The 231,841-nt window shown below is 39.7% G+C and overlaps 12 protein-coding genes and 1 long non-coding RNA gene across 19 annotated transcripts; 6 read left to right on the top strand and 7 right to left on the bottom strand.

Annotated features, from left to right (window-relative positions):
• Positions 1 to 291: 291 nt before the first annotated feature.
• Positions 292 to 3,259, bottom strand: LOC134865883 (peptidyl-prolyl cis-trans isomerase FKBP1A-like). The gene is made up of 4 exons (XM_063885687.1): positions 3,097 to 3,259; positions 2,954 to 3,001; positions 2,086 to 2,198; positions 292 to 1,152 (listed from the first exon to the last, which is right to left on the bottom strand). Exons 1-4 carry the CDS (start codon positions 3,242 to 3,244, stop codon positions 1,024 to 1,026), a joined length of 438 nt encoding a protein of 145 aa, XP_063741757.1. The 5' UTR covers positions 3,245 to 3,259; the 3' UTR covers positions 292 to 1,023.
• A 1,189-nt stretch (positions 3,260 to 4,448) lies between these two features.
• Positions 4,449 to 24,095, bottom strand: si:ch211-106h4.4 (MAM and LDL-receptor class A domain-containing protein 1). Its single transcript, XM_063885684.1, has 34 exons — positions 23,998 to 24,095; positions 23,807 to 23,897; positions 23,601 to 23,720; positions 22,264 to 22,366; positions 22,040 to 22,190; positions 21,709 to 21,928; positions 20,715 to 20,838; positions 20,202 to 20,331; positions 20,026 to 20,101; positions 19,239 to 19,394; positions 18,486 to 18,611; positions 17,544 to 17,759; positions 17,332 to 17,451; positions 16,679 to 16,840; positions 16,427 to 16,518; positions 15,140 to 15,307; positions 14,633 to 14,821; positions 14,437 to 14,539; positions 13,696 to 13,818; positions 13,444 to 13,543; positions 13,110 to 13,269; positions 12,273 to 12,381; positions 12,027 to 12,170; positions 10,760 to 10,947; positions 9,766 to 9,931; positions 8,456 to 8,674; positions 7,820 to 7,998; positions 7,218 to 7,455; positions 6,350 to 6,509; positions 6,149 to 6,263; positions 5,562 to 5,682; positions 5,023 to 5,125; positions 4,850 to 4,925; positions 4,449 to 4,764 (listed from the first exon to the last, which is right to left on the bottom strand). Exons 2-34 carry the CDS (start codon positions 23,892 to 23,894, stop codon positions 4,663 to 4,665), a joined length of 4,647 nt encoding a protein of 1,548 aa, XP_063741754.1. The 5' UTR covers positions 23,895 to 23,897; positions 23,998 to 24,095; the 3' UTR covers positions 4,449 to 4,662.
• Positions 24,096 to 28,985: 4,890 nt separating this feature from the next.
• Positions 28,986 to 32,722, bottom strand: LOC134865882 (MAM and LDL-receptor class A domain-containing protein 1-like). Its single transcript, XM_063885685.1, has 7 exons — positions 32,595 to 32,722; positions 32,003 to 32,131; positions 31,674 to 31,805; positions 31,478 to 31,577; positions 31,162 to 31,333; positions 30,385 to 30,591; positions 28,986 to 29,119 (listed from the first exon to the last, which is right to left on the bottom strand). The coding sequence occupies exons 1-6, from the start codon at positions 32,641 to 32,643 to the stop codon at positions 30,394 to 30,396; spliced, it is 780 nt and encodes a 259-aa protein (XP_063741755.1). The 5' UTR covers positions 32,644 to 32,722; the 3' UTR covers positions 28,986 to 29,119; positions 30,385 to 30,393.
• A 2,203-nt stretch (positions 32,723 to 34,925) lies between these two features.
• Positions 34,926 to 47,808, top strand: LOC134865950 (macrophage mannose receptor 1-like). The gene is made up of 31 exons (XM_063885811.1): positions 34,926 to 35,148; positions 35,650 to 36,003; positions 36,203 to 36,373; positions 36,586 to 36,741; positions 37,338 to 37,448; positions 38,164 to 38,301; positions 38,400 to 38,576; positions 39,071 to 39,225; positions 39,764 to 39,877; positions 40,131 to 40,246; positions 40,369 to 40,517; positions 40,608 to 40,807; positions 41,286 to 41,401; positions 41,650 to 41,722; positions 41,814 to 41,967; positions 42,139 to 42,177; positions 42,682 to 42,845; positions 42,960 to 43,021; positions 43,317 to 43,417; positions 43,539 to 43,681; positions 43,894 to 43,999; positions 44,261 to 44,388; positions 44,480 to 44,524; positions 44,700 to 44,802; positions 44,975 to 45,207; positions 45,465 to 45,630; positions 45,919 to 46,083; positions 46,240 to 46,356; positions 46,743 to 46,898; positions 47,027 to 47,056; positions 47,177 to 47,808. The coding sequence occupies exons 1-31, from the start codon at positions 35,046 to 35,048 to the stop codon at positions 47,422 to 47,424; spliced, it is 4,293 nt and encodes a 1,430-aa protein (XP_063741881.1). The 5' UTR covers positions 34,926 to 35,045; the 3' UTR covers positions 47,425 to 47,808.
• A 13,221-nt stretch (positions 47,809 to 61,029) lies between these two features.
• On the top strand, positions 61,030 to 78,894 carry LOC134865725 (macrophage mannose receptor 1-like). The gene is made up of 31 exons (XM_063885404.1): positions 61,030 to 61,141; positions 61,471 to 61,827; positions 62,028 to 62,198; positions 62,716 to 62,871; positions 63,348 to 63,470; positions 64,007 to 64,144; positions 64,260 to 64,439; positions 64,743 to 64,897; positions 65,176 to 65,289; positions 65,789 to 65,904; positions 65,986 to 66,134; positions 66,218 to 66,417; positions 66,783 to 66,901; positions 67,278 to 67,353; positions 67,471 to 67,624; positions 67,813 to 67,851; positions 68,430 to 68,593; positions 68,728 to 68,789; positions 69,247 to 69,347; positions 69,691 to 69,833; positions 70,095 to 70,200; positions 70,672 to 70,793; positions 71,049 to 71,096; positions 72,570 to 72,687; positions 73,076 to 73,308; positions 73,905 to 74,070; positions 75,154 to 75,321; positions 75,409 to 75,525; positions 75,679 to 75,837; positions 76,405 to 76,440; positions 76,523 to 78,894. The coding sequence occupies exons 1-31, from the start codon at positions 61,078 to 61,080 to the stop codon at positions 76,738 to 76,740; spliced, it is 4,272 nt and encodes a 1,423-aa protein (XP_063741474.1). The 5' UTR covers positions 61,030 to 61,077; the 3' UTR covers positions 76,741 to 78,894.
• An 893-nt stretch (positions 78,895 to 79,787) lies between these two features.
• LOC134865723 (macrophage mannose receptor 1-like) lies at positions 79,788 to 96,342 on the top strand. 4 transcript variants are annotated; one of them, XM_063885401.1, is made up of 34 exons: positions 79,788 to 80,011; positions 80,297 to 80,653; positions 80,975 to 81,145; positions 81,438 to 81,593; positions 81,700 to 81,810; positions 82,584 to 82,721; positions 82,829 to 83,008; positions 83,246 to 83,400; positions 83,853 to 83,966; positions 84,528 to 84,643; positions 84,821 to 84,969; positions 85,059 to 85,258; positions 86,366 to 86,487; positions 86,693 to 86,771; positions 86,878 to 87,022; positions 87,212 to 87,250; positions 88,075 to 88,238; positions 88,355 to 88,416; positions 89,074 to 89,174; positions 89,643 to 89,785; positions 89,917 to 90,022; positions 91,478 to 91,605; positions 91,702 to 91,740; positions 91,857 to 91,874; positions 92,202 to 92,219; positions 92,431 to 92,460; positions 92,577 to 92,682; positions 92,865 to 93,097; positions 93,451 to 93,616; positions 94,081 to 94,251; positions 94,359 to 94,475; positions 95,049 to 95,207; positions 95,377 to 95,403; positions 95,491 to 96,342. In XM_063885401.1, exons 1-34 carry the CDS (start codon positions 79,948 to 79,950, stop codon positions 95,706 to 95,708), a joined length of 4,302 nt encoding a protein of 1,433 aa, XP_063741471.1. In that variant the 5' UTR covers positions 79,788 to 79,947; the 3' UTR covers positions 95,709 to 96,342. The 4 variants fall into 4 exon arrangements, with proteins under 4 accessions (XP_063741471.1, XP_063741470.1, XP_063741472.1 ...); XM_063885400.1 differs by having other exon boundaries at positions 79,789 to 80,011; positions 95,374 to 95,403; XM_063885402.1 differs by lacking the exon at positions 92,202 to 92,219 and having other exon boundaries at positions 79,789 to 80,011; positions 95,374 to 95,403.
• Positions 96,343 to 99,755: 3,413 nt separating this feature from the next.
• On the bottom strand, positions 99,756 to 129,259 carry cacnb2b (calcium channel, voltage-dependent, beta 2b). 3 transcript variants are annotated; one of them, XM_063885033.1, is made up of 14 exons: positions 128,643 to 129,259; positions 109,646 to 109,711; positions 107,380 to 107,502; positions 107,008 to 107,147; positions 106,238 to 106,299; positions 106,008 to 106,033; positions 105,371 to 105,451; positions 105,162 to 105,220; positions 104,952 to 105,061; positions 102,906 to 103,057; positions 102,644 to 102,739; positions 101,912 to 102,088; positions 101,640 to 101,667; positions 100,507 to 100,687 (listed from the first exon to the last, which is right to left on the bottom strand). In XM_063885033.1, exons 1-13 carry the CDS (start codon positions 128,688 to 128,690, stop codon positions 101,656 to 101,658), a joined length of 1,152 nt encoding a protein of 383 aa, XP_063741103.1. In that variant the 5' UTR covers positions 128,691 to 129,259; the 3' UTR covers positions 100,507 to 100,687; positions 101,640 to 101,655. The 3 variants fall into 3 exon arrangements, with proteins under 3 accessions (XP_063741101.1, XP_063741102.1, XP_063741103.1); XM_063885031.1 differs by lacking the exon at positions 101,640 to 101,667 and having other exon boundaries at positions 99,756 to 100,687; XM_063885032.1 differs by lacking the exons at positions 101,640 to 101,667; positions 128,643 to 129,259 and adding an exon at positions 120,056 to 120,699 and having other exon boundaries at positions 99,756 to 100,687.
• A 2,243-nt stretch (positions 129,260 to 131,502) lies between these two features.
• On the bottom strand, positions 131,503 to 136,426 carry tmem236 (transmembrane protein 236). The gene is made up of 4 exons (XM_063886329.1): positions 135,750 to 136,426; positions 134,892 to 134,964; positions 133,980 to 134,103; positions 131,503 to 132,881 (listed from the first exon to the last, which is right to left on the bottom strand). The coding sequence occupies exons 1-4, from the start codon at positions 136,001 to 136,003 to the stop codon at positions 132,262 to 132,264; spliced, it is 1,071 nt and encodes a 356-aa protein (XP_063742399.1). The 5' UTR covers positions 136,004 to 136,426; the 3' UTR covers positions 131,503 to 132,261.
• Positions 136,427 to 136,953: 527 nt separating this feature from the next.
• Positions 136,954 to 177,135, bottom strand: LOC134865842 (collectin-12-like). Its single transcript, XM_063885610.1, has 24 exons — positions 176,662 to 177,135; positions 172,743 to 172,793; positions 156,293 to 156,415; positions 153,644 to 153,730; positions 152,473 to 153,516; positions 151,501 to 152,106; positions 151,015 to 151,151; positions 150,809 to 150,918; positions 150,529 to 150,644; positions 148,855 to 148,887; positions 147,633 to 147,677; positions 145,393 to 145,477; positions 144,845 to 144,920; positions 144,561 to 144,656; positions 144,269 to 144,415; positions 143,531 to 143,621; positions 143,088 to 143,283; positions 142,782 to 142,876; positions 141,060 to 141,148; positions 140,826 to 140,913; positions 140,639 to 140,693; positions 140,360 to 140,513; positions 140,134 to 140,255; positions 136,954 to 139,898 (listed from the first exon to the last, which is right to left on the bottom strand). The coding sequence occupies exons 1-24, from the start codon at positions 176,666 to 176,668 to the stop codon at positions 139,712 to 139,714; spliced, it is 3,840 nt and encodes a 1,279-aa protein (XP_063741680.1). The 5' UTR covers positions 176,669 to 177,135; the 3' UTR covers positions 136,954 to 139,711.
• On the top strand, positions 174,664 to 175,033 carry LOC134865615 (uncharacterized). The gene is made up of 2 exons (XR_010165978.1): positions 174,664 to 174,758; positions 174,900 to 175,033. It is a non-coding gene; the product is annotated as an uncharacterized LOC134865615 (long non-coding RNA).
• A 2,984-nt stretch (positions 177,136 to 180,119) lies between the features above and the next one.
• clul1 (clusterin-like 1 (retinal)) lies at positions 180,120 to 187,771 on the top strand. Its single transcript, XM_063885764.1, has 9 exons — positions 180,120 to 180,228; positions 181,976 to 182,115; positions 182,438 to 182,586; positions 182,669 to 182,839; positions 183,398 to 183,836; positions 184,244 to 184,366; positions 184,791 to 185,002; positions 185,272 to 185,450; positions 185,662 to 187,771. Exons 2-9 carry the CDS (start codon positions 182,013 to 182,015, stop codon positions 185,678 to 185,680), a joined length of 1,395 nt encoding a protein of 464 aa, XP_063741834.1. The 5' UTR covers positions 180,120 to 180,228; positions 181,976 to 182,012; the 3' UTR covers positions 185,681 to 187,771.
• On the bottom strand, positions 185,951 to 211,895 carry yes1 (YES proto-oncogene 1, Src family tyrosine kinase). Its single transcript, XM_063885763.1, is given in 13 exon segments — positions 185,951 to 187,871; positions 189,761 to 189,892; positions 190,550 to 190,703; positions 191,613 to 191,689; positions 192,649 to 192,828; positions 195,552 to 195,666; positions 195,668 to 195,708; positions 197,349 to 197,498; positions 197,786 to 197,889; positions 198,852 to 198,950; positions 200,338 to 200,437; positions 201,831 to 202,121; positions 211,510 to 211,895. Coding segments are annotated over 12 exon segments (1,644 nt in total). The 5' UTR covers positions 202,114 to 202,121; positions 211,510 to 211,895; the 3' UTR covers positions 185,951 to 187,662.
• Positions 211,896 to 215,801: 3,906 nt separating this feature from the next.
• Positions 215,802 to 221,635, top strand: adcyap1b (adenylate cyclase activating polypeptide 1b). Of its 2 annotated transcripts, XM_063886890.1 has the most exons (5): positions 215,802 to 216,061; positions 216,410 to 216,514; positions 217,443 to 217,577; positions 217,916 to 218,020; positions 218,572 to 221,635. In XM_063886890.1, the coding sequence occupies exons 2-5, from the start codon at positions 216,411 to 216,413 to the stop codon at positions 218,753 to 218,755; spliced, it is 528 nt and encodes a 175-aa protein (XP_063742960.1). In that variant the 5' UTR covers positions 215,802 to 216,061; position 216,410; the 3' UTR covers positions 218,756 to 221,635. The 2 variants fall into 2 exon arrangements, with proteins under 2 accessions (XP_063742960.1, XP_063742961.1); XM_063886891.1 differs by lacking the exon at positions 217,916 to 218,020.
• Positions 221,636 to 231,841: the final 10,206 nt, after the last annotated feature.

The following is a 231,841-nucleotide window of genomic DNA, read 5'->3' as shown; positions in this document are numbered from 1 at the left end:
AGAGTACAGGGAGCAAGTGAAGGCACCAGAATGTAGGCATTTTATTGTATCGAGTTTCCCCACTAGATGGCCACAAGCAACCATCGTTTAAAACCAGACAATAAAAAATAATTTCGCCATTACCTTATGGAGGATCTTTTTGAGAATGCTGTGGGCCATTATCAGTACAATGTCAAACAATTAAACTTGAACATGTGTATTACTTTTATCAGATATACATTGACACATCCGTAGCTTACTGAGATATAACTCTAAACCTTTTTGAAAGAAAAGATCATGGGACAACTCAGATGTTTTCATATTTTTTTAATGCAAGAATGCAATACCCACGGAAAAATCATTTCTAGGGGACACGATAATGAAATGTTAAGCATGACATAACACAAGAACACTTGATAGTGTATAGTTTAAGGGTCATGTTTCAAACTCTAATATGGTCAAAAAGGCAACACGAGGAGGGATGAAAAATGAAGCGTTTCTTAACATTGTGTCAAAGTTTCGAGCCGTCAAATCAATACATCTGATGGAGGGATACATTAATGCAATAAAAAAAATAATAAGCTCTTCATTAAAAGTTCTTTCAAGTGCATTTTTTTAAATTAATCATCATTTCCACTACTTTTTAGACAATATAATATTATACATTTTTTTTATCCTGATTGAGTTTCACTGGTTTAATTCTTATTTATGGCACATGCAAAAAAAACAACACAGTAGTCTTTCTAATCAATTTTCCGTTGTCTTTGCCCGTCATTACATTATGCATGTGATGTGCTTTAAGATTTATCATCCAAATATAAAAATGGAGGCCAAGTGAATACTGGGATTAATACGCATATTCCTCAAAATTACATATTGTCATTCATTACTGCCAACAGTCTAATTTGTCTCGATCATCAAGATATCAAAATTATGTCTACAATGATTAATACAGGTTTATAAATGCTATTGACAGCACCTTTAATCAACAGTTATTTGTGACAGATGTTGGTGGAATAAGTAACTGAAGAGCAACCTTCCACTTCACTTGACACCCAGCAGCTCCACCTCAAAGATGAGAGTGGAATCTCCTGGGATGACGGGTGGGAACCCCTTTTTGCCGTACGCGTAGTCCGACGAGCATGTCAACCGGGCCATCTGGCCGACGCTCATCTGTCAAAGTGAAGAGAGAATTACATTAAAGTTAACAATCTCAATCACTGTTAAAGAGGACCCTTAAGCTCCAAAAACACTGGATTCTAAATTTCCCAAGGTGCAATTCAATTGGTTAAACCCCCTTGAATGAATCACGTACAACTTTCTCACTTTCCCCCCCGCCTATTTTGTTACTTGTGCTCTGGAAAGCCACTACAGCCCAAGAACCGTTAAAACGCCTGTATGCATGTGTAAAATGCATTTGTGACAGCTTGCAAAAAAAGGTTTATGAGCAACTTCAGCTGTTACGAGTCAGAACAGGTCTGCTTAGTGCAACATGAATAGTTAAACCGTGGCACCTGCTGCAGATTACAGGCTGTCACATGCGTAGCCAACTCTGTCTTTTTCTTAGCAAATGTAATGGTCAAAAAGAAGACTGCAAACTGATCGGAGTGCTGAGTGTGTATTTATTAAGGAGATATTTTATCTGGTTAGGTAAAGCAATGGGAGTTAAGTTAAGGGGTTTTACTGTGTACAGATTGTGTCTACTTGCTGGGTAGCTAACACAAGCTAGTTAGCAGTCAGCAGATATCAGGCTGATCGAGAGCAGGAACTATGAGCAGATTTTTCTACTCTCAAATATACTACTGCCGATTTAACCATAGAGTATGTCAGTGGTCGGCTTAGGCAGAACCTTTGGCAATAACAGTTCACAGCTGTATGGAATAAACCATTTCTTGATATGAATAATCATGAATTGCAGGTGGTACAGGTTAATAGCTGTAACTGCCTTGCGAGTGTAGACTTTGACACATTTTGCACTTCAGCATTGTTGTATATGATATTAAAAAAACATCAACCTTCAGTGTTCCCAGTTTGCCTATGCGCCAGTCCCATTACAGGGCTAGCCCAAAAAATGAGGGAAATCTGTGTAATGCTCCTCTGCCTTACCTGAGCTACACCCTCATCCCAGGCACGGATGACTTCCCCTTGTCCAATTTTGAATTTGAAGGGGGAACCTCGGTCCCTGGAGGAGTCAAACTTGTTTCCATTTGTCAGGGTGCCTGTTCACAAATAGGAAAAAACATCTTATTACTTTTTTTCCAAAGCCAAATAAATGTAGGATTTGCTTTAGCTTGAGTTACATTTGCAATTCAGCACCGTTACATTCCCACGCTTTGGTATTCCTACTTTAACTCAAGTACACTATCTGAGTACTTCCTCCACCTCTGGTTTATCAGCTCATTTTACCTACTTTTACAGTTACATATATACACAACATTGTGCAAAACAAACATTTAATAACATCACATTTAACAGAGGAAGAATTTCAACAGGTAAATTAGTATTTAGCATGTGGCTAAACATCCAGCACCGTTAGCTTAACTTAGCTTAATTTAGCCCAGGGAAGGGGAATAAAAGGTAAAGCGATACCGTTAGCGATTTGTAATTCCACTGACTGAACAAATGATATATGAAGTTTTCAATGACCAACATGTGGGCTTCAGGTTAGCATACGTTACCATTAACTGAGCTAGGCTAGGCGTTGGCCCGTTTCCAGTCCTTGTGCTAAGCTAAGCTAAGCTAAGCTAAGCGTGTTCATGCTAATATCCCTATAACTGACAGACATGCAAGCGGCACCGACCCACCGACTCAATCCAAAGCAAGTACGCCATTTCTATGATGTGAAGCTACACTGGTTACTTGATATTTTAATCGACCACAGGTTGATTTGTAAGCGGGATGTATTACCTACTTAAAATAAAACCAGCTGAACAACCTTTGACCGGTCATTTTTTGAATTAACGTTCAATCTTACCAACGTAGTGCACGGACACAGTCTGTCCCTTCTTCGGAAAGGTTTTTCCTGAAATGAAACAACGAAAAAATGGTGGTTTGAAAGAAACCAAGAGCATGTATTTATTTGGTTGGGTAAATGAATAAAAATGCTTAAATTCTTACCGTCTCCTGGTGTAAGGGTTTCTACTTCTACTCCCATTGTTCCTCTTTTCGAGTCGTCTTCCCCCGCACACCAGTTTCTTGCTGGACCAGCCCTCTGTGTTCTGTCACACGCAACGTGATTGGTGCGTTCTCGGTTGGACTGTACCATGTCTGGCGTGGGTGAGATGGCCGCGGCTGTGTTTATGCTTGTTGAAATGCTTGTATGTTGTCTGCTTGCGTATACGTGGTTTTCAGAGCAGGAACAATGTTTGAGGAAGGTGTGTTTGAATCAAAACTTATATAAGGTACCTGGAGCGTTATACTAAGAGAAACAGTGGAACTGGGTTGTCATCTACGTTTGTTTTATTACAGAGACAGTAAATAAAATCGTATTGCATTACAATGAAGACATTCAAACATTGTTTTTGAAAGAATATGCATTTGCCACACATTCAAATTCCTGAAGCCCTATGAAGAAGGTCATTCTTAAAATTGTATAGTAAAAAATCTAATAATTATATACCATAAATCCATAGATTCATTGTATTGTTTAGGTAGTAACAACACACACTTCACTCGATTTGTATTTGCTTTTAATATTTGTGTATGTCAATGTAAAGGCCTTAAATGGTGGTCATCCAAATTAAAAGTAATTACTGTCCCAAATAAAGCCTTTTATTTTGTCAAAATGTGTGAGAAAGTCCTTTCTTTTGGCCAGGCTCTAAACAAAGGGGAATGATTGGCTTCGAGCAGCTGAAGTGTCTGGGTGTTGAGACTTCTGAGCAGGTGTGACAGAAAATTAACACTTTTCCAGATGCTCTATATGAGGTTGAGCTGATTCTCTGTAACTGTGCACATGAAAACAAGAAACCTGAACTTGATTCTGTTGTATTTTGCATGTGGAAAAGACAAATTAATATAATAATTATTTCAGTTTCTTTAGTATGCAAAATCCCAAAATATGAGAGTATAAATATTCAGAGATGTAACATTTAATAATGATATGGCTCCTTTTCTCGCCCGGACCACACCCTTTTTTCGATTTCCACTTTGATCCCAACCACAAATCTGTGTTTTGATACACATATCCTTTTGTGTTGTTATTGTTTTGACTTTTCTGTATCTTTTCTCTTTTTCTTATCTCTTATCTTTTTTTGTGAAATGTGAAAAGGTTAACCTCTATTAGCAAAAAAAGAAAAGAAAAGAAACTAGTAACTAACGATTGAGGGTAGTGGAGTAAAAAGTACACTATGTCCCTATAAAATGTAATTATTAAAAGCAGGCCTGCAGTAAAATGATAGTATAGTTCTGATATTCAACTATACTTCTTACATTTTTTGACTGCCTCTTGCCAAATCACACACAAAAAGCTATGAAATTGAAAATGATGCCAGTTTATTGTATATATGTTTATACAAAACAGAGAATGGTATTTCCAGTTTCAGCAGTAAAGAAAAGAACAGCCTGCTTCACAATGAACAATATAATAACACTAAAAGTATTTTACTCAGGATTTGCTGACTTCTCATAAACTACTAAAATGTCCCTGCTGGTTCAACACATTATAATTGGAGTTATTGATCTGGATTAGGCATCAGATGAAGTCAACGGGGGGTCGGCTTCCTGTGACGAGGGATTATACAGATTGTTATAGAAGGAAAAGTCTGATTGAGATTCATGTTCTGTGCCCTGGAGGAGGAAAAACAAAGTGTTTAATCATCTGCGCTCCTTGAAGGCTGGACAAGATGTTTTATTGATCAATTCTGCTACTTACTTGTATTTTGCAGTCTAAGAGATCAAACCCAGCGTTTTGGTCCGTTTCTTCGTCATTCATAATCATCGGCTGATTCCTGAAACACACAGGCAGAAATGTCCCCTGTCAAAACAGACCAGCATTCTTTAGTATAAAAATGTAAATTATTTATGTATTTATAAACAACTATGTACATTGTGCTAAACTTCCTGTTCTTGTTCAACATTACGAGGAAGATGGAGATGAGGACTCCAGCCAGCAGAGTCAGACCGACAGCCAGACCTGCGGACATCATGTCTGCAGATACACAGACACAACATGAAACACACACACGTTAACCTGCGGCCGAAAGTCTGTAACAAATACCGTATTTGCTCCTCTTTGCCTGATGTTTGCTAAGAACTACAGTGACAAATTGATGGTTATAGCCATTTTTTAAACAATATAAAACTATTCTTTTGTGACATTATGTATTATTAGATGTAGGTTTCAGGTGGAAAACACAGGTCAGGACCTGAGCGCTAGAAACAGGCAGAGAAAAGTATGAACGATGTTTAATGGGATTTACTGACAGTATGAAAATAAATAAAATAACGTAATCAAAAAATTTGGTGTTTTTCTCTTATTTACATTTTTTATTAATTAATGGAAAAATAAAGCTGCAGAACATTAATTTTCATTTCTCTTGCTGAATATATGTAAGTTTAAGAGGGTAATATGAGGGGCACTTTACCATTATTATCATCAGGAGGGCCAATGGGAGGCCCCGAGTAGCAGCCGCCAGGGAGGACGGTGATGTCATCAAGAGCAACGTCCCCTACTGGATTCATCCCCCGCTGATACACAAATACAAACTGCGACCAAGAAATAGTTTAATGTCAAAATACAAATCAGGAAATTCCGCTTACACAAGAGAAAAACAATGATATCATTTTGTTTCGTTATTTATGGGACTTTTATCTAAATCTTTTTTTATGAAATGTTGAAGAAGATTATTTCTGTTAAAGACAAATATTCAAATGAGTTTAGAAGTAAAACTCACAGGCATCTGAAATGTGACGAGATACCACGACTTGATACTGTGAGATCTTAATCTTAAAAATGAACGAGTAAGTGTAGTGGAGTAAAAAGTACATTATTTCCCTCTGAAATATAAATAAACTAGCATAAAAAAATAAAAGCAGGTCTAGATTATATTACAGTTTGTGTATGAACGTAGTTAATAACTTCCCATAACTGGAAAATACCAAAAAGTCAAACCCTGATTTTTCCCATAGTACATGCATTTGTTCTGATAGATGAAAACAAAAACATTATTACCCAGAATGCCTCTTTATGTTTCACAGTCACACTGGCCTCCCTCCACCTGTCTCCCTTGTCTCCTGTCTCAATCCACTTCAGCATCCCTTCTTCGTTGCCACCTGAATGCATTTCTCTATGAGACAGGACAGCACAAGTTAAATCATTTTAGGAGTACAGTATGTTTTATGTTCTTCTCATCAGACGCTTACAGCTGGGTACCTGTCATTTATGTAAACTCTGAGAGTCCCAATGTGGCTGCCATACATGTGGTACCAGAATTTGAGACAGTGCCCTCTATTGGATGGCTGGAAGACGTCGCTGATCAGGAAGGAATTGTCCCCCCACTCGCCGACTGTGTTATCCACATACAGATAAAAACCTGGTGGAAACATGACAAGAAAAAAATTGAAAAAACAGACAGAAAGTAAGGCTTGTATTTATTATATAACCTGATGTAATCAACATCACTTTAACTAGTATTTACAATCTAGAGCCCAAACTTCCAAACTGTAATTTTTACTATTACCACCAGACTGAGCCATTCTCACACATTTCCCCTATGAGACAAATACTACTGTTACTCATATTTCCTGGTTTCCTGCACACAAGATAAAAATGCATTAAAGTGAATGTTGTAGCTAATCATTGACAGATCATAGAATACAAATAAATATAATCCCGCTGGCATTTGGTATTCTATTGACTATTGGTAATTCAATTTGAGGTGGAGCAGTGAATTCCAAAATACAAAAACAACACTCACATTCAGTAAACAAACTGGCATTTAAAGGGTTGATAAGTGCTACTCATAATCAGAAATTCTGTTCATTAGAAGATATGGACTGAAATAATATTGATATATATTTGGGAATATATTGAGGCAGGTCTTTTTTTCTTTTAAGTCTAAGGACATCGAAGCATCTACTAAAAAGTGAGGTGAAAGTGTTCATAAGTTTGCTGGGAAACGATTAACTTTCTACTTCAAAATGCAAACGTGATTTACAATTGAATCAAGATTCCTTAAATTACATCTGGTCACATTTCATCCTTTTTAAACACAGACCCACAGTGGTACAGGATGTCTGACCATGAGTTGAGTTGGTGGTGTGGTCCACACTGGGTCCGGTGTTGGGTTTTGCGGAGGCTCCTTTGCCTCGGAGCCAGTCCCCCTGGTCGACGTCTCCTCCCAGGTTGCTCCAGCTGCACGTGTTGATTTCAAAGTCACAATGTCCCGGAGGAGGACACTGAGCATCCGTCAGATGTACATCATCGAAGGCCATGTCTCCCTCCTGCGTTGGGCCGGCCTTCACACCTTCTACCGCGATCTGAAATGCAAAGCGAGGAACAATGAATCTTCAAAAATTGAAGTATATAGGTCATTTAGGCTTATTACATCAGTCAGGTGTCTCAATTTTAAACAGTTCTAGACTCGAGGCATATACAAAAGGAATGGGAAAATGTTTAAACTCATTCATTTCTTTGTTAAACCAGTAGCATGGGGCGTTAATGTGGCAGTTTACTTAATGTACCCTGTAAGGCTGGCTTTTCAAAATAAACAAATAAAACAAGTCAAATTATGTATTTCAATCTTATATCGGTTTTATGTGAACAGTTTGTGAGATACGAGAAATGTAACAAAAGCTGTCAAGCTAATTTTTCCTCGAATCGTCTCTGATCTTCGTGACTCACCCTAAAAGGCTGCACCCGGGGCAGCAGTGATGCCTGAGCCAACCACCACTTCCGGCCCTGGTCTCCTGTCTGAGAGAAAATCAGAGCTTGCTTCCCGTCTTCGCTCTGCTGGTAAACATTCAGCTCGCCCACTCCTCTGCCGTACATGTGGTACCACAGCTGCACACAGACCCATTTACCTGAAGGAAAACCAGATCAGATAAATGAAAAATGAAAGAAATGTACATCTTTAACTGCCTAAATGTCTAGATATTTGTGAAATACTAAAGTACTTTGCTGAAGGACTTCAGTATTTCCATATTCTGCTACTTTATTCTCAAATCAGAATCAGAACAGAACTCCTTTATTTGTCCCACAGCGGATTTACATACATGAGTGATAGTGATTTAATTATATGACAGTCACAGACCTTTCTCTTTTGAATTCAAATGTTTTGCTATAAGGAATAAAGACACTGTCTGATTAATGAACTAAAAGGCCAGTTTATTGTGCAGGGAGAGGAGATCCTGCACATCCTAAAGTCAAACCCTTCAATCATAACCTATTCAAATGCCTTCAATCAGGTGTTTTCTTTTTAAAACATTCAACTAAATGTTTGGTCCCATGTGGATCATCTCTCCTGTCTGACTGACTCACCTGCAGGGTACAGAGGTGAAGACATTTTGGCAGTCTGTCCCTTGATGTCGCCATCAGAGGAGGACAGGAAGTAATAATGTCCGCTGGGTGAGTTGGTGGTGTGGTCGCTGTCCGGCCCGGTGTTGGGGTTGTGTGTGGAGCCCGTCTGTTTGACCCAGTCAAAGTCATCGTCGCTCTCCTGCTGCCAGCCACAGCTGCCCTCCTCAAAGTCACACACATCTACAAGATATTGTTTTTGAAAGCATTACTAAAGTACATTTTACAAGAAATAAACATTTTTACTTGGAGTTTAGGATTCAGAAATGACTGAAACACTGTGAATGAGACCCAATCTTATAGGGATATTAAACATCTATCCTTTAATTGTATTTGTATGAAGTAGGGATGCAACATTTTATGGAAATCGCAATATGGACGATTATTATATTCTAATCGCAGGGAGCACAATGTTTGTGAAAGGTTGAATACGTGTTCAAATGTGGAGCTACAGACTTATCATTGCCTACAAACTGTTTACTATAGACTTTAAAAATCAAAACTATTCATTATTATAAAAATGATCATTACAAAATGATCAATCCCTCCAATATGTTAAAACTGTTCAGCCTAAGACATGACAAAACATTCATATTGCCCCAGAATGCATCACATACGGCAGTGGTTCCTAACCTATGGTCCGGGCCCCCTAGTGGGTCGCGAAGGCATTGTAAGTGGGCCGCCAAATAATTTGCAAAACATTACTTTTTAATTATATTTTTAAAATATTTTTTTTTCAAAACTTAAATTGAAAGTTGATGGTGTAACATATGTAATTGTTATGTATAGAAAGAAAGCATTTCTCAATTTCTGAATGAAATCGTTATTAATGTGTCTATTGCAGACAGCCCCTCACTTTTTAGTTTCTTGTTTCTGTTTGTTACTAATGGGCAGCTCCTTTTCTAAATGAAATGAAAAGTAATTTGAGAACTTTATTTAGCCTCCGTATTGGTTATGGTTGAATGAGGACGGCGGATTTTTAAAAATTCTTATGTGGGCCCTGAGTCGAAAAAGGTTGGGAACCGCTGACATACAGTAAATAAATATGAGGTACTTCCCTTCCGACTGTAAGCAAGTCTATAAGAGCCGGTGAGGAGGGAAGGATGTTTGAGTGGCTATGATTCAACGGGGGAGGGGAAGGAGTTTTTTGAATTGACTACCTCTTTTCTAGACTCAATCTTTAACACTTTGAATCACCTTAAAGCAAACAAATCACTTGAAACTACAGTGCAATCTTTTTCTGAATTAGTTTCCTCCAGCTTCAGTTTATTTACCAGAGGCAGGACATGGTCCACTGATGAGGGAAATGTCATCGATGGCTATGTCTCCCGCCTCTCCCCCCACCGTAGCCTCGAGAATCACTTGGTGGACTTCCTGCTCGGTCACATGACTCCTCACCAGCTGCCACTCGTCCCCCTGATCTCCTGATTTTTGCCACACCTACAGGAAAGACAGGAGGCTGATTCACTCGTCACAATGAGGATGTGGGGATGTTTTTGCAACACCGGGGCATGCATTGAAACTGTGCAGCTTGCACTCATTATACAATGCATTAATGTCATTGTGCAATCAGGATTTCACAACTACTGTGAAAAGTATAATAACAGAGGGAAAACTCAGTGGGAGTAGTCACCAATATTTCTCAATCAACCTCACAACTGTTCAGTTTGTGAACATCGTAGTAAAGGGAAGTAAAGTGTCCAGACTCCACAAAGTGGCCTCCTCTGACCCTTGTTCTGCTTAAGCTTGTTAAAAGATTAAAAAAACAGTAATTATTATTATTTTAAATAAGTACATTGTGCTATTACTTTGTTGTACTGCTTGTACTACTCTTGCGAAATACTTTTATTGTACTCTGTTTCCTCTTCCACTATTTTTATTTGATTGTTTTACGTCCTATAAAACATTGACTATGTACTGTATATTATGCTGCAGCAGCTTGGGACTTCAATTTCTCATTGCCATATCTACACTGTAGCTACTGTGCACATGCCAATATAAAGCCACGGAAAATATTAAGAGACCACTCCAATTTTTGTGTGTGGAATTCCAAAATAGAGAAAAATTGCCACTAATTTATAGAATACAACGAAAAAAAAAACAAAACATTAAACTCAAAAGACGTACCTAATATAAAACAACAGAAACTGATAATGCTGAATTGGTCCCTTAATTTTTTCCGGGGCTGTATATGGAGAGACTGAAGTGGTAGATTTATAACCAGGAAAAAGGTATGTGGAAAACTTCTATTTTGTGCATTTTATTTACCAATGTTCTCTTCAAGGGATCAGCTGTTTGTAGGAGCACCTTCAAGGAGCCCACAGTAGCTCCGAACATGTGGTACCAAAATGTGAAACAGTATCCTTTATCGCCAGCAGGCGGCAGCAGCAGAGACTTCAGTAGGGCCTTATTCCCCTTCACACTTGGTGCTGAGCTCTGGATGTAAAGGTATTTCCCTGTGAAACAAAAACAGTAATAAAGCCATAACACAAAGAAAGGTTTACCTGTAATTCCTCGTCAAATGTTGTATAAACCAATGAGCTGTGAAGACTAATGAAATAAAAAGAATAAAAAGAAAAGCTTAGAGAACAGGTTTTAGTAAAGTAAAATGTGGCTATTAGAAGTTGTTTTTTAGACGGGGTATTCTTTCATATGAGGAGAGGTTAGGAAAATGACAATTTCCTCCTCTGGAGACAGGAGATGATTGAGATCTACAAAATATATCCTATCATATCATATCAGACAAGCCTGGAATAACGGGTATGAATTAGGATGTAAAAGTGTAAAACAAATTAAAAGTGTTTCTTTGAACAAACCAAAAACCCTTTTTGACACAAAAAGCTTCGAGAGGATTTAGCTTCAGGCTCTTTATAAATAGAGAGTATAAATTCTGATCGACAAAGAGTATTTGATATAATCCTAAAAGCTGATTTGTGATTATTTGGGAAATTATTGTTATTTCCAAAACCAGTATTCTGTGGTATTATTTTGTGGTGCTGGTTGTTTTTTGTAGTGACCAGTATGAGTGTGGTGTAACTGCTGTTGAGAATTATGGAGTCTCTTTTCTGTTATTGTGATGTTTTTTTTCTTGTGACACTTATTTCCCAGTAATGGTCACTTGTGGGCACAGTGACAGTGACCTTTCTTCCATTAGTCTGGTTATAAGGTCTTAATAATTATTCTATTTTATTCATACTTCTATTTTTGGTTTGAACTTTCATGCTTATATAATTATTACTGTTCAGTTGCTGATCTTTGTCATTATATTATATATATATTTGCTTTTACTTATTGTTTTAAGTTGCATGCTTTATTTAGGATTTTAATTGTGCTTACTTATGTTGATTTTTGACCTTTGCACTATCCATTGTGTTCATAGCTGCAGCACATTTAGCTTCATGCTGCAAAGGAACATTTCTCAACACAGGCAAAGCTGTACTTCCTGTACTAAGTGTAACTGACAAGTAATACAAATACTCTCCAGTTATTTGTAGGTTTTAGGAGACTGCCTGTCTAAAAGTGAAATTAAAGCGACCTGTGCTGGTAGTGTGGTCTCCTGCGGGCCCGGTGTTGGGGGTTTCAGTGGGACCCGTCCTGCTGAGCCAGTCCAACTCATCCTCAGCACCCTGAACCCAGACACACAGACCATCTTCGAAAGAGCAGCCACAGGCCGACAGGGCTGTAGAGGGACACATCATTAATTAACTTTCTGCGCTTTTCTAGTTGAGTTGAGTTTTTAAGTTGGGAATCATACCTACAACTCATGTCATGCATTACACACCTGGTGGTTGGTAGGATGTTTCACAGTTTAGAAAAGAGATATCATCCACAGCCACAACGTGATCTCCAGTATCCGTCTGAGTCACTGTATTCATGCTACTGAACCAAACCTGAAAAAGAAATGGTTTCATTCATGCTTTTGAAGGATACGTGTCCTCAACACCAAAGAAAACATACTACACTTGAACACCCTGAACATGGAGATATTTGGGAAAATGTAAAGTAGTTTCTAACATTTACGCAAATTCCTCACCCTCATGCACTGATATTGACATCGCCTACTCTTTCAGTGTTTTGATAATCATTTCCTTTCCTTAGTTTTTTGATTATACACTCACTTGCCAGTTTATTTGGTACACAAGTTGCAAGACAGTCCTAAATATCAATAGGTGTTGAATTGGATAGAGAGGTGATATCCTAATTATTTTTCCCTGTATGGAAGTTGTTGTATCCACAGTGTTTACATACATGTGGGGTTCTACAGGTATATAGGGTAAACAAATGTCTACTCTGCAAAATCAAACCAGTTCCAAATTCCCCGGTTAGTTACTTCAACTTAAACAATTAGTTTTTTTAACAAGTTTTCAGATATGCCATTTTGAGTTAAGCAAACAAAGCATATCCATTGCTTACTTTTGTTAAGGAGAAATACGAAATACACAGATGCAAATAGACAATTCATTAACATAAAAACCTAAATGTGCACTAGTTTGAAGGAAGACTCAGAATGTATTTCTGCCTGTAGTTTCCCACCTGAATATGTGAATTGTCTGTATGCCCCTCTTGTTTGGATTAAAAGATAACTGTGAATCTGTTCGGTGGAAACACAGTCGCCCACCTTATAAGTCTGGGGGTGCAGGCCTACAGGGAGATGCTCTGGGGTCCAATGGGAAACGGTATTGTGACTGCGTGACCATAGCATTGCTTCACTCCCCTCAGCTTGCTGCATAAGCACTCTGAGTGACCCAGCACTCTCTGCGTGGATGTGGAAGTGAAACCTGCGTTGAGGAAAGAAGGAAGGAAGAAGGGGAGAGTGTTGGATTGGGAAGAAGGTTGCGTGGTAGAAAGACCAGTGCGGTGGAGAGCGTTGAGCAATCCATACTTGACATTTTCAACACCAACAAAGAATATATTTTACAGACATTAATGGTGTGGCTATTGATGTCACTTACAGAATCTGGCAGAACGGGGATGAAGAGGGGAGTGGGGGACTCTGGAGTCGGGCTTCCGTCCGTGTGGATCCCTGACTTAAATTCACACTCATGTAGTAGCCTGAGAACAAGGAAAAACACCCTAAATAAATAAAGTAGTCTCTCTAACATGCTGAGTGTAGTTATGATGATTTGAAATGCAGTGTTTTCCCTAAAGGTCTGGTGCTTTTGGTTTTACTTATATAAAATATTTCAAGCCGTTAATAAGGTCACCTGTGTCTGTAGTGTGATCAGTTGGTGGCTCAGTGTTGTTACTGGCTTTCTGTCTGTGCCACAAAATCTGTCCTTCACTGGTGTCAGTCCATTGGCATTGGTCGCTCTCAAATGTGCACCCACCTAAAAGTCATAGACAGGGCATGAGTAATACTGCTGGGAAAAAAGGGAGGTGAAAACTGGTTCATGATTCACATATTTTTGAAAACTTTTGTAACATTTTGTGCTGCAGTTTATTGCTAACGTTATATATGCTGATCTTCAACCAAAGCTTGGCCTTGTGGTAGAAAAAGTTTGACCTTTATTCAAGTGAACCAATACAGTCCGTTTTCTTTAAATGTCATAATTTGGTTTTACATTAAAAACAAGGCAAATCAGCTGTCATTATGTGTATTTTAGAGGTGTGTTTTGATTGGGGTTACATACGCATCATGTAGATAAAGTTCTAAAAAATACATATATTAAAAACAAAACTTAAACAACTTTTTTCAGTTTCCTAAACCTTGTCTTATTGTGCATTATATCCAGCATGAACACATATTCTCAATGAAGATCACATGACAAATTGTATGTATACTCATTGTGAGCCACATGCTCAAATGTTTTCTGCTCACTAAAACACCCTGATTTAAGCAGCCTGCTAATGGATCTGGGAAAGATGTCATTTGTTTTTTGTCAGATATTGTATTCTGCAAACAAAACGGTAGAAGCATTTGTCTGTAAATGCAACAGATAGCTCACCACAGCCATCCTCGTCCTCCCCCTGCGGGCAGTCTGCATGATAATCACACTTTAAAGTAGCCAGGATACACACATCTGACCGCCAACAGAAAAACTCATTATCCTGGATCACAAAGAAAGAAAACAGCTCTGGATTATATTCAACAGGACTACAGTTTTATGTTTCACAATAGCAGCTGATTATTCCAAGTATTACCGGACAGGGGAGCGTTGGTGCAGTTGAGGGGGAGGTTGGTGGTGTCGGTGTGTTAGAGGGTGTAGGTGGGACAGATGTTTCAGGCAGTTTGTTGTTGTCTGGGTCAAATTCACACTCCCTCGAGAAAGAGATGTCATCCAGAGCAACCATCCCCCTGATCCCATCACCTCGCTCATATCTGAAGACAAGCTGAAAAGGAGTGGAGGAGACACTCGTTATTTGGATTTTAAGACTCTGTGGATCTTAGAGGAGCTCAAATATATTGATATTGATATATAAGTGAACTTAGAACCCATCTTTTTGGTCTGGCTTTAAGTTAAATGTTCAATAGTTTTGTGCTATAATTATTCTGTAAATCCAAATAATTTCTCTCTTTCAATCATCAACAACAGCTTTAAAACAATCCTCCTCTTGTATTTGTGTTCTCATATGAGAGAGATGAATCCAAAAAATGTTTCATAAAGGAGGCCTTGGCTGTCATTTACTGAATTGTGTGTCTCTACTGACCTTGCTGATAACCAAAGAGGAGAACGTGACCCCTGCTCTCTGCCAGCTGTAGCTCTGGGAGTTCTCTCTGAGCCACAACACAGTGTCGTCACTCCCAGACCGAAGTGTGCGGTACTGGGCTGTCAGTCTGCCTGCAGCGTCGTCCAGGCTGTAGAAGAAGAATCTCACCTGCATGGATACAGCAAGAGACCTCACAGTGAGCAGACGTACATGACAAAGGTCATGCTGTGCTTGACAAACAATAAATCCATTACTTTGATCTAAATGATCTTAATAGTCTTTTAAACTGGGATTAACCTTCCGGAGTGGTTAATAATTTACTTTAGATCCGGAATAACCATTAGATAATAAAAGATATGCACACTCTGCAGATACAGACACTGCCAGACAATGGAGGGTGGTCTTTTCTCATCTTTTTAAAGAAAATCCTACTCAATAGGTCATTTTAATTAGATCTATCATCAGGTTTAAAATCCAATAGTTTAGTTTATGACTAAATATCTGTAAAGCCTATGCAAATCCAATCAGCCTTAGGTGTAATTGGTGTGCTAGTTAGAAAATGTTAGCATTCTAACAAGCTAAACATCATACTCTATATAGACAAAAATATTGGGACACTCTAGTATATGGCGGTTGTTTTTCTGGGGTTGGCCCCTTAGCTCCAGTGAAGGGTATTCTTAATGCTTGATGCTTCATCTTACCAAGTCATTCTGGACAATTCTGTGCTTCCAATTTGTGGAAATATTTTGGGGAAGGCCCTTTTCTGTTCCAGCATGACTGTGCCCCAGTGCACAAAGCAAGGTCCATAAAGGCGATGTTGGATGAGTTTGGTGTGGAATAACTTGCCTGGCGCGCACAGAGCCCTGACCTCAACCCCACTGAACACCTTCGGGATGAACTAGAACGGAGATTGCGAGCCAGGCCCTCTCGTCCAACATCAGTGTCTGACCTCATAAATGCTCTTCTGGTTGAATGGGCAAAAATTCCCACAGACATACTCCAAAATCTTGTAGAAAGCCTTCCCAGAAGAGTGGAAGCTGTTTCAGCTGCAAAGGGGGGACCAATTTCATATTAATGCCTAAGAATTTGGCATTTGGGTGTAATGTGTAGGTGTCCCAATACTTTTGTCTATATGGTGTACCTGCTACTTGTTGGCATGCTTTAAAAAAAACGTTTTTAGTATTTCTATTAACTTTATGACTACATCCATATGCATTTTCCTCAGCCGACTTACACTATAGTCACCTGTTTCATCATAAAGTCCTACATGCCTCTATGAATACTCACAGTGCAGTTAGAGCTGGGTCGTAAAGTTGTGGAGAGAATCTCTGACGTCTGACCCTTATCAGTCAGCTCAGTGGCAGGCATGACATAGTAACCTGTATAATGATGAAATAAGAAAACACCATTCAAAGTTAAAGTATATCATTACTTACAGTAGTTAACTGAATAAATGACTGGTTGACAATTTAGCGAGTTACTTAGAGTCAACACCCCATGAGTGTTACCCTTATGGCAGCAGTTCAGAGAGTGTAATACCTGCATCAGAGTTTTGGGTGTGATCTCTGGGGGGCCCGTGCATGGGCCAGGCTTCCTGTCCTTTGTGATGCGTCCACTCAGCTCCAGCCGTGTCCACGTCACTTTGCTCCCAGAAACACAGGCCTTGTTCAAAGCTGCAGCGCTCCTCAACACCTTGTTGCTCTACATTTGAAATATTTTCAGGTAAAAGGGAGTGGGAGGTAGACAAGTGAATGTGTAGGGCTTGTTCTTATTGATTAATCGATTATTTTGTATCTCTAAAAATCATCAGAAAAAAGCGGAAAATGCAGGGAAGGTGACATCTTTAAGTTTCTTGTTAAGTACGACCCAAGATATTCAATTATTTTTGAAATAAGGTTAGGAAAAGCAGCACACTTCTCAGATTTGAGAAGCTGAAACCAGAAGACGTTGGTCATATTTGGTAAAAAATAAATAATATAAACTATTATAAAAACAGCTTCCAATAAATGTTCTGTCCATCCGTTGATTGCCTAATTATTGCAGATCTATGATTGCGTAAACACATTTGTATACATTTTGCTGCACTTGCACATTCATTCATATCTCTAACACAGCAGGAACTAAACTCTTAAATGTCTAACGGATATTACGAATCGTATTTTTTAACCTTTAAAACATTTGTGATGTCTCACCACAGTTGTTCTCGTCAGACCGGTCCCCACAGTCATCGCTGAAGTCACACACTTGGTTGAGCTCGACACACACACTGTTGTTGCACGTAAACATGTTCTCTGGACACGAGGGCTGGGGCTCTGAGAAAACCAAACGTATTTCATGGATCCGGTTGAAAAGAAAAGAAGTCATCTAAAATAAAGTGTGTGTACCGGTACAGCTGATGGCTTACCAGGCAGGGAGCAGTTGGTGAAATCTATGTCATCAATGGCCGTGTGTCCAGGCCTGTTGAAGGTCCTCGAGGCTTCAAACAGGATAGTGAAGTCCGCCGGGATTCGACCAACCGTTACCTCACCGTACTGCCACACATCTGCATGGTTACCAGACATCCACCACAGTGCGGTGGTCCTGGAGCCGTCCTTCAACAGTACCTTCAGCTCCTCCATATCTGTAACAATGAGAAGAGTTAAAATTACTATGAGGAGAATGATAGCCAGCAAAGGGTAGAAATATACTTTTGTGGTCGGTTAAAGAACAGCAAATAATTGCGAAAGAACCAAAGAGAGTTAAAATAGAGAGTTTTAGAGCACATGTGAAAGAGTCAACCTGGTGATTTCAAAGGACTCAGAACTGGTCCTGAATTGGCCCCCTTCCTCATAGACTGTTGGTTTAATATGTCTATTTTATCAAGAAATACAAAGCGTGATATGGTGTGTTTGATATCAATAATATACACGGTTAACTAGCTGTTAGCTTATGCTTTAGCCAACGCTTTTTGAATGTGGCTAACGCTGTTGAACAAAGCAGGCACTGCAAAGTTTTGTGTAATACTGAGTGTGATGACCAACAGGCACTAGGCATTCAACAGTAGTATATATAAAGTTAAGAAATAAAGAAAGTAAACTCATTATGACTATACTTTGGCTTCATGTAGCAAGTTTTGACTGCCAAGACTGACTTAAGGTATGGTAACTCTTGCGAGGCTATGCATCTTGCAGAACAGCTGTGTCTTAAAAAAGAAAAAACTGCATATTGGTAGAAAAGAGTTGTGTCCTTCTATCACCTGCTCCCAAAAGAAAAGCAGTTGCTAGTCAGGAGAGTGCACTGCCTGCTGTCCACAGGGGAAGCCACAATCAAATAGTTCCATGTAGTTTATTTTAAAGACGACACATACCCTCCCCAAACATGTTGTAGTAGAAGCGTAGTGTGCAGGTGGCACTGGCCTGTTCCATGGTGGCACTCTGCACAGCAGCAGGGGTCATTTCAGACCCACGGTCCGACTCCACGGCCATGTACCAACCTGGAATAAACAGATAAGAACCCAAAGGGTTTTATTATAGAATAATCTTTCCACACACAGTCAGCAGCAGTCTGTTTAAATTGAGTTTTGTTTACAATGCAGGAAGTCTTTAGATGTTCAATGCTGTTGCTCCTTTTCAGGGGACTGATTATATATTGTTGCCCTTCTTTATTGTCTTTTCAGAGGGTTAATTTTTTTAAGGTGTGAAAGCAGTGGACCTAACAGCATTATCCAGAAATCAAAAACAAATCCAGTATATTTCATTTATCCTTTGCATTAAAATCAAGGAATCCAAGCCAGAACACAAACAGGATGGGGATGTAGAAGCTGTGGCAAAACCTAAAGCTGACATGTGACCATAAATATTGAAAAAGAGGAAACATTTTACGCTTATTCAGCCTTTTTTCACCATTGTTAAAAAACCAAAAGATATTTCTAAGAAATGTATGATAAAAAAACAAAGCAAACGATCTCTATGAGTAAGAGTGACGGCTAACCTCAATGAATGGAGATCCAGAGCATCAGCATTTTTTAACCCCCTTGCTCTGACTTTTATTGATCCTACTCACTTTAAAACTAAGTATGGATTACCTAAAGGCGGTATGAGAGGTGTAACTGTTAGCTTACCCAGTTCAGTCCCCACTGTGTTGTCCACAGAGGGTCCAGTGTTCCCAGTAGCATTCCTTCTTCTCATCCACTGACACTGGCCTGCACTGATGTCCTCCCAGCCACATGTGCCGTTTTCAAACGAGCAACCCACAAATCCCAAACCTGTTTCATTCACTAAGTGAAAAGACGACATTTTATTATTTATTATTCATTATCATCAGACATATTTCATTTACAAACTTCAACAGTGCAATCCTTCTTGCATAAAGAATATATTAAGATGAATATAATTCTCCCGCCCCGCTCCCCTACATTCAAGATAACTGTGGAGGTAACAAAAACAAGGATTTATTCATCGCTTTTGTGCCCAACTAGTGGATCCTGACATATCAAGCATGGAATTATTGCAGTCTCAAGATGCTCCTGATTTAAGTACATGTTTAAACCACAGCAAAGGCCCAAAATGTTACCCGAAACAGACTAGGCACATTTTTTATTTAGCCAAGCTGCTTGACAGGAACGCCTTTTCTACCTAAGCAGCTGTTGAAAATGTGTGGTCCCGGTCACTAAAGAGAATGTGTAGGGAGCAGTCAATGACAGAATAAATTAAATAGGTTTTTCAGAAATGGTCAGTCACCGCAACCACGACAACTCCTTGCCCTTACAGTCATTAATGTGGACAGAGAGGATTAGGCTGATGGATCCAGTAACACAAGATTAGCCACTGACACGCTGATATGCACCTTCTAAAATTACTTCTGGTGTATATAGGAGATATTGAAATTAAAAAAAGCAATATCAGTACCTTGACAAAGGCCTGGTGTGACAGTGATGTCATCGATGGCGATAAATCCTCTGTTAGTCTCTGCTTCGATCAGCAGCTGATCATGGGGTCGTGGAGAGAAGCAGTGAAAATATTTGCTTAAATATCCCGTCATTCTCTAATTGATATTTTTGTGTATACAGCCTCTGTTATATTACCTGGAATGGTTTGTTCCTTTCTACAGATTGAAAGAACTTGGTCCAGCCGTGTCCGCTGCTGTTACTGTTGAACATCAGTTTCTCCTCCGATGGCCCTGAACGTTTGAACACCTTCAACGTCCCCGAGGCACTGACAAACAACAGACATGTTATTATGTGACATCTGAAAACAGCGGAAGTTGATTCATTTTCTACTTTAATTTGGTGTACTTTGACTTGCTATATTCAATGTGGATCCTATTTTCAGTTTGTTGATGGCTCAAACCTTTTCTTTGTTCAAAGTTGACATCAGGGCTTTTGCATACAACTCTCACATTGTGTAAAGAGTGAACTCTGTCACAGAATCTTTTTTGTCTTGCACAAATTGGCGGAGGCAGGTGATTCATGTCTAAATGACATTTGTGCTAACTTTCTGAGGAAGTTGATGAGGAAACTAAACAGGATGAAGTGCATCCTCCACATTGTCACAAACTGTACGGTGTGAAAGGTCGTGGTTTGGCATGCTGTGCTGACCTGCTGTCCATATGGTACCATAAGGTGAGACAGGAGGCGCTGTCTCTAGGTTGGATCCACTCTGACAAAACCTGCGATACACTGCTGTGGCTTTGGTGCAGTGAAGAGCTCAACAAGAACTGACCTAAATGCAAACATAAGAATGAAACAATACATTAAAATATAAAAGTGCAATCGTAGAGATTTGTTTTGCTTCATAACTTCATGATTGCATTGTCATTTAAATGTGCACACATAGGGAATCATTTCCAGAGCAAGCCATCATCTATGAACGCTACACATTATGTTTGGCCGTTGGAACTCTAAATGCATCAGGATAAATGTTAGAAAGATAAAGCGTTTTAATGATTTTGTAGCCTTCTCCTTTTAAAGTTGCTTTTATAGATCAGACATAGGGATATCATTTGTTGGGCAGGATGGATGTAATGTCAGCAACAGGACAAAAGTCAGAGATGGAAAAAGAAGTTAATAAGTAACAGACAGTTTAACAGCTGCTCACGTTGCGAAAAATCAATCATTGATTGCAACATTGCTAGTTGATGACTTAATTAGTCATCTAACTGTCAAATGAACAAAGGTTAACTCTTCTGCAGAATATACCGTGATTTCTACTGCAGTTGCCTGTCCATATATCATTCATTATTTAAAAGTGGCAATAGACAAGTTAGGGTTCTTTTCTTTTTGCTTGGTAGAGACCACAGCATTTCCCCCAAAGCTTTATAAACAATACAGTCCTACGTTTCCAATCCTTCACCATTTCCTCTATCTTTGGATAGCTACCAATAGCTAACAAAGAGAAATAGCGATTTTTTGTTTGGTTGTGCAAAGGTTGACAGAAATGCGTGGTGAATGATTTATGGGAACCAATTTAAACTCAGATTGTGTTATTGTTCTACAGACATTACACTGTGCACTCAACATCTACTTCCCAATGATGAGTTAAAGCACAAAAGAACCTTGACTATTCCAGTTTAAGTTCCATCAAAGTTCGTACCCTGTGGGGTCTGAGTGGTGTGGTCTGCCGGCGGACCCTGGGAGCCTCCACGTGCCATAACCCAGTCATGTCCATCGTCTTTGGGGATGTTGACCCAGGTGCACTGTCCGGACTCAAAGTCGCAGCTTCCTGGAGGACTGCAGGCCCCGTCCCTCACAGAAACATCATCTAACTTCACTGTAGCGATTGTGCCTGGCGTATGATCTGCCTTAAACACCACCTGGTGAAGGACAAGAACTGTTATAGGAAGCAGACCAACAGGAGACAGGAGAAACACAGTTTTATTGGCAGTAAGTGTGGGAAAAGAGAACATTTAAAAAAGGCTGCCTACACGGAATTTTGCAGGGGAGGACACAGTGACCTCTGCCATCTCCCAGCCTACAGAGGGCGCTCCGGATCGTTGCCAAAGTGCATCCTCCAGCTCTCCGCTGCGCATCAAATGCACGCTAAGGATGTTATCAGACCCTGCAGGTATCTCGTACCTGAACAAGTACAGCAAACATTAAAATCTGCATCAGAAAATAGTGTACAAATGTAAGGCAGCACTGCACTCACCAGAAGCGAACACATTTTTCTGGAGCTGAAGGAAACTCAGGTGTGAGCAGCTGAGCTTCTTCAGACTGTGTAGAGTTGGATGTCATCACAGTCACGTAGAAACCTTACACAAAGAGACAGGTCAAGTATTTACATAGTACAAATAGTAATCCTTTAAACCAGGGATGTCTGAACTGTTTTCCCTGAGGGCCACATAAAGAAAAACATACGAAGGGCCGGGCCCCTTACTAGAGGTGAGATATTTTGCCTCATAAGTTAAGTTATAAGTTGGCAAAATCAATCAAATGTACGTAAATTATTCTTGATACTTGAATAAGCTTTAAAAACATTTCAGCTCTCCATAGGGGTTCATTTATTTAGTTGGCAGCCCAGTCCTTTAAACAGAAGCTTCAGATTGAATATAATAAGGGGAAATATGAAGGGTATATTTCAAGGTTGTTATGTAAATAAGTTATTGGGATTTCTTTTATCAACTATGATTTGTTTGAAACATTTTTCAACTTTAATTGACTGAATTTATTTGAAAGTTGGTCTTAACACATGGATACTACTGTGAAATATATTATTTTTACATATTTAAGAAGTACAATATAAGAAAAACACAAGTTTCAGGTGTGGGCCATATTCCATTATACTTTTAGTATTTGCTGAGGGCCGATTAAAAGTGGGCCGCGGCCGCATTTGGCCCCTGGGACACCCCTGCTTTAAACTATCAAAATGTGATTATGACTTAATCATTTAATCTCCAGATCTCAAATAGTTCTAACTAGCAAGTATTTGTCCTAATATCACAGGACAAAATTCCTTTATACTTCATCGTCTATCCACAAAGTCTGATTTGCTTTCAGCTAAATGCTAACGTCTGCATGCTAACATGAAGTTATAGTAGATTTTTAAGTTCATCCTCTTATTTTAGCGATTTAGCATGCTACAATTCGAGCAAGGCTAGTGGGAAAGTTGTTAGTTTGAATTATTCTTAAAGGTTTTGAGATATAATTTACTTTGGACGAGACAAAATCCAACAACAGTGCGCTCTAAAGAGCTAGCATCTTACGTGGCAATTTATACTTTTTGTTTTATAGCTTTTACCAAAAACGTAGCAGAAGAAGTTTCTTCCTACGGTTTCCATTGTTGTTTATCATCTTGCTTCCACTCAAAGTTATACTTCAACTGATAATGTGGGTCCTGATTCCCAGATTTGCAACAGTCGCTCAAACAGATAACAACTTCACAATATTGTCTGATTTATTTTTTGATTAATTAAGCATTAAAACCATCATCTAGATGATTGCACTGCTCTTAAAAGGCATAATTTGAGCATGAAGGTTTGTACTTACCATTTTCAGTTCCATAGGTGTGATCCACATGATTTGTTGTCCCTCTTTTGCGAACCCATTTACCCTTGAGACTGACTTTGTTCTCAAAGTCACACCAATTTGAATCAAAGCCGCATAAATCTGAAAGGGGGAAAGAAGTTATAGTCTATATAATCTATATTTGTTTTTCTGCGAACATAAAGCAATGGCAGTTTGTGAATACACACTCTGATTACTGCAGACCCCCTCCCTCACTGTAATGTCATCAATGGCAATGAATCCTTGACTGTTGGTGTTTCTTTGTCCTCTGAACATCACCTGTAGATGAAGGAGACAAACTTACAGCATTTAAAATGTTGATACCAGCATAAAAAAATACAAAAAACAAGTAAGAATATGTGGCCAAGTTCAATTTTACCCTTTTTGTATTTCCATGTTGACGGTTACTTGTGCGTTAATCCACTCTGAGTTCTGGGTTCCTCGACGAGTCCAGGCCAACAGTTCAGAAGAAGATGTCTAAAACAAAGCAAGCTATTATTCCTTTAAAATGATCAGTGGCTGTAACAGACGGTTTAAAGTACTAACAATGGTACATACTGTCTCAACCAGCAGGTCCAGGGTGGACACTGAAGGCCCGAGCATGAAGAACCAGAATCCAACACAGAAATGTGATGAAACACCGACGACAGGAACAGAGATGTCTGCTCTCTCCCCGTTCTTAGATCCAGATCCATTCAGCAGTAAGAAGAAACCTTGGTGGACATATAAACACGGGGAGGACTGCCAAACTGTGAGGACACTGAATACTGCAGCATGGTACTACATCAGAGTTATTTTGTCCATTTTATCATTGACAAGGAAGTGCAGCTTTTCCTCTTCAAAAAAATGTGCTTTATATATATGATATACAAATAAAAACAAAGCAGGATTAAAGATCTCTGTTTTTATATTACCATTGCAGTGGATGTTTGTAGCAGTTGTCCCTCTAAGTCTGTTTAATATATGGTTTTCTATGCCAGCATTAGATTGCTGTATTATGTGTTTTATTTCCCTGAAAGTCTAACCAGGAACAAGGACTGCAAATAAACGTAACTTCCAAAACGTGTCCGGCGTTTAGTTTGAATCAAATAAACTCATAAAATGAAAATAGTAGTAAAAAATATGCGTTAATCTGAATGATGTGAAATGGTTATATAGGGCTACAACTATCTGAAATGTCATACTGATTTCAATGAAATGTCTTCAATTTGCTTAAGTTGCCTATTAATTATTTCTTGGGTATGTTTCTCCACAGTCACAGCGTCTCTTCCTTGGACAATGACGTTGACTCAACACAAACAGTGCAATGGTTCACAGACTGATCTGTTTTACACCTTCTCCTTCGTTACATGTGTTTTCAGGTATGGTTCCTTTGGTGATTATTTTTTTCAAAATTCAATACCTAGCTCATTTTCAAGAGTGTGATCATACTGAGGTCCATCCCATGGCAGGTGCGCTTGAAGTCCGCTACTGAGGGGCCAGTTCAGATCGTCATTGACCTCCTGGACCCAACTACATAGACCTGTTTAAAAAAATACTTTTTTACTACTTTAAATACTTCACTTGTAATGATGGATAATGAGTAAACAATAGAATATTTGATTAAAGTATGCAAATATCAAAATGGCCTCAAGTAAAACTCAAACGCAATAGAGAGATCACATGAACACATTTAGTATTACAAATAAGAAGATTCACCGCGTCTTCATCTCGGTCACCTTGTTCAAAAGTGCAGTCCATGGCGGAGGCAGGAGCAACGGTTGTCGTAGTAGCAGGGTATGGAGTGGTCGTAGGGAAAGTGTCGTCACAAAATTGTCCCCTGATGATGTGGACATCGTCAAGCGCGAAGCCCCCGTCCCATGATTTGGGACAACTGGCTTGTAAAATAATCTGTGATGAAGAATGACAGTTAGTTCAGAGTAACTTCATCAGGGTTTATTATGAAACAATGCATTTCCCATTACCTGGTGAGGCCCTGATGCATTGTAATTCACCCTGTCTTGGATCCACGTGCCATTATGATATCCTCTTCTACTCCCCACAGGACGCAGCCCAGCAGTCTCATTCACAAACATTGTGAGGTTAATGTCTAAGAAGCCTGGAAGCACCCAAATTCATCATCAAAAGATGGAATTGACATTTGACGACAGAAAAACAAGATTTTTTAATTTTTGTAGGATAATCAGATGTGTTATAAGGCATGCACAACAGAGCACCAATGCAAAATCTGAAGCCCTGTTACTCATCAAATCATCGTACTTCTTGGCGGATTACAAGCTTTTTTTTGTTTTTACTGTTATTTATTTTTATCCAAATAACAAGCATGAAAACACAAAGATGTCTCCCTTGTTGCCTTCTTTATCCTCTCTTTCCATCCTGGAGAATGAAACACGTTTACTGATGCTGTGGTGTATCTCACTTGAGGTCAAATCAATTCTGCTACTTAACACAGGAGTTAAATCCAGGCCTGTTGCTGCTTATGGTCCCCTCTTTCTCCGCTTTACTGTACTGTCAAAAGAAGTAAAACAAAATAAAAATAGATTAAAAGCCTGTTCTTACTGTTAGATGCTAGCCAACCGTCTGCATAGTGCCAGATCTCCAGGCAAGCTCGGTCTACTCCCTCCATCGTCTCACTCTCCAGTTGGGCAGTTTCTCCTTTTCCAGAGTCGGACGGCCGGAAGAAGGCAAAGTGACCTGTAGAGGGTACAAAGCAACATAAAAAACCCAGGAGAATCATATCCTACAGTGTCCTGCACACAGGTTGTTTGCATAGTTTCACATTTATTGTGACCTGAAGTCTGAGCGGCTGCTTAAGGTTCTGGATCATAAAGGCAGTCGCTTAGCCATGTAACTACATTCTCAAATGGTCTACAGATTGAAATGATTTAAACACACCCTATTTTCACCTTTCGTGACCTTTTTACCAGATGTTGAGTTTTCTGAAGATGTGTCCTTCTAAAAATCAAGTACTACCAGAGGGAGTTGCTCTCACACACTCCCCCCACCCCGCATGAAATGCCTCCATTGGACTCCTTTGTTTACTTCCTTAACATAGTGACATCCCTGTGTAACACTCGTGCCTCTATTGGCTAAGGCTCCAACACATTGTAGATGATAGGCTAAGGGGCAGGACATGTCTGAATAGTGGACCAATCGCAACACAGCCAGCCAGCTAACCAATCAGAGCAGAATGGCTATGGTTTCAGAGGGAGAAGAGAGGTTCTGCAGCACATGCAGTATAAGAAAAATGAAGACCTTTTTGAACATTAAAGCACGTAAATATTTCACAGTAGAGGCACAAAACACAAATATTAACCCTGAAAAGGAGCATTATAGGGCCCCTTAAAGTCCGTAGTAGAAATGATTCAGGTGTATGTATGAACATTTTAGATAATCATTCCTCCGCTCATTATCATGTAGCTAGTTACGTTTCTTTATTTGGTCTTACCTAAAGCAGAATTTGTGGAGTGGTCCTTTATCGGAATAAATTGGCCTTCACTGTCAGCTGAGAGCCAGTCCCAGTCCAAACCGGACTCTGCAGGACGATTGTTCACCCAACCACAGAAGTCCATTTCAAAGTCACAAAATCCTGCAATAGATAACACATACCATATGCAACATACGTGCAATTAGAAAAAACAATCCAATCACATTTACACAACAGGTCACTAACCTGCTGGGGGGCAGGCGCCATTCAGGAAAATGAGGTCGTCAATGGCGATATCCCTCCTCGGTTCATCCCCGACCACAGCTTCAAAACCCACCTGTCAATCAGACACAAGGCATTTTAACTTTTGAAACAACCATTTTTATTTCCAAATGGCTTTGTGATTAATATAGGTACAGTATGACTGAGAACAAATGTTGTAAGATGCTTTTTTGCACTGCAATTATTTATTTACCAGTCTTTACCTGATCTCTAACCAACAAGTACCTGAAACGGGGCATCCGTGCTGAGAAGCGTCACTCTTCCGTGCCTCCAGTGTTTTCCCTGATCTCCATTTCTGCTCCAGAGCTTGACCCTGTTGCCGTCAGCAGCTTGAAGGAAAACATGGAGTTCCCCCACTCCACTTCCCTCCATGTAATACCAGAACATTATGCATTCCCCATCAGCAGCGGTGGGCTCCATCACTGCAGTCATCACTACGACTCTGGACCCAGCAGGCCGGCTCCACAACTCGGCACTCAGGTAATAACCTACACAGTGAGAGCGCCGTTATGCACAGGCTTGATTTGTGTGTGCGTGTAAATGCATGTTAGTTTGAGCCTGGGATCGCACAAAGTGATCTACAATGACTAAACCTCATCCTCAAGAGATATTGCAACTACAAACAAGATGAGTCACCATCTTGGAAATGTTCCTTTTTATGTTCAGGTATCACACATTCCTCAAATAAATGAGTTATTTACATGAAAAATAAAAGCATAAAAGATCGCACAAGTTTATATTCAATTTCCATATTCATCTCTATCCCAATCCTTCCTAGTTTCTTTGTTTGGAGGAACTCTGAGCATTGACACTGACAATACAACACTTTTTTTGACAACACTAGTTCTGACCTGGTTTGAAATGATTGAGCATACAGTATATCTGAGGGTAGTGCAAACCTTTGTCTGTCCCCAGAGTGTGATCTGTGGCTGGGCCTGAGATGTTGGCAGGTTTTGACTCCCCCGAAATGCGGCTCCAGCTGGAGTTTGCAGACGGCGGAGGCAGCATGCCACAGAGCGAGCCCTGGAAGGTGCACTCTCTCTCAGCGGGACACGAGCCACTCGCAGTGCTGTACACCTTTATGTCATCAATGGCTATGCTGCCTTGCTTACCTCCCACCACAGCTTCTATAATAAACTAAAGGACATACATTAATTAAGAGGGTTTCACCATAACAAAGAGTTTAAATGACTTATTTACATTTTCAAATGGATTAGAAGTCAATCAAAAAAACAAACCAAACTGAAGCTTAACCTTCATAAGAAAAAGAAATGATTTGTTATATGAACCAGTAAGAGACAGCTGAAAATAAGAGGCTTGGGTTTTAGGTCTTTACAATAAAGAAAATGTAATTCTGAAGAATTTTACCTGTATTGGTTTCCCACTGTCGAAGGTAAGATCAGCGAATCTCCATTTGTTTCCCTGGGTGCCACTTCTCATCCATACCACTGTCTCGTTTTCACCAGAAAGCTTGGTAATAACTTCAATGAACCTGGTATCGACAAAAGATCAACTAAGCTTGAGTATTCATAGGATGGATGTGCATTATTAAGGGTAAAAGTGAAAGATGGTTGGTTGATCTGAATGTTATGGATCTTGGATGTCAATCTTGTTTATTATTTATTCAACAAATACGTTAAAAATACAGTGAGGCACGTACCGATGCTGTTGCCAAATATGTGGTACCGGAAGCTCACACATGTCACTTGACCTTCAGGTCGAGGGAAGCTGATGAGTCTGGCTGCTGATGAGATGTTCAGGTTGTATTGAGCAGTTATGACCATATAATAACCTGAGAGAGAACCAAATGAAAAGAGAAAACACATTTTACACAGAGTACAATTTCTACAATATTCTGTACTATTCACAGAATATGCAATATCCAAAGCAGACTGAATATCAGAATCAAAATCAGAATCCCTTTATTCATCCCACAGAGGGGAAATGTTCATTTGTTACAGCAAAAAAAGAGCCAAAGACAGCTTGAAGTTACAAAAAGATACAAACATATATACAACAATTACACAATTTTACAGACACACAAAAATAGACCTCAGAAACCGTTCTGAGGTCTAGCATCCAGGTAAATATTGCAGAGTTATTAAATGTGTGGGTGTTATAGTCTGTGTTGTTATATGTGTTGGGGTCTACCGGGGGCCATGATGGTTCGCTGCAGGAAGGAAGGACCTGCGGTATCTGTTCTATACACAGTTTATATCTGAATTACAGTGAATAATAAAACATTTCACGGACAGTCCAAGACTTTATAGAGTTGTATTGGTGTATTAGATGCCATTTAATTTTGGTTGTTGGGCCTACTCTTTGTCCCTTTTTTCATTTTGTATTATATATATGTATTTATTGTTATATGGATAGGTAGTATCAAGAATAATAATGTGGTTTATCAATAAGTTAATTTTGCTGCACTCATCCTTATAAGGGCTTTGAAAATAAGAGATTCAAACAGAGAGGTTAAAACAAGGTTCAACATGATACAGCAAGATTCAATAAAGCACACAATAAAGATTCTATATTTAAGATGTAGAAATTAGTAAAGGTATTAACCAGGATTTGGTAAATCTATTAAAACTGGAAAACGTTGCAGCCATTTTTAAGTGATGAGTTCTTACAGCAAAACGGTCTGAGCGAAAGGTGTTTTTCAGAATGTAACCTTACAAACTTAAAGCTTATCTTGTAATTGTGCTAAAGTGTTGTTATCTTTGGATGTATTTGCACAAATTCCCAGCAGTCAGTCCATTTAAATAGAGATAAGCAACCTCCATGGACCACTTATCCTTTAAAGTTAAGAAAAGCTCCAGATCCATTGCAATTAACCTTCAGTCATTCTACTTTAAGCATCACTAATGTATATTATAAACTAAAATGATACCAACAACTGCGCTATCACATCCCCACGATCTTTGTAGGACATGTTTTTATAGCCTCTTTGATTTCATTTAAATGGTGTTTTTTATCACAAAGAACATTTATTTATTTAGATGCCAAGAAGTAATTTTAAAAACAGAGTTCTTGCAAACCGCCAGTTAGAGTACTCACCCTTCCCGGTTAGTTCACTGTATTTCCCATTAGTCCGTTTCCACAGAGGCTGGCAGTGTGGTCGTGGTACCATGAGCAGGTGTCCTCTTCAAAATCACAAGAGAGTTGGTCTGATCCTGCAGGGACGTCTCCCTCGGCACAGTTCTCAAACATGATATCATCCATCATCACGCCGATGGCTACAACAGGTTTGAATGAAAACCTCAACTGTGGAAAGAAACATTTCTAGCTTTAAAATCATTCTGAAACTCAATAATTCAGCTGATTTGGGGAGAAGCAGATTGCTAAAATGAACAAGATTAAATAACAAATTCTTAACCCTAACCCTAACCCTCTTCTGATCAGTACAAAGCACTGAAACCATCTGATTTCTGTGTACCCTCTGGCCCAGGTTAGTTGTGTCTGTTAGCAACACAAACTTATTGAGTAACATGTACCAGGGATTACAGGATGCCAAATACAATAATTAAACCATTAGGTGCTTTATTGATACCCAAGGGGACAAAACAAGAAACTGTCCGGAAAAAGAGCATAATAAAGTTTAGAGGTACAATAAAGATAATGACTTGGAGAGCTACACCATGAACATAAATTAAATGAAAGCTCTACACTGATAGAATTTAAGTACAACTACTAAAGGTACCACAAGAGATTCTCAGGCAAGTTCTGCATGAGTAAGAAGCTTCTTGGTTTCTATGATTTCTCAGCAGATTTCTGGACAGTTTCAGATCACCACGTCTATCATTAGTCTAAAAGCAAACTGTTTATTTGACTAACCATGTATCCTCCTGGCTGATTTCCGATGAAAGCTGTAGCATTCTTCCAACTGTCTGTCCTACTTTTAGAAATGTGCAGCAACTCTTGGTCAGCCATGCCTCGGATCATGTTGAGTGTGAGGGATGATGAGGAGGATGATGATGATGAACTATTGTGTAGGTAGTACCAGAAGCTGAACAACAAGGACAGTCAATTAAAAAAACTGGCAAATTCAAGACAAATTTGCATGAAATCATTGAATTGCATTGTCATTTAAGGACATATCCTTTTTCTAGTACACACATAACATTTAGGAAGAAGGGGAAATGTATAGTACCTAATCTGGCATCCCAGAGCTGCCAGGTTGTCAACAAAATAATCCAAATTAGCCAAAGAAAAAACCCAGTCTTCTGTGCCAGCTACATGCATGACATGTCCTGAATCCAGCAGACAAACAATAATAAGAAAATCAACAATGTTGTTATCGAATTAAACATTTGTATCCCACAATTAGCCAGTAGTTAAATAATTACCAAAAGCATTTCCTGCGCTATGGTCCAGTCCAGGTACTGAGGTGATGTTTGCCATCTGCCGTCTCCAGCGAAAAGAGTCACTACTGCTGCTGTCGACCCAACCACAGGGGTGATGCTCAAAGTCACAGGACCCTTAACAAGAGAGAAGGGTTACGATTACAAATGGAAAGTATCTAAATACTTGTTCCCAGTATCATGTTTCTATTCTTTTTTTTGCAATTAGAAGACTAAATAGTAATAAAAAAGTCAAACTCTTGCTATTTTTGAAACTACTGATCCCTTGGTGAACTTCATCATTAACAAGACTTTATTTGATCAAATCAGCGTACCACAAAACTCCTCGTCTGATCCATCTTCACAGTCCTTTTCAAAATTACAGACGAGTCTGGCAGGAAGACATTCTCCAGATGTGCAGTTGAACCTCCCATCAGGACAAGATGATACGACGACCAACAATCCTGTAAAGAGAGTTTTATTACGAAGAGATAACAAAAAAATAATCATCACAGGGACATGCGATATCTAACACCTTTGATTTTAAACAGCTGACTGTAGATTATACAAGTGACAACTCTGGTGACGTATCCCTCAACTTTACACCTCTTTTTTAAACAGGCATGCACTTAAGATAATGTGCTCTAACATGGCTGGCCGATGCGGAGAATATAAAACATCATTATACTGTACTTTTGACTAAATACCTCGATTTTGAAATTGTGACAATATAGTGAAGATGAATATTTTTTGATAAATCAAAGTCAGTAAAGTGGTTCAAAAAACAACATCATTAGACTCTGATCAAGGCCATCAAATCCAAGACACTTTTGCAATATTCAAATAAAAAATATCTAAGAGGATATCTGGTAATATCAAGCCCTAAGAATACCTCAGTATATCATAGCCAGCTGAGATGACCCTTACCTGATAGCAGTACAACTATTTGCTTCATGTCTGGGGAAACATGATACATGGCAGGAAAATCCAAAGAAAACGAAAGATCCTTAAAGCATGATCATTACCCCCTCTGATGAACAGCTTGTGACTGTTTCACTGGAGCGACGCTTTTATACCTACAGTTGAGCTAAGGATAAGTGTCCTTATCGGTAGACCCTTAAGGCTGAAAGTCCACAGGGTTCACAGCAAACTGTCACATTTCCGCAGCTCGTCTTTATGACCCTCATTGAACGTCTCAACTACCGACGGTGATGTTACAGTATGAACGGTAGATGTTCCAGATGAAAGTAGAGACATAAATTTGTGAAGTCTTTTTGCTGGTAATAATATGAATGTGGGTGAACTTTGGCCGACAGTTAGGAAAAGAGTCAGGTTGGATTTTAATCTAAAGAAAGACACTCATATAGCTCTACATTCATGTATTTGAGGAATTTTCATCCAAATTAAGACGGTTAAGCTCTCATTGCTCGTTACCCTCACATTACTGGGTGACGTTTGTGATAATGACCTGCTTTACTGGATCTTATCTGACTTTCCAACCTGGTGATAATATATCTGCATGTTCCAGTGTCAGTATATGAGGTCAACACGTATGAGTAGAAGTGTATGAGCTCAACCAGTATTCTGCAAACCTGGGAGGGAAAGAGCAATTCATGTAAACTGTTAAAAAGCCATGTAAAACACTACTTTAGTAAGGATTGTTGACATCCACCTGGATTCATCTTCTTCTAATTTATAGACACGTGCATTTTCCAGCATTTGGACTACGAACGTTGTAAATGTACTATTTTAAATTTAAACACAACAACTATTGCTAGTCTATCCGTCCTGGGAGAGGGATCCCTCCTCTGTTGCTCTCCCCAAGCTTCTTGAACAAATGATTTATACCCAAGGTTACTACTTTACTTTCCATCCCATAATCATATTCTCTTTCCACTTCAAGCAAATATGTCTTCAACCGTCTATATTGCTTTACATTTTTGATGCACATGTTTTTGTAACGCATGTTTTTTTTGCATGTTTTGCCACAAAAAGCCATTGATAATTACAAATGTGAGTATAATGTAGAATACAATTGCACTAATCCTACTTTTAAGCCTTTTAAAAACAATGACTGCAGTCACAAATGTTCATATTTCAGCACAGTCCTCCACCCCAAAAAGGAGAATAACCAAAGAGGAAGTGAAAATATAAAATGCTATCATATATGTTAAGGCACGTTTGGAGAACAGACCTGAACATCTGAAGGCCTTTGACCCTAAACAGGATATTGTGTTGCTACACTCAGGATGCAAATTTTTTCTCTTCATCAGCAAAAGTGCAGCATATCTCTGCTCTAAAAACCTCACAAGTAATCTGTGCCTCATTAAAGCTATGATAGAACTTCGAGTGTTTAGAAAGTACAGTACAATAGTGACTTTAAGGGTGTTTAAATGCACTTCAAATGTAAAAGCTCATTGTTTGGTATGACTTCTGGAAGATCAGTAGGGTGTTGCAAAGTAGAATGAAGTTGTTGCTATTATTCAACTAACATGTTGTTTTTGATTACATACTCCAATCACGTTTTTTATTTTATATTTTGATAGCACAGATACACTGGCTTCACTTTTGCATTTAACAGTGTTTAAAAAAAAAAGGGTATCGCTGCCAAATACTCATCGTCATCACCGTTATGGTTAATCTGTGCAATTAATATTGCAAAAAACTGCGATACGACTTTGAGGGATAGAAATTGTCAGGAGAAAATTGTAGTTTTTTTATTGGTGCCTTTTGTGTTAAAATTCATGTTGAATTTGTTCAACAGAAAAAAATTGAACTAGTTTGACTTGTTTATTTACAGGGCAGACCAAGGACACAGAAACTGTACATAAGGGATTAAAGACATACACATAAATTAAATCAAGAGAACTGGACACTGGATACTTTCAGCTATGATCCTGGAAACATATCATCTCCTAATATGTTTTTTTCTTTATCGTTTACAAATATTTCAGTGAAACAGCTCCTAAATGGCAGAAACCATGAATGGGCAATTCATTCTTTGATGGTGGAAGCTGCACCAGACCATAGACTCCCAACATTGATGAGTCATGTTTAGCATAAATCTCTTACACATCATTTTGTTCCATGGCGGGAAGTAAATGGGCCACATTTTGCCATTTGTGGAGTTTAAGATCTGTGCAAGCAAGACAGTGTGTGGGTGTGGGTGTGTGTGTGTGTGTGTGTGTTTTTCAGAATGTTGCCCCTACTTCCCTCCCAACCCCCCTTTTTTACCAGTAGCAAAATGTTGAAATGTGCCATCTGAAACATGACACTTCTCAATGAGAAGCAGGAAAAAAGCTGACAGTGTCACTAGTATTAAGATTCTCCCCTTCTCATGCCCATGCTCATAAGTCCTCTTGTTGCAATAAATGGACAATGTCTGCAGCTCTGAGACTTATCAGGAGAATGCTGACCCCGAGGATAACGCTAGCAGCCTTTTTGCTTTTCATCCCAACATCTCAATGTTCACCAACAAATGGTAAAGTATGCACTCACCTTTGTTTATGTGACATATTCTGCATGTAAGGGCATCCTTTTTTTTTAATGTATATGCAGTGTTGACATTTCTGAGCTGTCAGCATGTCTTTGTACTGATGTAAAGATTAGCAACCGTTTGTTTTACTGAAAATTGGTTGATTTTTTCATTTGCTTCACGACAGGGTAGTAGTTAAAACTAATGCTAAACTGATTAAAAAGTACATTTAAAACAATGCTTTAAACAGTCAACTGACGTAATTACAGCTAAGTGTTAAGGGAGCTCTGATGCATCTATAATTTCACATAACATCAAATGTTTTGAAGACAGAGGAGCTCTCGTTGAAAAGAAGATACCTTAATGGCAAATTGAAAGTTGATCTTCTCAAATAAGATGTCTGCAATTAACAATTTGTACTTGTTTGTATTTCAAATTTGGTAAAAAAGAAGTTCTTGGACCAAGTTTGAAGTTAATGTTTGTGCCTGTTTCTACATCTCTCTGCAGATTCCCCATTTTCACTCACTAACAAAGCCACTGGTTCCTGTTTGATAAGAAAATCTACCCGCTGCCTTGAAGTGCGCTGGACGACTGGTGATCGTCTTTTTGTTACCACGACCAAAAAGTGCCTAGGTGCTCAAGGCAACAGTGTGGGGAGTGAAGTGACCCTCTACGATTGTAACGACAGTAACCTACAAAAGTGGGAATGCAAGAATGAAACACTGCTTGCCCTCAAAGGCTTATCGCTCTTCATTGAAGTCAAGCCGGATGATTCGATTGCTCTCTCCAGAACTGTCGGGCCCAATAACCAGCTCACCATCACAGGGACAGCCAGCGGTGCTTGTTCGAGAACATACAGAGGTACAGTATGAGAACTGAACAGCCAAACCCTAAAATAAACAACACAATAATAAATCACATTAAAAATAATGTCAGTTGATAGATGATAAAGTCCAATGATGCAACATGTTTCTCCTCACTAGAGTTAGGTTGTGCATGCAAGAGAAGACAACACATTTCAAGATGATTTCATCTGATGAACCTTTTGATTCCCTTGTAGAATATTACACCCTTGAAGGCAATGCTTTGGGGAAGGTCTGCATGTTTCCCTTCTTGTACAGAGACCGGTGGTTTGGAGACTGCACTACATACGACTCCTCAGTAAAGCGCCTGTGGTGTGCGGTTGAAACAAAATATGAACATGAACGGTGGGGATACTGCCCTACTAGTAGTGAGTACTGCATTTCTTTTTTTCTTTTTTTGTGCACATGCCAAGATTACATGCATCCTTAGGCAGATGTGGTTGTCCACTAGTTTAATCAACATAGCCTGATGCTTAACACAAAGCATGCAGTGTGAGAGATCACTTTTATGTTAAAGTGATGAATTGTTGTTTGAATGGCTTCAGTACTTCCTTTTTCCTGTTTCTCTTTTGATGAACAGCCAACGAACACTTGACGAAGAACATTGTCACAGGAGCGTTTTACCAGATCAACACACAGTCGGTTTTGTCTTGGGCCCAGGCTGAAACCAGCTGCAAACAACAGTCGGCACACCTGCTTAGCATCTCAGATCCTCACGAGCAGGCGTTTGTTTCAGGTAAGATACCACCTGGTGGATGTTGCCTATTCATACAAACCCAGTTTTACACAGTAAATGAAGTTTTCTATAGGATTTTTTGAATTTACTTTTCAAACCACTGAAATTGTTTTATTCAATAGCACATTTGAGACAAGTCGTTGATTTGTTTTGGAGAAACTGTGATAAAATGACTAACAGTAAGCAGTAGTTCCAGGAAAAAAGACCTCCAGAACATTATGATCCGCCTAATGTTGGTTCAAGGATCATTGTGACACTGTGAGCACAGAGGAAATTGTGCAATCCGTTTTTACAGGAGTGATATGAAGCCTCTGCACTTTGGTTCTGTAGCTCCCAATCACTCTCAGTTTATGTATTATATGTGTTTCACACATCATTAAATATACCTAGCATGCACTGTCTCTTTAAGCCTGATACTCTTCAAGGGCACGATTTATTTTGTAAGCTTTCCCTTGTGTGACTTTAAATTCTGCCTTTTGCTGACTTGTTATAAAGCATTTAAAAGAGGAACAATGTGCAAAAGAGGAACAATTTCTTGATTCTGTCCTTGTCCTGTTTCCTCCCTCTCAACCACACAAACACAAATAAACACACAGCACTAGTGGGATCAGGGAAACATAAACTGTGGATCGGGCTGGTCCTGAACCCAGAGCATAGCTGGCAATGGACGGATGCACAGCCCTTCCGTTATCTGCGATGGTCTGCAAGTAAGTCTTCACATCAAAAAAGTTCTAAATTATCTGCCAAAGTTCACCTAAGCAATGACCCTATAACACCATATAAACTCTAACTCTACCTGACTGTGTGGCTAGCTTGCTGTTTTGGTTTTAGAGCCTAAAACCTCACTGTTATGGTTCACTCTCATGACATTCACCATTGTGATCAGACTCATGAGTTTTTAGAGAAAAACAACTGTAAACCTTCTGCACAGCACAAAACAGACTCAGTTAGCAACTATCTTGCATCATGATGAAGCATTTAGCAAATAAATCATTGCTAATGTCAGCTAATGCACTTTGAATAATGAAGCACGCACATCAAAACGCAATGTTCCAGTCATCCTGTCTATAAATTAGTATCCTTTCCAAGCAGTTCTACCTTGTATCCCTTGATAAGATCCCATAACTTACCCAATTAAATAAGTGTTAATAATCAACAGGATTACATGATGTGTTATACCTTGTGATATCTAGAAGTTTTAGAAACAGGAAACCAGGCTGTCTTAGTCCATTTATGTAGTAAGTATATCTATTTGTGGTAGTATACATGCAGGTTTCTATTTGTTTTTAAAACAACAAATGATTTTACATCACAGAGACATGCACATGTGAATGTAAGAGCATATGAAAACTCCTGAGTGGCAGTGTATGTTAATCTCCCCTTACAAAGAAAGGAATCTCATGTTAAATCATCTTGTTTTAGGTAACCCACTTCCGAATCCAGGACACAACTGTGCATTTCTTGACTCTGCTGGGCAGCACTTATGGCAAAGTTCTTCCTGCAGCAAGAAACTGGGCTACATCTGCTACAAACCCGGGGCCCCTCCAACTCCTCCACAAAGTACATCAACATTTTCTACCTTCCTGCGGCTACTCTACTGTTTTCCCTTGTTGATATCAGTCATTCATCCCCCCGTGTTTTGTTTCTTTCCTCATCAGTTGAGCAAGGATCTTGTCCAGCTCATTGGATTCCCTACAATGGACACTGCTTCCATCTTAAGCGGACAGCTAAAATCTGGACTGAGGCTCAGAAAGATTGTCGCAATGAAGGAGGGGACCTCGTGAGCATCCGCAACGTGGAGGACCAAAGCTTTATCATCTCGCAACTTGGATATGGTACGGGATGACATGACAGTCTAACCTGCTGTCTTTTCTTCTGCTGTGGATTGATTTAAAAACCTAATCTATTTCTATATTTGAACTCACATGCAAGAAATACAAAAAACTGTAAATTGTATTAGGATGTAATCAAATTAAAATAAATTAGATTCTAATCATGTTGAATTTGCGCAATCTCAAAATGGGATAATTCATAATACATTTCAATGTTTGCTGAATGTTAAGGGGTCTGCAGCAAACAAAGTAAGCATTTTACAGAGTTAATAGGGGTGACAGTAAAATACAGTAAATGAAAGAAACAAACACATTAGCTACACCAATATACTAAGAAAATATTGATCACAATACTTGCTGACAGATTTAAGGATGTCTACAATTTCTTACTTCTTACCAATGTTCACATCAACGAAACGTCCACTATTGTAGTTCGAAGAGCATGTTAAAAGTGTAACATTGATTTGAGGTATATTCTTCACTGTCCATGTTTGCAGCATCCACTGATGAGCTTTGGATTGGAATGAACGACAGGACGACAGAGGGGCTGTTTGAATGGAGTGACCACTCCACTGTCAGTTACACCAGCTGGGAGTTTGGGAAACCTACTGTCTCCGCAGATACAGTCAACTGCGTTCTGGTGAAGGGAGACGTAAGGAGCACCTCGTGGATATGATTGGGAAATTGCATTTTAACCTTCCTATACCCATTCCATACCAGTAAATCCATACAGGTCATACATGGGGAAAGGTCAGATACCACCCTGGTTGTATGGAACTTTGGAAAAGCTCTATTGATTTGGGCAGCAGATGCATTTGGTTTGTGCACAGATTTGATGTTAACCTGGGCTTCGAAACAGATTTTGAGCTTAGGGTCAGATTCATCAATTTATTTTCTTTTATTGGTAGGTACGAACGTAGTTTATTAGTAGTTGTGACTACTCGGGAATACTTGCTTTAATAATTACTGTTTGTGACATTCTGAGTCATTAAAAAACTGATACAATTACTCGTCGACAATAATACATATAAAACAACCTTCAATATTACAAGACAAAATCTGTCATCTGTCGTAAAAGACACTGAGTAAGCATTACACATTTCCCATTATGAATGAGTGTTATAGTCAATCCATCCAGTACATTGGATTTACATGTATGCAACATTTTGACAGTTCTTTTCTTCTTGCAGAATGGTAACTGGGCAGATCAATATTGTGGAGATAAACACGGTTTTATCTGTATGAAGCAAAGCTCCTCAGAAAGCAGCTATGAGGAAGTAGATTTGGACATTGGCTGCGATGCTGTGAGTACATGCTCTACAAGCAAATGATATCAATGTATAATATAATATATCATCAAAGTGCATGATTACTAGACAGAAATTAACTTTGAATAGTAACTGGCTATATATCTCATTCAGTTGTACGTCAGCTTAGTATCTGTCTCTTAGATGTAGATCAAACCAATGCATATAAATGTCCTCTGTGGACAAAATGGTTATGTAGCATTTAAAAATCACAATTCCGGAGATCTAATTAGTGCTCGGTGTCCTACAGGGTTGGAAAAGACATGGCTCCTACTGCTACTTCGTAGGAACGGAGACAAAGACGTTTGATGAAGCTAAAGATGCCTGCACGACCTCAGGCTCCTACATGGCAGATGTTTCCAATGGGTAAGAACACTTCATGATTTTATTAGCCACGAGATGACTGTGTGTGCAAGTGCTATACGCTCTATTTGACACAAATGCATTAAACTAAAACTAAATCCATACACCTGTGTAACTATTTCTAGAGTGGATAATGCATACCTTGTCAGCTTGGTTGGGTTGAGACCAGAGAAATACTTCTGGCTGGGCCTCTCAAACCAGAAAAACGTTGATCAATTTGTGTGGACCAACTCAGACACAGTCAGGTTTACTCACTGGAACGCTCTAATGCCAGGTATGGTGAAAGATGAAATTCTACATTTAAAAAAAGAGGCATTAACAGTAGCTCCTTGATTACCAATAACATATTTATACCCAAATCAAGGATACGGACAAGGCTGTGTGGCCATCACAACTGGGATTTTAGCTGGACTCTGGGATCTGCTGCCTTGCACCAATAAGGAAAAATACATCTGCAAGCGCCTGGCACAGGGCTATGTTTTAACCCCTGTACCACCCACTCAAAGTCCTCCCAAGTGTGAGGAGGGTTGGAGTCGAATTGGAACAAGAAACTTCTGTTCTAAGGTACAACCAGCGGTCAAACAGCAAAAACACAACTAAACATTCTAATAGCAACAAAAAATGCATTATGATTGTATGAGTCCATGGTTACAGTTATCTAAAGATTTGTTTTGTACGAAGTTGCAATTTAAATGTAATTCAGAATGTTTAAATGGTACAGATGAATCAAGCATTATATATATTTTGCCTTACTAAGTATAGAGAGTATAGTTTTTGCTGTGATGGAAAAATGGGTTTGTCATTGACTCGCTGCTGAACATGATGAACAGTTTATTAGTCACTGATCCACATATTTACCTCAGGAGTTAGAAGGGACCAAAAACTGAGATAAGGGGAGTAAATATTGGGCTTACATTCACCGTTTGTGTAGGCCAATGACACAACTAAAGAATAATTTATTTCCAATTTTTTGTTAAAAGAAATACAAATATTAAATAAATATGAACTGGTTTAATTTAATCCGGTTTTCCCTCTTGTGCAGTTTTACACAGGGCCTCGTGCAAGTGAGAAGACCTGGTTTGAGGCCAGGGATTTTTGCAGGGCCATTGGAGGAGACCTGCTCAGCATCCACAACTCTGCCGAGCTGATAATGGGACGGTACGATCCTGTTTGCACAATTTTGACTTGAAAATTGACAAGGAGATAAGACAACAAGACAACAACACAGGACTTACACTGAATAAGTAAAATGACAGAATAGGATATTTGCCCAGCAACTGAAATGTGTAAATTAGCTTGAGTACTTTTTGTTGTAGTTTTCATCTTTTCAATAACGTCATACAGGGAAACAGTAGTCAAAATAATAATACTAATATGGATAGATAAATCATCTCTTTTTACTGCAGACATGGAAGAGCCTGGATTGGACTTCGTATTCCTGACGCTGCCACTGGTTATACATGGAGTGATGGAACAGCGGTTAGTTAACTGTGTTTTACTTTTTACAACTGATCTGATAATCAAAATAATTCAATCCCCTACATATTTATGTTGTTTCTCTCATTCACAGGTAAACTTCCTACACTGGCAGGACGGAGAGCCCAATAATCATAACAATGATGAATCTTGTGCTGAGTTCAGGATGTACCACTGGGATGAGCCCGGGTCTTGGAACGATGTGAACTGTGAAAGTTTCAACGACTGGCTGTGTCAGATCCGCGCAGGTACGGTATAAGTACAGGTACAGATAATACAATTAGGCAAGACGGTGTGTTACCCTCTCTGATTTACATTATCAAAAAGTAAGAAAAGGCTGAAAGACAGTGCCTGGAGGATGGGAGATGTCTTTGCGTTTTTTTTCTACATGAAATTTACCTTATTTTGTGGACTTACAGGAGTGACTCCAAATCAACCTCCAAATAACACCATGTCGGGTAAGTGAATTTGTATAACCAAACACACACCCAGGGGGATAAAAACATAAAGTTAGAGATAGATGTTTAAACAGTAACATGTAACCCTTTTTTGATGTGTTTGAGTATTAGATTAAAATGTCCCAGTTATGATTATTGTATATAGTGATCACAAAAGTCTTACAATTGGCTGTTTTAGATGCTAAACCTAAAATGTAACTAATTATTTATTGAAATGTGAACATAGAAATATACAAAAGGGTCACAAGGAGCAAGTTTAAGACAACAGTGAGCTTTTAAAATGTAACTTTTTCATTAATTAGGAAGCCAATATCTTAAAGAAAAATGAAAGGACACTTGGGATGGGCCATACAAGGGTTTTTATCTAGGACCAAAACACATTCACTTTGATGTTTTGTAAATGTTCAGTTACAGATTGGCTAGAATAAAAAATAAAAAATAAAAACTTAAAAAAGACAATGCATTCAAAAAAAAATGGTCAATATCTTTCTAAAACCTTCGCAGACTTTAACACCACGTCAGACGGTTGGCTTGTTTGGAGAGGGAGTCAGTATTATGTGAACACAGAATCAATGTCCATGGAGGACGCTCGTCTGTATTGCCAGAAGAGGCATGGGGACTTGGCATCCATCAACAGCAAAGAGGAAAATGTCTTCATATGGAAACAGGTAGGTCTCTTTGTGTGTGTGTGTTCTTCTTACATCTTGAAAAGTGTATCCATATTAGAAGAACCTTTTATAACAAGAAGAGGTCTTAAAGCTTTGTGTGTCTTGTATTTGCAGATTTCCAGAGGCTATGGGAACTATTATATAGGTTTGTCAGTCGATCTTGATGGGTCATTTTGGTGAGTATAAATATAATAACACAGCAAATTATTTATTCTCATGTGGCGAGATTAAACTATCTGGCTTTTGCTGATAATGCTATTTGCATTTCATTTTGCATAACTTAAATTATGTCCACCTCACTCATGTTAATTGTAATGATTTTTAGTGGGTGTTTTTTTTAAACTTTTCTGGTTATTTACAGTATACCTCTATATTTGATTTGGCAACAATAAGGATAATAGTATTTAATGTGAAGCAACTATGCTTTCCTTGATTACACAACAAAATTGACATAACTGTGTGTGCCTTAAGGTGGATGGATAATTCTCAAGTGGGGTTCCAAACATGGAATGAAAATCAACCAAATACTAATGCCTTTGATGAGAACTGTGTTACTCTGACTTATTACATGGGTGAGTAACTTCAAATTGAATGATGACAAATAGAACAGATGTTCTAGATAAGATTAGATAGTAAATTAAGTAAAATGTTGCCAGTGAAATGTTACTGATCATATCTCTGCTGAATTTACAGGCTACTGGCGTACTATTAATTGTGGCCAGGAGCACCAATCCATCTGTAAACGAGGAGGCTCTCCACCCATCAACAGCACTGCCGCCCCCACAGTCCCTCCTAAAGGTGGCTGTCCACTCAAGTGGACCAAATTTGACTCAAAGGTGAGAAACAACTGTGAAATCATGTTTAGATCTTCAGCGCAAATCTTATAATACCACTTTTTAAAATCTCAGTTCTTTAGCAGTTGATGTTCTTTGTCACGTGGGACTGATTTGTTTTAAAGTTCACATCAGATGGCATTAAGGCTTGAATACAAAAGAATGTTTTTTGGTTGTAGAGGGAAAATAATTCATATTTTATTGCTCATTTATAGTGTTACAATATTATTAGTAGTCGAGTGGCCACCTGGGAGGAAGCAAGGAGACAGTGCATTACCATGGGAGGCAACTTAGTCTCAATTCCCACAAGACGTGTGCAAGGTTTGTTCCACATTTTTTCCTATTGTTTTAATTATCATCAGCTTACATAGTCACTCATCAATCAACCTTAAAACAACTGCACAAATTGAAATGGAAAATATTGGAGACAAATATCTAACAAAACCTCCTAACACAACGTCGTTTCTATGCTGTCCTTTAACTGATTTAAATCTAATTTAATCATAATCTTACAAAACTGAGCAATGTATCTTAAACCAAAAAGGTTTATAGTTACTTAATTTCTACCTTTGACATTTTCAGCATTTCTGACGACTAAAATGGCTGAAATATCAACTACAAACCTGTGGATTGGTTTAAATTCTATCACACAAAGCAGCTTTTACTGGACCGATGGCAAAGCAAGGCGATACAGCAACTGGGGCTATTCTGTAAGTACACACAATCTACGATCTTGAAGTTGAGTTACTGTCTAGATGGAAAAAGGGTTTGAAATATTTTGTATCTTGTTCTGCTCTTTAGAAACATCGACGTCGTCCGGGGACCTTTTATAAAGGATGGAATGAGGTAATATTTCAGTCTTTTTAGTTTTCAACACCAGATAAAGCTAGTTAAGTGAGCACTCCAATCAATCAATTAGGACCGCTGCAATTTTAAACCATGATTTAGCATTACATTTAAACTTTAATGTCCCACTGTAAAGATTTTTGACTTTTTTGCCACTACTACTCTCTTCAACCAGGAAGACTGTGTTTTGATGTCAAGCAGTCCGGTCTATGGTACCGGTAGATGGCTTATCAAGCCCTGCAATGACACTAATGGATTTGTCTGTCTTCGAAATCTTGGTGAGTTTATCCTTGTTCTCTTTTAAGAATGATAAGTGATGTATGCATGTCTTAGACAAAGGCATCCTCCGTAGTAGAGTAAACATTTGGTGGTGCAATTAACAGTTTACATGGCAATAATGATGTTTGCAAAAAAAAAAAACTTTAAAAAAGAATGTCTTCCTCTCAACAGACCCAAACATACAGCCTCAACCAGATCCAGCAGTTTCTAACATCTATGTAAATCTGGGAAATGACAGCATCAGGGTTGTGACTAACAATCTGACCTGGGAGAATGCAAGGAAGCAATGTGAACTTGAAAAAGCAAACCTGGCTAGCCTGCGAAACGAGTGGACGCAGGCCCACGTCGAGCTGCAGGCTATGAACCTCAAAGCCCCTCTTTGGATTGGGCTGAACAAGAATATGGTACATAGCTGCAGAAAGTTCAATATTACTGTGGAAGCAACTCCTATGGGCTCGTTTCAGAGAAAGTATAACTTTAAATAAAATTGTATAAAGACATTATATATAATTGATTTACTAAAGAGAATTATAAGATTCTATCCATCAAGAAACAATAAAGTGTACAATTGTTTAATATATTTGGAAAAAACAACAATTCAAAAACCCATTGACGATGCATGCTGTATTAAAATGGTAATTTGATCCATTCTTGTTTTCAGACAAAAGGGTATTTTAGGTATATTGATGGCTGGCACCTGAGCAATACTGCCTGGGCTGAAGGAGAACCAAGCCGAGACAAGCCTTGTGTATACCTTAATGTGGATGGAAAATGGGGGACTGCTTTGTGCAACCACACCATGAACAGTGTTTGCATGAAGTCTACAGGTGCGAACGCAAATAGATAGTGTCAACTAGGGGTGTAATGAAACATGGAATATAGTGTATTTTGTTTAAGCCTTGCCGTACTGTGTGAGTTGTTAGCCTTCCTGCCTAGCTGTGATCTACATGTTGTCATTCAATCGATGTTGTTCTACATGGCCTATTGCCAAACATATGCTGGATTTCTGTGGCGATACTGGTCTCAATATCATAGAGCATATATAATACTATCATTTTATCTTAGCCAGGAGTGATTTCTTTGAACATAAACAATATTTTCTTTGTCAATCACAGATGTGCCACCAACAGAGTCAACCAACTTCCCAGGGATTTGCCCTGAAGAGACTAATGAGGAGTACCACCAGAGTTATACCTGGATGCCATACAAGGCACATTGTTATTTGTTTGTAACAGAGGAAATTGAATGGGCGGATGCAGCTAGCAGCTGTGTCAGACATGGTAAGACACACTGCAGAGAAAATGCACCTAGACCTAATGTTTGTTGTTATATTCGGATATGTTCGTGTTGTTCTACATGTCAGTAAATATGAACAGACCAAAACCAGCAATAGGGTTTTAATTATTTTTCATAACTGGTTTTACTTTTTTCTGAAGGTGGAATCCTGGCTAGTATCGAAGATCCAGATGAGCAGCTATTCCTTAAAAACACTGTGGAAATGTTTAAGGATAGCCACAGTGCTTTCTGGATTGGCCTGTATAAAACTCATAAAGGTACACTCTTTGAACCTTACATTATCACTAAAATGCATTGAGTGGTTCCTTCATATCTAATCTGTTCAATATGTTTTCTTCCTCTTGAAGCTGGTATGGTATGAAACTGAACAAAGCTTTGATGGTGCATTGTTGCGTATCTTTGCGCGCTGCTGCCACCTGTCGGTCAGAGGAATAATGTGCAATTATGTGCAGTAGTATTTTATGTATTACGCCTATTTAAAAACAATTGGTGGAAACAAACCCTACAAATTGGAAAGTCATTCATTTGAAAATCTCTTGCTTATATTCACTATATATTGTGTTATAAACGATTATATCAAACGGTTTAATTACAATTTATCAAAGTAAAAAAAGTGATACAATAATTGTCTGTTTGGCCCCAGGAACATGGATGTGGTTGGATACAACTGTGATGGACTACACTAACTGGGCCGAAGACGAGCCTCATAATGACTATGCAGAGATGGGAACCACAGACGGGGCATGGAAGACCGGTCGCAGATGGCACGACAGACCATACATCTGTGAAACACCCAAAGGTAAGATCATCATAACCATGTAATTTAAATATATATATAGTTTTTCATAATTTTTCGTAAAATGTTATATTTTACTTCATAAAAGAGAATAGTTATAACAGGAATGTTCCTTTTTTCCCCCTAAAAAGTGATCCCTTCAGATACACAGGAAAAACCTGGTAAGTCTTCGTTGAGTAACATTGACAGGTTTCAAAAATATATAAAGGAAAATAAAATGTATTTCAACTTAAAGTTTGGATTTGTTTTGACTGATGTGTTATTTCATGAATTTTGTACAGAACCCTCGGAAAAGGATCTTCACAGTCGTGTCCACACGAGTTTGATAGTCGTGCTGATAATTACCGTCACTTCGACACTGATAGCGTTGGGATTTTTCGTCTACAAGAAGTCTCCCCGTCCCAAGTTACCCACTTTTGACAATCCGCTCTACTTTGACAGAGAACGATCCCAACCTGACGTGGTTGATACCAATAAACTGATAGAGAACGCAGAAGAGGAAAACCCTGAGCCTATTATAACTCTGTGATTTATAAAGTAGCAGAATCTAGTGAGACACTGAATCCCAGACTCATGTATGCTTTGTTTGTGTTTATGCTTTTTTTTTTTTTACAATATTCAGTATATATTCAGTTATTTAACAATTTGTCACTAAGTGTGAGTTTCAACAGAGTTGGCGATGTCTGACCTCCTGGAACAGAACAGTTTAGGCTCTAGGATGTCTCAATGGGAATGATTGTTTTTTGATTTTGTCTTCTATCTGTTGTATCTATGATTAAATGTACAGAATATAATTGTTATATGTTATGCTCATTAGATGCTGTAGATTGCTTGTGCTCTTAATATGTGTAAAAATAAATCTCACTGCCTTTCACTGTTAAAAAAAACAATAAACTTGGCAATAAACAATGAATGATAATTAAGTGAGTTATATATCATACGAAATAAAATAAAACAAGGGACTGATTTGCTTCCCAACATCCTCCCATTCTACAGTAGCTGTCCAGTGCAAGCACACATTATAGCTTTAAAAGGATTTCAGTTTTTATATACAGTAGGTATATATATATAAAAGTACTACAAGTAGTGATTGTTAGCTCTATATCGTACTTCTATCAATTTTCAAGTCAAGACTATCTGAAAAGAGGCATATTATATGAATGATGCACATCTTCATATCACTTTTATCGATTATTGGTCCCTTTATTTTCTTAAATTGCATGCTTGGATGCCATATTTAACAAATGCATAAGTCAAACTGCATATTTCCCCAGCCAATCCATCACACGTTTATTTATATAGCCCGATATCGCACATTTTACATTTGACAAAAAAAAGAAAGTGGTTTAAGAAGCAAGTATGACAAAGAATCCTAAATAAAAAACATCCAGACTGATGACTAGTTAACCCGAAGAGTGTTAAGTATATTTCCCAACTAATCCTTACCACCATTTTCAGTATACTGAATCATAAATGTAATTTGGCATTTTCATAATATATAATAATGTAACTTGCAGGAAAAGCAATTCAAACATAAAAAAAAAGATGTTTGAAACATGCTGTTTAAACTACTCTCCTATCCTCTCAGTGTAAAACGGGGGGTGTTTAGCGTTTGCACTGAACTTAAAGAAACTCTGCAAACCAGCAACTGACTGAACAGACAGGAACTACGATAAAAACAGGAAAACATTACAAACGCTGACATTGGTGCAAAGCCGTTCCTTTTCATTGCTTTCAACTCTTACACAAAACAAGAACAACTAAAGTTCAAATTGAGGTAAGGCTGGGCGTGCAGATTATTCAATTGGTAGTGACGTGCATAGTGAGGAAATGATGTAACAAATTTATGCTGACAGAAGATACTTGATCAACTGTCTCCAGACATTTTGTTAATCAGCAGTCCTCACAGTTCACAATGAAGGCAAGTTTATTTATATAGCACCTTTCAGCACACAGCAACTCAAAGTGCTTTATAAAACAAAATAAACAACATTAAAAAGCAAATGCAGCAGAAACACATTATACAAATAGACTATAAAAAAGATAGTGGGATAAACACAACAGGTATGAAAAACATTAATAAAAACCACACTTAAGCGTGACATATGAACAGCTCAATCAAAAGCAGCGGTAAAAAGATACGTTTTCAGTCTGGTTTTAAAAATAGCAAGAGTTGTAGCTGACCTGCAGGATTCTAGGAGATATTCCAGATAGTGGGACAGAAAGCAGACCCATCCCAGAAGACCTGAGACTCCTGGATGGTTGATGATTTGGTAGGAACTCGTTAATGTATTTTGGGCCTAACCCATGTGAAGCTTTAAAAACCAGCAGCAGTATTTTAAAATAAATTCTTTGACCAACATGAAGCCAGTGTAAAGACTTCAGAACTGGACTGATGTGATCCACTCTCTTAGTGTTAGTGAGGAATCAAGCAGCAGCGTTCTGAATAAGCTGGAGCTTTCTTATAGATATTTAGTGAGACATGTGAAGATACCGTTACAGTAGTCCAGTCTACTGAAGATGAAAGCATGGACTAGTCTTTCCAAATCCTGCTGTGTCATTAGTCTTTTAATCCTAGACATGTTCATCAGGTCATAGTAGGCTGACATACTAATTGCTGTAATTTGACTGCTGAAGTTCAGGTCTGAGTCCATGACCACACCTAGATTTCTTTGCCTTATTTGGTGTATTGAGCTTTAACGACTGAAGCTCTGCACTGACTTTTATTCTTTCCTCCTTTGATCCAAAAACCATAACCTCTGTTTTGTGTTTGTTTAATTGGAGATAGTTCTTACTCACCAAGTCACTGACTTGCTCAATGCACTTAATCAGTGTTTTAATTGGGGCATAGTCTCCTGGTGAAATTGTTATACACATTTGAGTGTCATCTGCATAGCTGTGGTACCTTATCTCATTGTTCTTCATTATCTGAGCCAGTGGTAGCATGTAGATATTAAAAAGCAGAGGTCCTAAGATGGAGCCTTGAAGAACCCCACATGTCATATCTATCAAATATGGTGTGTACTTGCCTATGAGCATGGCTAGTGTGACGTCAGGAACCGTTAGGAATCACTTCTGTGTCCATTAGCATTTTTAGGTCACGTAAACAACAATGGCTACAGCACAGGAACCGGTCACTTTTTATAGTGACAGCCTACTTCGCTGACATCCCAATGTCTGTTCAGAAGGGTTTAAACTCATATAATTCAAATAGGGTGATATCAGTGAGCACAATGTCAGGTGGAAGTCTAACAAGGAAAGTCCAGGCCTCAATGAAAAAAAAAAGCTACGATGTTGAGGTGAGAAAGTAAGGGTGTTGGTAGTGCTAGCTAATGTAAACACGGGGCGATGCACCATTGTACTGCTGCTGACAGTAGAGATGACGGTCTGACCGAAGAGTCGGTTTGTCAAACCGAGTTATTCCATTCCGAGTTATTATTGGGTTTTGAGTTGAGTTTTGAATGTTGTTATGGAATCTGACTTTCGAGTATGCAGTGGCAGGGAGTTTCAAAGTCTGGGTGCCGAGCAGCTGAAAGCTTGAGCACCCGTGGTGCTGAGGCGAGAGCTGGGGATGGAGAGTAGTCCAACGGAGGAAGAGCGGAGGGTGCGGGAGGGGGTGTACTCCTGTACTTCGGTGTATGTTGGTGTTACGTCCCCACCAAGGTCTAGGGGACCAGGGGACAATAACACACACCAACCAATAATGGAGGGAGTCAGAGTAACAGTTAAGACATTTTTATTAGGCTTTTGAGTGAGGAAGAGGAGGTGACGAGGGAGATTGTGCCAAACAAAATCACAAAAACACCCCCACCCATATAAATCCAAACAGTATGTTTGGATCTCCTACTAACACTTACATATCACGAGACATCAGCATCAGCATTAACCCTGTGGAAGTCTGTACAGAACCAGAACCTGACTTTGTGTCTAGCAGACAAGGGGAACTCCAGGGACAAGAGCTAGACCTTGCAAAAGCATTCTGAAGAAGATACTCCACTTCCTTTTTCATAACCTCCCTCTTAACTGGGTTAACCCTATATGGATGCTGTTTGATGGGCAAGTGTTGGTCAAGACAACATCATGTACTATTACAGAAGTTTGTGAGGGAGTGTCACTAAAAAGACAAGCATTTTCGAATATTAGGCTCGGCATATCATTTCTCTGGTTATCAGGGAGACGAGACAAGTAATTAGGTAAGTCAGACAATACCTCTGTATTGCTTAGTCTTGCCCCCTGTGGTGTTGCACTGCGCATCACCAACTCATCCTCATCGTTTGGGCTCACCTTGGAAACTGAAGCCATAGGAAAGACTATTGTCCCCACCTGGTGAGCTTTGGAAGACTCATTTTGGTCATAACGGGAGCAGTACCCCTTTAGCATGTTTACATGACACTCTGGTAGGACCAGCACCTTATCGTGGTGGAGAGGTTTGTGTGCCCCGATGAACCAGGGGGCTGTGTTGTCTGGAACCTTGTGTTCCTGGTAGGGTCTCCCATGGCAAATTGGTCTCAGGTAAGGGGCCAGACTAAGATTGGTTCAAAAAGACTCCATGAATAACACAATTGGAAGCGAGGATACCCGGCCCGGAGGAAGCCCGGGGTCCCCTTCTGGAGCCAGGCCCAGAAGGAGGACTCGTCCGCGAGCGTCTGGTGGCCGGGCTTGCCACGGAGCCCGGCCGGGCACAGCCCGAAAAAGCAACGTGGGCAACACCTCCGCTTCTCCGTCCCGCGGGCCCACCACCTACGGGAAACAATGATGGGGTCGGGTGCGCTGCCAGAAGGGTGGCAGTGAAAGCAGAGGGTCTCGACGGACCAGACTCAGGCGACAGAAGCTGGCTTTGGGGACGTGGAATGTCACCTCTCTGGGGGGGGAAGGAGCCGGAGCTTGTGCGGGAGGTGGACCAGTTGGATCTGGTGGGGCTCACCTCTACGCACAGCGTCACCTCTGGAACCTTACTTCTGGATAGGGGTTGGACTCTATTCTTCTCCGGAGTTGCCCAAGGTGTGAGGCGCCGAGCGGGTGTAGGGATACTCACAAGCCCCCGGTTGAGTGCTGCTTTGTTGGAGTTTACCCCAGTGGACGAGAGGGTCGCCTCCCTACGCCTGCGGGTCATGGGGGGGAAAACTCTGACTGTTGTGTGTGCTTATGCACCAAACAGCAGTTCAGAGTATTCGGCCTTCTTGGAGAACCTGAAAGAAGTCCTGTATGGGGCTCCTGAAGGGGACTCCTTAGTCTTGCTGGGAGACTTCAACGCACACGTGGGCAATGATGGAGACACTTGGAGGGGCGTGATTGGGAGGAACGGCCCCCCTGATCTGCACCGGAGTGGTGGTTTGCTACTGGACTTCTGTGCTAGTCATGGATGGCCATATCAAACACCATGTTCGAACATAAGTGTGAGGCCGAATGTTTTGGACACTCGGGTGAAGAGAGGGGCGGAGTTGTCAACGGATCACCATCTGGTGGTGAGTTGGGTCGAGTGGCGGGGGAAGCCTCTGGACAGACCTGGTAAGCCCAAACGTGTAGTGCGGGTGAACTGGGAACGTCTGGAGGAGTCCCAAGTCCAGGAGGCCTTCAACTCACACCTCCGGCGGAGCTTTTCAGGCATCCCTGTGGAGGCTGGGGACATTGAACCAGAGTGGTTGGTGTTCAAAGCCTCTATTGCCGAAGCTGCGGCGGGGAGCTGTGGTGTCAAGGTCTTAGGTGCCTCAAGGGGCGGTAACCCTCGAACCTCGTGGTGGACACCAGTGGTCAGGGAAGCCGTCCGACTGAAGAAGGAGGCCTTCCGGGATATGTTATCCCTGGGTACTCCTGACGCAGTTGCAAGGTATCGACAGGCCCGAAGGGCAGCAGCCTCAGCCGTGGCCGAGGCAAAGCAGCGGGTGTGGGAGAAGTTCGGAGAAGCCATGGAGAAGGACTTTCGGTCGGCACCAAAGTTGTTCTGGAAAACCGTCCGAAACCTCAGGAGGGGGAAGCAGGGAACCATCCAAGCTGTGTACAGTAAGGATGGGACGCTGTTGACCTCAACTGATAGTGTGTTAAGGCGGTGGAAGGAACACTTTGAGGAACTCCTGAATCCGACAACTCCGCACTCTATGTTAGAGGCGGAGCTGGAGTATGAAGGGGGATCAATTCCAATCTCACGGGGGGAAGTCACTGAGGTAGTTAAACAGCTCCACAGTGGCAAAGCCCCGGGGGTGGATGAGATCCGCCCAGAAATGCTGAAGGCTCTGGGTGTTGAGGGACTGTCATGGTTGACACGTCTCATCAACATTGCGTGGAAGTCGGAAACAGTACCGAAGGAGTGGCAGACCGGGGTGGTGGTTCCTCTTTTTAAAAAGGGGGATCAGAGGGTGTGTGCCAATTACAGAGGCATCACATTACTCAGCCTCCCTGGGAAAGTTTACTCTAAGGTGCTGGAAAGGAGGGTCCGGCCGATTGTCGAACCTCAGATTGAAGAGGAACAATGCGGTTTTCGTCCTGGTCGTGGAACGACGGACCAGCTTTTCACTCTCGCAAGGATCCTGGAGGGGGCCTGGGAGTACGCTCATCCGGTCTACATGTGTTTTGTGGATTTGGAGAAGGCTTATGACCGGGTTCCCAGGGAGATACTGTGGGAGGTGCTGGGGGAGTATGGGGTGAGGGGGTCTCTACTCAGGGCCATCCAATCTCTGTACTCTCAAAGCGAGAGCTGTGTCCGGTTCCTCGGCAGCACGTCGGACCGATTTCCGGTGAGGGTTGGCCTCCGCCAGGGCTGCGCTTTGTCACCAATCCTGTTTGTGATATTCATGGACAGGATTTCGAGGCGTAGTCGTGGGGGAGGGGGTCTGCAGTTCGGTGGGCTAAGGATTGCACCACTGCTTTTTGCAGATGATGTGGTCCTAATGGCTTCATCGGTCTGTGACCTTCAGCACTCACTGGATTGGTTCGCGGCCGAGTTTGAAGCGGCTGGGATGAGGATCAGCACCTCTAAATCTGAGGCCATGGTTCTCAGCAGGAAACCGATGGACTGTCCACTCCAGGTAGGGAATGAAGCCTTACCCCAAGTGAAGGAGTTCAAGTATCTCGGGGTCTTGTTCTCGAGTGAGGGAACAATGGAGCGTGAGATGGGCCGGAGAATCGGAGCAGCGGGAGCGGTACTGCAGTCGCTTTGCCGCACCGTTGTGACGAAAAGAGAGCTGAGCCAGAAGGCAGAGGTCTCTGTCTACCGGGCCATCTTCGTTCCTACCCTCACCTATGGTCATGAAGGATGGGTCATGACCGAAAGAACGAGATCGCGGATACAAGCGGCCGAAATGGGATTTCTCCGCAGGGTGGCAGGCATCTCCCTTAGGGATAAGGTGAGAAGTTCAGTCATCCGGGAGGGACTCAGAGTAGAACCGCTGCTCCTTCGCGTTGAAAGGAGCCAGTTGAGGTGGTTCGGGCACCTAGTGAGGATGCCACCTGGGCGCCTCCCTAGGGAGGTGTTCCAGGCACGTCCAGCTGGGAAGAGACCGAGGGGTAGACCTAGGACCAGGTGGAGGGATTATATCTCTTCGCTGGCCTGGGAGCGCCTTGGAATCCCCCAGTCAGAGCTGGTTGATGTGGCCAGGGAAAGGAAAGTTTGGGGCTCTCTGCTGGAGCTGTTACCTCCGCGACCCTGACGGACAAGCGGGAGAAGATGGATGGATGGATGGATGGATGGTAGGACGCCTCCGGTCAGGTGTTTGTATGAGGTAGTTTGTTTCATAAGCTTCTTCCCTACAACACAAGGACCAGAAAATGTTGTAGATAGAGCAGAACCCAGCACAGGCAATGAAATCAACACTTTATCACCTGGCTGAAACAAACGAGCTACCGCCTTCTGGTCATAGCCCTTCCTCATTTTTCCCTGGGAAGAGGTCAGACTTTCCCTAGCCAAAGAACAGGCCCGGTTTAGACGATCCTTAAGCTTGGCGACATAATCTGGGATACTACTCTCTTTTTTCTTCGGTATGACCAAATGCTCTTTAAGAACCCTTAATGGACCTCTGAACTCATGTCCAAACACTTGCTCAGCCGGACTAAAACCTAGCGACTCCTGAACGGCTTCACGGGCAGCAAATAACACGAAAGGAACACCGTCATCCCAATCCTTATGTGACTCATGGCAATGCTTTCTTAGCATGCACTTCATGGTCCGGTGAAACCTCTCTAGTGACTTTCAGGATGATACGGACTGGATGTTACATGTTTGATACCTAAGGTTTTAAGTACCTGGGCGAACACTTTTGACTTGAAGTTGATACCTTGATCGGTTCGAACTACGTTTGGGAGACCAAACAGGGAGAAACATTTCAGAAGTGCCTTGGTGATGACCGGAATAGTGATTTTCCGTAGTGGGATGGCTTCTGGGAACCTAGTGGAAGCACACATGACCGTTAAAAGAAACTGATCTCCATTTCTAGTTTTCGGCAAGGGTCCCACAGAATCCACAATAACTTTTTCAAATGGCTTTTCCATTACTGGAATGGGGATGAGGGGAGCCAGCAACTTGGCACAAATGACATGTTTGACAATGAAGAACAACATCAGACTTGAGTCCTGGCCAAAATAAATAAAATAAGACTCTTTCATATCTTTTTGTTACCCCCATGTGACCTGACCATGGATGATCATGAGCCAATGACATCACTTGAGATAGGCTGTTGGCACAACAACCTGATAAGTTGCAGAGGAGTCTGATTCCTCACAGGCATTACTAACCCAGCGACGCATCAATAGGCCATCCTCCATAATGTAGGCCATCTTCTTCGACTTGGCCTCTTGCTGACTGAGAACAGAAGAGAGACATTTAGAAAGTGTTTCATCACCTAGATGGACTTCCACAAATTCCTCCCGAGTGGCAGGCAGTTGTAAAAGTTCTGAACAGTAACGGGAGGATCCAGCACCAGCAGACTGGGCCTCTTCCTGCAGTCTGTCCGACTCAGTCATGACCTCAAGAAACTGCCCTGTAGCAAGAAAAGAGTCCGACAAGTCATCTCCATATTTCTTTGACTGGGCCCTAGTAACCGCACAAGCAGGAAAGACCTCTGGAAGTACTTCGGCTGTTTTCCTTTGGTCTAAGCTTCAATCAGGGTTAGGGCCTCCCCAATGACCTCCGATACAGGCCTAACCCTTCCCCCAGCCAAGTCATTACTCAGAATTAAATCTGCACTTTTGATGGGCAAGGCAGGGAGAACAGCAACTTTAAAGAATCCTTTGATGAGAGGTGACTGAATATAAACTTTGTGCAAAGGGGCCACCACTAGTGTCATGCCTACACCTTGAACAACAGCAGTTGAACAACATGACGATTTGGACGTTAAAGGTAAGATGCCTTCTCTAATAATAGACTTGGAGCCTCCTGTGTCCCTAAGTACCTGTACGGGCAGCTGGTCATTAGGATCCCCTGTTAAGGAAACAAAGCCCTCTGAAATAAAGGGTTTGAAACGGGTCAGGTACATCATCTTCATGGAACATTTCAGTGGCTGGTAGCGACACCGCTTTTATGAGACCCATGCCTTTTGGCATTTGCAAGGGTTGCGAAAGTTGCTGTTTACGCTTCAAGGAAAAACACTCTGAAATAAGGTGACCTGTTTTATGGCAGTAGTAACACTCACGAGGCCCCCATGGAGCTGATGGCGGTCCTCTAGACGGAGAAGGAGTAGTAAGTTCTTGTCTTCCGCTTTGGGATACTGAAGCTTTGTCTGGGCGCAAGGAAGAAGAAAACACATTCTTGTGAGTGAGCCATCAGTCTCAGGTGCACCAGCAGGTACAGATCAGCTGCTGATTGGCTGCATTGAAGAGAGGGGGAGAAGAGAAAAGAGTAGGAAAGAAAACACACCACACGGAAAACACACCACACGTACAAGATGGCGCCCATCTTTGATTATGCGTGGCGGGAGTGGACCTCCCCGCTGAGCGCAAAACCGCCGGCAGTGGCGTACGGACCATACTCCACGGTCGAAGGCTGGGAGTGGGACAAGGGAGTCCCTCCCATAGAAAATGAGGTGAGGGTCTGCCTCGTCCCCTCGGCCTCGCTCTGGCCGGGCCAAGGTTGTGCCGTCGCTCCGGTCCGAGAGGGACAGGGTGACGGCCACAGTGGTGGCATATCTCAACAGACAGGGGGTTGTCCGATCCCCGCGGCTACACAGAGTGGCAGCAGCCATCTTACAGATTGCCGCCTCTGTTCGTTGAGGGCCCGACACATCCCGGGGTCCCTCAACACGGGGGCGGACAGGATGTCCCGGGGGGGGCCACTCGAGGAGGAGTGGTGCCTATCCGCCGACATAGTGACACAGATATGGCAGCCGGTGGCCGATCTGTCTGCAAGCAGGGAGAACACTCAATGCCCTCTTTGGTTCTCCCTGAGGGCAGACGACTGCCCTCCTTTGGATGTGGATGCACTAGCCCACCAGGTTTGGCCCACCGGCCTTTTGTACGCTTTCCTGCCCTCGCGCCTGAAGATGCAGCTGCTTCACCGAGTCCGGACGCAGCATCTGTCCGTTATTTTCGTGCCTCTGGAGAATCCGAGCGGATCAGGCAGACCTTGACATCTTATCACCTAAGACGGTGCTCCTTTTGGCCCACACGTCAGCCAAGAGGGCGGGGGATTTATGCGCGTTGTCTGTGCACCACTCCTGTATGTCTATTAGTGATGACAGGGGGTCGGTGGTGTTGCGGCCGAATCCGTCTTTTCGGCCGAAGGTTATCGCTTCTTCATTCAGGTCTAGGATGATTCACCTTAGGGCGTTCTGTCCGCATCCTCATGTGGACGGAGAGGAGGAGCGCCTTCACACCTTGTGTCCCATACGCACCCTCTGTTGCTATGTCGGCAGTTTTCAGACGGTCCGACCGATTGTTTGTCTGCCACGGTGGTCGGGTTCAGGGAGCTCACTGGATTTGTGATGCCATTCGCAGATGCTACGAGGTGAAGGGCCGTGTTCCTCCTACTGGTCTCAGGGCACACTCCACCAGGGGCATTTCTGCCTCAATGGCGCTTCTGAGGGGTGTTTCAGTGGAGGACATCTGCCTAGCTGCGTCTTGGTCTTCCACTTCGACCTTTGTGCAGTCCTACCTCAGGGATATGAACCCCAGGCAGGCAGCGCTCGACCGGTGCATTGCTGTGGAATTCTTTTCTTATTCCTGGTTGGGTTCAGGGTTGTTTCGAGCTCAGCTGGGAGTACATCTCATCCTTACGGCCTTCGCCTCAGGTTTTAACCAATAGTGAAGCCCGTTACAGGGCAGAGCACATACGAAATAGAAATAGTAGTTACCTGGATGTAACTCCAGTTCTATGAGTATGTGCGGAGCCCTCTAACTATAAGCCCAGCTGATCCTGGTTGTTGTTGCTGTGTGTCAAGGGACACGAGCAACACAGTTTCTGGGGTTTTGTAGGGGAGGATGCTACCCCGATTGGGCGGAGAGTACAGTCAATCTTTCTCAGGTGCCGGGGCGGAGCCTTGAGAGGGTAAACCAATAGTGAAGTCCGTTAGAGGGCTCCACACAAACTCATAGAACTAGAGTTACATCCAGGTAACTACTATTTCCTCATCTTTACAACACGGATATTGTACCTTCCAGCTCGGAGATCCTCTGGCTCAGGCGGAAACAACTGTCACATTCAGAGGAAGAGGTGAGTGGAGGCATAGCAGTGCTGGGTTGGTGGTCGCGGCACAGGCCCAAATACTTTGCTTAAGTGACAGTGTCTTTAATCTCTGCTTGCTAACTCTCTGTCTGTGTTAAAAAACAAGCCACTGATGCGTTCAGTGTCCCAGCATTGCATTAACTGAAACCAAGCCAGGTTCAGTTAGCTGTAACTTGTGGCAAGTTAACACGAGAGGCGTTCAGTGACCCAGTATTGCCTTAAGTGTCTCTGTTTAGGTGCAGTTTCTCCAAATGATACAAACACATAAATAATGGTTTAACACGGGGAGTTTAAAGTACATTACGTTAAAAGCACGTAAAATATCACCGCTGATGTCAGTGTAGGTTCCTAGTACCTGACATCTTGAGATTTAAAAAAGGCACTCATTAATGATGAAGTCCTTTCACTTCCTTTTTTTGCCGCAAGAAAAAGGAAGCAAATCGACAGTGAGGGAACCAGGCTGGTTTCAATGTAAAACTAACAAAAATCCTATTGTTATGGAAACTACTGAAGCAATGGAGACAAAACTCAAAGAGGCAGGGGGGAGCAAGAACTTGATGGCAAAAAACCCCCACTGTTTTGATTTATTCGGAGTTGTGCAAATTAAGACATTTGCGGTAGACACGAGTTGCCACAGCGGTTGTCAAACCAATTCTGAAGGTCTCAGGGAAAGGAAGAGGTTTTAATTAGTTCCAAATGGGTAATCAACATTCTTCAAACGCTAGACTAAACAAGCGCGGACAATACGTTTAACTTAAACTGTCATCTAGGTCACAAATAAGGTGTTTACCGGAGCATCTGGGGCCAAATAAACTGGAGCTAGCTGTCCCTAAACAATAAAACCAATCTTAGGTCAGCATTAGCTTGTACCCACTGTGGGAACAACAAGTTTCACTGTTATAGTATGCACATGCACAGAATGGAAACCCTATGTAGGTCAGTGCGATTAAGTAAAGTTTGTTAGCTAGTTAAAGTTGGCACAAAGCCGTCCAAAAATGTATTTAATGGCTCGCTTTATTCTTTATTTTTGCTGTGGAGGCAAAAAAATTAGAACGGAAACCAACCAATGTATCACTTACTTGCACAGTACAAAAAGTCCCTGTTCTCTAGAAGCCACAACAAGACTCATTACACTCTGATTAGTTGTTACCCTACATGTAGGTAAAACTTATCTGATATGTATTTTGTATTTTATGTCTCTTTAAATACATTGATGGTCCGAAATTTGAAGGATCTTTTTCATTTAGGGTGTAACTTTCAATGTTTTTCAAGTTTTGCCTATGAGCTAATACACCTGCTGTGCTGGCAGTGTACTTTCTCTTGCACTTTTTCATCTTTCCTATGCATTTGTCTAATGGAACACATTCAACATTCAATAAGTCACTCCCTGAAGTTAAAATGATGTTAAGGTGTCTGTTGGGCTCCCAAGGAGCAAGACATTTAGTTCTGAGGTTTGTTTCTTGCAAGTAAAATAGTCAAATTAAAACAAGCATGGGAAGCTAATTTGGTAATTGGAATTATTGATAAATGGATGGCAGGATTTGCTTGAATAACACCCTGTTCTATTAACAAAAGCCTTCAACTCCTTCAGTTCAAAATAGTACATCTAGCACGTGATTACATTCCTCTAAGGCTGAAATGTACAATATTCTTCTCTATCGTGTTTGATTGTTTATGCAAAGCCCTTACAAATAATAATTTAAAACTAGCTAATTACACGGTTCCACTAAACAATGTAGTAACAGTTTACATGCCTGACTTTACAAAATATCATCAATTTATCATTTGAGACAAATTGTCATAATTAGCATATATTATTGAGTTATGTCTAAAAATGTGTTTTGTGAGGAAAAGCAGTATCTTACTGTAGGGACAACATATTTCATTCGTTACTGGTAGCACTCTGAGTAAGTCATCTTTTCTGAGGAAACAAGGTTGGGCGTTGTATGACACAATTCATAGAAGAGTTACTGTTCGAAATGCTCATTGTCAATCAGCAAGATCATTGCAGCTTTATTTCCTGTAGGTTTTTTACAGGTTAAACAGTTGTTAATTTAAGGTGGTAGAGATTGTTTGGTTTGTCTGCTGATTAGTGACGTAACAATTGCCAAAAAACCCACAAGAGCGCCATTAACATAAGATATGATAAGATGTACACTTATTAATCCCCGTGGGGAAATTCAGGCGTTTATGCAGCAACAGATAGAGATAAGAAAAAACAGAACAGATTCACACAAGGATATGAAATACAAATGAAAAGTTAAAATATAGAAATTATATACAGACAGTCTGAGGCTGAACCTACTCCAGGATAGTGTGCAGTTTCATCCTCAATTATCAGTATCTGCCCTCCCTTTTTTTATGAAATAGCTGACAAATCCATCTAACGTGATACTGATTCACCAAAACATCACATTTCGCAATATAAGTAAATGCTATATTAATCCTGTTCTTTCCACAATCACTCACAGAACTCCTAAATCCGCTGTGAGAAATGCATAGATTAGGTTTTCAGGTGCGAGAAGAATACTAACAATGAAGATAACTTGTACAGCTTTGGTATTCCTCATCCAAACATTGGGAAGTTTAGCTTTAGATGGTAAGGTATTCCAACTTTAAAGTGAATGCTTTCTGTGTGTCTCTTTAGAGCAGTTGAATCTTTAACAATGCTCAATATAACTACTCTGTGGGGGACTGTTCTAGTCTTTACCATGTGTTTGTTCGAATTCAATATTGACGTAATTGTGATTCAAAGTAGAAGGTTTGTTTCTGTTTATTCTTGGAATAATTGTCATTATTGTTGTCAGTGCAACGTTTCATTTTATTCAACACAAACCATAATGAAAGACTGAACAACTAGCATTCGCTGATTAATTGTGCATTTTATCATTGCTCTGTATTGATACTTTAAAACATATTTCTCCACAGATTCCCCATTTCAACTAACTAACAAAGACACTGGTTTTTGTTTGGTTAAAAATAACTTCTACTGCCATGATGTATTCTGGACAAACGGTGACAGACTTCAGGTTCAATGGTCAAATAAGTGCCTGGGAGCCCAGGGGAAAAGTGTTGGAAGTGAAATAAGCCTCTACGTTTGTGATGAAACCAGCCAACTCCAAAAGTGGGAATGCAATAATGGAACAGTGCTCGCCCTCAAAGGACAAAAGCTTTACATAGAGCTCACTGCAGACAACACAGCAGTTCTCTCTAAAACTATCGGACCAAATAACCACCTCACAATTTCAGGGACGTCCAGCGGTGCTTGTGCAAGAACATACAGAGGTACAGTACAGTATACAATCATTATAACATTCTTGCCCACACTCATTTCGCACTTTAGAGAATTAGTATGTCAATTATTTGTAAATCTTTAGAGAGATAATAACATAGAACTAGAGAGATAAAAACAGACTCATGGAATGGATCCCATCCTAGATTTCAATACTCAAGATATTCTTTGTTTTGTTTGTTTATCTGTTCAGAATGGTTCACCATTGAGGGAAATGCAAATGGTAGGGCCTGCATGTTTCCCTTCCAGTACAAAGACAGGTGGTACAGTCAATGCACGACGAATGATAACACAGAAAAACGACTTTGGTGTGCAGTTCAAACTAACTATGATGATGGACTCTGGGGGTATTGCCCAACTAACTGTAAGTACTGTCTGTTTTATTTTACTATAATGAGAGAATGGTTGCAATACAGCTTTTAAAAATGCAAAGGTGGCTAATGTTGAAGATGGGTGGTGTCAACATGTTGAGGCGTCCCTGGGCAAGATAATTAATCCAAAATTGCTCCCGACCGCATGGCCGACGGTGCGTGAATGTGTGTGAATTTGCATCTGTATGAATGGTTGTGAATACAGACAGGTACAGCTCTGGAAAAAATTAAGAGACCACTGCAAAATGATCCGTTTCAGTTTGAGTAAAATTATTATTTGTTTTTTTGTATTCTATAAACTTCTGACAACATTTCTCTCTGTTGGAATTCAACACACACTGGAATAGAATGGCTGCCATACATGTAGAGATACAGATTTAAGAAAAATGTGAAGTGGTCTCTTAATTTTTTTCAGAGCTATATATGCAAAAGATCGTATGAGAGGTCGTAAAGAATGGAAAATTGCATAACATTTTTAAAAGCATTTCCCTATTCTGTCTGTGTACGCAGCCAAAGAACACTGGAATAAACACACTACTACAGGAGCGTATTACCAGATCAACACAAACTCAGCTCTGACTTGGGCCCAGGCTGAAGCCAGCTGCAAACAGCAGGTGTCTTCACTGCTGAGCATCACCGATCCTCACCAACAGGCCTACGTCACAGGTAAGGTGACACCGACTTTAATATTTAACATATCAACTTGGGATATATAAAAATGCTTCAATTAGTTTAACATAGAACAGGAACTTAAAAGCTGCTTGTTATACATGCCTTGTTATAGAACGAGGTTTTTTGCCACACATACGATTTGCTTTGCTGTACAATTATGCATATATAACTAGAATGAAATAAAGATGAAAAAACATATATTAAAAACTATTTTTAAACTATTACTATATAATAAAATCATACAAAAAGGAAATCCGATGAAAATTTGACATACAAGTGTTAAAATATGTATATATAACTTTAGCGTAGTGCACATTGGTAACATTATGCAGATGTGCAAAGAAATGGATTTTAGTCGAGACAATAGTGAGACCTGTGATTAATGTTTGAGTCGTACCCATTTCTTTAAATATCATCTTTTCTTCCTGTGCTTTCCACATTCGCATAATCAAAAACACGATCGCCCACAGCACTGCTAGGGCAACAGGGCGAGAGGGCGGGGGTAAAGCTTTGGACCGGGCTGATCAAGAACCCAGAACATGGCTGGCACTGGTCTAATGAGAGACCTTTCCGTTATCTGAACTGGTACTCTGGTACGTGTTTTATTCCACTTCAATACTTTGTGTTGCTAATCGTATGACACTAAGATTTCTGCATCTCGTATACACTGCATTTTTGTACTTTATACACAACAGCTTAGATGAATATTAAAACTGAGTATTTTGAACTCTTGATCAGTTTAGTTGAAAGACTTATGATTCCAGTCGATTCATTTATCAAAGGGGAGCTGTCCTTGATGTTTGCATTTGAATCTGGTCATCATAGTGTACACAATAATGTTAATATTTTTAGAGTCAAACATACGTATACATTTCCAGTGCATTTTAGATCGAAGCTTAGCACCATAAACAATAGCAACAGGTCTACTGTGTCCCCGAAATGCCCGTGCCACTTTATCATGATTAATCGTGACTGCTGTTAAACATATAATCACTACAATGCTTTTTTTTAAGCCTGTGATTTATAATAATGTCATTTGATAGCATTTTATTTTTTAAATATAAAACTTGAGTGATCCGAGACACATCTGAAAACTGACACGTGGAGGTTAACCATCCTCTTGTTTTAGGACATCCACTTCCTGATCCTGGGTACGACTGTGGAATTGTTGATCCTGCTGTGCAGTACTCGTGGCAAAGTTCATCATGCACCAAGAAACTTGGGTACATCTGTTACAGTGAAAGAGCTGCGACTCATCCTACTACAGGTGAACAAAACAAATCCATTTACTCTGATTTATTTAAACTTTTTTGTGTGTTAATATTTTGTCTTTGGGTAAATACACGTGTGACTCAGTTTGTACATTTCTTTGTTCTTTTCAGGATCAGAGACAGGATTTTGTTCAAGCCCTTGGATTCCCTACAATGGCCACTGCTTCCACCTTAACCGAGAGCAGAAAACATGGTCTGACGCTCAGAAAGCATGCCGTCAAGAAGGAGGCGACCTAGTGAGCATCCGCAATGTGGAGGACCAAAGCTTTGTCATCTCTCAACTTGGCTATGGTATGTGAGGAAAATAAATAATTAAAAAGCTTAAAAAAGAGTTTTCAGAGAACAATATACTGTACCTGAGAGATCGAATCTTTATCTTTCATTACCTTCCCCTCTAAGGGTATGGATTCAAGACAAATCATTTTCCTCCCAATATATAGCTTTGTGTTCAGCTTTGTAATGAGTATCATAGTCCCAGCAATCTGGAGAATTACAACTTGCACACAGATTCCTGGGCCAGTAAACATCTCGTATCATAATGATATTTCAAAGGCAGTTGAATTAAAGGCTTCTTTTTTCGCTCCATGTTTGCAGCATCCAATGATGAGCTTTGGATTGGACTGAATGATAAAAAGACAGAGAGGCTGTTTGACTGGATTGACCACTCTGATGTTACCTTCACCAGCTGGGAGTCTGGTAGACCTGCTGTCCTTTCTGACCCAGAGGACTGTGTTCTCATCAGAGGAGAGGTAAGGAGCTCCAAGTTGCTTATAATTACACATTAAACGATGTGGCAACATGTAGCAAAGGCCCTATATATTTCAAAAGGATAACACCTGTGTATAAAGGGAGGTAAAAAAAAGACACATTTTCCATAGTTTGGGGTGGAGCCTGTTCTTGACAGTAATGTAGCCGGTACGTTAGCACCTGGAATCTATAATAGCAGATCCAACACAAGGGCTAAACTTACAGGGAACATTTTGTTGAAATGGTTGAAATAAATGACTTGTGTGCCTTTAACTTTCAGAATGGGAACTGGGCTGACCGTGTGTGTGATGAGAAACATGGCTTCATTTGTATGAAGATGAGTGCCTCTGAACCTTCTGGGGATGAAGTGGAGCAGGATGTAGGCTGCAAAACTGTAAGTGAACCTTTGTGTTTCTTATTCTAAGAATGTGTGTATATGGGGGGTTACAAAGGTTTAACACTGGAATGTTATCATACTGGGCCCGAAAGTTGGTTCTAAATGCTTGATTAGATCCTTAGTTTTGTTTCTTGAGAGAGGACAATATTAATTTGAAAGTAAAGCACGTGATGATATGTTTATTTGTAAGCCCAAGCTCTGCTTCAAATAGCTTGGAAGGCCATGTTCAAATTGACAGAATTTCAGCCATCCGTAGATCAAGAACATAGGCTACAATATACTGATGATGATGGAGGTGTGCTGATCTACTCTGTTCATAACCGAATCATTTGAATAAACAGGAATCTTATATTCAATGAATAAGCAACCGTATCAAATCCCTGCAGACATATTGCGGTCAAGTTTCGTTTTTTTAATCTTTGCGTTCTTTGGAAATGTATCATTTACATTTAGGAAAGACAACAAATCTTCCCACTTTTGTTTCCCTATTACCCAGGGTTGGAAAAGACACGGCTCCTACTGCTACCATGTAGGAACAGAGACAAAGACATTTGATGAAGCCAAAAGTGACTGCAAGAGATCAGATTCCTACCTAGCTGATGTTTCAAATGGGTAAAAATACTCAAAGAAAAATGTTTGTTACTGTCCATCATCTTGAAAGTCCTACAACCTTAAATGTGTAAATGTTTCCAGAGTGGATAATGCCTTCCTCGTCAGCTTGGTTGGGTTGAGACCAGAGAAATACTTCTGGCTGGGCCTCTCAAACCAAAATGACATTGATGTATTTGTGTGGACCAACTCAAACTCAGTGAGGTTCACTCACTGGAATGCTGAAATGCCAGGTATGGTGACATTGCGAAATCCATCTGTAAGATGAAAATGGCTTCACTACTGAAATTCATAACTTCTTCCTCAACAATTCAAGGTCACCAACAGGGGTGTGTTGCGATGACAACCGGGGTTTTTGCTGGCCTTTGGGATTTACTGCCCTGCACCAATAAGGAGAAATACATCTGTAAACATCTGGCAGAGGGGGCAGTTCGAACCCCTGAACCACCCACTCGTGCCCCTCTTAAGTGTGCCGACGGTTGGACTCAAATACAATCCAGAAACTTTTGCTTTAAGGTAAAATCGAACAAAACTCAAGTGAGACAAGTGCATTGCAGCGGATTCACAAAGGAATGCGTGATATTGTAAAACGTAATGACTTTTTCTCGTATTAACAATTTGGCAATTGATTCAAATTAGGGCTGTCAACGTTGTTAACATGCGATTAATCTGGAAACCTTCACACGTAATTAACGCAAATTATTCAACTTTACCAAATTTGGCCCAACTTCCTCCTGTAATTCCAGCGCTGATGTTAACAATGAATTGCATGGCAGTGAAAACAAAACAAAAAAAACGAGAAATTGACACAAACTACATGTATTCCACTTGAGACCACTTCACATCACTTAACACAGTTGAACTTCCCGTCTTGTTTGAAGTTGTTCCCAGAGCCATCAGAAAAGAAGAGGACCTGGTATGAGGCCAGGGATTACTGCAGGACTATCGGAGGAGACCTGCTCAGCATCCACAACAAATTTGAGCTAACCACAGTGCAGCGGTACATTATGACCTGGTCTTATACAATCATAACTGTAATTGACAAAATCTCCAGTCTCAATCACACACCGCTTAAAGATTACTGTCATTCTTTCTAAATGCTGTAAATTCTTCCCTGTTTGTTTAGGTTAAAATCAGGTTGTAAGCATTATCATTGACAGAAAAGTACAGCTTTGTAGCCTATGGTAAACGAAAAACAACTAAATCATAATTAAAAAAATGTAAACGCACAAAACTGGTTTCAAAAGGCTGCAAAGGGGATAGTGTTTAGGGGAGCATTTGGTCAGGTAACATAATTACTTTGGCAAAGGTTTGTTGATAAAACATTTAACAGGTTGTTTATTTAAATCCTTAAAATGAGTCTGTCCATTATACAGTGACTCTGGATCAGCCTGGATTGGACTTAGTGCTCCAGACCCAGTCACGGGCTACGTTTGGAGTGATGGGTCACCGGTAAGTTAAACGTTTTCATCTCCTTCAATGGCTTAGTATATCATATTTAGTTAATTCAACTAAATGAAAATGAATCCTTTTGTCATTGGATGTTTAGTTGTTTTCTTATGTTTGCAGGTGAACTTTCTACACTGGGTGACCGGAGAGCCAGACAATATTAACAACGTTGAATCTTGTGCTGAATTCCGTCCATATGTTCGGAATTGGTCTGGGTTTTGGAGTGATGTGAACTGTGAGAAGTATAATCAATGGCTGTGTCAGATCCGTACAGGTAATGCAGGGTCATTTATTTGGTTACATGGGTTTTCAGGAAAAAGTGTGTTCTTTTGAGACATTTGTTGAACGTTTTTTTCAATGTCTTCATTTAATGTGTTTAAGGGTATGCAATTTATCAAACCAGAGGTGCTCACTATCACCTTTATACTAAAGATATTAGTTTTGTTATCCATGCCCTAACAGGAGCAACTCCAAAGCCGCCTCCAGTCCCTGTCATCCCCGGTAAGTGGGCGAATACGTATGGAAATATGATTATTGAAGTACAACTGAAATTAAAATCCATTTTTTTTGCTGCTTTTTAATTGTCGTTTGTTCTCTTAAAAAAAACAGCACCCAAAAGGGAATTTGTATTTTATAATGGTTAGTTTCACTAAAATGCTATGCCCAGTGTCAGTGGTATATATAACTGTATACAAAATATAACAGTTGTAGTACTTGCTAAAAATATGAATACATTTGGCACGGTTTTTGCCTGAATGATGATCTTTTTGGGTCTCCCAATTTGTATATTACATCTAATTGCAATGTGAAATCTTTGGTTTATGTACACTTGTCCCTTAATCACCCAAATATCAACACATGAAGATAAGATTATTTGCTCTTTTAATTAATTGGAATTATTTAGTATTCTAAAGTGTTGTAATTTGAATTATTGTTATACGTAATTTACAAATGACCATGTAGCAGGTGCTGCATTTCTTTCAATCTAAACTGCCATTAGACTTCATACCCAAAAGCAACCGTTTAAAAATACTATAGTTATATAAGAGATGCATGATATCTTTCTGACTTGTTTTCAGACTACAATGAGACCTCAGATGGGTGGCTAGAATGGAATGGGACTCAATATTATATTAACAACAAGAAGATGGCTATGGAACAAGCTCGTCACTTCTGCCAACAGAGGCATGCTGACTTAGTAACGATCAACAGCGAAGCTGAAAGGGTCTTTTTGTGGAAACAGGTAAGCAGTGACATCTTGACAACATTAAACAAAGAGATTAACAATTCAAGTACATCAACTAAGGGATTTAACTTAAGCGCAAACTGAAATGTAGATCTTACTGGTAATTAACCTGCGCCTCTGTCTGTGTGTAGATGTTTGAAAACTATATTTCTCACTGGATAGGCCTGAATGTTGACCTTGATGAAACGTATGAGTGAGTATGGATTTAATGCAAATGATAAAGAAACATTAAATATGACATTTGGGAAAAAATACTTAATTACATGGGTGTTATTAATACAAACACAAAGGTTATATACTCTAAGCCGATTAGCATTTCTGTAACTTATTGTTGAATATGGCTTTCAGTTTAGACCGTACAGTTATAGCAGATTTAGTTGCTCATTATTTATTCAACCTTTTTGGTAAATCATAATGTTATCTTGTGCATTTATGTTAACTGTTAGTTTTTACTATTAAGTAAACAAAATGTCGAATCAAAATAAATATTCAGATACAATTACTATGATTTATATCCTGATCATTTGTGTTTGAATGTGAATAAGTCAAACCTTTAAACATTGTAAACCTTTACATTGACCGTCCTGGGAAATCCCTGAAAAATGTATCTGTTTTTCATAACATTCGGTTTGATTGTGTAACTCAAAAAGGTGGATGGATAGTTCTCCAGTCGTGTTTCAAAGTTGGAGTAAAGGTCAGCCTATTTTCAAATATTATGATGAGAGCTGTGTCATCATGGGCTATTCAAACGGTGAGTGAACTGATCGATTCGCCTGAATTGTTGTTATGCAAATGACATGCAAATCGGGGGGTATGGTCTAATGTCCATCTAGAGGGGATGTTTTGGGACTTGATTCATGTTTTTCTGCGAGCCAAATTGCACTAGAATAATTCTTCATTCTTAAGTACGCATTTCAAATCTAGCATAGGAATAGGAAACTTTGCCATTACTGATAAAAGCTGTTATAAATAGCAGAACAGTAATTACTGAAATATAACACACTAAAAAGGCTGATCATTAATAGCACTAACTTTTGATCATTTCTAAAAGATTGACTCTTATTTGATTTTTTAATGCTTGGATTGGTTCATAGGGTACTGGTATAATTACAATTGCGGGTATGAGTTTGGATCCATTTGTAAACGCAGTGGCTCACCACCTGCCAACACCACAGTGGCACCCACAGTTGCCCCTAAAGGTGGCTGCCCACCCCACTGGAAACAACTAAACCATAAGGTCAGAGATAACTTTTAGCATTTAAACGTGTTGTGTTGAATGCCCTGGTATAAACGTCAAGTCGAACAGAATTGAACTCTCAGTGCTTGCATTGATATTGGCCTTTGATGGACAGCATTGTCTTAAAAATATATAAATGCTGATACGTTTTTATGTGGTGCTCTTTCGAGATTGAGCTTCTTATGTACAATCAGAATCGATGTACAACATATGACACTGTTTGAGTGCCTGTATTAAGTGTATTTTATTCCTTACTTCTAGTGTTACAAAATCATTAAAGACCAAAAAGCAACATGGAAAGAGGCAAGGGAACAATGCAAAGCTATGGGTGGAAACTTGGCTTCTATATCCTCAAGACATGTGGAAGGTTTGTTTTCACTTTTTTTCCCCTGGTAATTTAGCAGCCGGTCTTTTAAATTATTGTTGTGTTAATGGTTGCATGGTCAGGATCATTTACAGCATGAGATGGCAGGTGACAACGATACAGCATACATATGACAAGATTACATTGGACATGTGTGATGGCTGGAGGTTATACAATCACCCTATTACAACACTTTTTTATTGAGTAGAATTTTAAGAAGTTGAAGTCTCATGTCTATAAGATGTAAAACCAATCTAAAGCCAGCAGAACCTAGAAGTGCTGTTCACTAAAATAATGTGATTTTAACTAGCTCTATGCTATTGATAGTGATGTGTGAGGGACACTGAATTCTGTCGTTTCCTCTTTATAATAGACCTACATGTCAAAAACAGAAGAGTGCACATCCGGAAGTACAGACAATTGAGGTTCATCTTAAGGAGTTAATTTTTCATGAACATTCTGTTACATTTTCAGTGTTTCTGATAACTCAAATGGCTGACACACCTACTACAGACCTTTGGATTGGTTTACGCAGTTCATTTTGGCATTCATTTTATTGGACTGATGGGCAACCAAGGACATTTTTGAATGTTGAAGTAAGTGGACAGAAACACAAATGAGTGTTATAATGCAAGTGGCATCTTATTTTTCCATTGTCTGTTTTTCCAATTAGGACAAGTTTTTTCCTCAAAGATATTGGGTAACATGTTCAAATTGAATTGAGGCCTAATTGTTTACCATTATTAATTATTTAACCACAAACTTTAGAAGTCCTGAGACAAATGTATTTCTGTCATTTATTACCGTACTCTTTGATTATTTCTAAAAACAATTCATATCTGCATTAACAGGAGTGGTCTGAAAGGGATTTTCTCAAAATGTATGACAGATCACTAAAGGTAAGACGTTTCGAAAGAGTCAGACGTTCTTAACCAATACGTCCATATGGACACTGTCGGCACAGCTCACAGAGCAGGAGAACTTAGCTTACTTGGAAAAATATCACGCACTGAAGAATGATTTGCTTCAATTGAATACATTTACCATCAACAGTAACTAGACATCGAACTATTAAGCAAAGAGTCTGTGTCAGTGTTTGGGTATAATCCTTTATATTATTTTAGAACCACTCATCTGATCCGCCACGTGACAATTATTCATTATTAATTAACTTTAACTCGAGCGAAAAGCCATTTTTGCAGCAGGGGGAGTGCAGGGTTAGTGTTATACAGACAGACCAATATGTTGCCTGCATCTTATTGACTACAGTTCATTTCTCCTGCTAACTGGGCGCTGGAAGGATCCATTTTATTAATGTTAAAAGGAAGCTAGTTACATGGAAGCTGGATATACTAACTTTAAATGTATAATGATTATATTAAAATGACATGGATGCTTAATATACATTTGTTAAGTAGATACACTTAACTGATATCATAGAATGCACAATCACTAACATGGACTCTGGTTCACTTCACTTGATTCAACTAAATGTGCCTATAGCCTGCTGGAAGCACACAATCTAAGTGTGCATCACTAGTGTGACAGTAACTGTTTTGTTTATTCCCCAATAAGTATCACTGTATTCCCCTGTATAACTTGGTACTTAATCAAAACATTAACAGCCTTAACAAAATAAAACTAAAAACCTACGTAAAAAATAATATGCTCTACTTTAAGCGTAATGATTACGACAAAGCATTGCATTACTTTTCAAATTTATTTTGAAATGATTGCCAGTGGTAGAAGACGTTCTAAACAAATGTTTTCTAAAGTATATCTATTATTCATCAGAGTACAAACTCTATTTTAAGTAAAGAGTGAAAGAAAAGCATTACCATCACAATGTATGCTACTTAATTTTATTTACAGCTCTTCCGTTTAATATATTGACAAATATTTTGATACCTTACATGTTATATTTTGCTGAGTGTGAAGTTGTTTGGATGAGCCCATCGGAGAAAGCAGCTGGCAGCAATACAATACGCCAAGCATCGTGCCTCATTTGAAGAGGCATGCTTCACTGGCAATGCACTAGCACACAAACAGGGTGGAATACTTTCCCTTAAAGTTAAGCACAAAGACCCTATGGTTTTCTAAAGCACAGCAGCCCCCACATGCTTAGCACTTGGACTACTGTTCTAAGTTGCTAATATAACTCTGTATTAAATGTATATTTTGTAAGATTGACCTGTGGCTACAGTACGTGAAAGGAATGTTCTTATATTATAAAAAAAGGGGAAGAAAATAATTTCTGGCATAACAATTTCTCATGGGATGGTTGGAATTTCGCCTTTAACCAGTTTGAAATTCAAATGATAATAATGCCTCTTTAAATTGTATCCTTACACAGTTTTCTCTTCTCATCACAGTTTTTGCTTAACCAAGCACAGTGTGCTGTGATCACAACCAACTCTTCCTTTGGTGTTGGGAAATGGATTCAAAAGTATTGCAATGAAACCTACGGATTTGTATGCCTTCAAAGTGTTGGTGAGACACTTTTCTGTCCTTTCTCATTGACACATGTGTTCTAACAATGGCTTTACATTACTACCCAAATATTGGAATATTTTGTTAAGAGTCTTTTATCATTATGGTTAAAGCAGCCGTAGCTAACATGTTTTATGATTAACATGAATTAAATCACAAAAGCATAACAATGTCCTTAAACTCCAGATTCCTTTTGAAAGTATTGGCTAACAAGTTTGCCATATCAACTTAACTGTGATGATAAATCGATGCTGTCTTCACAACATACAGTATATTCGCTATATCATCTGTTATTGTAAGTTAGGTTTAGCATCTTTACAACTATGGTATGATCTTAAGACAAAATAAAAAACTAAATTTGATTCTTCTTATTTCTCACCCTCAACAGATCCTTCTTTCCCAGACTCCCCTGAACCAATGATTTCCAGGGACTATGTCAAAATATTAAATGACTCTATAAAGGTTGTTACTCAAAATATGAGCTGGCATTCAGCCAAAATGCATTGTGAAGGTGATGGTGCCAGACTGGTTAGCCTGCAGAACATATGGTCACAGGCGTATGTTGAGCTGCTGGCTTTGAATCTTAAAGCTCCTCTCTGGATTGGACTGAACAAAAATCAGGTACAGTGCTGAAAGCCTATAGCACAAGGCCAAGCAACACAATTTTGTGTTTGTTACAACAAACATCAGCAAAAATGATAACCAAAATACAGGTGTGGCTGATGGCTTGTTGAGGCAGCCAGGCATTCGGTTATAAACCAAAAGTTAAAAGATCACCAACGCAATTGCAATTTGTCCTCAGGTCAAAATGAAGTTATGTACGAAATTCAATAGTAGTCCATATACCTGAGAAATGTTACTCAAAATCACAAATGTCAACCCCATGGTAGCTAAAAACAAATGTCAAGGGATCACCAAAGACATTAGGAATCACCCTTCACCATGTATGGCTGTACAGAAATGTATGGCAATCTTTCCAGAGGCGATATTTCAGTCTGGACCAAAGTGATGATCCTAGATTTCACATTACACAGGCACACTGCTAATGTAGCTAAACAATCCTTCAGGATTAAGTCATTCCTGTAAGTGTTAATAACAACAACAACAACAACAACAACAACAACAACAACAACAACAACAACAACAAATACAACAACAACGATAACAACAATAATAATAATACATCTGAATGAAGTGTTGTCAAACTTTGCTTTCAGACCAATAGGTATTTCAGATATATTGATGGCTGGTTCATGAAATTTTCTTACTGGGGAAAAAATGAACCAAGCAGGGACAGACCTTGTGTCTATGTGGATGTGGATGGACAATGGAAGACCGCTGACTGCAAGCAGACCATGAACTTTGTTTGCATGAAGTCTACAGGTATGTCAACAACTAATGTGTATTTGAATTAATGAATGTACAACTCATCCTAAATGCCAACATGTTTCAACATTAAATGATTAACCTGTCAATTATGTAAACGGTTGGGGCATAACTTAAATATGTAAACGTTTGACACTTAAATCACTGTTTATAACCACACTAGAATTATAAAAGAAATGGATTGTACTAGGACTGCAACAACAAATCCATAAAATCGTTAAAAATTGATTACTCAAAAGTTGGCAGCGAATTTCGTTATCTATTCGTTGGGTCTCCGCCTCGCTGCACATTACCTCACTTATTGCACAGCAGGGTGTAGTGGTTTCAACAATTGCAGTAGACTACGCATAAGGAGCCGTACAGGTGCCGTGGTTTTTGCGAGGTTGTGTCTTTAGTTGAAAGCCCAGTGGCGATCTGTTGGTCTGTGTCATTCCAGCTCCGCCCTGTGTGTGTGGCATAAGCGCATTTTGTGTGTGAGTGAGCGAGCACGCGAGTGAGAGAGAGCGCACCGGTGCCGGGCATTGTTGTTGTTAGCATCGGGTTAACTAGCTGTGCTAACAGAGGAGCTGTTTCTAAAACTAGGTGGAGGGAGAGTCCTCTCCTGTCAGGCTCTGATAACTACAGCTCGGTGAGGTAAAGGACTCTGGGTGTTTAGATAGTCAACTTTAGTTTAAGTGATCCCACTGGGCCTCAAGCGGTTTGGTCAACAGCATGCATGCGCGAGTCATAGGCGCTGGTCACTGGTAGTGACGGGCCATGATTGGCTCTGTATGCAACGTTAGCGTAGTTGCCTATACTGCCTATGCCCAGGGCCGGCCCTGGTTAAGAGAAACATGTATGCTTAAGGGCGCCACTAGAGGGCACCAATTCGGCGGCGCCCCCACCAATTCGGCGCCCTAGGTGGGCGCCAAGTTCACCTGTGCCCAGGGCCAGCACTGGTTGCAGCCCTAGATTGTAGCTTTTACCGATGTGTGTTTTGAGTTGTGTGACATACAGGGATTTTTGGATTTACTCGATTTGAGAGTGTTTCAATATTAAATGATTAGACTCGTGTGTCATTTTTGATTCTCTCAATTACAGATGTGCCACCAACAGAGCCAAGTGTTTTTACAGGCATTTGCCCTGACGACTCAGATGCATTGAACACAGACGGGAAGAACAACTGGATACCATTTCACGGTTACTGTTACAAATTTGTCTTCAAAATAAAACAGTGGGGAGATGCATCTGTCAGCTGTGTAAGGCATGGTAGGTCATTTTTGTAGATAGCCGTAGATATTTATGAGACTAAAACGCATGAGCTGGCAGTAACGATTACTCTTTTGTTTTGTGAAGGTGGATCACTGGCCAGTATTGAACATCCCTTTGAACAAGACTTCATTCAAAGCAACATACACATATTTAAAGACAGCCATAGCTCGTTCTGGATTGGCCTGTTTAAAACTCACAAAGGTACATTTAACGTCCATCAAACTGTGTTAAAATGATACATTTTTAAAAAATTTCTCTGTTGTTCACAAACTTTGGTTATTGTTTCACTCAAAGTATTGAGACAGAACAAGCACCTGGTATTAAACAGAAAGTATTATAAAAATGTGTCTCTAGGGAAGTGGTTGTGGTTGGACAAAACAATCGTGGACTACACTTATTGGGCCGAAGATCAACCTAATGAAGGCAGCCAAGTAGAGATTAGTGCTTTAGACGGGACATGGAACACAAACAATCAGTTATTTAGGAGACCATACATCTGCAAAACACCTAAAGGTAAAATCGTTTTTCCTATTTTTTTCCTAAGATCACATTCCAAAAAATGTTTGTCTTTTAAAATGATTGACAGTGTAAGAAAAGGCAAAAATAGAGTGATACGACCACAGCTTTCTATTTTTTAAGACTTGAACTGGAAATGTGCCAGACACTGACTTCCCTGTTCCATCTGACACCAACAAACCTTAACTAATGTAATCATGTAATTGCTCCCCCCATCTTGTGCCCTCCCAGCTGGTAGAACAAGTGGGATTTTGTATTTTATATTTTTTGCATTGTGCTTCACTACAACGTGTGTGTATAGTTGAGCACTAAAAAGTGTTTTCCTATGGTTCACGGCCACAAAGTTATAAAAGTTGTCAAACTACATGAAATAAAAATGTAACTGTGTTCATGAGGTTAATGATATGCTGCATTGGTTGTCTTGTATAATAACCCACTACACAGAAAAACATGCAGTTGTTATGGACAACATTCAATCTGTATCAGTTTTGGCCACTACTCGGCTGATATTGTGTAGTCAGATGTTGGTTTACAAATTATCACATTTACCCCTTTTCTCTCTAGTAATGACACCAACCACAACAACGACACTACCAGCTCGTAAGTAACACATCTTATACTTAAACAATTGTGACTCAATTACTGTTGGCTGACCATCATCTTCTTTTTTGTTTGCGAATAGCTGATCCCTTTCATCATGACAACATAGCTGTGGCAACTGTGATGAGCATTATTGGGATTGCCACAGGGGCTGTGATTGCCTTCTTCCTCTATAAGAAGTTTGCTCATCGCTTATCCATCCCTGTCAACATAAAAACTTTTGACAACCCCCTTTTCTTCAGCAAGGACAACTCTCACACTGATGTTGTTGATACTGACACACTGAGTGTAGGCTTCTAATTTTTATAGTAAGATGGTCTAAAAAAATCCAAGAGACTTCTCATTTAAATTTCACAAGATTTATTAACACAATGATATAATACATTTACAATGGACGCTCGGCCGAGGTCTTCTTCTATTTAACTGGTCCACAGTCCACTTTCGAGTGGTTATCTGTCTACAGCCTCGTAGGAAGAAAGGCCGTTCTTAAACTTCTCAAATTGTTTTCTAATCTAAGGTCCTTCCGGACTCTTTTTCACTCATTGGTTAGTGACGGCGGGGCGGGTCTTCGGCACATCTGACTTTGTCATCTTCTTTGTCATCTTCTTCTTCCCTTTTATAACGTAACCATATCACATCTCTTATAATATCCTTGTTACACAATTCATCTAATATTCATTGTTACATAATTAAACACACAATAACACATGATAATGTAGCGTCAATGAGTGCTATGTATATCCACGTGTCATTCTTATTATACTCACATACTCAATATTCCATTAGCTACATGCTACTTGAGGCTAAAAACAATAACAAGTTTGAGATCTGGTCCGTCAGGAAACAGTGAATTATGCCCTTTAAAGTTCCGTTTAAATATATTGATTTATTCCCACACTAGCTAAAATGTCCAAAGGCACTAGGACTGTCAGTATTTATAATGAACATTCAATTAAAATATTTTGTAATGACTGTGAAGAAATGTATTAATGGGATGTACTGCAGGGTATATGCAGGAATCCTGAAGCCAAATGTAATACCTTTTAAGACCCTTTCCATACATTTTAAGACCTCATCGCCACTTCGACTTCTAACCGGTTACGTTGGCGACACACTTTACCTCACATTTACTATAGGCTATACAGTATTGATTGTAAGATAGCACAACTAAACAGTCTGTGATAACTCCTTATCATAATTCAGATAGAACAAATAATGTGATGCAACAAGTCAACCGGCGTAAACGGACCTTCGCGCGCTATCAAGCAGCAGTCAGTCAGTCAGTCAGTCAGTGAGCGCGCAATGTCTTGTTCAGATAACGTCAAATCCAACGGGATGCCATAAATAAACTACACAGAATCACACTACACACCTATACAATGATTAAGTTCAGGAAAACTTTAGAATACAACCTCTTTGGACAATTTATATACTTATATAACAAGCTACAACATTTAATACCTTGGAAAATGCTGTTTAATACTTTTTAATAACCTTAATTTTCGCTAAATTGATTGATCAACTTTTAATACTTTTTAAGACCCCCAGACACCCTGTACTGGGAAGACTTACAATTGTTAGGGTAACAGTGTATTTGGACCCGGCCGTGGCGTAACTGGCTGGGGCACCTGCACCGTACACCGGCGACCCGGGTTCGATTCCCGACCCGTGGTCCTTTCCGGATCCCACCCCGACTCTCTCTCCCACTTTCCTGTCACTCTCCACTGTCCTTTCCGATTAAAGGCAAAAAGCCCCCAAAAAATGTCTTAAAAAAAACCAAAAAACTGTATTTGAAAATTTGCCACAGACTCCTGTGCAATCACATGCCTATTCAATGCAGTTATTTTCAATTCACTAAAGGAAACTAAAACAGGAGTAAACCGTTTGATTACTGCTATATTCTAAACATTGACCTGAAGAACAATCTATTATTTATTTAGAAAATAATAAAAATACAATAGTTATTGAAGGTCTGGTGATTGACATGTTACTTCAATACAAAATAGCTGGTCCATGTTAAAAAGGTCCAGCCGACTTTTAAATGGGTCGTATATAGCAAAAGTTGTAGCTATCGTTGGGTTAACCCCCTTGACTTATCACCAGTCAGTTAGCAAGGCACAGAACCTGGAACGCTCTCCCCAAACACATTTGTCACTGCACCAATTGGATGTTCAAGAATTGCCTTTAACGTGTTAATAATTTCGTGTCTTAGAATATTTCTGTTTTGTGTTTGATTATTGTACCTGTAAATGTAATACATTGTTTTATTATCATTGTTATTATTAATAATGAACAACCTGCAGATTTTTTAATTGTACATGCACTTTTTTACTTTGTATATTGAGCAATTTGTACTAGCACAACTTGTACTCACCTTTTTAATCCTTGAGCTCTTACTCAAGAATACTGTTCTCACAGCTCACTTCCTCTTTAACCAAAACATTATTGTCTATAATGAACATATATTAAAATATTTTTCAACAACTTCTCCTTGACTAAATAAGTTATTATTTAATATTCTGTTAATTGAGTGGTTATTGCGTAACTAAGAACTTTTCTCGTTCTTCTCATTATGGTTGTTGTAACCAAGCCTACTGTCTGTGCTGCTCCTGCAATTCGATGATTGAGGTTGAGGGCCAATGAGGACAGGACTTTCGACGTTTACTCTCTTAGGGCTAATTTATAGCTGCGTACATACATTTTGCATTGTGTCTGCCTACTTCACCTGCCTTTTTATTATTGACTGCCTACTTTTAGTCTTGGTTGTAGTCTTACCGTATCTGTAGTAGTCAGGTGTGTCTGCTGGTTAGCATTCAACAACCATATGAAACACATTTAATAAGTTAAAAAATCATTAATAGCACTTCTGACTTTTTTGAGAAGGCCCCGAATTCCCCCCCGAATTCCACCCCCACCAGCATTATGATAGCTTCCTTATTTGGAATATTACACAACCATTTCTCCAGTTAAAGTGAAACGGCATCAACCGCAATTTGTATCACATCTGTTTCCTCTGTCAAAATCGTACAGGCGCTTTCCTCGTATTCATAAATGTAAAAATAAATGTAACAATACCAATGTAGATAAATAATAAATGCAAAAACTGTTGGTTACCGTATTGGCTTGTAATGTATGTAAAGATAGGAGGAAAACACGTTTGTTTTGCTCTGGTTCACGTGTGATGTGCATAAACTGGCTATCACTTAAATGATCACTTACTGGAGCATGATACTAGTACTTCTTGTTTCCCGCCGTGTCTGATTCTTATGAAATGGCAAATGACACATCAATAGCCTATGTTTTTCTGGGAATCTGCAAGTATCAGCATTTGGGTTCTCTCAAAAAAATCAGAAGGGAAGACGAAGGTTATAAAGTTCTGACGCCTTGAAAGGACAGGACTTGTCAGTACTATGAAGATTGACTTTCAACAATTATTCACACAACTCTCAAACTCTGCAAGAAACGCATGGATAAAGTGTTCAGGTGCGGGACATCTCGATAGCAACCATGAAGATAAGTTGCACAGCCTTAGTGCTGCTCATCCAAACATTACAATGTTTGGCTTCAGATGGTACAGTATTTTAACTTTTAAGAGATTTTGTTAGTTTGTTTAGATATGCACTGCTCTTTATGTGAGACTGCAGTGTGCAGCCATGTGCGTCAGATTTCTGTTTATTTGCTACAGTTCGATAGCAACAGATTTTCGTTTTTTGTACTTATAATTGAAAAAACAACTGATGGATTGTAACTTTGCTTATTACATTTCTCTTTATTCTTGAATACCTTTCAGTCAATGATAGACAAACAGTTGTTCAAATAGTTTCAAAAAGTACAGTGTCCCATTCTTTCTTAACAGATTCCCCATTTCAACTCACTAACAAGAACACTGGGTTTTGTTTGGTTAAAACAAATAACAACTGCAATGATGTACGCTGGACAAATGGGGACCGACTTCTGGTTCAATTGTCAGATAAGTGCCTTGGAGCCCAAGGGAAAAGTGTGGGAAGTGAAATACACCTCTATGAATGTGACGAAGAAGGTGAACTCCAAAAGTGGGAATGCAAGAACGGAACAGTGCTCGCCCTCAAAGGACAAGAGCTTTACATGGAGCTCACTGCAGACAACACAGCAGTTCTCTCTAAAACAGTCGGACCAAATAACCACCTCACAATTTCAGGGACGTCCAGTGGTGCTTGTGCAAGAACATACAGAGGTACAGTATTAAAAAAAACCGATGTTTTTAAGGAACTGCACTGTCCTCAGTGCACTCTACATCAAAACCGTTTTTCATTGGATTTCAAGTTACAAAAATAGATGAACAACATTTTTAGAGAAAACGTTTTAGAGAGATCATAACAAAATATTTACATGTTAGACCTACACAACAGAAGATTAAAATAGTAGTATTCATGCATTGCTATATACTTATTTATTTAAAAATCACAAAAAAATGCATTCAAATATAATCAAGCATTGTCTTGAAGTTGGTTGTCAGATGTTAAAATAATCTGTGCTTTTTTGTTGAACCTCTCAGAATATTTTGCAATTGATGGAAATGCAGCCGGACTGCCGTGCATGTTTCCCTTCCAGTACAAGGACAAGTGGTACTCAAATTGCACTACGATAGAGTCTCCAGGAAAGCATCTTTGGTGTGCAGTTGAAACAAAATATCAAAGTCAACGCTGGGGCTTCTGCCCAGTTACCTGTGAGTACTGCCAGTAAAATATCTTCTTACTATTATAGGAAAATTATTTTTAAGCCTGCTATTAACTCATTAATATGATCTTAGGGCCCTTTTACACCTACATTTTCCAGCATAAACATCAGACTTTTCAGTGTGATTAGAACCAAATGTACAGATGTGAAGCCTCCCCTGACCACAGACCAGTTGTTAGGACAGAAGAGTTTGTCTTGGCCTGGATCAAATTAAAACATGGTCTAGTGTCAACAGAAAGTCACAAACATAAAATGTTGATGTTTTACATTTATATTCATAGCAAAAGAAAACTGGAATTACCACCCAACCACAGGAGAATATTACCAGCTCAACTCACAAGCAGCTCTGTCTTGGCCCCAGGCTGAAGCCAGCTGCAAACAGCAAGGGGCCAACCTGCTAAGTATCTACGATTTTCACCAGCAGGCTTATGTCACAGGTAAGGTGAAACTGACTCTGAATATGTACATATAATTTTAGCCATACCACTAATCAGTGACATTGGGAAAGACTAAATGTTTTGTCCTTTTTGATTTCCATGCCAGCACTACTTGGTGCAAGAAGCAGTAAGATATGGATTGGTCTGTTCCTGGATCCAGAACATGGCTGGAAATGGTCTAATGGGAGACCTTATCGTTATATGAATTGGGACTCTGGTAGGTTTTTCCTCCACTTCAGTTATTTGTGTTTCTATTCTGATATATTAAGATTGCAATATCCTAAAAATGTATAGGAAAAGAAAATCTATTTTAAACAAAATAGAATCCAGTGTGTTGAAAAACAATGACTACTCAACAAACCAAACCCCCCTTTTTTTTTAAAAAATGTAAGAAATGGCCACATTCAAGCTGTAATGAAGTATATAATCTGGCATTTAAAAAAAAAGATAAAACTTTGTGCCCAAGCAAGATATAGAAAAAACCATTCAGGCAATTATTTTTTGAAAGCGTTCATGCACTCCTAACTGGCCTCCCCAATAAAACCAATGGTCAGCTGAGACTGAAACATTCAAAAAGCTGATGCTAGATTACTGACAAACACCAAGAGGAGAACTACAGTAGATCCCTTCATTGGCTTCCAGTTAAAACTAATTTCAAGGCTGTATTTATTGTCTATTCAGTAAGTCACTCAAAGGTCTAGGCCAAAATATATACACAAGCCAGGTAGATCTCTCAGTTCTACAGGGAACGTTATGAATCCCATTGCTCAAATCAGCTCTCCTTGGAATTAAAGTTGTCCAAATGTTGGGGAAAACACTTACTTGTACAGTTAGAATAAAAGAGTGATACTCTCATATTAATCTGTAAGGTTTATAAAAGGTTACATGATCCCTCATTCATCAATTATTAAGCTCAAATCATCAAATTCTTACATAATTGAAGAAGAATATGAAGCTTTGCAAAACCAAGTATTTGCCGATTTGTTTTAGGACATCCCCTTTCTGATCCTGGACACATCTGTGCAATTGCTGATCCTGCTGTACAGTACTCATGGCAAAGTTCACTTTGCAGCATGAAAATCGGATACATTTGTTACAGTAAAGCGGCCGAGCCACTGCCTACAAATGGTAAAGAAAAAGATCTATTCTAACCTACTCCACAAATCCCATTTTAAACTGTAGAGCTACATCGTTAATATGTCAATCAATCCATATGTGTTTCTTTTCATGATCAGCTGCAGATACGGGATTTTGTTCAGCCCCTTGGATTCCCTACAATGGACACTGTTTCAACCTTAATCGTACACAGAAAACATGGCCTGATGCCCAGAGAGAGTGTCGCTTTGAAGGAGGGGACCTCGTCACCATAAGAAATGTGGAAGAGCAAAGCTTCGTGATCTCTCAGCTTGGATACAGTATGTGAAAAAAATGAAAACAAACACAAGTTATCTGTAAATGAAATGATATGGAGAAATGTCCTTAAAAAAAAGGAAGAAAAATAATGACTCTTGATCATCACTTCTGCTTGTAATTTATATGTTCTTCCTACTTTGGTCTGTTCTCCATTATTATTGGCTATTAATCATTAGGAACATTAAGTTTATTGCAAATTGTTTTCTTGGTAATACTTTTTTGTCTGTCTGTGTCTGCAGCATCCAATGATGAGCTTTGGATCGGACTGAATGACAGGAGCACAGAGGGACAGTTTGACTGGATTGACCACTCCACTGTCAGTTTCACTAACTGGGAATATGGTAAACCTGCTGTCCAGACTGACCTAAAGGACTGTGTTCTCATCAAAGGAGAGGTAAGGAGCATTGAATAATCCTCTTTAATCTGATTTATCAGTCGGCAATATTGTTACACTTCAAAAAAACACATTTGTGTTAAAATGAACAAATAAAGCACATGATGTCTGAATCCTAAGGTTGCATTCACACCAGCCTTGTTTAGTACGGCCGAATCGAACTCTGGAGCGTTTCAGCCCTTGGTGCGGTTCGCCGGGATTTGCGATTTAACCTGACCAATTGTTGAACAGCATTTCCGTGCACATGACTTTTGTTGACATTCTGTTTGAGTTTTAAATGCAAACAAAATCTTCTGAAAAATGAAGCAAAGTAACAACCTTGCATCTGGTGTGAATGCGACCTAAGTATGATACTGTATATGTGTTCAGTTTTAACATGTATAACTGCATTGGCTGTAGAACCCTTTAGTTAGTCTCTACATAAATAAATATGTATTGGTACTTTGATTCAGAATGGGAACTGGGCTGACAGTGTGTGTGAGGAGAAACATGGCTCCATTTGTATGAAGATGAGTGCCTCCATACCCTCTGGAAAGGAAGTGGAGCAGGATAAAGGCTGTAAAAGGGTGCGTTAAGTTATCTGTTTTTATTTGATTAAGAAAAACTGTATCTTGCGTTTTATTGAATATTATTAATATTATGAAAAATTCCTAAAAGATGAACTTCCACTCATTCTCCTAAATCTATGATCCTTCAAAGCGGGTTGATTTATCCTTTGTTTTTGGTCAGTTTTTTGGTTATATCCAGCACAGCAGATTGAAACACTACAGGGAGAGTCAGCATGTGCAACCTTACTTTGTTAGTTTTTTTCAGCATGTAATAGGGTTCCACATAATGGTCAAAGAAAATCTTTCAAAAATCAAACGTTTTCCCCAAATATGACTGTGTGCTTAATTGGCTCTTACACAATGAATGCCCATTAAATCAAATACTCAACTTTATGATATTTGCATTTTGGCAGAGTTTATCTTGACCTTAGAGGCTCTTTTTTGTGACTGTAAATGAAAGACTATTTTATTTTTCTGCCATTAGATAAGCAAGTTAGAAAACATGCCACGGTGAAAGTTGAAGGGGTGATGGAAATCTTACAATTGTCTTTTTTCCTTTATTGTTTTGCATCAATCCAGGGGTGGAGAAAACATGGCTCTTACTGCTATTTTATAGGGGTCCAGTCCAAAACCTTTGAGGAAGCCAACGCTGACTGCAAGAGCTCAAATTCCTACTTAGCTGATGTTTCAAATGCGTAAGAACACATACTTTTTTCTACAAATACTCTGAATATCACTACATTTCAGAATGTCCAACTTATGAGAAGTTCCACAGAAATGTAAACAAAATAAAAATAATAAAAATGTTTGTTTCAGTAAAACATTTACTGACACCAGATATCCTGCGACCCTAACTGTTTAACTATTTCCAGAGTGGATAATGCCTTCCTCGTCAGCTTGGTTGGGTTGAGACCAGAGAAATACTTCTGGCTGGGCCTCTCAAACCAGAAAAACATTGATCAATTTGTGTGGACCAACTCAAACTCAGTGAAGTTTACTCACTGGAACGCTCTAATGCCAGGTATGGTGACATTTTAAAATCTATAAGATGTGTCAGAAAAGGGCCTGAAAACTGACAATTTATCATTTATCACTCCTCAACAATTCAAGGTCACAACCAGGGGTGTGTTGCCATGACAACGGGGGTTTTTGCTGGCCTCTGGGATGTGCTGCCCTGCACCAATAAGGCGAAATACATCTGTAAACACCTGGCAGAGGGGGCGGTTTTAACCCCTGCACCACCTTCTGTTCCCCCTACAACATGTGCAATAGGCTGGTCTCGAGTGGGATCAAGAAACTATTGCTTAAAGGTAGATTCATATTTATATATATATTAAAAAAAAGATAATTATAAAAAGATTATGCGATAACTTATTAAAATACTTAGGGTATTGTCTAAACCGGGTAACAGGGGCGCCCTCTTACTTCCTCAGTGCGCCCTCATACCAAAATGCCGATTTCCCCGTAAAATGTTGAAGTGATGCCAGAAAACTATATTACTGTTTGTAAAAAACTGTATAATTACTCCAAACATATGAACATCCGTCAGGGGGCATAGACAGCTTTGTTTTTACGTAGCTCTGAATAAATAGGGGATGGATGTCTGCTCAGAGGCAGCAGGCTTACACTGAAACAGTGTTTTCTGAATTTGTTTATTTTACTCTCCTTATCCTATTATCCTATTTGTGGTTAGAGGCGCAATATATGACTCAGCAGCTTATAGATATGAAGAAAATATTATTTTCGGCATCGCTCTAGTCTAGTGCATTATTTCCTCCCGGAAGTGGGCGGGGCCTTAATTTTGACCGGAAGTGATATTAGCACCCTCATACCATTTTTTTCTAGAAAAAACACTCATACGATAATACTCTATATACACTCATTATATTGCATCTACAATAATGAATGTTGGACATGGGATACATTTTTTGTTTGGTCAAAATAAATTAAGAAAAATGTAATTCCTGCCCTTGCCATTTGAATTATGTTATTGCTTTTCTCCTCTATGTTAGCTTGATGAGTACACATAACAGAAAATATTATGGACTCTAGAATTATGAAGTTAAATATTTATTTACTAAATAATTTGCTGAAATACAACTTTCAAAATCTAAAAGTATCTTCAGTCAGCTGTATCAGACAGTAGAAATATGAAATATCATAAAACCCTAATCCCTAACTGTTTCTAATTTAGAATTCCATTTTTGTTTTTTAAATATTTGTTATTATAAAGAAAACTAGCATTGAAGCAGGTGACCTGAATAGGAGGTGCTAATTCCATTCCCTGGTTCAGATATATAGAAATGTTTATGTCTTTTCAATAACTGATAAAGAAAGCGTTGTTACTACTCAACTGGCTCACAGTGACCTAACACTGCCGAACCATGTTGAAAATGATTTCTTTTGTGTTGTTGTAGCTGTTTAAACAGTCACAATCTGACATGAGGACATGGTTTGATGCAAGGAAGTACTGCATGGACCTCGGGGGGGACCTGCTCAGTATCCACAGTGCTGAGGACCTTGAATCCATAACAACACGGTAATTTGACAGTATGAACTGTCAAAGTACAAAAATAAAAATATATAAACTGGCTAAAGAAAAAGATAAGGGTCACCCAGTCCAACAGAGCACTGGGGCATGCATTTACAGATGACTTCTAAATTAGGCAAAATGTTATTCTTTTAATACTTTTTAAATGTTGTGATAATTATGATAATATAATCATAATATAAATATTGTTCAGAGGTGGATATGGTAGAGCCTGGATTGGACTTAGTGCCCCTGACCCAACAACCGGTTATGTGTGGAACGATGGATCTCCAGTGAGTAAACAGTATTCTACTTTAAAAGCTATAACATTTAGTTAGGAATAACTAATGAAATACACATTGAAATAATGAATTGTGTATTTTTCTCTTGTTTTCACAGCTGAATTTTCAACACTGGAAGCATGACGAGCCTAACAACAAACACAATATAGAATCTTGCACTGAAATAGACATAGATAGGGCAAAGCAGTGGAACGATTTGCACTGTGAGAGCTTCCGTGATTGGCTATGCCAGATCCGTGCAGGTAAGAGGAGGAGCTGAATCCATTTCGTTTGTTTCAAGTGTTTTCAAAGAAGAGCTTGTCACTCTTTTGTTACTGTTAACTGTCTTTCTCTAAAGTATTTAGGTAAACTCAACCTAAAGTTGCCTAATATAACTCCAGTGCTCTGTTTAGATTTCTGAGTCAAATGTTCTTCTGTCTATCTCCTTACAGGAAAAACTCCAAATCCAACCGCAGGCCCCGTCACTCCTTGTAAGTTTGTGCCATTTCATAACCATATAGAAAAGTTCAAACTTAACTTTGTATTGTATTTACTATCTTAGTATGGAAAGTAAGCATGCTTACTGAACACATACAGATGAGCCTTATGGAAATGTGAGTTTTATAGCTTTTTTCATAAGGATTGGACAAATTACAATTGTAACCTGATGGATGGATGGATGGATGGATAGATGGATGGATGGATAGATGGATAGATGGATAGATAGATAGATAGATAATTTATTCATCTCAAATTGGGGAATTGTTTTTGAAAGAAGTGATGCTAGATAAACAAATCAAGGGTAGTGATTAAGACATACAGCCCTGGGAAAAATGAAGAGACCATTTCAGCATTATTATTTTCTCTTGTTTTATTATTTATAGGTATGTCTTTGAGTTAAATGAATGTTATTATTATTATTATTATTATTATTATTATTATTATTATTATTATTATTATTATTATTATTATTATTATTGTATTCTATCAAATACTGACACAGTTCTCTGTGTTGGAATTAAACAGACACTGGAATGACTGCCATACAAAGGGAGATAAAGATTGAAGAAACATTTAGAGTGGTCTCTTAATTTTTTACGGTGCTGAATTTCACTGGACAATAGAACATTTTACACATGCTGTTGTAATATATTATATTTGACTACCAAAGTGAGAAGGATTAACACTGAGGATCATGAATCTCTTTACAACTTATATAGCCAAGCCATTTGTACAGTATGGCCATAAAGCAACTGAAATCTGGACAAACTGTACACATTATCTGTAATATCATATATTTGTGACATGTTTTCAGACTACAATAGGACCTCAGACGGGTGGCTAGAATGGAATGGGAATCAGTATTATATTAACTTAAGGTCAATGGATATGGAAGAAGCTCGTCGCTACTGCCAAAATAGGCATAGTGACTTGGTAACGATCAACAGTGAAGCTGAAAGTCTCTTTTTATGGAAACAGGCGAGTGACATTTGTTCTACATTAATGACTTTACTCATTGGCCATAGCATTTGAGCTCAAAACATACTGCAAAGTAAATAATGCTGGTGTTACTTTTGCCCTTTTTCTGTGTGTAGGTGTCCAGAAATAATGGTTTTTACTGGATAGGCCTGTACGTAGATCTTGATGAAACTTATGGGTAAGCATTACTCAAATAATGAATATAGGATTCAACAAAAAAGGAGATAATAGTTGAAGAAAAGTATAAAAGACATGTGGATGATGTAGCTACTTGATTGTTAATAAGTTAGTAAACTAAATATTAATTTACTTTGAGTTTTGATTTGGTCTTCACCAACTCTGAGATGGAAACATCAGTATGTTGAGCATGATAGATGTTCCATTTTGTTCACAAGCTTCTAACTTTAAGTGTCTGCCGTTTAGTGGCAGGTATTTGGTATACAGTCGGTTCATCCAAAAAACTGCTTTCTGCCATGGCTGGTAAGCAAGATGATAAAAGCTGAGGCCAGAAAATATTGATCAAAAGTAGTCTAAAGGGCTTTGGAGAGCTGAGGGGGACTGCTGGGTTGGGCAGTAGTTATGTGGGTTGTCCTTACAAGCAACCTCTTACACATTGAATACTTATTTATAAAATGCGCAAAGACAAAAATATATAGAAATAGTGCAGCATCAATCATCAAGCCGTTAAATTACTTCTTTGTACAAAATATATATTTTTTTAATGCCTGGATTTAAGGGCATAGCTACTTTTGTCATAGTTTTTTGCAATAGAAAACACTTTTACATTTAAATATGATAATGAAAATAATGGATGCGTCTTTTAAATTCCCAAAAGGTGGAAGGATGGTTCTCCAGTGGTGTTTCAAAGGTGGGATATAAATCAACCTAATTCTCAAAATAATTTTGAGACCTGTGCTGTCATCACTTCTGAAATGGGTGAGTAACTTAAAATTGATTATCTAAACTGGCATTCTTATACAGACGTGGACGAAATTGTTGGTACCATTCCGTAAGAAAGAAAACCCCACAATGGTCACTGAAACACCTTGCAACTGACAAAAGTAATAATAAATAAAACTGTATTGAAAAATAATGAATGAAAATCGGACATCGCTTTTGAATTGTGGTTCAACAGAATCATTTAAAAAAACAAAATACTGAAACTAGCCTGGACCAAAATGATGGTTAGTTTTCAATACATTTGTATTTATTTTTACTTTTGTCAGTTTCAAGTTATTTCAGGGACCGTTGTGGTTTTTCTTATTTTAACGGAAGAGTACCAACAATTTTGTCCACATCTGTATATCCATGTTATTAAGAATGAATCAATACATTTGCATTTTAAAGTAAAAATGCAAATACATTTTGCTAGACTGTTATTTATCATTTTTGATTGGCTTACAGGGTTCTGGCATGATTATAACTGTGGGCATGAGCACAAATCCATTTGTAAACGAAGCGGCTCACCACCGGCCAACGCCACTGTAGCACCAACAGTTCTACCAAAAGGCGGCTGTCCACAAAACTGGAAACAATTTGATTTAAAGGTCAGTAGTCACTTTGCATTATTGTTTGGCAGGGTGGGGATACAACTGATTTTGCATGAACTATGTGTGTATAAACAAAATAAACATATGCTTTTTGAGACACTCAAAGCTGTTTTTAATTTTTCACCTAGTGCTACATCGTCATTAATACACAGGAAGTGACGTTCAATGGAGCACAGAAACAATGCAGAGCAATGGGAGGAAAGTTGGCATCAATTTTCTCAAGAAAAGCACAAGGTGTGTTTTATGTTTTTTTTTTATGAAGACAAATTAGGATTGAGACATTTGGCTGGGTTCATAAATATTTCCTTTAATCTGAAATATTTGTCTGGATTCTGCAGGCATAAAATGTATACAAAGTTATTTGTGTAAAAGATCCCAGCTCTAACTAGCCTGGCAAAACAGACCTAATCCGAGGGGCGGGATAAACGGTTGTCTATCAAATTCCCTCTCCACGCAATAGGATAGCCCTACAACTAATCAGACCAACGAAGAGTGACGTAGTCAGAGCGACGGAAAAGAGTCCATGGGCAACTGTTTCGTGTATGGTGTGTTGTGTATGCATGGTGTCACTACCAGATTTGCATGCCCGCCATTAAGGACGGCTACGGACGGCATCCGAAATAGGACATTCGACACAGCGGTGGCGTTCCGCAAAGCAGAAAAAAATCCTCAAAAGACCCGACGACAAGAATCTGAACGAGAGAGAGGAGTTATTGTTATTACAACATAACTTCACCATTTTTTAAGAACTCCTATTAGTGGTATAGGTACATTCTTTGAATAAGTGAGGAATGGATTTAAATTGAGTTTTAAACTTTTATGAAGTTAATAAAACATTCTCAGTGTTCAAGTCAATCACTGACAAGGGTGACGATATCATTTGATTTTATTTATTTAAATAAAAGACATTCACAGCTAAGAATTCAATATAAATTATTATTGGCATACATTTAAATAGCATGTAAAAGCATACAGTAAATACAAGTATTTTTTCAGTATGATAGCTGTGAACAGAAGTTAAATCCATTTTTCACTTATTCAAAGAATGTACCTATACCACTAATAGGAGTTCTTAAATAATCGTGAAGTTACGTTGTAATAACAATGACTCTCTCTCGGTCAGATTCTTGTTGTCGGGTCTTTTGAGGGTTTTTTTCTGCTTTGCTGTCGAATGTCCTATTTGGATGGCCGTCCGTAGCTGTCCAATATGGCGGACCAGTGCAAATCGGGTAGGCATGCAAATCCGGTGGTGACATATGGCGCCGATTCGAAAGACTGCTGTTCGCCAGCAGCAGCCATCTTCTTTATTTACATGTAGCAGAGACCGGCAGGGACTACAAGCGGAACGGTCCCAACTCTGTTGTCATTACGTTAAGCCCGCCCACCGACAATCACACAATGTGATTGGCCAAACCAGAGTTCGGGTTTTGCAGGTCGTGAGCTAACGAGGAGTTTCTAGGCTGAACCCTGGCTGCAAATTCAATTTGCTACCGCTAGGGTGCGCCTAGATTTCGAGGCTAAGCTCTAACAGGACACTGGACTAAACAGACTTGAGTCATTGACCCAAAAACTATTTTGACCATTTGAACTTTATATAGAGCCCACTATAGTGCAGTTTGTGTATATTCAGGCAAATCTGAAAACCAAAAAAATCATTAATAATATGATGAATATGTGTTTAATTTTCAGTCTTTTTGACCACTGAAATGGCTGAGGCACCCACCAAAGACCTGTGGATTGGTTTGCTTAGAATAAATAAATTATCATTTTACTGGACTGATGGGCGACCAATGAGATACACCAACTGGGGAATGGAAGTAAGTGGACATAATAAGTTCCGCACTAATTTTAGGTTAAAGAGGCTTCTGCTAAAAACGTTTATTTTAACTTTTTTTTCTTTTTACTCTTTGCAGAACTATCGTATAATGAGCAGTATTCATCACCCTTACATGGTAACATAATTAAACTCAAAAAGAAACATAATGTCAACTTAGGACTTTAATAACATTTAATCAGTTATATTTTGGGGTTTTTAATTGGAAAATATTTCTACCATTTTACATTTCAGAGGCATCACTTTCATGAGGTAAATCTTCTTTGATATTTTATTTTAAATGATTTAAACTTAGTTTTTTCTGAACTTGGGAGTCACAATACATCACACTTGTATAACAAGCTGGTATTATTTCACCTGTACATACAATTGTAATTCACAATTTTGATAAATGAAATGCATCTGTATTGTTCCTAATATAAGAACTATCGTATAATGAGCAGTATTCATCACCCTTACATGGTAACATAATTAAACTCAACAAAGAAACATAATGTCAACTTAGGGCTTTAAGAACATTTAATCAGTTATATTTTGGGGTTTTTAATTGGAAAATATTTCTACCATTTTACATTTCAGAGGCACCGCTTTCATGAGGTAAATCACCTTTGATATTTTACTTAAAATTATTTAAACTTAGTTTTGTCTGAACTAGGGAGTCAAAATACATCACACTTGTATAATAAGCTGAAGTTATTTAACCTGTAAATACAATCGTAATTCACAATTTTGATAAATTAAATGTATCTGTATTGTTCCTAATATATGTTTTCAAACCCATTTCTAAAATCTTGATTTGACATTGAAGAGTTTTAGCTTGTTTCATCTGGATGAGGAGGTAATATTTTTTGACACACTGTTTCCAATATTTTGGAATATCACTTTTTCATAATATATCTAAATAAAATAAAAAGTAATCTACATTGAACCTTTTTATACCATCACTGTTTTCAGGGGAACAATTGTGGTGCTTTGTCTACCAATCCTGACTTTGGTATTGGAAAATGGATAAAAAAGTCCTGCAATGACACCAGCGGATACGTCTGTCTTCGAAATGTTGGTGAGCCTTTCCTTGGCCCTTACCCTTGAGTGTTTCTGTTTAAATACACCAAGATTGATTTAAAAAAGACCAGGATAGGAAAACTGAAAATAACAATACGTATCTGTATATCGACAACAAGAGCTCTGCCTTTAAAAATGAATGGAAAAAACGTAATTTGTGTTATTTCTCACGTTCAACAGATCCCTCTCTCCCAGAACCTGAACCTGAAGCTACGTTTACCGACTATGTCAAAATATTGAATGACTCTTTTAAGATCGTTACCCAAAATATGAGCTGGGATGCAGCCAAGCAGTATTGTGAACGTGATGGTGCAAAGTTAGCCAGCCTGCGTAACGAGTGGTCACATGCGTATGTTGAGCTGATGGCTATAAAACTCAATACTCCTCTGTGGATTGGAATGAACAAAAATCAGGTAAAGAGCCAAATCTGAAGATTTGTACCTTCGTGATTGTACTTGTAATGATTGAATTGTAATTTGTTTTATATTTATTAAAAGTTGTTTTGTTTTTTCCATGAGAAAATCCTAATAGATCAGTATTAATCTCATGTACTGTATTTAAATTATTAAGATCCACAAAACCTATATATTTAAAAAAAAGAAAACCTATAAAATAGTTTTCAATAGTGAAAAGAAAAGTGTTATTTTTGTTTTAGTCCTTACCGTAATAATTATTAAAGATTACATATTTGCATTAAAAGATCACTTAACTAGCCAATATTTTCTATTCATAAATCTGAAGCCGTTTGATCAATCTTTGCTTTCAGACTGCCGGATATTTCAGATTTATTGATGGCTGGCCCATCACCTTTACCAAATGGGCTAGAGGGGAACCAAGCTCAATCAGATCTTGTGTGGTTGTGGATTTAGATGGAAAGTGGATCACTACCAACTGCAATCGGAACTTAAACGGCATTTGCATGAAGTCTACAGGTAAAGCTAACGTACATTTCAATAAATTAATAAGTCATTGTTAAAGTTTATGTTGTCATCTTATGGTGTTGTCACGGTTCTAAAAAGGTGACTTTGATACGACACTGGAAGCCTGGAAGCAGAGCGCTCCCTAACATTGCTGTGTCAAGAGAACACACCCTTTGCCCTGCTGCACATTGAAGCAGCTCAATATTATGCCCCCATTTATCTTATTATCAGTCATTCTTAAAGATTAGAAGAAGATACTCATAAAAGGAGGTGTTGTACCGTTTATAAAGGCAGGATATCACAATATTTTTTAGTTTCTGTTTTTCCACACTAACATCATGCCTTTAGCTGTTTGGACCTCGTTTTACAATATTGTTAAATTGGTGATAAAAGTACTTGTGTGCATTTGATTTGAAAGAATGTACTTTACAGTAATTAGTGGATCCAAATGTCATTAATGTCCCTCTCATTCACAGATGTGCCACCCACCGAGTCAAGCGATTTTCCAGGATTGTGCCCTGATGACCCAGAAAGGCCCCATCACACGAGTCAGAAAAACAGCTGGCTACAATTTAGGGGTTACTGTTACTTATTTTTATTAGAACATGTTGAATGGCCTGATGCATCTGCTAACTGTGTAAGACATGGTAGGTACTTTCTATAAATGATCTAACACAAATGAATTATCAATTAGCTGTATTTAGAATCGATTACAGTTTTCTTTGTTTGCTTGTTTGTTTCTTTGTGAATTAAGGTGGAACTCTAGCCAGCATCACACACCCTTCTGAAAAGGACTTCATTTTTAACAATATTGTAAGATTTAAAGACAACCAACAGACTTTCTGGATCGGCTTGTACCAAACTCACACAGGTACAGTCACATTTCAAATTAAGCTACACTAGAAGATAAAGAAGGAACATTGTACTTGTGATACATAAACTCTGAAAAAAAAGGTTAGAGAATTGCTATTAATAATATATGTATTCCTGCTGAATACAGAACTAAAACAGGCATATAAACTATGTTCAGTTAAGAAAAAGAGTATGAAACAAATACAGCTGCACCCATTCAAATGTTTCCATCCAAATTGTAAGTGTAATATGAAAGGCATTGATTAACTGCAAAACCTGCAAGGACTATCTTCAGGTCTGCATATGTCCTCAAGTCCACATATGTTTTAGCATCTTTCAGCTTTTTTTGATTTTCTGGCCCCAAAAACCACTTAAAATCAAACTTGTTTTCCGATGATTAACCTGGTCGTGAACACACATTTATGTATTTCTCAGTCAAAAAAAGAGTTAAAAGGAGACTAAACATTTGATTATGTTGCAGTTTGTATTAAAATGGAAAGATATTGGGTGTTCAATTCAAGAAATACTTCATCTGGTCCCCAAAAAATCTTGAAGTAAAGGAAAAAAAATACAGAATTCAATTTCTCTCCAGGCATGTGGCAGTGGTTGGACAGCAGCATTGTGGACTACAGTAACTGGCGTTTGGGTCAACCACAGGGCGGCGAATACGGATCGATTAGAACTGAGGATGGTAAATGGACAACAGGGAACCGGTGGTATGACAGAGGATATATTTGCAAAACTGCCAAAGGTAAGATCATCATACAAAATAGGACTAAATATTTAGAACATGACAAGATTGTGTTTTTCATTGGTCATTGTGTTAAAAAAAATCTATTCTCAAATTGATTCAGATGTTATAATAAAATAAATGAGATGCTTTTCTTAAAAGTTTCAATTGTGTTATCTTTCTACAGTAGTTACTCAACAAGTGACACAGACAACTGGTAAGATACATCAATACATTTGTATATTAAGTCAGAAATGTTACATTTGTTCTTCGTGCTCATCATCTACATGTTGATTCTGTACAGTAACTCCAGTGATGGATCTTCAAACCCGTGGCCGCGTCTTTTTGATAGTTGCCCTTGTCATTACTGCGATTGTCATAGGAACATTCATTGCCTTGTTTCTATTCAAGAAGTCTGGCCATCGCTTACGTTTAACCGAAAAGTTATCAACCTTCGACAACCCTCTCTTCTTCAACAACGAGCGGTCCAAGCCGGATGTGATAGAAATTGCAGAGGAATAGAACAATGGGCCTGTTATTACTCTGTGATGTAAATACCAGCATTTCATTTTCCCTTTTGACAACACAATGCTGTTGGCAATAACTAGCTTTAATGATGAAAAGAATGTTGTATTTGACACATAAATCTGTTTGTTATAACTCAAAATTGTCTTTGATTTTATATTTTATAAAAAGGAACTGATTAATTAAATGTAGATTGGTATCTTAATGATTTTTGCCATATTTTATATATAACTATTGCATTTTATCATCCTTTAAGCTAAAGTAGATGACATTTTACTTTTATAGACTGAGACAATTAAAATAGTTGCATTCAAAGACATTGTAAATAACAACCCATTGATTTCTCCAAACTCAAAAGAGAAACGGCAAATGATGTGTATTTAAGTGCCTTGTTTAATTTAGCTTCAACAATTTATGTTTTTAATTAGCATTATTTTTTTGTCCACCACCTCTCAGAGAGACTATTGTGCTTGTATATCCTTCATATTCTGGTGGTGGTGACAGACTGTTTGATCATGGTTTCACATACATAAGAAATACAAAATGTAAACATTGATTATCTGTTGATTTCATAATATCACCTTTAGACAAAAAATAAATATACAGGCTTTTACATCCTGGTAGCAGTGTTTATGTCGAGTGAATGTTTTGCTTGTGTTAATCATATACAGTACGATCAATCATTTAAATAGATTTTCAATTATTTCTGCTGGTGTTAAACGCAGTCCCAATGTACCTTAATGCCTTAAGATTTTTTTAGTTTTTTAATTCTCATCACTCATTGAAATTGAATAAATAATAATAGGTTTTCTTCAATGATTCAACGTCCGACAGGGAGACTTATTGCAAATTCTTCGTATGGAAATTTTTAAGGTAAAGTAATCCTTTAAATACTTCAGTGACTAATTGTTTTCACAGAAGCTCCTGTTAAAGCATCAATGCATGTATCAAATACATGGCTTGCACACTCTTTCCCATACACTTTAAATATCAAAGGAAGACTTCAAGCCTTACGTACTATTGTCCAGCAGTGGCTCAGTCAGTCCAGCAGTGGCTCAGTCAGTAGGGGCTTGGACTGGGAATCGTAGGGTCGCCGGTTCAAGTCCCCGAACAGACTTGAAATATGAAAAGTGGACTGCTACTTGGAGAGGTCCCAGTTCACCTCCTAGGCCCTGCTGTGGTGCCCTTGAGCAAGGCACCCTCCCCATTGCACCCCGGGCGCTGCACGATAGCTGGCCACTGCTCCCAGTACTAGGATGGGTTAAATGCAAAGGACTTATTTCACTGTTCGCTGTTTACACGCTCTGCTGCGTGCATGTATATGACTAATAAAGAGGATTTCATCCTCCGATTCTATTCTATGAGTACTGGTTAAAGATACTCAAAACATAGTAAAAAACAAAAAGCAATAGAGGCAAAGTTATCCTCATTAGCAAGTAAAAAACCTACTGAACATTCACAGTCAACAGGTGGTTGAACCAAACAATATAGGCAACAATTAAGATATTCCCAAATGAGGCCTTTAGGTGCATTTCCGTGTGACTGTGTCTCTATAGATAGCAGTTAAAGCACATCAGGCTGCACAGCACTGTAAACCAAGAGGTGAAAGAAGTAGGCCTATTCAGATTCTTTACTTGAGTAAAAGTACCAACAATATTGTAAGTAAAAGTCTTGCCTTAAATATTTTACTTCAGTAAAAATTGTATCAGCTAAATGTACTTATACAAAGTAAAAAGTAAAAGTTATCATAGTGCCTTTATGTTTGTATATATAATTATGTGACATTTCTAGATAATATTGTGGCATCAAGTAGCATGTTACTGTTCACACAAAGTTCTGAGGGAGTTTTTGTAAAATATTGAAATCATTCCACTCTTGTGACTCAATGAGTTAGTCCATTAGTTACATTTTTAGGGATGCATTTGGTTGAAGTAGCTAACGCTGTTAAATAAATGTAGTGGAGTTAAAGTCATTTTTTCCCCTTAATGGAGTAGAAGTAAAAAGTCTCATTAAATGGAAACACTCAAGTATAACTACCTCAGAATTGTACTTAAGTACCGTGCGTGATTAATATACAAATGTTACTTACCACCAGATAACATTAACAGAAATACAGGTAGGGATTTTAATACCAAGACACTGGGAGACATGCAAGTAAGAAACAAGCTAGTGCTAGCAGAAGCATTCAGATAACAGGGACAGGCAGACAGACTGACATAAGTTGTATGACTCACGTTATTTGAAGAAAGTCTTTTCTGTCATGCAGATGAAGTATGACCGCCATATATTTTCCAGCTGTGTTGGTCATATCAGTTGTGGACAGAAACCTCCATCTAATTTCTCCATCGCTGTTATGGAGGAAAAAACACGTTAGCCTAACTAATGAGTTAGCTGAACGCTAGCAACACTGGCTATCGATAAATGTAACGTTAACTCTCCAAGGTATTTCGTTTAGCGATATATCAGTGGTTCACTTTATAATGTGCGAGGCCAAAGTATGACTGGTTTAATCATTCCTAGGGATTATTTACGCCAGTTTATTGCATTAACATGTACATTTCTAATTGTGTTAATCAAAGAATGCCAACCTGAACTCAACTGATTCCTTCAGTAGACTTGGCTAAAAGTGCAGTACCATCTCTCTCCACATTCACTAGATTACATTAACTACGCATCATAATCCCTGTGGCGCTGTTTTACACTTTTAAGAAACAGTGAGGGGTTGGGAAGAAGTTTCCGTGAAAACGAAATAAGAATATAGTTGAATTTCCTTGACTTTCTATATATACTGTATATTTAGAAAGATTTTGAGTACATAAATTGACATTTTGAGAAATATTTGATTTCTGACAGCATAAAATAAAATAATTTCAATCAACAACAATTTTATCACCTGCAACAAGGCAAGTGCTGACATCTTACAATAACATGTCAATAAGCACATTTTTTGGTTTACATTTTTAATGGTTTTCAACAATGGAATGCATATTTGTTAAAATTAACATCTGAGTGCTGTACAAAACAAACATAATCAAAACAAAAAAAGTTAAAGGATCAGAGTCACTTCAGTCTAGTCATCTCAAAGCAATCATTCACAGTAGGTCAAGTTCTATCAAACAGTGCAACAGGCTCTCTGGTTCTCCTTATATTTACCTAACAAGGCATTTATGAAGTATGTACAAATGCATAGAAGTTGCATTCAAGCCATATATTTTATCACAAGAAGATGCATAGAGTATCCAGCATATAGCAGGTCAGTGTCACCAAAAGATATGTCATGCTTCCACACAGAGCAAATGCAAGTCAATACATAAGCTTGAACACCATTTAGAAAAGTAGGAAGCAACGTAAGACTTCCTTTAATATCATGTATAAAAATAGTTTGACTTTCCTTACCAATGTGTAAAATAAATTGTTGTTTTTGGAAGATACACAGATTGTAACACATTGATACAGAATCAGACGTGACACCGAAACACACAAGTCTGTTGTTTCCTACAGTTTTTGAACCATCGGCTACAACACAGCAGCCTTTTAAATTATTTTGTAAAACAAAAGTTATAAATGTGTTCAGTGTACAGAAGTCGAGAAAAGTTATTGATACATTTCAAAAAAGAAATCCAGTTACTCAAAGTACTTACCGAGATGTTTTCTCCCAATACTTTTTTTAATAAAGGACGAGTCTGCCGCTTACATTGATTTGTGATTTGGACATAATGGATCAAATAAAATGACTGCAATCTTGATTATTCTTGGCTTCAATTCATTTTTTGCGTGAACATTGGAAAATATTGCATGACCTTTGCATTTATCTTACCAAATGTTTGTGCTCAAATACACAGAGATAGCGCCATATGAATAAGGTGAAATTAAGACAGACAAAACCGAATGATATAGTATTCATTTTGGTAAAGAACAAATAAAGAAGGACAAAGTGTGTGTGTGTGTGTGTGTGTGTGTGTGTGTGTGTGTGTGTGTGTGTGTGTGTGTGTGTGTGTGTGTGTGTGTGTGTGTGTGTGTGTGTGTGTGTGTGTGTGAGTGGCAGAGGGTAAAAATTAAAAATGTCAACCGATATGAGGAAGAACACCCTGCCCAGTCCATTAGTGCATTATAACTTGAGCAGCATAAAACCATGCACCAACCCACAGGAGAAACAACAGTCATTCGTGTATATACGAATTTCTGTGAAATTGCCGTGCATCTCTGTCTCTATCTCTACCACGATCCCTATCTCTGTCTCTTTCCCTGTCCTTGTGTCTTTCTCTGTCTCTGTCTTTATCTTTATCTCTGTCTCTGTCTTTATCTTTATCTCTATCTCTTTCTCTATCTCTATCTCTATCTCTGTCTCTATCTCTATCTCTATCTCTGTCTCTGTCCATGTCTCTGTCCACGTCTCTGTCTCTGCCGTGGTAGTTGTGATGATTGTGTGCAGGATAATGATTTGTGTGTTGTGTCCGGTGAGGAATATGCTGGTGATGCCTGTGCTGACGGTTGCGTTCATTGTGCTCCTGCTCATAGTCTTCTCTGACGTGTGGCTGGCTGTTTCCACGGTGTTGTTGTTGTTGTTGGTGGTGATGGTGATGGTGGTGGTGGTTATGGCCTCTGTGATTATAGCGGGTCTCTTCTTCGTCCTCCTCCACCGCATCCTCCGCTTCCTCCTCCCTCTCCTCGGGCAGGTGCCTTCGGGGAGGCCTCTGGCTGTACTCCCTGCTTGATCGTACTTCAGTCCCACTGGATGTTTGGTTGTGCTGGCCGTGGCTGTGATGCTCTATCCGGCGGTGGTGGTGGTGGTTGTGATGGCGGTGGTTGTGCTGGGGTCTCTTTGGTTCAGTCCTCAGGAGCCTATCTTCCTCCTCTCTTTGGCCCTCCTCAGCTTTCTGCTCCTGTGCTGGGGCTGACGGTTGCTCCTGGTCTAGATGGTTCTCACGGGAACCTTTCCTCTTGGCGGCAGCTGACTTCTTGTTTTTGTGCCCATCCTGCAACCAAAAAATGCAATGCAAGGTCACATACGTGCATATAGTACTTTTGAAGTCATATTGCTATAACCTATAAGAAAACTCGCCAAACACAAAATTGGTGTTTAAAATTACATACTGACGTATTTCATACTACTGTACATAATTCTCTATCTAATTACAGTAATAGCCATTGCCAGTACGAGCTGATGTTGAATCATAACAGTTAATCATACATTTGAATCAACATTGCCTCTTTCTATAAAAAGTATGGGATTTCTAACACAGCGAATATGTCTACACACAACATCTGGAGTTAAGGAGGCAGCTGGCATGTGCCTGATTTCACCATCACACATAGACTGAATCACACCAGAGCCAATAATTCTGTTTATGGGACTTTGCTCCACTTTGGTACTTACTCATGGAAATAGACACATTTGCTGCCTCAGGCTTCTCTGCATCTGTTCTACTAACCCAGTAGCAAAGTCGTAGTAATGTGACGAAAATGGTGACGAGTTTTTCAAATTTAACTTTCAGCATTTGACAATAATCTCAAGGTGTCCAGAAAAAAACTCATTGTGTAATGTTCATTCAAACTGGAAGCAGAAAAACAAACTATAATCCCTGACAGTTTTAAAGCATTACTTTCACACGATAAACTGCAAGGGAAATAGGTGAACATTGTTCAATGTCTTTAAATGGAGATTTTACTTTCAGTATAGTATGCTGAATTAGCAAACTGTGTCTAGTGCTCTCGTCGGATCAGGCAATTATAATAAGGTGGTGGATAGTTTTTCCCAGGGGAGGGTTAACAAGGAATGCTAGTTCAAAGTGACGCTAACACTGGAACTGTGTTCATCTTTATAGAAAAAAATACACATCATTTTAAGATAAATTCTAAAGATGCTACTCATTGCCGTAACTACAGTGAAGACTCAGCTACAGTAGAATTTGAGGGTATCTCACTCACCAGCGGTAGACCTATATCATTTCTTCACCTTTCCAATGGAAAAGTATGAGGAGAAATGAAATGAAAGTGTTAGATGAAAACAAATGCAGATGCAGCACACTGTGGAGTTCCTCTGTCTAGATAAATTAACATTCCTGCTGAGCTCATCATTTACTATGCAAACACTTTTCTCACATTCAGCAGACTGTCTGCACGGATGAGATGAGTGGGATGAGAGGACAGTATGAAATCTTTGCAAAGGTTTCCAATATGTATGCATGCGTTTCATGTACCACGGGTATTGCTGAAGGATTGGTGGGCAGTGTGTTCTCGGCCAGCTGGGCCACCAGAGAGTTGGCCGGCTCCATCTCTGGAGGATGAGTGGCTCTCCAGTAAGACTCCAGATAATCAGCAACGTGCTCACAGGCATCAGTCAGCTGGTTCTCATCTAAGATGACGTCAAACATTTCCTACAGGAGAGAATGAGTACAAGAATGAGTAAAAAGTTTCATTTATGATATCATCAATAATGTTACAGAAATCTGGCAAGGCTTTAAAAATAACACTTGTTTGGTATTCACATAAGTCGGTGATTAGGTCTTGCAAGGAGATTTAGGTAATGAGATGTAAAGGTAATCTAAAAAAAAAGGAACAACAATTTGAATAATGATATGACCATCTAGTTTACAACACTTCCTATTTCTATATTATGCATAAATACCCCTTCAAAGGCAAACTTTTTTTCTTTAAATACTGAAGCAATGCATGCAACACAACTATATGATATTTGATCATTCTGTTAACTGTTGAATAATGTTTTGTAGACGTTTTATTACCCGTAATTAAGGTGAAAACTCTATTTCAACACTTTATAATGTCCTAAAAGTATTACAATTCAAACACACAATCTACTGGAATTATCCCCCCATAAATTACTAATAGTTTTTCAATCCATCTTGCATCCAGTCATCTTTTTAAACAGAAAAACAAGACTTTTCACCGACTGGCCACTGGATGGCACTCACCGACGGGCACTGGGCGAGTTTGTCTGCTGCCACCATCTGAACATTGAGATGCTTCGTCTGAGACTTCCCTCTCGTCTTGATCAGTCTTGTCAACACCTACAGTGAAGAGGAGGAGGAGGAAAGGAGCACAAAATGAAAGAAATAATCTTACGGTTGACATTTCACTGAATTGTCTGCTTGAGTTTAAACAAGTGTGCAAAATATTGAGATAGCTGATGAACAGTTGGTCTAAAAGAAAGGGCAGGTCTCTGGTAAAGATTACCTTTGGCGAGGAGATCTTGACATAGACAAGGATCGGTGCTAGGGAAGTCTTAGCCACCTGGAGCGGGTGGTTGATTGTGTCAGCATCTAGAATCACCAGCTGCAGGCTGCGGGCAAGCTCAAAGATACGCTCCACCTCCCCCTGGATCTGAGCTGCAAAAGCAGATGAAAGGCACGACTTTGACACCTGAGGTCCAGGAAATCCATCAAACGCACATATTGAATTTTCATGTTAACATTTATAACAGTTGATCTACACTTATTCTACTTGAAATAACTACAAACTCAGGCATCCTATCTGCTGAACATCTTAATTACAGTGTGGCTTAAATAGAAGTTCAATTGAATTATCTGCCAGACTTTAAAAATTGAACAATTAAAGAAAGCGGTTAAAGGTTTGATTTTTTGGCTCTGCAGTATTATGCTTATGGATGTGTAAACTGCCCACCTATAATTAAGCTCGTGAAATTACAGTACAGTAGATAATCCCTATCACTGAACCATATATCTAAACTCTTCTTGTGCAGCATCATTATACCATTGTGTGTAATTTTGAATGATAACATTCATTTTTTACTGCCAAAGCTAGTGGTGAGGATACAATCTAAAATCTTATACTGTGAAGGTTAAACCCAAAACAAAAGGTAAGGTCAGATATTAATTATCAAGGTATATGTTGAGATTAAACATATATTGTTAAAAAACACTAGTTGACAAACGAAACCCACACGTCTATAGTAGCTAATCAAATCACAAAATCTACCGTTGAGGAGGCCAACACAGATGAGAAGTCCTTTAAGATCTCAGAAACATGTGAATTGTGAACAGTGTGTGAACAATGTGATAGTGCTGATGAGGTAATGAAAGGAAGGTGGAGTATTCAAACAAACAGACATGGACTACCAGTGCTTTCAGTCATACATACCGGCAGCATCTGGGATGAGAGAGCGATGAGAAAGAGAAAAGTAGAGAAAACCAAGTAAATCTTCTGCTCCTTCTGTTTCTAATCAAGGGAGACTGATCTAGTGCACAGAGTCGGTGGGGCAAAAACAGCAAATACTCGTAAAAATATTTACTGACACAAGCCAGTCTAAGGCGACTACTTGTTTCTAATCTGATGCTTAAAGGAATATTCCACTTGTTTTCTTTCTTGCCAGAATTACACTAAAAGGTTGATGCCACTCTCATGTTTGCAGGCTAATTATGAAGCTATACAGTTAACGTTAGTTTAGCATAGTTTAACATTAGACTTAATATAGCAGGAAACTTCTAGCCCATATTTAAAATAGATATAACATGTTTTTAACTTTTTTTTAGAGCCAGGTTAATTACAATCCCTTGTTTCCAGGCTTTTTGGTAAATTAAGCTAACCAATCCTGCAGGTGACTGCAGTTTAAGTTTTGCCATACAAACATAAGACACCCGCTTTAAATGATTTCAGCCCAATAAAGGTTTTTATTAGTGGTTAACATTGTCTTAGATATGGGTAGAAGAAATCTGCTCCCTTATCATCTATTCTATAAATTGCTCACAGATAGGAAGAAAAGAATATGGTGACCACTAGTGGGAATTAGTAATTATGACGGGACAAGGACCCTTTGTGAAGTATGTAAAGACAGATTAAGTCCATATAGGGCAGGGAGGATGCATAGGTGGATGGATGAGTTAAAGAAACACAGGACTTTTCCCCACTTCAACAATTGTGTCCCTTGTAAAACCAAAAGTCATTTTAAGTTATTTTAACTAAATGACCTGATAACATTTGAAACGGGTGCGTTCGTATCAGATGCTCATTTTAACCTAATTAGAGTTGCAAGTGCACAAGGTTCAATGCCACCAGGGACGACAAAACAAGTGCCAGAATGCTAAGACAATTACAAGAAGTTATTGTGGAAGTCAACTCAGTGTGCTATTCCATTTCTGATACTGTCTGACTTGTCCTGATGAGGTAAACTCCAGGCATCCTGCTCTCCAAACTGATAAAAGTAGTGCCAAAGATAATCTCCCACTGCTACCGGCCCCTGGTTGGGATGATAAAGTTGTGTACCTAAATTAGAGCGGGTGTTTGACCGGTCCATTAAGGCCTTTTTTCCCGGGTTGTTGAGGATGGACCTTTTAGCCAGGGAGATGTCTGCGGTGACTCGTGTAATAGTAATTCTGGAGACAGAGAAACAGGGATTGTTACACAGTTGTGATTTTCATCATGAGTTATATCAGCATGAAAGGTGTGACACTGAAGAATTAAATCATAACTTACCTGCCTTCAAATCGGTGTTTTAAAAAGTCAAATAGTGCTTTTTGCATCATATCTGTAACCTGGAATTACACAGGAAACAAGGATTTCAAGTAACATTTCTCAAAAGCAATACAAAGTATTTGTATGACAAACAATATCAGGTGTCTCAGCTTAAGCATTTTGTAAGTTATCTAAGAGCTAAGACATCAGAGTGTGTGAGGCGGACTTACCTCTAATCCCTTCAGTGAGGGTCCCATTAAAACCACAGGACGCATAGTAGGCACTACATCATACATAGCAATCTGCTCCCCCTGTGCGCACAGAGAAACACACACCCTGGTCAATTTAGAGATGTTTAGGCTATTTTGCCTACATTACATACACTAACGAAAGAAAACATCCAAAATACAAATATTTTAACTTAACTTTGTTGATCTGTCTGTCTCTTACATTTATCAAAAATTGGCCTTGGATACTGCCTCATTTACAGAATTAAATATGACTTTTCAACTTTTTACCAAAAAGATGTTTTACCATTTTCACCTGTAGTGTTTTGCCAAATGTAGGGAACTTCACAATACATATCCTTAAGTGCTTTATATATATATATACTATATATATATATACTGTATATAAATCCCTGAGGAAAAACCTTTTAATTGAATGACACATGAACACATAATATCCTCATTTGCATATTTAAACAATGTTCGATGCTGCTGTTGCAAACATAGGGTGAACATGTTTTTTCCCCATAATTATTTCACAACACTCTGTATAATTAAAAGTGTCTTTAAAAGATGTTCATATTCTGATGTGAAAATCCTTCTGTGTGTTTGAAGTCAGCAGAAGCCCTGGGTCACTTACCGGTTTCTTTTTCACCTGCTGATTGGCTGTTGGTGTAAAGGATAGGAGAGTTATTCAATATTAATTCAGCAATCATCATTAATAAACAATAAATCATCTTTTTCATTTTATTTCACACACACACACACACACACACACACACACACACACACACACACACACACACACACACACACACACACACACACACACACACACACACACACACACACACACACACACACACTGACCTTGTGATGGAGGTGTATATTTCTTTGAGTTCATATCTTGAGCTACTTGAGACGCTGCTTTGCTGGAATAAGAGAAACGTTTTGAATCAGCTCATATCTCTCTAACTAAAGACAGAAAGAAAACAGGACTTGTTATTTAGAGTTAAAATCTTGATGTTTCTCTCTTGGTTAAAATAGAGCATTCTTAATCTTTGCAATACAAAAATGTGTACATACAATAATAATAAATCCCTTGAAGAGATGCAGCACACATAGTTGCAACCAAAGCCAAATTTCCAAGATTCTCCAGATGAGTTTCTTTCACCCTAACTGGGTCAAGTTGAATTCAGCTGGCAGTGGATCTTCCAGTATGCCAGTCTGATTAGAGTAAAAGCAGCCTACTGTTTTAACAAAGTGAAAAAACCTAACTTCTTCTCAATGTAGATTTTTTTCTTTGAAGGGGCCCTATGATGCTCATTTTCAGGTTGATATTTGTATTTTGTGGCTCTACTGTGACACGTTTACGTGCTTTAATGTTTAAAAAGTGTTTCTTTTTCTCATACTGCCTGTGCTGCAGCACCTCTTTCCACCCTCAGTCTGAAACCAGAGCCCAGTCTTCTCTGATTGGTTAGTTTCAGTTATTGGTGAATAACTTAAAGTTACTTGTGATCCTGTATCTCTTTGTACGTGTGCTGGACCAATACACATTAGATTACACGGCAGCATTTACTTGTGTGATGGTTTGTTGTTTGTATTGAAACAAGTATAAAAAAGAAACACTCTGTGCATACTTGGCTAAGGCCTTTGCTGCTTTCCTCGCTTGGACTTCTCTTCTGATGAGGATGGTCTCCAGGTTGACTGGACTGGGGATGAAGCCCACCACACCATCCTCCTTCACCGGCCGGCCGATCCACCACTCGTTGTTAAACTTCTGCTCATCAAAAAGAAGAAAAAAGATTTAAAGCCTAGCTCATATTGATCTCTAATGATGTGATTACCTTTATTCAACTCCTGTATTATTACCTTGTTACCTCACCATTGTGTGTGTGTGTGTGTGTGTGTGTGTGTGTGTGTGTGTGTGTGTGTGTGTGTGTGTGTGTGTGTGTGTGTGTGTGTGTGTGTGTGTGTGTGTGTGTGTGTGTGTGTGTGTGTGTGTTTCAAACCTCTTTGACATGGAGGAAGTCTCTGGCCTCGAAGGTGACGGCCTGGCCTGGTACGGGAACGTTGTCGTCGTCTGCTGGGGTGTAAGAGAAGTTGCAACGTACCGCGAATGCCACAGGCTTGTACTGCAAACACAAGACAGGAGATTATACCAAAATGTCAATACTAAGGGATGTCAGAGTAATCTTTTCTTGCCTACGTTTTACTGACAAACACATTTTGTGCAAATGAATATTTCAATCAATTTCCACTGACAACACACATCATAACGAATCTACAGATTGAAAACCATACTTCTCACATTCAAACTAATGTAAACATCTGTCAAACGTCATCTGTTCAAATATAATTTTGAAGCATATGCATTGTTACGAAGACTGAACGTTCATTTTACACATCATGATACCGAGATAATTGCACAAGGATATAATTATGGTGTGCATGACCGGGAGCATGGCTGTGAAGCTGTTCTTCATGCTATGTGAGATTTCTACTTTATTTATATAAGTCTAATTTTGTTTAGTATTTTCATCACATCATTTTATTTTTTAAAAATATTTTTAGATTTTTGTTTTTAATTGTCATTAAACTGATTTATCTTGACAATACTATTTCCTTTAATCTTTAACTTTTTCCCTGTCCTTTTTATGCGTGATGGCTCTGTTCTGTTCAGGTCTCCCAGTAGGCTATGACAGTGTGACAAATAACATCAATGTTATAAGTGATTTGTTTGCTACTACAACAAATTAGAATGTGCTTCACAGTGTCAGCAGCTACTGCACGCGTCCTTCTGATTGAATGCCCATTGGTGGTGTAATCCTAGCAGAGCCAAATGTTAGTGGCACGCAGATCAAGCTGCTAATTACTCCACTTTGGAGCGACGAGGCTGTGGGAGGGGGGTTCAGCAGGGAGACAGGCTGAGTGTGTTTGCTGCTTTAATTACAAAGTAAGAGTGCATTTAATATGTGGGGAGGATTTAATTCAATATTCAATGGGACATGTATCAGCAGGTGTTGCTTAAAAGGCAAAAAGAGGGGGAGAATTTTATATCGGATCTGATGTTTTTATTTATTTGTGAAATGACCTTCCTTGTCATTATGTCCACAGAAAAAGCAGTAGAAAACACCCCATTGGTGAGTCAAAACAACAGTTTTCTTATTCCAACAAGCAAAGTTTAATTTAAATTAAAATTTTAGAGGGTGCAATGGATCAACTTGACTTTGTGTAATGGATCAACAAGAAATGTTTGAAGCATCACTCGTTCTTTTTATTTCTGCCACTTCATCCTGTTCTGGTTCCTTACCTGCAGGCCACGTCCCCCCCAGGGGTTTTCCAAATAAATCAAGTATTTTCAAGATGAATAAGGCGACGAGAAAGAAGAAGGAAAACATTTCTGCTGGATAGAGTAATATTTCTCAAATCCTTGAATCACACTTAATCATAAAGAATAAGTAATCCTGTACTAACATTAATAAATGTTATCATCATTTTACATAAAAAGACAACTTTTATAAACTTGAATGTTATGTGAGAAAATATGTGAGATAATCCAAATACATTTGTGCTAGTGGCTCAGTCAGTAGGGCGTTGGACTGGGAATCGTAGGGTCGCCGGTTCAAGTTCCCGAACAGACTTGAAATATGGTTAGTGGACTGCTACTTGGAGAGGTCCCAGTTCACCTCGTGGGCCCTGCTGTGATGGCACCGGACACCTCCAATCCCCCCTCCCCATTGCTGCACAATAGCTGCCCACTGCTTGGTTGAACGCAGAGGACACATTTCACTGTGTGTGCTCTGCTGTGTGCACGTGTGTGACCAATAGTGTGACAATAGGGTTTCTAACACAGAGCAGTGAATTCGATTCAGTGCTAACCCTCACCTCTCTTGCGCACAGGATTAAAGATTATTGTCCTTGTTTATCATCACAGTTGCATTTATCAAATTTTCATTTTCATAAGTTGAACAGTTGTTGCTTTAGAAATAAGTGATATTGCTAAAATGCTACAAAACATTCAGCAGAAGAAAGTGTTCCTTTGAACTGAATCAGAAATAATCAATATACCTCATTATCATATCTCCGCCAGACATCGAGTACATAAAGGCTGAGGGTGAAAACTGCAATGACTCATTCATTGATAGAAGAATATTGTTCTGCCAATCTTATGTCCCTGAAGAATGTGGTGTAACAATGTCCTTGAAAGCAGCTGATCTAAAAAACAAGACTGTGAGTGCAGAGATGGGTTCCCATGATGCAACTGCGAGGAAGTACCTTGGCCTTTTCCAACTGCGCCTGGGCGTTTCTTTCCTCGTGGAAGTCCGAGTCCTGACGCTCTCCCTGCGAACGAGAGAGTAATGACAATTAGTGAAAATAAATGTCTGGTTTTATGCGGTCCGTGTGTGTTTCACGGTGTGAGGACGTTATTTAGATTTGGAAAAGAAAAATGAATCAAAACACTATAATCCCAATAAGCCCATACTTCTCTGAGTGTGTCATGGTTCTGCCAATCCATAAAGTCTATAGGGACTTGATTCAGGGAAATGTGTTGATATTGATGTTGAGAATGGGATGTCTTTATTCTGTTCACTAGTATCATTCATTCTCCATAATCTCAAGAGCCTGCATTTCCAAAAATGGACCTGAAAAGCATAGTTAGACCCTTCCTTACTGGTATATCTTTCAGACCGCACATCAAGCAGCAGCAATGCAAGCTTTGTTGCCTCTTTGTTCAAAATCTCAAAGCCAGAGCCAGTAGTTTCCTAATGTATCTGTTGAGTAACAGACTTGAAAAAGCTCTGCGAAAGCCACAGAAAACATTATTCAACTTTTAAGACAGCGTAGAATAGCATTCCCCTCTGATTGACACCGCATACATTGCCCTCAATTCACGTAATTAGGCCTCAAAGCTTAAATACCCCCTTTATTTTAAGGTATTTTGATATTAAATAATGACATTTAGCTTTTGTTTTGTTAATATACAAGAAAGTGAAGCTTATAACCCAAATGACTTGACATTCTGCCTTATGACATTATAATTGTTCTTCTGGCTGCTTATTAATTGATAGAGCATCCTGCTGTTTCAGGCATTGGTATGACATTTTTTGGGGAGGTATTTTATATTGTGTCTAACAATCCTCAGTTCTATACGGAGTTGGTCTGCACAGTAGGTTTTCCACAGTTGTGGTTTGGATTGTTTCCAAATTTTGGACCTGTGAGGACCTCTGAATGTACCGCTGTAGGATGCAAACACTGATTAAATGGTTGCCTGTTAAGCTTTAACATCTCAAAGAGTTGCCTTGTCATTTACGGCCCCTTCCCCAGAATGTTCCTGCTTTTAATTGTGAGGAAGTGTTGCAGCAGATCCCTCCTGGGGCGCTCAGGTTTATGTGCCACGTGTCCCCGCGATTAAATTGTCCCCTCAAAGACATGGTAATTAATGCCCTCTGTGTCATAGCCAGGAGGCGGCACAGCCCTCTGCGTCAATCTGGCACTCAAGATACACACTTGCATCCCAAAGTCAGGAATCATCTCTCTGGTGGCCGACCGTCTGCTCAGTCTGGTGCATTTTAGCAACACAGAGAGTCCTTAGAGAGTTCCAGCCAGTCAAGCTCAATATTTTCCAACCTTAATAGTTCTCCGTTTCCTAAATCTTTGTTAAATGCCACAACACTTTAAACACTTTGTAATTTACATAATTCATATTCACACATGTACATTCCTTTAATAATGAACCCGGTTTCTGATTGTTTTGTCCAGAACTAAAATATTTCTGGTTGTTTAACACATACTAACTGAATTGTTTTGCCCCCTTATATGTTCATTTGTTTGCCATTTGTGCTCTGGTTTCGTCAGATATAAGCCTTTTTTATTGGACCTTTTTGTTTATTCTTTGGCAATTATAATCAGCTATTGGGGCTGCTGTACACAAAACTTTATGCTTAAAAATTAAACATTTATCTTTTTAAATATGTCAGATCCTCTCCTGCAATACAGGCGCACTAACTGCATACAGTATACAGTATCTCCTGCAGACTCAAGGCAGGTTTGTCATTTGGATTGCCTCTACATCTGTATTACGGAGGTGAGGATTTAGGAAATCACTATGCAGTGTATGACGTCAGGTTAATATGTTTAAATGCATATTTGCTGGACAGCTTTAGTTGTGTATAATTAAGGTTCATACTGCAGAACAGCAGTACAGTTATCAGAGAACAACAGATACAGTTAGTGAAGCCTGAGAGAGCAGACTGCACTCTACTGCAGCTTAGTCTCTTCAACTGTGTCTCTTTAATATAAAACTGATTAGCATTAGCAATTACATGATGTAGGTGGCATACACAAACAGAAATGTAAAAACAATTTGCTGTTAAGAGCCAAGTCGTGTAACTTCTACAACTTGTACTGTAACATTTCTTTCGAGCTACAGCAGGGAGCAGAAACTGTTTGCAGCTTCTAGGAGTCTCAGGGACGTTGCCTGCCTTAAGAGACCTCTGCTAAAACTGGTGCACACAGACAGTATATAAGGGTTTATTTTATCATTAAGAAGGTTAGACACTATCTATATACCGAAGATGCAAAACAATTGCTTGTGTATTTACTTGCTTTGTGTACTTTGTGCTGGAGTACCTCAAAAAAATCAATGATTGGATTCAACTTGTCAAAAATGCAGCAAGAATATGGTTTATTTTTATACTTGCGATTTGTACATGAAGCTTATTGTTATGCTGTTATTTCTGTACTTTTATCTGAAAATAGCTTCTGGGGCTGGTGATGCATAAGTCAACATATCCAGGGTGGAGAATACCTAAAGACATTTTTCCAGCATTTACTCTAAAACGCATTCAATCACACTTCATACAGTTTATCTATTCAGTTTGATTTAACAAATTACATACAGCATGGATATTATTTTTGACCTTGGAAATAGCCAAGCGTGCCTCAAGTCTTTACCCTTCTACCTTTGTGCAGTGAAGGTGGTATGAACCTTCTCATCATTTTGGAAAGACAGCAAATCATTGTTGAAATATAAGCAAATGTTTTAGTAGCCTAATCCTGAAGACTTGCAGGCCCTGGACAGAGAACATTCCCCCCTCTCCCTCTGTATGTTTCACTTCCTGGACCGACACACAGGTTTCCAGTGAACGTTATAAAGGCAGCAGTCATGTGTTCTCCAAAGTGTCTCTGGCTTATGTTCAGAATATAATATATTTAGGAAAAGACTCAATACAGAGGAGAATTTCCCTATTTTGTGTCCATAAAGAGAGTCTCTGGGTGAGTATGAATGATGGTCCAGACTGTGTTCACTGTTTAAACTGAGACCAGCTGAGAACAGTTCCCCCCCGGGCTCTCCTTTACTCCCTCAACCTCTTCCAAGTGAGTGCACACTGCACTGCCTGAAACTGGTGACTGATAGATGTATGACAGAATACACCACATGTCAGTGTTATGGCCCAATAGTTATGATGTCCTCAAGCCCAAAAGACATAGCTTAAATAGACTATAATAAAAAAGTGGGAAGAGAGAGAGAGAGAGCTTGGGGAGAAGAGATTGCACCAGTAAAGAGTGGAGGGAGGATACATGAGTAAACTTAGTTATTATGAATTATCATCTGGGGAACATGAATATCTGTACAGAATTTCCTGGCAATCCATCATCTAAATAGACATTGTCATCCCTCGAGCCACGCAGCTAATGTGGCAGAGGATTTAATGTCAAAACTTTATGAAGTTGAACAAAAAGAAAGAGAAGCAAGAGAATGGTATTAAAATTCATCTCAATTGCTCATAATATCAAAACACATGCGGGGAAAAAGGAGCTATTGTGAATGAAACCAGCTGATATGCAGTTTCAATGATCAATATCACATTCAAACAGTAATAGATTTTCAATTAAAAGCACTTATGGCAGAAATTCAGGATTCAATAGAGAAAACATGCGGATAGAGGATTCAGAACGATGAGGGAATAAGAGAGGAGGAGGGAATGAATCTCCCCGGGCCTGAATTATGCCCATGCATGGTTTTGTGTTTACCCATGGCTGGTGAAGACATCTGCTCGCACAGCAGCTGCCTCTCCTGCAAGCCAATGTCACCCAGCCAACAGTACAAAACGCCCCCGCTGAATTATTAAACAATGTTGAGCTCTGCTGCAGGTGAAATATCTACTTTAGAAATGCAAAACTGTGGGTGTTACATGAATGACCGAATCAACTGACTTTTTTGTGTTCTGCATAAGCATTACTGAAGAAAAAAGTCACATAATTAAACTGTTTCCACATATTTTAGGTATTATTCATCATCCCTAAAATGTGGTAATTGAGAGGGCTCAGCTATCCAAGGCACCACAGGATTTGAAATATTAAAAAAAGGTGACTGAAGATTATATTTGACAGCAGGACAAGTTTAAAAATAAAATGTAATGCAGTATTTTAAAACAAAAACATGTTAAAATCATTGTTTTTAGGACTGTGTCATTCATATTGTATATCTTCTTTGCTCATCAAATTCAATGCTTTTCTATTTCATATAAAAGTTATGTTCTAGTTTTAGACAGAAACACACGCTTTGAATACATCCCTAGTTTGCATTGTTAGTTTTCCTACTTTCTTACAGTATACAAGAAATCAATCAAGAAAATGTCATATCATTTGTGCTCAAAGTATTCATTCGTTGCAAATCGAGTCTTACAATGTAGAGGGCACCTTTTGTGATATTGAAATCAAGGGTTTTGCTAAGAAGCACAGAACAGTTTATTTAGAAACTCCTCAGAAAAAAACTGTGCAGTATTTCCTATGCAGTTTTTCTTATTTAACGCTGTCTTCTAAAATGTAACTTTTCTAGTTCAGTCTTTATTCAAACTCTCCACCCAACCTCTTCAATCCTCCCTTCCTGAACTATCTATAAGCCAACCCAGCCCATTAACGTGATTATGGGGCTCACAGAGTGTGTGAAGGAAGGTAGAGGACAAAGATGATGGGAGGGCCAGGTTCTCCGTAGTGCTACCTGAAGGTTACTCCTATCCCGCTCAAAAGCGTTTACAAAGCTCTTTCTGCACACGCCAGGGCATTGCATTAGCAAAGGAGCATCTGACTGGGGAGATGGAGTCCATCCGGGAAGTGAAATAATCAAAGACATCGAGGCGCCGGCAGCCACCTGGCCACGCAGGAGCTCTGCGATTCTCCAGAGGACAAACTGAACTCTGGATGGGGTGCTTATTTTGCCGTTGCTGATTATTTTTTTGTTATTCAATTTTGTCACTTTGTCACATGTGTGTGGTGTAAGGTTTTTACTCAACCTGTTGTGTGCTGGGCTTGTGTGGATGACAAAGAGGGGGAGCTACGTTTAGATATTGTTGGTATGGTCCTGCAAACATGAATATTTGTGTTTCTGTCTTTATTAAACATCATGAAGCAACACTTTAGCTCAGCATGGACTCTTCTTGCAATGCATAAAAGTGATGAGCCAAGTTTAACCTTGAAGATACTGGGAATTTAGTCGCCACACGAGGAAAATGTGCAGATTTTGCCAATCCAACCAGGGAGTTCATTTCCTGGAAGTTTTCTCTTGTAGAACCAAAACATACTTTAGAACACTGTGACGTTTTAATCTCAGTTTTGTGGGCTTTGTCCAAGATGGGTTTTTAGACGCCCAGAGGGATTAAGAAAAAGAACTTCACTGGATGTGTGTTCAAACAGTATGTTTCTGTTCCACAATTTAAAGGCTTTAATGATGAGAATGAAAACGTTTGTTTGGTATATTTACGTCGGGTTGACTCAAGAAAATGTGATTAGGTTAGATGTTTTGCTTTTCTTGAAAGCACTTGATATCCCAAACACAAGTACTGTTGCAATCACACACTGCAGCAGATAGTGTTCACTCGAGACAACATTTCTTCTGCATGATCCCTTCACAAATGGAAATAAGTTTCCATGGTAACCATAGAGAATACAATTGCAACCTAAGCATAAAATGCCTCACACTGATTAAAAAAAAACTTGTCCTGTCGTTACGGTGTGTTGTAATTGTCCTAACCTCCATATGGTTTAGTGAAGTCCAAGACATCCTCATGTACTGATATAAAGCGCTTACAGTAATTGAGCAGTACATTAAAATCAATGGGAGATCCAGAGAGGAGTGACTGAAATGACAGTTAGACCACTTGTAGAAAATGTCAGGATAATTAAGTCAGCTTGGCAATCATCACTGCTACTGTACTTCTCAGAGAGGAAGACGTCAAACATCTTACGGTAAATTGTCATTCAAGCTGGCAGCAAGCCAACACAAACTGTACTGTAAGCATTGAAAAACCTATGGAAGCAGCAGGAGGAGAAACGTGCAAATGTAAAAGCGATTGATATCTACATAAAGACTGGGATGCAGTGTGTGTGTGTGTGTGTGTGTGTGTGTGTGTGCACGCTTGCCACTTGCTCTTCAACATGCCTGCAGCTAGCTGCCTGCTTTCAAGGCGCTGCTGTTATCTATCTGTCCCATTGTCAGCTAAGAAAACACAACTAGGGTTAAGGTTTTCCTCACCTTGACACAGCAACTAAAGCATTAGCACATCTGCAATGCCTTAAGCCCGGTAGCAGCTCAGTGTCTTGTTACTTGAAGAAAAGGAAAGTGATCCCCACAGCTTTTGTGCGGTAACAACATCCTCTGCATTTACATATAGGTTTATCGTGTATAGTGAGTAACTTTGGAAAATGTCAACTAGTAAAGAGGTTGCGTGGCTTGCAGGAACACATGCAGAAATGTAAATGAATTTAAATGAGACATTTTAACTGCTATAGGTATAGCAGTTAAGGATAAACCGAATGACAGAAACAATTCTGGGGTTTTGGCTTTGAATTTGGTTTTGTTTGTTTCCTTCTTTATTTTTCTGCCAGCAGGATTATAGGACAACTACTGGCCCAATTTCGATGAAAGTGTAGCATTTGCCACAGAGCAGATTTTATGTTTCACTTATGGAAATGGCCTTGGTGGTGGTCTGCACTCTCCAAGTGCCCTACTAATCCAAAATGTTATTATTCTCCAGCTGTCAGACCCCTGAAAAAGCTTTTGCTTCGAATGAACAGGACTCTTATGTCTGAAACTGAGGAGGCTGAATTAAGTCATCCTATTCTATCCTTTTTCGAAAGTAGCACGAGCTCAGCTTCATTATGTAGAGTTGTGCATCTAAAACCCAAAAAGTACAGCCTGCTACAACCTGCTAAAGCACGGTTTTCTACAGTTCATTATTTTATGCGGAGCTGGTCACTGATTTAATTGTGACAAATTTCCTTTCGTCCCCCCAATGAGCTGCTGGCAATGAGCCCAGGTGTTCACACTCTAATTTTCCTCTATAAGTAGTTTTCTTGTTTTGTCTCTTTGTTGCTTGGGTGGAACTTTATCTGATGAGAGCAATACTCTTTCAATTTAGTTGCTGCACATTTACTTTGATGTGTTTTTCTATATTGTGAGGATTTCTTTGCTTCTCTCTCGGTCCTTCATTAACATGCACTGTGTGTTCGGTTTTCTCCGAGCCTTTTTCTAATCAGCTGCTGTGCATCATCTGTCTGAAGGAGACTGGCTCCGTGCCCTCTGCCTGATGCTACCATCCAGCAGATATGGCCTGGCTGGCAGCGCCATCTTTACTTTGGCACGAGTCTCCGTCTGTGGAGTTAAAGGTTGCATCACGGCCCTTTAGATATCCAATTATAGATCAAGAGTCGCAGCGGCTCTGTGAATGCACTAAAAGTCATTTATGTCTATACAATATGTTAATGAGGGTTTAATCATTATTGCTGATGTCACCAGTAAGAAAGAGTTGGAAAAATAATTGTTTTCCACTTTTACTTTCTCCCAGAGACTATACGCACATTCAATGGTATCATTGACAAACCATAGTAACAGATGGTCAAAATGATCTGAGACTTTTCAGCTTGATTGCCTTTTTTATTAAAATAAATAAAGCATGGTATCGCTATTGGCCTTGGAAGATTACCAGTGCAGCCAAAATAAGTATTTACACAGCTTTTGGTGTAGGAAAATAAAAAAACACCATCAGTCTCGTATTGAATTGCTTTGACTGCCAATCCACATTTTTAAGAAGGGATTTTAAACCAGCAGTACATTTATTTTTGGATTAATATCTTTCAGCATGGGATCAGCCCTTAACCTGAATGTAAATGTGGTGATACATGAATAACAATACCTTCCTAACATTATTGATGTGGAGTGCAGATTGTTGGCTTATGAACTGGATCCAATATAAAGTGGTTGGTGGTAGATATGCTGTATCTTGCACAGGTTTTGTTTTTGTGGGATGTCTCCTGGAGCATGGAAGGGTTAGGTATAAAAAAATTCTAGATAATGTTTATATTTGTTCGGTTTTCATGCTGTGAGATGATGGTGGGGTAACATGCTCAAATGTTTGATGTGTCTGAATAAGTCCATGAGGTATGGGTCATGTTAAAGACCAGACAGATATATCCGATTTTCTTATCCTCTCTCAAATGACTATTCATGCAAAGCAGTTACTACTGTAAAGATAATCTGCACATTTGTAGGAAAAGAAAAATGATTTGCCTAAAAGAAAAGCACTGCCCCAAAGACTACATTGGAAAAAATCCTTACAGAGAAAAAAAACAATGTGTATTTGGGCTCATCTCTCTCTCTGTCTCTCTCTCTGGGTCATGATTGTCTCTGAGTAAGGAGATTAAGATAGCATGCGTCAATCCAGGATTTAGAGCAAGAGAGACAAATGCATCCTCCTCAGAGACAGCCAACTCCGCTGCTTGGACAACGTGTGCTCACGCTGTCTGACAGTCATCAGATAGAGACACAAAAGCAGTATTAATATTATCTGTGTAACTTAATTCTGGCTTGCTTGACTCCTGTAATAGATATATTTTATCTAAAGTTCACAGAGGGCAAGTGTCTGTGCTCGTCTGCATTGCACAGCATTATGATGCAACATGATTACTGTTGGTATAAGGAGGGTTGCGTGTGTGTGCGGGATTATAGAAAAAAAACATTTTGCCAACCATTTATGTTATGATCATTTCTATTGCATTGAGGATATTTTCAGATCACATTTTACACTGAATAGTTCACTGTTCTGCAGAAGAAATACCTATATTCTTGTCTGGTTAAAAGCAAATATATATATATATATTTACAAATTGAAATAATACTGTTGTAAACTTGGAAACAGTCCTAATCCCAAGGTAACCTAGTATTCCTCACCTTATTGCTCCACGTCCTGCCTGGAAGGAGAGCAAGTATCTAAATGTAATGACCCCGGCACAGCGACTAAGAGGCTTTTCCTATTCTGGGTAACAAGCATTGGGCCAGCACTAACCAGCACGCTGAAATGCAACACAGCAGCGATCCAGAGAGAGGGAGTTGTTAACATAAGCATTAAAGGCACCCAATTATGGATCTGTTTTCATATTTACCAAGAGATCCCTAAAAAAACTGAATTGTGCTTTTCATGACTTCGTTTTTTATGAGGGGTCCAATAAATTGCACAGGTGTAAACAGACATAACAATAAGATAATAAAACATGTTGCTTGTTTCCTCTTTAAAAGCGCAACAAGTGCCCAAAGAGAAATACATCTTTGCACGTTTATAACCATACAAGGAGAAAATATAAAAAATTGTATATAAAATTAAACCATTTGAGCAAGTAACTTCCACATGTACACCTAATAAAATGATACGTAAACAATTTAATTTAGGTTCACACAGTCCAAATCAAGCGATAAATTGCAACTTGGAAGAAGTGAGAATGCTTTTCTATCTTGCAGCATAGCAAATATTTCTTCCCCCAGATGGTAAGAGGAGTATTTTAGGATTCTGGAAACACCTTGAGAAAAAGCAGTAAGTGCAGTTAAACAACACTTTGGGTTTCTCAAAGACTGAGAGGTGAATGCTTTGCTCTGTGACTTGAATGTAATAGGGATGCATGAGGAGCACAAAGGGGTGTTCTCTAAAAGAGACCAGTTGTTTCTCCATGTGGCCTTTGTATTTGTATTTCAACAGTAAGAAAAATATTTGATATAACACAAATGGAGAGAATGATGTCAGATTCTGAAATGCAACCCTCAACTCATGATGGAAATGTTCTTCAGGTAAAACGGATACAGTGAATGTCATCATCAAAAATCATGAAGGACCTTGACTGCACCTGCTGCCACCCAATACAAAACTGCTATCACATTTGGAGTGAAAATGTGTTTATATTGGAAAATTAAACAGCGAGAGTAAATAGCAACTCCAAGAGCCAAAAGTGGAAGAAAAGGGCAATAAAAGAGATTAAACCCAATTGATTTTCACAGGCCATCAGTTATGTAACTCTCTCTGCAGCCCGTGGTTTTCAACTAGGCACATGACATAATACAGGCATGGGGATATGTATCTCTATCCGCGCATTGTGCCTGCTTTAGTCAGGGCAATGATTTGGAAAGGCGGCGGCCTCACACAGGGATTAACGCCCAGTGCAACAGATGGTGCATTCTCCTACTCTTCCTGTTTGCTTAGACCCCCCACCACACACACACACACACACACACACACACACACACACACACACACACACACACACACACACACACACACACACACACACACACACACACACACACACACACACACACACACACACACACACACACACACACCAATATTCCATTGTTTTTACCTTTTTCTTGGGTGGCATGGTGGTTAAAGGTGTCCACTGGTGTTATCCCACGGATGTACCGACCGGCTCAGATTATCGTTCAACCGGTTCCAGAAAAAAAGACATGGACAAGTAATCCATGAGACAGAGTTTACCTCTGGGACAGGTGGATGTGTCCGAGGTCCGTTTAACTCAGCAAAAACACCCTTCTTTGAGCGCCTTTTAGTGCGTAAAAGTGAAATATTCCTTAAGGAATCGCGACACAGACACACGGATGAATTGTGTGAGGGGTTTCACTTAAGTCTGTTGTATTGAGAGTTGAGTGTAGTTACCCTCTCCTGAGTCCTGTGGGTATTAAAGGCTTATTTCTCGGTGCAGCATCTGTTGCTCCACACACACCGTTCAGTCTGACCTCCAGCGGCCAACAAACCAAGAAGGTGTCCAACCCGACCGCACTGTCCATGCGCATAAAATAAAGCCAAGTGAGGAGTGTGTGATTTATGTTGCTCAACCGGATTTGGCTCCCTCCGTTGTGATGCCGTATTAGTGTGTGTATGTGGGTGTTTGTGCATCCAAATAACTTCCCGCGGTTTGGCTGCACAAATGGGAGAATTATAATGGCCTGGCTCCAAAACAGAAAGATGGAATAAAAAAGCACGACATTATTCCTGTACAACACAAAGACCAACTCATCACCCCGAGAACTCTTTCAACACATTGGTTCAATGTCATTATGTCACTACTTAAAACGTGCCCCTCTCTGCAAAACAGGAGTTTCTTCTTATTTCTTCCAGTTACCCTCATATTGTTTTGGATTGCCTTAAGTGGGGAGCACAGAACATGACTAAACCAATCAGATGTCTTTCTCTTGAATGTCTTTAATATCGTTAAGGCATTGTAAACCCTGAAAAGGAGGAACACATTGTCGTTTCTTTAACTTAACGTCATGTCCTGATGATGCGGTGTCACATGACACTTCTCTCGTTAAGGGGTCACAAAGCAAAATTGGAACCGTATTTTTTTATGAAATAAATAAATCAAGAACTTTTATTTAATTGTTAATTGTAATTCAAGTTTTGATGTGTAACCTGTTAGGACTTTATTTATTTTTAACTTAAATATTTGACCCTTTACTGACATTTAAAAATTCAGGAAAACAAATTGCTACTTAATAATCCTCAGAACCGAATAACAGGGACAATTTCTTCTGTAGAATATAATTCCAATTTAAATAGTTTTCCGAAATCCCAAGACATACAATTTATATAAAATTAAACCTGTGTGTATTGATACCATAGTTTCATACTTTACTTTATTGAATCTTTGAGCGAAGTACTTCAACTGTATTTCTAAGAATCTTAATTCTACCTCCACAATGTTTAATCTGAAATGCAAAGTCCCTTTCCTACTAGACAAAACAATCCACTTAAATCTCGCTTTTGACTTGAGTGAAAGAAACAAACAAAGCATAAGATTAAACCCTAATTTCGAGGGACAACTATTACAAGTTACGCTGTGTGATCCAGACTTGGAGGGGACGTCAGCAGATGGGCAACACAGGGAAGAACCAAAATCTCCAGTGAGAGCTCTGGGAGGCGAGGGAGACAGATGAAAGTGTTACATAACTAAGAAGGGAAAGGAAAAACGCAAAACCGGAGTCATCAGGGGCACGCTGTGAGAGCGTGGAGCTGGAAGCTGTGACACTGACCTCTCGGTCAACACACATCTGGACCTAGAATACACACAGCTGAACACAGCCACACACATCCTTATCAATATCTCTATTCCTGGCGTGGACACTAGCATCAGAGGTCAGGGCACTGTGTGACAGAGAAAGAGTAAATGGAAGGTCCCAGCGTTTAGCCCATGACCTGGGCTGAACCAGACGTGTGGATTTACTAAATCTGTTCAATGACACCTCAAATCTCCTCCAAATAGAGCCAACAGTCCTCCAGTTCCAGTAAAACACTCAGACAGAGTGCCCGCTTACTTTGACTCTGAGCACAACTGTGAAGATGTTACATAAAGCAGTCAAATCATTCCTGGGCTGCAGAAACAAGCTGCCCGAATGAATGCATGAAGCAACTGTAAAGACACACAGTGGCTCCCTCCATGATGCAAACAATAACTTGATACACAGCATTTTATTTAGGATATTGTGGGACAAACATCTACACATACATTTGTCCCTCAATACACTGAAGAAGACTGTCATGCCTTCAGACTAGTCATTTCATCATGATCAGCAAATCTTCAACACTAATGTGCATAGTACATAAGTGTCATGCACCCACCAAGTATGGCAGCATGCATTTCTGAGCCTTCAAGTGTGTACTGTCTCAAAAAAGTAGTTGCTTTTTCAGTACAAACACAGAAAACATAGGGTTGAATAAAGTGTATTATAATGTGCAAAGTTAGGAATCAACTGGGGATTAATCATTAAAATGCAATCTTCACATTTTCCTGAAAAAACATGCTTTAGCACGCACCTCCTCCATTAATGTGTAAGTAGTGTGTGTTGCAACAGTCCTGCAGTAATGTAGGCAGCACATGGATTAAAGTAGGGCTGCGCTGAAAGTTGTTGAGCTTTGACCGATGGCTGTAGGCCGCAGCTTGTGCTTCAATTAAATAAGCAGGATAAATCAATAAGGGAATATTTGTAAATCAAATATTGCAATAACAAATCACGAATAACCAAAAATGTGTCAAAGATATATAAGAAAACTAGCAAACGGCTAGATAATAAGACCCTGAATTGGAGTAAAGCTGGACAAGTGCTTTATTATTCTGGCATAATGTGAACACGCCCTCTGAATGAGTGTTAATGTTTTTCAATGTTACACAGACATGTTAAACATCTTGTATCTTGCAGCTTAATCACCTGACAAGGCACTATCGCTCCAAGCCATAAATAAATCCTCAGTCTTCTCACTCCCCTACACAGCGCACGTGTCCATGTGCATGAGCTGTTACTCGTATATAAACATCTGTCCCTAAGCTTCTTACAACCAAAATGTGTGTGTGTGTGACAGTAGTGCAGGGCTGCAGAGGCAGTGATGGATGTCACGCAGAATATCAGGCAGAGCTCCAGACCCCGGCCTCCCCCTCTGCCCTCCTCTCTGTCCACACATCTGCCCTCGGCTAAAAAAAAGACTCCAGGAATTCATACCTGCTTGCAATTGGACATAACCTAAAGGTATTTTGTTAAGCTGTAACTGCAGTCATGCTATATCAGCACATGTTATCCCTTCCCATTCCATACTCATTGATTTAGGCCCAGTCATCACCTTTTATTTCTTCTTGATAGTGTTTTAATTCTCTGCTGGCTGGGCAGAATGCATTAATTAAAGCAGGCTGGAGAAGAGCACAGACAGCTTAATAGTTTGACCAAACAGCTGTTGGACACATCAAGGCATTTGTGCAAAAGAGCGATCAAAGACAATAGTTTTACTGCTCTGTTTTTATCTGTAAATACTAAATCAACCCGATAAAAGACGCCCCTTCTTTAGTGCTATGCTTTATGTAAGCATGACGCCAAAATTCTACGTGTTCCTTGGATATGTACAGTATATGTATCATTTGTAAAGAGAACAATACAAAAATAAACAATTGTAGTGGATAATACAGAAAGATGTTAGAGAAAAAACACTCAAACTGAATTCCTAAAATCCACCTGCAGCCCTCTCAGCTCCATCCTCACTCCACTCCTCCCAACGTCCACCTCCTAACCCGAGAGGAACTACTCACCCAGGAGACATTTTTGTTGTTTGGCACTCCTGACATGGCTTCCAGGCGGAGCGGTCAAGGGCCAGGCTCCTGAAACCCTCAGCGTCCTCTCTCTCTCACACACACACACACACACACACACACACACACACCTTCAGTAGCAGCAGCCCGCTCGGAGAGGGGCTTTTCATTTGTCGTCCTCCACTCCCCCCCCCCCCTTTGTGCCAACAACCCTCACAAGATTGTCATCTGCCTGGAGACTTCTCCTCCAATCCCACCCAGCAAAACATGATCCAAAACTGATTGAAGAAGGAAAAGAAGGAGGAGGACAAGGAGTGGGAGTGAGGAGAAGAAACAAAGATAGTCCAACTTGAAGAGGTCTCCTTCAGATGCAGAAATAGAACATGCACAAAAGTTACTTCAGCCTTCCACCTAAATCCTCCTCTTCCTTCTCCTTTTCAGTAGCTGTCTGCTCTTTGCAGATTCATAAAGCCTGTATGAATATACAAACAAACATCTGGATATGGCCCCTCCTCCACCATGCTGGAGGCTGGGGCCAGCAAACGACCAATCCTGCACTCCTAACATCTGGGAGAAGAGAGATGGAGAAAAGATGGATGGAAAGAGGGAGGTGGAGAGGAAGGAAGGGACGTATGTGATGAGAGATGTGAGAGATGGAGGGACAGTGGGTGAGGATGGAGGAGGAAGGATGACTGGAGATGGCAGGTTACTGATCCCTAACATGAGATTTTAGGGGAGAAAAAAAATTGCTAATTGTCTTGAGTGACGTGGGAAAATCAATACTCTACCACTCTCATGTCTGTACTTAAAGCACAGCGTTGGAGCCAAGAGGAGATTGCCTAGCTTAGAATTATTGCAAGAAGGTGGAGACAGTAAGCCTGTGTCTCTAAAGTTAGAAAAGACATCTAAGAAGTGTCAAATCAACAGGTATTTATTTCACAGGGATTGGTGAAGTTTCACTATTTCTTAGATGCAGCCAAGCGCAGTGACTTTTCGCAGTGAAGTTACAGGGAAATAATAAGTGAATTATTAAAGTGTTGATCATAAAGGAAATGGCTACAAGATAGTCATTTTTATACTCCAACTTTAACCACACATTATCTGATGTTACACTTTTGGGTTGAGTAGGGTTAGATAAGCCAATGTTTACTGATCTCTAAAAGAAAATAAATTAAATTAAATGTCAAATGTCAACTGGTTTTATGAATGCTTGCAGTTAATTTTTTACCCAACACTCAAAGCTGTATCCTTCCTAGGGCGGTGGTGGCGAAGTCCATAGGGGCTTGGCCTGGGAACTGGAAAGTCACCAGTTCAAGTCCCCGAAAGACCAAGTGCCACCGTGGTGTCCCTGAGCAAGACACTGGTTACCTACACTGCTCCCCGGGCGCCGTACATAATGGCAGCCCACTGCTCCTAACACTAGGATGGGTCAAATGCAGAGACCGCATTTCGTTGTCCTAGTACTTGTACTCTGTGCAATGACAATAAAAGTTGAATCTTCTTCATCTTCTTAAGATGTATTACAATAAAAAAAATGCAGTTTAATTATGTTTATCTAAATAATAAAAGGAAACTTCGTCACCAAAATGCCTTCTCTGGTCAACCACATTGTATACAAATGTATTTTATTTTGTATAAATATTTAACTTCTGCACGGAACTTTATGCATTTAATAACCAAGATTCTGATTTAGTGTAAATATTTCATTAGCATTGTTAGATGGAGCCTGAGATCCAACACTTTATTTCCAACTACCGCTTCTCTGTAATTGTGAATGTAAACTGAAAGCACTGAAACTAAACTTGTCAGAAACAGTATATTTAACTCTAACATTGTAACAGCTTTTTATTTTACTTCATAAGCAATTCACGTAAGACCGCTTTACTGCATTTCTATGAATAAAATAAACGGCCGGGTCAGATCCGCCCGGAAGAGCTTTTTTTTTGGTGGTGTACAGAAACTGGTCTGTGATCTGCTGTACCATCCCATCGCCTCTGGTGAAGTAGAAAATAGCAGTGGGACTGTTGAGGGTGGAAACAAGTCAATACCGACCACAGCTTGCAGCATGTTTACCAAATCCACAGTATTTTCATTCAGCGTTATAATCAATGTCCACCTTGGCGTTGTATGGATCTGTGGTCCTTATAGATTCACCTCCAGGAGAGTGGGCTACAGGGGGAAGGAATCACATCCTCTGCAGTATTACCATTCAAGAGATGCTGCACCCCACACATGGAATAAAACTGGAGGCTGGGATGTGCTATTCAAATACAAAATGTTAAAAAAAACACTGGAGGTAACATCAGAGCTAAGTGTATTTCTTATAATATGGTGATGGTTGGAGAAAGAGCTGTAGTGTCTTCACCTCTACTCAAATGTAAGACTGATACATCCGAGAACAGTTGAATGCACATTTCAGTAATCAAAATATAGAAACTAAGTACAGTGAACGTTTTCAAAAACAAGAAAAACTGTCACTACTGAAAATCAGACCAGCAAAATACTTTCACAGGTGTTATCTGATCATTTGAATTTAAAAGCCTTACTCAATAGCCAGAAAAAAGTAATCATGGGAAGCTTTACAATCTGGCTCCAGCTGGTATTCAAGTACACATAGGGTGATCGTAGCCGGGAGTCAACGCTGAGATTCTGTCTGTGAAATGTTCGTAATATCAATGATTTCTCTTAACAATATGACGGTCACTAGAAGTAGAAATCCTACTAAAAACAGACAGTGTAGTACTGTAAAAAAAAAACTCTCAGCAAAGGAACCATAAAATGATCTCTTGCAAGAAAATACAGCATTTCTTTAAACACCAAAATAAACATTATGAAAGAGGGGGCAAAATCAAGCACAACGTGAACGGATATGTTCCCAGTTTAGATGCAACATTTCCTTCCATTAGTCATTCATCTCTTCCTCTTTCTATCGAACACTTCTGCCTCCTGCCTATATGCTGCAAGATTAAGGAAAAAGGCACACAAAATAAAAGCGGATATTCCCAAACATGCAATACATCCAACATGTTATCTGACTTTCCTTAATTAAAAATGACAAACTTAGAAATGAGACAAACCCTTCTCATTTTTTAAACCTGTGGATGAAAATGTGAGGTTCAGAAAAGTTTTTCCCCTTAAAGGTGTCTTGTTTTGGTTCAATCAGATTTACATAATGGGAATAACTGAGCTCTTCACCTGTGTTTGGAATCATCCTCAGTCAGTGACATTATGAGAACAGCAGAAATAAAACAAAGCTCAGAAAGACGTCTTTAGATCCTTCCTCCAGCCAGGCAAGCACTTGAAGTAATCGAGCTGTGATCTCTGCCAGCAAAGGCCACATCTGGAGGGACAGTTCTAGAAAACGGCACCTGGTGCGCTGAGATATTCCCACATAGTGTGATGGTTGCTCTAAGCTAAACTGTCATTTCACAAAAAATATAAAGTCTGTTGATTTAAATGCGTTTCTTCATTTTCAGCATTTATCCCAACGCAGTGGCTCCCAACCTTTTCGCAGTGACTTGATTTTAATAGTTTTAATAGCACGAAGACAGAAATCTATTATTTTAAAGCAGCAAAGATTTAGGGGGAAATCTGGAAACCCAAACTAACACACTGTGCAGTAGCATATATTTAGTTTTGTTAATTCCCAATGAAGTGAGTCATTTTTAACTCACGTTGGGATTCATTGTCCTTGTAGCTTACACTGATCCGTCCTTTTAATGATTTAATTCAGTGCTGCTTACTGTAGGTCAACAAATGATGTGAAAATAACAGATGAGTAATATGCACCACATTAGGCACATTTCAAGCCTGGGTGCTTCTAAACAACGCTTCTTTTTTAAATTAAAGACACTTTCCTGACTGCTGTCATCAGATCTTGATATGTCACTGTGTTTTGCTGTGCATGGCTTTTTGATTGTGTACGTTTCTTTCTCCTGGCTTGTTGCTGAGGTGGGCACACACTGAATGCAGCAGAGCAGTGCGTGGTAATCTGCGAGGCTTTGCTCTGGCAGCCCATTGAGTGCCGAGCGCTGACAGTAAGCCTGTTTCATGTAGGACTGTGGCTGCGATACTTTCCTCCGCAGTCAGCGCCATCACACAATGCACAGCTCTGAGACTCTATAGTGTCCGCTGCAACAGGACTTGCAAAGACGCATGAGCGAGGAAAGCAACAATAACTACAGGGATGAAGCAGCAAACATAGAGGAGAGGAAGAGGGAGTTCAGGTAAGGATAAGAAGAAAATAAAGAGAAACAGGTGGAGGAGACTGTCTTCCTGCTACACTGTCATTGAGAGGACATTAAAAGCTGTCTTGTAATGCGAAAGCTGCACCTGTCTGTCCTCCCCTGCTCCTTCAGAAAGGTCACCCATGTGAAGTGAGGAAAGCAGCTTTCCCTAAATCACCTTGACTTAGTTTTTTATTGCATGGTGTTGAAATCAAACTGTTGCCTCAAACAAACCATCCTGTTCAGCTTATTGGCTTTCAGGTCATTTCTTCATGAAGTCCTGCACTGGATCGATATTGCAAGCTGTTTGACAATGACACTGTTTGTCCTGATAAACTGCAGCCCGGCTGAAAACTCACACAGAGAAACCGTCACAGAGAAGTGAACAGGTTGCAAGAGTCACATTTCTATCTGCTTACAGCCTGCAGATGCAAACAAATGCATGGATGTAAATGTCTCCAGCATTGTTTCAAAAGTATACAGTGACTCCACATACAGCAGTATATATAAAACGCAACAATCTTGTGTATTGTAAAGATGCATCACCTCCCCTCTCTGACACAAGACTTCCCTGTTGCTATGGGATGAAATAAAACATGTGGATGCTGCATGGAGATGCTGCGATGGTCACTTACATAGGTGGACTGCACTCTCCGCCAGTGTCCCAGCCCACAGCAATACATCAAGACATCCAGTTGCGGGGAAGAGGGGACAGGCCGATGGGTGGTCTCAGGCTGGGCTCACACACAGGATCCTCATGGCACAGGTGATGCACCTGATCGCCTCCTATTCAGGGAGTTCCCGCAAAAAGAAGACTCTCTGTGGTCCTCAGGTCCCCTCAGGGGATCACAAGGGGGTCCCTCGCGTGAGTTGTATACTCAGATGAGTTCAGGTGATCCAGAGCATCTTCAAAGTCCTGTCCCGTGCACCAGCCTGATGTGAAGTGTGTGTGCTTGAGGTTAGTTAGTCTCCTTGTCTGTGTCCTCACCTCTTCTCAGAAGGACAGGTGGTTCAGCTGTCATCCTGTGTTTATTTACCCTCCGAATACCACACCTCACACCTCGCTGTTTTGACTTACCCTGTCAGAAAAACCTCCCTTCCAGCCTCCCCCGGCTTAAGCCCCCTGAATAGACTTGCTTCAGAAACTAAATGTCATCTTCTTCTCTATGTGTGTGCGTCTCAGTGCTCTGTAGTCTGTCAGATTTATCCAATCAGAGTTCCAGCCACACTCCACAGCCGTCTCGTCTGCATCCCTGTCTATCCCTCCCTGGTAAGCCCACCCTGGGAGTCCAGATTTCCGTTTTTTGTGTGATTCCTCTGGTCTCTCCTCCTCAAAAATCCCAGCTCTTTAGCTCCTCCTTCAGTATCTCTCACTCCAGCACGCTGCTTCCTCTCTCATCAGGACCGTTCCTGCTTACCTGAGTCACTCTTTGCACTCCTGCTGTTACTGTGACTGCACGTGTGTGTGTGTGTGTGTGTGTGTGTGTGTGTGTGTGTGTGTGTGTGTGTGTGTGTGTGTGTGTGTGTGTGTGTGTGTGTGTGTGTGTGTGTGTAGGCTGCAGCTGAAGCTCACAGCTCTCCCTCTCTCTCTGTTGCCATGCTAGAGCAGGTAACATTCGGCTAGCGCAGGAGACACACAGCCTGAATTCAAATGCGCCTCCAGCCTCTCAGATTTACAAAGCCTCCATCCCTCCTTAACAGCCCCCCCCCCCCCCACACTATCTCCCCTCCTTCTCCTCCATCATATCTCAATCTGTCCTCTCTTCCCCCCGTCTTTCTTATTTGCCTCATCTCTGCCCACACTGTCCCTCCACTTTTGCCTAATTTTGTTTAATTTCCCTCCTCTGCCGCCAGCTCTCTCTCTCATTGTTTTTATATTACCATGAGAGCGGAATGAGGAAGCACTGGGGAAATTCTGCTCCAACACTGTGACAATCCTCCCACATATTTTCAAACCATTTAATTCTATAATTGAGTCCCAAAACCTCTTGGCACAAGTGGAGAAAATGAGTCAATATATTTCAACGTGTTTCCAAAAGATAACAACTTTTTTTTTCTAAAGTACAGATGAGTTTCTGGATCTTTTTCTAAAGAATAAATGTGATCTTTTCAGGCAAAGAAGAGTCCCTTTGAAGCTCTGCACAGTGAGGCATTGTGCAAAATGCTATCATCAGCAGGAAAACATAATGACAATGTACATTTCAGTTTCTTTGCAGGCTGGATATGAAGTGAAAACCGGATGAATTAATGCAAAGCTTCTCTAAGAATGCAGGAAAAGTTAATTTATATGACCAAAAAAGGAACTAGGAAATGAAAGCCTCCTCAGAATGCTTTATGTTGAATGTGAAATAGACTCAGATGAAGATACAGGCTGTTGCTTTTTCCCTCTGATCATTCGCAGCATTCATTCTGTGTCACAGGAATAACAGAAGAGCTCTCTGGACTGCCATCATGGGTAAAAAATGGCCACAATAACTGAAGCTGCACTAATGCTTTCTTGACGATTATATTATGAATCATTAAGGAGGAGGATGATCACGACTGTGGGGAAATTAAGGGAAGTTAATTTTAGTCTTCAGTAAATGAAAGCAGGCTAGTTCTGCCCCTCCCTCTGTATTATAGTGTCCCATCGCTCTGCGTGTACATCATTGATAAAGCATTTAAACACATCTTCCTATTCAGTGTGGCAAAGGCATTCACCAGAACACAGCAGGTGCAGAGGACCCTTTATTTCTAAATCCTTAATGTTGTACCTTTATGTGTGTTGGGGGGGTACACAACCGCCACCAATTAGACACTCCCTTAAACAGTTGGTCCCCTCGCCCCGGATCATCCATCAGAGAAGACAAAGACCAAGCACTCCATGGGATGTATTTCTGTCAGAAATGCCCTGGTGGAGGACTGGCGATTATACATCAGCATATCTCTGCGGTGTCACGTTGGCATTCTGTTTTGAAACAGCCACACACACAGACAAACGCCCAAGGTTACAATTCAGTGAGTTATACTGCCATGAAAACACATAAAGCACCACAGGGCCGGCAGCAAAGGCAAGAGACGAGGGCAAGATGCTGATTCTCAACAGCCAAGGACGAAGCAAGTGAGATAAAAGACACAAGGAAAATGAGCTGGTTCTGTCACAGAGGCGAACGATGGTGAGGAAGCTGAAATCATTAGAGAAGAAGAGATAATATATACACTGTGTTCTCTAATGTGAACACAGATTATTGGTAATGTAGAGGAATGATTACTTACTAATAGGGCATGGGTGACAGATAAAAGGAAAACCTCAAAAGAGAACCACAACGGTTATGGATAGTCCTACAAAAAGAACTTTGGAACGGTTTAAAAGAAAGTTTACTGCAAATAAATGCCAAGTTTGTGATCGATTTTTATCCTATGGAGAAGCGGTATGTGTCCTAAACTTACAAGGTCCCCAACCTCAGGGCACAGGTGTGTATTCTGTGTCGAGATTATTTTGTTTTGTCAAGAGCAAAAAACCTTGTGTAATAAAGAGGGAAATTGTGGAAAAATATTGTAGTTTGCACTAACCCTTTACCCTTTATTACGGTACCCAGTTTGTATTCAGTAGAAGCTGAAAAAAACACAGCGTCTTTAAAACACAGCATCTTTCAAACACAGCATCTTTAAAACACGATGTCTTTAACAATTGTCTAAAACGGGACAGAGTATTTTGTTATAAATAAAAAAACTTGACAAAAACATAAATTAGCTAACTTTTGGTATTCCAAAGTCCATTGACATCTTAAATCAATTACAGGAAATAATAGGTGAATTCAGATTAAAGGTTTGCTATTAAAATATGGGGAAAACATTGACACGTCTGAAAACAAAGGATATTTATTTCACAAAGTTCGGGTTGTTTGAAAAAGCTAAAAAAAAAAAAATGTCATCACTTTTGTGTTTTGTTAGTGTGCTAACAAATAGATTTCAAAAAGATGCAGGTAAACTTAAAATTAAAAACAATAAATACTTTGGATTCAATGTCAAATGACAAATGCCTTACTGTACACTCAAACCTACACAACCTTTTATGTTTTAAATAACGGATTACTTTTCTCTTGATAAAAATGTATCATATATTTGCAGCCATTACAATTCAAAGCATGTTCGTCTTGATCCTCAGCACCAGCTGCATGTTCCTCTGTTGCTGCTCCCCCCACATAAATACACCAACTATTCATCCACAATCAGAGCGGACCTCTCATTAACAACAGACTGTGCCTCTCCTCCTCAAAACATGCTCTGCCTCTTGAAAATCCTCAGCTTAGTCAGGAATGTAAAGTAGATAAAAGTCAGGCTCACCAGCACATTTTTCAACGCGTACAACACGGGAGTGACATAACCGAACACGACAACGAGAGCGACTCGAATGACGAAGAAAGGAAAGTCCTGCAGAGCGACTCCCGCAGAACACAACAGAGGGTTTTGAGGAGTGATGATCATGCGGAGAGTGGACATGAAGGCCAGGATGTAGATGGGGAACACCCAGGCTGAGAAGCAGATCAACGGCTCTCCTGCCACTCTCACCATCTCCACCGTGTCAAACCAGAACAAGAAACTATCCACCAACACCTCTGACCTCATGTCCCTGCGCCACAGGAATCCCAGAGGACCAGAGTAGGACCTTTGGCGTGAGGAGGAGGAGTACAGGTAGGCCGTGCTGCGTGTCGGTCGGCTGGGTGAGCCAGGGAGGTCAGACCATCTGCCTGAGGCACCGCCGTTCCTGACCTCTGGGGTCACACCGTTCTGGCCTTCATCATCGTCAGCGTGCAGCTGGCCTGTGACGGTGGTCACCTGCTCCAGGTGGGTGAGGACCGGGCCGGGCATGTCAAGGTCAGAATCTATGCTGTCTGTTGCGGGTGACAAGAAATTAAACTGTAAAAGTTGTAGGTCGTGGATACACTGAAACACAAACATTATTAAAAAGAGAGCAGTGTTGAAAAGTATTTGTTTTAAGGGGGTAGATTTTTTTCAAAGTAGTTTCAAAGTGCTGTGGTACATACAGTTACCATCTATCCCGGCTGGAAAAGGAACGTTTAGCTTTGGACCGACCCACACCATATGCAGATTAAACACATCATTTGTCTAACACAATTTTTTGAGGAGGGGGAGACAGAGGGGAAGACACATCCCAAATGGTACGAGGTTGGATTCAAAACAGGATCCTCTGCACAGGGACCCAGCCCCAGCACATGGGCCAAGAAGTGTCTGAACTACAGTGTCCCCAAACACGTTTCTTAAAGGTCATATAACAGACGGGCATTTTATTAAGGCGTTAAACAGTGAACTGCATTCTGAGACAGGGCTCTTTGCAGACATCTTGGGGACACCTGAGGACCTCAGAGGGCCTGTGGCAGTAGCCAACGGCAATGTTAATGACTACAAAAGACTGACTGACAAAAGAATAATAAGAAACTGATCCTGTGTTGGTACGACAATAACTGGATCAGTTTAGAGTAATGACCCCGGATTTACAAGTCAAGGCAGGAAAAGCACACATTACAAACACCGCGATAGTTAGTATTGTTTGAAGAGGGGTTCTATAAGGTTCTTATCCATAGTCAGTAAAACACTGCAGTCACTCATAACACAAACTGATGCAGGCAGCGGTTGACAAGCAACTTCGGCATGCTGCGAGTTACTGTTACACATTTTTCTCAAGGAGTTTGATGGCTTTGAAGAGAGCACAGATAACGGCTTTAGTTCCCCGTCGCCATCTTCTGTAGGTAATACCCTCCCTGACTATGGTTAGGTTAAACCCAACATCAAACCATTTCTTAAAGCAGCTAAAACATTTCATTATCTACACTTTTGCGCTTTTCCTACCTTGCCAGGTCAAAATATCTACAGGATCAAAGACTTTAATCCAATTGATCTCACGCAACATAAAACCCAAACACTTCAAATGCATAAACATTATTACGCTTTTAACTATACCAAAAACTCACTTGATCCCATGAGCTTGCAGGGGCGGATCCTCTCTATGATGTCCACACAGATGAGGGAGAAAAGCACCAAGGAAACAGGCAACTCAGTAAAGTGGTCAAGCCTGAGCCCTCTGTCCACTTGCACCTACAGTACAACCAAAAACAGAGTAAATTCAATAGTACAGAGAACTGATGTGCCACTTATGAATCATGAGGGATGAAGCTGAATCGAAACCATTCATTATGGCATTTGGCCCAAACTGAGAGAGAAGAGCCAAGTTTTATGAAGCCATCCAGTTTTATCACCCCATCATTATTGAAATAAAATGCTGCTTTAAAATCCCTTAAGACAAGATGAAGAAATATTAGATGGTGTTATTTAATGGATGATGTGTCTGACAGGTCTTTGTGTAGCCTAATGATCTTATTTATATCATTGCCAAGGAGGATTATCAAGGAATAAAAGAAAACGTGTCACATATGTGTAAAAATTCCTTGGAGGATGGTATTTAAGTTTGGGTTAATGGCCAACCTGTTATGTTCAGTGTGGGTTACTGAATACCCCAGACGCAAAGTGCAGTCATGTGACAGTGGACACATTTCCTCTGTGGTTTCCATATAAATGTGCCAAAGTACACAGGGAGAAAACATTTGGACTCCCAGAGGCCAAATCTCAGGGTACTTGGGAAGAAGAATTGGTGACAAGCAATCTTTTTCTTTCTCTGTGGTGCAGTGGGCCGCGTCGACCATCACTCAGTGAATAATAATAGTTCTCCAAGCACATACACAAGGGGGGGTCATAAAACCTCCTCGTGCCACAAATGGACTGTTTACAACAAATATGGCTGTTCAAGGACCCCGTCGGAGCGTGACAGAACAAAACATCAACAGGTGCTTCTCCGTGACAAGAACCATCAGTCTGCATGCCTCTACCTTGGAGCTGGCGATTAATATGGCAAAGCACGGGAAGGTGCACAGGATGAGATACGCCAGCGCTGTCGGCCTCCTGAAAGACGAAACGAGTTGATTTTAGTTCACATCTGAATAACAGTTACCCTGCTGTAATGACAAATTGTTGAAAGTGCTGGTCCTTTTCTCAATGTATAAACTGCATTCCTTAGTGTCATTGTCCGGCTTATGTAGTTATATTAAAGGGAAATAGTACAATAAATGTACATGAGTACAATTGTTAGATACTAGTGCATTGTGTGCCACCTCATACTAGAATTCCACATCATTAGGAAGCAAATATTGTACTTTTTACTCCTGAAATCTATCTAGTTGCTTTGTAAAATAAAGCGTACCAATGGTATTTTTGATAGAAAATGCCACAAGTTACAATAATGGGATGATGTTAAAGCCACAATGCCTAAAAACTCAGTGGAATCACTAAGAAAGCAATATCTAGCTAAATTAGGCTAGCATTAGCCACCGTAAACTAGTGATCATAACAGACCAAGTTACACCTGTAGCACTCAAACCCTGTGAGTGTATTTATCTTAGTAGGGATGTTTTCCATTGTTAATGATTCAGAAAAAATGAAATCAAAACGTACAACATATGATACTTTGTTAATGATTGAGCAACAACACAGTAGTTAAGATTAGCTCCACATAAAAACAGCAATCATTTTGCACCATGGGCACTTTTACGTTTGATATTTAGATTAGCGATTCTACTTCTGAATGGAGGACGTAACTGTAGCTCCTAGCCATTCTGATTCTGACTGGTACATGTATAAACCAAATCACAGTGGCTTTGATTAAACCACTTCCCAATGGCTGTACTCACCACTGTGTGATCTCCGTGATAAACCTCCTCCTCTTCAGGATGAGATATTTCAGAGGCACCCACACCAGCAGGGTCACAGAGGTCACGTAGGCGACAGAGGCGGCCACCACCAGCCAGTAGGCAGTCAGATCCCCTCCTCTCACATCACGTATGAGGCTGGCAAACCTCTCCATTATCACAAACACTGGTATGATGAGGGCCGCAAACTGCAGCACCTCGTACAGGATGAACTTCAGCGTCTTCCCCGAGGGCATCGTCTCTGAAAACCAGTCGCTGGTCTGAAAAGACTTCGACAATCATCTCCCACAAAACGAGCCGGGGGAGCCGTTGGACTCTGCACACTGACACTGCTTACACTGCACTGGAGGCTGTATTCTTTTTACTGCCGAGGTAATGAGGTGGTCACGCTCGCCTTTTTATGGGCTCACAAAGAAGAGTCATTCCATCCCATAATTTCAAGGAGATTGTACATAAATTCTGGAAAAAGTTACATTGAGACTCAAGGTCTGTTTGACGGTGTTTTAGGAATAAAAGTATGAAGACAAAACACTTTTAGAGAGCTGCATAAAACTCTTATGTGACTTTTTAAATTATTCCACTTAAAAATGCCACTTTCAAAATCAGGGACATTGTCTTTGGAGGACAAAGCTGACTTGCCTCTTTTGACACACACACACACACACACACACACACACACTTCCATCTAGTGGCAATACAGAGGACATATTTAAAAATCCCCTAAAAAGGATCTCTTAACACTTCACTTAAACACGTTCAACAAAAAGGTGTGTGACTGTTGTGTTTTACTGCACTAGTTTCAAATACATATACCTTAAAAAGTAACTGTGTATTTAACATCAGTCTTGCACCATGAACATACCACTCCAAAACGGTCAAGATTTGATCTGAGGTTGCACAACTGATGGTGGTGACAACTTTTTTCCTGGATTGCCTACTTAACACAAGTTAGAAAAGCCACAACAAAAATGCTCACTAACGCAGAAATCTCCGTTGACATGATGAAAGCCGTTCTTACTTTAAAAAAAAAACAGTGTTCATGTTGTGTTATGAACAACCTGATATAGAATTTTCTCCTGTAAAATGTCTCACCAGTGAAACAGTTTAAGAAGCAAATCAAACAAAAATAAAAACACACTAAATGTATCCACAAAGTGCTCTAAAAACAAGAGAACAAGGCTGTTCATATAATTCTGTACATTTGGCCTGGTTTTATTGTGAATACCAATTAATAAGTATGGTTAAAAGAATACATACAAACAGCAGGATACAAGATTAGACAGAACCTTTACATTAAGGGTGTTTAAAACTTAAAAACAGGCGGCATCTCAATCCTGTGCGAGTCACACCGGGGCTGCAGTGCAACAACATGTTAGATTTGGATATTATAAGGGGAACTACTGGCTCCTGTCCCAGAATACCCTCTTTGACTCAACAGATGAACTCCACTCTTTAGTTGAAGGCAGCAAAAGAAAGATACCTTGTCTTTCAAATCAACTTTAGGAATGCTACAATCTGAAAAGTTCTGGAGAATTAAATGGCCTCTTAGTCCCAGGTACCAAAGCTTAATTTGGGGGTTGTTTTATATTCTTAACGTGGCACAGGAGGAGCACAATTTGAAGCAAAGTATATCAAGAGAAATTGAAATGAAACACATCTCAGATCATTACACATAATGTAGTTCATTGTATCATAGTTCCTTCATGTAGCATCATTCAATATTAAACACCAGATAAATAATATTCCTGTTTCTTCAACTTCTTGCTATCCAGTCAGTGTTTTAAAAACTTCCCAAAGACTTTAAAGAGGTAAAGCCAAAGAAGAAAATTGGTATGACAACAACATTAAATCAATAAGTGTCACTGTAACTGAGAGAAAGACATGTTGACTGTGCTTTCCAGAATCATAAATCCTTATTTCGGTTCTCTTTCAGGTAGAATTTGTTTTAGTGTTAGACAGCTTCGAGAGAGGGTTTGAAATGCAATGGGGGAGGTACGATCAGTTTAGTTTTTTTTTCCACATTACCATTTGACCCTACAGTACAAGAATCATGTATCAAACACCGAGAGAAATGTCCATGTTCTCATGTGAGCGATTTAAATATACAACTAAGTTAGGCAGAATATCACATACTCCGCTTTTTCTCTGAATACATACATCCTGCAATGCTTTTTCATTTAAAACAGCATAACAATAATCGAAACATAAATTAAAATGCACTACAAAAAAAAAACATCGTATTCATTTTTTTTTAACACTGACTAAAGAGATGCTTTAAAGACACTGGGGCTGTTCGGAGAGGTCGCCCCTTAGTAGCCGAATCTGTTAGCATAGCGCCCGAGTGGAGATGGAGCAAACCCTACAACACGGATGTGGAGCTGCTCATTTCAAAAGGAAAACTCTGCAGCTTGATGAAAGGGGTGAATTATGTTAAGAAAAAACAAAAAGGAGCAAATATCTTACTTTTTTTTCTGCGGTTTGTTCTCTTTGGCTTTTACACCTTTAGTTTAGCGGGGAGATCGTGACTGCAGAGTTCACCTTAAAGGCTGAGAGATTCACTCGGGGCTATGCTAACATCCGGACCGACCATGAACTCATCATGTGGCGTCACTACGAGTGTGGTACAGTATATACAGGAGTCATGTGCATGCTTAAATTCCTCCGGTTTCTTTTTCCCTCCAAAATAACAAAGTGGCTTCAGTTTTCAATACTTCTACAAGTTGACAACATATACAGAATAAAGCAACCTAACGTTTTTAGCATCGCCTAAAAGTCCTTTTTCTGGAAAAAGAAGTGAAAGTAAGTCGACGCCCCTTTTTTTTCTGTGACACGATTAGCACTGCAGGGGCTTTAAGTGTGTGAGAAGGCTGTGGCATGTTACTTAGTGTGTGTGACGTTAAATTATAACACTGCTGAGGAAGTATGGACCACCTGGTGCAACTGTGTGTGTGTGTGTGTGTGTGTGTGTGTGATGCTGTACACCTGCCTGTAGTGTGTGTGTAGCTCCAGAGTGCATCTTCAAAGGTGGTGAGAAGGAATGCCTGTGTGTATTTCACACTTGATCAAATAGTAATCGCAGAAATATCTTGTCTTTTGGTTTGAAGCGGCTATAGGAACACTTTCTCTCAGCACATTTTTGTTTTTCCTGCTAACGAACTGTGGACTTTCATCCTAAATTAAAGGTAAAATACTGTAAGTATCATCAATTCACTTCCAAATAAAATAAATGCTAGCTTTTCCTACAAAGTTTTGAAATAAGTTCGCAGGTCTGCTGAACATCCAAAAATATGTTGAAGAATAAAGTCTTTAATGATATATGACTAATGAGTTCATATTTACTTTAGTTTAAATAAAGCTGTTCATTTTAGGTAACTTAATGATTGTTTTTATTCACATCCCCTTCAATTGGTATCGAATATGTTCCAACCCATAAAATGAAGCATAACTGCAATGTTTCCAGAGTCCTATTGATTAAAAGGAAGCAATAGATGCAGGTCTTTTTTTATATATATAAAAATGGAGAATGCATTGATATCAGGTCTAGATTTAGAAGTGATCGGGCTTGAGTGATGATCAAATCCTAAAAAAAAGTGCGACTGAAGATAAAAGTGCAACTGAAGGCTCCTCTGTGTCTTCACTCCGGGTCATGTAAAGACAGAGGAAGAGTGAAAATGTAGAAACATCAATAATAAAAGAACACAAAGTGTGTTTCTATGATCACTCCTAAACCTGGAGTGAGAAGTGTAACAGTATATTACCTGCCAGATAAAACAAGACAGAGTGCCACATGATAGGTTTAGTCTACTCCTTTTAAATTATTTCACCCACCTTGTGTTCCCTGCTAAAACAAATCCGAGTATAATATAAGAGATGATGCACGACTGCTATTTGATCAGGTGTGGTGCATGTGTTTGCGCGTGAGGTTAACAGGGATCTAAGGGGCCCTATAGCAGAGCTTTCTCTGAGGAAGGTGCTATGCTCGGGCCGGAGGCGTGGCTGTAGTTTGGTGTCTGTGTCATGCCGGGGCCCGGGGCCCCCGTTGGGTTCTGGTAGGACTGCATGTCTGTCGGGGCCATGCTGCCTGGAGCTGCAGTGTAGACTGGCGGCTGGCCCATGTACATATGAACGTCACTAAGGAAAAGAGTGAAGCAACATTACATTTGACACCACAGTAAGTTGTAATCATTAGCAGGTGAAAAGTACAATTCATAATGTGTGTGTTTTTGACATGGTTACAGGGCATACACACTCAAATGAAATGCTTTTAATAAACAGTTCACAGATTACAGACACATTGGCATATCAAATTAAGTAATTAGAAATGTTTTGTGATTAGTAATACAGATTGAGGAGGATGTAAGCTCACCTGGGGGCCTGTTGTCCAGGTATAGGGGGGCCCGCTGGGAGCTGCTCCATAGGAACAGTGTAACCCTGCACTGCGGTGCCGCTCATGGCATAAGAACCTGATGCAGGCTGACCTGGGTACACCTGTGGTGGATGTTAATAGAACAGTAAGTCTAAAATTGAAACCATTTAAAACCAGTAACATGGAAACTCTGCTGGTTGGTAGCGTGATGTGTGAGTGACTGTACCTGCTGCGCTGCGTTGCCCGGCTGCTGCATGTAGTACTGCTGGCTCTGGAGCTTGGCGTACATGGCGTAAACTGGATCATCATTCATTATCTTGGCGTACAGAGACAGAGCCTCCATCACCTTCACATTCAGCTCCGACAGCTCCGAGTGCTTCCTGATGATCCAACCCACACACAAGAAAAATACATCAACTGAATATTCATCAAATGCATCATCTACATAGTTCAGTGTTACACGTTTGACTTTTCTTCAACACTATGTCACTTCTGCACTGTGTACCTGTCTATATCGTCCAATTTCTGGTCAATGAGCGGTCCCATTTGATTACAGGCACCTGAGGAAAAATAGAAAAGTAGTTGCCAGATTAAAAAAAACCTTAGGTACCAGTACCAGATTAGCTTCTGCAACCTGATATGCATATTTGCCTCGGTTGCATTCCCTTTTAACATTCCTAAATTCAGTTTACCTTCCAGCTGTAGTAGCTCCACGCTGTCTGACTGGTTGTCTGTGGGATCTGCACTCTGGATCATCTGCAGCAGCTGGTCCATTTTGTCCTGAAAGATTTCAATAAAAGTTCCTCGGATGACCCTTTTATGCCATGAGTAGTCTATGCTAGTCTGTGATTTTTTCCAGCCGGAGTTTTTGCTATCTTATTTTGATGCTAGAAAAGCTAAGTGAGCAGAATGTGTCACACACTCACCTCATCTATAAAAACAGGCTCCTGCTCAGGCTCTATGGTCTCCACCTGGATGTCCTCACTGAACTGGACGGTTTTCTTCTCCGTCTTCACTGTAGATTTCCATGTAACAGCGAAAACAGCAGCAGCAAAAAAGCAACAGTAGCATCAGTAACACTTTCATAAGAGGTCAGGATGCACTGACTGGACAATCAGTTACTGTCGAATACCGGCGCAAAAGATTGTCCCAACTATCAGAGGAAAAGAGAAGCTAAAATTGGATCACTGCTATGGATAAATTGTCCCAAAATGTCATGTTCAACAGTGCTATAACAAGAGGTAGCACCACACAACACAAAAATGCTCATCAGATGGGATCATGGTTGCAAAAACTGCCTGGCCAAAAAAAAGTTCACACACTCCAATATTCGTTGGACCGCCTTTAGCTTTGATTACGGCACGCATTCGCTGTGGCATCGTTTCCACAAGCTTCTGCAACGTCACAACATTTATTTCTGTCCAGAGTTGCATTCATTTTTCGCCAAGACCTTGTATTGATGACGGGAGATTCTGACCACTGCGCAAAGTCTTCTCCAGCAAAGATTCTCAATCGGGTTCAGGTATGGACTCTGTGGTGGCCGATCCATGTGTGAAAATGATGTCTCATGCACCCTGAACCACTCTGCCCGATGGATCCTGGCATTGTCATCTTGGAGCATGCCCGTGCCATCAGGGAAGAAAAAATCCATTGATGGAATAACCTGGTCATTCAGTATATTCAGGTAGTCAGCTGACCTCATTCTTTGGGCACATAACGTTGCTGAACCTAGACCAGACTAACTGCAGCAACCCCAGATCATAGCACTGCCCCCCGCAGGCTTGTGACTTTTTTTTTGGCAGGGCAGTGTAGAAGAATGAACACATGTGGTACGACACACAAAGGATAGACAAGCAACAAGCAATGACTACAAAAATGTGAAACGCAACAAACACTTGGATGTAATTAAATGCGTGAAAAACTCCTACCAGACGTCAACTAAACAGCTAGAAAAACACGTTGTATTATGCTTGATGACCAGCTCTTTTTTATGTATACATATATAATGCTCAAACATCTGACAGGACGCAGTATAGGCGAGATCATTTTAGTTTTGCAAAAATTGATGGCAGACAATAAACTGTTTTGTTGCCACACACATTGGAATCCATTTTGGCAAGAATGAAGGAGGTTTAAAATGCAGAACATGCGTCATACGACCAGACAAAGCCAAGAACATAAAAGCAGCATGTGAAGAGGCTACTAACAGTTCAGCATGTGGAAAAGAAAATCGGATTCTGTGTCAAATGGCACACACTGAGAGTTGTTGCATCAGAATCAGACTCAAAAATGTTGCTCCAACAGGAATTGTGTCTAAAATGTAATCAGAGCAACACTGGTTTGACTTCCCAGAAATGCAGACAGTGTTTTACTGCATCACACACACCACCTGATCACTCTCTGTAGCTATTGTTCTTTGCTATTTTACCAGTAGTGTGCTAGAGATAAACTATTTCCCACTACAAGATCAATAAAGCAATATTGCTAATGGACTCAAAAGTGCTATCATAGAACTGAAGATGATATAAATTGATTGTGTGTGTGTGTGTGTGTGTGTGTGTGTGTGTGTGTGTGTGGTGTGTGTGTGTGTGTGTGTGTGTGTGTGTGTGTGTGTGTGTGTGTGTGTGTGTGTGTGTGTGTGTACTCACTCATCTCAGGCTCAGCGGTAAGGTCAGCAGTGACAAAGTTAGAGGGGAACAAACCCACTCCCTGGTACGTTTCCCCTTTCCACCAGTTGGGGTCACTGGAATAAAACAATTAAAAGTTCAGATTGAATTTTTTTTAAATCTGATTTTATCTGATTCGTGTCTTCACAGTGCTGCATTCATTTGTCATATTAAATATTCAACAGATTAGATAAGAGTTTTGTACGGTTTTCAGAGAACTCCTCCTAGCCCTCAATCCTCTCAGTGATGTTTACACCGCTTGTGATATCAGTGCGTGTTATAATTCACCTGTCGTCCAGGATGGTGATGATTTCTCCTGACTTGAAGGTGAGCTCGTTGTCCTCAGCGGCCTCAAAGTCGTAGATGGCGCGGACTTTCCTGCCGTCGGACTTGTGTGAGGAGAGCAGGCCGGAGGTGTTTGGGTAGAGGCTCGACAGCGACGTCTGCGACTGCGGGCGCTGCTCCTTCAGTGACAGCTCGATAGCTGAACAGACAACAGACAGAGATGTGAAATCACGGGTTTGCCCTTGAAAGTCCTTTAATATTCCTGAACATCTGCAATGCATTAAGTCCAGTTCAAACAGTGATCAATGCAATGCAAATACAGAACTTAAAGGGATGCTGTGAATGTTTTTTAAGGATAACACCTCACATTTCTGCATTGACTTCAGAGGTTTGAACATTTAAATAAGCATTCCTTTGTTCTGATAATCAGCTATACGCCTCCTTACCTTTGGCCAAGTCTTCTTCTTCTTTCTTTTTTGTTGAGGTGGAGGGATCCTTTGCCACTAAAGCAGGGCTTGCTTTTGCCTGCTCTGCAGCCTGTGGATAATGGATAATGTCTCATTGTTCAAAAGACAAAATGAGTGGAGTTTGCCCTGGGTTAACTGGGGATAAAGTCTCGACAGTGGGTTAAAATCAGCACCCGATTTATTCTTGTTTTGGAACCAGTTTTGTTCGCTATGCATTTTTGCGTCGCTGTATTTGTGTTTTTTGGTGTCATACTTCCTATGAATGCATGCTTATGATGTGGCCCCTAGTTGCTTTGTTTTTTTCTGAGTTTCGGCCCACAAATGTCCCAAACACAACAAAATCAAGACAAGGGCAGTAAGTTTGCAGGCAGACACACTACACGCATCTATCAGGTAACAACTGAGAGGAATTAATAATGAGTCTATTCATTGTGTTATCGGAAAATCCTAATCATTGTGCCTTTAACCTCAGAATCCACACTTACATTTATATAAATAGTTACATAATTTTTGGGACATTTTGCATTTATTACAAATGTAATGTGGAATGCCAGAGGGGTTCAGCAAGCAGAAGAGAGCAGATGTCTTGGTCGTATAATACAGCTTTTAAACCAAGCCCACTAAGAAGTCCATAATTACAGCAATCGAACCATAGACTAAATAAGAGTATGCTAAAAAAACAAAAACAAAAATCGTCTTTCCACCCCTCACAACTACCTGGGACCCGACAGCTGGGAAAGTGACTCCCTGCTCACGTAGATTCTTGATCATAGCTGAGATGAGGCTGAGTTGGGGATCGTTGCGGAAGTCCTCGGCCCACTCCACCATCAGGGCTTTCAGCTTCTCACACACTTTGGGGTGGCCCTGGGGACATCCGTAAAAACAGACACAGCATGAGAACAACAAACTGGATGCACCCTGACCTAATTGCAAAGTTTGAAAAAATAAATGTAGACAAACTGCCATCATCAGCAGCAACGGCATCAGCAGCATCATCATCGTCACACACCTTGTTTAAGACGTTACTGACTTCACTGGCAAACTCTCTGGAGCACACCTCCAAGTGGAATATCTTCCCACAGTTTGAGACACAAGCACCGAGGAGCTGTGAGGACAAACAACTCATTAGTCTCACCATTTAATCCAGAGCAACAAGTGACAAATGTGCAGCTGATATTAGAAAACAGGTAGCTACAACACAAGTTCATTTCTCAGTTAAGATTGATTCAGTTAGATAAAAAGGAGACTATGTGACGCTCCCCATAACCAATTAATATTATACATTCTGCTTACGGTCAGTGCCTGCATGGCCACATGAGGGTCCTTGTGATTCACTCTTCTCATAATAGATCGGAGACATTCTTTAGGCCTGCAACAGAATGGTAAAAAAACAATTTATCTAAGTTTTAAAAAGAGAGAAAAATCCAAGTAAAGCAATGTTTGGTGAAGGCAAAATATATAAAAATATCACTCAAAGTATTATTGTGGTGCAGCGGATAAGTCCCACCCTATAAATGCTAATATACAGACTTAATAAACCATCTTTGTTTGGTACAGGAATTTATAAAATATCTATTACTGCAATCAATTTCAGTCAAAAATAATGACAATTAGTTATTCTTTCCTCCTCTTGCAGCAGACACGGTTGCTGTAAAGTATATGTCTTTTTTATTGAACATTAAGTGGTCACTATCCATCATACATTTTTCTTTATGCACTCGGTGCCCCTGGTTTCTATCTTTAACCCTTGGATATGTGTGTTTAACGATTGAAAAAACCTGAAAGGTGACTTTATGCCTCGTAAATGTGTGTCAGGTTAAGTACCAAGACAGTCAACTTACCCCGTGCGTGACTGTCCTATCTTATCACATATGTCCAGAATGAGGCCCCAGTCCTCAGCTGTGTTCATCTCACTGGTTGCTTTCTCTGCAGGAGAGAAGCACAACAGCCAGTGTAAGCATAACAAACCACAGATTTCATTTAGAGCCAAAAAGGAGAGGCGAGGATCCTCCTATGATCCGAAATATTAAAGCTTCTTGAAATAAAAATCTGAGTGGCAAGATGTGGGTGTGTATGTGAGATCCGCTCCTTTGGTTTTGTGTTAATCACAGAAATCAGCATAGGCATTAGAGAGATACAGACAAATAACAGAGGCTTTAAACAATACAATAGCACTGCAGTAAATACCAATCTGAGTGAGCTCATGATGTTTGGTTTGTGTTGAGACTGTTGGTAGTATCGATTTAGCTTAAATTAGTAGTAGAGTAGCTTTTTCTTAGAAATGATGCTAACTACAGCTTTTTATTAAGCGATGGACAGTGTTCACTTTGCCATTGTTTTTCTGGAATCTGTCATTCAAATTATTTAGGACTTCTTTACATCCCAAAACACACAGTTTTGGATATTGTAATAAACCACATGTTTTTCTAGATATTCACGAATAAAAGAGGTGAAAGTAAGCAATTTTCTAGAGAGAAATACACTACTATTCAACCCTATGCTCACTGAAAAAATCCACTGACAAAGAGACAACGTAATCATAACTACAGTGGAGATTTGATTATATATATACTATGTGACAATATATATTAGCTTTTCAAATTAATGCGTTATAATTTCTCTGTTTTATATAATTTTAACATCAGTTGTGAATTTGCCTCAAAAGATTGCTGTCAGTATTCATTAACAGATCCTCAAGTGTAAAATATAAATGTTATATAGACATTGCCTTCTTAAATATACAATCAGTAGTTCTAAGGAGATGATTGCAAACAGTGACGAAGAGACATCCATCAGCACATTTATACAAAAACAGAACAAAATAACCACTTGAGCTGAAATAACACCTATTACTCCGATTCTACGTTTTAATCAGCATTAACTACTGGTTTTAAGAGCTATAGTTTTAGAAGGTACTGTGTACATACGCGTATGCGGTCTACCACAAGCCACAACACAAAGAGAGAAAAGGGAAGCGCAGAGTTTCACAAACCACTGCATCCTCTTTCACATGAACAGGCTCATCATATTGGTAAGCCAACATATGAAGTGAAGTGATGATGAGCCAGATGGCTCGCGGTTATTGCAGTTATTTGGACATTATGAATAAATGTAGAAAACATGTTCTGTGAAAAATGGTAACACATACTGCAAGAGGCAAAGTACTTATCGGCAGAGGGAAATGACTAATACTATGAATTATGTATGACCAATAACCATAGAATGTATACACACAATATATACAGCAAATACATAATCCTACAAATGATAAAATATTGAAAACACCTGTCATTTTTGTAATAATGGACCAGAATCTTTAACTCACTTATTTTAAAATTGCATGTATTCAGTTTATTTTTTGGGCTTATACATTTTCGTAATGTGAACATACACTGTTAAATGTCACAATGCAATTTCTGAATAATAAACATGACATGTTATTTATTACTATGGCAGATTTAATGTCATGTTAAACACTGTATGTTAAACATAACAAAATGTAGTTTTGCAGATATCCACTATGCCTAGCAGTATATATACATGTATTAAAAAGGGAGAACGTTAATATTATTTATAATGATCATGTCTTTAATATTTGCTTAAGATGTTTCTAATAACGAGTGAGAAAACCGTTACTTCAGTTATCTGATGACAACATCTCTGTCCCACGTCAAGTTAACCTGTCCATCAGAAAAGTCTACTTTACATAATAATATGAATATAAAACACATATTAAAAACTCTTTAAAATGTTGAACTCAGTGACCGTTTGTCTGATGTTAGTTGCTGCTAGCTAACAGCTAAATATCCCCATAATATAAGGATGGAAGCTAACTGTGGCTAACAGAGCGAATCACAACAAACACAGGCAAAACACACATAAATCATCTTAACAGGGATTACATATTGTCAGCTCATATAGCCTACATTATACACAACAAGACAGATACATAGTATTATTAAGTTCGCTCTTTGGGGGGATATTAAAGCTACAGCCAGCTGAAGAACATAAACAAAGCTGTATTATCAAAGCTAATGTTTAGCTAGCCTGCTAGAAATAGCCTCCAGTTCTGATTACTCACCAACATCTTGGTCAAAAGGGTTGGTCGTGAAGAGAGGCATTGCTGGTGTTCCGACAACAACAGATTTAGCCTTCCTCTGTTATTTTCCCCCCCTCTTTTATCCTATTTCATACAATAAAGACGCATAGTAACGATAACTTCATGAATGTCAAATGCAGCTGAGTCTATTCTACACAGTCACTCCTTCGACAGACGGCAACAAGCGAGGCATTCTGGGTAATCGGAGCGGACAGACGCGTGTTAAATGAACTGCTGTCATCAACTGTTGATTAATTCATAAAAAACATTTCTCAGTCACCTTGGCTGTTAATGTGTCTGCCCTGTCTGTACGGTGGAGAAAAATGGATCAAAAGCTTCAAAGTGTCCTAAAATAAGAAAGGATGTCACGGTCAGGTGATGGTGATCATGTGACATTATCTCATCGCTTTTAGATCCAGACCACAAAACCCACTTGACCCTGTGTAGCCTACTGTTCATGTCAGCAGCTTTAAGGATTTTGTGATTTCAGTGCATTCATTCGGCCTGGAATAATGGAGACAGTTAATAATGGTTGCCCATCATTACAAATAGGGTAGGCAATAGGCTACCCACAGAATGATAATAAACAGGGTAAATAACTCACTGATTTTAGAAACAAAACATGTTTCAAAGCTGTTCCCTTTTTTCAAATGCCAGATAATATTGTTCTGTTTCTGCATGTATTATGTATTATTATGGTTTCTCAAATAACTGTTATTTTCAAACTAACATCCACCACCCGCTTCATGTATTCAATATGTATTTATGTATTTATTTTATTGTCATTTGTTTGTACGATTTACAGAAAAAACTTGTCCTACCATTGCATGTTTTTGTCATTGTCACTTATTATATCTCTAAAATATATTTGATTCATGTATTTCACCTATTGCTTTTTACATCATAGTCCTGTTAATTTATTTTTGGATTCTTTTTTTTTAACAATCTGTGCTTTGTAGTCCTTTTTTTGAACCGTATGATTGTTTTTTATAATAGATGTTACTACATGTATTATTGATTATATTTCTTATAATATACTAAAGATGTTGCCTTATGAACTCAATTCAATATAAGCCAAATACAATTTACACAGCTGACCCTTTTTTTTTATCTTAACCTTTATTAATACTAACAGATGTTGTATACACTTTTTGAAATGCTGCAAATAAATAAAAGTGCATGATGATATGTTTTTTATATATATATATATATAAACATTTAATAAAGAAATACAAGGCTTTTTCATACCACTATCTTTTTGATCTGACAAAAACAACTGACGCCACACACAGTTTCTTTCCCATTTTATTGTGATCCATAGGAACTTAGTAAATTCATTCAGGCTTAATGAGCCTTGAGACAGATTACAAACTGCTACTCAGTCCTTTAGCATATTTTGAATTAGAAAAGGTTGATCATACAACAGTAGGATATGATTATGCACATTTTAAACATGTAACATACTTTACATAAACTATTTAGCATAATGTCTAAATCATTGTACAATGGCACATTCACAAAAAATGTCCAATTGTTAATGTGTTCCTCATACTGGCAGTCTAAAGTCTAAAAAACACTGTCCTTCATAAAACAGCAGCACTGCTCACACTGAGCAACTACTATCAAAAAGAGAAAGAACATATATTGATACTCAGTTTGTATATAGGGTGAAATAAACACTAACTTCATTTCTATTTATCATAACAGTTTGCAGTCTTTTCTTAAAGTGATATGGTGCTCATCATTTACCAGAGAGCTTATTTCTAATCAATGCTCTGAATCTGAAAAGTATTTGACAGTATAAAAATAGTTAATTTTATCAACAACAAAATCCTCAAATGTAGATACATTTTATTTTGTAAGTGTGAAGATAGAAAAGGCAGCCAAGAAATAAAACAATATGAAATTCAATCACAAACAACAAGGTTTTATGGTATCTTTTGTGAAATACTATTTACAGATACACCTGTACAACAGAGGCAGCCCATAATAATGAATAAGTATAGACTAAATAAAACGTATGTTCACATGATTCCTTCAGCACTAAATCATAAAAAGTCGACCAGGTCTGTGTCTGCTGTCTTTTGCACCACAATACGTTGTAAAGTGCCTTTAAGATAAAGACCAGTCTGAGTGTCAGTGATGCTTGACTGATCTGGCCTTAACAGAGTCCTCTAGTCATGTAGAGCTCCTCCTCTTGTCCTTCATTATCCTCTTCATCTTCAGCCTCATATTTTTCCCAAAGACAGCTCACACTGTCAGAGATGGATGCTATAAAACAGGAACTACCACTGGGAGGAGAACAACAAAAAAACACATCAGGTACATGGCAACACCTTTATATGTCGCTTACACTCTGTTACATCAACATTTGTAGCAACAGCAATAATCTGAAACCTTATTATAACAACAACAAAAAACGCACGCCAGATGTGTCTCCCGCTTCTTTCGCAAACAAGAAGGAGTCGAACTCAACTTGTCCCTTTTAAGCTCCCTTACATTCAAGAACGTCAAGAAAGTTAGAAAAATAAATTCAGTTCATCAGTTTCAAAAAGTGTGACCTAAAATGTTTTCTTTCCTACTTTTATTACATAACAACAAGTGGAAAAGGTTCTGCTAGGAAAACTTTTCTTAGTTGTTTAAAATCATAATTGACATTAAAAAAATGATATGTTTCAAGTGAAAACTGAATTTATTTGGTCATGATTATTTCTTTTAATGTTTGTTGTTGTAATACGTATTTTGTCCACAACAGACTGAGTTCTAATCTACAACAGGCTTTGTAAGAAATACTGAAATAGGAGATTTCTAAATGGTAAAAAAGGTCTGATCTATAAAAGGTACTGACGGTCGACAGAGGCACGTTCACAGATGAAGCCGATCCGGTCGGTGCAGTAGAAATCATTCCAGTTGGCGTTGTGGATGAGACCAGCACAATCCTCGCCGTCTTCATGGCCATGGGTCCAGTTATCAGGCTGACCGGGCTTCCACTTCCTGAGAGCAAAACCATAAACAAAATGTATTAAAATTACATTCATAGCACTGTCGTTTAGGGACAGAATAAACAAAGGAATCACTTCAATCACTTAAACACATGAATTCCATCTGATTCATACATTTATCTTTAATCTTAAAATCAATTCGGCCGGTTTACTCACGTGAAAGCAGGTAAGGTTCCATCATCCCATTTCCAGACATTTTCCACCTCCAAGTCAGTAAGGCCCAGCCAGAAATAGCCTTTTCCTGCAATTGCATCCTTTACAAATTGCTACAAATAGAAGAGCAAAACGTATTTTACAGGGTTAGTTTAGCATACACAAGTCTGGATGTATTAAAGAACCCATCTGGGTCTGATTTCATGTACCTGTTCGTCATCGTTGTTGATAATGAGCATCAGAGATGTCATGTTGGTACAAAACTGTCTGGACTCTTCAAAGTTGAGCCTCTGAGTGGAGATGTAATAGCAGCTGTCTCCAAACCGTTTGTACCCAGATGGGCAACCTGGAATTAATAATATACAGAATACAGCAATATAAGTACAGATGAAAGCCCATGCAATATGTTCTATATGTGCCAAAACAAATAATAATAATTCATTTTTTTAACACTTTTTTTTAAGTACGGAAGAGGATGAGGGCCACATGAAAACTGACCATATAGTTAAAAAAGTTCTGACTTTAATCTCAGAATTCTGACTTAAATTCCAGACCTCCCCCTAAAAAAAAATATCAGTTTTGGTCGGATCTAAATAATCCTCTTCTGTAATAAAATTAGACGGTGTTAAAATTGAAAAGGTGATTTTCCTTCCATTTGAATCTATTTTATACCCTTATGTAATGATTTAACTCACCAGGAGCTGGAGGAGTGGGGACAGGGGCCTGTTTCTGCCGGGACAAGGAGCCCTCAGGTTCCTCTGCTGGTTTTGAGGGTTGGGGGGGTTTGGGGGATTGAGGTGGTTTTGGAGGTTGAGGTGGTTTGGGGGTTTGAGGGACCTTAGCTGGCTGAGTGGGCTTGGTAGGCTTTGGAGGTGGAGGTCCAGATGCAGGTAACCCAGGAAGCCCTGCAGGACCGGGAGGGCCGATTGGTCCGACAGGCCCACGAGGTCCCTCGAGCCCTGCAGGTCCAGCTGCTCCTCTGGGCCCCTGTGGCCCTTGTGGTCCTGGCAACCCTGACAAACCATCCCTACCAGGAGCTCCAGGAGCGCCAGCATCGCCCTTTTCACCAGAATTTCCAGGTCGGCCCCCAGACCCTCTTGATCCTTTTGCCCCGGTAAGACCCCGAACCCCGGCTGCACCCTTTGGACCTGTAGCACCTGGTGGACCAGCAGCACCTTTCTCTCCTTTAGGTCCCACTACTCCCAGCACCCCTTTGTCTCCTTTATCGCCCTTTTGTCCTGACTGACCCACTGGCCCCTGGGGACCCTTGTCACCCCTTTGGCCCCTTGGACCCGGTGGACCTGAAACGCAATAACAATAGATGATGTGTCAAAATGTGATGTGACTTTTTACGACTAAACCTGTCATGATAACTACAAACACTATTGCTGTATTTTAAAGATCGTCTTATTACACTGACAAAATGATGATAAAAGAGCACAATAAACCAAGAACAATGAGGCAGCTCCACAAAAAGCCATGCTTTCTGAGCCTTAGAATATTTGGATATTGGAATTGGAAAGGGAAAAAGGGAAAATATTGAAAACCCTGCTGTTTATTCTGGCATCATGTTAGGGACATGTAGTCCTTAACTTAATATTTTAACTGTCCTAATGTGTTTGCGCAGAGTCACAGAAAGAAAACTCTGAAACGTCTTCTTTTCTTACCTTGCAGGATGGTGAAGTTGGTGATGAGCTGTGAGTGCTTGCTGTCCACCAGCTTCATCTCCTCCATCACTATGGAGAGGTTGCTGACCTCTCGATCCAGCCGGGACACCAGCTCATCCTGCTGTGCGCGAAGCTCTTTATTGTCTGCGCTGGCCTCTGTTACACTACCATTCAGCCCCACTAAAATGTCTGAATGTTGCATCACTGTCTCAGCGCAGGACCTCAGGCCGTTCAGGTCGGAGCTGATGGCACCGAGGAGCTGCGCGGCGAAGCTCACATTCCCGGTCACACGGTCCATGTCGTTCTCATGTCTGTCTAACCGTGCTTCAACTTCATCAAACTTAGCTGAGGTGACGTTATCGTGGTCTCTCTGGCTGTCCATCAGCTCATGCAGGCTCTGGCCTTGCTCCTCACTGAGAGACGAGGTGTTCTGGATCTGGCTGGCCAGGGTGTTGAGCTGAGCCCCCAAATCATCCAGAGATTCTCCATTTGAACGGGCCATGGCTGAGTTATTAGCTGCCAAAACCTGCAGGTTCTGGACTTTCTCCTTCAGCCACTCTGTGTCAGACCGTGTCTGCCAGGCTGTCTGCTGCAGACCCTGATAGTCGTTCTTCAGTTTCTGGACCGCCTGGCCTGCGTCTTCCACCGTCTTCTGCAGCGTGCCGAGCAGATTGCGCTGCTGGGACTGTGTGATGTTCAGCGCACTGATACTAACCTGGGTCTGGCTCTGCACTTTGACCTGGCCCTGTATCTCCGTCTGGAGCCGTGCAGTGTCTGTCTGGAGGTTGTCAATCATGCCACTGTAGGAGGTCAAGGTCTGATTGACCCCGCGCAGTGAGGCATCGTTGCCTTGTATAAAACTCTGCAGGGAGACGTGTCCATTCTGCATGTCATCTCCTGTGATCTGAAGCTCATCCAACACGTCTCTGTTTCTGGTTGCCCTGAGAGCAATGTCATTCAGCTGGTTCTGTAGAGCCTTCAGGTCTGACTTAAAAGTATTGATGTTACTTGTTGCATTACCTGATTTCTCTCCTGCTTGATCATCTGAAAAAATAACACAGTAAAATATCAGTGTCAAAAATCTCCTCCTTGCACACATTTAACATTTTGTTCACAGCAATTGTCGGTTAAACTATAAATGTTTGATCTAATCTTGCGGAACAAGACTTACTTAGTTTCTTCAGGTCTGTCTCCACTGCATTTATCTTGCCTCCATAATTCTGCATCCCCTTTGTGACATTGTCCATCCTCTGGACCACTGATGAAAGAGAGAAGACGAGGTGTACAGTATGTACACTAACAGTGGAAAAGGCGAAGTTAAGTTGCAGTGTTTTTCCTTACTGTTCGGTAAGAGGAACCTTTATTAAATGATGTTTTAAACCTTTTGTGTAAACAGCATTTACTGAGTCAAGCTGATTGTGAACAGCAGATGGTGCTGCAGTATTCATTCCTCTCCAGTTAATAACTGTACACTCAAAAAGTAATTCTGAACACAGGATGTTAAAAACATGAAAGAGTTTCCTAGGTTTTTTGTAACCGGGCAACTGAGTATTTTTCATCATTACAAATCTCAATTTTCAGAGACGTTTACAATTTCCACTTCTGAAGTAACTATAAACAATGTCAGAGACATGATGAATAGCACACTCTGACTGCTGCTCCACTTTCTCTTTTCTCATCACATCCGCAGCAAAGAGTCCATCTCCTCTCCACCGTTTGTTTTTCCGTCGGTATGTGGGCTTCTAAAAACTGCACGGCTGGAAAACATCCTTTGCTTTCACTGTTAGCATTCCAGAAGTGACAAAACACAAAAGAATAACATGAACTGGGAACAAACGAGAACACACAGTCCAAAAAGATGTTGGTCAACAGCTGAGGTTATTCAGCTTGAGCCTCATCACTTTCCCTTACATTACATTCTTAAATAGTGAGAAATATGTGTTGTATGTAACATTGTTTGAGATTACTATATTGCTACAGAGATGATAATAGTGACATCCAACCCACACTATCTTATGTGTAACATACCTGCTTATTCCTCTCTGTTAATCTTTCCATCCCACACAGTCATGTATTGGAAAAGCATCATTTAGTTATGTAAGGTTGCTAATTTTAGTAAGGCTTATTGGATGCCTATTGTGAAGTTGTAAGCTATAATTAGGCTGCTACCCAAAACAGGGCCAAGCAGATTAATGCTGATCAATGCTGCAGTAAACGCTTATTGACCCAGCGGAAAACACAAACAATGCCTTAATTCTTACAATAGGGGTAGTTTTGAGGACCAAGACTAAGAAACAAGTTGATAACTAGTGTAGAAATAAACAGTATTTATGTTTTGTTTTTGCTGTTTAAACTGTGCAGTAGAGGAAAACACAACACAGAAACCAGATTTCACAGTTTTTTCTCCCAAACTATTTTGGACACTTGCAGCCATTACTAAGTCAACCTGTGGTTCATGAGACAACAAATAACAACCAAGCCGTAAAATCTACTCTGGGTTGTTAAACCAGGGTAGTTGCTGCATGGTCATCTGTTAGACATTAAAGCCAAACCACCAAAATCACATGGGCTCCACACAAAAACAGACCAAAATCTGTGAACCCAAAACAATCCAGAGAGCACTCAAAGGGCACAACTCAGATTTAGATCTGAACTTGTATACTTATTTTTAATAGACTCATTCCTCACTGGATGAATACAGCTTTTTTTCTGTTGGTTGAGCTGCATGCTTCACCAGGTAAAAGTGCCTGTGGATCAGGTTTGACTTAAAGTCTTTTGCTCAAAGACTTTCAGTTTTCTATGATTGATTAGGGCCAGGAATGTGTAATGTTGAACCATACGCAGAGTAACGTTCCATATTGATGGTGCCAGAGATATCTGGAGTCTTTTTTTTGTTTCCATATAACATCATTGCCCTGGCTCAAACAAGGAGGAACAGTAAACATTGGGTTGCAGTAAGCACAATGTTGCACAGTGACTTTGTTTTCAATCTCCAGATCTGGCCAATCTCCGAAAGATATCAATTCAGAGTACACAATGCATTCTGTCAAGGGAGTCTCATAATGTGGTAAATATTAGGCTGAACTCTCTGACTTGGTTAAATATAATTTCCGATGCTGTTGCAGTTTTACAGCAAAATAAAGACCTAGGGGTCAGGGGAAGAGGAAGTGAAGGAAAATCAAGTGACGGCAAGTTATGATTGAAACTTAATATTAAGGCTAAACACCATTACAATAATAATGTTTTTCCATAGTCACAATCTTAGTTTAGTGTTTCGAATTTTGGTCTTAAAACTAAATATTGGAAAGACTTTGACTTGATTATGATACTAAATGAAGAGTAAGGAGATCACTAAAGTCAGTATGTAATATCCTCTGTGGACCTTAACGTAGTATATACACAATTTTTAGGCGAATCAAGTGTATTTATATAGCCCAATATCACACATTTTACAATTTTTTAAATGTGTCTCAGGGGGCTTTACAATTTGTAAATTTGGCTCAAAAGAACAGGAAGTGGTAGAAATAACTAATGAATGCATTAGAGAAGCACCATTTGATACTGTCTGACTTATTACTACTATACTACTACAACAAGATATTGGACTTGTGAAGGTATATCTAGATCTCTACTTGGGGTTTACAGCCCAGTCTTATTGCCTTATTTGAGTAATTATGGATCAAATACAGGGATACATATTGTGTTTCAGTAGTGTGACAAAATCTGTAATATGTGCAGTTGTCAAGGTTAGCAGCAGAAACTTGGAAAAAACTACAATATTTTTTACGAGAAGTGATTAATGTCTTCAGTTTTGACTCACCTTTGTATCCGAGTATGGCCACCGCTATGGTGAGCAGGGCACAGAGAACATACAGCAGTGCTATAGCCGCCCTCAGAGCCCAGTCATTTTTGCACTTGGTGCACTCCGAACCCTCCTGAATTCCTGCAACATACAACAGAACTGGTGTCAAAACTCGTTTTACACTGTGCAGTTAGTGTGCCAAATCCTAGTAAAAGAGGACAATGTTAAGAAACAGTAGTAACTCAAATATTGTGCAACTGGAGCTGGGAGTAAAAACAATTCCGGCAAAAGTTTTTAATTCAAAGATGAAATCATACGTGATATTTTTTAATTTAATAACTAAGTTTATTACTGTGTGTAAAACGGGACATGCTGTGCCTTTTTTCAGCCAAGTATGAATTGAAAACATTTGCCCTCATGAATATAAGACTCAGTTTGAAACTTAAAAACACTGCACATGTGTTCACCATACGATGGAGAAACCAAAACAAAACAGCATCACGTCTTTCTATGTAATTCCTTGTAGCCATTCAGCCCGAAACCATGGTGCAGTGAAATTTTAGGTTATACATGTGATAGATGTTCATTACTTTTAAGCCTATGTCCTGAAAGCCCCTAACACCATGTGATACAGTGCTAAACATTATACTATAGGCAGGATGTTTACTTTACTTCATTAGAACCAACCATGTAGCCTCTGGCAGGCAGGGGGAGGCAGCTGGTGTACATTCACAACAGGCAATAAAGATCGTTCTGGAGATGGAACAAACTTTAAATCACGATATATAGTAAGAGAGAATTTGTGGAAACCATTAAAAGTGTACTAGAGAGAAAGGTTAAAGAATAAATGGTCTCGGCAAAAACAAAACTGTTAAAAAAAACGTTTTTGTAACATTAAACGTGTCTTCAAATCTGAGCTTTTCAAGGTGCAACCAACAGAAAAACTATTATGGTATAATGTTCTTTCTGGCAATGATATTGTGCTCAATAAAATTAATTGCTGAGGCCTATAAATGGAATGGCATCGCTAAAATATATGGAGCCATTTGAAGCAGTTAGACAATAATAGTAAGATAATGATAGTCCTGAACAATCTAACGTTGATCAGCCACTCAACCAGTTTATTTCAAGGTGAAACCAAAGTGAGGACATCTGCAATGGGAAAATCCTTTATTGCAAGGGAAAACAGTAAGTGTGGATAACTTAGCAGGTAAAACAAAGTTGGTGTTTGCTTTGTTGCGTTTTTATTATGATCACCTGACTGTGCAGCCATTCCCATCATTACACAATTTTGCCTTCACATTCAAACATGGCATTGACATTTTGGCTGAATCTATTGTTTCCACTGGGGGAAGCTACAACAAGCCACAGCTGGACTGACATGTTCGTATGACTTCAGGGTATCGGAGGCCCGTCTCTGTCCCTTCAGGTCATGCCCCGCGCGATGGGACTGAAAGTGCAGCCACAAGAGGCTCCATCCCGCACAGTAAGGGGTGGGCCCGGACCACCAGAGGGGTACTGGGGGGTTTGGCCTCTCGGCTTTGGACCCATACATCTGTGCAAACATCACATCTGACCACCTCAAAGGGGCCCAGCCTTGGACCATACATGGATATGCAGGCGACTGTTGTCCTGATGTGTGCTGAGAGCCTCATGTTGGGAGTCAGTGTGGAGAGCTGCATCAGAGACCCCCCTCCCCCACTGGTCCGGACCACATGCTGCTTAAAGGACAACATCACACCATGTAAACAAGCAGCCGACCGTCTGCAGGTTCTGGGTCAAGAGCAAAGCGGGGGTGGTATCACTGTGTTCATTAGAGTTTGAACATGAAGGCAGAATCGTTTCTGAGACCCTCATGCTTTCAGGGTCACTGAATTTCTAAAACTTTTTCACAGGCAAAACTCCTTTTACTCAGGCACTATTAAAGATGTTTTAATAATTTTCCACAAACCTCCCACTACTACTACTACTACTATAATTTTAACAGTTTCTTAAAGGTACAATCCCCCCACATACCTTTATTAATTACTGTACTGTACGTCAGATTGTGTTATTAGAAACAGAAAATGACCTAATCATGACTATTTCTGTCATCTATCAGCAGTTTAACATTGTGTTGATAAATGAAATCACTTTGATATTAATATATATATATACATATTCATTTTTTTAATAAAATAGATGAACTCTCTGATTTTGTTGTATCCATCTCGATGTTTGCTATGTCCACCAACGTTATAAGTTCAACACTAACTCAGTGGTATGCTCTTTACAGAAAGGATTTAAAGGTTGAAAAAGATAGGAAGACTAAATAAAAAACAGCGTTTTCCAAACTATTCCAAAGTGAGGGGGATGCAATGGAAACATTTTTAGGATGTGACTCGGCACATGGGTGTTCAGGCAATTTGCACGTCCGAAAAACGTTTTTCTAAGACGGTGAAATCTTAAATTAAGATGAAAATGATTAAACTGTCAGGACTTTGACATCAAAATTCCACATGCAGAACCTGGCAGGTTACAAACCCAGACTGTCATGTTCTCACAGCAACGATGCTTCCACAGAAATAACATGGAAACTAATTCTGGGCAGAGCAGCATGAAGCTCATTCCAGGGACGCAACATTTTCCCACTGCTTGTGACAGGAGTGTTTTCTGTTCCACTCTAAGGGATTTTGCTTAAGCAACAGATCTTACAGCTATGTGACATAAAGTAATAATGAAAGTGAAATTGCTTCCAAGGTTATTTCAGTATTGTGTTACACGGAATCCAAAAAGAAAACACAAACCAGTGGGGTTTTATACTCTTCACTCTTTATTCTTTTTTACTTCAAACAAAAAGCAGATTCCTACTTTCCTTGGGACAAATAAATAATGTATTTTTTATTAGTATTAATTTAATGAGATATTCAAACACATTTGATTGCACTTTGCAATTTACGTCTGTATTATATACTAGGTCTAAACAGTTACTTGATGTCATGCTTTGTCATAATTACATCCACAGAGGATCTTGAGGAATGTTAAGGTCATCCCGGTAAGTAATGAAACATGAAATAAACAGCAAAGCCTTTGAAATCCATAAGGATCATTTACAATCTTTGCAAGGGTCACAAAAATGTTGATAAAGCAATCAACTTAAGACTCAAAATCAGGTGTCACCATCATTTCTTCTTTGCGTGTACTGCTTAGTAAGTTTTGTGTTACATACCCCAGAGATGTACCTCATTCAGTGAGTGTGTCGTGTTTCATATCCACAGGCCCATTGAGACTTTTTGCTGTCTACGCATAAAATACCACAGTACATAAACATGCTGACACATACATATCATGAGCTGAATGAAAACACATTGCCAAACTAAATGGTGCGGTGCAGAACACGGTAGGACTGCTGAGAGTTAAAAAGCTGGACGGCAGCCAGGACGTCCCAATCAACAAGATGGAAACTTGCCAGATTATCCTCAAGAGGAAAATAAATGCCAGAAAAGCCTCGATAGAGCAGAGGTAACATGGAGCATACCGTATCTTACGTGTTATTGCTGTCAAGTGTGAAACATGCAGCTCCAGTTCTGGCCTGTTTTTTGTTTTTACTGAAACCTTTATAGGCTGAGTTTTATGAGCCAAGACAAAAACAAGCGCAAATTTGCAAAAGCTACGACACAGATGCAACCATGTGTTCATGCATTCACACACATCCACAGAACTTCACACACTTTTTATGTTCTGCCTCCTAGGGCTAGAACTTGGGCTGCCAAAAGGTGGCAAGTTGTGGAGTGACCGTCTGTCACATCTAATTATAACTATGAGTATCAATCTCAGCACTACTTTACAGCCATGTTAATGATGTGGCAGTTAACTTTGTTGGCCTGTCAGTCCATCCACCAATTTGGACAGATCAAAGATATCCATGGTGTCCAAAGGGTGACTCCTAATGACCTGTAGGTAATCCTTTGACTTAAACAGCAACAGCAAGTCAAGTTTTAACTTATTTATTTAAGATCAATCTTTAAATCTGCCAGATGGATTCTAAAGACAAAGAATGGGAGAGAAATCCCTGTATCCTGTTAGAGTGAATTATACTAGCTTTGGTGTTCCTTTAAAGACAAGCAATATCATCAAGACAGAACTTTAATTTGTCCAATTCTTTGTTTTATTACCAAATACCTGCAAAACTACTTTACATTTCCACCAGCATCAGTGTTACTTTATATTTAGTGCCAATACATTTAAGCTAGCTAATCTAAGTAAACACAGAGAAGACAATAACATACAATAACATCAGAAGGTTAGCATTGTCATTGTTAGCATGGTGACGTTAGCATTTAGCTTAAAGCACCACTGTGCTAACTTAAAGCGTCACAGGTAACTCAGGTAAAAAACCTTTTCAACAGAAAGATTATTTGAAGAAACATTTTTGGAATTAATACTGAGAAGAAGTGAATCATTTCTGTTTTAACTATATGTATATTTGTTTATAAGCTAACTGACAGGCAAAGAAACAGGAATGACGAAAAAAGAGGAAGAGAGAGAACACTGAGGTAGTCCAGTGTGGTGTAAAACAGCTGTATTTCATTTGGACTCTGAGTGAGTCAAAAAAGAAAAAAGAAAATCAACACTTATTCCCTTATTCCATGTACCTGCCTTTAGACTGGCCTGCATGCCCCGTCTCACTCCTGGCAGGCAGTGGAAACTTCCACAGCAACACAAAGAAAGCCTGTACAGACTCAAGCCTTTTTGTGTGAAGACCCTTTGTGAAGAGTGTTAATACTATGTTATATACAGTAACTGGGTGGCTACCATAGCCAAATCTGGTCACAGGCTAAAACCCAGGAGTCGCACAGACAGGCCATGCCTCTCTACTCTACCTGGATGGAGTCTGACAAATTACAATGTCGCCAAATTCTGCATTTACCTCTGACATTTCCAGAGGGAACACACAAATCTTTAATTTTGAGTGGTTACGCTACTATGTGGTGTCTGTCCACAAATGTACAAACTGTCAAAACTACAATTACATCTAATTGTGGCTCATGTTAAGTTTGTAATTTCCATAATCTCCCTTGAACTGGTTTAAAATTGCTTCATCAAAACAAAACAAACTTGAGTAGTAGACAGCTAAATGTTTAAAACAAACCACAGAGGATTACTGAGGATGATATAAAAAATGTTGAGTGTCAAAACAATAATTTAATTGTTTTTTAATTCCTGACAAACTAAATAAGTTAATTAGCCACATTACTCAAACCCACTTGAATGAAGACAGCGGGTAAGACATAACCCTACTGTCAGCTTAGATTTCCCATGGAGGTCCCGATTCAAAAATAGAAGGCCCGTTATTAATGATAGTTCAAACGACAATTACTTTGCTGCACATTTTGATTAAGTGGTGTTTCAGAAACCCCCAAACCAGTAAGTCCCACCTTTTTAGCTTGTGACCCCTAAAAACTATGACATATCTCCATGTAACTCCTAATCAGTTTAAAGCTTAAAGCAGTTCAACCAAACAGAGATTTTTCCTTATTGCACATTTACTATTTGGAGGAAGTTAAGCCTATTCAGGTGACCAATGTTTCAACATTTCATTTGAAATCAGGAAAGATAAGAGGAAAGGTAAACAAGACTGGGTCTACATAGCAATAGCGACTCAGTCTGGATGTACTTGAGCTAAATATCAACATCGTCATGCTGACAATCCTTCACACTATAATGCTAACACTTGGTTATGTAGGTTTAAATAAAGTAGTCTTCTCTTTTGCAATACAGTACAATTCAAACAGATAAGACAAATATTATTGTTCTTATTTTTCTTCTTGGGGTTGAAGAACTGAGATTGGTACTTCTGATGTTTTCCTTCAAACAATGTTGAAACTCAAACTTAGTGCGCTGGGGTCGTGGTGTCCCCCTCTGGCCCTATTAGCTCCTCCAGTATTTACAGTTGCCAACAGGAATGTTAACAAGTAAACACTCTCCAATAGAGGAAGTCAACACTGAGACAAATTACTAAGGCATTAAGGTCCTTGAATTGCTGAGCTAGCCTATGATTTTTTAGTTTTTTTGTTACACTCACTACCTACAGGTTTATGACACTTTAAATTGAGCCCCATTCCTCTAGAACATCTGGTCCTTGTTACAGTGGAGCCAAATCAAAGGATGCATGCAAACACTTGATACATAATCCCTTCATGCCAAGCATCATAAGGATAACGTGCTAGGCTCTTCAACTTTGCCTTCTGTGGGCTACTTTGGGTGTTTTTATAAGAAACCTTCTCTGTGGTGCTCATGATGAGTAAGGAGATTGGTGGTTTACAGTCGCAAGAGATCTCTATGTTGGGTTGTTTAAAGAAAAATAACATGTGGATGGCTGCATGTCTGAACAGGATGACAAGCTCTCATTACACATGAACACAAAACACCCATTGCCTAAAGCTGACCAAGCTGAATAAGGTCCTTTGAAAGTCTAGCCACTATAACATAAACAACATGGGGCATACAGTACAATATGGGCAAGTGTCTCTGGCAAATATCCTCTTTAGCATCATCCATTAAGTGTTATGCTACACAGGCTTGCAGAAGAAAATACTTAGGGAACGTACAAACATGATTAGGGAGGAAGAGGGGGTCCTTTGCTGAAGGAAAGGTCACTTCATTCTTAACTACTGAGATTTATTCTGCAACGTCAAATTGTTATACCACATACACACATAGGTTGCTTTCATTTTTATATACAGTCACAATTGATGTCATACATATCAGTCCGTAGCATTATCTGATATCATTCATAAATACAGTATTTTTATTAAGTAGAATCCCATGTGTTGTGTTCATTCTCCCGCAGTTATGACCATTTACTTAACAACTAATCAGAAATGGTTGCTTGAATTGAGTGGGATGATGGTCGGAAGGGACTTTTTACAAAATTATGTATAAGATTGGACCCCCTATATGTGTTTTTCTCTTGCTGAAAATGCAGTTTTCTAAAGGAACTGAAAAATCTGATAAGTTTATAAATATTTTAATTTAATGAAACTGTTTATATCCCCCTTACAAGGCACTACAATCTTGACTATCAACACTTGCTCTTGTCAATAAACATTCAAAGATGCAATGTTTATAGAATTGCAAGCCCCTCAAGTACGCTCGCATGCTTATGGAGTATCAAGGAAATTGTGCAATAACAAGTGAGAAACATTTGGAAATAATGAACAGTGGGTTATCCGATAAAAGCGTGCAAAGGGAGAAATATGGCATCCTTCAGTGGAACAGACCTAACTGTTGAGGGAAACTTTATGGTGCATTTCTTGTTAGCTGAGCAAGCTGCTGTATTTTGCTCAAAGGCACAAACAGAGTCTAATTGGTAAAGAAAACAGTTAGATGGCCTATTAAAACAGGGACTCAGATCGAGTGAAGCAGTGAACATGGAGTTGATTAGATCAGGTTTTGTCCTCCCATCTGTGCCTGGTTAGAAGAAGACAGGCTTTGACAAATGGGTCCTATATCGTAATCTCCATAGACCAATTCATAAGCACACAAGTGTGCCTCATAAGCAAAGCCGGGGCTCTGTATAGGGGATACTTTGTGAGGCCTGATAGGGTACATATAAAGTATTTGTGGTCCAGTCAGCAGTTTCCATTGAAGAATAAAATCCAGGTTTGTCTCCTGATCTCACTGTGGATGATGAGATTTGGATATAAATAGTTAGAGTCACATCTGCTACCACAAGTTTCAGCGATGTGACGGAGGTCCAACCCTGAACTGGCAAGCTGAATAGGTGTTGGCAGGCTGGATTTGTTTTTTTGTTAATGTAATTAAATATTCCAAAGAACACTGCAAAGTACAACTCAAATAGCACCTGTATCTACACTATTCAAAAGGAATGTTTTTAAAGCATGCATGCACACTAATGCAAACACACAAAGGACTTATTAAGATCTCAGAAGCTATATTTCAACTCCAAAGTTACACTTCTTTCATCACTTGTTATTTTAAATAGTGATTATGTACCTTTTATTTTATTTGCTTGTGCTGTAACTAGAACTGAACCAACAATAACTTGGAGAATTCTCTAATGATATTCATTAACATTTGGTTAAACATGGTCTAGGTCAGCACAAGCCAAGGTCTAACAATGACCAATCTGAAGTTGCTTCATTACTGTGTATAGTGATGGTTGAAAACAGTTACACATTCAATTCAAAACGATTCTTACACTCATGCATTATATGTTAGTTTATAGTATATGCAGCACGTTGTATTGGAAAGTTACCCCTCCCTATCTGAAACATTTTACATTTCTAACTGAAACACAGGGAATTTACAGCAAGAAAATATGCTCCCTTATAACTGACATTTCAATAACCATCATTCACATCCATGAATTTAGAAAAAACATGGAAGCCATAAACAAATTTTATTGGCCTGAGAGGAGAAATAGAGACCCCCAGACTCCTCCTACTCATGTTCCAGTGTTGGCATGTTAGAATGAGGTAATTTCAAATAAAACAGGACCATGTGAACCTCACAGAGCTGTAGCATGGGGAGGTTGATCCTCACGTTCACCATGTCAGTCACACCACATGAGAAACTATGCTCTTTGACTTTGACTTATGATGTGTCTTCTGCCCTCACTATGCCTGTAGGTGCATGTATGCCAAAGGGTCAATTTGCTTTTAATAAAGGTTGAAAACAGCAAATGTATCAGTTCTGAATAGTAATCATGTAACTGTGAAAGCATCAGGGGACTCCACTGATAGTGGTTACATGTCCATAAAGCAAAATCTATTATTAAAACAACCAAATTATTTGAAAAAAACAAGAGTTAAACTAACTGTACTACTAACCAGGTACTGCAACAAGCAAACTAGATCCACGGTTACTCCAACTGTTGCATGTTGCATGATGTGTTGCCCCTCATGGGAGAAACTTACACTGAAATATTACCATTAAATCCCTATAAAAAAAAGTACAACAAAAACATAGTGACAAAAGTACAATTAAAAAGGAAGTAATTGCAACTGCCCAGAAAACTACAGTAACTTTGCATTCTTAATAAGCATCACGTTATTTAGGGATAATTAGCAGTAAATTCCTCACATAAGAACTAAATGTACAACTCTTACAGTCACAAAGCTCTATGATAAATGAGTACGGATAAAAACAAGTGTGTATATATTCCCATTGGACACAGATCTTCCCAAAAGATGAGCCTTTCTTAAAATGTCAGTTAGCTTAAAATTGAAGTGAGCCAGTTAGAGCTGCTATAAAAATGTTCCCAAATTACAAAACTAACTTGGATTCAGCCTGGCATGTCAATCGATGGCTAATCAGGTTTGGCTTTGGATCCAAATCTCAGTCCTAAAACGCACCACATAATAGCTAATACTTGGTTCCAAAGATGCAGTGAGTGACTTAGCCGGCCATAACATGAAACATGTGTATTATAAAGGGTACACTTGGGATCAGCTCTGGCCACTTCACAAAACCAACACTTGATATAAAACCGTTTCCGTCATCCACAGGGTTAGGCAAAGTGCACAAGAGGGTCTAATAAAGCAAGAACTTTGGACGAAATCCTCCATGCATGCAGCAATGTGCCTCTGATGTCATTATTCTTTAGAAACCATTTTAGTCCGACTAATTGTCTTTTACTAGGGAAACATGCGGCACTGTGTTAAGTGTGGCAAACACATCTATAATTGTAACCATATTAGTCTGGAGAAAGATTTTATTGGTTTTGGCTCCCACACTGGAGCCTCTCAGAGAACTATCTGTGCCTTGGAAAACGTTGACAAATCAGCCGCAGTGAGATCAATGAGAGATCCTGACTCCTCCTAATCTCTACTCCACCACAACAACATGAACACAGATAAACTAAGACATGTTTTGTCATGCGGGTTAAGAATATATCATTACACATTCATTTGAACCCTAAACCACGTTGGTGCTAAGTTGAACACTGGAGTTAACTCCCAGACCATCTGTGCAGTTGGGTTTTCTGTGGTCAGGCCTGCTGGGTGGCCCGCCATGGAAGTATTTAAGATACTGAATCAGCAGCAATCATCAGCCCAGCCTGATGGTCATCAGTCCAGGTCTGTGCTTCTCTCAATACAATCGCAGCACACCACTCTCAAGCTTCAGCGCCCAGCAGAGCCAATAAAACCAAACACTGTGGAGTCCAAGTCTGGATTTCCTTTTGGGATGCTGACCACAGGGAGGGTGGTCTGACTTCCAATTCAGGCCAGTGTTACTTCACTGTGGTCCATGTCAAAAGTTATGTAATGTCTTACTGAATTAACATTTAATCAATAGATGCCAAATTCCAATCGTCAAGAGCACAAAAAAACACATTTTCTCACTTACTGCAGAAGCTGTCCAGTGAGAAAACCATTTAAATTGTATTTGCTGAGATTTTGAAAATGTATACACGTTATCAGGTTGAATTTAAATGACCGAGAGTGCATTGATTTTTTTCTCACAGAAGTAGTTCCATTTTTTAAAGAAATAAATCATGCTGTTTTAGTTTTTTATAAGAACAAACACTTTCATATTCCTCCATTGGATTGGAGAACTGTCTCTAAACCTGGCCAAGTAGCACCAAATGTACGTATAAGACCTTACTACAAGGAGTAAAATAACTTGTTGTAGTGTGGGGGAATTAACTCTGAACTATTGTACTGAGGTACCTAACAATATGAACTCCATACAACATAAGAGCTGCTGTAATACATTCAGGCAGACTGAGTGATTCCTATATTTTCCTTTGCAGCAGATGTACAGATGTGAAGACACAAACAACATGCCTGACTTGAAACCGTCATCCGAAACACTCGAGAGCCAAGTCAGTGGAAAGACTCCACATGGCTGGCTTCTTTGCACAACACAGACATTTTTCAGTATCTCCAAAAATACAAGTACTGAAGCATAAACAAGAAAAACAGTGAGTGGTGTGCTGGTGTGAAGCCAACCTAATCACAGCCAGAACCAAAAACGCAGGCAGGTCAGAGAGACGCTCTGTGACTCACAGCAGTACAAAGAAAAATACACATTTTTCATTCTAGCTTTCTGCTGTTTTTCAAAAGAGGGGAAGCAGCAAGGTTGATGTTGGCCCTCTGGAGCCAAAAGTCATCCATTAAGTGTAACACTGAAGCTGAGCAATATGCAGAACTTCTCGAGGATATCAAGACTTGTTGACAGAAAATGGAGTCAGACACTTCAATACTTGTGTGTGTGTTATTCTTGGGGTCGAGCCAACAACCTTCTGGGAAAGGAGAGCTTAACAAACATCCATTATGTGAAAAATGACACCCTATCAGATGACAGTTGGTTGCAGGCGTGTCATTAAAATTGGTCAAAGTATCCCTCAGAGACACGTAGCACTGAGTGGTGCGAAGATGTTTGATGAGGTGGTTAGGCCGAATTGGTCAAAAAAACTATGGCTTTACATAAAACCATACTGGCAGAAGCTCCACTGCAACTCCAGAATTGTCATGTTTGTTTTTTTTTCATCCTTTTTCACTGACATTTTGAATTAATAGGAGCTCCTGATCTGATGTCTGCATAGCAATGTCTGCACTTTATGTCTTTTGAAACTGTCAGCCTGCTATAAAGATAAGATGGAAGTAAAAGCAGCTGGAGCTCATTTTGATCTACAAGCTTGATAACCAATGGAGCCATGCAGTATTTCAGGCTCTTTCATATAGCTTACATAAATATAAAGTTAAGGGGTGTTACGGAACATAGAAGTCACGGTTTGGTGCAGCAGAAAGAAAATAAAAGCATAAAGATGTGTTTTTTTCATTTATTTTGACAGCGGCACATTTGTCAAAGAGAGATACAATCATCTTAATTGGGAAGTATTTTTGCCACTGGGAACTTGTGTAAAGGAGCATTTCAAACACTTGCTATACAAACACTGAACAAGAAAAGGCAACAGGTGACAAAAGGCTATAACAGTGAAGCACCTATTATGCTATAAAACTAAAAATACATAGCAACCAACAACACGTGTCAGTTCCAGTGACCCCGAGCAAATCATCGTCCACGTCACAATAACGTCAAGAAGCATGAAAACGATTTTACCATCTGCATACACCAATGAGCGCTGCATCTTTGGTGCTTTTTGCAAACGTAACTCCCTCTGCCTGTACAACAGCTTATTGTTTGGGGATTTATGTCACTTTTCTAAATGTGTTTATGCTAATTCAACTGTTGCTGTGGGGTTCACTCTGGGACAGAAACTACACTATGGCTAGGATATCGTTACAGTTGAGTTAGTGTGGTTGAGGTTACGCTACTAAAAGTATGGTTAGAGTTGATGACAACCCAACAGAAATTGTTGGTTTGTAACAGAGTGCTAACTCTAGTCTCCTGTATGAGAGTCAGACACATTAGAGGCCATTCCTCCACCTTGATCTTTACATTTTTAAATCCTGCTCACACTTACAGACTTCAAACACTTGGGAACCAACAGGATGCAATATATTGCCCATTGGTGAAATGTATACGACTACTCAAAAACTCAAAAGGCACTTGGTTATGAGACTTGAGTCAAGAAAGATTCACCTTTATGTCCTCTGACCCATCGGACTCTACAACACTCATCTACATAAAAACAACTGAAGTGACGCACATCATGTGTGCCAGTATAACGGGAATGTGAGCAACTATCTGCCCATTTGGAGTAAGCAAAAGTAAATGTACATGCGCATACGTTTGTGTAAATGGTCCATTACTGTCCGTCTCCGTACATAAATACACATTGTGTACTGACATTATGCACACTTCCCTAACTTGTACCCCACTTTGACAGGAGACATAAACTATGCCTCCAACAATTTTCCAGGATGTAAATTAAAGCAGTACTGAGATGAAAATGCTAAACATTTTCTCTGAAATATTTTTTGGGGTCATATTTTATAATCAGTCTGTCTCATCTTTTGATGCATGTATTTGCCAGCTGAGGAGATGCTGACCTGCATTAAGCCCCACTGTGTGAACACATTCTTTTACTGACTGGTAAGATGTGCAACAGACTTGTTCCTATCACCGTCTGCCTTGAGTCTGAGTCTTCATCATGAGTGATACGATGAGTGCTAGACAAAGGGCTGCTCTTCAGCTGCAGGGATTTGTTCAGCTGACCTCCAGCTGACCTCCGCCTGTCCCCCGCTAACGCTCTCAGCAGAAATCCTCATGGAATGCTTTAGGCAGGCCCCTGCTGGGACACAGTGATTTGTGCTGTGTATGGGATGCACTCTCGCCTGCCAGTCATTGGTCAATCCAGGAATGACCCACTATCCCTTTGACCAGCCACAGACCGCTCTCGCAGATCTGCAGGTCTGGGATAAGATCAACAACACGTCAAGTCAGCACTGCTCTGTGCTGCTTTGTCTGTCTTTTCTTTTCCTACACTGTCATTAAGGTTTACTTCTTTGTAATCCTTGAATGTTTTTCTCCCTCTGTCCTCCTCCTCTGTCTCACTCCACTCTTTATTGAAAACACTAGCAAGTAATCTTTCATTAGGACGGCAGAACACGAACTGCATGCATGCATGCCCTGGAGGGGGTTGTAAGTAACAGGCAGGCCTTCCCAAACATTCTTCCCTGGTGATAAAGTCCCCGTAAATTAAAACCATTTGCTGTTGTGCTCCCAAAAATAAATCGAGCAAGGAATGCAACGCCTCGGCCTAAAATAAAGCAACAAATAAATGACAAATGTGTCCACTTTGGATCACAGGAACATAAAGCATATTAAAAAGCAGTTGTAAAATACAGAAATAAATACATTTCTGGGAAATTATCTCCACATGAGGTAGTATTTTTCTCACTTTTTTCCATCCCCAAGTCCCTCTCTTTCCTCCACACATTGCTGACACAGTATAGACCCTGAAGGCCCTCTCCACCTCTCTCTCCAAGTATATAGGTCTGAATAAACTTCCACTATGGATACAGGAAGTGGATCAGCAACTTCTCAGGTTTGGACATACTCTCGGTGGTATAGTAGACCTTTTGTAGAAAGCAGATGTCAAAATGAGTCAAGGACCTCATTCCTCTCTGCCTTGAGGACATACGAGAACCACATAATACGTTTCTCTGCCAGAACCCAAGAATGTGTAGAAGCCACTGATGACATGTCAAAATGAATACTTCAACATTTTGGAAAATACTCTTACTCTATGTCCTGCTGGGAGTGAAATGAGAAGATTGATACCACTCTCATGTCTGTGCGTTACATTAAGATTGGGGGCAAGAAGGTGAATGTTGGAGGAAACAGCTAGGTTTGCTCAATCCAAAAGGTCAAAAATACATTAACCAGCACTTATAAAGATAAGTAATATGCACATTTTATCATTTGTTTTGCATCTGTACACAAAAGAAATGTAAATGGTGACAATTTATAGTTTTAGGGGCAAACAACAACAAGGTGTATTGTCTGTATAGAGGGTCTTGTTGCTGCTGCAGTGGATATGTTAGATAGAGAAGGACAAGTGCAAGTTGGGACGAACAACTTCCCAACTTTGGACATCGGAATACCTGAGGAGCATATAAATTCCTCATTGGTTTTGGTGGTTCCTGCACTCTTCAAGGGCCATTATAGTTTGATTTTTAATAAATGTTTTGACATGTCTTAAGCCAACAGGCAGTGAGTATTTGATACTCAACAGACACATTTTTGTTGGAGTGTTCCTTTAACCCTTGCCCCTCTGCAGATGCTCAGTAGCCAGAGTTCAAGAGCAAGAGCAAAAGCACAGATGTTATTAAAATAATTGTTCATATTTCTTTTCTAAATCACACATATACATTTTTGTATGTATGGTTTGAAAGCAAGAAAATCCAGAGCCTCCTCTTCTTGTAAATAAAGTTAACCACGCATGAGCACATTAAGGGGTTAAGATCGTGCACATGTATACATTTATCGTGAGGACACACAATGTAAATTCCTATTACTTTCTAACGACTGCTGAGTGTCTGGTTGACACACATACTCTAAAACACCTCTCAAACCTGAGGGATCACTGTGAGCATTTCACCTCAGAGTGTTGATACCTGATCTCAGTTCTGGGACAGGGTCAGGAAAGCTATCGAGGGACACAAACATATCATACTGAAGTTGTGGTTCTTACAGCTGGAAGCGTCCAATAGTAGTCTCAACAAAGGGATACAGAAAATGTAGGGAAATGGCCCATGTTGTTAACTTCTTAGTGCCCCATCCTTTGTTGTTATACCTTTAATGGATACAGCATAGTGGGCATCAATGTCAAATTTGCTCTTGTAGTTACCCAGACCTGCATCATTTGTATTTAGGCAGTCTTATGAAGGTGACCAAGTTCAATGATAAACAAGAGCATCATAATGCAGCTGAAATGTGTTAATTGGCTGAGAGCCTGCAGGTTTTAAACTTTAATTTCAGGATACTGTACAAATATAAAAAGGATTGGTTTTATTGTTTTTCTACCACATCATCAGCTGAATAAGCAAATGTTAAAAAACTGTGCTGACTCAGGATGACAGTCACTATATTTGATGTACTTTAACTTCTAACGTGTACTGGAAAGTACTTCGAAAGGTGGTACAGCAAGCTTTTTTTTTTTTTTTAGTCATGATAACTTGTCCTGGGTTTCAAAAATGTCTGGATTTCAATCATAATCCAATCACGCAGTAATTTAGAACATTATCCATTAAAGCACTTAAGAGACAGATGTGCCTTGCATTGTTATATGTCTCTACAGAAAGGTACAAAATGATTTTAAGAAATACTGTGGGCTTTCGCATGTCTGAAAAATCTGAAGGCATGTGATCTACTTTATTGAATAATTACTGATGCAAAAAAAAAGAACCAGTTAATTTTCTCAGTTAAAAACCTTGGACTAGTTTTCAAAAGTCGGTTTTGCATATTGTCTAAAATCTCTCAGTGGAAATGACTGTGGCTTGTGTCAGGAGAGTTGCCTGAACTCCAGGAATGTGTAAATGTAACATTTTGAACAAGCTACGTACACACATCTGGGTAGCTACCATGTGGCTATCATTTGTTTTGCCTGATAAGGGGGTGAGATTATGAACCTGTTTGGAAATTGTGGATCTGAAAACCGTATACATTAGAAGAAAGGCAAAAAGCAGACCCTTTGCAAGACTGATTTTCTTGGTTTTGGACCAAGTCATTATGTGTAGTTTTGCGCCGAATGAAACAGAGGTACACTGGGATACTGATAAGGTAGCAAAGTCAGGCGGCTCGTCAGGAACACCCAGGATGCTGTGGTTTCCCTCTCCATGTCCTGCTGTAATAACACAAAACTAACATGTGTATTTCTGGGAAATGAGATGTGGCCTCCTTTTAACCTTGTGGATTATTGTAGGTGGATTACAGCCAAGCAAAATACTGTATTTAAAGAAAACATTATTAAGGCAATCACATCACTGGTGCACCATATGGGATATGAACTAGTGAAGGTGGTCAAGTCAAGAAGTCACTTGATACTCACCAAACCTCTTATAACCAAAGGACTGCACCTCCTCCTCATCAGCAAAGTCGTCTAGATGGAGAACACAGAAAAAAGGGAAATTCGTAAGAGTTCAAGATTTAATCAAACAAAGAGACAAACATTACATCATATCATCACATCTTAGCATTGACCGTACAAAGCTAAACACAAATCTTATCCAATTTTTATTCAATACCTTGATTGTATGTCTTTATTACAACACAAATGTGGTGGAACAAGCTTTTGTTACATTGAATTAGGTATAGTCACGTCATTCATCTATCTTATGTAAACTTGGGTCGAGACTCTTTCCCATGGGAGTCGGGAACATCTCCATGGTCCTTATCTTATCTTGACCTCCAGACTCCCGGGGCAAAGCTTCCCAACATAAAGCATGCCGAGGGTAAAGGACTTCAAAAAGGCCTTCTAGGTAATTTACCACCAAAGCATCACTTTTCTACAACACTTTAATCCAAATAATCTGAAGTCAAGGTCACTTTACAAGGTTTTTTTTGGAAACTCAGTAAACTTTTTCTGCTGATGAAGACTGTGAAAAGCCACTAAAAGCTCCAGTAATTTGTTGGGTGTAATGTGAGCTATTGTTTGTCCAACCACCATTTTCTAAGTAAAGCACGACATTCACCTTCAACTTAAATCTTATTAGTCTGTATCTTAAATATCAATTTGTCTAAGTTAACATCAAATTGTAACGTGTAACGCACAGTATCTTAGCGCTTTTAAGTAGGCTTCTTTTTTTTACTTTAGGGGAGTACTCCAATCTCTCATAACCTGACAAGCCCTGAGCATAGTCTCCTTTCAAGCATCCCTTTCGCCTGTGGGAAAGTACTCTGCCAACATCAAAGCTTTTTTTTTTCAGTGTCCACATCCATGGCCAGGGAAAATAAAGACACACCACAAGGCTTAAAGATCATCAGAAAAAAAACAGATCACAAAATACCAGAAGCAGTGAGGTACTGCGATATTAGAGCCACGGCTGTACATCAGCAAAGTGAAGAGAGGATCCAAATACAGGTAGGAAAAAAAAGGTGAATTAAGAAAGTTGATGTTACTACTGTTATTTTTGGTGTCTCTTTCAGAGATTAACATGAAGAAATGTTCAGAAATGACTGCTGCTGGTGCCTAAAACTACAAGAAATCCCAACGTCTTCTGTGCCGACATCCCCTGATGGAGAGCAGAGCGAGAGAAGAGGTGACAAGATCAGGCCAAACAGTTGTAAATAATCGGAAAACACATCTTACTTAAGGAATTTGACTTTCCTAATACCCCCCACAACTCGGGTTCCTGTTTGTGTTTCCAAGCAACAAGATTGTGTTCCAAGAGCCATTCGGGGAAATGGAGTATATCACAACTTGTCCAAGGGGTTGAAACTGAGTGCATTTGAAAAAAGCTGTATGAGTCAAATGTTGGGATGAATACTGCTGCAGAGTGCCATGATTCTTCAGAAGAGTTGCTCAACACCACAGAAATAGATCCCAGTCAGCACTGATGTGTTGTTTTTGCAGGTCAAAGATGCATTGTGGTTCAAACTTGGCTAAATCTGGTTATTTGTTGAACAGCTTTTACACATACACATTGCATGTTACTCTTTCTTAAACTACATTTTAATTAATATGTTTTCAAGATATAGTTAGCAGCTGTTTCACTGTGAAAACAAATGTTATGACTTTTTATTAAAACTCTCACCTTCTATCCAAATTTAGCTCAGCCTTAACCTTTTTGGCCTTAAGTGCTCACTCTGATTTGAAAATGGCCGGTGACTTTAGTGTTTTCATGCAGCCTGAAACATGTAAGTGACACTGATGACCAAAAGGAATAAACTGGGAGTAGGCAAAAATAAAACCATTGTTGTACATTAACTTAGTTAAATAGGCTCTCGTCTTTTTTTCCTCAGAGCTTTTAACTACATCTCATGCCATCCATCAGATAGATAGATAGAATCGGAGGATGAAACCCTCTTTATTAGTCACATACATGCACACAGCAGAGCACACACAGTGAAATTGGTCCTCTGCATTTAACCCATCCTAGTTCTAGGAGCAGTGGGCAGCTATTGTGCAGCGCCCGGGGAGCAATGGGGAGGGGGGATTGGAGGTGTCCGGTGCCTTGCTCAAGGGCACCACAGCAGGGCCTAGGAGGTGAACTGGGACCTCTCCAAGTAGCAGTCCACCTTCCATGTTTTTTCAAGTCTGTTCGGGGACTTGAACCGGTGACCCTACGATTCCCAGTCCAAGCCCCTACTGACTGAGCCACTGCTGGACACTGATGAAGACTTGAAATTCCAGAAAAAACAAGTTATCTGTGATAATATTTTCTGTCCCCAAGCTCAAAAGTATGTGTTTACTTGTGCTTTATCTATATGTAAAGGACTGTTGGGTTCATGCTGCCTCTAAAACAATATTCCCTCTCTGATGCATGCTGGTCCTACAGTTTACCAGCCTGCTTGTATGTGTTTCCAATGTCTTGTTCTAATAAAAACATAACAAAGAACTAAAAAAAAGGAAACAATATACTCAACAAATAAAAGCCTTAACACACAAACCTAATTGTATTTTTGTCCCATTGACTCTTTCTGCAACCACAGCAGTAACAGGAAGTGGTAAGCATGGCAGCTATATCATATATCCTTGTGAGAGTTATTCATAATCATTCCCACAATGCAGAGCTTTGTTTTTTTAATTTTTAGATGGACCACAAGGTGGCAGGATTCATGTAGTGTTTACATTATGTAATAAAAGGACCAGACCTTCATGACCAGAGTGCTGAGTACTGAGTGCCAGAGTGAGTGGGTGAGAATGACACGCACTGTGTTAATTGTCAGCATCCAAAAACACAAAGGCACTACGTGAGAATCACATCTGGGTAAACTTAAAATAAACCTTCATAATCATGAGTTAAGCTGAGCACATTGAGTCTATTGGGTCTGCTTTTATTACATGTAATGTGTTGAAAGGCAGCAAATCATTGGATATACTGTGAGCATGCGCGGAGTTATAGCCTACCACAATAAAGCTGTTCATGCACGAGTGTTAAGCCTGACTCAGTGTTTCCTTTGGGGCTTTATTTATAACTTTAAGCCAACACAAACTTTTTATCAAGTGCAGCACAAAAATGGAGAATTGTGCAAAATTAGTATTACGTTATCCAGATGTGGGGGAAGTACTCATTTATTGTACTTAAGTTAAATTAGAATCGTAGGGACACTCTGGTACAAGTTGCAATCAAAAGGTTACTCAAGTAAAGTATTGGCATCTAAATATACTTTAGCTACCAAAAGTAAAAGTACTCATTATGCAGATTGGTCCATTTCAGAATCATATCATATTACATGTTTTTATTATAATTATTGATGCATTAATGTGTTTATCAAAGCTTGCATACTGCATCGTTGTTACATTTTACTCCAGCTGAAAATGAAGTCTTAAAGTGTTGATTATATTTCACATTACTGTGTAAAAAATGTAGTGAAGTAAACATTTGATTTACCTTTGAACTGTAGTGGGATAGACAATTTAACTTAAATACAGTATTTGAGTAAATGTAATCAGTTACTTTACACCGCTGACATTATCTACCCAACATAAAGTGATTTGCTCTCTAGGTGAGGCTATAATCATGTGTTGTGGCTCTGTTTTGAACAGTTCAGTTAATGTAGGTTGGTGTTTGATGTGTAGCAGGCAGATGCAAAACAATCCCAAGCAGAGTTCCTTAATTGAATCCAGATGTTATACGCGAGTTGTAGCCCACGCATTCCTCAGGTCTCAGACTGAGAGAAAGAGGCAGAAAGTGACAAAGAAAGTGCGACAGCAATGTTGCACCAGTAGAAAAAAAGCTCATCAATGGAAGTGTGGAGTGCCCTTCAGTTATTTCTGTGTTCTGCGTGCCGCTGAATGAGCCTACCTTTCATTGTGGTTTACAGGACTCTACCGCAGTGAAGCTGTTGTTTGAAGTCACATCCACAGCATCGCAATGGCATCTGCCCAAAAGTTCCCTTTGAACGCACAGCAGCTAGGATCTGCGAGTATCCCAATATCCACCGTTTGTTGGAGTAGTAGCAAATAAGAATTCAAAACTCCATCCGTAAGTTTTCACACTCAAGACGATGTATAACGCGCAGGTAACTTCAGGGTCGCACCTCAGATGCTGCAGCACAAAGAGGAATGAACTTTGTTGGGAATGCGAGAAGGAGTTGCAAAATAAAAAAAAACTGTCCTCTTATTAGCAGAGTAGCTAGTTTGGAAAGATGCTGAGGTGAGGGGTGTATCCTTGTCCAGCTCAGCACTCTGTGGTACCCGCAGCAGTAACCGGAGAAACTCAAAAAGTGAAGGAATCCAAACGTGAGAGGAAATGGTGCGCCCGTAGGGCTGCGAGGAGAAACCACGTGTTCCCACATCTGTGCGCACCGTCTGCACCCCTGATTGCTGTGTGTGAGTTTGTGTGTGTGTGTGTGTGTGTGTGTGTGTGTGTGTGTGTGTGTGTGTGTGTGTGTGTGTGTGTGTGTGTGTGTGTGTGTGTGTGTGTGTGTGTGTGTATTTAGATTTGGATTTTAGTAGGTAGGACTGCCCATAATGACGAGCTTTGGATTTCACAGTTAGCTATTAACAGTTAGGCTATAACTGAGAACAATGTTCTACTCCTTGGGCATTATTTGAGGCTGTAGATGTCAACATAGAGTCTGTGGGATTATGATCTATCTTATTAAAACAATGTCTATAAATGATATAGGTTACTGCAGGGTTTTCTTACACTAACATGAAAGCCACTATCTTGTGATTAACTCTATTTGAATGTTGAATTGGGGGACAAAATGTGCCAAATATACAGTTTGTTTCTTATTCCAATAATATTGACTGGGATTCGTCAATATTATATTATATTAAGATTAAGTGGGGTACTTTTATATTAACTTTCAACTTCAAAATCTTGCAATATGTAATCATAAAAATGAAGACGCTCTTTCAGCCTGCACAACAGGTCTACATTAAGTAATCTGTTTGGCCACATGGAGGCAGCATCAAGCTGTAAAGTTGACATGAGGAATGTTTCCCATTTACACAACCAGCAGACAGAGAGCAGCATCAGCATTCATTCGTAGTCTTGGCCACCTGATGAATGCAAGTCCAATATTCTATCTCTTAAAGCTCTACTAACGCCTGAGGGAAACTCTGACTCTGCAGTTGCTAAGTTTTTCATATGTTCACCAGCTTGCCTTTAACTGTGTCTGTTTGCCACTGAGTGCTGGGCTTGTATTAAATGGTGGATTTATCAGAGCTTTTTCACTGACAACAAGCTGCCTGCTTCAGCTGAAAAAATTGATAAAGGCAGTGGGAACCCAAACAGCAAACTCGTGGGACATTAAACCAAAACAATGAGCTCAATGATGCTATAGAATTATGCAGGATCAGTTGTACATCTGTCTCTTCACAGAATAAATATTTTTTACTTATAGACCTTTCATTTATATATACGTATATATAAAGACTGGCACAGTAATAATGCACTGTCTAGGGAACACATTAACAAGGTATGTTTTTTCTTAACATCTGCTCTTTGTTCAATTCTGAGAGGCAAAATATCCTCAAGCAAAAACTGTTATGCCTTTTAATTGGATTTTTTTCACACATTTCTTGCATGCTCATTACTGCATTTTTCTACTGGTGAAATATATGCTCCACATTCTCCTTTAAGCTTCTCAGTGTTCAAAGAGCTTAAATAAGACATTATTTACACAAAACCTGTCCCTTCAGAAAACTCACACAGCTCTCAGACCTGTTGGTTCCCAGCTGTAAACTGTTTTATCCATCAAAGCAGTTTATCCCCCGCACCTGTTTATCCCTTCACTTCAGGACTGCATGCTTTGATCAGTAACACCTTGAAGTTTATAACTGTCCAAAAAGCCAAACGTGCATTTGATTTCAGAGCATAGCATCAACAAAAACATGCTTTCTCCTGGAACAAGTCTTGAAGTTCAACTAATGAAGAAAATTTTTTGTGATTTACATTTATTCCTCTATTGCGTGCATGTAGCCTGAAACCTTTTTTATTGTCAACTGTTTTACATTTAAGTGGACCACGGGAGAACTTGGGAAGAGTTTCCCCCCGCAGCGTTATAGGAACCAGGTGTTGAAGGTGTCAGCGCAGGCTGCAGACTGACCTGAAGCTGTTTTAGATTATTGTCCAGTCAGGACGCTATTTTCTGGGTCACAGCATGCAAAGGGGGCCCATTTTTTAGGTAAATGGGGCAATCCAGAAGAAATGGGGACGGAGGAACCCTTTCACCCCGAGTCGCTCACATTCCTGGAGTGGGAGCAATAAACAGCTTCCTCCTGAAAGGAATGTTCCCCAAAACAGAAAATACTCTGGACTCACATCTGGGCAACGATCTAATAATAGCTGTTTGTAAATTGTACATGAATGACCGATACAAACCAATATCTTCAAAATAACAATTAAACTAATGGGTTGGTTACATTTAGGTCTGCCACAGAATAGGATTTTCACTACACAATTATTGTGGCCAAAATAATTCACAATGACCAACCATATAATTGCAATATTTCAAGATAATTTGAAAAATAAATAAACAATAATTTTGCTGTTGGCAAGTACCTTTCTTTACGAGACCTGATTATGTTTTTGGAGTTTCCTCTTTCCTGTAGTATGATCTATAGGTTCTTTTGTGCATGTAAATGGTCTGCAAAGCCTATAATCCCTGTGTTCCTGCCAGAGGGAGTTTCTCTTCCACATTCGACTCCTTTGCTTACTTCTGTTACATTGTTGCATCACAATGTAACGCTCACACTTTTATTGGCTAGCGCTCCAACACATTGTAGATGACAGGCTAAGGGGCGGGACATTTCTAAGAGCCGGCCAGCTAACCAATCTGAGCAAACTGGACTCTGGTTTCAGACAGAGGGTGAAAAGAGGTGCTGCAGCACAGGCAGAATGAGAAAAATAAAGACAGTTTGAACATTTAAGCATGGAGACATGTCACAGCAGAGGCACAAAATACAAATACTGTATGATCCTTAAATTGAGCATAACATGTCCTATTTAAAGTAAAATACGTTTTCTGCACCTTAAATGAAAGACAGTATGTCAAACATATGTACTTTCTATTCCTACATTGGTGTACTATTAAACATTTCCATATTTGAAGATAATAATCGTTCAGAAAAAAATGTGGACCTTTGTGCTAAATTCTGTTACCATTCATCCAACATCTAAGTGTAAACAGTGGCCTGACATGACTAAGCAGCCCCTTATGTAAAACCAACGTCTCTGGCAACGTGTGTAATGCTGGATTAACGGGCATCAACATGAACAAAGACTGTAATAGGATAAAGACTTGAGTGGAACGAGCACAAATAGACCCGGTCAGTTTGACTTTAACTACAAGCCCATACTGTCCACACAGAGCACCTTGTTGATTCCCGCCAAAGGAGGAGCGTCTTCACTTATTTACAGGTTAGTTTCTATGTTGTGATTATTATTTAAGGTCTTTCAATCTTTGCTTGATTAGTCATAATCTTGTATTTTCAATTCAAAAGTATTTTATTTGTGAGTGTCCTGATATATTTTTAGGATTGCATAATTTGTAGTAAATGTTATTTGGTTAAATCAATCATTTGTACAGCTGGATTTTTTATTGCTACTTTTAAAAGAATATTTTGGATTAAGATTATGATACTTAATGCACTAATTTAATCCACATTAGTACATCATTTATAGATCATATGAGCTTCTTAGGAACAGCTTGATATGTTTTAAATAGGATATAATAGAACTGATAACAGCCTAAACCCATGATGAAATAAATGAAGAGTTAATCCTCAATTACTGTTAATCCCCGCTTGATGTTAATTTGTGTAACTCCTGGTGTATCTGAACTGGGGCAGGTTAGTTCAGCTTGTTTACAGGTTACTAAATTAGCAAGTAAACACAATATAAACTCAGCCACTTCATATAGCCTGACCCCCTGATGCAGCAGAGGGTGCACACATAAACACAGCTCAGCAAGTTTTAAACCCCCCACAGCTGACCTCCTAATGGTGGTTCTTAAAGTACAAAAACAAAAACAAAAACAAGGCTGCTATAGGTCAGTGCATTCTTAAAACTGAAAGATCAAATCCTTATAGTATTTGCAGAGTTAAAATGACACAGCTAAGCAATATAAACACTTAGATGTGGAACACCTTTAGGTCTCTTGCAGTATTATTTATTTCCTGTTATCTCTTAACTATATGAAATGCATTGTTAGAGGACCCTTGGATTTAAGATTTGTATTGCCAAAACTAGGTTGAAGCTATTGCATATGATAATAAAGCCCTTGAATCATTAACATCTAGGACGGAAATGTAATATTTCCCATAGTCTAATGCCAAAATAAGTAAAAATCTAAAGGTTACGTATTTTACTCGTCACTGTAATGAGGGAACATATGTTAAAGGTTGTGTTGGGACACATCTTTGTAGTCGAACCAACTAAAATAAACTGTTCCAGTTACTTTCTGACATCAAAAGGATGTAAGTCCATTAGGGACACATGACTGTGGTTGTTTAAGTGTACACAGATGTGCAGCACCACCAAGAGGCAGACCTACTTATGACCACGTACAGTATTTTGATGTTTAATCATGCTCAAGCTCAAATCCTATTAGCTTTGGAACAGATCAAATAGCACCTTTTGTTTTGCTTTTTTATTAAAACACAGTGTGTGCTCATAAAGCAAATGTCAGGGTAGCAGTACAAATGTAATGTGTTAAGACTTTTGATTCCTCTAAATAAACATTTACAGCGGGACAGGAGCAAGAGAAATAGGCAGCCAAACTACATTATACAGAATTATTGAGTTGTATTGAACTTGAATAACTGAAATATGCAGTTTTGAGAAAGTTCATTTAAAGCTCATATCTGCATTTTGACAATAAAATGGTATGGCAGTAGATCAAGTCAAAAGGAAAACAATGTCGCTGTGCATTTAAAATAAAGTCGACTTAGGTCAGACCTTTATTTTAGATGTAAGATTTACCTGTAAAAACAATGTGGGTACAGGGGAGAAATACAATTCATTCCAATGCCTCCCCTCCAAGATCTTTAGACTTTAATATTGGAAACTAAATGAAATACATTTTAATACTCTTCAGGGATCTTCAGGCACTCTTAATGTCCGATAGGATTCTGTACCGGTAGTAATCTCACATTTATTTTTTCAGAGTTTAAACTTCTGAACTGCTGCTGAGTGGGCTCAACATGAAGCTGCTGCTTGGTTTGTTTGTTCTGGGGGCGACGCTGGGGGTCCTTTATTCTGCCCCAGAGGACGAACCCACAGGTATCTCAAAGGACACCTTAAAACGTGAGTCAGCAGAAAACTCTGAATTTATCTTTACTTATTTTTAAGTGAATATGTTTGATGTTGTGTATCAAAGTCAAAAGAGCATTTTTATCTGCAGTCCCACGGCAAAAAACTCCTGTAGAGTCGTGTATTCTGATATGTAATGTAAACAGTGGCATTAAATCATTTTTATAGGTTCTACGGGGTTTCAATTAGTTTTAGATGCGTTAGCTACTGTAAATCAGATTGCACTATTTAATAACCAGATATTGGTTTCCACCCCATTTTCTATTTGCCTTTAAGATGTGTTGACATTGTTTGTTTGTTCCTCCTTCTAACTCAGAGTTGTCCCTGGATGGGGAGAAACTTGTGGATGAGGAGGTGAGGAGGGCTCTGTATGGGGTGAAGCAAATGAGGGAGGTGATGTGGAGTAATGAGCAGAAGCACGAACACCTCATGAAATCCCTCCGGCACAGCAGTGACAAGAAGAAGGTAAGAACAACATTGACCTAAGAAAGAAAGGCAGACAGAAAAAAAGCAAACAGATAAGAAATGTCTTGCTTCCTGCCACCAGGGGGCGGACCAGCTGACTAAGGAGGTGACAGAGAAGCTGGAGGAGGCAGAGCAGCAGTGCAAAGACTCCCTGCAGTCTGAGTGGGAGCAGTGCAGGCCCTGTCTGGAGGACGCATGCAAAACTTTCTACACCTCCACCTGCCGCAGGGGATATGGCTTCTTCCATGCCAAGGTATGAAACTCAACTTCAGACTTTGTTACTCTAACCTCCAAACTCTTGTAACATGTAGGCAAATATAACACAACTGTATGATTTATTTGGCTTTTTTTGGGATCAAATCTGGCTTCAGGTGGTGCCATTGTCTTGCTGTATTCTTCAGATAAACACTACATCAACAAATGCGATGAGGGAAACTGTGTTCATGACCTTAATGATATGCATTTGTGATGAATGACAGTAACACAGAGAATGAAAATAGTGCTGGACTTATCAAATGGAAACAGCATTTTCTTTGGACCATAGCTTTAAAAACGCTAGCTTATAGCCCCTTAAAATGTCTTATGTGACCACTAGCAATGTGAACAATTTGGAACAAACCTATTATTTTAATATTTTTTCTAAAGAAGTTCAACGTTACGTTATTCAACAAGAAATCTGCAAGAAATAAAAACAAGTTTATTAAGTTTTGTGTTGCTGAATTTAGTTGTTTCTTAATTTGAACCCGAGGAAACATATTGTGAACCCCGGGTTATCAATCAAATCCTACCTCCATATCTTTTCACTCTCTAGGTGGAGAACTTCTTCCGCAGGGTGTCCAAGCGTTTCGGCCCCAGAGAGTCCCGTCTAGAGGCAGGGGACATCCTGGTCAATCAGAGCCCAGAGGACAGCGACATGGAGGTGGATCGCATCGAGGAGTCTTTCAGCCGCCTGAGCAGCAAGGTGGGGCTGCTGGTGAACCGCAGCGTGGAGCTGGTCTCCAGGATGAGTGGCCGGCTGGACCAGGTCCTGCAGAAAGCCTTCCTGAACAACACCGACTCCCTGATGGAGTACGACTCCGCAGACCCCTACAACCCCGCTCGGGACTCCGGCTTCCTGCAGGGAGTGGGACTGGAGGATGTGCTGGAGTCCTTCTTTGACTTCGGCAAGAGTGTGGTGGAGGAGTTTGGAGCGGTGGTGACCCAGAGGTTTGATGACATCCAGAAGGCGGTGGAGGAACAGAAGAAGAAAGGTAGTTATAGTCAGCGAGGTTCAGAAAAGTAGGAAAAATATGGGTTTTTAGTAAGTAATTAATAACACAGGGTAGAAATACTCAGTTTAAAGTAAAATCATGCATTACCTAGTCAAGCACAGAAATATAAGCATTAAAATAATATACAACAGCTCTTTTCAGAGTAATATAAACCTAGTTTATATTACTTGATTATACATATTAGGGGGGATTAACGTATTCCTCACTATTTAGAATTATTAATCCCAAATCCTTTCAATATTCAAATTATTAATAATATTGCACTGAACAAGATGTGGGAACTTGGAGAATATTAGAGAGAAAGAGATGCAATGGGTTGCTTTTTACACAATGTAAATGAATCACAACACTAATCTAGTTGTTGAACATGTTTGTGTTTGCTGTAGGGAGGGACATGTTCCCTAGTTTTCTGCAGAACAGGAAGTTGTGCCGAGACCTTCGCAAACAGACCTCACAGTGCTGGCAGCTGCAGAGCCAGTGTGAGGCCTGTCAGGGAGCGCTGCTCACAGGTGAAGCACAACCGTCATCACCTCCAACACCACCCTAACACACTCCGTTTACCTCAGCTGAAGTCTTTACTTACATTCAGTGGTGGGAAAAGTACTGAAGTAAAAGTAGAAGTACCAGAGAGTACGAATACTGTGTTAGTCCTGCAATAAAAATGTTACTCAAGTAAAAGTACAAAAGAATTACCATCAAAATATACTTAAAGTACCAAAAGTAAAAATACTCTTTATGCAGATTTCAGAATAATATTTTGTATGTGTTGATTGAGTGTTATTAAAGCTGGTAAATGTTTTAATCACTTTGTGTGCTGCAGGGTAGCTTGTGAATTTACTCCAGGTGTGACTCTTATTTAAGTATTGATTATATTTCACATCATTAATCCAATCTATACTGCTTACACCTGCCTGCTCCCGCTTTTGTCTCCAGAGTGCCCCAGCGTCCGGGACCTGCATGTGGAGCTAGATGAAGCATCCCAGCTGCTGGATGTTTCCTCAGAGCAGTACGATGAGATCCTGTCCATCGTCCAGCACCACACTGATGAGACCATCATCTGGTTGAGCAGCATGGTGGCCGACTTCAGCTGGGTGGCTCAGGCCGTGAACAGAAACACTCCTCAAAACCTCTTCCGTATCAACGTGGTGAGGAGCGGAGGACATTCAGGAAAAGGGCAGATTAACAGAGTGCATGGTTAGGACTGTGAGAGGAAGTCTACCTGAACTACTAAAGAAAACATTCACATTTTTCAAAGTTTGATTAGTAACTTGACATGTTAAAAATCAAAACACAATCCCTGAAATGTCAATTAAACAAAACATTGACTAATTGTATGGTGAAAACGTTCAGTCAAAATCCAATTGGCTGAATGCAAATTGATAATTGTTGGTGTATGACGTCTCCCATCCTGTAGGTGGCACCAGATACCCAGGATGAACAGAATGAATCTGAGAGGGAGACCAAGGTGGAGGTGAACATCCTGAACTCTCCCCCACTCATCTTCTCCATTCCTGGGGAGCTGAAGCTGAGGGATCCGCACTTCATCCAGTATGTGACCCAGGAAGCTCTGAGCAAGTACAAGGAGATGGTCAGGTGAGAACTTTGATTTACCGCCATCATACCACCATGACCGCCATCATCCCTCATCTGCTGCTTCTACGTTAGATGTTCCTGTTTCGTTTAAATAGGCACTGGAATTTAGACAAAAGTGTGCTCAAACTTCAAGTAAGTTTTGTACTTTGTCAAATATTATCTGTTATAAAACGTATTATTCTGACATAATTGCATTCCCCCTTTTTCACAGGTACGACGAGGATGAGTAAACTACAGTCTCCTTTTCCAGCACTTTGAGTAGAACTAGCTTGTGCTCCTGTATACAAACCATTTCAATCATTCCTATTTATTGAATGTAAAATGAAGAAAATGTACTACATAGCTGTTGTAAAATAAAATACCAAATAAGCCCTGAGTGATTTATAAAAGGCCACGTTGAGCTTCTTGAAGCCGAGTTGTCGAAGACGTGATCCTCGGCGCAGGCTGAATCTGAGAGAGGATCGATGCTGCTTGCAAAGAACAAGAGGAGGCTAAAGGACTCCTTTGAGAAAAAAACCTTTATTTTTTTCTGTACAAAATCATATTAGTTACCATTCTCAGTATTTTATTATCATCTCCCCACCAGTTCAAGTTCCATTTTCAGGGAACAATCACATATTAGCTTGTGAGTGAAACACAAAGATAAAAAGAAAAAAAATTCACATCTTTGTCCGATCCTTTTTTATCACCTATCGAATGATTTCCCCTCACACCGCTTGACAGACAGTGGATGTGACTTTAAGGAACTTTTTATTGGACTTTTATATCATCTATAAAAGCACTAAAGTTCCTGACCTGACCACTGTGTGTGCAAGGTGTTTGTTTTGTCTGGTATTACTAACTCCACTCCAGAAGTGATCCATCATCTCTACAATCTGGAATTAAAGAATGAAAACCATAAAGGGGAGCTACACACAGCAAATGCCACTTGAGAGCTTTTGTTTCTTAACACGTGGCTGGATGACTTTGCATAGGTGCATTTACAAATGAAAATATTTGTTTTGTGTTGTTGGATTTAGATTAAAGGATTCCCTCCAGCTGACTGAGAATTCATTAAAATAAAAAGGCATGTTATGTTTTAGTTTGGTGGGATTTTACTGAGACGAACAGACAGAAATACTACAGCAGCATGTGTGATTTACATGATCATGTGAAAAGATCTAATTTTAAAACGGTGTAGGTGTGTGCAACTTTGTTAAGATTCTTTTACAGCAATCTAAAATATGCACCAAGATGCTAATTTTTGATAACTACTCAAACATACTTAAATTTCACAGCTGATATTCAAAACATTTATAAAATGTTAAACAGGAAAAAAGTTATCGCACATGAATATTATCAAAATAGCTCTTTATGATTTCAAGTCCCCGTTTAAATTAAAAAAGCATATTAAAAAAAAAAAATCGATGTGATTTGCCTTTAAAGCGACCGTATTAAATATAATTTGTAGGATTTTTAAACACGGCATTCTCATGTTCTCACTCATCCACCTGGTCACACCTGCTAAAAATACATCTTCGCACATACTGTATGTACACCTGCTTTGATCTATCCATACATTCGTTCATCCATGAAGTACAACCGGTCCATTTACTCCTCCTCCTCACACCTGCTCCATCACAGCTTTACAGACGCAGCACACACTGACATTTCAACCAGTGTCGTAGGTCAGAAACAAAACCCATCAACGTGCATTTAAAAACCAAACTCATGTACATACAAAAGATCTTGACTTCAATATCAAAGAACTGTGTAAAATAAATTGGGGTTGAATTAGAGGAGAGGGGGCATGTATCATTTAAAAAAGTTTAAAAAATGGTGCGTCTGCAAGTAGCCATTGATTTAAAATTAGGAGACAACCCCTCTCTTTTAGATCACAGTGTTGTGGCCAGTCCATGTGGATTATTCTGATTAGCAGGCTTCCCAAAGCTTAAAGTACCAGCACCAATCTGCACAGTTGGACATTTCCCAAACATTTGGTCCCTGATTAGCCAAGGGACATCCTTCTACTTCGGAAAACATTTTCTTCTTGCTCCTGCAGATACACCAGGGTGGCTGTGGACTAGTTTGTAGCTTTAAAACCTTTTTCCCTCTGCAGCCTCATCAAGACTTTTTCCCATGTTGAAGTCCTCTGTTGTCCCTGCTTTTTCTCTGCACTGATGTACCTCTGTATGAAGCCTGAGTTCAACCCCCAAAAAACCCTCCCCCCTGACTAGAGGTTGTCCCCGGGCTGGTACTGTGGCTCTGTGGCTGTGAAGTAGTCTTCCAAAAAGGACTGGATGTATTCGAAAGTTGGTCTCTCATCCGGCTCCTTCTTCCAGCAGTGCCTCATCAACTCATGGAGGGACTCGGGGCAGCCCTGGGGGCAGGGCATGCGGTAACCTCGCTCCACTTGCTCAAGCACCTCTCGATTCACCATACCTGGAGAGAAAAATCAAATAAATATGGTGTGAATGGACTAAATAGGCATTTGTCTAGCATTTGTAGCCATAATGATTCACAATAAATGCATCATTCATCCAGCAGTGTACAGATAGCTACAATGCAAAAAGATCCAGGGTAATGTCTTGCTATTTGACGTACTTCTCATCAAGACAGACAAACAATGTAACTTCAATAGAAAACTAACACCTACAATATTTAATACATTAATATTGAATTTCTTTTGGTACGGTTTGATTATCATGTTAATGTCCCTCTGTGGGTCAGTGGGAGGTATTTAAGGGAACAAATGTGGACCAGTTTTCTGGTGAAGAAAAATGGTGCAAATCTGATCAGGAAACAACCCAGTTTGCAGCCTGAAGCAGGAGGAAAATGGTGGCATCATGCAGCTTAAAAAAAACCCATCCACTGTGTGAAATGAGACAGATGAAGAAAAAATCCCCCTAGGAGGAACATGGGTCATGATTTTCTGTAAGGTTCCATACAGGGCAGAAACATCTACTAAAATCTAACGTACCAGTCATCTTAGGCTAAAATAAACCCTATAAGATTTTGCCCAACCCCCTAACAGTGCTACTTCTTCTTCTAGCCTAGAGACGTGGATATCTTCCTAAGACAGGAAGACAGCGATCCTGAACTCTGTGACACAGCGCTAAAACCGCTCCATGGGGAACTGAACAGCAGCTAAAAGAGGTTATGACACGGAGACAGTGGTATGGTCCCAACCACATCCTCCCACCCTTCCCCAGCATCTCTCTGTGGGAGAGTGGGGATCAGATTATCTCACACTCTCGCGGAGAGGAAGGGCCCGGGGCGACTGCTGGGACCCGGATACGGTGGCAGCGTTGGCATGTCGGATGCTGAGGTGTTAGCGTGATTTATGTCTTAAATCTGAAACCCTTAGCTCTAATAACATGCCTGTGGAATATCTGAATGAGTGTGTCTGAATCTATATATACGAAGGACTAAAATAGAAATAAAGATGATGTGTTCCCATGCTTACTGCGTGCGTTGGTATACCTGACTCATATCGCTTCTTTAAAACAAAAGAGTAGAAATAGAGATCCTAGAGAGGAGAGTTACGTCTTTTTATCTATTTAATTTTGTACTTCTTTACTTCTTTATCAGTTTAGTGAATTTAACAGTGATGTAACTTTTTTCGTGTGTGTTGCCTTTTTTTCTGTGTGTACCCGTGAAAGGTGGAAGAAAACTAATAAAGACATTGGGGGAAAAGAAGCAATAGAGATGCCTAGAAAGACTGCAGCTCAGCGGGACAGAGCCACAAATGTCCAGTGAGTAATACTCCTCTTTTAAGAAGCGGAAAGAGGGGTTCAGCCTCCCGAATCTGCAGCTCTGGGATGAATAATTAGACCAAACGGTTTGTACTGAAACCAAAGAGGGCCCTGGGAACCAGATGGCCTTCTACATGAGATGGTGGTTAAGTCTGCCATATGGCACGCTCTGTAATCAGTGCCACAGACACACTGCAGCACTGCTGTCGTCCAGCAGGGGGCAGACATGAGGCTGCTGACCACAGGCAGAGGGAGATCATGTGAGAGAGCAACTTTCCCATGCATGAACAAGTCGTTATACATCTACGTTGACGCATATCATCCATATCTAGTTATGCATTGTGTAAGATCTACATGTGTGGGAAATTGCTATTTATAAAGGACGATGAGGAGGAGCTCATTTTAGAATTACCCTGAAGCAAAGTTAATCAATTATACCCGTTTCCCATGAATGTACAACCTATTCATGATGATGGGGAACCAGGAATATAGAAAACAGCAGGAAAGGGAAGCTTCTAATGTAAAAAGGATAAAAGGCACATCTCACATCATCATCTGTGCAGCGCTTATCGTTACCTGGGTATGGCACTCGGCCCTTGGTCACCAGCTCAGTCAGTAGTATACCAAACGACCAGCCGTCAGATTTGATGGTGAAGCGGCCGTACAGAGCGGCTTCAGGGGCCGTCCACTTGATGGGGAACTTAGCACCTGGGAAAAGAGAATTATTAAATCATATTTTCATCACTGATCGATCTGTTGACTTTTTTCTTAATTAATATATTCATCGTTTAGTCCATAAAATAGTGAAAAGAATCCCAACATATCATCTCTGAAGCCAGTGAATGTTTGCTATTTCTGCTTGAAAAAAAACCCAAATATGAACCGATAATCAAACATTTGGGGGATTAATCTTCAGTTAAACCAACTATATCAAACACTGTGATATGTGATGCAAGTATTCTGTATGCAAGTGTCAGCATGTGCTCTTGTCTGGTCAGTTGATTTATATGAATGAACGAAATGTTAATGAATAACAGGGTTGCAATTACCAAATATCATCCTTTTTATAAATCTGCTGATTCTCTTTTGGTTGAAACATTCAATAGGTCTATAAAATGTAAGCAAATACTAGAAAATCTTCTCACATTAACACCAAACATGTCATATTCAAATGGGTCTTTTGGATCCAAAAGCACTCCTGTCAGCTTGAAACAGTTTTAGCTTATAAACCAGTGATGAAGTGACGCCAGGAGTTACATTGAAGCACCAGAGAAGGCCTTAAGGGTTCAGAATCATTTTCTAGTGTATTTATAGCAGATGAAGTTCTTAGAAGAGCAGACACATGTGCCAGTTCTTAATACAGACCTTGTCTCGCGGTGTACTCGTTGTCCTCGATGAGCCGAGCCAGGCCGAAGTCGGCGATCTTACACACCAAGTTATCAGCCACCAGGATGTTGGCGGCTCTCAGGTCTCTGTGGATGTAGTTCATCCTCTCGATGAAGGCCATGCCGTCTGCGATCTGAGGGACCATGCAGGTAAATGCATTATTTTTTATCAGGATCCAACCAAAGCAACAGTCATGGAACTTCATTTCATTATTGTTCAATGGAAGGAAAATGACCAAATATTACGTGTGAATAAAGCAACGTTTTTTATATAGCGACGTTTCAACTCAAGGCAATTCAAAGGGCTGTACAAACATTTAAGCATGAAGATCTAGAGCAACAGAAACACCTAGTAAAATACCATTTAAAGATACCTAAAAACAGTCATTTAAAAGGTGAAGATACTACAAATAAAACCATCAAAAATAAAGTAATACAGATATAAAGTACAAGATTAATACTCAATTAGCGGGGACATTGACCTTTCATTCAACCCATATATTAATTATTTAGATTTGAGATTATATGCAGCAGCGACTACAACAACTGGACAAATCTTTAAAACAACTATCTGAAGGTTTTAAGCCGCCTAGGTGTAATGCTCAAACACTTTCCCTCTCTGCTGCTGAGCGAGGAGGAAGGAGGGCTGGAAGCTTGCGGAGGCAAATTAAGAGCAGATCATGGTAGGTTAGCGCACCGGTCGGCTTAAGTGGCCTCTGATGAGCGCTGTTTAAGTGCTACTGTGGCAGTTAAGTGGTGGAAAACCAGGGGAGGCACACAGAGTGAAGGGGGGAGAGGGAGGGGAGGGTAGAGATATCAGATAGGATATTAAATAAATATGACAGCCAGACGGAAACCAAACTGAGACTGAATATTTGACTCGTACACACATGGCTGGAAAGTTCCCCACATGGAGCGCTCTTTGTTTTGTTGCTGACGCATGAAAAATGCTCCTCTCACACACTGAGTTAAAACAGCAGCCGGACAGGTAAGAGCCACGGGGAGTTTCTGTGTTTGCTCAGACACTGTTTTATGAATCGTACCTGTGCAGCCATGTCCACCAGCTGCGGCAGCTTCAGATATCGACCGTCTCCCTCCTTCAGGAAGTCCAGTAAACTACCTGCCAGAGTTCAGAATAAAGCAAGATGAATATATTTGTTTGGGCGTAGTTTAAAACACAACACATTAGTTGAGAGAGTTCAGGGTCAGAAAATGCTCAAATAACCAAAAAACTCATTGAAGGAACATGACTTCAAACATCATGGAGGCCTTCTGCATCATGTTCAGTTTTATGTTGGTCTTTATTGCTCACACAAACCAATAAAGTTAAGGACTACCTATAAAAAGACACAAACTCAGGGTTTCGATCCAGTAAAAGAGTCATAATGATTCACATTATAAGAGGTTAAAGAATACATTAATGTCCCTCACTACACATTTGTCCTGTTATTACGTACAATTTCTACCGCAGCTGATTTAAAAGGACAGTTGATGATATGTGAGTGGTTACGTTTAAGCTAAAGTTTTTGGTTTTTTTTAACATGTGGATATTTTTACAGGACATTTTAATGTGCACATTGACATATTTCCAGAGTGCTTTGAATGTCATTTTTGAGCTGTTTTTTTAGGTTATTAATGAAGAAATAAGAGTATATACACTGCATACTGCAACTAACAAGTCTTTCATAACCCATTGATCGGACAGTCTTATGTTTAAATCAATCATGAAGTGGTCTGTTAAATGCTAGAGTAAAGCAATTTTACCATCTTAAATTCCCATGTCTTTAAAATATATTTAGTTTAATATGATTTAAAGCAGAGGAACCTCCAAAAAAAACGTGACACACTTTTTCGTCAGCCTTCAAGCTTGTAATTATAAGCAGCTCTAGTTTACGGTGTCCAGATTTTCCCTCCCAATTTTATAGCGGTCCAATTTGTCTTGAGAGTCACTACTATACAGCACTTGTAACGTGATTCAGTTCATATCATTGATTACAAACACTTGACAAGAAACGTTCACCTTTCTTTTCATGTTTGTCTACATATGTTTTGTTCCAACTCTTCTTCTTGAGTTCTTACCTTTGCCCATGAATTCAGTTACTATGTAGATGGGCTCCTCAGACACCACGGCGTACAGAGGAACCAGTTTATCGTGCCTGAGTTTCTTCATGATCTGAGCCTCCTGCAGGAAGGCCTCAGGGGACATGGTGCCGGGCTTCAGGGTCTTGATGGCCACCTTAGTAGTTCCGTTCCATGTGCCTGAAAAAAACAGAATGGTTTGAAATGAACCGTAAAGCAATGTTGCATTTGAAATTATACGATGACACTTAATTGTCAGTCTAAACGTAATCTTGCATCAGGGAACAAGGACAAATATTAAGACAAGAAACAAGGGAACACAAATGTAACATAACATTTAATCACAATACGTTCAAGACCCTTCAGGGTATCCTTAATTTAGGATTCAACTCCTAATTTAATTTTAAGATTGAATGGTGCCAAAAAGAGTGCTTTAGTCTATCCTTATTAAATGGTGGCAGCCTGTATCCTGAATTAATGGCAATACGATGTTATGGTTGATTCTCTGAGTTTATCAAATGGTTAACGTGCAAACTTTGAGCAGATTTTCATTTAGTGGAGCAGTTTTACTTTATAGTGGTGGACGGACACTTGAAACATGCAGTAATACAATTGTGTAGAACACAGATGTGCAAAACCTAGGAACAATTTGAGTACCAAAACACCTTGAAATTATTGAGGAAATAATTCCTCTAAGGCATGTCCAATTTATTAAGTGACACACCGTAACACTGAAACACGGAGGATCCATCAAAGACTTTTCGACCCCTTTTAAGTGATTGAAAAGTCAGTCCTAAAAAATCCGCCGTCATGACAGTAATCTCTGGCAGCGTTCCCCTTTGAGAGGAGCTGCTCTCACTCCACCGCTAAAATAATCGGCCACTTCCTGCTGCAGAGCCACTTACTCACACACTACTGTTTTCATACAATGAGCTGAGGCAGGAGATGTGCTGCTTCCGTCACAGCGCTGACCTTCATGAATGAATCATACTGAACAAACTTCACAGGAGGACAAAGTAGGGCAATGATAATATCTAATAATAATATATGCCGGCGAGCACACAGGAGAACAATGGAGGTCAACCAGCACAAGCCGTACATATAAAAACTACATGTTGAACAAACGGCAGTTCTGAATCTGCTTCTCCCTTTGGATTTGAGATCCGTGTATCCACGCTGTTTTACCTTATTTGTTCTGTTTCACTGATAGTGACATTAAACATCACTATTTCTTAAGAGTCAATACAAGAGTGCAAACCAATATACCCCCATCAAACACAGGCACACATTCACATGCCACATTTCATCTCTTTTTTCCCCAATTATTATTGAATCATTTTTGTAATCAAATGTTTGCCATGACTATTCATTCATATTATTTGTTCTATTTAAAAAATGTAAGTGTTATTACAAGTAAATTCTGTATAATATTGTAAATAAAAACATTATTTAGGGGAGGCTTCAAATAATTCCTGTCTGTTTTTAGCCTCTTTCTGCACTGTCGTTTAATTATCTGTTTGTCTGTGTATTTCCAAATTGTGCATATAAACACAAACACAAAGGTGACAGGGGGGAGGATGTTCAGTAAGAAGTTGTAGCTGAGTGTAAAACCATCAATAACAGATAACAGAGGGACAGGGGGATTCCTGGGATTGCACAGCGGAGGCTCGCAGGTCGAGGCTTGCTGCAGGCCACGCTTAATGAAAGAGCGAGTGCTGAAAGAGAGTCGCGTTCACTAAAAGCCCCGTCTCACATGCAGGCCGGAGAACTGAAGCGTAGGAGGTGACCTGTGATTACTGAACTGTGTGTGTGTGTGTGTTTGTGTAGCTCAACAGTAATCAGCGTTTACATCACTATGTGGGCCAGTGAGGCATCAAGACAAGCTTTTCACAGAGGTCAGTCTCAACTTGAAACTAACGTAGATCTATAAACTAACACTGTTTGTTTGCATTTACTGCTTCTGACTGGTTTTACATTACATTTACATCACTTATAAATAATGCACAGCGGATGCTTTGTATCTGTATGTAAACCCTAATGGCCGTGTGAGTGGATGCCCATGCAGTTGTTTATAGTATTTAATAATTCATGATCGAGGGAGCGTCAGGCATAAATATTACAGTGTGTTTTCATGTGTTTGTGTGTTGCTGACATAGGAAAGAGGTGGATTCATCCCAGTGTATGATACGTCAGGCTTTCAAAATACAGTAAGATCTGCTGACAAATTTCACACAAATATGATCCATCCTGCATTCTTGCCATTTAGCTTTTACTGTAAGCAGAGAGACTCTCACAGGAATCATTTAAAAGGTCTAACAAAGTGTGTATATCATCAACATTTTGGACTGAAAGAAGATCTTTTCAATTAAATAACGGCAAAAATGTAATGGTGCCATCTTCTCAAACGAACATCTCTGCTGGTTAACTTTTCTTCTATGGTGTTCAACTGAAGACTATTGTTGTTTCATTGGTGTCCAGATAAAACAAGTAATACTAACATGCCAGCTTTGGCTTTTGTTGTTCACTATTTTCTTCACCAAATAAATTCTTAATAAGGAACTATTCTGCGGATTAATATAGGATGAAATTAATCAAAGATGCGTTGTCAATACAGAGGAGTAAATGTTACATACACTGTGTTCTCCCTCGTGTTAAAACGTTCCAGCTAGGTTCAAAGAGCACAAGTATTTAATATGACCCTAAGCGCCACGCACAAATGATTTCCAGTTGCAGCCTGTGCCAAATGTATTTCACAGTACTGCTTTCTGGTGTGACTGAGAAAGAAGAAACACTTATGATAGAAACATTTGTTGGGAGTAAAATGTTTTGCCTTAAGGGTAATTCATTCACATCTTCACAATGCGTGTGTGTTTCAAACAATAACAGCATTAATTGTCTCTTACCCATCCAGACTTCTCCAAAGCAGCCCTGTCCGAGTTTGATCTCCAGTCGGAGAGACTCTCGTGGGATTTCCCAAGCATCCTTAGCTAGTCCCTGAGTCTGAGGCTTCACCTGTGGGGCAAACGGTGGTCAGCCTGTAGCACAGACCATCTGAATGTTCTGGACAGGAACAGACATGTAAAGACAGAAAGAAAAAGAATGAGCTTTATGTTTGAGTGATCAGCCACCAGCCTGGTAAACACAAACACAATCACAGAGTCAAGGGAAGTACAAAATCGTAGCAGCAACGAGAGTTATGCTGCAGTAAATGTACTGTGAACACGTGATGAATAAAATACTACTTGACACTTGACCCCAAACTACAATTAAACCACAATAAAGCAAGCGCACTGAACTCTGCACCCGTCATTTAACAGAAAGCTATTTTTTATTGTAAATTCTCCTTTCCAGAGAGAAGCAAATCTTATGGTAATTTCACCATAATGACTTGAACTGTGTTGAACTCAATTAAGTTTCAATTTCAGTAAGAAAGCAAAAAAGGGTTGTAGTCAATGTTTAGGGCCTCAAGCAGCCGCGCTAACCATCCTGTTAAATGCATGATTATCATTCTGCACACAGCAAAGGGAGATACAGCGAGAAGCAGCCTGCTTTATTTAAGCCAATGAACAGGTAAGATGTTCTGACTCATGTCACGAGTGTAAAAGCCTGCACTTAGAGGAATACAAAGGAGTCAATTATTAAGGCGCACTGGCAGGGAGTTAATTACATGAATCATGTTAAAGCGAGCAATGTCAACAACACAATATTTAAATCAAATGTTAAGGAGCTGTAAAACAAACATCCTGTTGTTTATGGATTCTGCCTCTGTGAGTGTAACTGTGTTCTTCGATAAACAGTTCGTTCTGTGTGTGTTCTCTCATCATCCAGACGTTTTCTGTCTGCCGGGTTTCTTCCCCAGAACAGCTGCCTGCCTTTCAAATGTGAAGATTACAGCAGGCTTAAGACTGGGTTTTTTTTTATGAGACATTTTATATTCATGCCTCTTTTTGGCTGAGTCTTACATGGTTTTGCTGTTTTGGGACTTTGACGTGATTGCTGAGCTGTGACCGGATCAGTGAACACACTGCTTTAAAAATCACCACAGGAAGAAAACTGTTTGTAAGACATACCCGAAATGTATTTCAGCAGATGTGAAGCTGAATAATGCATTTTCTCCTGAATTTGTTGGCTAAAATACTTTTATTTCAAAGACAGCAAACGTGTAACTGATAAAACATTGGCTTATTTATTCACAAAAAAAACTCCGAACATGAGTCCTAAAGGAAGACATGTAAATAGCTGACCTATTTCGGCATTTGCACAATTTTACTTCCTGTTTCTTTCCTGTGTTGATTGTGTCGAACATATGTATATATTAGTTTTTTTATCTTCTGTATACCCCTTTTTACCACCCCCCTTTTTTTCTACGCTCTTATCCATTTATGTTATATGTTCTTGTTTATATTTGCACTGTGGGACTACCAGAAACTGTACTTAAATGTTCTGTATGTATAACACATGTGGAAATTTTGACAATAAAGTGGACTTTGACTTTGACTTGACTTTGACTTTAAGTCGTAAGTATATTATATGCTGCACTGTGCCCACTGCCACTGCCAACAACAACAACAACAACAACACTACCACTGCTTTTGTGCACATGACAATAGACCCTTTGAACCTTGAAGGATAAACATCTTGTAGTAAGAGCAGCTGTCTAGTTGCCCCCCACATGAGAAACAGATGAACGTGCTGCCTACCTGTGTAGTGTTTCACCAGCTTCTGCAGATTCTCAAACTGGGCCCGAGTGGTGATGTAGTAACCTCCGTTGTCCAGCTTTCGGATCTTGTAGTGTTTGACGTTGTCGCCCTTCACCTCGTCCCAGTCCCGGATAGACAGAGAGTAGGCACCTTTAGGATCCACAGGAAGTGAGTTAGATTGAGCTTTAGAGCAGCAGAAACTCTTAAATCTGCAAAGCTTCACAGGCTTTCATCCCACAGAACATGTGATGACCATAAAAACGCATTTTAACTTCTAACCTACATTAAAAAAAGAAGAAATCCCATATAACGAACATATGGCCGCAATAAAACGGAGCCCACAAGCACAAATAAGGAAAAGCTTTCATCATTGCCTTTAATATCAAAACTGCAGCATTTTCATTACAGTCTGGCTTCCATGAAATAAATCCTCTTACCTTTGGTCGTCTCACTCTCTCGTGCCAAGAAAGTTCCCCGCTGGTTCCCTGGAAGCAATAAGAGGCGCTCAGCGTCTTTGCGGCCCATTTTACCAAAGTACCATCTGCAGAGAGAGAGCTAGAGTCAGACAGGAGGAGCTCCGCATGTGATAAACTGCATAACAAGTAGGATTTTCTCTTCTCTGGTAATAAGAGCACTGCTGATTTATATGGAAATGATCTGGGTTTATATGAATCCTTAACACCTGGTCTATAAAAAAGTCAAGTTAAATATTAAAGCTGTACAGAACATAATATATCGTTAGTAAGTTCTGTTAGTTTTACATGACATTAGATATCAGCAGCTTTTTTGTGGTCCTTCAAATCCGACCGAGGCAACTAAAATACATAAACTCTCATTTAAAACCAAATAATTGATACCACATTACTATAATTACAGATTCTTAACTTTACTCAAATCCATGTCTTTAGGCTGGTCCATTACATGAAAGGGCCCTTTATAAATAAATGAACCTTAGATTATGTCTGTAAACAATTTTAATAACAAGCTTTTCTTGTTTGTTTATAGACTCATTGTCAGTTTTTCTTACAAGTTCAGTCATGTCGAATTGAAGAACTTATGTCCCAACACAAAATTTAGAAGGAACTGAAACTCATGTTGATGACTTGCACTCAATCTTTAAGATTAAAGACAAAGTTTTGGGCTGGTTTCCACCGGGGTTTTATGAAAGCTTACACATCTTGTATTAGTCAAATGGCTGACAGCCAATGAGAAACCAGGCCAAAGCTGTCTAAAGCAGCGCAGTCGTTTCTGTCACACCGGATGAACAGCAATGGGAATGCCACCGTCTCTTAGCCACTATACAGGCCTCCATTGTTTACACTGTCAGTACATGACGGGTGAGTCACAATGAGTGACCGCCCAGCCGCATCATGTCTTCTTAATCAGAGAAATAACCGAACAGGGTGAGAAACAGCACAGCAATGTGAAGGAGAAGAGCGAAAGAAAAAATCCAAAAAGTGGAGGATGACGGAGATAGAGAGAGATAGAAGAATAAGCTCTCACTCTTCAGCCTGTATGGAGTCGGCTGGAGCCACGTAGTTACTCGGGATGTAACCTTTCTGTCCCGTGTTGATGGAGCGAGCCTCCCACCAGTCGCCTTCCCTGTAAAGAGAACTTAATTAGAAATCAAAAATCACACAAAAGCATGACTGGATGAAATACACCTACTGTAAAATGGTAGGCGTAACAACGAACAAGGTCTCATTCTGCGCCAGTCCACACATCAGGATTTAGAGACTACTTATCTGTGAGCCACGTCAAACAAAATGTGAAAAATATTTTGTTTTGTTTTAAAAAGAAAAAGTCAATGTCCTGCATTCAACACCTGCGTCGAAACATCAAAATATGTCTTTGTGGGCATATTAAAAGGCTCTCATTTCGGTTTCAATGTAAGACTTGTCAATAGAATGTTGTAGCTACAGCGGTCAAAGGCTTGCAGCAAAGTATTATGCAGGTACATTATTTCCATCCGAATGTAGCCGAAAGTAGTGGGAAATGGAAATAAATGTACTTGCCTACAGGAGTTATTAAAGACAATGTACGAAGTGGAAAACTAACGTCATGATGATGAATGTATTGACAATAAGATGGTAGTAAATGCTGATAATTACCTGGCACAGTGTAAAAGTAAATGTACTGTCTTTTAAATGTGCTTCATGTACTATAATAAACCTCTCTGCTCTGTTTCAGACAATCAGAAAACAGTACGCCAATTCCAAATATTAAACGATATACAAGACTAGAGAAAAAAGAAAGAGGAGGAACTGAGGAGAAGGGAACATCTGTTCTCTTGGTAACACTCCTTCTATTTCTCCTCTGAAAGCAGAAGGCCTTTCATTACTGGTAATGCAAAATGTCCATGGACAGCGGTTGAAGGACTGAGTGATGAATTTGTGGAGCACTCTGAGCTCTGCCTACTTTCACACCTGTGCACACCTGGGAGAAACCTGATGCTGCTGCAGTAGGACAGAAGAAATGAGTAGGAAGTAATTAATTTTTCATCAGTATTTTTGTATTATTGCTCTAGTTTTGTTCAGAAATGAAGGAGTGTTTCATTTTTGGTTTGGAGAACAAATATCGATAAGTAGCACAAATGCCAGAAAATGAACAAAAGCAAATTTAAGGAAGTGAGTGTTGCAATAACTGAAATTTACAATATCATTTTTAAGAGCCTACTGAAGAGAGTTTGGTTTCTTTTAATACATAGTCAGTTAATTAGGTAATAAATCAATATATTTTGTGAGTATTGCTTGTATTTAACTAAATGAGAGAATAGTGGTATGTTTTACACTTTTTAAACCCTAAACTAAAGGAAGGAGCTACAGTAAAGGAAAAGCAATCGGGATTAAACAGATGGCCCATTAAAAGGAAACCATTAACCCAGTCTGCCTTAATATCAGACCTTAATACAATAAGGGATTAAACACACACATGTACACACACATCCACACAGCATGAGTTTTACAGTGTTTAAAGCCTCTGTACTCACGTGTTGTTGATAATCTGGAAGCGATCGCCTTTCTTAAACGACAGATCATCCGTCGTCCTCGCTTCATAGTCGTACAGCGCTACGAAAAATGTAACACCGCCTGAAAACAAGAGGAACTGAGCATGAGAGGTGCATATTTAACAGCTCATCCCACAGTAGTAATAAAAAAGTAAATTCTTATTCCTTTAATATCCAACATTCAACCTGGAAATAATATATATATATTTTTAAATGTGTACAATTTTAAAGAGACACCTTCCTGCAACCCAAAGCCTGGACTAAAATACAACTAGCTCTATTCAATTTGATTTATTTTAAGAATACACGAGGAACAGCAGGATATTCCCTACACATGTTTCAAACTCTGTGGCCTCACGTCTTGTCAGTGAATGAAATGGATGTCACTTAATCTCTTTTGTATAATCAAAACAGTTGATTTGTCTGAGGTCTGCAGAGACAGAGCACAGAGAGACGACAGGACTCTCATATTTATCTGGAGGAGGAAATTGAACGAGCAGGATTAGATCACCAGCAAACCCTCAGGCCAGATTATCCTCCTTCAGAGAGCGAGGCAGGGACTGATGGAGTGTGTGTGTGTGTGTGTGTGTGTGTGTGTGTGTGTGTGTGTGTGTGTGTGTGTGTGTGTGTGTGTGTGTGTGTGCGCGCATTTGGAAGGAAACATCATTCTTTGTTGCATGCATTTACTACATAGTTTACCCATCCAATATAATTATAATTGTATATAAAAATATCATAGATTGGATTAAAAAACTTTATTTACAAGGAACTAAAAAAAAATAAAACATAAAATAACAAATAGTGTTTACAAAACACAGATAAATGGGCCAGATAAAAAATAAATAACAGGGTTATCAAAGGCAGATCAAGTCAGTCCAATAAACAAATTTGACAAGTGGTTGCGAAAAAAGTGTGCGAAAAATCTTGCTCTTTTTTTACGATTTGAGAATGGATTTAAAAGAGGTCACAAAGGTTCATTTCAACTAAAGTTATTCCAAGCAAACTGTTGTTTAATATAAAACTTGAGCACGACAGACTCGATTGTATTGGTTGTATGTAAATGTTATTCTTTGGCTCCGGGGGAAGACCTCCTTCTCTGATGCTTCTCATATTACAGACTTATTTTTGGGTTCTGTTTGGCCTTGAATTTTTGGGCTGACTCATTTCAAATGTCCCATTTGCATAACATCTGCTGCTCATACTGTCTTGCACATAATAAGCAGAGTTTACTGTTAAGTTAGGAAATGGCAGAGGAAAATGTTTGCCAAGTATTAGGGTTGCAAATTAGTTGAGTAAATATTTAAACTTCATTTTGTATTTGATAAAACAACAGATGTTCCTTTTCTGAAGGGGCATACGGACCCCAAGTTTTGTGAATTTGTTTTAATTATTAAGGAAATTCCAACGTTCTTTCCCGTGAAACAGGCAGAATCCCTTGTACGCTCCCCTCTGAAACCTTAAATCTTCACACTGACCTGTGATGATTCCTGGGAAGGGACTGCTCACAGTCACAGAGGTAAAGGAGGTGGACGCCCCGCCGAAGGGAGTCATGATAGACGACGCCCCACCGAAGGGCGTGAGGGCAGCGGCGTGACTGTTGTAGCTGTTGTTGTGTGTCTTCATGGCAGGGGAATGACCCATCAGGGTGGGGTCCGGCCCGTAGTGGCCCAGGTGGGCGTTGATGGGCATGTTGTTAGAGTTGTCGGTTCGGTATTTCAGCGCCGGGCCCTTGTCCTCTTTACTCCTGACGCAACCCATCGTCAAGCCTGCAGAGAGGGAGGAGAGGAAGGACTCATAACGTGATTAACTGTGCTTTGGTCTTCATATTACAGTCTCTATCCAGCCCTTTTTGTTGGTCTAAGTGTTTACGGTCACAAATCTTGTATTCTTAATGCATTACCTCTGCTGTTAATGCCTTGAAATGTGAATTAAACAAAAGCTTTGGATGCATTAGTACAACACTGTACCAAACCCAACCGTGAATGCACCCTGAGATACAATTAACAAATACTCTTGGCGTGATAAGATTTAGAACATTTAACTCCAAACAAATGGACTGCAACAGAAGCTATAAAACCAAAAATAACTCTGCCTGCAATACAACTGCAATTGAAAGTTGTCTAAAGCTCAGATTATTGAAACGCATGTCTTCATAAAACTAGTTTTGTTTAAACCATCAGATCTCCTGCTAAGTTTACAGTGCAGTGTTTCAAATCTTGATAGTGTCTTATCAGGTTTACAATCAGCATAAATCCAACAAATCACCACCACACACTTGTTTTCATCTCTATACTTTTGTCAACTTTTGCCCAGATTGGAGCAGTCCCAAATGTAATCATTAACATTGAAAACAAACAGGTATCCAAAAGTCAAGAGCGTTTTGGTGTTTAAATTGGCAGCAGAAGCTAAACATCATGAGCTGGGTCTTTTTTCCATGGGGGCTGAGCTTGTGTCGCAATTGGAGATAAATAATGATCATATTTAACATACTACCCTGGAGCTTTTTTTTTCCAGGGGTGGTCTTGGCAGAACTCTCCCATGCAGAAACCGAAGACTGCATGCCAACGGATGACCTCACATAATTTCACAAGTCCCAACAAAGGCCTGTCAAGCTAGCCGAGCAGGAAACTAGATTCTGTTACAGCCTGTGGCCATTTCTGCTCTCCCTGTGATCACACTATCTCTGACACACAGGGGATAAAGACTTTCGGTGGTAAGAGCCAGTGCTCTCTCCTCCTTAGCTTTCTGATATACGAGACCCTGTGTGTGGGTATGGCTGTGCGTGTGTGTGTGTGTGTGTGTGTGTGTGTGTGTGTGTGTCAATGCATCTAGGGATCAAGATCAGTCTGGTGTTTGGAAAGAAAGATTTGGATTGTTTATGTTAATGATTTATTTATTATGAAAAGCAGTAGGTTGTTGTTGATGTATTCACACGAATACTATCTGTTGTCAAATAAATAAATGTCCTTTTATAATTGTTTGAGTGTGTACTTGTTGTCATGAGTTGACCCCACCATCTTCGGAGCCTGCTCTGTCTCTTTATTTTTCTGTCACCTTTAGCCTCATGTCAAGTTTTTTTTTTTATATGTGTGTCTTTCCAACTGCCCATAAAAACAAGCTGCCACTTGCTCGCTCCAGTCCGAGACTGATCCACTGTCAATGACTCACATCCAGGCATTTGTAAAATGCTAGGACATAGGTTCAAATGTCCTTCAGTGACAGATTTGTTGCAGCAGTGTCATTCATAGACTGCAGTCTCATAAAAGCTGAGGCAGAAAAGAGAAGACAGAGGCCAGCTTTTATTTCCCAGTGGCACAGAGCAGCTGACTTTGCTTTAAAAAGGCTTTAGGCCATCTACTGATGCAAGTGGGTTATGTGTCCATTTTTCTGTGGATTGCAAAGTATTTTGTGGCTTTATTTTACATTCATCATCCTGAGTTTGGCCTTCTAAAGCTAAAACTAGGCACAAATATGGGGTTATGTTTGAGTGCATTTGCATACTTGGACTTTGTTTGTTTCTTTATTTTGTTATAAGTTTCATCATTTTAAGCAAACATTTGTTAGGGAAGCTTTCTGTTGTACTTCATGCTTACTGTCATACCTTTTTCTAAGGACTCTGATTTGCCTGTGACATGAACTGGTTGTGCTTCTCAGACTGAGGAAAAAAGTCACACATCCCAAAGAAGTGAAATGTCCAATACTAAAGCGCGGTCTTCCTTTATGAGATGCTAAAGTTTGTACTGATGTTCTTTTTTCTATCAAACTGGAGCTCAAACTAAATCCTTGGTAAAGAAAAAAATAATTGATTCTCCACTGAAATAGGGGCTTAGGTCTGTGAAGGGCAGCAATAGAACTAAAACCTAATGAGGGTCAACAATCAATGTATGGATTACCCATTTTAGATGGAGGGTGTATTGACTTCCTCCCATTGACAAACGTTATTGACTGAGAGCCAATGCTGAGGCAGCGGAAATGAACAGCAGTGATAGACAGGGTGAGAATATTGGATGGAGATTAATTAATATTAAGTAAACTTTGCACTTTTAAAGAGATACAGATTGATGCTGCACAGGAGAGTCCTTGTTTTGAAGTCGGAATTACAATGGTTCTTGAAAATATAGTTGTTTGCTAAATTGATCACTATTTGTATTTGCTTTCACTCTACAAAGATTGACCTCTTGTTTGTTATCCTGCCTCTTTGTGTCTACATGCCAGATACAAAATGTGTAATAAGAAGTGAAGGAGGATGAAATTATATTATTTCTCATAAATAAGTATAGTCAGTCCCTCCTACACATACAGATTGGCCAGTTAATTAGTCCAATTAGACATGAATAAGGCCTTTTCGGAAAGCATGCACACTCCACAGGATTGTTAGCAGAGACAGTAACAGCTGGTGACGACAGCACGCGAGCAGTGTGAGCATGACAGCACTACTTGTCCTGGCACTTTGTTGATGTTGGTTGATATGCAGTGCAACATGAAACATGTCTGCTCTTTTCAGCAGTCAGTGTTTCTTGATCTTACAAAGCAGTGATGGAAATACAGTAACTTTTACTTGCAGCCTCGGTCAAGTGCTTTGAGCCACCTGGAGTTAACTGTGTTGCACCATATCTCTAAAGAAGGCTAAACCAAACCAACGTCAAAGTAAAAGCCACAGACATCAGAGCAGGAGTCAACGTAAACATGGCAGTCACCTTTGACCTCATCCTGTCGCACGTGTCAACCACCACTTGATGCCAAATGTCCAAAACGCTTAATGCTGACAACAAAGTTAACACTACAACAAACACACGTCTGACCTGGATGAATACAAGGTGGGAGAGTGTTGTTGTAGTTTAAAGAGGTGATCATTGATTCAAATCCTCTGGAAGAAAATACTCCAGACTGAGGCTAAGCCTAATGAAACCGGACTTCTGGTGATCGTCATGAGTGCGAGTACACAGGTTCACTGTTAACTAGCAGGTACGTGAGCATCATGTTCTACTATGTAACACATTAGCTTTAAAATTGTAAGCTAACTATCTGGATCTCCAACTACAATCATGATGATTAGAAGACTTTGCCTGAAATTGGGTCAGTGATGACAATTTAAAACCCGTCTTAGTAATCAGCAGTTTCACTTTATGTCAGGTCACCAAATGCTGTCATACAATTATAGGTAGAATGACACATTAAAAACTCCCCGCCCTAAAAGATTGGCAACCTCTCCTATTTTCACTAATATACACCCAGATGATTCGCTCCTAAAATGGCTATGAATAGATTGCAAGTCGGAGTGAGCCCACAGGGCCGGCGCATGATCCGGCGTGTCCAACTGTTTCAACGCCAACAAGTTTCCCTTCGGATATCTTCCCTTTTGGTTCAAGGCATACCACGCATTGCCTACAGCAAAAGCCAGAGTGGATTTAGGGATATAATTTTAAAAAGAGTGATTTATTACAAGAAGGATGCCATTGATAGAAAGCAATGAGGGGTGTCCTTCTTAATGATATAACTAAGTATTCTTGCTCTACAGGAATTAACCAGCTCTTTCTTTAGGGCAAAGATGTAGAATAAATAAGGACTCATAATAACCTTTGAGGCCATCCAGAGTCAAATATCAGGTTCATACTCGATTCCAAAAAGCACATAAATAAGCCAAGTTCTCTTTTTAAACCATCTCAATCCTCTGAGTTCCACTTTAACTCTTTCTACAGTAGTTTTTGAAACTCCTTAGTGAATCACCCATGGAGAACGGCGCCCTGAGCATAACAGAAAAGGCCACCTCTCCGGAGAAAAAGGCTTTCGATGAATTCTTTTGTCAGCCTCATCTACCTTTTGTTATGCTCAAAGAGAAAGTACCTTGAGCTGCTTCCCACAGAGCACAGCACACTCACAATCCCCTGAACTATGCAACCCCATACACATGCTAACAACACTGAGCAGCACAAATGCTAATCATGGCAGAGACACGCTGTCCTTTCAGTGGTGGTACCAACGACACCCAACGATCGATCAAACCAAGAAGTGCTAAGATTAAAAAATCATAACTAAATTATAGATACATCTCTAGAAAGGATATATTAGCAACTACATCTCTTATGAATGGAAAGGTTGTATTTAATCTTGTAGTAATTGTTGATGGAGTTATGCAAACCACCTTGGAGAATGTCAAGGACGTGCAGTGCATGGGATTCCTCTGTGGGTATCCACCACCCCCTCTACCGCTGGACTATCCTACAAGCTTTGAGAATTTCAGATTTTACTGTCATCCAATTACATGTTTTTGTCATGGGAAAAAAAGACATCCATGTTCAACCGAGTGAGATATATTTGCAGTAAAGAGAATGATCTCTCTTGTGAGACTAATCTACAAAACTAATGAAGGCTCAAATTGACCTCACAGCAGATCAAATTACAGGCAGATTACTGTATCCTCTCTCAGATGGTTTCCTGAATGAGGCTGTTATACACACAATGAGATTAGCTGGAAAAATGTGTGTCATTCTTTTGGTGGCTCTGAGGGAACGCAGTAAATACCGCCTCAAGCTCATACAGAGATGTGGGTCATGGATTTAATGAAACTGCTTTTTTTTTTAACACTCATAAAACTTGGTCCTTAAAGATATACAATTTAAATCATATTTACAAAACAAACATAATTGTATGAGTTCAAGGGTTCATTTTACCACACAAGAGACACACAATATTCAGAAATTCAAAACAAGATGCATTGAATATGACACGCTGGGGAAGGGAATTCATGAACATACTCCCACACAGATTTGTGAATAACTTTTCTTCCAGGCATACTGTACCCGAGCACACGAAAGGCAGTGGTATGTGTTCAAACAAATGCTAGAGCCAGATCGTATCCAAGGACATGAGACATGTGAGGCTGTGTGCCAGACTGCCAGTGATGCCGTGTCAGATTAAGGAGACACAGGCTGCTGCTTCCCACAGGGCTGAAAACCACAATGCTGGAGAGCTGCAGGGGGGGAAGCTTTGGCTGTAGCTGGCATGCAGGCAACATTCAGGAGGAAGAAGCCGAGGCACTACACGTAACCACGCCAAACTGTTTGCCTTAAGGGGCCAGTGTAGTTTGTAATCAGTGATGGTCAAATACCTTTGGAAACCCCTTTCTCTAATCACTTTGGGACAATGTTTTTTCTGTAACCTTCCAAAACCAACAATCTGACATTCGACCCTACACTACAGTGGATTGGCCAGCTGCAAAATAACAATCTCTTTAATGTGAACAACCAATGCATCGTGAAAAATATAATATTCAAGGATGAACCATCTGAAAATTTGCTTTCTTCACTCTGAATTAAAAAACAAAACAAGAACAATAAACTGTCACTACTGCCAGGGTCGGAACACATCCCACAGACCAATGTATTCTTTATTATTATTATTTCTACTACAACCTGGCCCTTACACGCAGGTGAACTAATACCAAAATGTCTCATGACAAACTCACATGTACTAGAGAGCGTTTTTTTATTTCTAAAAATCAGACACAGTCATGCAAAGTTAGGAACATGTTATAGACAAGCAGAAAGCTCAAAAGTAGCTCAATAGGTGCAAAAGAAAAATCTGTCATTTACGCAAATGTTCATGCTCTCATAGTCCCTCTTTATTTAGCTTTATCACACACACGCTACAGAAGATCTGCTGTGATATTTCTGTGAGTTTTGATAACCAAGGTGTAAATGGGATATCTTCGGCTAATATGTTGTAATGCATTAATCAATGGTGACGCAGCTCTGAACTGTCGTTAACCTGACTCATAAGATAAGATGCAACTTTGAGTGTTCTGGGAACGGCCTGTCGACCTTTGAGCCGGGGATTTTGCTGTCACAAAACTAACGCACTTGTAAAGGTTGTAAGTTCAGTACATTTATAACATGAATTGAGGTTTTTGCACAGTTAGGCTAAGCAAGACACTAAGGCTTTTACACTAAACCTGAACCTGTCTTGATCGTTTGAGTTATATATTACTGCAACATTATTCTATAGTTATATAGCTGCAATGACCTCTCTTAGTTGAAAGGAAGAAGCGGACATCGAAACCAGAGATGTTTTGGAGGAGGGTGGGTACCAATGAGGCATGAAATACATTCCAGAAAGTCCGGTGGGAGTTTAAGATTAATGTGTTTAAAGGCTTGTCAGACTCCAACACACTTCACAGGGTTCTGAAATACTATAGAAATAACATACTTCATTATAGGATTTTAGAATATGTGAAAAACCTTTTTTGTAAACAAACTTTGTGGATGACGGTCATGGCCGAAAGAACGAGATTGCGGATACAAGCGGCCGAAATGGGGTTTCTCCACAGGGTGGCTGGCATCTCCCTTAGGGATAAGGTGAGAAGTTCAGTCATCCGGGAGGGACTCGGAGTAGAACCGCTGCTCCTTCGCGTTGAAAGGAGCCAGTTGAGGTGGTTCATGCACCTAGTGAGGATGCCACCTGGGCGCCTCCCTAGGGAGGTGTTCCAGGCACGTCCAGCTGGGAAGAGACCGAGGGGTAGACCTAGGACCAGGTGGAGGGATTATATCTCTTTGCTGGCCTGGGAGCGCCTTGGAATCTCCCAGTCAGAGCTGGTTGATGTGGCCAGGGAAAGAGAAGTTTGGGGCTCTCCTCGACCCTGACGGATAAGTGGGAGAAGATGGATGGACTTTGCGGATGACATTGAACAGTAGGAGTGTCAATGCAAGGGCTTTCCAGTAAAACAACGCAGGATTGTGCAGAAGGTTAACCGCTTTTACAAAAGCACAATTAGACGCCCTACCAATCAGACAAATGCAAGCACACTATCCGTTTACCTCGTAATCTTTCTGAAATAAGACAAAATAAGGAATTGCGCGTGAAAGAAAGATTATGGAGTTTAGTGGTTAAATTACATTACTCCAACTCGACTCGCATTTATCAAATCTTCGTTACCTGAAGTAACACGCCCCAACAACATTGTGTATTTTTGAGGACAAATGAGGACATTTTTCCGTCTCTGCCCGCCAAGTCTGACCACATTAAATTATAACCGCTGGGTTTAGTCAGGTGTGGTCTGTTGTAGTGTGACCACACCCAGCTGAGATGCTTGCTACTACAGCACCATGCTACATCACTGGTGCACAGGGTGAGGAAAAAGGCATGTCGTCACTAGTTGTCAAGGAAGGTCAGATTTAGATATCAGTATTTCAAAGCAGGTATTGTATCAACAACATTATTTAAGCTTATCAATCCTTGTAAGAGAAAAACTGGGATGCTGGGATTAAACCATTTCTGTGCAAAAAGTTTCATTGCTTAATCATTTCAGCTGCAAAATGTATGAAACTGGTGATTCATGTATCAGCATTTCCCAGATCAAAAAGGCAACATCTTGAATTGTTATTGTTTTGTCTTCAAATTATAACAATATAAACCTCAGAGAAGCAGTAAATCCTCACATTTAGGAAGGTGAAAGCAGTGAATATTGGCTTTTCAGATGACACACTGATCACTTCAATGTTGTTCTCAGTCAATCATTTCAGCACTGCATCAACTTACGATTTAGAATTCGTGTTACAGCCTTTGAGAGTTTTACATGCCTTGAGGCAAAGCGGTGAATGTGAAATCCACAAGCGGAACTTGCTCATGCTCTGAAAGATAAATCCTGCGCATAAACCGGGAAGCTAAGTTGACAGACTTCTGCCCACAATCACAGAGATGTGAAGAGGAACCAGGGTCTGCAAACGGCTACTGAAGGATAACCCAGTAACTGCTCTGGCACACTCTCTGAGGCGCAGCTAGCTGTTATCTTCAGGGCAGCCTGCCATCCCTGCCAATCACACAGCGAGAGGAGGGGGCCAGCGCGGGGGAAGAGAGGAACTTCCTTCCGAATCCATTCATGCCACTGAGGCCACCTGCTGTGCCTGTCAATGGCTAGAGTGAGAGGAAAGGCCATCTTCAGGCTATAAAATAGAGAAGCTTCTCTTGTTCTCTCTGCTGACTGAGGATATCTGAAATATGAGGAGTCTTTTTCTCTCATGCAAAAACAAATATTTGTTCAGTTTGCAAACATGTGAGTGTGTGACGTTATGACTTTTAGCTTTTGGCAGGGGCAGGAGAAGATGGAAGTCTCTAATCAGCACACTATAATGATATAGTACAGTCTCATTTGTGCTATGAGGACATTTGAAGAGTATGCAAGGATCCTTAAAGCCTCAAGTTAAAACTCAAGTCCCTGATCCCAGGCCAGCACCACCTGTTAGCGCTCCTCACTCCTCTGCCAACAGCCCTCTGTTTTCCAGCTGTGTGTGTGTGTGTGTGTGTGTGTGTGTGTGTGTGTGTGTGCGTGTGTGTGGTTTTGTATAAGTGTGTATGTGTGTGACTGTCCAGCCAACTGGGTCTGTACTAGCAGAGGGATTACCATAGAGGAGGATTACTGTGGCACCGGAGTATATAAGCACCCACAACCAACACATGCACGATTTGGGACAGGGACTATTTGAACACACACCATTACAACAGCTTTCCTGCACTTTATCATCCCACACACATGATTCTTTGGCGTGTGCAAATCTGAGGAAGTGAAGTTGCATCACCCCAATAAAAAGCATGCAAGAATGGAATTGGACACTAGTGCAAATGGCTTTAAATACAATGATTTGTCATTTTGGAAGCTCCGTTTTAATGTTCAATGTCTTGCAATAAAGGCCTTAAACAGCTGAGGCCTGAAGCAGCTGATAGTGTGGAGAGAGAGAGAGAGATTGGGTGAGACAGAAAGAAAGGAGTATAGAAAGGATTTTGAAGTTTCTAATGTGATTTTAAAAAACACTCAACACACAAACGTACATTTAGGCTAAACAAGTTACAGAAAGGGGAATTGTTTTGCTATTGTGCTTATTCCATGGATCACTCATTGTGCAAATGCAGCTATCTAGCATTGTTCCGGGCGGGTAGGGAGTCTCATTGTTTTCTCCTCCCATCAAATGAAAGGAAACAACCCCTTAAACCCAAGTCCTGCTTCGGGAATCACAATGAAACATACTTTTATTACAACTAAAAACACCAACAAAACTCTACTGATCTCTTTTCCTAAACTTTCTCCGAGTGTCACAGCACAACCAGGCCCTTCTCGCACACTTCCAAGACAAAATGCTACTTTTTAGACGAGCAACTCCTTACCTTAAAAGCGACCTTTGCAGTTGTTGTGCCTCGGCTACATGCGTCCTGTGATCTTTGTGTTGTCCTGCACGTTTTTGTTTCACGTTGCAACCAAAAGGAGTGGAAACAGCAGCTCTCACATGGAATCTCAGTCTACGGTCTGTCCCATACCGATAACTACTTCCCCAGCCCAAAGTCCTCCACTGGGATCCTTTATATTCCTTTAACCGAGAACTCGGAGCAGGGGGACAAAGGCTGTGTAATATGGCGCAGTGAGAGGCAAGCAAAGCAGATAAATTATCCAGAAATCACCGCCCGCTGATGGGTCAGGCTGCCCTGAAAGACACACAACAAAAGCCGGACTAGATCCGAGGAGCAGAGGACCCGACGAGGCCAAAGGAAGAATATTGCTGCGTTCAAGTACTCAGATTAGACTCGTACATCTGAGTCTCTCAACTGAAAAGGATTTTGAACACGATTAACAAAAACTTGTTTCTGTTTGCGATTCCTTTGAACAGCAATGCTTGTGAATAACGTCACCAGCTGAATATAGTCGCACCTGTTTTCATTAGAATATTTTTTTAACGTCTCAAACTGATCTCGCAATTCACATGAAAGGCAACCATAACAACATCTGAAATGTTTGTGTCCTTGGTTTTGTCTGATCTTTCCTGATTAATCCCATTCACCTTTAACCAGACCTTCAGTTTGGAAACCAGCAACTAACATAAATAACAAGTATTTTGCACCTAACCCTATTATTTTCACTACTTGTTATGTGCTTGGTCTATAAAGTGTAAAAACAAAAACAAATGAATTATGAAATTACACTATAGAGCCCATGATGATGTTTGTCAATTGTTTTTTTTGTCTGAACAACGATCCAAGTCAATGTTTAGCTAAAAATCCAAGAACAGCTACAAAATAAAATCTTGAGAATTTGGTAAAATCCAGGGTTCTTATTTATTTTCTTGGTTTCATTTATATACTATATATTTAGGTTGTGATACGGGTGGATACTGAAATGTTCTATTGTTTTTGATAACCCTTGAACGCCACATGATCTCCTATTGAATGGTTTTCCCTTGTGTCCAATATGGCCGACCTCACTGGCTCCGATTGAAGCAAGAGTCACCATCTGGCTCTGTACCAAATAAGTAACACTGCTTTTATGTTGTCACTCCATCAATTCATGTAAAATCACTTTTTAACTTTTTAACTTAGACATCAAAAGCGACGCTTTGTTAACCTCTGTACTCATATTCGCAATGTGCAGGCATCTGGCGCCCTCTAGGTTGTGTGAAAGGATGAATGGGACTCAAATTCTTTCTATCCTCAGATTAACATTAAATATAATCCTGCAGTTAACAGTATGATAGCCTATCCAAATATATATCCTCCCTATAACATTTCCAAAAGACAAAATATAGTGAGTTTGGGCTTATATTATAGCTTTTGAGAATTATATGACTAACACTTCTAAAGGGCTGTTTTTAGGTAGGGTGCGCATTTTTAAAAAAAAGTTATTTGTTGGGGGCTTTTTTGCCTTTAATCGGATAGGACAGTGGAGAGTGACAGGAAAGTGGGAGAGAGAGTCGGGGTGGGATCCGGAGAGGGCCACTGTATGGGAATCGAACCCGGGTCGCCGGCGTACGGTGCAGGTGCCCCAGCAAGTTGCACCGCGGCCGGGCTAAGTGTGCATTTTAAACACGTATAAACAATGACTTGAATATTACAGCACTGCAGCGCCAAAATGTGTGGGACCTTATTATAGCAAATATTTAAAGTGGTTTGCTGACCCCTACTGACTTTAAATGCACCGTGCACAGGAGGCTCCGCAAATTGCCCTCAGGTCAAGTCTCAATAGCGCCCCTTGTGGGAAAACAGATGTACTAACACACACATCCACAAACACGCGCACACACAGGAACAAGTGTGAGTCATTTTCAGTAAGTTATTGAGTACATGTGTATCTCAAGAAAGGAAGTCAATTCCTTTCTCCCAAACACTGAAGGACAGAGCAACTTTTAATAAAAGCAGACATCAACAATAAAACATTGAAGAATTAACATTTAATATGAAAATTCAGCTAAAGAAAAGCTAGTCTGGACATTTGGGTTTTGAACTGCTTTTTAATGGTGTGTCCACACATCTTACGTCCGATGTGTTAAAAACGTAAGGTCTACAACCTCAGTCTAGTTTTGTCTGCAGCTGAGTGGAGAACAGATTCCTGCTGCTGAGGTGAAGCTTCAGTATCTTTCTATCTGATGTATGGGTTTACTGTGTAACAGTTGAATGAGAAAGACTTCACATGTTAATATTTCTCTGTTGATTTGCTTTCATTTAGACATTTCTAATCTTCAAATAAATGTACATGTTTTGACTTTTCCCCAATTTGTGTTTTTAATCTGATATACAGAGTCATCTCTTTGGGTCTTTAAAACGAAACAATCTCAGATATTCAACCTTCATTACCACAAAGGCCTTTAAGCACCAATAAAACCATCCAATTCAGCAAAGGCATCATTTGCTCATCCTATTTTCTAACAAAAAAAAACAGATCATTTGAAAGATCTGTCTGACAACACAAAGAGGTTTTGATCTAATTAAAAGTATCTGATTAAAAAAAAGTATTTTGCAAGATATAATAAGAATATGAAAGGATGAGGGGAAAGCAATATGATATTCCAATAATAAAAAAACTGAGGATTAAACGTAGCATTAGAGATATTCCACTAAAAATATCTGAGGATAAGGAGAAAGATTTCATTTAGCAAGTAATGCTCTGCTGGTAAAACACATCAGTTAATGGTTGGGAGTATTGACTCATCTTTTCTCTGTGTGCAGCCGTGATTATTCTCGCCTGTTACTCTTCTTGTCCTCATGATGGCGCCGTTTGCTCAGGCTACCGTCCTGCATCGACACATGCTGAAACAGGCCTCATGTGAGTGGTCTGCACCGTTTAAAACACCTGATGTTTAAGTTGTGCACTTCACAGGAATCACGCCCCACCATGAAGAAGTTGTGGATAGGCCCCTCCGGCGGTGACTGGCTCTTGGCGTCATTTTGCGTCAGAGTAAACAAAACGCTGACGTGAATCTCTCTTCGGCAAACGCTTCAATCGGATTGTGAGCTATAGGATTCAGTGAACAGAGCTGAATGAAAAGGTGCAGTCATCTATAGTTGGTGATTAAAGAGAGGGATCGTGCAGGAATACCAAAATAGATTTTCACTCAGGCGTCAACCCTTTCAAAGTAAAAGCATATAACTTGCATCCCACACACTCTGCTGTAATGCATTCATTTTATATGCTATGAATATTAATGTCAAGTATATGCTTAACTAAGATGTTATATGACTATTATTAGCAAATAATAAACAGCACATTTAAAAAAAGTCAAAAGAGTGAAGAGGTTCAACTAATTGCCAAAAATGTGCCAAATGAGGCTTCATCAGGGAGAATTAGGCCCAAATGCTTCTGGTTAATTGCCACATGTATACCAGTATAGCTACGAGCCTTCTTCTCGATTTATTCGTTTAAACGTATCAATCAGTGCATTATGCCAATTTCAGAACAATGTTGGGAAAATGAGTAAATCGTTTTTAAAGCCACGTAGGCTGATAGCTCTCTGAACCGGCATCCTGCGTCACCAGCTTCAAATCAGATTACGTGCCTCGTTTATTTCAACAATCCAGCGGATAGGAGGCCTTAATGCTGTCATTGCACCGCCATTAAAACCACCCCCTCGATATCCAGTCAACAATTGTTGGAAATGATTAGAAGGTGACTGTAAATAGAGAATTTGAAACCTTTGTTTTCAGCACTGGACAGCTCCTGACTCCCCAGAGGCCTTGAACTTGGTCTGATCAGATCTGATTAAAAAAAAATCACCCAGTCACACGAAACCAGGAAACCCAGCAAAGACGATCACTTCCAAGCTCTGTCATAATCATTAAACCCCAATTGGACATATTGGTTACGCGGTGAGGGACGTATTGATCTGTTAATGGTCGTCCCATCATCCCTTGCAAAGTTGATGAAAGCATTCACACACATTTCATTTTTTTTTTTTTTTTTTTTTACCACATTCTTTTGTTTTAAAAGAAAGAAAGTTTGAAAGTAAACTTCTAAGGAGGGAGGGAGGTGGGGGGTGAGGGTGACGGATGCATCGATGAGGAAGGAACTGTACTTTTTTATTCCGGGAGGCAAACTTGATGACGTCTATAGCATCCTTAATGTGACATATTGGAGGGAGGAAGAGGAGGAGGGGGAGGGGGGGGGGCAAGGCTTAGGATACATAGATAAAAATCCAAGGCAATCACAGCACAGGACAAAGTTTAGAGCAGCGATATGCAGAGGAACACACAGCACACTTTCTCACCGGTTTTGTTTGCCTGAGTGCAATTCATTGTGTGTGAAGGTGAGACAGGCTGCACCGAGGGGAACATAAGGAGACGACGGAGGCGCTTCAGCCAGGGAAAGAAGTGCCGTGAGAAGGAAACCGTCTCTCTTTCTCTCACTCACTACCACACCCGGATCACATCCTACAGCCTCCCTGCTCCCCTGCTATAGGTATGTGCTTTATCTGCGGAGAAATCTATTGATGGAAAGCGAGATAAAGTAATGGAAATTATCATTTTTTTCCTGCACTGCATGGAGATCTGCAGTTTTTAAATTACTTTCCTGCTGCATGCAAAGGATTCAATACCTTCAGTTAAACTTTTACGTTTTTTTTTTTTTTGGTTTGGGCAAACGGACGTTGTGTTTGTAGTTAGCGTGCATTATTATTATTCGATCCAGCTTTGTGTAGATCAGAGAAGTAGCCTAGCATGTTAAATTTGACAGAACAAAGAGCATGTTGTTTCTATAGGACTCACTAACCTGTTTAATGTTACGTCTGTTTTTTCATTTCTCTAACAGCATGGCCAGTTCGAGTAAAGCGACTTTAATCTTGCTCGTCTACGGAATCTTAATGCACTACAGCGTCTTCTGCACACCTATCGGACTAAGTTACCCTAAGATTAGGTAGGTAAACATGCTTTATCAGTCTTTATAACCTGATTGTATTATTTTATTCAAGTATTATTGTTCAATAATGGGTTTGTATTGTGAATAATTACATATTTAATTATATTATTTGGATTTGGGCACTTTCATTTCAAATACCTGTGCATAATTGCGCTCAAACTACTTTTGCGCCATTTAAAAACACATAATTGAGAGGAAAAACTAAAGGCAATACTGTCATTTACGCATATACAGGTCTTCTGTGGAAAATGATGATGGAAATAGCGTAGAGGTTTCTGTCCGAGGGGACACTGATTAAAAATGAGAGTACAGTCAATGCAATGGATAGCTCTTGGGATGACGGTGGACTGGCGTCACCAAGGAGAGGCGAGGCAAAACGAATAGGAGAGCTCTATCCATTTAAGATGAATTATTTTTTTCCCTGTGAAAAACATTCATAATTTGGGCGTGGTTCTTATTGATTCTTATTTTTCACTGCTAATTGCGGCATTCTTTTAATACATTTTTGGCTCCACGCCTACTTTAAAGGTGATCATATTCACACCCATTGTTTCGATTCCTAAATAATTAATGAGGCTGTAGCCTGTGTTGAGAGCAGCAGCAGCAAGTTGGAATTAAAAAACATATTATATTCCCGATGAATATATATATATATATTAATGAAATAATAAAATAACATAAATAAAATAAAGCTTTATTTATTACATTTTAAAATATTATTTGTTTTTTTATCCAATTTAAATAATTCGGATTCGGATTTTATTGCAAAAACAACTGCAGACGATTCCTTTTTTTCCCTTCTTCCCTTATCTCTAATGCAGTCAAACTCCCAGTGATTTTAGAAACGGATGCAGACATTTTGGCATTCTTTCACTGTTGCGTCCCACTTGTGCACAGATTGTGATGACTGCTCTCCCTTTTGCAGACTTGAAAACGACGCCTTCGATGAGGATGGTAATTCATTATCCGACATGGGCTTTGATGGCGATCAGATTGCTATACGAAGCCCACCATCCCTAAACGACGACGCGTACACGCTATACTACCCACCAGAGAAAAGGTACATGTGCTTTCAGATCGCAGCTAAAGCCTCGATCTGGATTCCATTTTAATGACTTTTTTGCTGTTTTGCGATAATGTTTGCTTGCTTGTTTTTCCCAGAGTTCCTCATGTTATTTGTTCAGTGTTATTTTCATTACGAGTAGCCTAAAATGTTGGTTCCAAATACTGTTAATAATCAGCAATGGTAGTCTTTGTGCAAGAAGGCTCCGATTTAATTTCACCTGATGTGATATTGGACCTGAGGGTGGGTGGGGACATTTTAGGCTACTTTTGATCATTTTGTCTGCGCTTTTTTAGTCACTGATGATCTATGTGTTTTGGCGTTTTATCATCTAGACCAGAAAGGCATGCTGAGGAAGAATTAGATAGAGCCTTGAGGGAGATCCTGGGTCAGTTAACAGCGAGACATTATCTGCATTCTCTGATGACAATTCGTGCAGGGTAAGCAGGCATTTCTTATAAGCGTTCACCTGCAGTCATCATTTTTTATGTTTCTCCGTTTGCACACGTCCAGGCTGCTGCATCACTGTTTCCATTGTGTGTCCATTTATTTGTATCTCTCAATGAAAAAAAAAAAATCATTTTGTTTCTGTTATTGTTGTGGCGTGGCACTCCCGAGGGGCAGTTTTTCTGAGGCTAAAAAACACTTCGATTAAATTGTGATTAATCCATAAATTGATTTCCTAAGCTTTAATAGGGAAAGAAATGCGTCAGAATTTCCAATAGACTGGAAATGAATAATTTATAACTTTTGTAAAAACGCTTTAAATCATGTTTCTTTTACACTGTCTTGCTTGCCGCTCTTTTGCAAACGAAACAAATAGGATTAAAGGCCCAATTACTAATTATTAATGATTGTAGGAAACTTTACATTATGCAACATGAAGACATGATCAAAGCTAAGCTGTAGCTACAATCAAAAACAGCAGAAATCTGTGGAGTAGTGGAAGGCTTCAGCTTTAACTAATGTTATTTTATTTGTTCTTTTTCAGTGAAGACAACAGCATGGAGGAAGAGTCAGAGCCCTTATCCAAAAGACATTCAGATGGGATCTTCACCGACAGCTACAGTCGCTATAGAAAGCAGATGGCCGTGCAGAAATACCTGGCAGCGGTTCTGGGAAGAAGGTACAGACAGAGAGTTAGGAACAAAGGACGCCGACTTGCCTATTTGTAGCGTTTTAAAGCGCCAAGCTGCCCTCCTGTGTATATACATCCAGTCGTTAAATCAAAGTCATTCAGATATATCTGACCAACCAGTGGATTGCGCCTGTGTTCTTTCAACATGTATTTATGTATGAAGTAAAGCCATTAAAATGAATATTTTAATAATAATATCGTTTTTTTTTCTTTTTGTACAAAAGCACTTGATACCGCACAGTTATACTTTGTGGACCAATATTTTATTTTCATGTTAAGATGTTACAAACAAAACAAAATGACAAAAAAAAGAAGAAAAGAAAATAGTAAAAAAAAAGATAATTGTGCACCTTCAACATTATGCGCTTGAAATCTTCAAAGGTCATCTACATATGCAGAAAATAAATAGATTTTAAAAAGACAATCAAAGTATTGAATGTTATACTTATTTTTGTAACCAACGTTCTATTTTTTTAGTGTTGTTTGTTTTCCAAACAGGCCCAAAGAAGCAGTGAGCATGCTATGTGAGGCATATCCGGCTTATCCTAAATGATAGATGTTGCCCTTGTCCACCCTCCTCCTCGCTCCCTTAATGGGAGTCTGTGGGTTTGTATAGCTTGCTGCCCCTCCAGGGGAATTCAGATGGCTTTTGTTGAACCACCTCCCATTTGATGGAAAACTGATTGACTTACACAACCATTCATGTAACTGGTGGTAAAATCCCACCTGGATTTAAATAGAAATTTAATTGCAGGCTTTTCCAAGGGCATTATAGCCTTTCCTAAAGATAAATCAAAAGCACTCAAGTTGCTGTTAACAGTATGCGGCAAACACTGCTTGCTCACTTGCCTCAAAAAGTCCTTTACTGTTGGGAGATAAACCGTTCTCGATAGGACTTTGTTAAGAATGTTCCATATGTGTGTATTATGTACAGTATAGAAATTACACAGTGCACATATCCATCTCAATGTTGTCTGTGCTCAGTCAACAGGATTATTCAGAAGATTGTGCTTCTACTGTTGATTGTATTTGGGCAGCACTCCAAATATTCACAATGGACCCAGAACATGTAAAGATGCAGGAAATGAAGCATTTTTTTTGTTGTGACAAGAGGTGGAGAGAGGAAAGGTAGCATCTGAGTTCCAGTGAGGAATATTTAAACTCTTCTTATTTATTGGTGCATGTGGAAACTGACACCTTTGCTACTTTTGCTTAGAAACTGCATGCATGCCATCGTGCTTTTTTTTGGATTGTGCTATTTGGGAGCTGGGCTGTGCTAAGCATATTTCAGCACCACTCCCCCCCCTCAGATTTGTTGGAAATGTGAACAAGGAGGGCTAGAGGTGGTGGAAACTGGTACTGCACTGACTTGTTGAATTGTTACCTCCCCTGCTGCTGTCATTGTGGATATAATGAGACAAGACACTGGACCCCCTTCTTGCTGATTGCCTTTGTCCTGGTAGCGTTTAAAAAAATATTATTTTTGCTTCTAGATTGCCGTGCTATATAGTTGATTTCAGTGCTGTGATTTATTGTTAAGACAAAGCTGATCTGTGTGAGATGTCTACCGAGGTTTGTGCGGTGAGGATGTGATAAAGAGAAGAGGAGAGTGAATGCATGGAGATGAAGAGATAATGTGAGTGAAAGAGAGAGAAAAATAAGTTACATAAAAGACGGCTTAAAGCACCCACAAGCCTGACAGACGTTGTTGCACCTGGAAATAGAGAAAAAAAAGTTGCATTTCTGACCTGCCAGAGTGACATCAGGGTCAATGAGTCTTATAGAAAATATCAGATGTTGAATTCCCCTTCACTCTGGCTTCAGATTAACAGGATATGAGTTTCCCTCTCGCACTAGAATTGAGGTGAATGAAATTCAGCCCTCCAGGAGTGGGATCTTCCCATTGACTTTTATTAGGGAGATATCTCATGTATTTATTCAATATTATGCAAATGCTTTATGCACCCCTGCAATCCAATCAGTGGCCTGTGTTCCCCCATAGAAACTATCAATACACTCCTTCAATCTGGCTTTATTCTACAGGCTTTGTGTGAACGTGTGCGTGCGGATTTAGATGTGCATTTGTATTTATGTGTGTGCGGATGTGGCTGTTAGGTGGGCATGTGTGAGTGTGTCTGTGTGCGGATGGAGATGTGTGACTATTGGTGTGTGTATGTTTGTGTGAATGAGAGACTGAACGCGAATGTTGAGTTGGAAACAGCTTTTGGCTTTGGTGCCTTGCTTCGACATGAGAAAAAAAAAAATGATATGAAAAATTCGCCACAAGTGACAGATGGCAATTTTAGTGGCCCTACAATGCTGCAGTCCATTAGCTTACATTGAAACTTCCTTTTTCGCTCAGCTTAGTCTGCCCCAAGAGTAGTAGAATTAGGCTTTCTTTTAAAGCATGGCCAATGATTTACTGAGTATAAAAATACAAAAAAAAGAATAGATTGTGTATATGTTGATGGAGCAGGCAATGTGTGTTTGTGTGTGTGTGCATGAGATTGGGGTGTTCAGTGTCTGTGAGAGTTGTGAACAATGACCAGTGTTTGTTACTGTTGACTATGAGGTGTTGTTGATTACTTTGATATTGGTCAGTAATTTATTAATCAGAAAATAGCCCCGACATATTATTTATAACTCTGTGCATCACTATAAAGATTCAAAGGGTTTCAGAACATGACCAAGATGTTGTTCAGATCATAGAAAATGCCTGTTGTTGATATTTCTGAAAGCGCCAAACGCCTTACCTCAATGTTTAATCTCTTATCTATCTGGAAACAATGTGTTTAAAAAGTGAACCTTAGTACAAGTAACATCGTTATACACACAGGAGTCCTTATATGGGGTTTTACGTTTCTCAATGTTATGAAAGTGTTGTAAGATTTGTATGAATAAATTTTGTAAACAACAACATTTTCTAATGAATGTCTAATCTTTGAAACATATACAAATTTTAAAGTTGATATACATAATGTGAAACAGAGAGGTAGACATATCTAGAGTGTTTTGTTTGCAACTCACATCAGAAGAAAGCTAAATCTACCTTAAAGGTTCAGTGTGCATGATCACCAACGGCCGCATATTTGTCTGAAACACAAAAATCACATTAGAGGAAATAAAGTGAGACATGCTCCAGCAACCACAGCAACAAGCTTCTGCTCTCTTGTGGGTGATGTCGACCTGAGGTCCTATCGAGTTAAATGTATCTTTCCGAAGCTTCAAATCAACAGAAATGAAAAAGAAAGTGAGACACTTAAAGCACCCGTATATTGTGCAGAATATATCAGGAATAGGATGTAACACTGATTTATGAGCAAAAAGGTGTGTTTTTTATTGATCAATACTCACCACAATGACATTTCCAGCTGGTTTTATCATTTAAAAAAAGGTACAGCTTTTCTGAAAAAGAAAAAAGGGTGAATACGTTTGAGTAAATGCACCTGTTACTCAAACCGATGAACCATCCAACGTCTCAAAGGAGTTCGTGGGGAAATTCTACGAGGCTGCACTGAGCAGCAGAGCTCCTCCAGGATCAGCCCTGCGGCTTCCCCCTCGCTCCATCCTTGGCCTTGAAAGTGCAGCTGTGTCCCGCGGGAGAGGAGGATGGGTGTGGCGAAGCAGCGTGTGTGTGATCTGATCCTCATGAGCCAGCAAGAGTGTGTGTGTGTGCACATGCACCAGAGCTCAACTAACCCAATCAGAGATATGTTGCATGGCAACGGTCCACAAAGGGACATGGCTATGTATACGCATGTGTCAAGTGTGTTTGTGTCTGTGGAAAGGGAGGTGTGTGTGTGTGTGTGTGTGTGTTTGCTCAACAAAGGCAGACCTTGAGCAGGCTCTGCAATGGGATGGGGTAATACATTACAACTTTGTGCACACTCACTCACAGTCACACATATCCTGCAGAAATTTCATTACAAATTTCTGCACAGGTGGAAAACATGAATAACATTTCAATTTAGCCAAAAGAAAGCAGCAACACACACTTTATACCTTCAATTCATGGGAGTTGCCCTGTTGCTATGCTAGAATTTGAGCTACCTGTGTGACATATCAGACGTCTACATTCTTTATTTATCCATTCATCCCTCCCTTCCCCCCTTTCTTCCTCAAGCTGTCAAAAAAGAAGAAGCCAGCTTAGTCCTCTTGACAAGCAGAGATTTCTCCCGTGACATTTCTTCTGGCTTAACAAAAGATGCATGCAGCCAGCGATTCAGGTGACACGAACAAAAAATGCACTCATAAATAAATATTCACCTCCTGATACGCCCACAAGTGGATATTGAGACAAATGCACCAATTTGTTTGCGCAGCGGTAGGCTTCACATGAGGGGCCACCCTGAGCCAATTTGTACATTATGTACATTAATGCCTGAATCAATAAAAGAAGGCTCCTCCTCCCTCACAGCGCCGCGTCATCGTTGCTTTATGGATCGCATCACTCCACTTCTCATCTCCCCATTAGTGTATTCAAGCTCTTACAATTGATCTTAATTTTTCAAGAGAGTTGTGTCCCTGGCTTGTTTTGCTAGCGGGCTTTCGGAGGGGAGAATTTTATGATCTCTCAAAATCAGAGCTGCAAAAACAGCCTGCTCACTCTGTGCAGAGTTTAGAAAACACACAGCTTTTATTAATCGTCCTTCTGCCCTACAATGCCTCCAGACACTTCTTAATCATGTGAGAGGTATTAGAGGGGGAAGGGGAGGTTGTATTCAGGGCTTTTCCAGTGGGGATACCCATACTGCCTCCACCTCCCCCCTAGCATTACAGCCACACCCAGCTTTGTTTTCCACCATTAGAAACCAGGCATGTGTATGCATGTGTAATACTGATTTATTGCTTCTATGATTACAATTTGTGTTAGTTGTGTGTTTGTTTATTCACCTTAAACACACACACTGCCCCCTCCCTCTCCCCCGACTTCTCTCTTGCGTGTCAGGGTTAAGAATACAGCACTCACAAGGGAGGCCCACACATGATGCAATCACACACACCTCACCCCTTTGCCCTACACTCCCCCTTTCTCTCCTCATGAATCTTTCATTGGTCAGGTTTTGGGGGACGGTCTGGACTTGGCCGCAATGACACCCGTTATGGTGGCAGCCCCCACTCAGTCCCCCCTCTCTTTAAATCTCATCTTGTGGTGGGATCTGTCACATCAAGCATTAAGCAGGAGGCACTCTGCGGTGAACAGCAGCCCCTCTGGGAGCAGCAAGACACAGAGAGAGGAGACAGGGAGGAGGGAAACAGGAGATGTGGGCGAGGGTTTGCAGACATGGACCACTGATCAAGAGATGCTTCTGGTTTAGAGGGGAAACACTTTACCTGTGAGGCTTGAGTAATCATGGGGAACCAGAACTATCCATCATATATCATGAGGCTATATGCCAAGGAAGGACAAGGACCATCTCGACTGTCATGGTCTCCAAGATAAGTTTAAATATGACGTATAACCTTTAAAAAAAACATCCTGAGACTTTTGACAGTTGCTAAGTTTGAATGATGTTTGTTTTACTGCAGAGCAAAGACTGTTGATCCCAAAATAAATGTGCTAAGGATGCTCGGTACACATTGTTAGAAGCAGTAGTTATTAATAAAAATAGAGAAGAAAAAACTGATTCCAATGCTTTAAAATAGCAGAATTGGCTGTACAGAAATATCATTTTGTTACTGTTCTTACAAATAGTACAAACCACAGGCAAAGAAACAGAAAGTATAACTAATATCGGAATGACTGGAAGATATATTTCAGCACACATGGCTCACCTTTGTACTTCCTAGGGAGGAGAATTGTACAATTGTCTAAGTAAGTTATGATCAAAGTAAAACTATACCTGCAAAATGGATTGTTTAGCCTCTTGGGCGCAGTGCAACAGGCAGTAAACAGAACACTGACATATTTTAAAATTATAAAGAGGATTTAGGGAATGTGTTGACTGCCTATTTACACATCAAGTAGACATAAAAGCCCGTCTTAAAGCAAGTCGAAAATCCACCTTAAATGTACTTTGTAGCTCTGCTTCAACCAACTCCTGAGGGAAATATGTGGCTCTTTAGCTGCTAAATGCTGCAGTGTGTTCACCAGCGAGACACTAACTGTGTCTATCTGCCGTTTGGTGTTGACCAGGTTCTGCGCAGTGGGCTTATCGGAGATTTCTTGATGAAAAAAGCTGCCTGCTGCTGCCAAAATACTGCTTACGAGACTGGTGCGACTGAAAAATACATTCAAGTTGGGGCCTGTAAAACATAAACAATAACTAATGGTAGGTGGAACTGCAGTTTTCTGGCAATCATTTCATGTAGGATTGTCACTAGCAAGCCTTTTTTAATTTCAACCTTTGTTAATGTAAACACATTTAATGATTCTGCAGACATTTCAGTTTTAGAGTTTTTTCTCCTGGTGCTTTGACTATCGTTTTTAATCATGCTTGGGATTAATTGTGTGCTTCTGCCACAATAACAACAACAGAACAATCTATAACACCATCGAACATATTGTGACTTCTTCCCTGACAGCTATGGCACCATTTCAATTGAAGCATAAGAAGAATAGTTTGCGAATAAGACCAGCATTAACGGTTAAAGTCTGTAACACATTTCTAATGTGTTAGCACATATTGCTTAAAGACTTATCCTCAGATCTCCCACTCCCAGTTGGTGGTACCTAACTGGAAAAATCCTGAGAGCTTGTGAGTCTGTGTTGTCTAACATGAAACAAATGTATTTGAAGCTGTATTCATGCAGTGTGGTTCTCCAGAAGACACAAACTGTTGTATCCCATGTGCTTCTTTAAAAAATTCTGAGGAGAACAATGCTCAGCAGGTGGGCCGAGTATGATGACATGACATGAATAGTAAGTCATGTCATGTCTCTGTGCGTTGTTGTTGTTTTAAGAATTGTTTCATGCATTATAGCATCCAAAGGTCACACACGCTGACCTTTAGAGTTCAGAGAAAGGTGAACAAATGGACACGTAACATCACCGTTTAGTTTTTTTAATTTGCCTGCAGCTCATAAAGCTCTGTATTGGGCCTGGCTGTGCGAACACTGAATAATGTATCATTGCTAGAGCAGTTAGGTGTGAAAACTCGGTGTGAAATTAGTGAGAAAGAAACGTGTTCAAGCTCTCTCTATTCTCCTCACTGTTTCACTCAATTGCCTCGAAAGGAAGGAAGAAGACGGCCTATTTATCCTTCCCCCTGCAGACGCTCACTGTTGCAGGCCTTTCCACATCATTCACCTGCACTTCTCTAAATGTGACAGATTTCCTGAATGAGATGAGTGTTAATGAATGGAAAACATTCAACGGTAGAGAGAGAAGCATGTCAGCGCCAGGCTTCACGGGTTAGGTGCACATGAGAGTCAAATGTACCCGCTGACACACAGCTTTTGGTTGTGTTATCTTACTTCTTTCCTTTTAATGAATGTGATATGAGGCGGTGTGATGCATGTGTGTGTGGGTGTGAGTGGGTGTATGTGTAGCTGGCAGGACATGTTTTAATATGTCGATTTAATACCGGAGCTGACAAGGGCACAGCTTCAGACTTAAGAATTTCTTTGGAAATTGGAACGCAAGAAGTGTTTAAAGTTAAAGTTTCTGGCGAATAGAAACACTTAAAAAGTCCCCTTTCTTTGCTTACAAAGCGTAAAAAAACATTGATGTGATGTCATCATTTTATGTCCATTATGGAAACAGTTTTTTGTATACAGATTCTCGCATCAGCTTTGTAAAATGCATCTTCACATGCACACCAAAAGGATAAGCGCTCGCTTTGAGAGGCGGAAGCACAAAGCAGGAATAGACTTTTCCCATCTTTTTTCACATATTCAAAACAAAAAGACACTGCCTGTCATCCAGCAACACCTAACTCTCCGGGAATTGTCTGTGGCGGCACCAAAAGAAGAGAGGCTGTGTGATAAGGAGAAGGTGTGAGTGGGAAACACAGGGAGGAGAGGAAACCAGCCAGGCACTTTATTCACACCTGTGAGCGACATCCTGTGCTCCCTGGGATACAGCATCTGCATTGCATAGAAAAGCACCAGGCTCTGCTTGTGCAATTTCTCTTTCTTCTTTCTCACTTCCCTTCTGTCGCAGGGCTCCCCTACTACACAGCTCTTCCCATCAGGGATTTTATTTAATCTCTTTGATTGACATATTGCTGTAACACAGCCAGAGCATGTACGTATGTTATGGTCTGTTCTTTGTTTGCAAGAATTACCCAAAAATCAAGTTTCATAGTAAAAATGTATTATCTTATTGGAACATAATGTCATTCCAAGCCCGCTAGAATGATATGATGCATTCTCTCTGATCTGAAGCCTCCTCTTTTGACAGGACAACATCATTTGTCTGTGCCTTAGAAAACTGTTGGAAAAGTCTGCGTTGTCGGATGCCAAGTACAACGGTTCTGCTCCCTGCCTGCAGAAGATTCAAGCAATGCCACCCCCTTTATCTCCCACTTTCAACAGCGTTTCTCCAATGAAGGCACTCTCTGTCCCAAAAGATATCTTTAAAAGTAAGTAAGTAAACACGGGGACACCCAGGTAGCTCATCAGGTCCAGCAGGGGCCACATGTGCCAAGGTTGAGTCCTTTCCGCACCTGCTGGGTAAGAGTCCGACCCGCTGCCCTTTGTTGCAAGTCGTTCTCTTTCTCCCCCTTTCGGTCAATCTGTGTATTAAGAGAAAAGGCCAAGAAAAAGCAAAGAGAGAAAAGTAAATCTATCATACGGTATGATGTGACAAAAGAGACTATTTGGCATGATTCTGATTTGGTTAAGGCACAAAAATAACTTCAGATTCAGAGAAAAAAGGGTTCCTGCTAAGGGAACTTCATAACATTACATTACATTTCATTCAGGGGACACTTTAAAGTGACTTAGAATAAGTGCAATGCCCCAAGAGGATACACATTCAGAGCAGCACAAGTCCTGCGAGAACAAGTAGCACAGATGTGTTTTGTTGTTCATTTTTTGTATAAACATACATGTTAATGGAAATTAAACCAATGACAAGAAGGGCTGTTTCAAAGATGCACATCTGGCTGTTTTTTCTTTTGGACTAATAGCCATGCGTCACTGGGAAAAATTGTTGTTTTGTCAGCAAATACAAATTATTACTTCCTGTTTGAATATACTCGTGCATAGTTTTTATAGTGCTTAAGGTACTGTAAGCAGCCACTGGCAATATACAAGCTATGCTCATCTGTTCGCCTGCTATGATCTCTAATGGCTGAGTACATCATGTACATCTTCATCATATCATACATGCAGATATTCTTGTCTCACTGTGTTCATTGCTGCTGGGTGCGGTATTTACAGTCTCAGTCGAGCAGCTCGTGCCTGTTTGTTTCGGGATTTGGCAGCGGCTGTCAGTCCAGTGACATCACAGCGAACTGGCACAGTGATTACTGAAATGCAGTGAAAACAACACAGCTTAGCACCAAAGACTTCTCCAAATAAAAACAAACACACAGCAGATAATGTACTTTGAGCTAATGTAGTTGAATGTTGCTACGCTCAGTCATTTCCTTTGACTGTATTCAAATACATTTCATTTCATTCATGGTAGAGTTTATTATACTGCAAAACTGTGTGTGCGCAGAATGACAAAAATCTGTACTGATGCTGCATGAATTACTGTAGCTTTCCACATACCTTTGAGACCTAATTAATAGCTCAGTTCCAGGATTTATTCAAAAGTCAGTGCAGAACGTGGCGAGACACTCCAATGATAGTCTGATAGTTTGGACTATTTTGCTTCAAAGCAGGGCTTCTTTTAGACTAGTGAAAAAGAAATGACAATACTACAATACAGATTTAGGATTTTAATTTACAACACTTTGTTATTTGTGTGTGTATATTTCTCCTAAATTCAGAAAAAGTGAGCATTAGATAATGCCTTTTTTGCATATTTAACATGTTTTTCACTGGTAATGTCATGCAAAATGTATGGAATTTACAATACATATCTTCAAAGGCTCATTTCTTAAAAAGTTCTTCTCATACTCTCAGCCAGAATTCGCCAACTTATTAGCGCTCCATTTCCTTCATATCTGTATTGTTAAGGTTTTTACAGGTTTGTTTATATATAGTTCATAGTGGGACTTTAAGGTGTTGGTAGTGATGTGTTTTCTCCTAATGATGATAGTAATTCATGCAGGTGAGTTGCCTGCGGCTGTCTTTCATTATAAACAATTCGCACCTTTCAGAGTTTGACAGCTAACATCTGTATACTCATCGTTGAAATTATCCTTTACAGAGGTCCTCCTGTAGTGGGAAATCAAATCAGGCACATCACATATCGTAGCTATGACTACAATCTGTAATTAGACTGCTTTGAAATGCCTTGTACAGTACAGCTCTATTTTAAGGAACAACTTTAAAGTCAGTGTTTCATTCAGCTGCAGGAACAAAGCAGAACTTAATGATTCTATTTTTAGTGCTTTTACGTTGAATATTGTTTATAATGTCTTGTGCTGATTCTGACCATTCCATTATCATTTAATGTCAAACCTGTTTTTGCTACACCTCCTCCAAATTCCCCACTCAGGTAATTTCCCCCGATCCACGGCTGAGAAACAGCTGTCACTCGGTCTCAGAGGTGTCCATCACAATGGCTCGTGGATCCAGAATAATCACCATCTGCTGCTGTTCTGCTGGACGTGTAGGACCATATCACTTCTGTGTAGGAGGTATCTAGTCACTGGCTGACAGCAGCTTGTGAGCATGTTCAGAGCCATATGGGGAAAGATTGACTGCCGCATGCCGGAGGGTGGCAAAATCATCAGTGTTTAACTAGAGAGAGTGTAAAACTCAGCCCTATGCCAGACAGACGCCATCTATCTGTTCATTTGGGAGATTAAATTATACTTTGAAACAGATACTGCAGAGTCACCTTTGAGTAAAGATCGTCTTAAAATCAACCTTTATCCACTGTTAAATGAACTAGTCTCATACGGCGAGTAAGGAGTATGGATTGACTCACTGTCAAACTCATTTGAAGTTGTCACCACCCTACAACATCACCCACAACAAAAGCGAGATTGAAAAATTCGGCAACATTTTTTTTATTGAAATTGGATACCAGACTCCGTGATTATGCTTTTATATATTTGAATGAGAATTGCTCACCAAGCACATAAGCCAAAAAAAGTGTTAAAGCTTGCTGGTTTCCTCCTGTATTGTGTGGCCCACTGCACATTCTCATTAATGTTTCCCTGCATGGCATCTCACACATAGCAATAGATTTTTCAGGCTCTGGGATAGTCCTGCAAATGTAAAACCTTAATACAAAGAGCAATGATTTGGCTTTTTACAGTTTAACTTGTTCTGTCAAGAGTTTGAAGAAACTGTTTACAGGGGACACAAAACAATGAAAAGTAATTTTGCCAAAAAAAAGAGGTTTCTCAACTGAGTGAAACGACACGGATGTGGCAGCCATGACAAGTGCTACTCAAATCCTCCAAATGCTTAGTGCTACTTCCTATATTATCAGGGACACTGGTCCTTTCGGTTGTCTTTAAAGTGCAGCCGGATTCCCTTTGTAGCAGGGGAGCGATTTCAAGGTCCTCATTAATGCTCCTTCATGTCTCTCCTTGACCTCATGACGCATTGAAGTCAAGAAAAGGTATGTCATTTTCTTTTGCTCTATGCAACCGCTTCAAACCACCACTGCAAATATAGACTTTTCCTATTATAAGCCTACCATCTTAAATAATCCGACAGAATAATCACAGTGTTAACATATTGTTAATGGTTACTTTCAGAGACAGTAATAGGGGAAATGTAAACTACCCAGATATTTCGATACTTCTTTGATTTGTAATGTTTTTTCAGTCCTGTAGGTTACTTTGTGATAATACTGAAAGTCTTCTATTTGACTTGTTGTCCACTGTGATGAATTGGCTTTTAAGGCAGACTGGCAGTCTCTTGGTTGTCTTATTCTTATTGAAAATAATCGATACCTGCAACCATAATTGTTCAAAAAATAATGCTTCTGAGGAAAATGCCTAAAGCCTCAGTGTGCCTAACTCCGCATTAAGCTGACTCTGCAGGCATTACATTCTTTCATGAGTAAACTTTGTTCGAGTCAAAACTACCGTCTCGTAAGTCAGGGCACGGCTAGACAGGAACAGGGAAAACAAAATGCAGCGCTCGGAAAAATGCCTTAGGCGTAAAGTGGGGGGGCAAGTGAGAGTATCGATCTTTGGTCGCAACAACTTCCCCTGTCAGCAAATCTCTATTTCTGGAACCATCGTATCTCAGGAAGCCAGCGAGACCTGATTTGCAGTGAATGACATTACATTATCTTGTCTCTCCTCCAGTCCCAGTGATCTATTTCTATCCAAAGCACTCCAAACCCTACTGTCATTTAAGTTAAATTTAGGTTAGAGGTGGGGACTGAGGGAAACAAATCCCGCTTGTCAAGTTGTTGTTGTGGGGGCTGCTCTGCATGCCTATTAATTGCCTCTTCCCTTGGGTAAATCAACCGGTGTGACACAATACCTACCTAGCGTGAATGAAACCTGAAGGTAATGAGCAGTACTTTTCCTCAAGTCAGCACACATTCATGCGCGGTCTGATAAAGCGGAAAAGCGAGACTATTTGGACTGTTTTCACAAACACAACGACGGCGTGGAAGTGTCAAAGTCTTCCTGCCAGAGTCGGTGGTGCAGTGGGTTGTTCTATCAAGAAGGATCAGAGACTCCTGAGGGGGCCTGAATGTGTGGTGGTGACAGGTAGGTCTCATGAGAGGAAGGGTCTCATGTTCATCCCCTGTGTGTGTGTGTGTGTGTGTGTGTGTGTGTGTGTGTGTGTGTGTGTGTGTGTGTGTGTGTGTGTGTGTGTGTCACACTTTGTAACAAAAAAACAACATAACAGACACTGGTAGGGTTGTTTTACTCGACATAAACCCCACTCCAGATATAGCTTGGCAATATATCTATAATAATTTGATATTCTTTTTTGAGATTTTGGATATTGTAAGTGTTTTAATTTCCTCATTTTAACGTTTTTTCCAAACATTTTAGACTTGTACATTTCTGGTATTTGCCTTTATCCGCTTAGTCATTCAATCGACATTACGGACGATGACTTAACAAATATTTCATTCTGT

The sequence above is a fragment of the Eleginops maclovinus genome, chromosome 6, assembly GCF_036324505.1.
Source record: "Eleginops maclovinus isolate JMC-PN-2008 ecotype Puerto Natales chromosome 6, JC_Emac_rtc_rv5, whole genome shotgun sequence".
Lineage (NCBI taxonomy): Eukaryota > Metazoa > Chordata > Actinopteri > Perciformes > Eleginopidae > Eleginops > Eleginops maclovinus.
Note: the sequence above shows the minus strand (reverse complement) of the source record. Positions and strands in the feature narration are given on the sequence as shown.

Excerpts from the sequence above, each read along its gene's own strand:
- LOC134865723 (XM_063885400.1), top strand. The coding sequence starts at position 79,948 with ATGAAGATAAGTTGCACAGCCTTAGTGCTGCTCATCCAAACATTACAA. Across the intron at positions 85,259-86,365 it reads CAAGAAACTATTGCTTAAAG|CTGTTTAAACAGTCACAATC; the intron begins GTAGATTCATAT and ends GTGTTGTTGTAG. Across the intron at positions 86,488-86,692 it reads CTTGAATCCATAACAACACG|AGGTGGATATGGTAGAGCCT; the intron begins GTAATTTGACAG and ends AATATTGTTCAG.
- adcyap1b (XM_063886890.1), top strand. The coding sequence starts at position 216,411 with ATGGCCAGTTCGAGTAAAGCGACTTTAATCTTGCTCGTCTACGGAATC. Across the intron at positions 216,515-217,442 it reads CTAAGTTACCCTAAGATTAG|ACTTGAAAACGACGCCTTCG; the intron begins GTAGGTAAACAT and ends TCCCTTTTGCAG. Across the intron at positions 218,021-218,571 it reads CTGATGACAATTCGTGCAGG|TGAAGACAACAGCATGGAGG; the intron begins GTAAGCAGGCAT and ends GTTCTTTTTCAG.
- LOC134865882 (XM_063885685.1), bottom strand. The coding sequence starts at position 32,643 with ATGTATCATGTTTCCCCAGACATGAAGCAAATAGTTGTACTGCTATCA. Across the intron at positions 31,578-31,673 it reads TAGCGCAGGAAATGCTTTTG|GACATGTCATGCATGTAGCT; the intron begins GTAATTATTTAA and ends TGCTGGATTCAG. Across the intron at positions 30,592-31,161 it reads ATCAGCCAGGAGGATACATG|TTGAGGTTTTCATTCAAACC; the intron begins GTTAGTCAAATA and ends TTCTTTCCACAG.
- si:ch211-106h4.4 (XM_063885684.1), bottom strand. The coding sequence starts at position 23,894 with ATGTTCAGAGGACAAAGAAACACCAACAGTCAAGGATTCATTGCCATT. Across the intron at positions 5,683-6,148 it reads AACATAAAGAGGCATTCTGG|TTTGTATTTGTGTATCAGCG; the intron begins GTAATAATGTTT and ends TCTTGGTCGCAG. Across the intron at positions 4,926-5,022 it reads AACAGGAAGTTTAGCACAAT|GAATCAGCCGATGATTATGA; the intron begins GTACATAGTTGT and ends TGTGTGTTTCAG.
- LOC134865950 (XM_063885811.1), top strand. The coding sequence starts at position 35,046 with ATGTCTGCAGCTCTGAGACTTATCAGGAGAATGCTGACCCCGAGGATA. Across the intron at positions 41,968-42,138 it reads GCTGTGTCAGATCCGCGCAG|GAGTGACTCCAAATCAACCT; the intron begins GTACGGTATAAG and ends GTGGACTTACAG. Across the intron at positions 46,084-46,239 it reads TAGCAGCTGTGTCAGACATG|GTGGAATCCTGGCTAGTATC; the intron begins GTAAGACACACT and ends TTTTTTCTGAAG.
- LOC134865725 (XM_063885404.1), top strand. The coding sequence starts at position 61,078 with ATGAAGATAACTTGTACAGCTTTGGTATTCCTCATCCAAACATTGGGA. Across the intron at positions 72,688-73,075 it reads TGTATGCCTTCAAAGTGTTG|ATCCTTCTTTCCCAGACTCC; the intron begins GTGAGACACTTT and ends CACCCTCAACAG. Across the intron at positions 75,838-76,404 it reads CATCTGCAAAACACCTAAAG|TAATGACACCAACCACAACA; the intron begins GTAAAATCGTTT and ends TTTTCTCTCTAG.
- LOC134865883 (XM_063885687.1), bottom strand. The coding sequence starts at position 3,244 with ATGGTACAGTCCAACCGAGAACGCACCAATCACGTTGCGTGTGACAGA. Across the intron at positions 3,002-3,096 it reads AACCCTTACACCAGGAGACG|GAAAAACCTTTCCGAAGAAG; the intron begins GTAAGAATTTAA and ends GTTTCATTTCAG. Across the intron at positions 2,199-2,953 it reads TGTGTCCGTGCACTACGTTG|GCACCCTGACAAATGGAAAC; the intron begins GTAAGATTGAAC and ends ATTTGTGAACAG.
- clul1 (XM_063885764.1), top strand. The coding sequence starts at position 182,013 with ATGAAGCTGCTGCTTGGTTTGTTTGTTCTGGGGGCGACGCTGGGGGTC. Across the intron at positions 182,116-182,437 it reads CTCAAAGGACACCTTAAAAC|AGTTGTCCCTGGATGGGGAG; the intron begins GTGAGTCAGCAG and ends CTTCTAACTCAG. Across the intron at positions 182,587-182,668 it reads ACAGCAGTGACAAGAAGAAG|GGGGCGGACCAGCTGACTAA; the intron begins GTAAGAACAACA and ends TCCTGCCACCAG.
- LOC134865842 (XM_063885610.1), bottom strand. Across the intron at positions 153,517-153,643 it reads GACAGACCTGAAGAAACTAA|ATGATCAAGCAGGAGAGAAA; the intron begins GTAAGTCTTGTT and ends TTATTTTTTCAG. Across the intron at positions 144,416-144,560 it reads TCAGTAACGTCTTAAACAAG|GGCCACCCCAAAGTGTGTGA; the intron begins GTGTGTGACGAT and ends GGATGTCCCCAG.
- cacnb2b (XM_063885031.1), bottom strand. The coding sequence starts at position 128,690 with ATGTATTGCTGTGGGCTGGGACACTGGCGGAGAGTGCAGTCCACCTAT. Across the intron at positions 107,503-109,645 it reads CGCAGTTGGAAAAGGCCAAG|TACAAGCCTGTGGCATTCGC; the intron begins GTACTTCCTCGC and ends TTGTGTTTGCAG. Across the intron at positions 105,062-105,161 it reads AAACACCGATTTGAAGGCAG|AATTACTATTACACGAGTCA; the intron begins GTAAGTTATGAT and ends CTCTGTCTCCAG.
- tmem236 (XM_063886329.1), bottom strand. The coding sequence starts at position 136,003 with ATGCCCTCGGGGAAGACGCTGAAGTTCATCCTGTACGAGGTGCTGCAG. Across the intron at positions 134,965-135,749 it reads ATCACGGAGATCACACAGTG|GAGGCCGACAGCGCTGGCGT; the intron begins GTGAGTACAGCC and ends TTCGTCTTTCAG. Across the intron at positions 134,104-134,891 it reads TATTAATCGCCAGCTCCAAG|GTGCAAGTGGACAGAGGGCT; the intron begins GTAGAGGCATGC and ends GTTGTACTGTAG.